This window comes from Mauremys reevesii, linkage group 1, assembly GCF_016161935.1.
Source record: "Mauremys reevesii isolate NIE-2019 linkage group 1, ASM1616193v1, whole genome shotgun sequence".
In the NCBI taxonomy this organism is placed as follows: Eukaryota; Metazoa; Chordata; order Testudines; family Geoemydidae; genus Mauremys; species Mauremys reevesii.
The window spans coordinates 234,233,211-234,521,568 of record NC_052623.1 but is presented as its reverse complement, the minus strand read 5'-3'; the positions used below and the strand labels follow the sequence as shown (position 1 = coordinate 234,521,568).

General features: G+C 42.4%; 1 protein-coding gene, 2 long non-coding RNA genes and 1 pseudogene across 7 annotated transcripts; 2 read left to right on the top strand and 2 right to left on the bottom strand.

The window, feature by feature from the left end:
* Positions 1 to 45,794: 45,794 nt before the first annotated feature.
* WNT7B (Wnt family member 7B) lies at positions 45,795 to 190,486 on the bottom strand. Of its 2 annotated transcripts, none has more exons than XM_039520029.1 (4): positions 190,416 to 190,486; positions 105,736 to 105,962; positions 57,963 to 58,234; positions 45,795 to 46,557 (listed from the first exon to the last, which is right to left on the bottom strand). In XM_039520029.1, exons 1-4 carry the CDS (start codon positions 190,484 to 190,486, stop codon positions 46,078 to 46,080), a joined length of 1,050 nt encoding a protein of 349 aa, XP_039375963.1. In that variant the 3' UTR covers positions 45,795 to 46,077. The 2 variants fall into 2 exon arrangements, with proteins under 2 accessions (XP_039375963.1, XP_039375962.1); XM_039520028.1 differs by lacking the exon at positions 190,416 to 190,486 and adding an exon at positions 182,071 to 182,153.
* On the top strand, positions 76,920 to 108,779 carry LOC120395548. 2 transcript variants are annotated; one of them, XR_005592692.1, is made up of 4 exons: positions 76,920 to 76,975; positions 77,393 to 77,573; positions 80,825 to 80,902; positions 108,752 to 108,779. It is a non-coding gene; the product is annotated as an uncharacterized LOC120395548 (long non-coding RNA). The 2 variants fall into 2 exon arrangements; XR_005592691.1 differs by lacking the exon at positions 108,752 to 108,779 and adding an exon at positions 92,274 to 92,345.
* Positions 132,712 to 132,851, bottom strand: LOC120396163 (annotated as a pseudogene).
* A 16,755-nt stretch (positions 190,487 to 207,241) lies between the features above and the next one.
* On the top strand, positions 207,242 to 282,888 carry LOC120395547. Of its 3 annotated transcripts, none has more exons than XR_005592690.1 (4): positions 207,242 to 207,592; positions 279,811 to 279,930; positions 280,489 to 280,597; positions 282,072 to 282,888. It is a non-coding gene; the product is annotated as an uncharacterized LOC120395547 (long non-coding RNA). The 3 variants fall into 3 exon arrangements; XR_005592688.1 differs by having other exon boundaries at positions 207,243 to 207,592; positions 279,808 to 279,930; XR_005592689.1 differs by lacking the exon at positions 207,242 to 207,592 and adding an exon at positions 278,502 to 278,602 and having other exon boundaries at positions 279,808 to 279,930.
* The last annotated feature ends 5,470 nt before the right edge of the window (positions 282,889 to 288,358 follow it).

Sequence of the window (288,358 nt, the reverse complement as noted above, 5' to 3'; positions counted from 1 at the left end):
CATTCAAAATGTGCATCATATAATTCACTGTTTATTGTGGTTGCAGACTGTTAGGGACATGGAAGTGCAAAATGGTTCCACAGTCAATAACAAGTTGACTAGCTGAGGAGAACAACTTTAGGTAATTGAACTATCCATCCTCTTTGAATGCTAGTTTGACAGTTGTCTTTGGATTGTGGATAACAAATACTTAAAGTAAATGTTCTAGTGTCTCATTCAGTTCATTACCCTGTACCTATTTCATTAGCCTGATGATCTGAGGCACTGGCTATTTCTCTCCTCCCTCTTCACCCTTTCCTTTTGGGCGGTCGGTGTGCAATTAATTTCTGCTGAATTGCTCTCGATACACATTTCAGCTAGTTTGAAAGTTAGCTGGTGTCCCTGGTACTAACACGAAATACAATAACCTTAGTGAAGTGATTTAATTATCCAAAGCCATATTGAAAAAAGCCTGAATCTTTCTTACCCAGTATGGGTGTAAGTTGCAACTGAGTTAGTTTATCAAGGGATTTGAAAGACAGTCATGTGGATCAGACACTGAGAGTTCATACCCACGCGAAAGTAACAGAAGAATTACAATGCTCGGTGAGGCTTTGATTAACTGTCTCCAGAGTAAATACAACCTCTGAAAACAAAAGCTTTCTCTCACACCAGGCCTCAGAATTGGCAACTTTAGCACATTTTCTTTGTTCACCTCCAGGATGGCTGGCAGGTTCAGCCAAAGGAGAGAGACTATAAATTACAACAAAAAGGGAATTAGAAGATGGTATTTTAATCAGATTACTGAATGTCTTCATTGCGGTGCTAATGTACAGTGTGCACAATAATCAGTCAATGTGGTACGGTAGCTTTCAGTAGCAATGGAGATATAATTTAGGCTCAGAATAAGAACTTACAGCACAGTCCTACAGTTGAAATTGTCAGGAAAATCCTGGTCTTCTGTCTCTTTACTTCCATTATATTTACTTCAGGTTTCCCCTTGCATACCTAATAAATGGGAATGGTATTAGCTAGTCTAATCTGGCAATGTGATCTACTAGCCAGGAGCACTACACCTGTCAAGAGTCCAATTTAAATCCAAATGGGTATGTGGATCCACACTAGCAAGTTTTATCAAAGGATTAGCATGGGCTTTGTCTCAGTTATTTGCATTGTTTTATGACTCCACGATCATTCTCATCCACCAATGCATACAATTATTATGAAGGCATCAGTTACAACTCCATATTTAATAGTGGCAATTAAAGCAGGACTAAAATCCCTTTTTCACAGTTTATTGGTGAATGCAGTCTCACAGTCTGTCACACTGCCTCGTCATGGGCTAACTGAACTTCCTTGCAATATTTTTGATGAAATGTTTACTACCAACTTTTGCAAAGGAAATATTCTGAAATTTTGTGCTGCTTACTTCACATTTCTCTGAGTTTTTTCAACTAAAGAACCGCAGTCTCCACTAATTCCGAACATCTCTGTCACTTTGTTTTACAGTTCAGGTAATTTATACATTTTTTTACAATGCAGGGACATCTTGAGACATGTTGTGACATGGCAGACATCTCCAGTTGCAGGATTGAGCCCTTAGTGGACTTTATTCACAGAATAGAAAGATAAAGAGGAAAACATTAGTTCCTTTTCCCACATGGAGCAATGCAGTTCAGCAGACCCATGAACGAGTGAAACAGCAGGATTAACGGTCCATAGAAAGGTTAAAATTTTGATGAACTGAATTACTAGTTTTGATTGTACCACATCCTTTCCCATTTAATAGAACAACTGTATTGAATGGTATTAATCTTCTGGCTGTAAGTTTAGTGCAAAAAGTACATATTTGTATATGGTTATACTTCTGCATTGTACTAGATAAAATAAATACTACTGTGCCTTAATGCTGTACTTTCCTAGCATGCTGTACAGTAATATGAGATATTGCTGCCCCTTTCAGCTGTTAGCCAATATTTAGGGTCTTGCAGGTTTCTCTCAGTTAGGAGGAGAAATGAATGATACACTTGGTACAATCCTGTTTATTTACAAAGAATGTACACAAAGTCCTGTTTCCCCACCACAGAGACATACGTGTGTCCTTGCTCACAATTTCCAAGTCTGCCCCTCCAGTCAGTTCTGTGCCCCAGTTCAGCCATCGGAACTATATTTAAAGAGCTTAATTACTTCTGCCATTTAGCCTGAAAGAATGGTACTTAGCATACCTATCCGCTTCAATCACGTTTATAGATCAACAGTGTCCTTTAACATCTTTCAGATTAACAGTATAAAAGTCTGAGGCCTGGTCTATGCTACAAAGTTAGGTTGACACAAAGTAGTTTACAAAGACCTAGCTGTGCATGTGTCTTCATTTATGTTGGCCAGAGCCAAATTTAAGTACCCTGTTATGCTTACTTAATAGTGCTGCTCCCTCAAGCAGCACAGAGCCAAGGTCGATGTACTTAGGTCAATGCAGTGCGAGTATGGACACTGCATTACTTATGTTGACAGTTACTATCCTCCAGCAGCTGTCCCACAGTGCCCCACACTGACTGCTCTAGTGACCATTGTGAACTCCTCTGCCCAGAGATCACCGAGACCAGAAGCTCCCTTACCCTCCCCTTAGAGCCTCACAATTTTTTAAAATGCTTTTTCATGATTGCCCCTCTTGGTGAGCACACCTAGCAGCTCTCCATTGTTGAGTGCAGCTGCCCAACTGACCATTCCGGCTACATGCTCCAGAAGCACTCCTGCCTGACATAGACAGGAGATCCTGGATCTTCTGGGCCTGTGGGGACAAGAGGCTATGCAGGCACAGTGTTGAAACAACTGTCGAAACATGGACATCTAAAAGTGGATTGCTTGGGAGATGCAGGAGGAGGGGTCCAACAGGGACCAGCAGCAGCAGTGCCATGTGAAAGCTAAGGAGCTGCGGTAGGCATATTCGAAGGCCAGGGAGGCCAATAATCGATCCGGTGCTGAGCTGCAGACCTGCTACTTTTACAAAGAGCTGCATGTCATACTCGGCAGAGAGCGCCCCCAGCACCATGGTTGCCACCAAGGAGCCCGAGTCACAGCCCCCTGCTGTGAACAGTTAGAGGATGAAGAGGAGGAGTGTGGGGGATCCAAGTGTGCAGAGAGCCAGGATGTGTGTTTTGATTCTACTGCACTCCAGCTAGTCCCTGCAGTCGAGCACGATCGAGCCCAATGCAGGGGAAGGAATCCCGGGTAAGTGTGTAGTTTAATTTTAAATAACAGGGATGATCCCCTCCCCACAAAGTAGCAGGACACATCTTTTTTACTTATAATTAATTTACTCGTTCTAGAAGTGGTAGTGGTACCATAGGCGCCAACTTTCTCTGGCGCCAGTGGGTGCCCGCGTCCCCCGCCCCTTTCCCTGCCCCTGGCCCCGCCCCCATCCCCAAAGTCCCTGCCCTAACTCCACCCCCTCCCTGCCCCTATTGGATCCCTTCCCCAAATCCCCACCCCAGCACCGCCTCTTCCCCCAGCGTGCCGCGTTCCCCCACGAATCAGCTGTTTCACAGCACAAGCGCTGGGAGGGAGGGAGGAGAAGCAGGATGTGGTGGCGCGCTCACAGAGGAGTCAGGTCAGCACCCACCAATTTTTTTCTGTGGGTGCTCCAGCGCCACTCATAGTCAGCGCCTATGAGTGGTACAACCAAGCTATCTGCTTTTCATTCCTCCTTTGCTTCATAGATATTATGCAGGACACAGCAGGCAGCTATAACCATTGGGGTATTTTTCTCACTGAGATCCAGTCTTGGGAGTAAACAATGCCAGCGTCCCTTCAAACAAGCAAAGGTCATTCTGCACCTGATGAGCCAGTAGTTGAAGTGTTCTTTGACGCTGTCGAGCTGGCTGGTTGGCACACAAATCCAGGAATGTGACCGTGCACGTCCAAAAATTCTGCAGCCACTGCTCATCATCCCCAACCTGCATTACAATGCAATCTCACTAGTCAATGCTTGTTTCTTGGGCCAAGAAGTGGTGCTCCACCATCTGCAGCTGCTCTATGAACTCTGCCAACAACCTGGAATTGGTCTCGCTATGTCCCACAGCAATTTGTACTCCAAGGAATCATCATGTTCCCCACGCCATTTCTTGTAGCTCTGCAAATACGTCAGGATCATGTGCTCTGTTTTTCTGATGCTCATGACAATAGTGTGGAGATGTGAAGGCTTCAGGCTTCTGTCAAAGATGGCAGAAAGCGTAGAGTGCCATGCAGATTTATGGGATTTTTTTTAAATGGGATACAGATGTCATTATGGGATGGAAACAGTTTCAAACTGGGAAGTTGACTCCATGCTCCCAGTCACCCCTGAGTGACTTGTTTCAGCCACATTATGCATTTCCAAAACTTCCCAAGAGACGATGTCCTGGACAGTGGTGAGTTGAACAGTGGGATACCTAGCCCTGGGGCACCATACTCTGCATCGATTCAAGTGCTCTTGGTGAGTACATGCACTGCCAACACAAGGGCTAAGTATGCACGTGTACAAGTGACGTACTAACTGCCGCGTAACTTGAGTCAACACAAGTTTGTCATGTAGAGGTGGCCTTAGCACAGTGGGGCTCTTTGAAAGATGAAACAATTTTTCCAAAACTGAATTCAGTGCTATTAAGGGGTGTAAAAGTAGCTTTGCCTCCCGTCCCTTTCCTCCTTTGTTTAATATCTCAATATTTTATTTCTCTTCCCACTTCTTTCTTAGCCTTCTGTATCACTTAGCGCTTAAAATTGCCACCCTTATTCACAGTTGACTTAAACAGAACTACTTCAGTAGTAGGTGTTAACAGTGGCATGGAACCTGGAGGGAGGAGCCTGGATTTCAGAAGGGAAGACTTTTGGAGGAGTCACCAGGCAGGCAGTCTGTTAGCAGATGGCTAGGAATGTACTTGGAGCAGCTCTGTCAATAGTTGCTTTAATAAAAAGCCAGTCTAGTTTAATATGAATGGAATCCTCTCACGGTATTACCCAGCATGGGGTATAGGAAATAATAAGGGACCTACTCGTCATCGTGTAAGTCCCACTTCAGCCCTGTTTTGAGAGCCATAGGCACGGGCTGGCCTCAGGGTGTGAGGTGAGTTACATCCATAACATGAACTGAGTGCTTAGCTTTTTGTAGAGACTTGAGATGGGCGTGGTGGCAAACAATAAGCCCTCTGCAGGTTCTGTGAAAGTTTGGATGTCTTTTTCATAGAAGATTTTCAAATAGTCTGGGTATCTGGGGCTGAAAACCACATTTCTTAAAGTTAAAGCCTGTTTGATTCTTTGGGGATAATTAGAAAAAATCCTGGAAAATCATAATGGTTTTTGTTTGTATATGTTAGCTGATCTTTTCAAATCTAGGACTGAATCTTCTGCTTTAATGCAGCCTTTGGAGGCTTATATGTATTTCATTTGCTTTGGCAGGTCAGGGTTGTAACATATTGAACCTTATCTGTTAGTTACTTATGTGATTATGGGCTCTCTTATAACACAAAGTATGGTAGACTTGCTCAGTTACCATATTGGATAAAAATGTCCACGAAGGTGAGAAACCAAGATTCCAAGGACTCTGCAAAGTTGGGGGTTTTGGCTACATCAGAGACAGAAAGACACTTGAGCCTGATTCCCACCAACATTTGTTCCTTATTTTCTCCTACTTAAATGAGTTTTATTTTCCAAGCCTGCAGTTCTCTAATCTTGAGCCTGCACTGCGTCTTCAGTTATGCATCAAACACAGATAAACTACCAGTTTATTCCTCTGAGCACTAAATCCTGCTGGGATAGTTTTTGTAGCGGCGATTGCACAATTTTCACATCCTTCTCCCCCTCCCATCCACTTTTGAGTTTATTTTTTCTATGAGCCTTGCTGCCATGGCTTCCTTTTCAGTGGTTTGGATGCTGAGGCCTATGCTAGCACCAGCACCGTTTTGTTTGTGTTCAGCAGCACTGTCAAATTCTTTTTTTCTCTCTGTCTCCTGTCTAATTTCAGTCTGTGTTCATATTTTGGTTATCCTTGGTATTTAAAGATTTTTTTTCCTCAGGGCCATCTTGGAGAAGATCTGGGAGCTTGTATATAGGGCTTTGGACTGGCACTCACATTCACAGCTCCACCACTGACCTGCTGCGTGACCTTCGGCAACTCACTAGGGGTAAAAATGTTCAAAAACACTTTTGAAAGCCAATGGGACTTACACCCTTTATGATGTAGGAGACCATCTACACTGAAGCTGCAAGGCTGCCTCACAGCTTTCATAGACAGACATGCCAACTTTGCGCAAGATGGTGTGCTAAAAATAGCAATGTAGCCTGAGTTGTACCTGAACTGAGGCCCAAGTTAACCCTGGCTACACTGATATTTTTAGAGTGCTATCTTGAGCGCAGCTAGGGCATGTCTGTCTTCCCAAGATGGGAAACATGCTCCCAGCTGCACTGTAGACACTTTAAAATGTTACCCTTCATCTTCTCTGCCTCTGTTTACCTTCCCACCCTTTATCTGTCTTACTTAGTTTATAACTTCTTTGGGGCAGGTATTTTCTCTTCCTGTGTGTATGTACAGTGCCTGGCAAAGTGTGACCTCCATTTTAAATTATTATTAATAATAATAATAATATTTCTGAGCAGATAAATGTAGTGCAGAATTAGAGTTCACTGTGAATGCAGTTGGAAAGTAGAGCAGTATCACATGGGCATGTGATTATGTGGTTTTTTAATTTGTATTTTATTAATGTTCAGATAGCAATTACAACCTTATACCCCTCCCCTCAAAAATGGTCAAATAGTTATGAGTAGAATACAAATATATAGGGTAGAATGGAATATTTGGGTGGGATTATCGAGTACTGGACTGTGGTTTTTTTTGTTTTTTTGTTTAAGTCAGCTTGTTTGGGGAGGCATAAAACTTTTGACATTCTAAAGCATGCTATCATATCTTTAAAAAAGAAATGTGTTGCTTGGGATGTCCCTCACCCCATGATTGCTGTTTCTAGCTCCATATTAATAGATTAGCTCCAATATTTTCAAACATAGGGATTTAAAGTAAAGTTTCTAAGTACATATGTATGTAAATGAGGGGCCTATTTTTGAATAAGTGTTAAGCACCCACCAGCTTTCAGTTTAAGGTCAGATCTGAGTAGTTACTCTCCAGTGGGAGAGTGCCTCAGTGGAAGCTGTTGGGTGCTCAACCCTTATTTACATATCTAAATATGGATTTAGGAGCCTAATTTTGGCCTTCTATTGTAAATCTTGGCCTTCTTGAGGATCACTGTTTGGAAACTCTAATAATCTACACAGAACTGTGATTGTATTGTCCTAGGTTTTCATTAGATTAACTTGATCACTTGCATGTAAAAAGCAACTGTAATACTGGCTTCTATTAGGAAGCTACCAGCTCAGGTTAGGATGGAAATTCTGTGCAATGTTATTTTCTCTTTTCTTAATCTAAGAGAAGAAATAAGCACCACAAATGTAGACAGGCTCTTGTGGTAAACATCTCTTATAGGAGGGATTTGATATTTAACTCCAGGGCATAACTAACTGAATACTTACCAAACATATTGTAGTTCATGCTAACATTTTAAAATTAGCTGTAGAACTGGTTGGGGATTTTTTGAAAATGCCAGTTTGTTCAAACTAAATTTTTTCATGAGAATGTACCAGGTTCAATGAGTTTCAGATGGGAAAGGTTTCTTAGGTCCAGAATAGAATTTCTGGTCAAAATCAAAGAGAAAAAGGACTTGTATCTGGGGTACCATGTGGCAGGTAAGTTCCCTAATGACTGTCCTATAGAGTCAGTTTCTCTCTCTCTCTGGCCCAATGAATGTTTGTTTAATTTTACAGAGTGGAACAGCTCCAACAGGGGACATTAAGAGAGACCCATCCCAGAACTGCCAAAACCTTGGTAGTTAAAGCATTCACCTAGGATGTGGGAGATCTAACTTCAAATCGCTGGCCTGAATTAAGCAAAGTGGCATCTTGAACCTGGCTCTCCCACATCCTAAGTGAAAGCCCTGACCACTGGGATGGGTCTCTTTATCTCTGAAAAGCTTCAAAAGGTCTTGTATTGTGCAAGATTCCAGTCTTGAAACACACACACACATCTGTGATTCCCCCCACCACATCTTTCCACAGCACATGTTTCGGCTGTGCCAGACTGAATGCAGTGTAGTATAACCACACTGAGCCCAGCTGGCTGGCTGTTAGGCTTCTGATTACAGAGCCATTTTGAGACTGAACTTAGCCTACAATAGCAGAATTAATTGGAAATATTTGTCCAGCTAACTTCCCTTGTGGATTTTGTGCACTACTTGGTTTCCTCATTCTTAGTGCTTAATCGGTTATATCAGAAACTGTGGTTTAATACAGTTGGTTGGTACTATATAGAAAAGCAGAAAAGATCAAGTGTGGAGCCAATAAAATGGTTTAGTTTCTATTAAGTTTAACATTCAGCTAAACAAAAATTACCACAGATCTACACCCACTGGAATTTCTTGCAGGAGGGGGCACATTATGCTGCTTTGACCATAGATTTTTGTGGCGGGGTTGATGGATGGCTGCCTGCCAAAAGCAGCTGCTTGTTGGGTCATTGGTATTCAATACAATGCCCTTCTTTTTAAAGTGATAGAAGTAGCATATCTCCATACAAAATAATTGGCTGATTACCCTGGTGTAATTGCCAAGTAATCCTAATTGTGATTGTTCCTTGATCCAAAATATCTTAGACTTGAAACTCAGTCATCTAAGCTCTTTAAGAGTAAAAATAAATATTTGTTTTGTTACTACTCTAAAAATAGGCAAACCTCTTCTGTTGTTCTCTCTTTTTTAACCAGTTTTGCAATATCTTGTTTTATGTTTTAAGGCCCCTGTGCCAAGTTTTGCCTTAAGTGCTAGTGACAGAAATATGAAAGGTATTAGTAAATTATTATGGGATTAAGACAGAACATTGCTAGTGCACAAAAGACATGTTGATTCCTTGTCCTGTAGAGATATATAGATACTACAATAAAATCTAGCTTAGCCAAAAATGGAAGGGGTAAGAACAGAAACACAATAATGTATGTTGTGGGTGGAGAGGTGTTTGTTTGAACTGTTGGACTTCAATCTTTGATGATACTCCTTTAAAAATTAACTAACATTCACTTTTATTTGAAATTTAGTGAAAAGGAGTATTCTTCACATAATTGTTGAAAGCAAAGGACATTTTAGGCCTCAGTTCTGCTAAGGGATATATCTACAAAAAATCACAGAAGCAATAGTCTAGTTGAGGGTAAACACATGGTGGTATATTTGAAAAACCCAAATGTAGACTATACCATCTCTTTACAGATTCTTCACAGAAAAGTAAATTAAGATCCAAAACTTCTCTTTAATATTTAAATTTAGGCAAGTACTTAAGCTTATCTACATCCTTATTTAGGATGGCACTGAAGTGCGTATTTAACTCCCAATGACTTGCATGGGACTTTAATAATCTGCTTAAAGTTAAATAAGTGGTTCAGTGATGCCCTGAATAGGGATGCTTTCCTGAATTGGCTTAGGTGCATAAAACAGAATAGGGATGCCGAGGAAAGGTTCATGATGGGCCAAATGGCTGAAATAAAACTAACTATTGTGAGACTTTGTGCCCATACACAGTGATGAGCTGCCAAAATCTCAACAACCGGTTCCCTACAAAAAGTTCTGATTTAAGGAGGGGGGGAATGGGGGAGGGGCCGGGGGAGAGATCCTCGTGGGTCTGGGGGCCCCTGCAGGGCCTGGGTCAATTTCCCCACTTGCCCCCTCCCCTCCCCTCTGGCCAGCCCTGGAGCTTGCAGCAGCCCCCCCCCCCCACACCCACCTTGCTGGGCCATTTAAAAAGTGGCAGCAGGATGACTCCAGAGCTCAGCTGAGCTGCCCAGCTGGTGCCGGCGGCTGGCCACGCTGCAGCTGTGGGGAAGCGGGGGAAGGGCCGGGGGAGCCTCAGCCTCCCCAGCTGGGAATCCTGGGAGCAACAGGATGGTCCGGCCCACGGACCAGAGTTCTTTGCCCACCCCCTGGCGCTTTAACAACCGGTTCTCCACGGAGGTCTAATTTTAGCAACCGGTTCTTGGGAACTTGTGGGAACCTGCTCCAGCTCACCACTGCCCATACTACAAATCCAGAAACTCCTTTAGAGAATCATTTACCAGAATAATGGGATGTTCATCATATCCACTAATTAAAGGAGGAGATTTAACTGTTCCAAAAGTGAAATGAGGTTCCTTAACAACTCTACCAGCACCATCGATATTTGTTAACTCAGTGATACAATTGGAAGGTGGTAGAAAATGGGGAATTAACATTTTACTTTCCCTGTCACTGAAATACCTTATGTGCTGACTGGTTCTTTTGTGGGTAAAGACATTGTAGAACAAGTTAAAGGGTGCACTATGGATCTGTCTTTCCTTTGCCTTCTCTTCCTTCAAGTCCCTTCTCAAAATTCACTTCTTCCAAAAGGTTCCCTGCTCCTTTCAACAATGTACTAACTAATTTGGAAGGAGAAAATTGGGTCAGAAGGGAAAATGAAGCTCTGAAACTATAGCTGGGGAACTAATTAGACCATATGTTCTGTGTCACTTGTCCAGCGTTCGGCTCTTACTGCTGCCCTTTCCCCATCTTTCATTTCTATGGGTGTATACTTGAACGGTAGGATCCTTGGGGTAGATACCTTGTTGTCTGTCTTGTCTATAAAACGTTGTTACCCTGTCAATAACAATAATATATGCTTATATCTCTATTTCTGAGCGGTCTAGGAAAAATCCCCAATCAAATCTTTAGCGGCAATTGGCTAATACATCACAGACCTTTTGAAAAGGGAGAAATCAAACAAATGTGGATTTAGATCAGAGCTAAATAATTTGCAAGAATTAATTTGTCAAATTCCACCTCTACCATTTGTGAAGCAGATTATGAAATTCTTATATTTGTTTGTCAGGGTTATTCTCAATGTTATTTGTTTGAAATTATTCAGAGTTTTCTTCACAAATTTTCTTTCTGTCTGAATAGCTAGTGGTATAGTCCTGGGTATTTCTAACTTTACCATTTGAATATCCGTTGAAAGATCCACTTTGCTTTTAATTTTAAAAAATGTTGTTTTTTCTTCAATAGAATTGAGAGGCAGGATTGAAGAAACAGAGCTTAGAAAAAACTAAACATGTTTTCTGGATGTTCGCATTGCCCAGACCTTGGGCTGCATCTGAGCTGAGCTTTTGTTGTAGCTCAGGAGGAAAGTGGAGGGCTTCAAGGTAGCTTTATGCAATCACTGTGCCCCATCAGGCATCCTGGCATCATTCAGCCACACCCTATTAGAAACTACTAAGACTTAATTGACTGAATTAAATTTAAAACTAGTTTATTGGCTATACAGAGATAGCTATATCAAGAATGAAGATGCTACCCAGATTTCAATATTTACCTGGGCTTTTCACAGCCAATAAACTTTTCAAAAAACTTGGTACTATATTTAAAGAATAATGGGTAAAGGGAAAAACCACAAGGATAGAGTAGGGGGATGACACCTTACTAGGTCCAATATAAAAGAAGGCTTGGGATCACCCAGTCATATTGAGCAGGTTCCTTAGAGATATTTAGCACAGTCCTTTTATGGCCAGGCACAGTCACCATGTGAATGCAACCTTATGAGGTACACCCACAGGATCTTTGCAGCCCGTTCGTTATTATAAACCTGAAGATGTGAAGACAAATGGATACCTGTTCGTAAAAGTAGCTCTCCAGCCATCTTCAAATCCATGTTGGGTCTGGGCAATGAATTTTCTTCTCCCCATTCTCACCACTAAACTGGAAATTCAGAAACATCTATGTGGTAGAGCCGCAAGGGCTGCATGTTATACATAGGGGGCAAAAATTTCAAAATCACTTATGTCTCATTTTCAGAAATGATTGAGGCACATACGATCTGAATTTCTATTGACTTTCAGTGGGACTTAGGGTACGTCCATACTTACCGCTGGGTTGACGGGTAGCGTTCGACTTCTCGGAGTTCGAACTATCGTGTCTAATCTAGACGCGATAGTTTGAACTCCGAACGCGCTCCCGTCGACTCCGGAACTCCACCACCGCGAACGGCGGTGGCGGAGTCGACGGGGGAGCCGCGGACTTCGATCCCGCGGCATCTGGACAGGTAAGAAGCTCGAACTAAGGTAGTTCGACTTCAGCTACGCTATTCACGTAGCTGAAGTCGTACCTTAGTTCGACCCCCCACCCTAGTGTAGACCAGGCCTTAGGCTCCAGGAATCTAAATCCCATCTTCAGAAGTGACTTAGGCTATGTCTATACTTAAATTGCTATAGTGGCATAGCTACAGCTCTGCTGCTGTACTACTTCAGTGTAGACACTATGTATGTCCACACAGCAATTAAACACCCATGGCTGACCTGGCTCAGCTAACTCCAGCTCACAGGGGCTGCTGGTTTGTAAAATTGCTGTGTAGACACTTGGGCTGGAGCCAGGGGTGAACGTAACTTAAAGGACTTACTGGTACGCCGGAGTCCTGAGCAGGGGGGCGTGTCCTCAACCGGAAGAGATGGGGCCTTTAGAGCCCCCGGGCCTTTAAATCAAGATTTAAAGGGCCCAGAACTCCGGCTGTGGTAGTGGTGGCTGGGAGCCCCGGACACTTTAAATCACTGCAGGAGCTACCAGCTGCAGAGGCGGCTGGGAGCCCTGGGGCTTGGGGGCCATTTAAAGAGCCCAGGGCTCTGGCCTCCGCTACCGCAGCAGAGCCCAGGCCCTTTAAATTGCCACTGGAGCCCTGCTGCTGGAAACCCGGGGGCTCCTGGCTGCCGCTGCTACCCTAGGGCTCCGGCCCCCACTACCACCCCGGGCCCTTTAAATCACCGCTGGAGCCCTGCTGCCGGAGCCATCAGCAATTTAAAGGGCCCGGGGCTCCACTGCCATAGTGACATCTGGAGCCCCGGGGCCCTTTAAATCACCACTGAAGCCCCACTACCAGATCCCCCGGGGTGGCAGTGGAGGTCGGGGTCTCCGGTGGTGATTTAAAGGGCCTGGGGCTCCTGTGGTGATTTAAAGGCTGCAGTGGAGCCCCAGGTCCTTTAAATCGCCACTGGAGCCACGGAGCTCCCAGCTGCCTCTACTACCCCAGGGCTCCGGCAGCAGGGCTCTGCGGCAATTTAAAGGGCCCGGGACTCCAGCCACTGCCGGGAGCCCCAGGCCCTTTAAATTACCGCCTGGGGAAGCTGGTCCAATATGGCATACTGGCTCTTGCTGGTATGCTGTACCGGACCTGACCGGCTTACTTTCACCTCTGGCTGGAGCCCAAGGTCTAGAACTCTATGGTGGGGAAGGGTCCCAAAGCCCAGGCTCCACCCTGAGCCCAAATGTCTACACAGCAATTTTTAACCTCACAGCCTGAGCCCATGAGCCTGAGTCAGCTGACTCGGGCCAGCCATGGTAGATCTTGACTTTAGTAAGGCTTCCGATACTGTATCCATGACAGTCTCATAAACAAACTAGGGAAATACAATCTAGGTGGAGCTACTCTATGGTGGGTACATAACTGTTTGGAAAACCATTCCCAGAGAGTAGTTATCAGTGGTTCACAGTCAAGCTGGAAGGGCATAAAGAGTGGGGTCCCACAAGGATCAGTTCTGGGTCCAGTTCTGTTCAATATCTGCATCAATGAGTTAGATAATGGCATAGAGAGTACACTTATAAAGTTTGTGGATGATGCCAAGCTGGGAGGGGTTGCAAGTGCTTTGGAGGACAGGATGAAAATTCAAAATGATCTTGACAAACTGGAGAAATGGTCTGAAGAAAACAGGATGAAATTAAATATTAACAAAAGCAAAGTACTCCACTTAGGAAGGAACAATCAGTTGCACACATACAAAATGGGAAATGACTGTGTAGGAAGGAGTATTGCGGAAAGGGATCTGGGGTTTATAGTGGATCACAAACTAAATATGAGTCAACAGTGTAACACTGTTACAAAAAAAGTAAACATAATTCTGGGATGTATTAGTAGCAGTGTTGTAAGCAAGACACAAGAAGTAATTTGTTCACTCTACTCCATGCTGGTTAGGCCTCAACTGGAGTATTGTGTCCAGTTCTGGGTGCCACCTTTCAGGAAAGATGTGGACAAATTGGAGAAAGTCCAGAGAAGAGCAACAAAAATGATTAAAGGTCTAGAAAACATGACCCATGAGGGAAGATTGAAAAAATTGGGTTTGTTCAGTCTGGAGAAGAGAAGACTGAGAAAGGACATGATAACAGTTTTCAAGTACATAAAAGGTTATTACAAGGAGGAGGGAGAAAATTGTTCTTAATCTCTGAGGATAGGACAAGAAGCAATGGGCTTAAATTGCAGCAAGGGTGGTTATATTGAACATTAGGAAAAATTTCCTAATGGCCAGGATGGTTAAACACAAGAATAAGTTTCCCAGGGAGATTGTGGAATCTCCATCATGGGAGATATTTAAGAACAGGTGAGACAAACACCTGTCAGGGATGGTCTAGATAATACTTAGTCCTGCCATGAGTGCAGGGGACTGGACTAGATGACCTCGAGAGATCCCTTCCTGTTCTATGATTCTATGCTATGGGTCTTTTATTCTAGTCTAGATGTAACAATTCACTACAGTGACGAGAGGGGCTCTGCCATTGCTGTAGTTAATCTTCCTGAGAGGTGATAGTTAGCTCAACTGAAGAATTCTTCAGTAGTCCTAGCATTTCCTACACCGGTGGTTGGGTTGTCTTAACTACATAACTCAGGGGTGTGGATTTTTCACACCCCTGAGTGACGAAGCTGGGTTGATCTAACTTGTTACTATAGTCCTGGTCTAAGTCTCCTAGGTAGGACTGGTCAGAAAATAGGGAGGATGGGGAGTTTCTATGGAAAAGTTTCACTTTTCATGAAAAAAATAAAAACAGGAAAAATTCAACTGAAAACTTTCAATCTGAAAATGGGAGGAGGTGTTGTTGTATATATTAAAAATATATACACTTGGACTGAGGTTGAGATAGAAATAAGAGACAGACTTGTTGAAAGTCTCTGGGTAAGAATAAAAGGGGTGAAAACAAGGGTAATGTCATGGTAGGGGTCTACTACAGACCACCTAACCAGGAAGAAGAGGTGGATAAGGTTTTTTCCTTGCTTGTCCTTCCTGAGCAAGCTGTATCCTTGTATACCAATATTCCAGTCATGCGTATTATCCCACCAAGTCTCCGTGATGCCAACTATGTCATAGTTGTGTATATTTACTAGCATTTCAAGTTCTTCCTGCTTATTCCCCATACTTCTTGCATTAGTATACAGACATCTAAGATACTGATTTGATTCCCCCCCCTCCAGTTCTGTCTTGTCTCTCCCTTATTTCTTCTATAACAGCCCATGCTCCCCCCCAGATTCTGACCCTTCTCCCAGGTCTCCACGTTTTTGACTTACCTGTGGGCTTTGGCCATCACCTGCCCCTGTTGAACCTAGTTTAAAGTCCTCCTCACTAGATTAGCCAGTCAGAAGCCAAATATGTTCTTCCCCTTCCTTGATAGGTGGACCTCATCTCTCTTTAGCAGTCCTTTTTCCTGGAAAAGCATCCTGTGGTCAAGGAAGCCTAAGCCCTCCTAGCAACACCATCCTCGCAGCCAGGCATTCACCTTCAGGATGTATCTGTCTCTGCCTGGGCCCCTACCCTTGACCAGAAGGATTGAAGAGACCATCACCTGTGCCCTCAACTTCTTCACCCTTACTCCCAGAATCCTGCAGTCACTTCTGATCTGCTCAGGGTCATACCTCACAGTATCATGATTGCCCACATGGATGAATAGCATGGGGTAGTATTCAGAGGCCGGATGATCCTCGACAACCCTCCTTATCATCTTGGATACAGGCCCCTGGCAGGTAGCAGACCTCCCCGGATGCCATGTCAGAGAGACAGATGGGTGCCTCTGTCCCCCTCAGAAGATAGTCTCCAACCACCACTACCCTACGTTTCCTCCTGGGAGTGGTGGCTGTGATCCTCCCAGCCTTGGGGGTACATGGCTTCTCCTCTTCAACCAGGCACAGTCCCAGATTACCTTAGACCATTGGGTACTATGCACAGTAGAACTGGGATATTCCCTCCAATTCAGTTTCTCCCCTCCCTCCCACCTCCTTACCCCATCCCTCTTCAAGGACCCCTCTCACGAGCAACTCTTAATGCAGGAGGTGCAGACACTCCCTATTGGCAGGGGCAGTAGAGGAGGTGCTACAGGAACTAAGGGGCAGAGGGTTTTACTTCCTCATACCGAAAGCCAAGGGGGGCCTCAGACCCATCCTCGACCTGCGTAACCTCAACAGGTTCATGAGGAAACTAAAGTTTCGTATTGTCTCTTTGGCCACCAGTGTCCCTTCCCCGGATCCAGGGGATTGGTAGGCCACCCTCGACTTGAAGGATGCATATTTCCATGTTTTGATTATCCCATCCCACAGGAGGTTTCTCAGATTCGTAGGGGGCTGCACTCATTCCCAATTTACAATCCTCCACTTTGGCCTGTGAGCAGCCCCTTGAGTATTCACCAAGTGCATTGCAGTTGTAACTGCCTTCCTGAGAAAAAGGCAGGTGCAGGTATTCCCATACCTCGACTACTTGTTGGCCGGGGACCACTCCAAGGCACAAATGGAACAACATGTCAGCATGATAAGGTCCGCCTTCGACAAGTCTCCTGCTGAACGTACAAACATCAACTCTGTGCCCCACTGTGAAATTCTGTACCTCATGGGAACACCCTATGCCCCCATGTTCATCATTATAAAATGATTGTGTGGTATCCAGTACAAAGTTTGTCATGTCGTGTGTCTTCAGAAGGCTCATGATGTACTGAGCATTGTTGTTCTAGCGCTGTTATAGTAGTTGTTACAGTAATGTTATAGTAATGTTATAAGTTGTAATTTCATATATATAGTTGTGTCCTCATGGCTTAAAGCAAGCCAAGGCAAACACTCTTCAAGAGCAGAGCGGCAGTTCACACCTCATCAGGGAATGTATGGGACAAACCCAGCCCAGCCTCACAGGAACAAAGGACACTGGCCTAGGCAACAACAAAGGATCTGTTGGATTCTCGAGTGAGTCACCCCCCTTCCTTTGGTCAGTTTGGGACTGTGATGAGATAATGCTCACCTGACTCTGAAGGGTGGGGGGCAAAGCCAAAAGGGAAGAAATAACATGATAAAAGGGAGAGATGTTTGCCATGCTCTCTCTCTCTTCCACCTCCATCTACAGACATCACCACCAAGTGACTGAAGCGCTGGTCAAAAGGGAGAGCCTGGTTGAGAGGCAACCAACCAGCCTGTGGTGAAAATCATCTAAGTTTGTAAGGACACTGAAAGTGTTAAGATCAGCTTAGAATGCATTTTGCTTTTATTTCATTTGAACAAATCTGACTTATGTTTTGACTTATAATCACTTAAAATCTATCTTTGTAGTTAATAAATCTGTTTTTGTTCTACCTGAAGCAGTGCATTTGATTTGAAGCGGGTCAGAGACTCCCCTTGGGATAACAAGCCTGGTACATATCTATTTCTTAAATTGATGAACGCATATAAGCTTGCAGCATCCAGCGGGCATAACTGGACACTGCAAGACGGAGGTTCCTAGGGTTGTGTTTGGGACCGGAGATATTGGCTAGTGTCATTCAGTTGTGCAATCCAAGGAACAGCTTACATGCCAGAGGCTGTGCGTGAACAGCCCAGGAATTGGGATTTTCACAGCAGCGGAGGGTAAGGCTTGCTTCCAGAGTCAAGGACTGGAGTGACCTAGCAGATTACTGGTCCAGATAACACCAGAGGGGAATGTCACACCGACTCACAGAATAGAGTTCATAGGGGCAGTGTTAGATTCAAGACAAGCCAGAGCTTTCCTGCCAGAAATCATTTTCAGACAATCCACGATGATATAGTAAGGGTCACACAATATCCCACTACTACAGCAAGGAATTCCTTGAAGCTCCTTGAACATATGGTGTCTTGTACGTACATAGTGCAACATGCAACACTGAGGCTCAGACCTCTCCAGGCCTGGCTGGCATTGGCGTGTAAACCAGGCAGGGACAATTTGGACAAGGTAAGTCACACTCCCACCGCAGGTTCTCAAGTCTCTCTAATGGTGACTCAATCTGCAAGCGGTGTGAACGGGCCTTTCCTTTTCCAGACCCCATCCCTCGCTGTGTCTGGTCACCGATGTGTCAGCGATGGGGTGGGGAGTGTATTTGGGAGAGCTCAGGGCCTCTGGTCCCAAGCAGAGCTCTCACTTCAGATCAATGTCAGGGAGTTGAGGGCAGTTCATCTGGCACACCAGACCTTCCAAGCTTAATTGGAAGGGAGATGTGTGTCAGTCATGACGGACAATACAACAGCGATAGCAACAAAGAATCCTGTGGCACCTTATAGACTAACAGACGTTTTGCAGCATGAGCTTTCGTGGGTGAATCCCCACTTCTTCGGATGCAAGTGGTGGAAATTTCCAGGGGCAGGTTTATATATGCAAGCAAGAAGCAAGCTAGAGATAACGAGGTTAGTTCAATCAGGGAGGATGAGGCCCTGTTCTAGCAGTTGAGGTGTGAAAACCAAGGGAGGAGAAACTGGTTCTGTAATTGGCAAGCCATTCACAGTCTTTGTTTAATCCTGAGCTGATGGTGTCAAATTTGCAGATGAACTGGAGCTCAGCAGTTTCTCTTTGAAGTCTGGTCCTGAAGTTTTTTTGCAGCGATGTTTTATATAAACAGGGTGGAACACGCTCCTCTCCCCTATGTCAGGAAACCCTCAAGCTCTGGGACTTCTGCATAGCCCACTCAATACACCTGGAGGCATCTACCTTCCCGGATCTCAAAAGGAGCTGGTGGACCATCTCAGCAGATCATTCCACAACTACGATGGGTCCATTTACCTGGATGTGGTGAACAACATTTTCCAACGGTGAGGAATTCCCCACATTGACTCATTCACCATAAAAAAACAACAGGAAGAGCCTGCAGTTCTGCTCCTTCCTGAATCACAGTCCAGGCTCACTCGCAGACCTGTTCCTCCTTCCTTGGAAAGATCACCCGTTCAACGTGGTCCCACCTATTCCACTTATCCACAAAATTCTTCTTGAGATCCAGAGAGAAGGAGCCTCAGTGATGCTCATAGCGCCAGCCTGGCCCCACCAGCACTGGTATGCCTTACTTCTGGAGCTGCTGGTGGACACCCCAGTCACCCTACCCTTAGTTCCAGACCTGATGACCCAGCACCATGGCCGGCTCCAGCATTCCAATCTCGAGTCACTCCACCTTACATCTTGGAAGCTTCATGGTTAAACCCAGTAGAGCTGACATGCTCAGAAACCGTTAGGGAGGTACTTCTTGGCAGTAGGAAACCATCCACCAGAGCTACCTACCTGACCAAGTGGAAGAGATTCTCAATCTGGTGTTCGCAGAGTCGTACCTTTCCGACACTATCATCAATACCCTTTATCTTGGACTATCTGCTCCATTTAAAGCAGCAGGACTTGTCAGTCTTGTCGATAAAGGTTCACCTGGCCATCATTTTGGCATTCCACCCAGGAGTGGAAGGTGCTCGGTCTTTGCTAATCCGATGGTTGGTTGTTTTCTCAAAGGTATTGACAGGTTATACACTCAAATTTGGCAACTGATCCTGGCTTGAGACCTTAATCTGGTGCTTTGAAGACTAATGCACCCCTCCCCTTGGAGCCCATAGCGACATGCTCATTGCTTGATCTGTCATGGAAGGTGGCATTCCTGGTCACAATAACCAGCTAGGAGGGTGTCTGAGCTTAAGGCCCTTACTTCCAATCCTCCTTACACCATTTTTTTTTAATAAGGACAAACTGCAGCTTTGGCCTCACCCAGACTTTCTCCCAAAGGTCATCTCTCAGTTTCATGGCAGTCAGGACATTTTTCTCCCAGCCTTTTATCCTAAGCCACATACTAACAGCTGGGCGCAAAGACTCCACTCCCTGGACATTCGGCGGGCTTTGGCCTTTTATATTGAGCAGACAAAGCTGTTTTGTAAATTGAACTAGCTGTTTGTTGTGGTAGCAAACAAGATGAAGGGCCTCCCGGTGTCTTCTCAAAGAATTTAATTGTGGATCATGTCCTGTATCCGGGCATGTTGCAATTTGGCAAAGACACCTGCCCCCACACTGATGGCACATTCTACAAGGGTGCAGACCTCCTCGTTGGCGTTCCTGGCCCCGGTCCCGATCCAAGAAATCTGCAGGGCAGCGACATAGGCCTCAGTCCACACTTCTACTTCTCATTATGCCATTACCCAGCATTCCAACACAGTATTCGGAAGAGTGGTGCTTCAGTCAGTAGTTCCATGTCTGACCCTGCCTTCTAGGTTAAGGTTTGGGGGTTACCTACTTGGAATCAACATAAGCAAGCACTTGAAGAAAAAACGGTTACCTACCTCTCATAACTGTTGTTCTTTGAGATGTGTTGCTCATGTCCATTCCAAGATTCACCTGCCTTTCACTCTGTTGGAGTAATCCATCCAGAAGGAACTGAAAAGTCGATGGATTGGGAGGGTCCTATATGCAGCATCATGAAGTACGACTCCTGGGGGTGGCTGAGCTGACCTGATGGGCACTACTAGCGGGAAAAACCTTCCTGCAACTGTGCACGCAGCATGCACACACCTGCTTTACCTATAATTTGAGATATACCTATCTCCTAGAACTAGAAGGGACCTTGAAAGGTCATCGAGTCCAGCCCCCTGCCTTCACTAGCAGGACCAAGTACTGATTTTGCCCCAGATCCCTAAGTGGCCCTCTCAAGGATTGAATTCACAACCTTGGGTTTAGCAGGCCAATGCTCAAACCACTGAGCTATCGGACATGGACATCTATGCTATACTATGCTATGCTATGCTATGAATGGACATGAGCAACACTCTAGAAAAACAACAGTTACGAGAGGTTGGTAACTGTTTTTTTAGGACTGGCAATCTTGTACTCTGTAGAGTAGGGAAAGCTTTTCTGAAAAGTTTGAAGAAAATTTGTCAAACTGGTTTTAAGATACTGGACATTAGAAAGTTACCCTGATTTGAAATTTGCACCCTGCTCTCTTTCTGTTGCTTTAATTAAAAAATGTCTTCTTAGTACTCCTTTGAACTTTCCATATATCTCAATTCCCTTGAAAACATATGCAAAACTGAAAAAATAGGTATAATTAAGCAAAGTTATTAACAATTCTACATACTGTAGTTCTTAAAGTTAGAGCAGTGTGCCCACCAACAGGTGGTAGATTAGAGAGGACTTGAGAGCGCTGCTGTACCTCAACATTATAATGGACATGGTTTACCTTAGCTTGCCCAATAGAGACCTGTGGTTTTGGATCTAAGCTCTGAGGCTTCTGGTCTTGGTTTTGCCAGCTTGTGTGGTATAGCTACTAACTGTGTTGTGTATGTGTGTTTATAGCCATAGACTTATTGTAGAATGGCGTCCAGTGGATGTACTCTGCAAAGTATGAAGAAAATAGGTAAAACTGATTTTGAGTTATGGTATAGCTGGGCGATTGATTTTTTTTTTGGCACATAGTACATTCAGTGAAAAATTCATGTTGGGGGGCACTGAAGCTCAGCCAGAAAAAAAAAGGTGTTTTTTTTCATTTAGACCATTTCATTTTGACCAAAAAGTAGAACAGAAGTAAAGGTCAACAACACCAAAAAATGACCCAACACAAAATAAAAAAACTAAAAAAAAAAAGTTTCAGGTTGTATGATATATTTTGTTTGATCCAAAATTATTTTTTTCAGATTTTTCATTTTGTCAAAGATGAACCAAATTTGTTGGGGGTAGGGGTGTTATATTTTGGCTCCTGAACCAAATATTTGTTTATTCACCCAGATCTAGTAACTTTTGGTTTTTTTTTTAAATTACCTGGAATATGGATCACTTCATGAGCAGCACCATTCAGAGTTCCATTATTAGTTCTAAATTCACTCACCTTATAATTTTGGCCAGGAAAAGTACTTTGGTGTCTATTTATTGTTTATTTAAAGTTTGAAGGCAATTGATTAAACTATTTTAAAATTACAAATAATATTTTACCCAGACTCTTTTTAAAAAAAATTATAAAGCTTCATTGCAAAACATTACATATTATTATAATTAAAATCTATGACAGAAGCTAATTACATTTTTAAAAATCTTAACTTGTTAAATATCTTATTCATATGGTATAGTTATAGATACTTTATGAAGTGTTTCTGGTATGACCCCAAGTTTATGAAGTTTGTTTACATGGGAAAGCTGCACTGGTATAACTTGAGGAATGAAATTAAATTGTTTACTTGGATGTGGGCAGGAATCACCTTTTCTTCTGTATAGAGCAGGGTGAAATTTTGAGGACCACCAAATTCAGGATGAATTCAGCAAATAGCTTTGAATGGAAAAATATGGGGGTGGGGGTTAATATATTTTTTGGAGTCAGAATGGTTCATTTTGAACATTTCAGAATGAAATGTTTCAACTTTTAATTTTGAAACAATGCTTCATTTAGAAATTTGGCTATGTATTAAAATAACTAAAGGGTGAAAACACCTGAAAACTAAACAAAACAAAATGAAAAACCAAAAATATTTAATTTTGTATTGAAAACACCTTTGAAGCTAATGGAAAACTCAGAAAAAATGTTTAGCTTTGTTTTTTGTTTTATTTTAGGTTTTTTTTAAATCCAAAATGAAATTTTTGTTTTTATTTAATCAAGAAAACTGGAAAAACAATCAGTTTTGGTTCAAAACTAAGAATTTTTTTTCAGGTTTTTCAGTTTAGCCCTGTGGCGGGGTGTACCAACCCCACACTGGTTCAGCAGGGGTTAATCCCACTCTGTGGGCTGAAGAAGCCACACCCCCTTAGCTCTGCTGGGCATGCTCCAGCTGGAATCCGGATATAAAAGGGAGCAATTTGGGCTGACTGCAGAAGGGAATGGAGGTGTGTTGCAGGTTCCTGTGGAGGCACCGATGACACTCCAGGATGCAGAGGCCAGCCAGGCTGTAACGACCAGTGACTCCCAGGCAACCGATGCCACAGAAGGAGGAGAGGCCTTGGAACCCCCAAGATGACAAGCTGCAGAGGAATGGGTAGGAAGCAATCCAGGGGACCTTAACAGGAAACCAGTCATTGAACCAGGGCTTGGCTCAGCATGTTTCAGCAAGATCCCTGCCACCACCAAGGCCCTTGGGTTGGGACCCAGTGGAGTAAGGAGATCCGGGTCCCCCTACCCAGACTGCTGTCATCCCGAGGTGGCAGCCCATCTCTCCACCCACCCCAGACATCAGGCCATGCTGCCCTGCTACTCAAGGGTTGCCCTATTTACTCTGGCCATTGGGCTACACTGCCCTGATGAGGAAGGCAACCATTTTGACTCTGGCCACTAGGCCACACTGCCCTATTGACCCCAACCATTAGACCATACTGCCTGGAAGCCAAGGGTGGTCATCCAGATTCAGCCGTGGGGATATAATGTCCCTCTGCCCCCCAAAGGGTGACAGGGTGTACCTGCCCCATGACAGGCCCTCGCACTGAAAAATCAATTATTCACTCAGCTCTAGTTCTGTGTTTGTACAGAACCTAGTACAGTGGTTCCTGAGCTGTGACTGGAGCTCCTGGGCACAACAGTAATACAAATCATAAGATACAGTTTAACCAGTGCAAAAGGCTGCATGGCCACTTTTATTTCAGTATAGAAATGGCTGATTTTGGTTTAGCTTAAGTTGACTGGTTTGATTGGCTTAAGCTAATCAAAATAAGCGACTCTTGTACTGAAATGCGTGTCCACACAGCCTTGTGCACTGGTGTAATTGCCAATTTAAAAGTCAATTCAAATGTTTCACTGTAGCTGTCTCACATAGACAAGCCTCTGAAGTCCACGTGGCCTGGTGAGTGCTTTATACAGTATATGCAGGGCCAGGATAAAGTGGAAGGAAATTGTAACCCTGTGCATCATTCCTAAGCCCTGCAGGGCCACACAAAAAAGTCAAAGCTGGGGAACCAGAGAACTTAAGAGTTCCAAACTGATGTGAGACAAGAAGATCCAGAGACTTTGTGAAGCTTGTGAACTCTGAAGGGCTATGTCAGCTATGAGTAGCCAGAATCGTATTGGTCTCCCAAACTGGGAGAGGCTGAGGGAACCTGGGGTATTGTACATTCTCTAAGATCTGTGTTCAGCTTGTAGTTTGTTTTTCAAATAAGGAAATTAACAGACAAAAAGTTTTAGGGTTATTATTTATAATAAGATCAGTGAGCGTGATGCCAGTCCAACAAAGAACACTGAAGAATATAAAGTATTCAAAAAAATTGAATAAGTGACCTGAAGAACACTAAACTGAGAGGGGGCTCTTGCAGATGTGGAGAAAGCGGTTTTGATGTTCACAATGGACTTTCATGTATTTGGAGGTATATAGCATTAAGCTAGCATGTTATGGTGCATAAAATTCCAGTGCAAGTCAATCAGAGTATGCAACTGTGGAGTATGGATCAGAAATTTCAAAACCAATGCATAACTGTGAAGTAGTCAGAGGCGAGCTGTGCAAGATGTTCACAATGAAACCAGAAACCATGTGACGCTTGCCTATTTTGGGGGTTTGCTGAACATTCAGAACAAAGACTGTGTTCGCTGAAAGATTTGCTCAAGTTCACAAACCTGTCAGCTGACCCTGGGTTCATTCTCAAATAAATCTGGGCTGATTTATAGTGCTGTATAAAAATCATATGAAATTGGGGGGTTCACATGGCTATGGTACTAAACCAGGTAGTACTCTGTGGCTTTGACTGAGGCTTGGTTTGATATTTTGAGTTCATTAGAGCTTGGAACTCAAAATGAAACTCAAGGGATGCAAACACCACTCTATTCTGCCCCACAACCTGGAACCAAACACAAAGTTCACAGGAATCTTGCAAATGTGAATGGCTGAATTCTGTACAGATCTAAACTGTCTTTATTTTAAATGAAATAAAACCCTGTTGTTCTTTAGCACTGAAGACAGGGAGAGAATGTATGTGTGTCAGCACTGAAGTTTGTGAGAGATTTGAAAAATGGACCTGGGCTATGCATGTCTAGGCAGAGTAGTCATTGTGTTGCAAGAACAAGGCTTATATATAGAGCTGCATGATGAGACTGCCTGCCTGCCTGCATTATTATGTCTCTTACTGATAACCTCTGATTTTAATGTGCATCAGAATTCACCAGCAATGTCTTTTTGAGAGGGGGGTAACTATTTTGGACCAGGTTTTGAGAATAGAAAGGCACCGTTATAGGCCTGGTTTTTGTAACCACTTGCTCTGAGTCTCTTCTGTGAATCAGTAGTAAATTCAGCAGTGTAGCTCTATGAAGGATAACATTCCTTATTCCTTCCATGTAAGGAATTTCATATTGTAACTTATTTCCTGCACTTCATTTATTTTGAACCATTATTTGGCCCACTGCTCTGTATGTATTTAAATGAACTACAAACATTTATCGGACATTTTAAACATACACAGATTACTTATAGCAGATTGTATTGCGGCAGGTATTTAGGGTTCTATGGTTATATCAGTTTTGCCTGATATTTCATAATTATTCATATCCAGAAGTGCTATCAGCCATTACAGAGCATTAGCAGCGTCAGTTTAAGCTCTCTTCACCTTCTTCAGTCTGGGTTGTATTTGAAAAGCAGACATGCAGTCCCCAGTGAGAATTAAAGTAGAAGCATTAGCTTGCAAAATATATGCCAATGAGCTAATGATTCTGACACTTTCACAATACAAGCTTTACCAGAAGGCATGCAGACAGCAAAGTCTGTTTTTCTATCTCATATTTTTTTTAATGGCTAAATGTTTGTAGGAAACAAAATGGATTTATTTTGCTCAATCCAGGGTATAATATCAGGACTTATCCGGTTCCGGGCCCCAGGGCTTCAGACAACTAACAAAACACATCTTACTTCTGCTCTGCTAGTTCTCTGTTATGCTTTTCACATGCAGGGAGAAAGAGTAAAAGCATAACCCAATTGAATAAAGCAGCATGGCCTGCTATTCTTTGCTTATGAAGCATCACATGATAGGCACCAATTTAAGAAGAACCCCCCCACCTGTGGTATGTATGTATGTCACAATCAAGCAATTTCATATAATATAGATGGATGTTTATGACCCTCTCTGGTGACTGGTAGAACACAAGAGTATGTTAAAAATTGTAGAGGTGTATCAAAGTATGTTTTCATTTATTTTTTAAAATAGTCCTATGATTTTATGCCACTTTTTTTTTTAAAAGGATACTGCAACCGATGGCTTTTTTTTTTCTAGGGACTGCAGCATTTAAAATATGTTGCTTTGATATAATGAAAAACTATACTGAGGTTCTTACTATAGAATTAAAGTAACAGTTTGTTTTTTTGGCTATACAGTCACTGTTTATATATGTATTGGGATAGGACTGTCTGCCATGACAATGTAAAAAAATAACCCCCTTTCTAATAAAAGTAAGATTTTCTTTAAACAAGAAGTTAAAATAAATCTATTCCCCTCTCCCTTGACCTTTCAGATGTGGTGAGCATTAGACCAATATTGCCAATTATATGACAATCATGTTGGATAGATTATGAGCACTATATTACAGCTGAGATTTCAAATAGAAGCTTTTGACCATAAGAGTTAGAACAAAGTATTGGTTACAATGTATTTTTTTTTTTTACTTTTTCTACAGTAACTGCCTGGAACAAACACGTGGCATTCAAAACATTCCTTATATAAGAACATTCCCATGACTATAAATATTTTTTATATACCTTGTACCCACTGCACCTAGCCCATGGTTGCTGTAAAGAGAGAGAAAGCAGATCTGATGAGGGTAGTGCATTTGTAATATTGTTGAGCAATCTTTCTGATACTCGGACAAATCACTTCACCACTCTGTGCCTCTCTTTGCATTCATTGTTTGCATACTCTATCTATTTTGATTGTAGGGTGTTTTGGGCAGGAACTTTCTCTTACTTATGGGTATGTATAGTGCCTAGCACGACTGGGCCTCAATCTCAATGGGGACCTCTAGGCAATAATGTAATATAAATCATAATAGTTTGCTTGTGTTACAAGATCCAGTACAATTAAGAAATTACTTAAAATGCCAGCTTTTGCAGAATCTATAATAATATTGGCATTATTTTGCATACTGTAAGTAGCTGACTGGATGTAGTATAAACATTACCATTATTTGAACATAAACCAAGTAATTACACGGTCCTCAGTTTTCAAAAGCAACTAGCAATTTTGCATGCCCAACTTGCGATACTTTAAATAGGCCTGATTTTCAGATGCTTAGACATTTCTAAAAATCTAGTGCCTTTAAAGGTGTCTCAAGTTGGTACCCAAAATCATTAATAACTTGAATTTTCAAAATGAACATCCCTAGTTCAGTTAGTTTCCTTTTGTAGTGAATTTTCCACACCAGTTGTTTTTTCATTATAGTCTTGAAGGGAAGGCATTGATATTCAATGGAATCATTATTGTACAGAAACTTTATTTTTAAAGTGCACCCCCATTTGCCGCAGAAGAAAAACCTGTGGCACCCTTCTACAGCTGAAGAGCTACTTAACTTTAAGATGAAATGGTTCTGAAGTGCATTTAAGGGCATTTACTTTAGACACTTTGTTTCTCCTTATTTTTATTCTTTTTATTGGGATTGACTAATGTTATTCATTAAACTAACAATTTCTCCCCTGCCTGTTCTTAAGTGTGACTTGTGACCTTGCAATCTGTGTATTTTGTCATCACAATGTGTTACCATGGAACTGATTTTGATGTCATGAATAAGGGCATTGTGAATTTCCACGTTCCCAAGCATATTTGAGACATAGGTTTGGAAACAAAAATGACTTCACCGGTTAAATATTGTTAGATCCTATAGTATATCAAAGGTAAGAACACTTGTGCACTATATTCCTTTCCATAGAGGAATCTAAGGTTAGGAATTTCAAAGCAGGTATATACAAGAGTGACAGTACAAATGGCATTTCACAAGATTAAATATTTTGTGAGAGCATAGAACTCTAACCCCTCTGTGTCACTGTAGGAAAAATCTTTCGTACTGTTCATTCAGATCTTTCAGATTCTTTAATATACATCAGATATAAAGAGAGAGAAAAAAATATATATAACAGCACTTGGCCCCTATTTGAATTTAACTCCTTGGTGACAATAGCTTCAGCAGTGCAGTATCAGGAAGCCAGACAGTTAAAGTAGTTTTCTGCTGAGATTGCAAACAGGCAGAGGGAGGGAAATGTAGCATTGCTAATATTGAAGTTGGGAGTTATATCTGGGCATTTATGGCAAAACAAAGGCTTACACATGCATAAAAGAGAAATGCATTTTCATTATGTGGCAGAGCCTGTGCATTGTAGTATTAATAAAATAAAAAAAAACCAAGTTCCCGTGGTGACCTGCATACTAGCTTTCGATGAACGGGAGGTTAAGAGAATACAGTAGACCCCTCAATACAGGCTGTTTCACAGAGTGTCATATTCATCACAATAAAATGGTTGAGAAAACTTAAAAAAAACCCAAAACCTTAAAATAAGTAAAATACTGTATTGAGTAAAAAGTGCTAGACTGACATGGACATTCAATACATTTCATTTTTATTTGTTAAGCTACCAATTTTTATTTGGTTAGATCAGTATTAAAAGATTGGAACTTCACACCTACCTTGTATTTAATGCTCTGGCTCAACACCACTTAACCCCTGGGCACTGGCCAAATATGTCCTCATTAAGTGGAACTTATGCTAATACCACTTTGATTAAGCAGCAGTCATTGATATTCATTCTCATTTGGCTAAATCAGTTCCCTGAAAGACATCCCATTAAGGGTTTTCCTGATTAAGCGGAAGATATAAAGTATAAATTCACTGAAATGACAGATTATTATAATTATACCTTACGTTTATGATAGCAATTTTTATCCCAAAAGCTCCCAAAGTGCTTTGCAGCAATGTGCATAAAACAATCACTTCACTTTCCACTGAAATGTGGCCTCTGGGCTAGAAATGTAGTAACCATTCTACATCAGCAATGGTACGGAGATGTTTTTAGGAGTGATTGTGTAGAATAATTTCCCTATCCTAATTCCATGATCAATTTCTTTAGGGAAGCCGAATGAAGTTAGCTGATGTGAAATCTGGACTGGAAAGAAACATCAGTGGGAGTTCTGCCTAGACTAGGACTGCACAATCAGGCCCAAAATGAACTGTTAAAAGTTGTGTTTTTTGAGGTTGCTAACATATATCTGGATGGAGAGAACCAGCAGTTTGATGGTGAATTATGTTAACAGTTTGATTACATTAAAATGATTGATTCTTGTCATAGTTTGTTGCAACATATGATGTCATGATGAAGTGCCATCTGTTTTCTTTGAAGTACTCTAGGTGACACATCAGAGGGCACCCATTATACAAGGATGACAAAACTTTATTGCACTGTTATCAGGAGACAATTACTGATAATGGGTAATTACCTTATAATTAGTGCCATTACATTTGGGATAGGGTACTTTTGTTTTAATTAAGTGTTTTTTAAGGTGCAGGCTGAAAGTACTGATTTCAAAGGGAGTTAGGTGCCTAACCTGCTTAGGTGCTTTTGAAAATCCCACAAGGGGCTTATCTACTTATTTAGGTACCTGAAATCTTTGAAAATCAGCCTGAAGTCCTTCTGGTAAATCTCTGTCGACCCTCAAAATAGGTACAGAATAGACCTGCCCCAGGACCTGAGCTAAAAGGACCTCTCTTAGAAGTGGAATGTTTCCTTGGCTGGTTCAATCCTTGGCCTTGCTAGTGAGACTACCAACAAGAGTGACAAGGTGGGTGAGGTAATATCTTTTATTTGCCCAACTTCTGTGGGTGAGAGAGACAAGCTTTGGAGCCACACTGAGCTCTTCTTCGGTCTCTAAAGCTTGTATCTCTCACCAACAGAAAGTTGGTCCAATAAAAGTTATTACCTCACCGACTTTGGCTCTCTAATATCCTGGGACTGACACAGCTACAGTTACACTGCATACTAACAAGAATGTCAGTTAGTACTAACTTTTATGTGGACATATAGAAATTGATTCAAGACTGCCAACTTTTTTGACTCAGGCTACAAAACAGCGTGTAAGTGGTAACAGCTTTTGGTTCTCACCAGCAAAGGCTAACTTCCAAATGGTGACCTCCAAGGCTTTCTATCTCATTACTAACTGCCTGGTCCATCCAGTCCCTCATCTTATGTTGTTGCCACCAAATAGTCTACGTTACTAAAAGGTAACGATTGTGCTTCTGTAAAATGGAACCTCTATCAATATGTTCTTCACCTTACTGAGTTTTTCAGAAGCTGTTCTACTTCAAAGGAGAAGATCAACACGAGACAGAAGAGGATATTTCTAATGATCAAAACCAACTTCAAATCAAATGGCTGCTTTGGAGGTATGCTATATGCTATAATGTCAGTGTGGATCCATCCAGTTACAGATAAACAGCCATCATCATTCATTCTGAAGAGAAACTACATTCTGTATAATGCTGATTAAACCTAACATGTAAAGCTATTTCACTGTGACACACATGAGCTTGACATGCATCTGACGAAGTGGGTATTCACCCACGAAAGCTTATGATCCAGTACGTCTGTTAGTCTATAAGGTGCCATAGGACTCTTTGTCCCTTATGAGCTTGATGTAAACAATGTTCAGTTTTATGAAATGACTTAATTGGACTGTTTGTATGCCTATGCCCAGAATGCATTTCCAGTTACTTCACAGCAAAGTGGAGTGCCAGAGACAAACTGAAAGATTTGAGGGTACTGCTGTAGGCACAGAGGCTTTTTTCCTATTCTGCAATTTGAAGGAAGGTGGAGAAAACTACATGAGTTGAATTAAGTACTCTATGTATGGAATATGACAATCTATAGAAAAATTACTTGAATAGTGATCAGGTTTAGAGGAGTATGCCATAAGGATAGCAGAACTCTTTGACAATATAAGTTTCCTGTTGTATTGTTGTCCTTATTGTTTAAGGATTTGGTTCTGTAAGGTGTTGAACACTTTGTCCCCAATGCAGCAGAGGACTTAAGCATTTTCTTAATTTTAAGCACCTGAGTTGTTCCACTGAAGTTCTATAAAACTCCTTAAGGTGATTTTTTTTAAATGATGCTCCTCCCCTCATTATTATGCCATAGGAAAATACTTTTTTTTTTGTTTTGCACTAGAGCTGTGTGAATAAAGCAAAACTAACAAATAATTGCCAGCATTTGTTTGAATGACACCAGGAATTCACGTTGACTATGTTTGTGAACTCTAGTGTTTGCTTTTCATGAACTGCCAGTACAAATGTAGCTTCTATTAATTTGGTTCCAAGAATGTTTGTGGAAAGCGAAAATGTTAAGAATACTTGTGTGAATATGCACTGGCAGGTGAATGTATGTACATTCGGACAACTAGCACAGAGTTGGGTAGGAATTAAAATGTGCTAACTAAGGATCTGGTCCTCAAGTCACTGGGGTTGTGTGTTGGCATAGCCGTCTGCCCATGCAAGGAATTTCAGGATCAGAGCTTAAGTCATAATCCCAATTCTTCAAGATTTGTAGAAATTCAATAGGATGGGAGAGATTAATTTTTATGTCATGTATGAATTTGAATGAGAATATTCATTGTACAATTTTTATTATTTTGAAAAACTCTACTAAAGTAAATCTGACTAGGTTAGCACCCATAATAGAACAGGTAGGCAAATTCAAGTGAACAAATTTATGTTAACAGCCACAAATGCTCATAATGGTTAATGGCAGTGGACAGATATGGTAAGGCCATTTAAATAAATGAGTGTCCCATCTATCCAATGTTTAGAGTAATTGAAAGGCATTGCATTAAATTTGTTCTCTGGCAGTCATCCTAGATAAATTGGCATGGTTGTTTAGTTGTGGACTCTATTACGGTATTTACATTGAAATAGCTTGGAAAATTAACCCTTTATTCCTGCCCTGAGTGTGAAAACACAATCCCGTCCGTCTGAGTTTTGACATTCCCCTCTACGATTCCTCCTTCTTGATGGTGACAACTTTGTTTACCTAAAGGCAGCCTTCCAAGAGAACAAATTCCATTCTGTTTAAGGCAGTAGATGGATTTCCCTTGTATTGATTTCCTGGCACCTTCCATTACCTATGAAGTATTTGCTTTGTTAGCTAACTTTTGAGTTTACTTTATCTCTGCTTGGTACCAGAGTGATTCTGAAACCTTTGTTGAAGATGTATAACAACGTGCTCTCACTACAGCACATTCACACTTTAACTCTGCATTTATTTGTCCCTGATCTTGAAAATAAAGAAACTTTCTGCCAAGTTTGGGCAAAGATTTTAAAAAAGAAATATGAACCAACTCTCTCCAAGTTAGCAGAGCCTAATGTGATAGGTTTGTGTAAGATAGTTTTTAATAATGTGACATTATTGTGGTGTCGCCTTAGAAGAGCCCTGTGCTCTGGGAGCTTCCATATGTAGCTCATCTCTGCCACCAGTATTCCATCCCTGGTCAGCACGTGTTCTCATGGGTCAGAGCCACAATATGCTGACATTGCCACATCAATGTCCTGCTCAGATTTTACTGAACTTTACATCTAAATCTTGGAATCTGAATCAGAATCCAAACTTCTTGTCACCTGTCCTCTCTGGGTATGCAGAAATCGTTGCAGGCCTGGTAAAAGGGGGTGGGGGAAAAAGCAAAGCTATTTTCAGTTACTGTCCTACTGTGGCTACTGGTACAGGGAAAGATGTGTATCAGCACAGCATTAGTTGTATAGTGACTCTGATGGGGCCTGGCTTTGCAAACTTCGAAAAGCCCGCACTGACACATGTTTTATGAAGCCTGGTTTTTCATACACTCCCTCCCTCCCTTCCCCAAAAAGAAACCATTCCCCTGGAGATTTCAAATACCATATGTCATCTCAGGATAGAATTTTTCAGGGAAGTTTGGGGGAGTGGGGAATTAGTTTTAAACTTATAAAAGTTTTTCAGAACGGAAGCTCAAAGTTTGGCTGGTAACTCCACATTTAAACACCTGCCTGAATTTCGAAAGTCCTGAGCATTCACTAGCTCCCATTCATTTTTTAGTTTACAGTAGTTTCCTATTCTGAAAATGTTAGATACTTGATTTTTTTAAATCCAGGTTCACTTTTTGAAAATATTCTGAATGTGTTTTTGGCTCATCACATGTCCAAAATGGAGTAGACTACAAGCTCCAACTTTTTTTGTTGTTTGGTTGCCTGCCTGCTCAGAAGAAGAATCTTTTAGTGTAGTAGTGGCTGGTTGGTGGGTTGGATTCTTTTGGTTTTTGTTTTGTTGCTTTTTATGGGGGGGGAATAAACACAAAAGTATGCAATCTAAAGAGCATACAGTGAGGTAGGGAGGGAATGGATTAAGTGTGGATTCAGTAGGGCAGATATATAGAGAGGAGGCACAGAAATGCTCCTTTTCTCCATCCCTCCCTGTTGACCTCTGATTCCACCCAGCCCCACCTGGAAACAGGGTTAGGAAGATTTGTGGCCTGGGACCAAGCAGCAAAGCAAAACTGGGAAACTGATCATCTTGCATATTCTTTTGCCATTTGGGGCTTTTATTTGGACTGGCTTGGTCTTGACTCTCCATGGGGCTCTGGGGGCCAAGTTGGAGAAATGTTCTTTAAAGGGGCAGGATGCCGTATTTTATTTATTTTTGTTTTCCTCCCCCCATTAGTGGTGCCTTTGACTAGATCTGCACTCGTACAGGGTGGTTTTCAAAGTGATTCATTTTTAATAAAAGTGTATAAATCTAAACTGCTGCTGACTGCAGGCTGAGCTGCTATGTCAGAGGCAGGGGTAGGAGGAGACAGTGAAAAGCATAGAAGGGCATGAGTTCAGGAAGGAGTATGGAGAGTGGATAGGGATCAGGAGGGCTGTGGACTGACGGTAGGGTACTTGGGACTGAGGCATATGGTAGGGATACGGAAGACTAGAGGAAGATAGGAGGAGGATAAAGGAAGTCATAGTCAAGAAAACAGGACAGGGTCTATTATCAAGATCAGGGGTAGGCAATCTATGGCACACATGCCAAAGGCGGCACACAAGCTGATTTTCAGTGGCACTCACACTGCCTGGGTCCTGGCCACTGGTCTGGGGGGCACTGCATTTTAATTTAATTTTAAATGAAGCTTCTTAAACATTTTAAAAACCTTATTTACTTTACATATAACAAAAGTTTTGTTATATATTATAGACTTATAGAGAGAGACCTTCTAAAAATGTTAAAATGTGTTACTGGCACGCAAAACCTTAAATCAGAATGAATAAATGAAGACTCAGCACACCACTTCTGAAAGGTTGCTGACCCCGATCAAGATTAAACATTAAGGGCTGGATTTTCCTGTCCACTCCACTCGCATTGCACTGTACCAGTGCCATGATAGAGCAGGCCCTAGCTGCTCAACTTCTACTGCCACTAACCAGTGCAAGAACAGGAAGCTCTTTGTGTCTCTTCAGCAGTCCACTGTATCTGAACAGATGAGGGGAGAATTGTGTCCTAAGGCCTGTATCCTTAAAGGTATTTAGGCACCTAATTCCCATTGATTTCAATGGGCAGTAGGTGTCCTAAATACCTTAGTGGATCTGGGCCTACATGTTTAAAATTTTCACTATGTTCAGAAACCTCCCTTCTCCTCCTCCACCATCCATGACCACCATATTCCACCCAGGGATAATTCCTCACCCCCTGCCATCTAGATATATTATAGATTTGTTAAAGTCTCCAGAAGGTCAGCCCAGTTTTGATGGCTCTCATAGCATTATTTGGAGCTGGACTATCCTCCTGCTGATCTTAGGTAACATGAGTCTAATTTTTGCAACTTGTTTTTAAAAAAGGAAAATTCACTTCACTTATGCAGAGATAACGCTGACAGTGTATTTCAGTCGACTCCAGCATGCACTCAAAAATAATATGCTTTCTGTGCAAAAATTGTACCCCAGAAAAAATAAATTGACTTTGAAAATGGCTGACAATTAAAGGTTAAAGCATCCAACACTTCCCTGACATATAATTCTCCTACACTCGCTCTCCTCCCACCCGTCACCATCCACACAAATTTGTTTCCCTGAAATTTGCAAAAATATATGCAAATGTCAAAATAATAAATAACTAGGAGATTGTAAAATCCCACTTTCTATTTGAGGATTCCATTTCCAATCTGTTATAAAACTAACATATACTACTCATAACATTATTTCCCCCCGCCCGCAAAAAAAAAACAAACAGCCTACACACATTGGTTCCTACACAGTAGAGTCAACACTGTATTTGCAAGCTCTACAAAGACTTATGTATACCAGCACCGTATACCCAACACTCTTCACAACACAAAATAGGTGTAAAATCTTTGTCAAGAAAGTGTAATATTGGGTGTTACTGTTGGAATATATATATATTTATATATTCATGTAATATGTTATAGGCTACTAAGGCCTAGTGAATGAAGTACGCATTGCATGTTGGAAACTAAAGCCAAAGGCTTCACACATTTGCAATTTGAAGTCAGACATCGATCCAGAGCCCTGATTTTGAAGAGGTGTGCAGCGCCGGCTCCCATGCCTTATAATTAAAAGCGGACCTCTACTGGCCATCAAGATTTCGTTCTAATCGCCAGACTCTGGTGCAGTATGAAAGGGGTGGAATGTGGAATAAATGGCAGGGAGGGAGGCAAGGATAGCTCAGTGGTTTGAGCATTGGCCTGCTAAACCCAGGGTTGTGAGTTCAATCCTTGAGGGGGCCATCATAGGGATCTGAGGCAAAATCAGTACTTGGTCCTGCTAGTGAAGGCAGGAGGCTGGAGTCAATGATTTTTCAAGGTCCTTTCCAGTTCGAGGAGATAGGGTATCTCCATTAATTTATTAAGGTTTATTATCTGCCTGCTCTCCAAACCCATAGGGAGGCCCCTTCTGAGGGTCTAACACTACTAGACTCCACTGAAACACACTTTCACTTGAACTGTTTTTTTAACTCAGTTATGTATATGAATACATTTGTATCCAGGTATGTTACTTGGCAGTAGCACATATATAGGTCTCAGAGTTTTTGGGATTGCATCCTGAGCAGATTCAGCACAGATATTACTTCTCCTTTTAGGCACAATATTTTCAGTTATTTCCAGTTTATTTTTTATTTAAGCTTCATGTAATCCCTCAAAAGTGTGTTTAAAAAACTTTTCCTTTCTGTGTGTGTGTGTCAGCTTTGTCTTTTGCACTGTGATTCTCTGTTGACATTAGTGTTGGAGATCTGATGTTCATTGCTGTTTTATATAGATCTTTTACAGAAGGGCTGATGCAGTGGAGAAATTATGATAAATATACCTGGCTTTTTTTAAACTGCAGTTTGAGATTTTCAAAACTAAATAGAATATTTAGAGTGAAATTTTCAAAAGCCAAAGTCAGTGGGACCTAAATAACTTTTGAAGATGTATTTAGGCTCCTAAGTCACTTAGGCACTTTTGAAAAATTTACCTTTAGACTCTCAACTATCAATGATTTGAATGGAAGTTGTGTTAAATCCCTTGGTCATCCTTGAAAAATCTTGGGCAGAAAGTCTGAGCCAACCCAGTAAATCTCATGGAAACTCATTGTGCTTACCTGGCAGACATCCATCTTTGAATGTTAAGATCATTTCCTTTCTCCCTGAACTGGGGTTGATGGAAAAGAGGCAAGCACCTCCCTGTTTTGTAGAGACCCCTGCTAATAGTGACTGCAGGCTCCTTTTTTGTTTTTCTCTGGTGGGAGCATGAATGTTATAACATAGGGGTCTAAGTACAAGGGAGAAGAAGTGGCTAAAAAGAGATGGAGCTGCAAATAAAGCAGCTGAAGAAAAGAAAGGCATCTAGTCTAGGCCCATGTAAACAAGTTTAGTTAAAATTAGAACTAACCAGAACCAAACCTTTTCTGGAGCAAAGGAAAGTCCCAGTTTGGCAACCATTACCTCCTACCATCCTTGTGATACTCTGATTCAATCTTTTGCTCATGGCCTCCTGCCAGTATTACTACCGCTTACTATAATATGCAAAAGCTTACATGTACAAAATTGCAGTCACCGTTTTTAAAGGGCAGGTAGAGGTCTTTGGGAAAAAGTGTCTGTTTAGGCTAGTTTGTCAAAAATGTCACTTCCATGTGTGTATATTTTTTTGAGCACTCTGACCCACGCACAAAGGAGATGAATTCTAACACTTCTGTGTATGACTTGTGTTTTGCATATGAAAATTCCGTCACTTACAGACTCAAGTGATAACATATAGAAATTGTGCTTGCACAAATGGCAGCCATGTGGAGGCACTTTTGAACACTTGGCTCTTTATGTCTGGTGTATGGTTCAGGTCATTTTTACCAAAAGGGCATTTGGAGAATGGAAATAGCTTTTAATCATTCTATCCCATGTCTGCAAAAGTACAAAGAATTAGGATGGATACTGCAATTTTAAGGGTTAACATTGTTACAGGTGTGGGGGAGGGAGGGGAGCGGGAGGACTGGAGACCTCAAAATTTAATAAATGAATACTTAAAGATTAAAAATAATGATTTTAAAAAGGAAAATATTCTGTTTAAACTTTAAATGGTTTTAAAATCTGTAACTAAGCTATAATCATCCAGCGGCACTAGAGTTGTCTGTATGAGTCATTGCTCCTTATTTCAGATCATACTGATTGAAGGTTGGCTCAAATCTATGAGATACCTCTAAAATGGTCATGCTCCTAGATAAGCCAACGGAGCCCAGTGTGTGCATCTGCAGGCAGAAGTTAACCCAAGCCTTATGGTATGAGTAAAGTGCTTGGGAACCAAGAATCCTGTGCTATAATCTGAATCCTAACTCTTCGTGCTTTGGCTTTTCCATTTATAACATTGGGGATAATAACTTCCCCACAGGCATGTTGAGCACAGAATAAGTAAATGATGCAATGTGCTGTGGAGATGAAAATTGGAATATGACTAGGTACTATGCTGACTCTAGCATAGTCATTATGAGCAGCATAAAGATGTGTGGATGGATGCAATTATTAGCAAATCTAGTGTACTGCAGGTAGCAGCTGCTGTAAAGAGTCCTTCAGTCAGAATAAGATAATCTTGTTCAGTGGTTTGCAATAGGAATACAGTGTATTACTGCTACTTAGGAGAGGCTCTGTTTGACTAAGCAAATACCATTAGAACCAACTATTTATAACTGAACACACTTGAATAAGAAACATGTGGGGAATAAAATTCTTGTTAGTTTATTTGCCCTAACTTAGCTGAAATGTAGCCCTGTAATTATGTACTGGATGTCAGGGACTGAGAAACTAGTGACCGCAAACACACTTCCTCATTCCTTCTCCTTCCTTCAGGAGTGGTTCGGATCAGGTATTCAGCTGAAACTGCCAAAATGCATATTTTCTTACCAGTTCACAGGGAGCCATCGCCAAATATTTTTCACTTGGGTTCACACTTCTTTTTCTTTTAGGAGCCTAGAAAAATCCTTTTATTAACCCATGTACCTGGTTAATCACTTCTTCCACCCCCACCCACAAAGAGAAAAATAAAAACACTAAAAAACTACTCGGTTACTGCACAAGAAACTAACTCCCCATCCCTGTTCAAGAACAACAGATATTCTATATCACATAATATTAACACAAAACATCATTTCTATGATATTTACATTAACCTACTGTTTGACTCTCCATAAGAGTATCTGATACCAGATGCACCGTTGTGCCAGAAATGTTGGAACAAAATGTGGTGGGTAGACAAACCTGTCTTGCTGCATTGCTTCTGGCCTATTAAAAAAGAAATCATTTATTGCGCTCTGTTAGTACATTTACAGCAATGAAGTACATTATATCTGGCTAGTGATTATTGTCTGACTGTGAAAGTATCTGTTGAAAAGATTATAATGGGCACAAAGAGAATTCACGCTATCACACAGCATTGTTATCAGCCAATGGGACATGGTATGTAGTAGATATTTTATTTTAGAAAGCTAAGGAAGATTGGGTTTACTGCACTGGACAATAAATTTACAGCAGGTCTTTTGGCATCATGCTTTTCAATATCCACAGTAAGTGGGTCTGAGCTTTGAATTCTAGTCCTAGCTCTCTTACTGACTCCTGCTTGGGTCCCAAGCAAGTCACTTTAGCACTAAATTATGCATCCTCCTCCTATGCAAGTAAACTGGATGGGGGGAGAGGGTTTAGAAAGCCATTTTTCATCTTCAGTTTTCTCACCTGTAAAATGGGAATAATGATAGTGGCCTCCTTTGTAAAGTGCTGTGGGCTCTACAGATGAAAGGCGCTATGTAAGCGTTAGATACTGTGTTATAGCACTCCTGCCCAGGGGTTCCTAGCAGTTGGAACGAAATAATTTGGTCCCTAGCAGTTGGAACGAAAAGCAGTAAGGGATGACCTTATAGAAAAGTCCCATAGGATTTAAAAGGGATCACATCAATAGGGTTCTACAGAAATTACAGTGCTATGGAAATGCCTCTGAATATCTGTAGAATGGAGAATAAGCTCCTTTATGAATGGTTGTGGCATCATCCCATTGAAGTCTGTAGCGGGGATACAACTGCCATGTCAGAGGTTCCCTTTTTCACAATGTAAGAGCCATAACACAGCCCTTAAACCCTCTCTGTGACTGTTTTCTCATCTTTAACAATATTTACTTACCCACCTCAAAGAGATGTTAGGACAATTAACTAGTTGATGTGCAATGAACAGTAGCATCAGTGATATATAACTATTGAGTATCATTAACTTTAAAATTCTGCTGTAAAAATAATTCACTAAGAAACAAGTCTTTAAGTCTTAATAACATACTATCATTTTAACATGTTTGGGTTATAGGTCATCCTAAAATCCAATGGCAGGCTACAGCCCATGCAGGTTACTGGATGTAGCTGATGCCTGGGTCTTTAACAGTAGGGATTTTAACAATCTGGTGTGTTCAGGAGAAGACATATAAACTAATGCAACATGAGAACACTGACAAAGTACCTAGAAAAGAAAAGCATTAAGCTTATGTTAGAATGCATTTGAGTTTCACAGTACTAATTGACCGTTTGCGCATTAGGATTAAATTTATTCACACAGCACAAATCCTTGCAATGGAAATTACATGCAAACCACATTTAAGAACAGAGTCTTATTGTCTAAGGGAGCATTAGTCCAACTTCCAAAGATATCCTTGAATTATTTCTGTGGTGAAATATTTCTGTGCATAGTGCCCAAGGATATAGGATTGAAGGAAGAGACAAGAGTAGGGTTGTAAAGGAAATCACATAACCAGAACTGTACTGGCACATCCTGCATCCATCCCTGACCATAACTTAGACTGTAAGCTCTTTGGATCATGCCTGTTTTTCTGTACTATATTTGTACAGCACCTAACATAATGGTATCCTGGTCCATGACTAGGGCTTCTAGGTGCCACAATAATGCAAGTAATAAATAACAACAACAACAATAATAATTAATAAACAAACATGTTGGATAACAAGGGGTACACCAAGAAATCCAAAGTAATGCTAGAAATCTAAAGAAAATAAACTAACACTTGAGAGGTTCATGCATGTAATAAAATGTCCTGTTCTTTCTTTGGAATGGTGAGGGCTCCTTTTCAGTTAATCATTAAGACCCTTGCACTGTAATCAGGTCTGCATGAGGAGGGTGGGGGGACCCTTGCACTCGTGTGGATCCAATTGCAGGATCAGGGCTGAAAATACTGGCATTTTCCAGACTGCTAGACAAATGAATGCTTATGAATACAAATAAAACAGGAGTGGGAGGTAGAAAGTTTGGCTCTAGATCCGAATATTCCCAAAGTCAATGTTTTGGATTTGGTTTGGACCCTCTATAAAATAAGATATGCATATCTACCAGTTTATAGTTTAAACTCTCTAAATCTAGATTCTCATTTACTGTATGGTCCCTTTACACCACTCTGCCTTCAAGTGGGAGTGAATTATACCAGTGTTAAGGCCCCTTTACATGGAGCAATGTAAAGGGGCCTTAGTGTAAATAAGAATCAGGCCCTGAAGTCTCCAAAAGGTTAAGTAGTGCATCACTATCACTGAAAACAGAGTGTACTATTAACCAATGCTTTGTCCTTTAGCAGTTAACTTTGAAATTTGCAGCAGTGTTATTTCTTCTGCCATGGTACCCTAAGGAGCTGTTCACCACTACCAACCATAAATTAAGTGAAAACAGCAGGCTTTGTTTTCCACCAAACAAAAAATTGTGTGTGTGTGTGAGACCAGATAGCAAATGTGAAAAATCGGGACGGGGTGGGGGGCAACAGATGCCTATATGAGAAAAAGCCCCAAATATTGGGACAGTCTCTATAAAATCAGGACATCTGGTCACCCCAGTGTGTGTCTATATATAAATGTGTATATATCTATATAGCAGCAACTTTGCAAAAAGAACCCATACATTTATTTGGAAAGAATGAAATGAATAAAAGAAAGTCCCATCTCCATCCTCCCATGTCAGTAAGAGCCCCTTCCAGTTTCTTGACACCAGTTCAAACACCAAAAGGAAAATACTTGCCAATTTTGTGTGTGTCCTTATTTTGAAATGAAAACATTCTGAGTTTGCAGAGATGCAAACAGGGGCTTGCAGTTGAGGAAGAAAATCTGCATTTGAAGTTCTGAGTATCCTGTGTTTGTTCTGTGTGCAGTAAATGTCTGGCAAAATCAATACCGCCATGAACTTACACTATGGTATAACAACTTTCTTCCCCTGGTACTTCCATGTTTGCCTCTGGAAATAGTTTGATTGTATATATACGCTGCATCCTCTCTTATTGCTGTGATTCTGCAAAAAAATGCTGGGTGTTTGCTCCTATATTTACAGTTCCAAGTTCATTCTGGGCACTGTCATTACAATAATACCTCTTAATGATCAAAAGTGGAATGGGCAGTCATTCTGTCCAGCTGTGACAATTGCCATGTTTGCTAATTGATTCAAGCTTCAGAGAAGCAGATATCTGTAGATCTCAGAGGTTTCAGTTCCCAAGAGTTGAAGCATTGATATCTTTTCTCCATGGCCAAAAGGAATACAAAAGTTATTTCCAAGGGAAGCTAAGTATAAGGGGAGCATTTTTATTCCGTGACCCTCATCCCATCCCCAAAACTGATTTGTGTTTTAGGTTTGACCAAATTCAAAAAAATTCACAGTAAAATGTGATTGGAACCGTATGGCTTCCTGCAACTTCTTCCACTCACAACTTGTTTTAGGTTTGTTAAAAGTTTTACAAAACTTTTGATGAGATTCATGTACTCTCCAGATTTGTTGTAGAAATGTAATTATTATAATTTACTATGACATTTTCATACAACGCTGTTAATAAGTTTCTCATGATGTAGTTAAAAGGTGCAGTATTCTCTCTGGTATCTGTGGGCAAAATTCTGCTCACATTTACACTAGTGTAAACCCAGAGTAAATTGATTCATTTCAATGAAGTTACTCTGGGTTTAGTTTACACAGACTTTGGCTATATATCTAGTTAGATATCTTCTCTGAGGGGAAAAATATTACAACAAATCATATTGTCTAGATTTAGACAAAAAGATACTAATGGCATACGTATTGAGGAGATTATTTCTCCTATAACCAAAGTGTTTAATGTTATAAAAGTTCCTCTTAGGTCTTGATTCAGCAAGGTAGTTAAACATGTATGTAACTTTAAGCACGTGAATAATCCTGTTAACTTGAAGTCCTTTGTTCTGTCAAGACCTACAAAGTCCACATACTTCTTGTATGTTCCTCATTATCCTCCTGTGTTCACTCATCTACAGTATACATTGAGGACTTTGGACTTTATTAATGCAAGGACCTTCCATTAATATCTTGACCCACACGCATACAGCTGCTGTAGACTTGGGAGCATACAGCGTGCCATTCAAAAGGAGGCTTTAACCCAAATGGTTATTGCACACGTTTTTAAATGTCATATTGTTTAAAAGAGGTAAGTTAACAAAAACAAAAGAAGAGAGGGCTGAGAAGGGGGGGAGAGTTAAGTTTTAATAGAAATGCGTTTCACGTTTTGTTTTTTGTTTGCTATACAACATTAACGTAGTAAACAAATTAAACTTTGTTCTTAAAATTCTTTAATAACATACAGTATTCTGAGCTCTGTCATTGCAAATTACTGTAAACCATGTCATGTCGCGGGGAGCATTCAAACTTCCTATTGTCACAGCTATTTGACATTGAACTACTTTTTTTCCCAAGAAAAGTTATTCGTAAGATATTTTCTTTTGTGAATAGGTTTGATGTCATTTTGGGCTGGTCTACACTAAGGGGAAAAATCGATATAAGATACGCAACTTCAGCTACGTGAATAACGTGCGCTGGAAAGTATCTATATATATCGACGAACTTACCCGTCCTCACGGCGGCGCGATCGGTCCGGGGCTCTCCATATCGCCGCCACGCGCCCGTTTCGGGTGTGTGGAGTTCGAATCGCGTTATCGGGGATCGATCGATGATATATCGGGGATAGATGATCCCAGCGATATATCGATCCCTAAAAATCGCGCGCTACCTTAGTGTGTGTTTTAGTTCAGTATGGGCAATGGTGCTTTCTGACCCAAACACACTTAAACTGTTTTTTATTCTGTACATAGAGCAAAGTCCATGCCTTGTTGTGGTCAGCCCCTGCTTTGTGCTATATAGTACATTTCTGAACACCCCACCCCAAATGAGTAAAACTTTTATAGAACGATCTGACGCATTAGATTCTGGAAGTCAAATCCACAGTAGAAACATCAACATGAAGAATAGCTGATGTAGCTATTTAAAATAGGGGGTGGGTGAGGAAGTTTCATTTTGGTCCACTTTTTGGGGTGGTTGGTGTTATAATATATATATTTTTTTACTCAGTGTAGTTCACAATAATTTAAAATACTCTATAGACATTTAAACGATATACAATAATATAACTTAATTGGATTCCTCAATTGTACTTAACAAATACTATTCTAATATATTTACAGTATGTCGTACCATATGACCGTGCATTACTGTGCATGGGAGCTTTCTTTGCTTCTTGTCAGGAATGAGCTGAAAGTACAGTATATAATTATTGTTCAACAACAATACCCATAAATCAAAAGGGATGTTAAATTGTATAGCGTGGTTCTGGCATAACTGGGGGCAGCCACTTCAACTGAGTTGTGCTCACTTATTCAAGAGCTAGATTTAGACCAGGGGCTGGGATTTTCATAAGCGATTTTGAGTGCCTCAGTTTCTGGGTGCTCCATTGGAGACTCTTTAAAGGGGCCTGATTTTCAGAGGATAGGTGCTCAACACTTGAAAGTCATGTCCCTTTCAGGGTCTCAAGTCAGTACTCAAAATTTCTGGTCACTTTTGAAAATGTAGGCCCAAAAGTTTAGGAATAATTCGTAGATGACTCTTTAAAAAACAAAACTGAATGTCCAGATTACAGTATCTAGACACTATTTAATCCATGTTTCCTGCCAGCCAGATAGTGGCACTTGCTACAAATTACACTTGCTGTGTGTTTATGGGAGCAGTTTTATTGCAGCTGGGCATATCTGGCTCTTGTGGTTAAATTCGCTCTGATTTACAATACTAATCTGAATAGAGATTTTAAAAAAATTATTCCTTGTGGGGGAAAGGGAGTGTGAGTTGGAGCTGAACAGAGGTATAAAGATTCAACTTCTTTCTTAACATTCCAAATATTTACCAGGGGCTGGGAGTAACATACTGTTGCCAACTTTAGAATAATGATGACATTTAAAAAGTAACCCAGACTAACCCATCAGCAATTTATTAGCTTTGTGTGGTACGCTAATGAAGCCATCATGAGTCAGAGATTATAGCAACATGGAGTTCAGCTACTGTATTTTATTAATTTCCTAGCTTAGGGTGAGCAAGCTCTTTCACAATATTAGTAATGGGCAAGTTTGTGCTGGGAATTATTAGGATGTTGTAATTCTTGCAAAGAAAGTGTAATTGCTTGAAAGATCCTGCTATGGCATTTCTCTTCAAAGCAAAACCTTTAATACCTGTTGAAGCATGTCTTTGTGCCTTAAAACAACCCATGCCAAGATGAAAATAGGTGCTCCCTGCCTCACCTCTGAATCTTAATGCTAGTTCTTATTTGGGGATGGGCAGGAAACCACTGTATCAATCATTTGTAACCACAGTTCTGCATGATCTTATTGCTCAATTCTGATCATTGCTTAAGGCCTACAGTAATTGAACTCTCTAGTAGTGGAGTGACAATAGATCAGTAGCATTGAAGAACTTAGGGAGAACCAAATACAAAAATCATAAGGTCAGAGTTCCAATAAGTTTACATTTAGTACAGAATTAAGACATAGCTACCCGTTAGTGCTTAGAATTTTTTGATACTATTAAAAACATAAATAATATTTTTTTAATGTTCATTCATAGAGTTCCAGTGTCACTGGCAGCTGACGTAATTTTGCGAACTTTATTTTTCAAACTGATAGTGGAGTTTTTCCATTTTAATATTTTTTGCCTCACTATCAGTCTTAGTTTTTGCTATACCTGCTTTTTTAGAATTAATATTTTTGCAGCAATAGTGCTGGTTTTTTCAGTGGAAGTTTCATTGTCTTAAAAAAAAGTCTTATTTGCACAGGGAGTTTTTTGTTGTTTTTTTTGTTGTTTTTGTTTTTTTGTAAAATATGAAAAAAGCGTCTTTTCTTTAACCCGCCTGGGATCTGTAATTCAGTCAGCTTCTCTGATATGTATAACTTAAAAATCTAACAGGAAAACTCTACAACACCCAAATTGCAGTAAAAAACAAACAAAAGAAAAAGTTGCATGTGTTTGTCAACATCACCTTAATCCTGTTGCCCTTATTTCCATTGCAGTCACAACGGCCAGCCAGCCCAAAATGCATCATCCTTAGAAGTATAAGTGGTGGGGAGAGATTTCTTTTCCCAAAGAAAAGTAGATGTGCAAAATGATGCTGTAGTTGTTTGTCATACTCCACTTTCTTCACTTGTGGTGATTTGTTCTGTTTGTTTAATCATAGGCCACTATTTGCAGGTGAACACCTCTGTCCGCTCACTGCACGTGTTGCACTTCACAAAGCAGCACCAGTGGAATTTGCAATTACACTGCCACACTTTCGTGTACTGGTGTGTGTTGTAACCCCTTCCACAGCACATCATGTCGCACCCGTCTGCATTAGGAGATGTACGGTTACAGAGTCGCCCCTGGGTACCAACACTCCCCGTGGAAGCATCTTCCTCACAGTAGTTGGGTGACTTTTCGATATACACCAGATCTGTTTCCATTGGTTTCTGATAACTCCTGATCTGCTTGATCTTCAGGAAGGTTGGCTGTCGTAGCCGACTGGCCCGTACCACTTCCACTTGTACTGCAGCATTATACTTTTCTTTCAAAATATATCCAATCTCTCTGAATTTAGGAAGCGTGGTCCAGCAGGTCTTAGTTGTACAGGAACCTGAAACACCATGACACTTGCATTCCAATTTCATTCTCTCTTCAAGAACCTGTATGTGTATATATACATATTATTATTGGAGAAAAAAACTATACTAAAATTTGCCTAAATCACTGTTTATAGTTAATATTTATTAAAGTTGGTTGAAATTTTGTATATGCCTTTTTAATAAATATTCTTTTGTTTGCCACAAAAACTTGTTTTTCAAAAGATTTTGTGATGTTTATTATAAGAAATTTTATCAGAAAAATGTTTTTTTTCTGCTTTCAAATAGTTTTGAAAGTATTTTTTTAAATTTTGAAATCAATATGAGATTTTTTTTTGAGTGGGGGATGGGGAGGAGAAGTGAGGAGGAAACCTACTATGTGGCAATACTGACCAAAAAATTCATTTTTGAAATCTTATTTTGAAAATGGAAAATAATAAAAGAAGAAAAATTAGTGATAAATTTTGATTTTTTTGAAATGATTGCATTTTTTTCAAAAAGGTTAAACAAAATAGGATTTTTTAAATATTTTGATCAGCTCTAATATTCATTGAATAATTTGTGTAGTTGCCATGGCATCTCTGCTCATTACATACTTAAAACATCAGCCTATATTAGATATCCACCTACTGACCAGCCAAACCCCTAGAACATCACCCTCAATTGATCTAGCCTAAGACTGGGCAAGGCTGGCCATACACATGGTCCTTGCACCAGATCCACAAAGGGTCCTGTGAAGCTAAGAGTCAAACACAAGGATAAACAGGAACATTATTTTTATTATTAGTTAATATTTATGTTGCATTAGTGCCTAAAGGTTCCAATCCAGGATTGTGGCCCCTTGTGTTTAGAAACCTATCCAGGGCACAATTCTGGCTTTCTCACAAGCCCCAAGCAGAAGGCCGCATGTTCTTGTGCCATCTCTGGAGAAACTCAAAGGCAGATTGTGACTGTCAGACACAGTTGGCCTCCTAAGTATACCCTGTTCTGCAGTCCAAGTACCTGTGCCTGGCATGTATGTGGCACAAGATACTTCCCTCAGTGCACCAGCAGAGCTCCACTACTCAGCTCTTTTGCGGGGGGTGGAGGGAGGATGGAGAGAGCACATGTGGAGCTGCTCCCCACGCCTGGTACGAGGTTGCAGGGGAGACAACATAGCAGCCCATAGAGGCCTTTATGCTCCCAACAATTCTACCCACATATGCCCCTTAAATCCCTGGTGAAAACCCAGCCACAATCTGGCCCACAGTCATCATCAACTTTTCATGAAAATCCAGACCTAATAATAATATAAGCCAATCTTTCTCCCTTGTATGTATGCAGCAAGATGATGGACAAGAAATATGAGCTCCCAAGCTCCACTGAAGCACTAGTGCAGCTCATCTCCTTCAGTGGTTTCACAGCAGATCCCAGACCATGATTGAAATGGACAGAGGATAAAAGGGCCGAAATCTGAGTACAATAGCATAATGAAGTAGAGGGGAAGCAAAAAGTGCTTACTGCTTAAGAATGAAGGCCTTAAAATAAATGAAGTAGACCTTTGGTTAGCCCTGCAAATAGAGGGCACCCTCCTGAGTGTCACTTAAATTGTATGTTTTTCTTTTTCCAAATTTCTGGGGTTTCATTATTAAAGAGAATATCTAGCTTTGCTTCTCTTCTGCCAACATATCGGAGCAAGTACAAGTGGGCTAAGTATCTGTTTCAAAAAATATATTAGGCTCCTTGAATCCAGCCTTAGGAACCAGGCTCAGATTGAGTCACTGTCAAGTCAGCCCTTCATTCTGATGTAGCTAAAGCTGATTTCCAAGCAGTTTACTGCATTAGGCTAGAAGTTCTTCCAGCCCCGGGGGCCAGTCTGCTTTGTGTGGACATTGCATTCTTAGGGCAAGGGTAGGGGTTTTGCTGGTGACCATGGCCAAAACTTCTTTTACCCCTTGACTGTTGGACAGTGTGCCCTGCACAGACCTGTGTGCCTGCCCCCTCTATCCTAGAGGCAGCAGCACTTCATTAGTGCTGCATGTACATGTTTTGGGATGTGTTTTGGGATCTTTCCAAATGAAAAGCACTATATAAATATAAAGGGCCTGTTTTTTTTCAAAGGCCCTCAATCCTGACTCCAATTTTATTGTATACATTTTGTACTTACAAATAATCGATTATCATTTAGACATATATACACATCCATTAAAAAGGAGCACCTAGCGCCCGCTGTAAGCACTGGTGACAATTCTTAAATATGAAACCAGAAAACAGACCACTGCTGAATCCCAGCTTCAACCATTAATCAACATATCCACAGTCATCAGCAATAACCCAGCAGCAAAACTCATACATAAGCTGTGGACAGAAATGGTACTCCTATTCTAGTCTATATAGATTTTATACCACCCGCACCTTAGGTCACTGTAATATGTGAGTGCCTTCCAGTTATGCATTAAACATCTAACATCTGTCACCATGATTCATTCTCTCTCTTATTATCTCCCCAGGGGACAATTGTTTTGCTTTTAAATGTACATTCTTCTATATTAAAGAAAGCAAGGTACACCTTGCACTTGGAGCAGAAGGTGGTGAGATTTGTCAGTATTCTTAGTTCCTATGAGAGTTTGTGTCATGATCTCAGACCTGCGCTCAAGAAAATTCTTTCTCTCTCACAGATGAGTTTTACCATTATGGTAGAAAGTTCCATGGTGCCTGAAGAGGGGAGTTGTTGACCCACTTCCTCAGTCCAGAGCTTTAGGTGATCTTTTTTGACATGCTGGACTCCGACAACATCGTTTATACAGCTAGCCACCTGATATGCACAGTGGTGCTAACTCTTGCCATTTTATCATTGGTCTTGCAATATTTGGTGTTTTACTTGAGCCCCAGCTTCTGGAGTAATGTTGTTATACAAGAATCTCAGGTCTTCTTTAAAAATAGTTTCTAGTCTTTATGATTGTGGAGAAAACTTGAAAATGTAACTCTAAAGGCTTGAAAGCCGAGAAGAGCCCAAACTGTATTAATTCATTATTTTAAAGCAAATCTCATGCTTTTTGGGGAGGAGGTGCTGGCTCATGCTTTTTGAATGGTTGGGGTTTCAACACTGTGTTCAGGCCCAATGATCAGGTAGTTACATTGCTAAATGCTGTAATGTGTGCCCACAGTTATTTGTGGGTGCAAAACTTTGCCCACAAAATTGGAAGTCAGGGAGCCTAAGACCGAACCAAAATAATATTTCTTCCCTTTCCCCAGGTGGTTTGTGTTCAGTATTCATATTCATTAAGAGCCCAAATCTCCCCTTTGCACATGCTGAGTAGTACCTTAGTGCTTGAGTATCCTCACTGGCTTCCTACTTGCATAGTAAGGTACTACCAAACATGAGCAAAGGGGGCAGAATCTGGCCCAGTGTACTCTCTGTTGTGACTGAAGAGAAACTGACCTTTCTCTTCCTATTTTTCCCTCTGATTTGGTTTGTCTCAGCACAACTTCCATTGTAGTTCTGACCCTGAACCTTAAAGGTACTGATTTACTAAGATTTAACATACCCTGCCAGGTTGGGTACCTGATTAAAGATTAAAAATCATTAGCTTGTGTGACTCTCTCCTTCAAAAATTCCATTTGTCATATGTCAGGGCCTCATATCTAACCTTGAATAGTTTACAGCAAGATCTGCCTCCCAAACCAAATTCCCATCACTTGACTTGCTGCCTCAGACTAATATTAGAACATTCTTTAGAGCCACTTTCCATGGGCAGTCCCACTCCAGCCCCAATAGGGTCTTGCCAAGTAAAATTTTCTAACTACTACTTCTATTTTATGACATGAATTGTGAAATATAATGGCAAAGATCTTTATTCTACAGATTTTGCACCAATATAAATAATATACTAAAATGCAATTGTGAGTGTTGCCCTCCTCAAGTCAAGTAGACAAGCCTTACAGAAAGAATTATTTTCTGAATGAATAAAATGCAACCCCCTTCTCCCCCCCCACGCAAAACCAAGCCCCATTTTGTAAATTTCAAATCTAGGCCCAAGTGCATTATATCAGATACAGTTTCTGTACCTATTAAAAAACCTATCTGGATAAAATATGAAAAACAATAGTAATATTTTGTGTGTGTTTGTTTTGGCTTGGCCTTCCTGATTTGTGTTTTCTTTGGTGGAAATGCACATTTTTGGACCAGATGTTAAATGTAACAAAACCCATATTACTTTTAACTGCAGTATCAGAGAAATAGAAAACTCTAACAGTTTTTCTATTAAAATATGCAGGAGATCGACTCTTGCCTTTGGTAATACTCATCCAGAGACAGAGAGAGATGGATTCTGATTCCATATACTAGTATATCATCATTTCCCCTGAGACTGGAGAGGGTGGAGCCATTACAGCCTATTGCTTATGAGGTAGGAATGGGCACTATTTATAACTTTATCTCTGAACAGGTCTGGATCTAGTAATGCCATCAGATAGCAAATCTCAAGGAGCATCTGTGAGATGACGGTTCACCCAATTAGAGAGAGGTTGTAATACTAGTGCAATGGTTACTGCTCTGTGGTGATAACTTTATGCCCCTAATATTTTGTTTGTTAATAGCAGGTCACAGGACCAAAAATAGCATATGTAAGCAGGGTAATGGTCCATATGATGCCTCTCATGATCTGGCATCAACATGAAAAATATGGGTATTTCAGCCTGATGGTTGCGCCTAATGTTTCTCCAGTCAGAAGCAGAGCTACCCTGAAACCTCACCTCCCAGCCAAAATACTTATATTTTGTGGTAGGAGAGAATATAAAATCCAGTCCACTATCTCTACCATATGCCCAACAAGACTTCCTGGTGAAGACGGTCCATTCCTCCCTCCCCTCACCCAAAGTATCCTGTTTAGTGGGGGAAATAAGAGTGGGGTCCAAAAACTATTGCCCAGCAAACAAGGGCTGTTCTTGCCAGGGCCATAGAAGGATGGGCCATAGAGCCTTATCCACCAGCTCCTACAACTGTTTCCTGCCCTTGCAGATAGGCCACTCCTGGAGAATTTCCCCAGCAGGTAAACAGAAAATAGCTTCTGAGGGAAAATATATCTCAGCTTTGAGCAATAAAACTAACCAAAATTTTCTGAAATTCAATTTTTCAATGACTTATTTCTAGAAATTTCAAATTTTGAGGGGGAACTCCCCTCCCCACCCCACCACACCACATACACACTTGCACACAAAAATCTGTTTGAAGTTTTTCATTATATTTTGTGTGTGTAATATTTCAACCACCTATACAGCTGGTTGACTTTTTTAAAAAATCTGTTGACTAAAAATTTAAGTAAAAATAAATGGAAACAGTTTTTAAAGTATTGTTTGGGTGTCTGTCATCCCATTATTTTGGCTATAAACCACAATCCCAGGAAATAATGACCATTTTATTGTGTGTATGATGTGTGTACACTACATACACTGTATAGTAGGTATGGGTATAAAAACTAAAACGGAACCCTACAAACCTTTGTCAGTTTCTAGAATGGAATGTTTTTGTAAGTTCTGAAATATTTGTTTTTCCCCCCTATGTTTTTCCTCTTTTGGTTCCAATCAAAGTGGCCAAAGTACTGGGCAAGAAGCTATATTTCCATCTAATTGAAGCAAAGAAACTCCCCTTCAAGAGATTCTGAGCCAAGGTTTTCAGACTCAGGAAATACACTCAAGAAATGATACTTATGTTATGTAAATATGGATAAGCATTAGCTGTCCATCTGACCAATCCAAGTTGTATCTCTGAGCCTTTTGAAAGTTGGCTTTATATCTTTCTGCAGATGAATTTGAGTGAGGGAAATAAGCTACTAAGAAGAATTACCAAAGCCTTTTTCCTTCACAAATCTATTCAAAATGGATGTCTAGTGAAGTAGTTTGTCTCCTATAGGGGAAAAAATGTATCCGCAAATGGTGGACCCAATTCTACAAGTCATTGAGAGTAAAATTTTCAAAAGAACCTAAGTAATTAGGAACTGAAATCCCACTTTCAGAAGTGCATAAGGAACCTAAGGCCCTTAAACTCCGAAGTGCCTTAAATAATTTTTGAAAATTGGTTTATGTTCCTAAGTCACTTATGCACTATTGAAAATTTTATCTTGAATGCTTTTCTGGGAACTGCTTGGCCCTCTCAGTTCTCATTGAAGACACTGGGAATTGAGAGTACTTTGCATATCTCAGGAAATAGCACCTTGCAGGACTGGGCCTTTTATTTTGGGACATAAATATTACAGTTAACATAGGGTGTTCTTGTCCTGAGGTAATACTTCATGTTCAAATTGTTTCTTTAGATACTATACATTATAAATGATAACCCACAAATAAACTCATTAGCTGTGCTACAGCCAAATCATGTCAGCCAAAACCAGTTCTGTGACTCCAGGAGCTGTGAGAAATAGTCGTTGTTTATACGAAAATGTCCCAAGTAATTGACTAATCTGTTTTAAAGAGACACTGAACATTTCTTGTCCCTCCACACTCATTCTTTCAACTATAAAATAAGATGTCATCTTCCAGACATTCAGAAGAAAACCCATTGACATTACAAAAGACTACATTTGGGGATGGAGCTTCTGGCATTCAGTGTTAGTGTGTGTTTCTGGAAGAAAAAAATAGCCCATTATTTTCTCCACATAACCACAGTGACTATCTAGTCAGAACCTAATTGATTGATAAACTGTTGGAAACATTTATTTTCATCTGTCTGGTAAAAGCAGTGATCTGTTACCAATTGATCTTCCTTTCCTTCCCGTAAAAAGCAAGCAAACAAGAAACCTATTTTCTAATTGAGATGTACCGTGAGAGTTGGTCATTGTTTTGACCTTTTAACAAAAAGTGAAGATTAATGGCACATGTTCCTAGAGGTTACTCTTTCTGAATTCTATAATATAGATACTTCCTAAAATACATAGTAGAAAGCTGCGTCTCGCATAAAATGGCATCAGAAGTTTACTGGATTTTATTGACATTTATTTTTTAGTTGTTATATCAAAGTTTTGTCCACAAACAACTTTTGTAACCACTCAGATTTGCACCAAGCCTTTTATTGATTTCCAGCCTTTCACAGTAACACTTGCATTAGACTTCCAGGTACAGTTGGGGGTGGAGGGGAGAGGGGGTTCAGATCATTCTGATCTATAGCAGTCATTTCAAAAATTACACTGAAGTTAGGTTTCAGAGTAGCAGCCATGTTAGTCTGTTATCTGCAAAAAGAACAGGAGTACTTGTGGCACCTTAGAGACTAACAAATTTATTTGAGCATAAGTTTTCATGGGCTACAGCCCACTTCTTTGGATGCATGGAATGGATAACTGGTAGGGATGAATGAAGTTAGGTACTTCAGTATTTTACACACCTCAGTGATGTGTTATAGCACACCTCAGGTCTTCCATCAGTAGCAAATTATTATTTCATCAACAGTCCTAGGTATCTATTTCTTCCAAACTGCACTGATGTCAACTTTGTCATATATAAAAAAATTCACAAACTTGCCATTAGTTTGAACAATACTTGGAAGTGCAATGCAGAGCAATTAGAAAAGTCCAGCTTAAAAAAAAAATCCCGAAAAGCCCAAATAGCTGCCTCTTTCGGAGGCTATCCTATTAGCAAAACCTTACAGGCTCTACTATGGTTATAAGAGCCAGAGCCATTTAGCTATATATGAAAGCAGGTGTGTCACTCCATCAGGGGCGTTGGAAGCATTCTTGGAAGACTCCACTCATGTGTAGACTTTCATTCTTCTCAGTGCTGCCTCTGGGGCCTAAAATGTTAACCAGCCTCCGCAGGAATGCAGCCATCCAGACGATGGAGTCCTAGATCCTGATCCAAAGCCTATTTCACTCAATGAGAATGTTTTCATTGACTTCAGTGAGGGGTTGGATCAGGCTGTAGGTGGGGAAGGGATTCCTTACACCCTTTTGTTCACAGTGATTCTGTGGTAGGTAGCCATAATACCACCCAGACAGCTATTCCATTCATCGGACAGTGCTACAGAGAACGGCGCTCATAGTTGGCAAATTCTGAAGGCAGAGAAGATAAGTGACATAACAAATGATGTCTTGTATTACTTGTCTTTGACTCATGTTCAGAGCAATTGAAGGTTGTATTCATATTGGTTCTTAATAGGTAAGCTCTTGAGCCATTAAGATCATATCCAGGCTTCCTCCAAACTTTGAGAGGGATTGATTATATTCCATGTTGCCATCTAGAACAATCAAGTAGAGATGGATCTAGCTTCCCAAAAGTCCAAGGGGGTTAAGATTCAGTGTTACATTTCTGTTACCAATTGATCTTCCTTTCCTTCCCCTACTAAGCAAACAAACAAGAAACCTATTTTCTAATAGAGATGTACCGTGAGAGTTGGTCATTGTTTTGACCATTTAACAAAAAGTTAAGATTAATGGTACATGTTCCTAGCGTTTGCCAGAATGTTTGTAAAAAGTGAAATCATCACAAATACTAGTGCAAATGTATTTTCCTGAAAATTCCTTCCAGAGGTATTCATGTGGTAATCTAGGAAGTTCTTTGATTACTTTCCTCCTGTTTATGAAGTTTCACCTTATATTATAATTAGCACAGACAGTGTGGTTTAGTATACAATAGGGCAGTAGACTGGGAGTCAGGAGCCCTGGATTCTATTCCCGGCTCTTGCGTTGACCTACTGTGTGACTTTGGACAAATCATTTCAGCTTCTTCCACTCACGTCTTTTGTCTGTCTTGTTTATTTAAATTGTAAGCTGGCAAGGCAGGGACCATCTACTATGAGTGTGTACAGCAGCTACCACAATGGGACCCTGATATCAGTTGGAGACTCTAGACGCTACTACAATACAAATAAGTGCTTTACTTCAGAAATTCAGTGACTAGCTTTCAAGTATCAGAGGGGTAGCCATGTTAGTCTGGATCTGTAAAAGCAGCAAAGAATCCTGTGGCACCTTATAGACTAACAGACGTTTTGCAGCATGAGCTTTCGTGGGTGAATACCCACTTCTTCGGATGCAAGTAGTGGAAATTTCCAGGGGCAGGTTTATATATGCAAGCAAGAAGCAAGCTAGAGATAACGAGGTTAGTTCAATCAGAGAGGATGAGGCCCTGTTCTAGCAGTTGAGTGAAAACCAAGGGAGGAGAAACTGGTTCTGTAGTTGGCAAGCCATTCACAGTCTTTGTTTAATCCTGAGCGGATGGTGTCAAATTTGCAGATGAACTGGAGCTCAGCAGTTTCTCTTTGAAGTCTGGTCCTGAAGTTTTTTTGCTGCAGGATGGCCACCTTAAGATCTGCTATTGTGTGGCCAGGGAGGTTGAAGTGTTCTCCTACAAGTTTTTGTATATTGCCATTCCTAATATCTGATTTGTGTCCATTTATCCTTTTCCTTAGAGACTGTCCAGTTTGGCCGATGTACATAGCAGAGGGGCATTGCTGGCATATGATGGCATATATTACATTGGTGGACGTGCAGGTGAATGAACCGGTGATGGTGTGGCTGATCTGGTTAGGTCCTGTGATGGTGTTGCTGGTGTAGATATGTGGGCAGAGTTGGTATCTCTAGCTTGCTTCTTGCTTGCATATATAAACCTGCCCCTGGAAATTTCCACTACTTGCATCCGAAGAAGTGGGTATTCACCCACGAAAGCTCATGCTGCAAAACGTCTGTTAGTCTATAAGGTGCCACAGGATTCTTTGCTGCTTTTAGTGACTAGCTTTATTATTCTGGGTGTACAACCCAATACATGTCTTCTGAGATACATGAAGTGCTGAAGCAAAGAAGAGACAACCAGCGCCAGACTAACAGCATCAATTGGGCCTGGAGCCATGTCCTGACTGCCCGCCCTCCCCACCCCTACCAGTCAGGACAACTTTCACATATAGAGATCTACCCTTTTTAAGGATGCCTTCCATCATGCACTCCAGGTGATTTGCCTCCCGCATTCCACCTGTGGCATAAAAATGTCCAGTGCTTCCCTGTTTACGAATTCCTGGTTCCCATTCCACACTCTGGATCATTCACTCCATTTTCTCTTCCTTTCTCTTGCATTTATGTAATGCCTTTGATTTCAATGCATTTTACAAACTACAGCCATATTCTACCCTCAGTTTTTGTACAGAGCTCCCATTGCAACCCCTGAGAGTTTTGTGCATGGACTGAGTGCTATTATATGTCTTTCAAAATACAGTACAGGAATTGCTTCAGCCTTCGTCAAAAATGAGCCCCTCTAGGGTGGAATACAACAGCTAGCAGACAGCAAAAATGCACAATTGTTTAGGGAAGGAAATTTGCAAGGAATAATGTCTGATTTTTTTTTCTAGTCTGTGGTAGACTGAAATTCTCTTTCTGTACAGTAGAACAGTGGTTCTCAACCAGGGGTCCGTGGCCCTCTGGGGGTCTGTGAGCAGGCATCAGGAGGTCCTCCAAGCAAGGCTGCCATTAAATTTGCTGTGGCCCTGAGCCCCATCACCCAGAACTGATGCTGAAACCTGAGCAAATTAGTTTTGTGGGGCCCCAGGCAATTGCCCTGCTTTCTACTCCCTAACACTGACCCTGGCTTTTTATATGCTGAAAAACAGTTGTTTTGGCACAGGTGGGCCATAGAGTTTTTATAGCATGTTGGCAGGGTCTCAGAAGGAAAAAGGTTGAGAACCCCTGCAGTAGAATACATAATACAATTCAATTTATACAGCAGCTTCATCTTGGAAAATTAGTACCCTTATTTCTTAGGCTGAAAACATTTTTAAAAACTTTAACAAAATCTCTTTTGAGTGTGGTGATGTATTATGAAAAAGGGCATATTTTAATTTTTAAAAGGCAAACTTTTGGAGCCATGGAGTTAAATCTTCAACTGGCATAAATTGGCATAATTCCATTACGTTTATTGTTTCATTGGCAAGCAGCTAAATCATGATTGTAGACATTTAAGTGGGTATCTTCTTCCAAAGATTAAGTAACACTTGTCTAGTGATCATGTGGTTATATGCACTCCACAAATGTGAAATTGACAGTTATGCATTTGCTACAAAGTATGTATGTGATTAGAGGCATACTCGAAACAGCATTTTGCCTTTGGGTGGAATGAGTAACTATTGGAGTTGTTGGAGTTCAGCAACATAGAAATCTTTCCATGGAGAGAAAAATGCAAAGATATAGCACTACCAATGACAATTCCTGAAAGATCATGCATAATTTCAAGAGAGTTTGGAAGGGGGCCTAAGGAAGTAGAAATGGTTAGAGGCACATAAACTGTGGAATAGTTAATGGAGCTTTGACATAAACTCATTTCTGAATCTGTAAAACAAATACAGGCATTAAACATCATCAGATAACGTTGAGATGGGCACAGAATGACAGTCTAGAAGGAGGGTGAAGACTGGGGGCATTGCTTGCTATAACCAGCCCCACTTAAGTTCAGTTGCAAATTAAAAGGACCCCCCACCCTCCAAAGAGCATGTTATCTCCTTCCCATCCCATCTAGAATACCTTTCTTCCAGCCTCGTTGTTGTGCAAGTTCATCAGCCTCCGTGCATTCTTTTTGATTTCTCGGGCATCAACAAACTTCCTGGAGAATTCAATGCCGTATCTGATATCCGCAGAGCAGCCTCCCCATTTCCAGCCCTCTTCCTGGTTGTAGTAGCCCTGTTTCTCTCGGTCACAGCCACAGTTGCTGAGGTTGCCCTGGCTGCAGGCGGCAGTGACAGCATGTGCAACCCCAGCAGCGGTAATGGCATAGGTGAATGCTGCTTCCCTGCTTCCTGTGGAGAGAAACCAACAGCTGATGGATTTGGAAGAAGGCAGTGCTTACTACAAAGTACATACATTATGTACAGCAATGCATTCATTCAGAAGCAGGAGGTAGCATTGTCAATAGCCCATACTCTTCCTTCTTAAAAAGTTATGTACATGTTTAAGTGTTTTGCTGAACTGGGGTCTAGTGATCAGCTGCCCACACAACTTGCAGGTCCCAGCCACATAGCAGTCCTTTTGCCCTATGTTAGATTGAGGTACCTTTGGCAGTGGGTTTGGCCAGTGGCGGCTGCACTATTTGAGGCAAGATAATTTGTTAATTAAAGTATTTCACCAGGATTATAAATGTTGTTTATCCCAGGTTTGCTCACTGAGAAGAGGTCATGGAGGTTGTGCAGATTTCAAGTGGGATGCAGGCCAGTCATTGCTGGGGATGTTTATAGGAAGAGAAGAGTTACCAGTAATTCCCAGTATGCTGGGAAAGTAGTATATTGTTAAGGCTTAAAAAATACCATGCCCAGTAAGGTGGAGAGTGTGTCATGACAAGGGTAGGACTCAAGTGGAGAAGGCTGTCCATACATCCTTATTAGGATGCAGGTAGAGCTAGTCAGTGATGATAAATACTGATTAAAACCTGAGATGCCCATATGGTGTAAATTTTAGAGTGGCAGTTTTTCTGGAGGCTGGATGGTCTCTTGTTTTATGTCTATTGTTGCTGACTTTTATTTACTGTCAATTTTGCCTTAATAAAGCTGCAGCCTTTCCCCACCAATCCCCTGAATCCAAATTCTGTTGCGTGCAGTGTGTTAAGAGTATGGAGCTACTGGCATTTCAGAGCACTATAAATATAGTAGATTGATTTCAATAGGGGCTTTGTAAAAGAATACTTTGAAATAGCTGACATGCTATAGTGCAAATACTGTCTTAATCCTCACAAAGTTTAGTAATGGCTTTTATGGTATGACTACTTGTCCTAATTAGGTGACAATGTCTCTTGAAACTCAATATATGAAAAGATGCCTCATCACTTCAGTGGACACTGAAAAACAAAAATATACAGATGACAAGAGTTAAATTAAAATAACATGAAAATTGCAAGACCTATCTAGGAAAGCAAGGACATCCATGATTTAGAATTCATTAAAATCCCAAAACTTAGACAAAACAAGGTGCCCAGTTGCATCCTGTAACAGGCCTGGAGTGCATGCATGCATCCCTGCTGTACATTTCAAGACCTTGACTGGCAGCTATGTGAGGTGAAAGCATCACGTGACAGCAACCTGGTGATGAGGCTTCCTTTAAGAGAGAGCTGGACCAGACAGATAAAGGAAACTTGGGGTCAGGAAAGGGACTCTGTACCAGCCAGGTAGAACATCTGGTGGGAGATACCTGCAGGAAGCAGGAACAGAAGACTTGTCTGGGAAAAGTTTTGGGTGAAGCTAGGAAAGAGGCTTGGTTTTGAGAGGACTTAAGGGCTGTGAAATCTAGTTGGAGGAGCAGGTAAGCCTGGGGAAGAGGGCTGGAAGACTTGAGTTGAGCTGAGCTGTTCTGTTTTGTGAAATAAACCAGATTCCAGTAAGTGGATACACTTGAACCGTTTGAGTCTGTGTACATTTTTTGGGGAGCTAAGTAGAAGAAACTAAGGTTGAAGGCCTTATAACCAGATGAGGTAAACTGACCCATGCACATATCCCATGGGCCAAGTTACACATTGTGTATATGTTGGTCAAAAAATGTGTCAAAGAACTGTGGAACTATTCCAGTATACAGTGGGTGTGTGGAATGAATGTAATGAAGACAATGAATGGGGTGTAGCAGGAACACCAAAATGGGAGGGAATGATGCTGAGAGGAACCATGCAGGCCTGTGTGATGGGGGAAGGACAGCAAGGCTGTGCAGGCTGGAATGGCCAGGAGGGCGAGGTGCTGGGGAATGCGGGCTGGTTGAGAGAGGGTTGCAGGATGGTGTACAGCCTGGTTGGGAATTTGGGTTGGGGTTTTTCACAGCTGTTTACTTCTCTAATAGGGCCTGATCCAACTCCCATTAAGTCCACCAAAAGACACTCCCTGGGCTTCATTTGGATTGGAATACTTTGTACTGCCCTATTATTGTTTATAACATTTCTTCCTCTGATTTCTTTCTGTTCACGTTCAACAGCAAAATTTCTGCCATCATCATTTTCCTCCTTTGGTGACCAACCCCTATGCTGCTACTTCAGAGGAATTCACAGCATGTTACTGAAATGATTTAATGCCCACACACAAAGCTTTGACTGTTACTTTTTGACTGGCCCAACAGATACAAAGCAAAACAAATCTTCAAGGGGAAAAAATAGAAATAATCTCATAAACTGATTAATTTTCCTATTAGGATTTACAACAGTCCTAGCTAGAGTGACCAGATATCCTGATTTTATAGGGACAGTTCTGATATTTGGGACTTTGTCTTATATAGGTGCCTATTACCCCCACCCCCATCCTGATTTTTCATACTTGCTGTCTGGTCACCCTAGTCTGGTTCTGAAATAGCACATGCACAGGGCATTTTTGTTTGTTTATTCATTCATTTCAGTTATTCATAGGCAGCTTCCTGAAAGCACCTACAACCCCTGGTGACTTCAATGAAGTTTAAGGGCACATAGCAGTGTGCATGATGGGGTCTTACATTTGTTTTTGCCCCCTTTAATTGTTTGCTCAACGTAATTAACATAAGAAGAGAATTGAATGTTTAATTGTGGTGGGTTTAGCTTTTTTGGGTTGTTTTAGTTTATTTGTTTCTTTTTATTCATTGCCAGATTTCTGATACAACATAAAGTAGAGAGAAAATCCTCCCACCACCTGTGTCTAATCTCAGAATATATAAATATTAGAGAGAGGCATGGGAGCCAAGCAAGGAGATCCTAAAATGAAAACCCATCTTTGTGGCTCAAGGCAAGTCAATTCATCTCTCTACCTCAGTTTTCTGATCTGTAACCAGTAGAAAGTAATATGTACCCCATAGGGGAAGAGTTGGGCAATTTTTTTCAATCAAAACTTTTTTCAGCAAAAAATTCAGGGTTATCTATACCAAAATGTTTTGCTAGTTCATTTTGATTTTGCCAAAAAAAAAAATTCAAAGAAATCTAAACATTTTGTTTAGACATTTTCAAAACAAAGTGTTTGGATTTTTTGTTTGTTTGAAATTACTTTTTGTTTGAAAATTCCCTTTAGTTTTATTCTAACAAATTCAAATATATTTTAAAAAAATCTCAGTATTTTGCTCAACCCAAACCCATTTTTTTACATTTCAACCAAATCTATTTTTATTTTTGAAAAGGAAGAAGAAAGAAAATGTGCTATTTTTTAACTAGATGTTAGACAAGTTTAGATTTTCCCTATCTTCAAGATTAGAATAAGTGAGAATGAGACTGTGGGTCATTTAGAGATGATGTTTAGCAGTGTCCCAAGCTGCATGGGTGATATTTTAGTGATTACTTTATTATTTATTAATTATATTGCAGTAGCACCTAGAGCGGAGGCAGGGGTGCCAAAAGAGGGGGGCCAAGGAGCCATGGCCCTCCCACTTTTTGAAAGTGGATGGACCTGGCCCATCCACTTTTCAGCAGAGGCCCCACCCCTCCTGGCCAGGCCGGCAGCTGTAGCCTGGCCAGCTGTGGGGTGCCGCTGACCTTCCACCTGCCCGGAGTGTGGGGGTCGAGAGTAGGTCCCGGCCTGTGTCCTCGGCTCATGGTCCCCCCGCCCATCCAGGGGAGGAGGGTCCGCAGCTCCCCACAGCTGCCTAAGCACAGTTCTTACCTGGATCCGGCTCTGGCTGGGGGCCACAGACTAGCCATGGTAAAAGCCTAGGGTTGCCAACTGTCTAATCATACAAACCCAAACACGATTGCCCCGCCCCCTGCCCTGCCCCTTCACCGAGGCCCTGCCCTCCGCTCACTCCATTCCCCCCTCCCTCTGTCACTCGCTCTCCCCCACCTTCACTCACTTTCACTGGGCTGGGGCAGGGGGTTGGGGTGGAGGAGTGGGTGCAGGCTCTGGGCTGGAGGTGGAGCCAAGGGATTTGGAGTGTGGGAGGGGGTTCCCAGCTGAACCTGGAGCAGGGGGTTTGGGTGTGGGAGGGGTGTGGGCTCTGGGAGGGAGTTTGGGGGGCCAGGGCTGGGCAAAGGGTTGGGGTGTGGGCGGAGGTTCAGGGTGCAGGTTCCAGCTGGGTGGCACTTACCTCAGGCGGATCACAGGAAGCAGCCAGCATGTCCATTTCCTAGGCTCAGGAGTGGCCAGGCAGCTCTGCGTGCTGCCTCTGCCTGCAGGCAGCCAATGGGAGTTGCAAAGTTGGTGCTCAGGGCAGGGCAGTGCGCAGAGACCCCTGGTTGCCCCTGCACCTAGGAGCTGGAGGGACTTGCTGGCCGCTTCTGGGAGCCGTGTGGAGCCAGGGCAGCTAGGGAGCCTGCCTTAGTTCCGTTGTGTCACTCACTGGACTTTTAGGGGCCTAAATTTCCCGGATTGGCTTCAGTAGCCACCGGGAGATGGAAGCCCATTTTGGGTGTGTCTCCCCAGAGCTGCCCACGTGGCTCTTACCATGACCGGGCTGCGGCCCCCCAGCTGGAGCCGGGTCCAGGTAAGAGCCGCACTTGGGTAGCTGTGGGAAGCCGCAGACCCTTCTGCCCTGGGCCCATGGCTCCTGGCCAGCTCCAGCTTAGCACGGGGCAGAGCCTCGGGCAGAAGGGGAGGGGAAAGGGGAGGGGGAGGGGACCCTGGCACTTCCCCTTCTCCCCACTTTTTGGGCAGGCTCTGCTGCACTTGAGCAGAGGTCTTCAAACTGTGGAGGCACCCCCAGGGGTGCAGAGAGGAACATTTGGGGGGGGACCCAGCTCTGCTCCTGGCCCCAGCCCCATGCCCAGGGCCCTGGCTGTTGGCTAAGACCCCTGGCTGAGGCCCCACTCCCAGCTGCAGCACCAGCCTCATCCCCCCTTACCCCTGTTTGTGCCCCCCACCCCCTGGAGCTGCAGCCTGGCCCCAACTCCAGAGGGGGCACAGACAGGGGGGCACAAGGTAAAAAGTTTGGAGACCACTGACCTAGAGGCCTCAAATCAAATCCCCATGGTGCTAGGCACTCTACAAAAATATAGTAAAAGATAGTCCTTGCCCCAAAGAGCTCACAGACAAGCCAGACAAGAGGCAGGAAAGCAAACAGTTGGCAAATATCACATTAGTTCCTTGGGATTTTGTTGTTTTTGTTATCTTGACTGAAAGGCTGTGCATCTATGTGGATTGTATAAAATGATTATTACTCGTTTACAATCCAAGAAAATATTATTTGAACATTTGTAGTAATATTAATTTATATCGGAAACAATATAATAAATATAATAAAAGTTGGCAGACATTTTTTATTTTGTTTATTTTGTAAACAAATAATACAATATTACAATACAAATAAAAATATTAAAAAATCAAACCAGCAAAGTCTCCTAACAAATATATTATAAAAAATATATATAAGTAATAAAATAAAAAAATTATAATGAATAAAGTAAAGGTTTAAAAAAATAAAAAAATAAGATTGAAAGGAATAGGTAATATTAAATTGAAGACATAATAATTTTGAAAGTATGTCATAATAAAATATCAAATTGATAAGCTATTTTATTAACACAATAATAGGCATGTTAAAACCTTAACCTTTACTAATGTGAAAGGTGAGCCTGCTTCTTCTTTGTCAGCTTATCCAATCGTGGTTCAGTTGAGGACAGTGCCACGCGAAATGGAGAATGAATATCCATACTATTCCTGTACTTTGTCTTAATGACAGTCATGGCTGAGAAGCCAGTCTTGCAGAGGTATGTTTAAGGAAATGGGAGAAGAGTCAGAGCAATTTCAGTAAGCTCAGGATATTCTGCTTTCACTTTTATCCAAAAGGAAGCAAGTGATGTTGTAGTTTCGAAACTCATCTTCAATCTTTCGTCAGCAGCCAGCTCCAACGATTTATCCTCCACAGTGACAGTTAAGTCATCTTTCAATGGAATAAACGGATTTTGGATCGATCCAGTCCCTTTCCATGGATCATCTTCTGCTGGAAAGTAAAACTCAAAATGTTCTGCCAAATTCGTCAAGTGTTCACTGATGACGTTTCATAGAGATGTAACATTAAGGTCTTCATCGGGGATGATTGTCGCTAATTTGTGAAACACGTCATAACAATCTCTTGACACTCGACTCTTCCATGCTTCTAGCTTTTGTTTCTGTCTGTCAATCTTGTCTGCCATTGTAAGACACGAAGCCATCCTTCCCTGCATGGAGGTGTTGAGATCATTAAAGATGGCAAAGATATCAGCCAAATAAACCAGCTTGGCTATCCAATCCACATCTCGGAACAATTGTGACCAATTTGGTTTTTTGTCCTGAAGAAACTTGGCAAGCTCATTTCAGAGCTCAAATACTCTTGACAGGACTTTTCCCCTCGATAACCAATGTATATCAGCATGCAATATGAGCTGTTTATGATCAGCTCCCATATCATCACATAATGCAGTGAATAGTCTCAAATTTAAAGCGTTTGCCTTTACATGGTTCAGAATTTTTATGACCTCGCTGAGCACACTGTTTATTTCTGTTGAGATTTTTTTTGTTGCAAGTCTTTCTCAGTGAAGGAAGCAGTGCATCAATTTGCATTCGGGTGCAAGCGCCATAATCTGGGTAACCACTCCAGAATGCAGCACCATCAGAACATACGCTTACACAAACTTGAAATCCAACCCACATTTGTTAACGATATAGTCGTTCACAGTCTTGAACACTTCGGAGCTTTTTGTTGGTAGTGAAGCAGAAAACAAAAACTCTTCCTTCAAATCACCTTCATATTCAAAGCACACATACACCATCAGAACTGCCATATTAGCAACGTCTGTACATTTATCAACCTGCAAAGAAAGGTACTTCGCTAATTTAATCTGTCCTGTGAGCTGATCTTCCATATCGTGAGCCAGATCATGAATTCGTCGAGCTATAGTGTCATTTGAAAGTGGCACCTGAGCCACTTTCTTTGCTGCCAGCTTCCCATGCAGACATCTTTAATACAGCCTATCACTAGCATCTCGCCGATTGTGTATGACTTTTTAGCCTTAGCAACGTGAAGCGCTATTTGATAAGAAGCTCGCAAAGCACAAGTATTTATGTGTGACACTTCAGAAATCTGTTTCTGACAGCCTTTTAAATCAACATTTCTTTCGAAGAACTCTTTTGGCTTTGAACTAATTTAATTATGTTTTGTATTTAAATGCCTCTTGAGCTTTGACGGCTTCATTGCGTCGTTAGCCAACACATTGCCACAAATAACGCACTGCGGTTTTGGCACTCCACCATCATTCATGGCTACAAAACCGAACTGAATGTTTGAGGAGTCAAATTTCTGAGTAAAGCTAGTACGAATTCTTTTTGTTGAAAATACTTTGGTTTCATTTACATCGCCGTCATCTGATTCAGAATTACTTGCGTGTTCAGCAACCGGATGTCTCTGTTTGATAAATATGTCAATTGGGCCTTGCTTCGCCATCTGTAAATCAGGCATAAAAATAATTAATATAAATTCCATTACCCCAGGTATATACTTAATTTATGATATTAGGATGAAAGCCAAATAAATGCAGTGGGAATGCTTTTATTGAGAAATATGTGCAAGAGAACATTGATTAATAGGGTAAATAATGTTAGGATAAGAAGATAATATAAATTTTTTAATTAAATTGCAATCAAGATAATAATTGGAAAGTTAAGATGTTTGAACATATGGAAAGAATGAATAATGAACGTCAAAAATAAGATTTACCTGTCTGAAAGATATGGAGAAATCAAGGAATTTCGAGAACTTCCTGGCAGAAACATGTAGGTTTGATTCTAGAAGAGGGGAAGGCTATAAGTAAGAACAATGAGAGCATGTATGAAACGATATATGGATATGGAGGAAGTGAGGACTGTCTATTTGGCAATAGGTATGTGGTGCTCAATCATCTCTATCTACCTCGTAAGGGATACAGCGGGATAGGATAGAAAATCATTATTAAAATGTATAATATTATTAGTACTTACATTCTCAGTTCAGTGGGTTCGGATGGGGTCCCAAATGACAAACACGCAGAGATCCATATGACGCTCTTTATTCAACTTCTTGATGGTAACTGGCAGTGGGGCAGGGTCTTTATATGTCAAGGAGTGGGGTAAGCGCGCGCTCACGCGTCTCATGCAAAACATGCTGCAGCGCTATGGCATAATTATCAATATTATAATATGTGCTTCTGAAAACATAATATTAGTTAATATTGTCGACTTTATCGACCGATAACTATTCTTGGTGGAATTCCGGTGTGATTTTTAAATTATACTATTCTTTCTTTCTTTCTTTCCGGGAAACTCGCTGTGGACTGGTAGCCAATGGCTCGCAGACCGGCACCGGTCCATGGACTATCAGTTTGAGTAGCACTGCTGTAAGCAACACCACGTCTGCCAACTATTATATTCACCTGGAGGTGGACTGTGAACAGACTTTAAAAAAAAAATTAAGCTCAACTTTAATACATCTCCAGAGCAGAAGATATACCATTTTGGATAGGCCACTTTGTCACTGGTCTGTCCAGGAGTTTTCACAAGCCCTCGAGTCAGTTGTGGTAAACTGAAGGATATTCTGTGTTCCCTCCACTACACCCCGATTATCTTTTAGAGCAGAAGGAAGTTTCTTTCACCCACTTGAGAGCCATGACAATGATCATTAACTGCAGTCATGATATAGTAACAATTGGAAACCCCACTGACTGGATGGAAGGACCATTGTTCCACCTCAGTGCAGCTCTAGAATACAGTGGACTCCTTTCTGGCTTGTGAAGTGGACTCCTTTAGCATGTTAATACATCGTACCCTGCATAGAATGAGATTTTTGAAACAGAAGATATTGTGAACCTCATCTTGAACATTAGTCTAAGCCGGCATGTTAGCAACCTTCTCAGCTCTTGGGGTCATCAATAATCTTTTATTATAAAATGTAAATCAGAAAAAAACAATAAGGTCATCTCATTAATACTTTGGTTAGACTGTCCCAACCCTTTGCCCCTCCCATAACTCTTAATCAAGTTATTATTATATGCCCACCAATATGACTTTAAATAATGGTTGTTACCTTTGAGTACCATCAGTTTCAACTAAAAATAAGGTTAAAAAATGCTTTGTCTGGTGTCAAGGAAGAAAATCCAATTCCTAATTGAATTTTGAAAACATAGAATGCAAATGGGAATGGTGTTGTTGGATAGCTCAGCTAAAACATGTCCATCAACACAACCTAAAATGAATTTAATCTTTTTAAGTAAAGGCGATAGGAGGTGGTGACCCTTCAATTTACATGGGCATGTCGTATTTGCTGTGTGCCTTCCACACTGGGTTGATACCATTTGTATGTGTGCATCTACCAACATTTGCATTCTAACTGCATATTTTTAAAAAGTATAATAAAAAATTGCAAATATAACACACTATCTTCTTACTTTCAAATGAGTTTAGGAAACAACGCCTGATAAGACCTCAGTTCCCCATTAACATAAGTAAATCCTGATTAGACAAAGTAGGGATATAGGATCAATATTTTCCTCAGCCAACTATTTCTGGCAGATAGGGTGAGAGCAGTCTATCTGTTCTGTATTGGAATCTTGGACCAGCCTATATCCACATCTAATTTATGTAATTTCTGACTAATTTTTAGACTGCTAACATAGCACTAAGCTTAGTATGGTCCATTGTGAAAATTATTACAAGTTCCATAATTGCTGTACTTTACTTCATTTGAGTGTACGTATACATCACGGCATATATTCACAGTAAAACTACACTCAGCAAAGGTTCATATATACTAAATAGATATTTTGATCATTCAGCTGTGGCTGCAGGGTTTTGAGTTTAACTGTTTGAGTTACAGGCTACTTTTACTACTGTTTTTTCCTAAATATTTTTATTTCATACATCATTCAAAGATTTGTTTCATCAGGAGCTAAGTAAATAAAGGATGCCACTGAAAATAGGTTATTTTAACTTGAAGTATTAGACTATGTGATGTACACTTTTTAGCCAGTAATTTTGTTAATGTTGGATTAGCCATGTTAGCAGAGGTGTACATAGGCTTGGTAGAATTCCATTTTTTTAAATAATTTTGATTGTTAATAACTCTGTTTACTTTAAAGCAATTTTTAGCTGGCTATCCATTTAAATTTTCACAGATGCACAAAATTATGGGTTTTAAGCATTTTTTTAAATTTTTATCATTTACATTTTCACATTTGTGAGAAGTTATGGGGAACAAGCTTTGGGTGTGTGTGTGCCAGAAAATAATTATTTTATGATAGTAGCTGTTGAGATTCAAAAAGTTAAAGCTTTATAACCATTAAACCGCAAGTTGTCAACATCAGTTGTCAAAATATACAAACATTCTTAAATCAAACTTTAATAAGTTCTCAAGCAGCATTTTTCTTTCTTTGCCTATCCATAAATTTCAAATATTGTCAATGGAAATGTATATTATTTTGCTGGGGTGTGTGTGTATAACCCACACACCCTCTGGGTATGGGGTTCTGTCCCATCTAGTGGCACCAAGACCACTTAGGGTACGTCTATACTACCTGCTGGATCGGCGGGTAGTGTTTGATGTATTGGGGATCGATTTATTGTGTCTTGTCTGGACACGATAAATCGATCCACTAATTGATGCCCATACTCCACCTCGGCAGGAGGAGTAAGCGGAGTTGACTGGGGAGCCGCGGCAGTCACCTCGCTGCCGTGAGGATGGCCAGGTAAGTCGAACTAAGATACTTCGACTTCAGCTACACTATTCGCGTAGCTGAAGTCAAAGTATCTTAGTTCGAACCCCCCCGCTAGTGTAGCCCAGGCCTAATTAGAGAGAGATTAATGAGTCTTCTCTACAGCCTTAGCTAATAGCCACATGGCTTTTAGCTCATGCAGTAGAGGCTCATACACTAAGCTCCAGAGGTCCCAGGTTCAATCCTGCCTGCCAACAGCCGGGGTCTGTTGGCATTACATGTGCAAGGTGAAATCCATATTTACTGACATTTACTCATAAAAATCAAATCCTTCCAAGCCTATGTATACATATTATACTAACAAGACAAAGTTACTAAACAAAATTAATTTCAAAATAGACTTGTATAATCTACAATGCTGTGGTACATTCCTGTAAAAGTCAATTGGATGGAGTACTAGACTTTGGTAGAAGGTTGAGTTTATTGCAAAACCTATCCTTTTGCACACGTCTTCCTCCCAGATGAAGGCCAAAGAAGAATCCTGTGTAATTTCTTATGGGCAATGGATATATCTAAAAAACTAAACTAAAATTAAGCAACAGCGCCCGAGAAAGGGATGGATACAGATCTTTGCAGGCAAATTTAGTGTGTTTCGTAATGTTATGGTTGATGTTTTATTTACCACTTGAAGAGTACATTAGAAATTTTGAAAGATAATATTAAAAATTCCTTTCTTTGGGCTTGATCCAAAGATCACAGAAATCAATGGGAGTCTTTCCACTGTCTCCAATGGGCTCTGGATCAGGTCTTTTTGTCTCCTTGAATTTTCAGTAGTTTATAAATAGGACTAATCCAGAAGTATTTTAATCTAAAAGATTGACACGAGGATGGATATAGTTTCTTTAAGATTGTTATTTGGTACCCACAACTCTAACTCCAGTGTCAAATGATTAAAGCACTTTCAGGCTTTAAGGAATTTCTAGTTGCCTCTGAATAACTTTTAGCAAACTTCACCTTCTAACCTCAAAAAATTAGGAAAAAGAGAGAGACAATAATATATCCCCTTAGACTGTGTTCTCCCTTTTCTCTGTCAACATGTACTATATCACCACAGTCAACCACAATATGGTCTTAATGTGATTTTAGAACCAAGGTTAAGGGTAACAGCTACACAGCAGCCAAAGCTCAACGTGGTAAGAACTATATAACCTATTTGAGTCAGCAGAATATATACATATTCTTTATGCTGTTCAAAAGCCAGATAGTGCTCTCTACAGACTTGTGGAAGACCAACCCGTTTAAGTGTTAATTTCAAGATGCCTGACTTGTGGTCAAGTGAAGAACAGTTGAATTAACGGTGCACATTGGATCTCAAACAACTTCACAGTCCTTATGCCGGTTTATGAGAAGGGTCATATGACCAGGGTCAAGTTTACAAAGGTTATACCCCTGTCACAAGTCAGTATCCACTGAATCCCATGATTGCTGTTACACCTTCCTTTTCAAAAAAGCAATCACATCAAATGAACTAGAACTTGAACTGGGAGGGGAAAACAAACAAACAGAAAACAAACCTACAGATGAATACTGCCAATTAACAAACCACACAAAGGGAGACCTCTACACTGGAGGTCAAGGAAGGTGACCCCAAACTTCCTGACAGATGACAGGATTATTTTGCCTCTTATTATATATCTGTCAATAACCACTAACTCTGAACCTCAGTGGAGTTCTGATCATACAGAAACTTGTTCTTAGAACAATTCTTTCTGCTTATGCCTGTTCAACTGCTGAGACAGACCTGCCATCTGGAGTCTGTTTGCTGCTCCTGGTGTTTCTCATTGTCAGTGACTGGGTGAGCATGCGTTACTCCTGTCAGTGTACCATGTCCTGTAGTGCTTCCCATTAACATAACAGATGAACTTGATGTGGATTGTATAGATGTTATCTGGACATGTCAGACACTTTCTGTTTGAAATCTAATACTCTATACTGAAACTGGGAGAGAATAACTGTTCAGCATTTTTGTTATAGTATTTATTTTTTCCAGTTTCCTGGCATATAGTCTTTTTTTAACTACTTTAGTATTAATTGTCTGCAGATATGTCAACACACTTGGAGGTGTATTTTCCTACTCAGGCTAAAATTAGCAGTGTAGTCAGGGCAGTGAGAGCAGCAGAAAGAGCTAACTACCCCAAGTCTGTATCATGGGTTTCAGATGGGATTCTACTCAAGAGGACTAGCCCATCCCTCCTCCCATGCTTTCTCCTCCCATGCACTGCTATTTTTAGCGCACTAGCGCTCATCGAGCTAGCATGGGCGTGTGTACCTAAACTGGAAATTACATCTCCAACTCCAGTGTAGACATACTCTGTCTCAAAAAATCTTTTAGATGATGATATTAAGAATTTGATCTTTTGCCCAAGAACTTTGGAGCTGGTGATCTTAATAAGGCATTCTGAGGTGTCAAGTGACATTTTAGGCATGCTAAATATGGATCTCTTGACTGTATTAGGCACTTTTCTAGTCAAGGTGTTTGTTACATTGCACTACTTTTGCTGTTCACTTACTTGACTGTACATGGTAAGGACTTGAAGTGTGGTATGCTTGATTTGCTAAAATGAGCCACTTGAAAATGCAGTCCAACATCTGTGAGTAACTCATCTTGAATCCTGTGTCATGCAAACTTTGCTATTTGATGTATAACAACTGAAGTTCAAAAAAAATATCAGTAGTTGTCCTTGGAGACTGTTTCCTGTTTAGTTCAAATAAATCTGCACTGACTTTGGACAAATGGCAGTCGGAGTTTCATGTGGTTTCAGTGGGTCTTTTGCATTCTATTCCTTGTATTTATTGCAGATTTCATGTATGGGTGGGCACTGCAAATGATGCTTAGTTTTTCAAACCTGAGGCTGTGTAGTATTATGACATGATATCCTATGTACAGAATCATCCTATGCGCATTTTCATCCCTAGAGTCCCAATACATTTTTATGCTTGGAGGTGCTGGGTTTTTCTGTTGGCCATTCATCTAGAATTATTCTCTCAAGTTCTTGTAAAATTGGGTAATTTTGTGTTGCTCATTTGGGTTTGTCAGACTTTCTTTTAAAAATAGGTAATATTTACTTCACACTTCTCTTCCTGCCTCCCCTTGCGTTCACTATTTATAGGTACTCTTGGAAGTATGTCAACTATAAGAACCTGCTTGTTATGCCTGTTTTTCTCCTCCCACATTTACTGAGTACTTTCCAAGTTCGTGACCATTTTCTAATCTTGGGGTGCTTTGCATAATTGCTTCTGTAATATGGCTTTCAACAATTTATGGTCTGTTTCTAACTCAAATAATTTGCCTCCTAATCATATTCAATAAACCACTCACAACCAAAAGCTATTGTCAACATTTCTTTTTTAACCTGTGCATAATTCTGTTGTGGTCTAGTCCACATATTGGGAGTTTATGTTATTGGGTGGATTTTGTTCGACAGCTCATGTGAGCTAGGTGAATTAGCTGTGAATTTAGGGTGAGATTTTTAAAATACCTAAGGGAGTTGGGTGCTTTTAAAAATCTCACCCTTAAAAAAAAGACATTCAATCTTTCACTTGCTTTTGCAAACTGTTCTTGTTAACCCAGAGCTAAAAGACAACCTATGTCTCATTCCTACAATAGAGGTAATTTGCAATGCAAAGTTTTGATCCAAAAAGCACTGCCGCTTTTCTTTGTCAAAGATTTATCAAAACATGGTGCTAACCACTCGTTTAAAGAATGAAAGGGTCCATGACTCAAATAATATACAGTGCCTAAAGTGTAAGGGGAAAGATTCCAGATGCATTGTACTATTGAGAACAGTCTGTGCAAAGTGTCCTAGTCACAGTCTGCTGTGTTTTTACAATACTGCTAATACCGTTAAAGCATAATTTGTAAAGTAATAGTTGGAACAGAGAGAGACTCCTGTGTGGCTTCTATTCCTGGCTCTACTAATGACTTGCTGTGGGGCACAATATTTCTACAACTACTTTTTTGAAAATTACTAATGATTTGAGATGCCTCAATTTTTCAGGTCTGGGAAACATACTCAGAGAGTCACAGCAAAATACAAGGTGGAACAGATTTTGTAGCATAAGTAGTTAACACATATTTCAAGGGACCATTCAAGGTGAAGTGGCACCTTAACACCCATCCAGCCATGGGAGAAAGAAAGAGGGGGTAAAGCCAGCTGGTGGGGGGTTGTTAGTGTGTTATTGTAATAAGCCATAAATCTAGTGTCTCTGTTCAGTCCATGATTTTTAGGGTCTATCAAAGTTATTAATTTAAACACTTTTTGAAAATGTCTTTTGAAAATGTTGTGCAGGTTTCCTTTGAGGATGAGGACTGATAGGGTAGATATAGAGTGATCACTTTGTGAAAAGTGTTCACCCACAGGAGATAGGGCATTTTTGTTTTTTTATCATTTTCCTGTGTAAGTTCATTTGAGAGTATAGTGATTGGCTGGTTTCACCCACCTAGTTCTTATTGGGGCAATTGTCTCTCTCACCAGCAGAAGCTGGTCCAATGAAAGATACTACTTCACCCACCTTGTCTCTCTAATAGCCTGGGACCATGGGGCGGTGGGAATAATAGGCACTGCCTCCCCTAGCACAGCTGTCCCTGCCACCCAACATTTGGGCTGTGGTACCCCCCACTCCCACTCTTCCCCTCTCTGCTCTGACCCTTCCCCGAGGCTCCCACCGCTTGCTGCTGCTGGGATGAATCTTCCTCCTTTCCTCTCCTCTCCTCTCCCCTCCTCTCCTTTCCCCCATCAGAGGTCCCCGCAGCTGCCGGCCGGGTCTCTCCTCACCCCTCACTCCCTGCAGGGCATGGTGTGTGTGTGAGAATGCAAGCAGGGAGTCAGTGGGTGGGGAGGAGGAGTGAGGAGGCACACAGAGGGGATCCCTGAGTAACTTTACACAGGGAAAAAGCTTCCAGAGACCTAGTAGCAGAGATCACTGAAACTGTTAAAGGCCCATTTAAGTGGTAATGAAGTCATTTAACTAACAGGCATTTGCCAATGCCCAGGAAGCCTTTGGCCACCTTCAGCTGGCTTTTATGTTGTAGAAAATGTGTTATTGGGGTTAAAAACAGTTTCCAAATGACGACCCTTCAGTTATTCTCTGTACCTAGAAGAAGTAGCTGCTAACCTGGCTCAAGGAGGAGCTGACATAGCCAGTGAGTTTATTTCTTGATCTAGTCATTTTATCCAAACCCAGTTTAAGTAAACGAGTCTGGCAGGGAATTCTGTATAAGAAAGGTGATTAAACTACTGCATTAGTGCAGGCTGTCAATGACAAGCACTTTTTCAAAAGGAGAGATTAGGCTTCAGTTTGGCACAGGTAGCCTGTCTGACTTTGTGTCTCTCTCTGTACAGCATACACCAAACTCCCTGCCATGCAGAGGAGAATCTATCTGGCAATTGAGCTATGCCTCTTGCCTGTTCAGTTCCTTTGCTGTGTCATGGGGGGGGGGCAGAGGCAGGTAAGGTGGTGAGCCAGCTGCGCAGCAGGTGGGGGGGGGGTCTCCTGGTGGGGCGGGGTCTTGCGGGGGGTGTGAGGAGGCGAGTGGCAGGTGGGCGAATGGCAGGCGGGTGGGGGAGGAGGCGAGGGGACCTCTTTGCGAGGGGACCTCTTTATGGGGGGTTTGTGTGAAGAGGTAAGTGGTGAGTCAGTGGTGGGTGGGGGCAGGGCCTGGGGCAGAGCTGGTGTGGAGTGTGGGCGAAGAGGCAGGACAAGGAGCTCGCCTGCCACAGGGAGCTTGGGTCCAACACGGCTACAACACTGCATACTAAAACACTTTGATATTCTTAAAGGCATGGGCTCCAGGTTTGTATAATTTTTGGTGGTGCCCAAAACGGGTCCAAGCAGAGCTGTCGCATACCTATAAATGGCTCTGAAAATATGAGCTCAAACATTGGTGGAGCCAGGCCCATGTTCCTGAATATTGGTGGAGCACGGGCACCATGGGCCCATATAACTCACCGCCTATGCTTAAAGGGACTATGTAAAGCCAAATGTTGTAATAATAATAATAAGTAATAAATGTATTAACTCATGCAGGATCAACAGCGTGTACAGTCCAGTGAGTGCGCTGTGCGTGGAACTTCCCTTTTTGCGTGGGCATTTCATACAGCAAAAGCGGAGAAAACAGCATTTAAAAATAGGAAAATATATTTATGATGTCACAAAAATTGGCAGACACTCAGGGCAGCAGTCATACTTTGAACACCATTTTTTACAATAGATTAGTTTTCAACTTGGCTGTGTCTCCTTAAAACCTCTGATGCTCTGTAACAGGGCCACGCTAATGAGACACACAACATCACTGAAATCAGTGGGAGTTCCATGTGTAAAGGTCTTGCAGGATGAGGCTCTTCATGAATAAAAACAGTCTAGGTTGTTTGTTCTACTTTACCATAAATGTCATTTGGTTATAGTTGAGTCACTATGGACCCAGTTCTGCAAGGGGCCGAGCACTGTCAGCTCCCCATTAATTTTAATTGGAGCCCCAAGTCCTATCATTGGCTCATGTTGTATGGACTATCTGCTTTGACAACTTTAATTGTATTTAATTTAAATGATTTAATAAATATTGTAATAATTAAAACAATCACAATGAAACTATGATGTATGACGAAATGATGTATGCTGTGCAGAACCTTATTTTATGTATTCTTCACTGCCATTTGCAGGATGTCATCTTTTTCTGTATTATGTTATGTCGTGCGTAACCGGGATAACAAATTCCTTGGGGCAGTGGTCATGTCTTTATTGTGTTGTAAATCACCATGCACACCTGGGCGCTTGCTGCAGAAGCATGTTCAATAATCACACCTTTTAAAAGGATTGCTGAATTAAGGATAGTTTTAAGTATTAAAATGCAGTTTCTAGGCACACTTAATGTGCGCTCAGAATGGAATGGCAGCTCTAACATCGAAATGCCTTCTTTTTGTGGATTTTGGTCAGATCACTAGTGTTACTTGAATAGGTCTGTGCAGTGTCTTTTAGTGGTCCAGTACAATTGTTGTTATCATTTGTATTGCAGTAGCATTCAGAGACCCCAACTGAATTTGCAAAAAGAACAGGAGTACTTGTGGCACCTTAGAGACTAACCAATTTATTTGAGCATAAGCTTTCGTGAGCTACAGCCCACTTCATCAGACGCAGAGAATGGAACATATAGTAAGGAGAAATATATACACATACAGAGAACATGAAAAGGTGGGAGTTGCCCTACCAACTCTAAGAGGCTAATTAATTAAGATGAGCTATTATCATTATGCATAGAAGAGACAGGCTCTGCCACAAAGAGTTGACCATCTGAATAGACAACATATGGAGGGTGGTAGAAAGAAAATAGTATCTCTGTTTCATGGGTGGGGAACTGAGGCACAGACATTAAGGCCTCTATCAGCAAAGAAAACTGTGTGCACACCGAGCAGTCCAAGTGTATGATTCTCTTTGCAGGATTGGGGCCCAGCATCACTCAGAATATCAATAGTGGTGCTGGGAACTGAAGCCAGACTTCCTGAGTTCCAGTCCAATGTCTTAAGCAAAAAAATCCTTCCTTTCAGGAGTAAGGCTTATTAAAGAGAAAAAGAATGGGCCAGTGGTTAGGGTGCTAGTCTAGAACTTAGCAAACCTAGGTTCAATTCCCTGCCTAGCACAGATTTTGTGTGATCTTGGGCAAGTTACTTAGCCTCTCTGTGCCTCAGTTACCCATCTGTAAAATAGGGATAATGGCACTGCCCTACCTCCCAGAGGTGTTGCTAGGATAAATCCATTGAAATTGTATGGTGCTCAGTTTCTATGGTGATGGAAGCATATAAGTTCTTAGCTCTGTGTAGTTGCTAAGAGTTTTCTAGAGCCCATAAAGTCTTAGATGAAAGTGAACAAATATGTGGTATGGATCATCAGTAAATAGCACAGGAATGTAAAGGTGTAGTTAATTTGAAAAAGAGAAATGCCTATACTTTCTTAACAATAATGTCATAATAATGATCTACTACGTGGTCATTAATATTGTCAAACTGTTATGTTGTTATGCCTCCTGATTATTTTGTCCTCTTTTATGCTTTCAAAGTGCACTCTTAGATTTAAAAAAATTGTCAATCATGTAATAAAATGCTGTCACCAATTTGCAAACCATTTCTCCCCACTTTAGAATTTACTTTTAGCAGAAACATATACATTGTTGATAAAATCGGACATCCATAAGGAAAGCTGTACCATACATTTGACCTAAGCACCTGAGAAAATTTAATGGACTAATCCAGTCAGGAGCAATCCTAGCTGTTCTGCCAGTCATGGCGGTAAATGTTTTCATCCTCTTTCCTCTCCTCCCACCCTCCCCCAGCCAGTAAATCAGGAGCAGAGTTACACAAAAAAGCCGAGCGGCACAGCAGTTTAACACCCGGGCAACCGCTTAGCCCTGAAACCAGCCCTGAATCCAGTAGACCCTATACCATGTGAAATGACTGGATTTGTCCTATTATGTGGAATGCCTGCATGTGACGCTGTGAGATTTAGCAGCTTTGGTATGTATCTGTTCTGATCTATATATGTTTTAGGAAAAAGCAGCACTAGGAAGTTGCCTTGTAATAGACTCTCTAAGCAGGTGGTGTTCCAACCTCGCGCTTAACACTCTACACCAGGCCTGCACAATATGTGGCCCGGGGGCTGCATGCGGACCGCGTGGGCTCACTGTGCGGCCTGTGGGGGGTGAGTAGGCAAGCGGTGGGTGCGGGAGGGGGGCTGAAGAGGTGGGTGGGCAGTGGTGGGGGGGTGAGGAGGCAAGCCGGGGGTGGGGGGGCTGAGGAGGCGGGCGGGCAGTGGTGGGGTGGGGCAGGTGAGCTGGCGGCGGGGGCTGAGGGGCTGAGGAGGCGAGTGGGCAGGCAGACAGTGGCGGGGGCTGAGTTGGTGAGCTGGGGGGAGGGTGGGGAGCTGAGGAGGCGAGTGAGGAGTCAGTGGCTGACCTGTTCTTCTGATCTGGTCTGGCTCCGGTCCCCTCTCCAAGGGTTGCAGCTCTCTGAAGGTGCTGCCTTCCACGTCTTCCTCATTCACACCTCATTCATTCAACAGGGCAAGTGATTACAAAGTGGGGGGAAGATCTTATTCTACCTCTAGCAAAAAGACATTTTTCTTTTACCTTAATTATACTACCTTAGGGGACGGCTATAACACATTACCAAGGTTCAATACCGCTGTTTCAGTGGGGCGGCGCTGGGGAAAGAGGGTTTGTTTCCATGGGGTGGGTGGTGCTGGGGGGGGAGTATTTCAGGGGCTGGGTGGTGCTGGGGGTGTTGTGTTTCGGGGGGCTTGGCGGCACTGGGGGGGTCGGCGGGGCTGTGGGGGTTCGGCCCTCAGCTGTTTTCTTTGGAGTAATATGGCCCTCGCTGCTTTACGAGTTGTGCAGGCCTGCTCTACACTCATGTTGGATAGAGTCAAAACTTTTCTTTTATAATTGACTTAAAATAACAACACGTATAAACTTCCTGCCAGAGCTTTCTCTGAAGCTGGCTTTTTCTAACCATGCAGGACTCCTAGTTCCCTCTGGCTCAAAAAGACACTCTAAGGCCAAGTCTACACTTTACAAGCTTAGAGCAGCACAGATTTAGCAATACAGTTGTACTGCTGTAAGATTGCTCGTCTAGCCACATTATGCAGACAGGAGAGAGCTCTCCTCTTGACATAATAAAACCACCTCAATGAGCGGCTGTGGCTATATTAGCGGGAGAGCATTTCCTGCCGACATAGCACTGTGCACACGAGCACTTATACCGGCAAAACTCATGTCGCTCAGGGATGTGGTTTTTTCACACCCCTGAGCGACAAAAGTTTTGCTGACGTAAGTGCTAGTGTAGACATGGCCTAATACTTTTGTATCCTGGATTGAGGCTAATGGGGCACATTTAGTCTGGCGACCAATGTGAAGCAGCAGAATGGCTCATCATCCTAATGCAAGATTCTAGAATCTGACACCTTATTATATGGTGTAAGTATTTGTGTGCATGCTCTGGCCTGTGCCCACGCACTCTTTTTTTAAGTCCTTTGAAAACTAGCACAGTCCTTGAAATGTATAGATTTTGCAAATATAGCCCTTCATAAACAGTTACAATGGAATTGCAATCACAAGGAAATCAGGTCCTCTAGAAAGTTTCTATGTATGAGATACTGCTGATTTCAAATGAGATGCCTGAATTTACAGTATACAAAGTTAACCTCAATTATAAGGGAAGTGGTTTCTTTTTAGACATATGGTGCATTCTGCCTCTTCCACTAATTAATGGAGAGGAACACTCTAGAATAGCTGATTAAAGAAAGAAAGGCTAGTAATTTTTTCACAAGTTGTTCACATTGGGTTTAGCATATTACTGGAGTCAAGATGGTCTTGCCTATTGAAAAATTTCTATGTCTGCAAAAACAAATTTTAAAAGGTTATTATTACTAATTTTAGAGGACAGTGGGAGTCCATGGACAATTCTGTTTGAGTAAGGACTGAAGAATCAGTCCCCTATATTGTTACATTGCATTGGTAGAAAATTATAGGCTAGGAACTTGTTGGGAATCTGCTAGCGAGGGTCATGCAACCAAACAAATATTCTGTAGAACAAATTTGAGAACAGTTGAAATGGTGAAGGCACAAAAAAAAAAAAAAGCAAGCCGCTATCGGCGCCTGCTCCACTGCGCCACTTTCTTCTTTGGCGGCAATTCGGCAGCTGGTCCGTCCCTCCGAGAGGGACCGAGGGACCTGCCGCTGAAGAGCCGGACGTGCCACTCCCTTCTTCTTGGCCACCCCAAGCACCTGCTTGCTGAGCTGGTGCCTGGAGCCGGCCCTGCTGAAGGCTGGAATTAAAGTTCATAGTAACTGTTTAGAGATTTTGAGCACTAGATGTGAACTGTTTGAATTTCCTTTACGGTTCTTCCATAGTGCATATACTTTGGGATGAAATGTCATACCTTTCTATATACACTGTAAAGAAAAAAAATCTGCTCAATGCAAACTACATAACAGAGGTCTGCACAGCAAAGGTATAATATGAGAATTTAGAGTGATAAGATGGTTTTATAGATCTGGCTAATATATTGAAATGGTAACTTTTAGGATTAGCCAGCATAACAAGAAGAATTGTTCAAGGCATATGGTCCATTTTCTCATAGGTAGATAATGACTGTATTTGTTGTAGGTATGTGTATTGAACATATCATTTTGCTGTCATGAAGTTAGCAGTAGGTGTTGTAGAAAATTTCATTTTGGGCCGGAGCTGCACTGATTTTTGCAACTGCTCAGAATCTAGTACTTTGTGTTTATAGAATTTAAATGTTTAACTGGGTGCCACTGAAATTTTGAGTTAACTCCTGGCAGTAGTTAAATTTACCACAGTGTCGGCAGTATAACCTATTCTGTATATAAGGAATGGGTAAATATCAGTATGCGATAAACATAACATGACTGATTCTTATTTGTGCTAAGACCACTTTATCCAGTCTGACAATGTGACGGGGCTTTAAAGTGAGTGTACATTTAATTGCTACAGTGGTGTAAAGGGACCTTAGTGCAAATGAGAATTTAGCCCTAAAATGCTGATAGTATCCATTCTATCTTAATATTTCTACATTATCCTGTATTATATTTTGTTTTGGAAAACAGAAAATATTAGATTAAAAACAGAAAGGTCCTCTGTTAGTCTTAATAATTAGGATGAAAAGATTATGCTCCATACAGTGACACTTATTTTAGTAAATTTTCTTAGCTTGTCATATTATAATTCTACTCTATTCCACTTAGGTCTGAAAAAGAATAAACATTTCTGAAAAGAAAAACACTACTTCTGCCCAGCCATGAAATTTCTGAAATAGGTGGCAGGTAAGTACCAAACTTTTAATGTAAAAATTCATGCTGGATTTCAGCTCTAATCCTACAGAAAAAGGATATGATCAGGAGGTTCTAATATAGTCTTCTAAAGAATTATAAAATGGCATTTCATTCTGCATAACTTAGGGATATTTATCTTTTTGAGCCTATGCTATCTGAGAAAGATATTTGTTTATGGTGTCACCATGTCTTATTTTCTGACAAGGAATGTCACAAGCACTGATGGATGAATAATATGCAACAAATAATATATTTCAATTTAGCTTTTTTTCTGTTATAAATAGTGAATTTATCACAAAATTCTCAGATGGTGGTGTTTGAAATCATTCTCAGATTTCTTCAGTGATGAATTCTTCAGATTTTTCATTCACAGTGTGCTGTGAATAGTCAATTGGTTACGTTAGTGATATGCTATTGTTTCTGTTGCCTGGAGAGATGGCTTATATAACTAACACAACATGACTTGCAAATTTTACAAATGAACATACAATGTGAATGCCCTTAAATTTGAGCTTTAAATTTGTTTCTCTTGAGAATTCATTGTAACTTAATCAAATTTTGTGGAATGCAAGCAAGAACGGGTTTTGAATAGGGTCAAATCAAAATTTGCTTTCAAATTTGAACAACTATTTGTGGAAATGTTTTCCCACTTTAGAAAAATAAATATACCATTTTCTCAGTTTAAAAGAATAAATGTACCATTCATTACTTTGGATAAACACACAAAAGTTTGGGTGCTTATTCAGTCCTCTGGTTTGCAAAATGGGTCTGGAAATCTCACAAGAGCAATTTTTTTTGCAGTACAGTACACTCACATTTATCTGAATGGCCTGGAAGACATCCAAAACTTAGATAACTGGGTGTTCAGATAGACAGAAGTGCTATTTTGAGCAGCAGTTTCACTGCATGTAGGCCTATGTTAGTTCAGACTTGTCTTCACTACCAGAGAGATCAACGCCACTGCAATCGATGCAGCGGGCGTCAACTTAGCGGGTCTAGTGAAGGCCCACTAAATCGATGGTAGAGCACTCTCTGGTCGACTTCGGTACTCCATCGCCCTAAGAATAGTAAGGTAAGTAGACAGGAGACCATCTCCCATTGACGAAGCTCAGTGAAGACACTGAGCACTAATTAGCACTAACAGATGCTAAGAGACTAGTTGAGACACTATTAGCAAGTGATTTAGGGCTTGTCTTCACTACCAGGGTAAGTTGACCTAAGCTACTTCAACTCCAACTACGTTATTCACGTAGCTGGAGTAACGTAACTTAATTTGACTTACCCTGGTAATGAAGACAAGCCCTAAATCATTTGCTAATAGCATCTCAATTAGTCGCGTAGCATCTATTAGTGCTAATCAAATGTTTTGTACTTCTAATGCTTAATAATTTGTACTTATTAAAGATTAACAAAAACAACTTTGAGTTTATTAAAATACCAGAATTGTATTAAAATTATATCCCTGGTGACTTTAATACAATTCTGGTATTTTAATAAACTCGAAGTTATTTTTTTCCCTTTAATAAATACCAAGTATTAAGCATTAAAAGTACAGAGCCATTCATTCACACCAAGAGGTAATTGAGAAGTTATTAGTGGGTGGTTAACTAACTTAGGTCTATATGGAGGACACACTGTGGCTTTGGATAACTAGAATATTTGGATAAATGGGAGTGTACTCTATTTCAGCTCCTATGCTTTGGTCCTGACTGGACTAGGAAGTGAGGAGACTCATAAAAGAGTTGTTTGAATATTTTCAGACTTAATGAAAACAGATTGGGTTTCCTCTTACTTTATGTGGAGCCATATGCAGTCATTGTTTCAGATCAGTTGGATAAATGTTTTAATTTATTGTGGCAACATCTAGGAGTTGCTGTCATGGACGAAGGCCCCATTGTACTAGATGTTGTACAAACACAGAACAAAAGGATGGTCCCTGCCCCTCTTGTCTTCTACAATTTCAGTAAAAAAGAAGAGACAAGTAGATACAGAAGTTATGAGTTAACAGTCTTCAGAATCCTTTAATCTAGAAATTAAGCCATTCAAAGGATGAGGAAATAATACTCTAGTCTGCATAGAACTACCAGATGTTTTTCAGGAGGAATATCTCAGAAGTGGAGATGAGGCTTGCGTTAACCAAACCTCAGCTGCAAACACCCTAGAACTTCAGGGTGTTCAGACTTGAGGCCTGGACCCAGTCTTTGTGGTTTGACCCCACCTCTCACCAGAAATAGTACACCCAGTCCATTTCAGTGATATACTAACAATTAAATAATTAGTTTTATATTAACACCAAACTTCCAGCCATGATTAAATAACTATTTTTAAAAAAGTTTTAGCAAGTTTCTCTATTCCAAAACCACCATTACAATTAGAGATGGATCTGAATCAAAACTCCAAACAATCTCAACAGCCCCACACTTTGGTGACATTTGTCTCCAGATCTGAACTTTGCAGCTGACCCCTCTCTCGATGATGGGCCAAACCAAAAGCCAGATCTGAACACCACTGAACTCTGGGAAAGTTCAAATCCATCTTTTGTGGTTCAGGTTGATCTCTAATTAAAACAAACCAGTTTGAAAGGCAAATGTCTTAAAACCAAAACAAAACAAATGTTTCACGTGAAAAGTCTGGATTAGGCTACATTGTACCAAGTTGTGTTTTATTCTCTCACATGATGTAATGTTACTCTGTGTACCATAAAGTGACAACATGCTATAAAAAAAACATTCAAGGCAATCACTTTGAATTTAACTTTGTACAAGGTACTGTACACATGGAAATAAAGACCTGCAGACAGCCTTCCTTGGCTCTCAATTTTGGGCATAATCCATCGCCTTTCAATATTGCAGTGTACATCCCCAGTAATGCAGTATGTCTGGGATTCTTTAAAAAATCAGTTTCTGGCCCTTTTTGTATGAACCTTATGCCTCATTATGTCAGTAGTATGTGGAATATTGCCACTAATCCCTGAAAACAAATAAAAAAGTGTTGCTGTGGAAAATCCTGTTGTGTAATAGGTCAGGGAAATCCCAGCTAACTCTCCTGCTAAGAGCTTCTGTTTATATTGTAGTTAATATTACAGTGTCTGTAATAAAGCAACACAGTTGATGAATGGACAAGAGAAAAGCAAACAAAAGAGAAGGGAACATGGTTTCAGCATTACTGAAGTGCTGAAGTAAAAGTAAATCAGAGACAGAAAGGAAAAAAAAAAGAGAAAATGTTCAAGCCTCACTGCTAATGTCAGAATGTCACTGTGCACCAGTAGCTAGAAAAAGAATTTCTTGGACAGTAAGAGTTACTCAGAGAATGACAGCACAGAGATAGAACAGTGAGTATACAGTAATCACTAGTTTCTTTCCCTGTGGCCTTTGTTCTATCCCTCTATTTTTTGTACATGCCTTACAAATACCAGTAATAGGCAAACTTTGTGAAGTAGAGTTCTGTCTTTATGGATACTGATCCAGAGTATACAAACTTTTCGCCTACAGAAATTGGGCTGGAAATCTCATTAGACCAGGCTTTCTCATGGGATTTTACAGTAGTCCTGCTTTCAGGCATGGCACAAAGTCCATGAGAACAACCCCTTTCATGGTATTTCTGTCTTCCTGCTAATTGTTCAGATAATAAGACATTACGTTTATAGAACACCTTTCATTTGATGATGTCAGAGCATTTTACAAACATAAATTAAGCCTCACTGCTCCTCACTGAGATTAGAATTATCATCTGAAGTGAAAGACAGGGAAACTGTGGCTTAGAGAGGTGAAATGACTTGCCCACGGTCGCACAGGAAGTCTGTGGCAGAGCTGGGAATTGAACCCAGGTTTCCCAATCTGTGGTTCAATCATAAGACGATCTTTCCCCAGATTGAACCAGGAAGTGCAGGAGCAGGTGAAAATGAAAAGGTAGGGAAGTTCATTGAATTTATGAACATCAGTTCAGTTTGGGCTTTGGCAGGGAGACTGAGACAGAGAGGGAGGAGAATTATTTTATTTATTCAGAGCAAGTTTAATCAACCTTTAATCAATACCGATGATGCTGTTGATCTTTACTCAAAAGCAACTTTTACTTCAAATTCTTCTCTACTGGTCACATCGTGGTTTAAAAAACAATTCCCTAATACTATTTCAAGTTCTTTTTCTATGGAATTCTATAAAGCATACCTATCAAAAACAAAGCAATATTGCAGGTCTTTGCAAAGAAATGGAGAAAATCCAATCACCACAATGTTTTTTTCTTCCCTGATCTTTTATAGTTTATGAGTGGAGATCGTTAATAGCCTACACCTTTTAAATTGTCTTGAGAAATTAGGGGGAAAAGGAAGATAGGGAATTAGTACATGCCCAAGTCTTGTTCATGTTGTTGTCCTAGTTATCATACTATGATATTTAGATCAAATCAATGTGGAATACAAGGAAGATCTTGCTTTGCTATTGCTACAGAAAATCTAAAAATGTGTTTATAAACCTTAGCAGAGCAGTGGTGGGGGATCTTCATTTACCAGAAATGCTGATACATAGAGAGAAGAGAAAACAGTCCACATTTCAGGTAAAGGCCACGACTTTTATTAGTCACCTATCACAAGGTTCCACACATTTCTGCTTGAGTTATTGGTGTTGGTAACCTTCCATAATGCTGACTTCCCCATCAATGCTACCCCTATGAATGTCCCCACGAGTTAACATCCGTTAATACTCCGAACTAACCTCCTTACCAAACACCTCTCCACAAGTCCCCTGTACTGACCTCTGCCATTTGTTGAACTGTCCCACAGCCATTCACCATTACTGAAGTTTGTCTGTCTGTCTCTCTCTCTCTCTCACACACACACACATACACACACACACACACACTCAAATCACCCAAAGTTGTAACAGCTTAAAGGCTTCCATTGTAAAGATGGAAAACATTCTCAACATTAAATGTAACTGTATAGTATAACTGATGGACAGGTTCATGTTTCAAATACATTTAATTTAGATTGCAACTCAGACCAAGTAGTGCGGGGAAGCAACTTTATTGGTTGGTGGGTTCTGTGGCTGCCCTTTCAGTTGAAGTGTATATCAGCTCCTTGCCAAAGAGGAGCTCAGTCTGGTGCTAATTTTGAACTCCCAATTGCGTTTAAATTCTCAGATATCAGTGGTGGGTTGTTTTGCTATTTTTAATCTGCAGTTAGCTCCGAGGTTGTGGCAGTTAATGCTTTGTCACAAAACCTTCAGATTTAAGATTTCTTTTCTTGTGTTTTTGGGATCTCTAAAGGTATATGCTTACTATAGGTGACAAGAACATTAATTGAGGGAAAACTTCCATGTTTGGCATACGCAGTGTATATGCACAACCTTATCTGAGGGCCAAATCATCCCCTTGAACAGCACATGGAGAGGTGGCAAAGCCTCATGGGTAGCAGTCAAAAATGGACATTAAAAACAGAAGGTGGGGGAGATTTTTAGAACTCACCACTTTTTCTCCCTCGGTGGTTTGAAACCCCTTAATTTTGCGGCAGAAGCAGGATTGCCACTCTCTGTGACATCATTCCCCTCAGAACCCACAAGATAATGCTGACCCTGTCAAACACGACCTTGCATGGAAACCTCCCCTGAATGGGATGGAGGATCAGCTGGATGAGGGCAGGGTTTCCTGCTGTCACCGGGAGGCAGAGGAGTAGCAATAAAATATTGCCCATGGGTAAAATGCGTTCCTGACTTTGTGTTTTTATTGCCCAAAGCTTTTAAACCTGAGGACAATTTATTTTTAATTATGAATTGATTTCAGAGCCCGTCTGCATTTTTTGTATGAATAGCTGCAGATTCCTCCTCCCTTCCCTCTGTGTACCCATTGGGTTTCTGGGGTGCAAACAGTTTTCTAAAGAGAATCTGCCCATCCAAACACAGCTTTTACCTAAAATTTGTTTGGGGTTCTATCCCTAAGCATTCTCTTATTTACCCATCCCCAAATCCTCAAGATGCATTTGTTTCCCAGACCCACCCAAAAATGCTAAGGTCAGTTCTGACCAGAGTCTAAGTAGCAGAATTTCAGTTCGGATTAGAGTGTAAGGGGCAGAAACTGACCATTTCCACCATCTCCTCCCAAATTTGTTAATTTGTAAACTCCAATTCATCAAGATATTCCTATGGATCAAAGCATTTCAGCATGTGCTTAAATTAAAAATACGCTGAACAGGGATGGACTTCAAGTGCTTTTCTGAATTGGGGCCTCAGAGTACAGAGCAACCCTGAAAGTGCAATGCATGTCTCAGAATGCAATGCAAGGCTTATCTTTTCAGGTGTCCTATGGCACTGCCTTCTCATTCTCGCTTCCTTTTTTTTAGTCTGATTTGATGATTGTTCCTTTATGTCCCTAATAATAATAATAATTTGGATATCATGGTGATGGCTATACTGTATATTATTCAAACAGAAAAAAAATAAAGGTAAGGGTAATCAGATCTCATGCTGCAGAGCCACACAGAGTGTTAGCTAAAAGGAAGTGCAGGGCTCAGGAAGGAAATTCTGCCTATAAGGTGCCACAGGACTCTTTGTCACTTTTTAAAGATCCAGACTAACATGGCTACCCCTCTGATACTTGTCATAGTTCATTTTGTGGACTCTTTTGGATTCTACAATGCTTCGGAGGACCAGCGGACCCTCCGCAGGCAAACCGCTGGAGGCAGCCTGCCTGCCATGCTTGGGGCAGCAAAATCCCTAGAGCCGCCCCTGGTTAAAGGTGACCAGATACTTAACACAATTAATATTAACAACAAGGGGTAAATGAACACAAGCCAGGGAAATAGCGGGTTAAAGAATATTTAGATAAGTTAGATGTATTGAAGTTGGCAGAAATTGATAAAGTTGATGAAATTCAAACTAGGGTACTTAAGGAACTGGCTGAAGCAATCTTGGAACTGTTAGCAATTATCTTTGAGAACTCCTTTGAGTCCCTCGGTCTGCGCCGATTGCAGCAGCTTCCATTGGCCTGGAGCAGCAAACCGCGGCCAGTGAGAGCCACGATCGGCTGGACATGCGGACGGGGCAGATAAACAAACCGGCCTGGCCCACCAGGGGCTTTCCCTACACAAGCGGTGTCCCAAGTTTGGGAAATACTATATTAAGCAATCAGTTTGTAAGCACCTAGAGGATAATAGGGTTCTAAGGAACAGCCAGCATGGATTTGTCAAGAACAAATCATGCCAAACCAACCTAATTGCCTTCTTTGATAGGGTTACTGGCCTAGTGGATAGAAGGGAAGCAGTAGATGTGATATAGCTTGATTTTAGTGTGGCTTTTGACACAGTGCCACATGACATTCTCATAAGCAAACTAGGGAAATATAGGCATGATTAAATTACTATAAGGAAGGTGCTCAACTGGTTGAAAGACAGTATTCAAAGAGTAGTTATCAATGTTTTGCTGTCAAACTGGGAAAGTGTATCTAGTGAGGTCCCACATAGGTCAGTCCTAGGTCGGGTACTTTTCAATATTTTCATTAATGACTTGGACAATAGAGTGGAGAGTATGCTTATAAAATTTGCAGAGGACACCAAGCTGAGTGGGGTTGTAAGCACTTTGGAGGACAGGCTAGAATTCAAAATGACTTTGAGAATTGGTCTGAATTCAACAAGATGAAATTCAATGAAGACAAGTGCAATATAGTGGACTTAGGAAGGAAAAAACAAATGGACAACTACAAAATGGGGAATAACTGGTTAGCTGTACTAACTGTTGAAAAGGATCTGGGAGTTATAGTGGATCACAAACTGAACATGAGTCACAATATGATTTTGTTGCAAAAAAATGCCAATACTATTCTGGGGTGTACAGAAGTGTTGTATGTAAGACATGGGAGGTACCACCCTATTTGGCCTTAGAGTACTGTGTCCAATTATGGGTGCCACACTTTAGGACTAATAGGAGAGAGTTCAGAGGAGAACAACAAAAATGATAAAAGATTTAGAAAACATGAACTGTGCAGAAAATTTTAAAAAGCTGGGCATGTTTATTCTTGAGAAAAGAAGACTGTGTTGGGGTGGCGGGGAAGGAGGGGACCTTATAGCAATCTTCAAATATGTTAAGGCTGTTATTAAGAGGATAGGGGTCAATTGTTCTTCATGTCCACTGAAGGTAGGACATGACACAATGGACTTAATCTGCAGCAAGGGAGATTTAGGTTAGATACTGAAAAAAAATCTAATTATAAAGATTATTATCTAGTTAAGCTCTGGAATGGGCTTCCAAGAGAGATTGTGGAATCTCCATCATTGGAGGTTTTACAGAACAGGTTGGACAAACGCCTGTCTAGGTTTATTTGGTCCTGCCTCAGCTCAGGAGGCTGCACTTGCTGACTTTTTGGTCCCTTCCAGCACTACGTGTTTATGATTTGAGAGAGACAGAGAGGGAGGTTATGCTGATAATTTAAGTTCATGTTATGGTGCAATTCATTGGCAGGTAGGACCATGACATCAGAAGTGACTCAGACAGTCAGCATGCTTTAGAGCACTTGTATCCTGCAACCTTATTGTATAATTAGATAAAAAATGTACATTAAAGTGGAAAAGTCAAGCATTGAAAAGAGAGGAAATGTCAGAATTAATGTTTCCTATACAACCTTAATTCAGCCCCTTTGTGTTTATGCATTAATTACACAATTGCATATTATTTTTCCACCTACCTCATTTAGATTGAGGCAGACCCCTAACATAGAAAGTTTTATCCTGAATGGTTAAAGTTGGCAAAGTTATATGCAACTGGAGATAGGGTCTTGCACTGGGAAGTGACAGGAAACCTTAACTATAGGCCAGCTTCCAACTCTGCCTATAATGTCACTCTATACAGAACACTGATCTGCTAAAGCTAGTCTAAAAATGCAATAGCTGGAAAATTGAAATTTTCCTTTCAAATCAATTCAACAAAACATTAAACTGCATTGCCCTATTAGCACATTTCCTTGTGGGAGTTGTAGTTTGAGCCTCCATTCTCTCCTATGCACTAGGCTCCTTGGAACACTACATCACCCATAATGCAAAGTGTATTTCCTTCAGACTGAACTGTGTGAGGCATCATGGGAAGTCATTATCTGAGATATAGTCTGGCTAGGGAGGCGGCCAAACTAAACTTACCCAAGGAAAAACTTAATAATGGGAAAAGGAAATTTAATGTTGAACTTACTTGATACAAAATGTTTTGTGTCAGTCCAATAGACCAACATGAAACATTTCAATGTCAGGAATGTCAAAATGTTTTGTTTTGATTGAAAATGTCACAATGAAATGTTTCAGTATTTCCTAATAAAAATTTTGCAGAATTTTCCATTGAACAAAATTTCACCTTTTTATTCTGATGTAGAATGAAAACAAATATTTAAATTTTTGGATGTCTCATGGGATGGATATTCCAAATGTTGCTCAACTCTACCTTTTACCACTTGCTAGTTGCCTGCAATTCATACAATGCTTATTAAGTAATTATATGAACAATTTACTACTGTATTTACAACCAGGATCTCTGCTTTTAAAGCAAGAGTTCTGCCAAAGAGCTAAATGTGCAGCTGTTTTAATGAAAGCCAATGCAATTTTCTTTAAAGACGATCTATACTTTTCTTCAAACTCATGACCCTTGAAAACAAAATCTATTGAATTTCAGTTTAAATAGCTATTAGTATCTTAACAAAATTCATTGCAGAGGAAGGCAAGGTGTGTAAAATAAATGTTTACTTTAAGGATCAGGAGAAAATGATTGGTCGATAGAGAATTCCATTATAGTAGGGAGGGAGTGGAAGAGAGAGGAAAAGATGATGATATGAATGAAGCCAGATGAGCAAAGTTTCTAATAAAGTCAGCCAAAACTTTACTAAATAGTGAATCACTTCTTACAAATAAAACTGAGAATTTTCATAGTCCCTTTTCACACATGGATCAAAGTATTTCATAAATATTAATCCACACTCACTAACATCTTGAGGTTGTAATTTTACAGATTGGTAAACTGAAGCACAAAGAGATTAATACTCACATTTTCAAAAAGGTTCACTCAATTGTGAATCCTCAGTTTTGGGGTACCCAATTTCAGATTCATAGGGTCTGATTTTCAGAAATGCTGAGCACCCGCAGCTCTCAGTTGGAGGTGGGGGTATTCAGCCTGAGGGAAAATCTGGGGATAGGAGTCTCAAGTTGAAATTTGAAGCACCCACAATTAGTGGACACTCTTCAGACATTTGGAATGTGATTTGCCCAAAGCCACAGGGTGACTAGGTGGCAGAGCTAGAAACATAATCCAATAATCTTCACTTCTGTTTGCTAGACAGTATCTCCTGCCATTGGATACTCCACCTGGACATGTGCCTTTACGGTTTTAAAATCCTATATTGAACACTTACTTTCTCCTCTAAATAGTCTCTGTGATACGAGAGAGCTTAAAATTTGCAGCTAGCCTGCTTTACACCAATTTACTACTACTGGAGCAATTAAAATAACACAGTGGGTTCACTGTTCTTTTGGGTGGGAAAGTTCTTTGGTCTGACATACTTTCTACTGCTTTTTAGGAGTCCAAAGGTACAGTCCTATGGAAGGTGCCTGCCTTTATAAGGTTGATATCATATGTCCCAGTAATATACTGCAAACACAATTGATCCTTATTCATCATCTTCCTTTGTGTCTGCACCCAGAGCAGAAATGTTGATTAGGGAAAGAAGTGTGTTTTTTGAGCCATCAGTAGAAGACATTGCAGTGATGATGACACTGAGAGTCACCCCAACTTTTATTTCTGTTTCTATTCAACAGTCAACCCAGTCTGCCTGTCTCTGTTATAAATGGTGTCTCGCTGTTTTTTGATTCAGTCTAATTAAGAGAAGGACTTCTCTGTAAACATTCTCACTAAGATTATGCCCAAGCTCCAGAATGATTCATCTCCTAGTATATAGACTGGAGTCCATTAAGAACTAGAATTTTTTTCACCCACAGCTGTTAAATTTGTCATGTTATTTATGTTATTTTCTATTTGAACTAAATGAAATACTGCAAATACCATGGTAAACATCAGTTTTTGTACAAAGGCCCCCAGTATCTAGCTGCCGTTAAGATAACCGTGAACTCAGGTTGAAGATTTGATTGAGGCTGGCACCATGTTGTTTTCTGGAGGCTGTGAATTAGTGGAGATTTAAATTGAATGAATATGCGCTGCATGCTTTTATCATGACATTTCAAATATCATAGTTTTGCAGCTATCATAGAGTTGAAAATTTATGTGATTTTTTAAGAAGCCACCTCTTGAGGTGAACTACGGGAGCCACTTTATATTATCAATTCAGATGTCAAGTTCAGATTGTTGAGACCAAGTTTCTTACTGATGGTTTGCTTGAATGTTAATAGGCTGGACTCCCACTCATCTGAAGATAAGAAAAGATCCAGATAAATATCGCAGCCCACGGTTCAATCCAGTCCCCAAATGACTGACAAATGCCTTCATCACTATAGCGCCTATTTCTATGTTAAAGATGATTCTTCTCTTTCTTTTGATAAAGTCTGTCTTACTCCATATTACATTAAACATTATCTAATTACTGCTCATTTTTCCCTCCAAATTGTTTCCAGATCTCTGATTCCCTTTTTCTCCCCATGTTACTTATGGACTTTAAGGCCAGAAAGGACTATCATGATCATCTAGTCTGACCTCCTGCACATTGCAGGCCACAGAACCTCACCCCCCGCCCCACCTGTAATAGACCCATAACCTCCGGCTGAGTTACTGAAGTCCTCAATTCATGATTTAAAGACTTCAAGTTACAGAGAACCCACTATTTACATTACTTGTTTTATTGGCTTAAACACAAATACATAAAGATAGATTTTCTTACAATAAACATACAATTAATGTGACATATTAACATGTATTAAGTATAATGAACATATAAATAACCATGTAAATAAGAAAATAAAAATGAGACTGTGAAAAGAGAAAGAAATGGCACCAGAAAAGGAAAGGAAAACAGAAAGGTAGAAGTTTGAACACATTAAACCAAACTATTTGGATTCATTTAGGGTTCCTCATTTTATTGATTTGCTGATAGAAATCACAATCACACTTGTATTACAGTGCTATCAGTGCTGACTGTCCTCATATATTGGAAGTCTTCCACTTTTATGAAAAGGCATGCTTTTTATATTGGCTAGCTTATTGAAAGTACCATTGTACTGGATGCATGTGTCTAGGCAATGGATTTCTTTTTGGAAAATAATACCATTGACTACTTGCAACACTCTTGGTAGGAGTTTTTATGAATATTTGGCATGTCAGTTAAACTCCCATCATAGCCAAGTGTAGAGATTACTAAATCCATCTGCAGGCCTGAATCCAGAACTAAATCAAACTTATCTATGGCTTGCATCCAAAAATAACTCACTGGCTGGCCCTCCTACAACATGTGTGATAACATGCCATTCATTTCCCCACACTACCAGCTCTTGTTGACACATCTTGAGCCCACTTTTCATATTCTCTTTGGAGACCAGTGTACCCAAAACAATTTTTTCCTAAACTTTTTCTGAGATCCAATATGGATTTAATCACACTGAGTCCACACAGTCACCGTTTTTCTTACTGGTCTCTTCAGTGCAGAGCTTCTTCCCCTTTCTCCCCTCACCCACAATTTGTAATTGTGGTCATCATCTTAATTATCTACTGTATATATGCAAATGTTCTGCATTGCTTTGTGCCCATTTTTTCCCAAGCGGCTTACAATTTGGTTCACCTGGCAACGTTGGTGCAATAAAATCCATGCCCTGATTACTGTGGTCCTTAAAATCCTAGAGCGTTTCCTTTTATTTATTTATTTTTAGGGTAGGGCAGAAGATGGGTGAGTTATGTATGCGGGAGGCGGAGGGGGGGATTCTAAACTCTGCAGACATTATTATTCTCTTAAACCAACACTGCAGAGAAGCTTAATGTCATCTCACAGGCATTCTTTCAAGATGTCAGAGATTCACAAATCCACACAAAAGTTAATAGATGTAAAAAGCCTTCAAAATGCCCTTGTTTCTTGCCCTGTAATTTGCTGATTCTTTACAACCATCAGGTGGCTGTCGCAATCGTTTGAGTTAGTTTCCCCCACACCAAATCTCAAAGGTTTTCCTTGAAATATATTCAGAGATGTGAAATACAGTCAGATGAACAATTCTAAAACCAATCATTTTCCAGGTCTGGCACAGGGGTCATCTGCAGATCAATTCTGACATCTTGTCAGCTACACCCTCCACAGACACTTTCATCTTCCAGCCCTCATTTTTGCCCTGGATTTACCCCTGATAAGAGAAGTAATTTATGAGCCATGCAATACTTAGAGTTTCAGAGGGAATGGTCAATACACAAAGCATTATCTTGCATAATCTTCTTTCAAAGAACAATAGTAAATCTCACTTTTGCCATTTACTCTGGCTCCATTCTTCAGAGGCTGCCCTGGCTTCCTCTTTTGCTTCCAGGTGTTGTTAATGATCTATAAAATCTGCTCTGGTTTAGATCCTAGCTTCGTGAGAAATTGCCTCTATGCCCAGGCACCATTGTGGCAAATGAGCCTTCTAGTCTGGAGTTCCCTTCCACCAATGATCTGATAGAGCCAGAGTTTGTTAACCTTTGGGGCAAGAGGCTTTTCCTTGAGATAGGTTGGGGGGGGGAGGGTTCTTTTGGGGATAGGTCTCAAATAAGGAGGCATTCATAGTTCCGAATAATACCAATCAATGAATAATTCACTGCCTAAAAATAACTAACTGGATCATTCCTGAATCAATTGGCACAAAAAGAAACCTCACTGTCAGCCAGGTGGTGATGTATAGCAGGAGGCAGGGGGAGACATGGGAACATCAGCCTTCAAGCAGTGGGTAAGGTGGTAGCAGCCCAAAGGGGTGTCAGGTACAGCCATTGCTGTAAGAATGGGAGGGAGGGGATTCAGCACAGTTTGATTTGTATGTGGACGAGTCCAATGGGAGAATGTTGAGCAGAGTGGGAAGTGGGTCGAGTAAAGTGGGCGTGCCAGGGAATGAGATATTGGCTGGGAGATCCTGGCTTTGGAGAAGGTCACACTATAAGTATACAAAAACTATGCAATTAATTTGCTAATTCATCCACATGGATCAGCCTTGCTAAATTCATTGCTTCTGCTACCAGACTGGGACACTTTGTCTTTGTCCCTAACTGCAGTAACAGATCCATTCAAATCTGAATGCCTCACTTGTATAATTCAACATAATTGTTGTGTATTCATCATTTTTCCCTTTGTATAAACTGTTTGCAATGTTCTTAATGCAACTGGCCAAATCCTGGCCCTGACATAGCACGAAATCACTGAAATACATCAGCGCAAAAGAGCGGTGGAGCCAGCCTAGCCAGCTGCATTGTACAATCCCCAGGTGTCTTAAGATTCAAAAGTTGGCGCTGTGCCACTGCTTTCTGGCCTTCCCTGGTGTATGTGTCATGCCGGAGCATGGCCAAAGGAGAGGCATGTCAGGAGCGCACTGGCATGCCAATGATCCCCAGCTGCTGGAAAAACCTGTTGGGTGCCTTTGCAGCCAGGCATAAATTAGAACAGCCCTGATTCTGCAACCCCAAGTGAGCTCAATCTGACCCAAGGATCTGGCCCGATATTTCTGTGTCCCTCATTTAAAGTTATATTACCTATATGAACTGGTATGCATACAAGTTTATGTACCTAGCCACATTTTTTAGCACCTGGCACAGTAGGGCCTCTAGTTGCTACTCTACTAATACAAATAAATAAATACATGAACATCATGGAATTCTTGACAGGCCTTGGTGAAACTCATCTGGTTCAGTTTGCGGGGGTCAAGTGGACCTTTTTCATCAATTATTATTCATTTGGTTTGACACTCCTCCCATTTAAGCTTGTGTTTTGGTTTCAAATAAACCTGAAATCTCAAAGCAAAACTGCCAAGTTTAGTCTGAGTTTGTGTTAAACCATAAAAAACCCCACCATATTCCACATCAGTCAGTTAAGAAGTGCTTGAAACCATGCCGATTCAGTGAAAAGTTCACAGCGCTAAGGTACATTATGGCAAATAGGGCCCAAGTTTTGGCCCAAAAATCAGGCCATTTTTTTCTGGGTTTTACATAGCTTTAACCAAAGACTGCTGTGGCATCTGTGTTCATCCTTAAGCAGAATAATTTGGATATTAAGCCATTTTTTCTCATTTGTATAGAAATTTTCCAATGAAAATGGCTACATAATTCACAATTAAAAGGTTTGTACAGCTCCCTTATTCATAGTAAATCTTCACTGGCATTCAGTCATACTCATCTGCAAGTTCTCAAATAGTGAATATGACAAGGGATGTCAAACCCATCCATGGAAATAAAGAAGAGGATTCTTGCAGTCATTAAAAAGGTGGCACTGACAAGATTCCGGAAGGTGCTTGCTCTTTTCCTCCCACCTGTGGTTGGCAGTAAAGTCTGGGAAGAAACAGCCATCTCCATCAAATGTTTAGTGACTGCCCAGAATTTGAGCTACAAACTTGAATTTATGGCTTTGGGTGCTGGCTGCACCCTCCTTTTGCAAAAGTCTGCAAACAGTGATAAGTGAGCTTCAGGGTGAGAGGTATGGTACTAAAAACACCAATGGAGAGATTTTAAAGTCTCTTTCAAAACAAAGCATGGGTACTCTTTTTAAAGGCAGACAATAAAATATCAATTTCTCTCCATGCACCACACCTTCTTATTTGTATTACACTAATGCCTCCTGCCCCTACATGAGATCAGGATTGTCCTAGACATTGTACAAACAAACAGTAAGAGAGAGTTTCAGTAAGAGTTTCATAAAAGTGCAAGGAACAGAAATAAAACATACAGAAACTGAGTGTCCATGCTGAGCTTTCCAAAGCCATGCAAGAGATTTAACCATACATCATCCATTAATTTTAATATCTTTAATTTTAAAGCTATTTTGCCTCCAACACCTCTTTTAAAATCTCATCCCGGAATTTTAATCCTGAGGTGAAAGTCGAAGAAGATACAATGGCTAGTCCTGGGGGAATTCTGCACCAAAAAATTAAAAATTATGCATACAATATTTTAAAATTCCACAAAATTCTGCATATTTTATTTGTCAAAATAATGCAATATAATGACTCTGGTTTCAATTATTTCAGTAATTTACTTAAACTACAATACAATGGATAGAGAATGGGAGTGGAGAGCAAACCACCGTGCCTAATAATAATGTAGCTAGGTTTAATCCTTTATTTTGAGTTATTAGTCAACAAATATGTGCAGCCATCTGCTCAGTGCTACAATATAGGCAACTGAGGGCAGGGGAATCAAACTCACAATTTATATTGCCTACTGACCATCTCCAGAAAGGTCAGTAGCAAACAGTTCACTGAGCACATTTTGATAGGAAATTTTTTCAGTCCAAAATTTTAGACCAGTTCCAATCACTAAAGCAGTATACGCATTTATAGGACCATACTGTCTTTTACGCCACTCTGGCACTGTAAAGGATCCTTAAAACTTTTACACTATTGTATACTCCTGGGGGAATTCACAAAGACGGTGGTAATAATTCACTAAGCAGGCAGGCTGCTACATTCTGCTCTGCCTGAGGGGACTTAGCCTGCCCTACTACACCTACCTCCTCAGAAACACCCCGAAACCCTGCCCCTCCACGCTGAGCATGCTGCAATAGCAAGTGAGAGAGACAGAGTGGCTCTCTGTCTCACACACATGCACCCCCCTCCTGGTGGTGATTTACGTCTCTACCAGTTGCTCCAGGCGCCCAAACCAACTTGCCTGCACTGCTGGGGTGGGGCACGTGTCCACTCTTGAGCTTTCCTTTGCTTCCCCTCCAGAAGTAATTTTTCTGCTAGGAAGCAAAGAAATGGGGGCGGGGGGAGATGAATTCTGCGCACACACAGTGACTCAGAATTTGCCCAGGACTAAGTGGCACTATTAACCCATTTTCTGGTATCAGAAAGTTTCCTAAAGAACAATGTATTAATCAATATTCATACATGCAAAAGTTTAAATTTTCAGCTACATAGGAATTGCTATACTGGATCAGACCCAAGATCTATTTAGTCTCCAGCAGTGGCCAGAGGAAGAGCCCTGCAATAGTCTGATGTGGGATAATCTCTCCCCCACGTTATGTTTCATCCTGGTCGCTAATAGAGATTGGCTTAAGCTTTGATGCATGAGGTTTTATATCCCTTCTAATTTTTTGTTATCATTTATTATGATCGCTCTGCTATTCTTGATATTCATATAAATACCCAACCCCTTTTTGAATCTTGTGAAGTTCTTGGTCTCAACAGCTTCCTGTGGAAATGAGTATCACAGTTCAACTACATGCCCTTTGGAAAAGTAATTCCTTTTATTAGTTTAGAATTTCCCAGCTCCTTAATTTCATTCAATGTCCCTTTGTTCTTGTGTTATGAGACAGGGAGAACAGGCGCTCTAGAGCACTTATTATTTTATGTACTTTCATCACGTCCTGTCTTAGTCATCTAGTTTCTACGGGATGCAAGCCCAATCCTTTCGATTTCTTTTTTATATAAAAGTTTCACCTGCCTTTGAGCATTTTCATCATTTTTCTCCAAATCCCCTCTAGTTCTGCAATATCCTTTTTGAGATGGGGTAACCTGTACTGCACGCACAGTAGTGAGACTGCTCCATTGATTTATAGAAAGGCATTATGTTTTCCATATTATTCACCAGCCCATTCCTTCTGCATCCTAGCACCATCTTTGCCTTTTTTGCCTCCAGCTGCACTTCAGCCAAGATCTTTGTTAAGATGTCTACTGTGAGACCCAGGTTGCTTTCTTAAAGGTGTATGAGTAGTTTGAATTTTTCCTTCCAATGTGCATTACTTTGCAATTATTGACATTGAATTTCATTTGCCATCATGTTGCCCATTCATCTTGCTTGTTTAGATCTCTATGAAGTTCCTCGTATTCTTGTCTGGCCCTGACTAAACTAAATAACTTTGTGTCATCTTCAAATTTTGCTACCTCACTATGTGCCCCCTTTCCAGATGATCAATAAATATATTAAACAACATGGGACCTAGTACGGAACCTTGAGTCACCTCCATGTTAACATTTTGCCATGATAAAAATTGACCATTGACCCTACTCTTTGCTTTCATGTGTTAGTTAGTTTTTGCTCCATGGCAATACTTTGCCTCTCACTTCATGACTACTTAGTTTCTGTAGTAGCCTCTTGTGTGGGACCTTGTCAAAGACCTTTGCAAAGTCTACAACAACACTACAAACAATTTATTTAGATGTGTTGGTCCCAGGATAGGAGAGAGACAAAGTGGGTCAAGAAGTGCTCTGTGGAGCTTGAAAGCTTGTCTGTCTCACCAACAGAAGTTGGTACAATAAAAGATATTACCTTACCTACCTAAATAAATTATGTCAACCTCTTCTCCTCTATTCACAGAATTCTAAGCAATTTGTGAGTCACAACTTTCCTTTGCAGAAACCATGCCAGTTAAACCCTATGTTATCATGAATTTCCAGGTGTTTTGTTATTGTTTGTAATTATTATTTCAACTAATTTACCAGCTTCAGATGTAAGGCTTACCAGTTTATAATTCCCTGGATCACCTCTGGAGCCTTCTTAAGCCATTTTCAGATTTTTTCTTCTACTTTTACTTTTATTGTACATCTGTGTGTGCTCCTTCCTTCCCCTTTCATTGTTCTGTCTTCAGTCTATTGCTTCAGCTACAAGTTGTTCCATCTCTTCACTTTCATGCTCCATTTATGATTTCTCTGTTCTCTCCCTCTTTCTCCATGTTTTATCAGTTTCCCTTTCCTCCGTCTATTCTCTTAATCTTCCTCTCTCTCATTCCTTCTTCAGTCTCTCTTTTTCCTCATTCACTGCCCCCTTCATTCCTTTATCTCTGTGCCCCACTCCCGATCTCCTCCTGTTTCTTTCTTGACTTCCTCAGGGCTAGTCTACACTTTACCTTGGGGGTCGCGCGTGAGTTCGACTTTCCGAGTTGAACGCCGCGCTGTCTGATCTAGGCGCGCGCTGACGAAACTCGCGAAGCGCGGAACTCCTCTCTCCACCTCAGGCGCGGAGTTGGCAGTGAGACCTTGGAGCCAGCGGAGTTCGGTTCGGCGTCGCGTGGGGGGAGTGTTGGTCGTTCTAGTAGTTCGAAATTTCAGCTCTATTCACATTCCTGAATTTGCGTACCTAGTAGTTTCCCCCCCCTTAGTTAGTGACCAGGCCTCAGTCTCCGAATAACACTCCTCTAGTCCATTCTATTGCTAATGCCTTTCCATTCATGTTACCACTCATTTATACCCACACTTTGCCACACAACACACACATATATACCTCCGCACTCCGCCAGGCATGCATGCATACTACCCTGCCACACACGTGTGTGTGTCTGTGTATATATATAGAGTAGGCATATATGAGGCACAATGTGTGTGTGTATATATGTGTATATATATATACACATATATACACACACACATTGTGCCTCATATATGCCTACTCTTCCATACATACATACATACTCTTCCATACATACACATATGAGGCACGATGTGTGTGTGTGTGTGTATACACACACACACACACACACACACATTGTGCCTCATATATGCCTACTCTTCCATACATACATATACACACACACACACACACACAATCTGCCACAAACTCTGCAAACAAGGGCCATCTACAATATTCTCCCTCTAAGCCAGGGGATAAGGGCCCATGATTTTCAACCCCAAATCAAGGAAGATGACCTAATTTTCTATCATCTGCCCAATCGAGGTGTGGTGCACCCTCAGTTATCTTCTTCCTTCACCCCAAGTAGAGAGGGGAGACTTTTCTCTTTACTATTGAACTACCTCCCTATCCCATCCCCATCAAGGGGGGAATGCTTTTCTCTACCCCAACCTGTGTTGGTCTGAAACTGAGTTGGGCAGGGACATATGGACTAGGAATAGCTGCAGTATGAGCCAACTGGCAGGAAAGGACTGTTGAAGGATCTTACCCAGGGTATGTCCACACTGTGATCAGAGATGTGATTGCAGAACCTTAGATGTACCCAAGCTAGCTTTAACCTAGCTAGCTCTGTTAAGAATAGCAGTAAAGGTGTGGCAGAACGGACTTCCATTCAGGCTGGCTGCCTGAATACGTACTCAGGTCCAGGGAAGTCTGGCACAACCCAGTGCCGCCATACTCTGTCACAGCTGTCACAGCTTCACTGCTATTGGTACTCGAGCTAGCCTGATGAAAGCTAGCTCAGGTATGTCTACATATGCTACAGTCATACCTCTGATTGCAGGGCAGACATGCCCCCAAAGTGAGCAGAATGGAACTGGGCTGATTGGCCAGCTTGGCAGGAGGAAGAGAGGGCCAGCCCAGTAGTGAGCATTGGGCTTAGATCAATGGGTCTCAACCTTTCCAGACTACTGTACCCCTTTCAGGAGTCTGGTTTGTGTTGTGTACCCCCAACCATGTTTCACCTCACTTAAAAACTATTTGCTTACAAAATCAAGCATAAAATACAGAAGAGTCATAACACACTATTACTGAAAAAATTCTTACTTTCTCATTTCTGCCATATAATATACGATCAACTGGAATATAAATATTGTACTTACATTTCAGAGTACAGTATATAGAGTAGTATAAATGAGTCATTGTCTTTATGAAATTTCAGTTTGTACTGACTTTGCTAGTGCTTTTTATGTAGCCTGTTGTTAAACTAGGCAAATATACAGCTGAGCTGATGTACCCCCTGGAAGACCTCTGCATACCCCCAGGGGTCTGTGTACCCAGGGGCGGCTCCAGGCCCCAGCACGCCAAGCGCGTGGTTGGGGCGGCAAGTCGCGGGGGGCGCTCTGCTGGTGTTGCAAAAGCAGCAGGCAGGCTGCCCTCGGCGGCTTGCCTGCAGAGGATCTGCTGGTCCCGCAGCTTCGGTGGACCTCCCGCAGGCGTGCCTGTGGAGGGTCCGCCGAAGCCGCGGGACCAGCGGACCATCCGCAGGCAAGCCGCGGAAGGCAGCCTGCCTGCCGTGCTTGGGGCGGCAAAATTCCTAGAGCCGCCCCTGTGTGTACCCCTAGTTGAGAACCACTGGCTTAGATAATCTGTTTATTTACATTAGGACAGGGAGGCCTGGTTAGCATTTGCCAGTCATATTGACAATTAGATCTACCCTTGCTAAATAATGTGTCATCTGCAAAAGTTCCACCTCACTACTCACCTCTTTCCCCAGATCCGTAATAACTATATTAAAAACACTGTTCTTTGTGGTACCCCACTGTCAACTTTTTGCCATGTTGAAAATTGACCATCCATTCCTACTGTCTCTCTTACACATTTCTGATCCACTCTCTAACCATGGCCACAAAGTCTCATGAGGGACATTAAAGTATGACCTCAAATAAATTGACAGCTAGTAGTTCTTTAGCCACTGTTTTGTTGACACACACAAAGAAGTCTAGCAACTAGAGAAGCATGTTTTTTCTTCCTTACAGAAGCCATACAGACCTATCTTTATCATATCACATTCCCCTAAAATCATTAGTATTACCCTTGAAAAGAAGTAAAACTTTTTTAAAAGTGCAGATTTCAGCTGTGCTGAACAGAAAAAAACCATGGTGATTAGCAAAGAACAAAGCAAAATGACAAACCAAAAGCTGCTCAAAACTGGAGATTTAATGTCTCATACCTTTTCCCAGTCTTCAACTACTAAGAGCAAAATTACACAGGGCTAGACGCACTTTCACCAAAGACTAATCACTGATGCTCCAGTCCAGCAAAAGCATTTGAGCATGTGTTTATCTTTAAGAAATGAGTTATCTCACTGACATCATAAAGACTATTCACACGCTTAAAGTCAAGCACATGCTTAAAATGCTCTGGTGAATCAAGGCCTGAGAGCATAAACACACAGCTCTTTTTCAGTGCAGCACTTATTATACTTGGCCCATATACATTTCTAGGAAATCTATATTGAGCAACAGCATCTGACTACTTGTAGAGGGTGGGGAGGGTTGATAAATTGGGAACCCTCAGGGCTTTATCAGTTGGGTTTCTGAATGCTGCAGCTGCCCCTATTTGCACTATTACCATTAATTTCTTAATTCAAGCCCCAAGTTGCAAAACCATCACATGTTCACACCCCAGTTTAAGTTCCAAAGCACAAGTAAATAGATTGATAGGGCTCAACAACCAGATATTCCTGGTTCAGACAGAACAAAGGAATTAGGTAAACACATGTTGGCATGGATAGTCTGACTCCTACTGCCTCTGGCTTGGCAAAGGGTAAGCAAAATATGACTGTGAGCAGCAAAAATAAAAAAAAGAGGCTGATAAGTTTTATGTGAACTCTTTGCCCAATTATGTACTTTGCTTGTTCTTCTTATTCAGTGATGTCCTTATTTCAGGTTGTAATAATGTGTGTTCATATAGTCAGCATTCAGTCTCCCAATCTGGTTCTCTTTATGTTAACTTTTTGGAATGTCAATCCCTATCAGGATGTTCTCTCTAATATACTCAATAAAGCTTGCCCAGTGTTTCAAGTATGCTTACCTATTTAAACCTCGCCAGGTCTCTTGCTAGCCCTGTTGGGATGCACCAAGTCTAATACCGAATTGATACCGAAGAAATTCTACAGGTGTGGAGTCACAGGCAGCTTCACTGTCAACAGTGTATCATGATTTCACCATTGAACAACAGATGTCAGTGAGGTAGCAGAAAAGCTTCCCCTTAAACATTAAATCCCCCAAACCACTAGCACTTGAAGAGGTTCAGGCATTTCTCTCTCCCCAATAGGCAGCAGCAAGGAAGTGTCTGTGTAATTAGGTGGCTTGATATTATTCTGATGCAATTAATGTTAAGGATAAAACTCAAATTATCTCCATTACTTGGAGGTTTGCTAGTTTGAGGATTGTCAACCTCTTTCCCCCTCTGGAGCCCTTCTTTTTGTGCAACAGTGAAAGAACTGAAAGATTATGCCAGTATCCGACAAAATTACAGCCGTGTTTTTCCCATTTTGCATGACCAGAAAATTGCTACAGGTGTAAAAGGGACTAAAAGAGAAAAACTTTTCTCTAGATAAACCTAGAAAGAAACACTGACAAGTGAGATTGCATGAATGCTAAAATTCTTGGAAAGGATGAGTGAATGAGTTCAGATATAGCAATACCTCTTCACCCCTGACCTTCCCCTAGCCAAACTCAAATGCAGCCAAACCTTTTCTGAGCTTCAGAAAAGTTCAGATAATATTTTCTCCCATTTGTTTCCATTTTTGCACTCTTCTGCACTTCTGTGTCTTTGTGTGACGTGGAAGTGTCAAGATACATTGAGCTGATATAAATCAGCTCCGCTAAAGTCAGTGGAGTTATGCTGGCTTACAGAAATTTGGGAAATAGCCCATTGTGCCCAGAGGATTTTCAGCCCAGCGTCAAACTCAAAGGCTTTGCATAATTGTTGGGTGAACATTCAGATCAATGCTTGTTTGAACCAAACACCAGCTTTTTGAGATTCACTCCTCACTAGTGTTACAGGGAAGGCCTTACTCCCTCAAGAGAACCCAAGCACCATATGAGTAGGATGACCAGATAGCAAATGTGTAAAATCAGGACAGGAGGTGGGGCGTAATAGGTGCTTATATAAGAAAAAGCCCCAACTATTGTGACTGTTCCTATAAAATCGGGACATCTGGTCACCCTACATATGAACCCTTCACTTCTCACATTGGCAGTGCATAAAGTTATGTCATTCTTTCACAGTGTTACAAAAATCACTGATTGAACACCACAGGCCAAATTTGACTTTTGGTTCCCCTATGTGACTGACTACCGTTATTAAAATCAAGCACAGATATCACTGAGATTAGAATTTGATCCAGGGAAGATGTATTACAGCTACACAAAGGAAGGGGATTGTAGTATTTTCAGAGATGTGTGGGACTATATGCTTTCTTTCTAGCATGTTGATTCAATGCAACATTGTGATAACCAGATACAACAAACCCACATTCTTGCATGTAAACAACAAATTGTGCAATTGATGGTGCTGGGACAGATAAAGGGAAAGATATCTGACCAGATGACAGTGACGTCAATGTTGGAGATATAGGCAGTTATTCTGTAAGATCTCTCCTCATGAAATAATATCACACAGAGAATTAGTGGAAAGTGATAACACATGATACTGACTATCCTGTAAGAGTTTGTTAGGCCATGGTCCTATACACTAAGTTATTTTTTTAAAAATGTTTTTCACTTCAGATAATTTGTAGCGTCATCTTCACATGATAATAATCTGAGTAGACTATTTATGCATCACTTCTCTGTACTGGATGGTCAGCTGGGTATCATAGGCAATGTATTGCTAACAGCTAATTGGGATTCTCCTATTGCTGTTGGGGTCTGTGTTTTTGGAGCTGATATTAGTTCCATTCCCACCATTACTGTGGAATTCTGACTGGTCATAGTGTGCAGCACAGTAACAATCCTGAAGTCCTAAATGCCTACAAATTTGTTATGAAATTATGGAATGAAATTGACTCAGGTGACTGCTGCCCCTACAGAATATTCTAGTCATTTTCATGTGTGGATTGGTATGAATAATGAAAGACTCAACCTAGAAATCTCTAGATGTTTTTTCAACTACTAAAAATAGGGTTAGATAATATCAGAAAAAGTGCCCCTGTTCTTCTGGTGGGTGTTGGTTTATTTTGTGTGGCGTGTAAATGCCTTATAGCATTACATCACTAAAGCACTGCAAGGGGAGAGCCAAAAGGCAAGCAGTCCCAATTTATTATTATTAATACTATTTTAAAGAATCCCTTACCTACTCGAAGCTCTTGTCCAAAGACTGTTTTCTCTCCCAGCGCTGAGCAGTTCCACCTGCCATAGCGGAACTGATATTGGCATTCATTGATTCCCATCTGTGCCCCTTCTCCGATCACTATGATGGCATCAGGGCGGCTCTGGCAGATCGCTCGTTGCCGAGGGGCCAAGCCTGGGATTTTGTTGCAGATTATATTTGCTCCTAAAGCCACCACAGATGACAAAGCTCTAAAGAAAAGCAGAAAGAGGCATTAGAATCTAATTGAGACCATTAACTCCATTTGGTCCATATTGCAGCGTGGCTGACAAGGCAATGGGCAAACAGCAAAATGTTTGGAAGTTTGATCCTATAATTATTCAGACTTATCCCAACTGCTTTGGTCTGGCAATTGGGGTTGGAAATCTTGCAGAATTTCCAGGAATTCCTGGTTTCATTTGGGCCAGAAAGCTCACATGAACAGCTTTGTTCACAGAATATTGGCAGTTCTGCATCTGGTCCCAGATAAAACCAGGAAGTAAGGAGAGGTGAAAGGTAATGTTGAAAAATGTAAGTCAACAGGTCAATGAACTTCGTAGCATCTCCAAGGTTCAGGTTCATCTTGAGTGTTGTGCTTAGGTTCAACCTCAGTATTTAATTTACCAGAGCCAGTTCACTCACCTCTAATTTTAAACCAAGGAATAAAATTTAGAGAATGATTTTATTCTACCAACAATTGTTGCCCATTACTATTAACTTAAAGTATGGAGCAAATAATGGAAGTTTATGAGTATTAATCAAGACTAACATGCAACATCCATAACTGAAACTTGTGTCATTCTTATTCTTCAGTATATTTTCAGAGCAATAGCTCATGAGTTACAACTCATTCTGAAGACTGCCTTTACCTTGCATCTGCCCAATATAAGCCAACTAACTGTTTAAGATTGACAAGATTTCCAGTTTAGGCCCTACATCTGTCATTCTCCAGTTCATTTTTCAACATCTTTAGCTGATGCATGTACAGCAATGTTTTGGTTTTTTAAAAATAAGACATGGGATAAAAGGTTCAATATGGACTAAGTGATTTAGGAGTCTCTCATTTTCAAAATACTTTTATTAAGATTTAGGCTCCTAAGTCACTCTCGCAAATGTGACTTAAGCTCCCAAGTGACTTAGGTTCTTCTACCCATGGGCTAGAATTGATGGCCAGTAATGTCCAGACTAGTTGCCATGAAAACATTCTAGATTATGCTTCTTAAATTCAGAGCCACACTAAGGAGACTGATGAGGGTAAGTGGTGCTGGAGGCATTATGCCTTTTCCATGCCCTACAGCACCTAGACAAACTTCCTCTAACCCAGTAAAAGCTGCTGGCAGAGCTAGCCAGGCCCGCTGTCCTATCCCTGTGCAAACTGGAGTGCTGGGAGACAATTCATGGCTGCTTCCTCTCTGGACGCTTCCTCATACTGCAGGGAAGGAGCTCTCTGTGTCATTTACCAAGCTAGCTCACCCAATAGCTTACTGTGCACTGAAAAAATGTTGGTGGTCTCATTTCACTTCCTAGAAGACAAGTGTCTACCACCTTCACAACAAACACCATTGTTAACCATCTCAGCAAAGTAGGTGTTCCACCCCCAGACAGGGCTGGGGCACTTGGATGTGGCCCAATGATCACAAGATCTGAAGCTGCCTCCTATGTGGGTCCATAAAAGGGTGAACTTGTTCCCCCACCACCTTGCACACTCATTCAGGGTGGCAACAATGTAGTCATTAATTAGAGCTGGTCAAAAACAGAAGTTTTCCACAGGAAAATGCCAATTTGACAAAATCAAAACATTTAACAGTAACGTTATTGATTTAGTCAAAATTTTCAATGACAAATTATTGAAACATTTTAATTCTATAAGGTTGAAGCATTTTGTTTTAACTTTATTATTTTGACTTTTATAATATAATAGATAGTCAAAAAGATAAAATTGAAATGAAGCACTCACCAAAACAAAATATGTGAATTTCCCACAGAACAGAGATTTAGAGTTTTAGCCAGTTCTACCTTTAATCTTCAATTTGGCAGAGCTTTCTAAATTGACGTTCCATTAAATTTATCCACAGCTTTTATATATGGTTGAATCATTTGAATTTGAGGAAACTAGAGAAGAGTTAATGTGAGCACATTGTGCCATATTTCCTTTTTAAAAGAGATGGACAAGAAGTACAAATTTGGATCCAAATCTGACCCCTCCCAAAGTTTGACATGAAGGTTCAGATTGGGAGTTTTAGTTCAGTGGTGCTGGGGCCCAGACACAAAGTTTAGAATGGGACCAAAAATCCCCAAAATTCTGGCATATTCTTAGCCAGGTTTTGGTTCTGGCCCAGGGGCGGCTCTAGGATTTGCACCACCCCAAGCAGGGCGGCATGCTGCGGGGGGTGCTCTGGCGGTCGCTGGTCCCGCGGACCTCCTGCAGACGTGCCTGTGGAGGGTCCACTGGTCTCGCGGCTCCGGTGGACCGCCTGAGATGCTCCACCGGAGCAGCGGGACCAGCGGACCCTCCGCAGGCACATCTGCGGGAGGTCCAGTGGAGCCCCGGGACCAGCGGACCCTCCGCAGACATGCCTGCGGGAGGTCCGCCGGAGCCGCCTGCTGCCCTCCCGTGGGACGCCGCCCCAAGCACGCGCTTGGTGCGCTGGGGTCTGGAGCCAGCCCTATTCTGGCCCATCTCTGTTTAACTAACAATATACAATCTTTAAATGTGTAAGTCCTTAACGCAAGACTTGAATGTCTTTCTAAAAGATATGCTGTAGCTCAAACATGTTATGGGCTTGATGCAGAAATTACTGGGTGAGGTTCTCCAACCTGTGTTATGCAGGAGGTCCGACTAGATGATCATTATGGTCCCTTCTGGCCTTAAAAATCTATGAATCTGTGAAAATTAGAGAAGAATTTGGATCATAGCGAAGAAACCTGAATATTTGGTTTAGGATTCAGGCAAGTCTCAATATTACAGAACAACTAATCCATTTTCTTTCATTGTTTATAGGGCTTTTCTCCCTCTGATTATCATGACATGTGATACGGGTAGGTACAGTGTGTATAGTATGATCACGTTGCAGTACAAAAAGGCTTAAAAGGAGAAAAAATGTATTCCATGAATAACTGGTGAATTATGGGCTAGAAACATTTGCAGTTTGGTTGTTTGTTATGAACACTTTAAAATGCTGGGAATCCCTTTCTGAATTGTGTTAATTCCCAGATCTTATCCTTTTATGCAATTTAAGTGGCAACAATGAAAAGGCATTTTGTATGCATTGTATACAGTCAATCACATGAAATTCCAAAGCGTACACCTTTTAATATGAAGGGCATTAGTCAGAGGCTGCTTCCAGTGACTAACAAAATGCTGTTGTATGAATTTCCAACTAAATAAATAAATAATGCAACTACATGATGGATCACTACTAAAACCAGGGGAATTCATACAAGGGATTTGCTTTAACGTAAGACAATGGGGGAAGAGCAGCTTTCAAATGTGGTTCTACTCTGAAAATGACTAATTATAAATAGCATTGACAAGGTTCCATGTTTATTCATCCTAATAACTCCAGAACAAATTTGCTCAGTTTACAAGTATTTAACTGTCAGCTCTGCAAACTCAGTCTGGGCACTTGTCTGCACGAATAGGAGGGTCTGAACTGTAGAGCGTTCTAACCATGTTCTGCACTAACTGCCTCATGTAGACCTGCTGGTGCACTCTAAAAGGTACCTAATGCATATTAATGCAGTCCTGTATGAAAGGGGATGACATCAGTGTGAACTAGGTACCTTTTAGAGTGTGTCAGCAGGGTCTAAGCAGGGCAGTTAGAGCATGTTAGAGCGCTCTACAAGTCACACCCCTCTAGTTCACACTGCAATGCCATCTTGACAAGTCCTGAGATCTTAAAGTCAAGCCGAGCTTGTGCATCATCACCTGAAATAAAGATTCCACAGGCCACATTCTCCTTTCAGTTACATCTTTACAACTTCATTACCTTTAAATTGTATAGGTGCAACCCTATTGCGTTTAGGCAAGTTACACAGTTGTAAATGAAGGCATAACATGAAGACATTGGGGTTCCACAGGTGGTTCCACAATAGGAATTTAGTCAACAGTTCTGCTGATGGTGGGCATGTCTAAAAATATTCTAGATCAGCAGTGTTGTTGCTACAGTGCTGGTAGTAAACATTTATTTTTTCACTGGAATCAGCAGATGTGACATTAAACACAGGGAGCAGAATAGCTGAAGAAGGTGGTGATGATCTCACATAGTCATTTTTTCAGGGTGGAACTACACTTTAAACTGTATCCAGGGCTCCCTGCATGAGAAGATGGGGCTGACTGGGCACTTTCAGCACATCTGTAAGGTGCATTGGGTATTCCCCTTCTCCAGTCAGTGCCTTCTAGACTGGCTCTGGCTGTTTTTGAGCCCTACAGTAGAGATTGTGGGCCTGTTGTAGAATTTTCCCTCCTGTAGGCTCCATTTCCTATGTTATACCGCTAGAAGCAGTTCTACACACAAACACACACACTATATAGTATGTGTGTCAATGAGAGCTGCAGCACTTCTGAATATCAAGTCCAAAAGGTGTCTCAATTTGGGGCCTCAAAAATGATGGCACCCAAGATTATAATTTGGATCAAAGACAGCTATGCATGTACCCAAATGGTGAAATTCTGGCTGCATTGAAGTCAATGGGAATTTTGCCACTGATTTTACAGGGCCAAATTTCCACTCAGAGAGCACTATACGTCTCTCGTTAGCCAAACATTTCAGATTTGGCCTATAACCTTGGTGCCTCCATTTTTGAGTGGTCGACTTGAGACACCTTTTGACATGATTTCCAGAAAGGCTGAGCCCCTGGTAGCTCTCATTGACCTCGTCTCAATTTGGGCACCCAAAACCTGAGGCAACCAAAATCAAAGGACAGCTTTGGCCATAGTGTGTATGCATGCATTAAAGATGTGCATTGGTTTCACCTCACTCCTATCTATCTAGCAGTATGAGCGTGGAACTGATATGCAGAACTGTGGTCCTACTGACTCTGTGCCAAACCTTAGGCAAATGACTTTCTTCAGTATGGCTTAGCTTTTCCTTCTGTAAAATAAGTAGAATCCTATCTGCCTCACAAAGGTGTTGTGAGGCTTAATTAATTAATGTTTGTAAGTGGTTTGAGATACTGTTGATGAAAGATACTACATAAATACAAACTATAATTACTAGGGTTTTTTTATTGGTAGTACTTCAAGGGACTTCCCCTCTCTCTTCAGCCTAAATTTACCAGCGTATACCTCAGACCTGTTGTTAGCTTACTGTTAAATTGTTACTCTAATTTATTGCCAACAGAAATGCTGAATCATGAAACTGAGATTTTGGAAAACTTTATTTATATTAAAGAAAGGCACCTAACAGCATTTCATGCTTCCTCATCTGCTGTTTCTTGTGGCATCCCTCAGTTTGTGTGTTTGTCACACATGCTAAAGAGCTGAGTTGCATGTTTGGGCTTTGACAGGTTAAATGCTACATCTATAACTGGATTGAGTATGTTTTGCTTTATAACAACTGTCAAAAAACCAAAATCCACATGCCACATTTAGCCATTGTCTGCCATCTAATCTTTCCTCCAGGAGCAGTAGTCTTACCACAAGGAAATCCTGAGTGTGGTGTTTTGTTCAGATTTCTGCTTTAACCGTACTGTACGGTGATACTGTGTGCACAGTTCTGAGTTCTACATTTGTTCATCAATGTGAAATACCCATTTTAAGCAATACCAATGGAACCATGTGACATCTCTTAGAGATTAATAATAATGGTTGGTTGAGAGGAGGTGAAGAGCCTTCACCTTAATCATTAATTCACAGGGAACTGCTTGCAGTGATTTTTTTTATCCCTATAAGTGAAGAGAGGTCAAAACCAGAACTCTGGATTTGAATCTGGGTTTGGACACAAGTTTAAAGTTCAAACCTACAACAGGCCAAATCTAAACAGGGCATGTGAATACCCTGACTTTTGGGAAGGTTTGGATTCACATCATGATTTTGAAACCTCAAGTTCAGTGTTCATATTTTTTTAAAATCAATCTGCAGTCATTACTGTTCCCCCTAGGCTAGATATAAGCAAAATATTCTTAACAAAAGGAGGGATTGTTTGTTTTAAATTGCCTGTTTTTAAAGCATGTAAAGCAATATTACTAATAATTCCAATTTTTCTGCCAAAACAGTTTGGTTACCTACCTACCTCTCCACCACACTGCTTTCATAGTAATTTCTCACAACTTTTTATGTAAAACTGCAAAACCATAGCATCTTGAGCAACTGAATTTTACAAGCCAGTCATACAAATATTATGGCCCCTTGAAATTTCACAGAAATTTGAGGGCTGAAAAAGTATTTGATCTGGAAAGCTGTAAAATTTCATGCAAAATTGTGTAAATGTTTCTGAACAAATTTAAACCTCTACCATAAGCATTTGCTACCTACCAAAAGAAAGATTTACTGCTGTTTTGTAGGTTGCTTTCTCAGTCCCCTAACCAGCAAACACATGTATGTTTGTCTAGTGCATGTGAGCAGTCTGATTGGGGTCAATGGGACAGCTCATGTACATAAAGTTAATCATATGAATAAGTGTCTGCAGGATCAGGCCTTTGTCAGAACTATTCTGGCAAATATAGAAATCCTATCCATTCATCCAGCCTTACAGCAAAGAGAATGAAAACAAAATAACTACACACCTTGTCAGAGAAAATGTTTTTTACTGTTAGTAGAACCTGAATTTTTACCATATGATAAAATACAGGTAAAAAAATGTAAACCTTAAAGGTGTTCCCAAGCCTTGAAATACAGATCCAGATCCCCATCTGAATTTCCCCCAAGTTCTGAGGGGGGTTGGCTCTGACAAATATAGATGTCAAACAGAGATAGTAAACGGTCAAGGCATTTAATACAGATATACTACATCTAGTTCATGTTTACCCAATACACTTTTGTTTAAAAAAAATCTTACTTTTTACCACTCTTTTTCAGAAAATATATGCCACTAGAACAAATGGCATTTGACCCCAAGTCCCAATCAAGGGGTGATATCAGGATGCATTAACTTCCTTTGTGATGCTCCTGGGGCAATTGAATCCAAGTCCCAGTGAATCTAAAGCACCAGGCTAATTTGGATTCCTTGTTGCCTAGCAGTACAATGCACAAGACTTACCACAAGGCCAGCCTGACTGTATAGTCTTTGATTATTTCTTGATTAGATGCCCTTCTGGTTTCTGTGAGATCGCCTCAAACTGCTGCTCAATATTAACCTTAGGTTGCTGTTGGATAGGGATACATTTTCAGCATGGAATGAAGAGATTTAGCCACACGAATCCCATTAGAAGAGGAGTTGCATGGCTAAAATCCCTGTGCACTGTACTGAAAACTTACCCCACAGTATCTGATAAAAACCTCTATAATGGAATCTTTGTTAAAAAGAACCACTGACATATTTTGTGGTGACATTGTGACACATCTGAAACAGAACACCCCTACTGAATGGTTTATTTAATTAAGAATTCCTAAGTAAATATTTTGAGCATGCATAAGTTGCAGAAATTGGCAGAAGCTTTCCCAGTTCTGAATTCCATCTGCATATATTTATGCTTTCAATTTTGTTTTCCACAGCAAGCTTCAAGAAATCATTGTTCAGTGCATGTGATATTGAAATGGAAATCAAATAAGCCTGCTCAGTTCTGCCCTGTGGTGTGCTGATTCCTGCTGGAGCTCCAGCTTGATTCTCGCAATTGATGCCATTGGATGTTATTGGTTACAATACACAGGAGGGAGAGAATTTTAAGTGAGTGTAAGTGATATGGCCAGACAAATACCATCTCATTTAAAAGCAGCAAAGAGTCTTGTGGCACCTTACTCTTTGCTGCTTTTACAGATCCAGACTAACACGGCTACCCCTCTGATACTTCATCTCATTTAAGTAACATCATTCACCTGCCACTCCAAAATGGAACTAGTAGGGTAGGTAGCCTTGAGGGATGAGTCACACTGGGGGCAGTGGTGGACAACATGCCTGTGCAAGGGGGAAGTGGGAGTGAAAACTCTCCTGATGTTCCTGCTTTGGTTACATGCAACAGATTGGTTGAGAGGGGCAGAGCGTTGGATTCACTCCCCTTACACACCAGCCAGCCAAGATGAGCTGGCAAGGGCTGTTGCAATTAGACCAGCAGTAAACTATTATTTCCTAGGAGGAAATAGAGGAGAAATTGTCTCAAGAGGTGTGCCTCTGAGTCACAATGCCTCCCAGGACAACGCCTTTGGCGGTGCAGCCGATGCACCCCCGCTTGCTGAGGGCTTCACCTCAAGTCACACTCTATGCCCTAGCAATTAGCAGTAGTTCAAACAAGAGGTGGAATCAGGTCCCTTGCTTCACAGACTTCCAGATGATTGCACGTTACAGAATATAAAATCCATGTTTGAATGCACTATCATTGGGATCCTAGCAAATGCATTGCAAAAAAGCCCATATTTTGAATATCAAGAGAAACATTCCAAAGGGTGAGTTTTATTAGACCACAGGTTGATGTCAAATTCCTATCACTATAGGGCAGATTCTGCCACCGTCGCTCATGCTAAGTGGTGTATTTTACTCCACAAATAGTCCCATTGGGCTAGGTTGTGGCTTGGATTATATATTTATGCCAGGGAGCAAGGGAGACTAATAACTGCCCTTGCAACCTTATGCAAGTGTCACGGAGTCACCGGGCGATGCTCTGGAACTGCTCCCCACCAAGCCAGTCAGGACTTTGGGGAGCCTCCTCTCCCTTGGAGCAGACTTGTTCAGGGCAAGAAGCTCAAACGTCTTCACCTCCTGGGTCTCTCCTTGGAGCATTCAGCATCCTCTGCCCCTCCATGCGCTTCCCAAGGCAAGCCCGCCCCGGCAGGGTCCTGGGGAAGCCACAGGGTCCTGCACCCCCACTTTGCAGTCAGACGTGACTCTCAGCCAGCCAGTAAAATGGAGGTTTATTCGATGACAGGAATGGGGTCTAAAACAGAGCTTGTAGATACAGCGAACCGGACCCCTCGGCCGGGTCCATTCTGGGGGGCAGTGAGCCAGACCCCTCGTCTGCACTTCACTCCTTGTCCCCAGCCAGCTCCAGACTAACAACCTCCTCCAGCCCCTCCTCTCTGCTCAGCCCCTTTCCCAGGCCAGGAGGTCACCTGACCTCTTTGTCTCCAACACCTTCAGTTGGCACCTTTGCAGAGGAGGGGCCCAGGCCATCAGTTGCTAGGAGACAGAGTGCCAGGCATTTAGGTGCACTGGCCCTTTGCTCTGTAACAATCACACACCCTTATTCCACCACCTAGATACTTAAGAACTGCATAGGGGACACTGAGGCACCAACACAGTATTCAGAGAAAACATTAAGAACATTCTCAGTTTGTCACAGCAAGCTACCCAGAACTCAGATGTGGGCGCATAAGAGTAAGGGGATATCCCACACCAAAGTACCCCCCACCCCCACCCCAAGCAGGTGGGCAGGGAGTGGAAAGAGCCTGGGCTCCACCCTCTTAACCACATATGACCTGGCAGAAGGGGTTTGGTAATTTGTTCCTGGTAGTACCAGCAGTAAATTGATACCTCCCAGAGCAAGGCAGAAGTGGGGAGGAGCTATGACTGAGAGGCATCTGAGTCACAGTGTCACCTGGGGCAGTGCTTGGCTCTGCGCCTAAAGTCATAACCTAGCCCATTGAAATCAATGGTGTTATTCACTCAGTGTAAGAGAGAGTGTCAGAATATAGCCCTGAGTCATTTATAACACAGGGCTGGAGAAAGCTCTGGATAGTATGCTATACGACTCATCCTGCCCTGAGAAGAGAATGGACTAGTTTATCTAGCAGACATTATCCATCTCTAATTTATTTAAACCCAGTCTCTGCTAGGTGGCTGTCAGGTTGACCTTCAGTTCTATGTTAAATGAAAGAATGGAGTATGTTCTGGTAATTTTTCAAAGTGCCTAGCAACTGGGTCAGTTTCTAGGAGACCCACAGGTTTGACCCACTGAGTGTCAAACTGGAAATGTCTACTGTTTTCTCCAGAACGCAAAGCAGTGGGTTTCTTTCTCATTTTCAGTTTTGTACAGAATAGAGCAATGATCCAAGGCCTGCTCCAAAACTAGAACCCTCACTTTGTGATAGAGTCAGAGGTATGACGGATGATAATCTTAACTCAGTAGATCTTAGTTATCATATGCTAGTTTAGGATCTGATCCTCCACCTTGATCTGTGCACCTCTGGGTAGGTTCATGGAAGTCAATGGTGTTTTTCACAGATGTAAATCTTGCAGGATCAGACCCTAAAATGTTCTCTCATGGCAGAAATCCCAGACTCTTCTCCTCCACACAACTACATTTTTTTGTTTATATTCACTTTTTTATTGGCATTCCAAATCATTTGACTGAAAATATTCACACATCAAAATCCATAAAATCATAATTCCACATTAAAAATAATCATGGTTTGGAAACTCTGATTACTAAGCAATTTTGGGTTCATGAGAACATTTTATTTGTTATACCAGAGTCAGCCAATGGTCCATAAAGTCTAGTATCCTGCCCTTTGGTATCTTTCAGGTGGTCTGTGCCTGATGCTGTAGAGAAAGCAGTAATTTCCCTATAATTCACTGGGACAACTATGCAATGTAGTGTGAAGGGCTAAAAATTACCTCCTGACCCTTTCAGGGATCAAGGTACTGAAGCATGAGCTTTACTTGCACTTCTCTTAGCAGGTGTAACTAAAATATATCGGTCAGACATACATTACATAATCGCACATAAAATTATTTAGCCCCCTTTTAAAGCCAACAACTGTATCTGATGCTAGGAATCAAAAGAAAATCAAATTTGAATCTCTGTTTCATACAATTTATTCTTATACATATTGTATATAATAAGTTTTTACAGACTCCACCATTTCAACCATTAGAAAAGCCCATAGGTCCAGATTACATATTGTAAGTACAGGGGCCATGTCTGCAAAATTCCAAGCACCCTCAACTCTCAATAATGTCAGTACCATTTCCTGAATACCAGTGCACCAACTCACTATTTTCAGTTGGCACTGAATTCTACTCCTATTATTTGCTTTCTACCTCATTTGTGCTCTCCGTCATCTATAAAGAAGATCACTCTTATTCCAAAAGGAAGTTACACCAAGTGCATTGGACAGTTCTTTGTTGGATAGTATTTCTCTGCAGTGGAAGACATAGATGGGACAGAAAGCAAATGATCTTGCTGGAGAATAACTGAGGCACAGTGCGATGGGGTGGCATTGAAGAGAAGAGCCATGTTTTTCACGCCTCTAGACAGAAAACAGTCCAACATGCAAGAAAGTATACTTCATATCACTTGATATGTTCCAAAATCTTATCAGCCCCAAAATCCTCAATCCTTCATTGGAATGCATCCTTGAATGTATGTCCTGAGTCTGGACCAGATTGCTCCCTCCTGCAGAAAAAGCTGCAAATAGAAGATAAAGGGGAGGAAATCCTGCTATCCAAGAATTGGCCAGACATTGTCCTGCTCAAGTTGTGAGAACTAGTAAGATCACATCCTGAGGTGTTATGACAGTGGGCTGAAGGACAGACATGGATAAAAACAGTGGACAGTTCACTGTGAAACATTATTTAGCTTTACTTTTTCAAAAGCAGGGAACATATTTGTGTATTTTCTTGAAACATTAAAGATGGACTGGGTGGAGCCTATTTTACAGCAGAAATCCGTATTTTTTGCAATATTATTTTTAATACAATAGATCAGGGGTCAGCAACCTTTCAAAAGTGGTGTGCCGAGTCTTTATTTATTCACTCTAATTTAAGGTTTAGCGTGCCAGTAATACATTTTAATGGTTTTAGAAGGTTTCTTTCTATACATCTGTAATATATAACTAAACTATTGTTGTACGTAAAGTAAATAAAGGTTTTTAAAATGTTTAAGAAGCTTCATTTAAAATTAAATTAAAATGCAGAGCCCCACGGACTGGTGGCCAGGACCCGGGCAGTGTGAGTGCCACTGAAAATCAGCTTGTGTGCCGCCTTTGGCACACATGCCATAGGTTGCCTACCCCTGCAATAGATATTAGGGCTAAATTCTTCTCTCACTTGCATACACTATATCTTGATTTCTATATTCAGCTTTTCTTATGTGCCCGGAACTCTCATTAATATCAGTGGGAGTTTTAGGCATGTGAATAGAGCTGGATATTTGAATCTGAATATGCAATGGGAGAAGAATTCTGCATTCAGAACTGAAATACTCTTGCCTTTCCAACCTGATGATTCAGGTAAATGCTCTTTACTTATTAGGCGGGATCCTCAGCTGTCAGTAAAAGTCAGCAAATATGAAGTAAATGGAGCTAAGCTGATTTACACCGGCTGAGGATCTGAGCCATTATTCTGGAAATTTTAACATTTCTATGAAAACTTGAAGGATACATCTGCAGTGCATAGTAAAATGTTAAGATGACAGCATCAATGTGACTTTAAAATACAGCCAAGAAACTTCAGTTACCATCCAAACTATATTCTGAGGGCTTCCTTTAAGCAAGAAAAGTGACCTCACACAAAACATGTAATTTGGACTAAATGACTGCTGGAGGTTGCTGTTTCTGTGCTGCTACATAGCCACCAATCAAGCTATCTGCCTGACAACATGATGACTCAGAGACAGAGGTTTTGAATTTACAGGATAATAAGAGAAAAAATTATGTTCACTTTGTCAGTGCCACTAGCTTCTTGATTCTGTGAATATACTAGGAAGACTATGTCTAGATTTATTCCGTTTTTCATTTGTTGGTTGTGGCATGAACCAAAAACCAGTAATGCTGTTTGTCTTTACTTAATGGCATATTCCTAATGCAGTAGTGGCTGTCATGTTTTAAACAGTGGCACTGTTTGTTGTGTCCCCTGTAGCCTCTGCTCTAAGATCACATTCCAGGCAAGGTTGTTGCTTGCTTTATATACTGATGCACAGGAGAGAGGGGGTGCAAGGTCCCCTCACCTTGTTTCCCTGAGCAGCTTACATTGCATTGGGAGAAAAGCAGCCTCCACTGTTCCCCATCCCATGTAACCGGGCAGGGAGTGGGTAAGCCTGGGGAGGGAGTGGATGGAGCCTTAATTCCACTCTGCACAATACATCAGCCATCACTGAACAAGTATAGCCCAGACCAGTTTAGATTGATCTGCAGGCATAGACCTCTAGCAGATTATTTCCTTGAGTAAGGAAGAATCAAGAAATGAATTTTGACTCCCAGAGTCACACATCTCTCTCTGATCTCTTCCAGAGTCAGATAGCTGGGCACTATCCTTCCTGAAGCAGACTGTCAGGTCACAATCTGGGCCTCAGATTGGTTGGCTTCTGACCATTCTAGCATTTGGTTTAAACGCAATGCTGGATTCTTTGTTCTTCTAGCCTTCCCAAGATTTTTCTAACACTTAAGACAACAATATTATACAGCTAACACCATTACACGACATTATCAGTGGGTTAGCACAGCCAGAGTCCCTGAATGATGACACAAGCACAAGCTCATTTAAACAACAGAACCACATCTGTTGATTGGGTGCAAAGGCAGCTCTGCTCCTGCTGCTGGTGATGCAGATGTAAACAGTGTCAGTCTTTTCTCTTTGCGGATTTCACACACAGATCCTCTTCTGCATTGACTCTCAGAGATGGGGAGAAGCCTCAATGGCCAAGGAACACCCACTCATCCTCCCAGCACAGCAATCCTCTTGTAGCACAAATATTCTCCTCTGATGCTTACGGCTAGTAAAAAAGGCCTTTTTCGATCATCCGATAGAGTATAATTTGCAATCAAATTCTACAAGATGGATAAAAAAAATCCTGTACAAGCATATGCTCAGTTTCTATGGTAATGCTGACAAGAAGATTGTCTCTTGCCCTAAATAGCTGGGCAGGGAAGTTTAGGAAATAGAAGGCTTGTCCGTACTCCCCTGTGCAGTGTAGGGTGACCAGATGTGCCGATTTTATAGGGACAGTCCCGATTTTGGGGTCTTTTTCTTATATAGGATCCTATTACCCGCTGCCCCCTGTCCCAATTTTTCACATTTGCAGTCTAGTCACCGTACAACAACATAGGTGTTCTATCATTATACCTAATGAGCCAGATTTTGCCATGCTTACTGAAACTGAGGAGTACTTTACTCCGCAAACAGTCCAATTTACTTTAGTAATGACGATTTGTGAAATAAACTGCTACTCATCCTAAGTAAGGGTATCAGAATCTGGCCCTACATAAACAAATAATAAATGTCAAAAACGTACATATCTAAGGAGCTGGGGCCCTGCGCCCCAGCAGATAACATCCAACAGATTGGAGACACACTCCGTAATATTTTTTACAATTCCAATAACTATTTATCCAACTGACTAATAATAAAATGGATTTTTGTTGTTATTGCTACATAGTTTTTTCTGAGCAAGTATGTAACCAAACTATAATTTAAATAAAACAATTTTGTAGGTATCTGTGTGTTCACTAATCACTAATCTGTCCCTTTGTTTTCAGGATCTGCTCAGTAACTTTGGAGACTGCAGTTTCTAGACCTGCAACATCATAACCTGTTGTCAGTAGAACTGCACACTGCTTTTATGCCCCATGTTTGCAGTATCTGCATCCAATAAAATTGGAATCATTTGATAATTATGCAAAACTAGGTCCTCATCCTGCAATAATTTAAGAATCTGCTTAACTTGGCTGGCATGACTAATCCAGTTGAGGTCAATGAAACTGCTCATGTACACAAGGGTGCTCATGTGATTATGGGTACTGCCCGGGCTTTAATTGTTACTCAGTGCACCCACAAGCACTCCCCAAAACTTCAGATTTGTTACCTGAACTCAGACACTGAGCACTGTTGTGACATTGCTGCCAGCTGAAAGAGCATTCAGGGTAATAAATGGAGCAGTGCAAAACATTCTATGCAAAATTCAAAACAGTGAATAGTTTTGAGGGTTTTTTTGTTTTTTGGGATTTTTTTTTTTTTTTTAATTCATGGATTTTCTGCAAACAAGTTGGGTTTAGTACACAGTGCCAGTAAAATTATTTTAAGATTGAAGTGATGTAAGTCCAATGGTAAAAGTAACATAGTATTTCTTGTAGTTCCTGATTGGCTGAGCTTACCCCGGGTTTAGCAGAAGTCATCTGGGCTTCTTTTTCCAGAGAGGATTTTGTATGTGCCTTCTGGCCCAGGCATAATAATTTTGCATCTCTGTTATTCTTCCTGAGCTGGCTGTGTCTGAGCTGGGTGTATGTCTGGGGTCTGAGTCTTTTGCAAATCACTGTGAGCTATTGAAAGGCTTAAGTAGTTCTATGCTGCTTCTTGAGGCAATCCTTTTGAGATTCTCCACCACTAAAGTTATATGCATTTTTTTTTTGCTATGGTGCATCTGGTGCAGTTTTATTTGTGTTTTTGCAGTGGGGATGCTATTTTACTGTGTGCTGCTAAATGTCATTTGTCTCTCTTAAGGCTGGAGCTTGCATGTCCTTTTTATTTTATTCCCTTTGTAGTGCTAGTATTAGGGTGAGTGTTATTTAAAGGGGAATAGTGGATATTATTTCAGTTTGGAATTCACAGCTCAGCCAGGCAAAATGGTGGCTTGCACTACTGAAAGTGGCTGTGTGGAATATGTGAGCTGCTCACCTCACCCCCAGTGTGTACTCAGATGATGTGACAAGTCTGGCATCTGACCATAAGTGTACAGGTCAGATTCAGTAATGCTGAAAAGAGTCTGGATGAGAACTAGAATGTGTTAACAGTAAGGTTAGAACTGAAACTATCCCAGATATTCATCTAGGGATGCTCTCATCTTTTTATTAAATTCCTTTTAATTCATCATATATTTGGTGTCCTTTCCCACTCCCATCTCCAAGACATTTATCCATAGCTCAATACTTTTACGGGTTCACCTTAAAGAAAAGTCCCATAGAATTTAATAGAAAGTTATAACCTTTCTGTTTGGATTGTTTTTAACCATCCTATAAAATAAAAACCCTATAGAAAGGATGTAATTTCCTATTAAATCGTGTCAGACTGTAGTGGATTTCTGTAGAATCCTGTAGGTTTCATTCCTATTAAACTCTGTTGTATTTTTCCAATGACAGAATATCTCATATATTTCTCAATGAATGTGATAAGGGTTCCCAGGAGGTTGCACAGTCTACTAAAAAGGGCATTGGACTGGGAGTCAGGAGACCTGAATTCTATTCTCAGCTCTGACACTGATCTGCTCTGTGATCTTGGGAAAGTCACTTTGCCTCTCAGCAAGGTGTTGAGCACTCCAGCCCTAATATAGCAGAGCATATGCTTAACTTTAAGCATGTGAGTAGTAGCAATGAAATCAGTGAGGCTTAAAATTAAACACATGCTTAAGTGCTTGGCTGGACCAATGCCAGAGTGCTCAGCACCTTTCAGGATTGAGACCTATGTGTCTGTATTTCCCAGTGTAAACTCTTCAAAGTGGGTCTGTCTTTATGGTTGGTGCTAAACAAATAACAGCATTCATCCTTTTAAACCAGTGATTCTCAACTCGTGGCCCAATCAGCACACAGTTGCCACCCATGTGACATCCTCAGGGTCATACAAGTAGTATATCTAGTGTGTGGATGTGGCCTATGTAACACACAGAGAGGTGTATATGCAGTCCACAGTGATAGGTAGGTTGAGAACCACTGCTTTATACAGAAACACATTTTATTTAAATCGAATCAGCCTTGGGAAAAAACAATGGACTCAGTTAAAATATTATAAAATCACAAAAGCTGGAGACTGTTTAAACTAGACTTCTCCTCAAAAGAAAGAGCTATGTAAAAATATGACAAGATAGTCAGATCTTTGAAGGGAAGGTACCTTGTGTTCCCATTTTTCACCAAACTACAGGGCATCACTGACAACAAGAGACTGTAAAGGATAGGAAGGATATAATGCTAGCCATTGTAAGGCGTACAAAATCGCCGCGCATGGAGAGAATAGCAGAGGAAGTTGTTATTACATATTTGCACACAGTCTTTCAAAACCAAATAAACACAAAATTCACAGCGAAATGCCAGAGAGGAGGCCATTTTAGGGAATCTTTTTCATGGGCTGGATCCTCTGGTACAGCAGAGTTAGGATCAGCATGAGCCAGAGGGTGGGATAGGGCAAGGTGGCTGTATGACACCTTTGCAGCTCCCTGTTCCTTAGAGAGAGATCGGGATCTGGCCCCAGATCGTCTGGGATTGTCTCAGATTTAATGGTGCAATGGAAGAAATTCAATCCACGAGTTATCTGAGATATAGCCCTAAATACACGGTCTGATCGTATTAGAGCAATGGCTTGATTTACTGCAGCTGAACATAGAGAGGCCTGTTTAGAATCCTTGTGACTGCAGCCAGTAAATGTATTTCATCGCCCTGGCTGCAAAAACAAATACCAGTTAGAGAAATGTGACTGACAAGAATGGAATAACTGGCTCTTATTTCCCACTCCGTCCAACCTGTGCTCAGATGTAGTGGAGAGGAGCCGCAGCAGGGAGTCACTGATTCAGGGCTGCTTCGTGCCAGCATAAGTTAGAGCTGCCTCTTTGCAGCTCTAACTTATTCCTGGGACCTTACGCCAGAGGAGGATTGGATGCAGTGTAACTCTGATCTATCATACCCTCTACCCTCCTATCTCATTCATGCCACTCTCCAGAGCACACTCAACCTGGCCCCTTGCACATGAGGTAGAAGGCACAGCTTCCACAGGAGGCAGCAGATCCACTTCCACTAGATTTCTATGAGTGGAGAGCTCACCTAAACAGAGGGAAATATCTGCTGTACTGACTCTCTCTGGCAGCTTTAAGGAGCAGACAATCCAGCCCAATTAAGAGAGATGTAGCCAATTACTGCCTGTATTTAATTAACCACTGCACTATTGGTTGAAAGATGCACCAAGTGGGTTAAGCTGATTTTTAAAATTCATTAGTATGACTTTTACAATAAAAATAAGTATATTTACTGTAACTCATGGCCTCAACACTGCTATATCTTATCTACAGGCATAATAGGGAAAAAGAAAGGGTTGAATCTGAAAATAGATGAGAGGAAAGAACAGGGGGATGAAGAGGAGGAGGGCAAAAGAAGAGTTACCATTTGTTCTTTGTATTGTGATGAGCCTTTTTCACACCAGTGTTAACACTACCCATAGCTGAATAAAATGGGCCCCTTCTGAAGTATTTCCACTCTGTGGGGGAGGGTCCTTTGCCCCACCCCAAGCATCTTGAAGTTTAATGTTCCACTACAAGTAACAGGGATTTCTGCCAGTTATGCAATAATTATGGAGCTATTTGCTGCTACTCTGGGGCTGCAGCATCTGATCTGATATGTTGGGCTGAGGGGGAGGGAGGCAAGGTGAGCTGGGAGGGAGAGGGAGGAGAGAGAGAACAACAAAGTGCATGGAAATGTGGATTGCATAGCCTATGCCTGAAATCCACATGAAAGCTTCTGATGTCTGCTACAGGTTATTACTTGCCAGGGAGAGAAGAGATCATTAATTAATATTTAAAATACAAAACTCTTATGTGTAACAATTCTATTTGAAGAACTTTTTATCTATTAAACACCCTAGTTTCTAACAGTAAACAGAGTCTGGGCAAATATAAACCAAATTTTGGTGAGGTATTGAGTCACTAGAATTACTTAAGAGAAAAATGTTTGCCATTGAGCCACAGCAGAATCAGTTTGTAGGTGTTTTGATCTCATAGTATTTCAAATCTTTCAAGCTAATGATTGAGGAGGCTGTTCTGACAAGGGAAATGTATGTGAACTGGTTTAGAGAAATTAAGAATCTTTTACCTCCAGTGTCACTGAACCTTCTTTTATCTCTCAAAACAAAGTAAAAAAGAACCTTTTCTAAGGTCTTGACATGTTGGGATGAGAAACTTTATCTCAGTTTTGGGCTCTGACCATGACCAAAAGTGTGAGAAATCTCAGAGAGCTTTTACTTGTCTATCCCAGTTCTGTAGACTCAAGAGATTCAGACAGTTTGGATTAAACATCCAAACTATTGGGCACATTTTTGGATTCTCTCCCTCGCCAGTTTTAACACTGCAAAGATAGGAGTCAGGATGTCATCATTCCTGGATATCCTATTCAACACATTGTGCAGCCTGTTACCAATGCCATTTAAATAAATACTTACAGATTTAAACCAATGTTTACATTTTTCTAATCAATGTCAAAGCATTTTATTGTTGCTAAAGATTAAACTGATTAAACTGTCTAGATACTAATGTCTTACATTATTCCATAGGAGTGAAGTGCACTGTTAAAGTCAAGTTTTGCCAGCCCAAACATGAAAGGCTTAAGATGCATTCTGTAGGTTTAAAAGTTTAGTCTATGGCATCTAGGCTTGAGATGACTGTAATGGCAGGACACAAACGGTACGTTGGAAAGTGTCACATTGAGATATGGCGCTACCTAAGAGCTGAAGTTAAATGTAAGTTTGAACACTGGGTTTTGATTTCCTTGAACCCTTAATCCCTAGAATGGGTCAAATTTTCTTCTAAATTGCTCGTCTAGGTCAAATAACCATTGAACAGCCTAGGAGGCACTACCCATGCAATAAGATTAGGAGGTCATGGGTTCAGTCCCTAACATGGCCCATTCACCCCGTCACAAATCTACTGAGTTGACAGACAAATCTTTGTGATGAGCTGGCCACCCATTCAGAGGGTCAACAGAACTCCAACTTTTGGTGGAAATTTGACCGTGAGACTGAAGCTGTCTGTGTGCAAAGGGCCACCCCATGAGCACCCATAAACTGCAAAATCACCATTCAAAATATTTCCTCCCCCAGTCTCCTTCTGCAGTAGCTAATGTCTTCCAAGTTGACTCACACCACTCAAGAAGCTTTTATTCTTACTTCTCAGGCATCCTAAAGAAAAATATTTAAAGAATGTTTTAATGATCTGTGTTATAAAGGAAAAAATAAATGCAGTGGGTGTACATCGTGTTTATTTGTTGAGTAATTAACTTTAGCAAATAAAAGTGAATGTTCTGAATGCTTTCACTAAAAGCTATTATAAAATAATACCTTAATGCCATGTCTTAAAGTATACTTTAGACTCTCTTAAACTGGCCTCTTGTGTTTTTCATGCTTCAAAACTTCCCCCACCCTAGGGGAAAAAATTCCACAGCATTCTTTCTGCATTACATAAGTGCTAAGGTAAGAAAACCACCTTGTTTTGTTTTATTGTTGGGTGTTTGGAAAACTACAGCCTCATGTAGGATCTGATAACTAATCCATACGGTACATTACACTGACAATACAGTCGAAACATCACAAACCAATTCCCAAACTCCAGATAGGAATCAGTGTCTTTATTGTAGAACAGAACAATACAAGCCCACCTTAACCCAAAATAAGGTTTTCTGGAGCTATGGAATGTCTTTATGGCATACTTCATGCTAGAATTTAGATGATGATGGATGATTGTACATGTAGTAATTTTTGAAGATGTTGCTGATTGGCTGAGAGATAAAACAGAAGCCCTGGTCTCTCGTGGTATCCTAGTTGTCCTGGCACTTTTTATAAGAGTAGTGCTGTTGCAAAAATCAGGTAATTACATTTGTCTACCCAAATCTCCCTTAGGTTTTACCGGTATAATGTATTCTTCATTTCCTGTCTAAGCTGTTGTGTATTATCACTGTGCCCTGCTAAACAGCTGACGTTTGTCACTCCAGGATTGGATGCTTTTACCTGGGAATTGGTATGAGCCCTGGATACAGTTTTGTATATGACTTTAGGGTCACTTGGGAATACTCACAGTATGTAAAGTTTAGTGCCGTCTTTGCCATTAAGTATAAGTCTTTGCAGAATCATGGCCTATGTTTGTACAGTGCTTCAGAATGAAAAACTTCATAATTCACCATCAGACAATTCCCCTGGTGGAAGGGAACTTGCCAGTGGCATAAAGCTGTGGAGCTGGCACCTGAGCCAGCTGCTCTACACCCCGGTATAGAGGAGTAGGGAAGGGAGGTGGCAGAGCTGTGCTAGGCCAATCCTCTACTGGTGGCTATGGCAACACACACCAAGGCCAACACTGAATCAGGGCTCCATAACCAGCGCTCTGATTGGAGCCAAACACAGGAGAGAATCTTCCAAGTTGACTCACACCACTCAAGAAGCTTTTATTCTTACTTCTCAGGCATCCTAAAGAAAAATATCTATCTTCAAAAGTTATGGAATGAATTTCCACCCTCTGCATCCCAGAAAACCTCAGTCAAACTGTGCTCCACTACATTCAAACAGCTGAACCCTCATCTGGAGAGTGGTTGGAACTAAAACATTCTGCAAGAGGCAAACCCACAAACCTATGTCTGTCAAAGAAAGAAATGCCTCCTTTTCCTCTCAGTCTTTAGTCTTTCCAAACTGTTGTAATGGAAAAGAAATATTTAACATGTCCTTAATCAATCGTTTCATAAAGCTTCCAACATGGGCAGAGTTAAAAAAAAATAACGATACTTTTCAATTTTACTGCATTCTGCTACTGAGGATCTTTACAAATCTTAATGAATGAATCCACACAGCACCAATACCCCTTGGAGATAGGAATAAATATATGTATTTTACAGACTGGAAACTGAGGCACACAGAATTGATGACTTCCCCCAGCGCCAACAGGAAATCTGTGGTTATAATCCCATTCTACCACCAATATTATGACTGCCAGTCTTGTTCTTTAGCCACATGCCCATCCTTCCTCCATTTAAGTGGAAATAATAAATACAGATTGCAAGCTGTTTAAGGCAGGGGCCATCCTCTATTCCGTACAGTGCTCAGCACTATGAATCCCCAATCTCAATTGAGGCATCTACACACTACCACAGCATAAATAGTCACAATGGAAAATAGCAACAAGAATAAATAAAGTGATGTCCTACAGAGCCTAAAAGGTCTAAGCATGCCACTGTGCAAGCTTATCATTTTCACTTATGGGCTGACACCAGAATCAAGTCTTATTGTAGTCAGTGTAAGAAAAAAATATTCCCAAGCTCTGAAAACTGAACTCAGTTTAAGTGCTGGTTTCCAACAGTCTTGCCCCATGCCAAAGAGGTGCATGTTCCTCAAGTACCTTATAAGCTATTGCCTGATGAGGCTTCCCAGTTAAATAAGATATGGAATTAATTATCCTGGGTCACTTCTGAGAGAGTGAGAGAGAGAGAGAACCCGTTTCCCCGCCATCCCCATTCATCTCAGCATGTTTCTAGATCAGTGATTCCTGGTCGTATTTCTTTACGGTCTTAGTTTTGTTCAATAAGAGTGCAGGTTCCACCAGGGTTATCTGCACTACATAGCTTTTATTTTTCTGTTGGCCACCTGCAGTATTAAGCGAGTATTTTCAAATAATTTCTTCTCGCAAGCTGTTGTGGCCTGACTTAAACATTCAGATTTTTAATGATGATTGTGTCTACCCACACTAAGTACTGTGCTCCCTGATTGGTCAAAAGAGCCACCAGATCACCATTTAAGCCCTGTAGCAAGAGCAACATTGTGGCTGTTCAATATGTTCTGTGTCAGACCAGCTTCCTGTCCAACCCTTGCTTCATTCCTTGCCTGCTCTGCTCCAGCTCCAGTCCTGTCTGCTTCTGAACTCCTGATTCCTGGTTCATCTCCTGATCATGACTCCAGCTTTAACCTTTGGTTGAGTCCTGATCCCTGGCTCTAATCCTCGGCTTGTCTCCTGACCACACCTCCAGTTCTGTCTGCTGATTCTGCTCTGAAAATTAGGCCAGACTCCTGCTTTGACCACTAGGTAGCTCTGTGTGCACCATAGTGTGTGACATCAACTGCTTTAGGCACAACCAAACAAATGAGCAGATACTACACACTTAGATGAAGTTCTCTGGTTGAGCTGACAGCACTGGAGCCAATCTCCACATTCCCTTAAATACTTCCTACTTCTAAACAGGGCTGTAAAATTTATTTGATCTTAGACACTGCATGGCAGGGAGATGCATGTACTCCATCACATTTACACTTGTGTTATCTTTCTGAATGAGATGTCATATTACTAGACTGTCAATGCTGGAAGATAATAGGTCAGATCATCCAACAAATTAAACATTTTTAGCGAACACCCAGCAGAATTTCCCTTGGAATTTTTTTTTTTAACAATCATGGAAAAGGAGACAGCTTGCTCCATCATGAACATATACTTTAAACAGCCAGCCAGCAAGAAACACCATAAAGAAGTGAAAGAGGAGTGGCCAGGCAGTCAAGATGTAGACAGGACATTGCCAAATAGCAAGGGCAGCAAGATACCTACATTATATCATTGTTATCATGGAGGCAATGTGCTCTGGTGGATAGGGCGCTGAACTGGGAATCTGGACAGCTGGGTTCTGTTCCTCACTGTACCACTGACTTGGTGTGTGACATTGGGCAAGTTACTTCTCTTGTTCTTTGGGCCTTTGTTTCCCTCCCAATCTCTGTTTCATCTGTCTAGACTCTCTTCAGGATAGCAGCTATCTCTCGCAATGTATTCATAGGTTGTCTGTCACAACAAAGCCTCAGTCTCAGCTGGGGCTTCTAGACAAGAGGCTAAAACTAAGCTGTCAGCTGATGTATATCATCAACAGGTTGGCAGCATAAAAGTAAGACAGTACTACAGAATGAGGTGAATATCTCTACTTGTATGTTAAATTGCATTAATTATGCTTGTTAAAATTCTGGCATGTTTTTTAGAAAAAAGATCTTGAGTCTATCTGCCTCTTTGGTTTTGTTAACTGTCCCTGTGCTTTCACCTGGCTGAGCACAACAATCACATCCTAAACTCTCTCCTTACTAACATGGCAAGTCTGACAGCAAACTACTTTCTTCGTCATGTCACGGTTTAAAGTCACAGACTTCATTAAAGTATTTCTGCTGGACCAGCCTGGGTACCCGAAGTTTAAAGGGCTCCAGATTAAAGTCAATGCTAGGATAACTTTTAGCCCACATCCCAGTACAAGAATATGTTTGACCTGGACATTGGTCTGGCTCCACTACTAAAGATGGCAGACTTAGAGGAAATAAGATCTTAGAGGTTCTTATTCAACAAGTCGCCTATAAAAATAATGGAAGTTTAACGTGTTTTAATGAATTATTAGAGTTAACTCTAGTTAGTGATAACTCTTCTCCCCTTTCCCCCCTGCTGCCATCATAGTCTCAGGTCAGAATAAGCAAACATTATAAACTGGTGGAATGACCCAGGAGGAGAAAAAAAATGCCTCTAGCAAGATCTTGGTCTTCAGACATTAGCGTTTGTAAAAAGAAAGTAAATGAAGTTAATGGAATCAGAAAGCAAACTGAAACCTCCCCAGCTGAGGTTCAACCCAGCTCTGTGGCTCCTGGATGTAGGGTCCTAATGCATTCTCCCCACTCCCTCCAGCATCCAGTCTTACTACCTTTCCTCTGAGTAGCTTTGCTAGAGCCCTTTATTCAGCAGGGATTAGATAGTGCCCAGTAGCCTGCGACACCCACCATCTTTGAGTGTTTGTGAAGGAATGGTAGCCCTGAAGACTGACATCCTCTGTCTACCAGAAAAGTACTGCTCTGGTAATGACTGTGTACGTTTTCACTACATTGCCAACCCTAATGGGCCTCAGCCACAACCTTGAGGTATTATCTCTAAGGATGACTATTCAGTCTCTGGGGCTGTGCTGAAATGGCCAAGAAGGGTGGGAATTTAATACAGTTGTGCGCATGGCTTTGGGATGTAGATACTTGTCCAGTGGGAACTGAACTCAGCTGGGGAAAGGGAAAGGGGAAAGGTTTTTTATCCTATCATCCCTGGCCCAGCTATGCTCACCACTCTCACTGTCAGTATATTCTGAAATATTCTGTATCTGCTATCACTCTTTTCATTTCCCCCTTGCCTAATTCAGGCAAGCTATCTTGATTTTAAAAGCCAGAAATTGCTGTATTATTTTTTCTCTCACCAAAGAACCATTTAAGCTCTCTTTTGTTACACCCATAGGTCTCCATTCCCTCCAATAAATGACAGGATTTGGCCTCCTCTTTCTTGGTGGCATAACTGACTGTAGAAATTACAATATGCTCAAATGTCTTTATCTCAAATATATCTTCTTATAACAAGGCTTATGGTGTCAAGGGCTAGGATCTAACTGAGAGTTTATAAGCAGGATGCGGTCTTCCCTAAACTGCAGTGTGAAATCATCAGTCAGTGGTTTTCCATCAGCTATGTGGAAAAACTCTAATTTGCCCTGTGAAAGCTTCTATTTCCTCCATGAAACACAACGTAGTTCTTTTTCACCCTGCAAAGGCATCCAAATATGTCACTTCATTTATTGAATTGTTAATGCAAAGGAGTCCAATGTAACAGGCCAAATCTATGTATCTATTCATGTGAGTAAGGCTAGCAGGATTAAGTGTCAAAAGGCAAATGAGATAAAATAAACCAACATGTGAAGTCATTAGAGTAATACCAGGAAAGTTTGGCCAATGACTCCAAATCAGAGACCCTTAATTATCAGGCTTTCATGGTAATAAATTAATTTGTTAAATTGAACAGTTCATATATTTAATATTGCAAACAGAAAATGATGTTAAAGCAACGTTAACAGGTCTGAGTGAAATTCACCCCCTGTGTAAGGGCCTACCCCCGGTCTATGTAACACTGAAGCCTCCCTTTAACCCTGTGAAGGGAAGATCCTTATATTATACTCTACATTGTATTACTCTTTCTTGCTTTCAAAGATTTATTTTTATTATTAATTTTTTTCATATCTGTTTTAATGCGTGTGTAGCATTCAGAGAACCTTGATAAGAGAGGGGTATTTAAGAAGTTTGGTATTATGTTCACTATTTTCTACATCACCATAGTGTATTTGTCCAGGAAAGAACAGAAATAAATCGCTACAACAATACAACCATCCAGTGCAGAGTATAACAAATGGTTCTTTGTGAAGGGGAATATATTGCAGTGAATTAGAAAACAGTAAACACTGACTCCCACATTGCTAGAGTTTCCAGAATGACACACACAGTGTTAGAACTTTTCACCATAAAATGCAAACCTCCTAAAATGTGCCATATAGAAACCAAACAAAGCAACATAATGATAAAAAAATTCAGCAGCATTTACCCCCCATCTTCCCTCCCCACAAAAAAGTATCCTATGAAGCTACATTATGTGCAAAACTGAGTGGCTTATGGAAAGAGTACCAGAGTAAATAGAGCGATGTTATTCTTTAATTGTAAGATCCAGCAATGGGTGCACTTTCTTTTTTGAAGGGGCTACAAGAACAATTCCATCACATGATGATTCTGGAGGAACTGGCACTTAATTTTATTGCTTCTTCCAAGGAATTGCTACTAATCCATAGTCTGCTATGTCACCCCACACTGTAACCTTTCCCTTATGTACACTCCTGTTACCTCTTTCTCTCTCCTTCACTACTTCTTCTATAACCCATGAGAAATGTGTTGATTTACAACTCTCCAGCAGCTTGTTGTTTCTAAAATCTTTTTGGCAAGTATATAAAAGGTTGTTACAAGGAGGAGGGAGAAAAACTGTTCTTCTTAACCTCTGAGGACAGGGCAGGAAGCAATGGGCTTAAATTGCAGCAAGAGCAGTTTAGGTTAGACATTAGGAAAAACTTCCTAACTGTCAGAGTGGTTAAGCACTGGAATAAATTGCCTAGGGGGGTTGTGGAATCTCCATCATTGAGGATTTTTAAGAGCAAGTTGGACAAACACCTGTCAGGGATGGTCTAGATAATACTTAGTCCTGCCTTGAGTGCAGGGGACTGGACTAGATGACGTCTTGAGATCTCTTCCAGTTCTATGATTCTATGATTTGCAGTAAATATAAGTATCTGTACAACCCATATGGCTCAGACAGTAACTTTCTGCTCCTCCATGATTTTTATATTTTTTTCAGGGGAGAGCGCGAACGCAGTCCCCAACTACCACAAATTATGCAGTCGAGTTTCCCGCATTTGGGGAAATCGCAGTGGATGAACCTCACCCTGGGAAAACCACCTTTGTGATCATGGTATCTCCCCTGCCAGTGCTCATCTCCTGCCCAGCCACACTCTCTACCTCTCCAGTTTTGGTTTTCTGTATCTGGCCCCTCTCAATGGTTTTAGGATCAGGACCTGTATCTGTAGAGTATTTTGCATATTGTCACTATTGGACTGACAACCAGATTTCACAGTTTCCATTAAAAGATGTGTCTGAGCCATGGATTTCGGCTCTGGATTCAGGTGTGAATCCAAACTATCCTAATGTCCAGGGCACTTTGAGCTACTGTTCAAGTTTTGAATATCACTAGTTCTTAATGCTGCTTTTTGTCACTAATCTTCATTGGTTAGGCGGAGGGTGGCTTGTCATAAAACGTGTGGTCTAAGAAGAGAAGAGAAGGGCCTTTTTCTATAGCCAAACGTCTCTATATCTGCTTCACACCGCATTCTGCATTTGAATAACAGGCTGTAGTTTAATCTCAGAGATGCACTGACTTTTATGGCTTAGCTTTTGACTTTTATGCAGTTTGCAAAAGTGGCAGTGTTTATTTTCTTTCAGAGGAAACACCCTCCCCCCATCTCCAGTCAATCTGACAGGTCTCACATAGTGAAGGATCTGGAAGAATGTTTTAGTGGGGGAAGTATAATCTCATAAAACTGATAGGGCCTGATCCAAAGTCTATTGAAGTCCATGAGAATCTTTAGGGCTTTGGGTCATATCCATAGGAAGTAACTGTGCTCACTGTAGCATGTGACAGTAGCACTCCAGGATAGTAACATGTCACTTCTTCATGTGCCTAAGGAATCAGTGGTGATACTAGCTCTTGGTGCTGGTACATGATGGTCAGGGATGGTGCTCCTGTCCCATTCAGGCATCTGCCTGCATATACACCCTTACAGCCTTCCCTTTCCTCTCCCTATTTGATTAGTTCATGGGACAGGGATGAAGCGAACTCCTCTGGTGCTAGAGGTTGACACTGCAAGAGGTTACTTTGTATTGGCAAGTAGAAAGTGCAGACCCAACTCATAGAAAACAATTAAAAAAATTAACAGCACCTGCAAATCAGAACTGTTGGAGAAAGGGTGTTCCCCCTCCTCCCATTAGCCTCCCTCCCATAAGCAGAGCTAATTGTGGGTGGAGAGTGAGGGGCCATGTCATCTGTAGGCACAGCCAGTGTGGGTATTGGGGTATATACTTCTTGTGAGCAAAACCAGCTGGGATGGAGAGGGAAGGCATGTCCCCTCTGTAAGCAGAGGCAGTGGAAATGGGTGTTATAAGAACATAAGAATGGCCATACTAGGTCAGACCAATGGTCCATCTAGTCCAGTATCCTGACTTCCAACAGTGGTCAATGCCAGGTGCCCCAGAGGGAATGAACAGAACAGGTAATCATCAAGTGATCCATCCCCTGTCGCCCATTCCCATTCCCATTCCTGGCAATCAGATGCTAAGGACACCATCCCTGCCCATCCTGGCTAATAGCCATTGAGTTATGCCATTTATCTAAACGTGCATCATGGATATAGGTGCATGTATGTGTGTGAGATATCCTCAAGGCTTCCACTGAAGCTAATTACTTCTACAAGGCTTCTGTTAGTCGCATGGATGGCCAGTTGAGACAGACTGTGAAAGGAGGAGTCAAAGGGCCATTTTTCCAAAGAGCTCAGGGACAGATTTCTAAGTCTATCTGCAGCTGTGGGCAGATTTTCTAAAAAGCTCCAATCTTATTCAGAAACCTAAATAAGGGCCAGCATCCCCCCTTCTGACAGCTTTGACCAGATTTTCTAAAGAGTTCAGAACCCAAAGTGCTAAGTTCTTGAAAATCTGACCCTAATTGTCTAAGGTTCTGAGAAAGTGCAGAGTTCTAACATAACTGCACTAGTCAGGATGCAGTCAGAAAAATGTAACAAAAACCAATCTGTAGCAGCAATAACACACTCTGGGAAGTGCAATTATAATATGTTACAAGTGGTTGATGATGACACTCAACTTTCTGCTTCTTGACACATAAACCACCCTAGCTGTAGGCTCGATTCTACAAGGTGCTGAGCAGTATGGCCCTAATCCAATAAAGCACTTAAGCAAATTTTTAACTTTAAGCACCTGAGTAGTCTTGTTGACTGCAGCTGTAGTTACCATGTACCTACCATTAATCCATGTCTGCTGGGATAACTTCTAAGAATCCAGCCCTACAAGCAGCTCTTCTAGAAACACCAAAACACATACAAACATATTTCCCTAAAATGTGGAATTTCCCAGGTCAAGAGGTAATACTCAGTCCTGGACCAATAATAGGTTTAAGGTCTAATATCTCACAAACCATCATGGCCAGAAATGGGTGCTTTATAACGTTGTATTACTGGGAATTCCCTTCTATCTCTTTCAAAGAGATACAGCCCTTATTGCCAGACCTGGTAAACTGTGAGATATTGCACTTTAAAATTGTGACATTATAAATTACAGGTAGGCTGCTTTAGATCATTTTAGAAGTTCTTATTTTAGTTACATATTTTCACTCCCTTTGTGGCCTGTATAGTTGGGGCTGGTTTACATTTTTAAAAATGCAATCGTGTTTGAACATGATGGTAAACAAATGAGTTAGGTAATGTAGTCCAGAATAAATCACATTCAGCATTATGTAGCTGGGACCAACTTTAGCTGGCATGATGCTGAACTAAATTTTCCTGGTTTGCACTGATCGCTAAGTCATCAACATTGCAGCAGCTAATTCAATTGGGCTCACACACAAGATCAGCCTCTGAACTCGTGGTACTAAAAACACCTGGTTTTACAGGGAGAAGGGGTGTGACCAATAGTAACAATCAAACTTTTAAAAACTCACTCAAGCATTTTCATATTCTTCTTCTATATTCTTTGCCACCCAGCAGAGGCAGGGGGGGGGGGAGGCAGGGCAGGAAGCGGCTGCGGCGCGCTTCTCGGCGTGGGGTGGTCTTCAGTGTCAGCAGCGGAGGGAGGGCCCTCCCCAGTCGCTCTCAGTTGGGCCACACTGAAGGCCCCCCCACTGCCCAATGCCACCGAGACCTAGGACCCCCTAGACCGGGCTAACCCCTGGGCCCCCTTGGGGCCTGCCCCCCCTCTGGCCCCCCCCCCATGTGCAGAGGACATTATTATATGGTAATTATATTGGCACCAGTCTGCATAAGTCTCTGGTGGTTTTGGCACTCATCAACAGGACCTCATGTATAATATGGTTGTGTGGACACATCATTGCAAATTAGTTGTAAATTGCTGCATAATTGTGCTCCAGAATCTAAATGTTTATTTTTTTAAAAAGTAAGTCTCGAGCCTTTCAAAATATCAGTACACCATAACTGTTTTGGTGATATTTACCTGAGCCTGCAAACAGCCTGAAATAACAGTTTTGGGTAAAGTGTGGGCTGCCCTGTTTATATCAGCTGGGTGCTCATCCTGAAATCTGATGAAATGGTCAGTGTTGTTAACTATTTTGCTGCTGATAATTTGAGCAGAAATCTCCAGGCAATGTGCTCTTTTCTCATTGCTGGATGAAGGGGAAGATAATGGGGCAGAATGGAGAGGGGCCAATAGCTGCTATAGTTTTGAGGTGGGGAAAAAAGGAATTCAAACCCTGCTCCCTCAGATGTAAAGCCGTCTCTGCTTCCTGTGCAGAAGGGTGAAGGAAAGGAGAGATGCAGCCCATTCCCAGTATCAAAAGTTCCACCTGCCCTCTCCTAAACACCACCCACACCTTCCTGAATGTCAAAAGTCACAATTAATACCTTATCCACCTGTCCCCAGAAATCTTCTGCAATGTTTTCACTATAGCACATTGAAAACTTGGAGCAGCATAATGTGAATTTAATATCAAAATAAACACACGGAAGAATCTATTAATTGGACCAGACAGGGCAGGAACAATGAGAAGGATAGGGGTCCCTGTCACCAGGGCCGGCCCACAACATTTTGGCACCTGAGGCGGGGAGCTCAAATGACACCCCCATACTCCCTCGGTTGGGCCAAAACTTTAAAGGTCTCAATTCGGCCTTCTTCCTGTTCTACTCCTCTCATGGTACTGCTCTGCTACCTACCCCAATAAAGGAGAACTAACAACTTAAAATGCCATGTTCAAAAATTTTAAGTAACACTTAACTTTCAAAACACCTGAACAACAAATGTAACTTTTCTTGTCTGCATAGTAAACACTGGCATTTTTATCTGGTTGAATAACCAAAGTGGTGCTTCCCGTGCCTTCTTGGTTGCAAAGATTTGAACTGCTTCCCGAAGGTCCACAATCTTGGCCAGCTCATGCTCTATTGAGATGGTTGCAAGGCTGACCAGCCTCTCCTGTGTCATTGTGGAGCATAGATGTGTTTTTGTTAACTTCAGCTTGGAGAAGCTGCATTCTCCACTGGCAACTGTTACAGGAAGTGTTAGAAATATGCACAGAGCAACAAAAGCATTTGGAAAGAGGGTGGTCATATTATTTGTGCACATATATTCCAGAACAGCCTTTGGAGTTGATCCTGCTGAAATGTATCTTGAAAGGGCTTTCAGTTCATCACCTAAATCACTTGCATCAATATTGCGCATGTCATCACTTGTCAACACTGTCTCAAGTGCCCTGCATTGCTGGTATAGGTCTTCTTCAGGTATAGTGAGGAGTTTTGGAATATCATACAACATATCAAATATATTGCTGTGTTCCTTGAGCTGCATGAAACGTTCTTCAACTGACTGTATTGCACAATCTATCACCTGGTTAAAGAATTCAACTTTGAATTGTTGTTTGGGGTCTCTTATGGGATTATCCTGTGCCTTGTAATCAAAATGTCGTCTTCTTCAGTGACTCTTGTATTCTTGAATGGGTGGGAAAATAGCTTCAGTGTGAAGTTCCTCTGCCAAGTTCTGTGCACTCTGCAGAACGTTTTGAAATTCCTCATCTGACCAGTAAGACTGTAGGTATGACTTTGCTTTGTCCAGTTGTTCCATTGCTCCAGATATATCAAGGTCAACACCTTGGAGTCTCTTGCTTACAACATTTATTTCAAACAGTATGTCATGCCATAACACTAAGCCACACAGAAATTTGAAGTTATGCATGTTTCTGGTGATTCCATTTCCCTCTGCCACTGTTCTCCCATGAACAGTTCCTGTCATAGCATTATCCTCCATAATGGCAACTATGTTATCATCTATCTTCCGAACTTGGTGTTTGATAGGCTTTATCATCTCCACTCAACTTTCCCATTGTGTGGCACTCAGGCCTGGTCTACACTAGTGGGGGGGTCGAACTAAGGTACGCAAGTTCAGCTACGCGAATAGCGTAGCTGAACTCGAACTACCTTAGTTCGAACTACTCACCCGTCCAGACGCCGCGGGATCGAAGTCCGCGGCTCCCCCGTCGACTCCGCCACCGCCGTCTAGATGAGACGCGATATATCGAACTCCGAGAAGTCAAACGCTACCCGCCAACCCGGGCGGGTAGTATAGACGTAGCCTTAGTGGTTTCAGTGTAAGAGAGGATGTTCCAAGATGTTGCTTCAAAATTTGCCATCAATGAGTTGATGCAGAGAAAAATACATAGATGCTTTGAATTACATTAAAAAATTCAGCAGCCTCACTAGAAGCTGATGCTGGATCACTGACCACTAAGTTCAAGAATGAGAACTGCATGGGACAAAAAATGCTCGAGGGTTTAACTCTCAGATCCATGTCTGCGCTCCTCTGTTCTTTCCTCTCATGTTGGCACCATTATCGTAGCCCTGACCTCTCATGTCAGCTATCGCAATTCCCATATCTTCCAGCTTTTTAAGAAGCACATTTGTCATACCAGCTCCTGTAGTATCATCAATGTCAATAAATTCTAGAAAATGCTCTCTGACAGTCACCATTGCAGGGACATTTTCATTAGGTTCTGTTGTTGTTACAAAATGCACCATTAAAGTCATTTGTTCTGTATGGCTGATGTCAGGTGTGCAGTCCAGAATAACAGAGTAATATCTTGCTTACTTCAGATCTGCCACAATCTTCTGTTTGACTTTTGTGGCCAGTAACTGTATGATCCTATTTTGAATTGTTTTTCCAAGGTAGCAGTGTGTGTACATTTCTTGGGTGGTGACTCTTCTTAGATGCTCCTGGAGTACAGCATCAAACTCAGCCATCAGCTCCACAATTTTAAGGAAGTTTCCATTGTTTGGCACATACAGCTGGTCTGAAGTGCCACGCAGTGCTAGGTTTTGGGTAGCAAGCATTCTCACAGTGGCAATGAGCCTTTTCAGAACATTTTGCCAGTAAAGAAACTCTGATGCAATCTTCTCTTGATGCCGATCATCTACGGTGGCCTTTAACCTTAGTCTCATCTCAAGCTCTTTCCACCTATGGAATGCTCTCTGGTGATTTGCTGCCTTCTCATGGCATGCCAGATTTCTAGCCAGATTTTTCCAGTCCTTTGTTCCTGTAGAACCCAATGCAGCTGGAACATTAGACTGGAAGAGTTTGCAACAAAAACACTATGCAGCATTCTGGGTTTTTGAGTACATAAGCCATGGCCTCTCCACTTTGTCACCATTGGGGATTTCATGTGTTGGATGGAAACTTCTATTTTGATTGTCTTTGGGGAACATGAAGTTTTTCACTTGCTGTGGCCCATGCGGTACAAGGAAGTCCCTCAGGCTACTGCTCAAGTGGGTCCACAGTCCTGGATCATCTAGACTTAAGGAACTAAACTCAGCAGCAGCTGTTTCTTGTGCCTCCACCACACTCTTCTCTGATCTACATTTTTCTTCAGGAACGTGACTGGTTACATCCATTTGAAATGGAGATATGGATGCTGCAGTAGCTGCCAGGTCACCTGCACTCTGACTAACTGGAAGATCGGGCATCTCCTCACCACTCACATCCTCACTGGGGCCAGAAGAAAGCTGCTTTTGCTTGCTTTCTTTTTCTGAATGCTGCCCCAGAGGGGTGTTTTCTTCTTTCACTCATGACTGCTGTTCTGTGCCAGCTATAGTGGCTCTCAACACTCAGTTGAAGGGGACAAATAAGCAGGCTGGTAGCAGGGCCTGAGTGAGGGAAGATATCAGCGTCTTAAGGGCCTAGCTGTCTCCTACTGCTTCAGTTGACCGTCTGTTCTCTTCAAGTGGGTTCAGGGAAGCAACAGGAAACAGGAAGCTCCCTGAGAAGCTGGTGTTAATCAGTCCAGGCTCCTGGAGGTGCTAGAGAGGTACATGAGAGGCTCCTTCTCCTCTCTCTCCCTGCAGCTCTTGCTGCTTTCTGTTATTCCCTCACCTTTTCTCCTGCCTGCCTGTTACATCTCTCGTGCCCTCCTTCCTCCAGCACAGCACTCCACCATCTCTGTGCATCTAGAGCAGAGAGAATACATATGCACCAGCAGCAGACACAATTTTCTACACTCTGGGTCCTAGTGGCCCTCCCCCCGACAATCTGGCACCTGAGGCGGCTGCCTCAGTTTGCCTCCTGGTAAGGCCAGCCCTGCCTGTCATATATATCTAGGACCCCAGCCACACAATTTAACTCCACCTGGGATCTTGTTTATTGGTAACATGCCCATCCCAAACCTATTCCAGTAAAATCTTCATACCACACAACCATTTATTTCCTCCTTTCCTAATAGTAGAGATGGGCCTGAGCCACAAAACTCAGAGGTGATTCAAACTTTCCCAAAGTAATAGGACTGTTTGGATTCAGTGTTTTGGTTCAGACCCTTTGATGCAAAGGTAGGTCCTGAGCTTTGGAGGTTCCATATACAGGATACATGTTGGTATATGTGTCGGGGAGACAGACAGCAAGTGTGAAAAATCGGGACAGGGTGGGGGGTAATAGGAGCCTATATAAGAAAAAGCCCCAAATATCGGGACTGTCCCTATAAAATCGGGACATCTGGTCACCCTAACAGAGAGAGAGACAATAGATACAAAAAACCATAATGACTGTGTATGTGGAACTCATAAAGAGAGAGAGATATACTAATAACATTCCAATATTTAGTTTTTTTCCCTTGTATTCTTCAGGGTGTTGGGTAAATGCTGGTTTTTCTGCTAGTTGATGAGGGATTTGTCTGCTAGCTGTCATGCAATTTGAACATTCCCTTGCCTCTCAGTAGTTAAATTTTGTCCTTTGCAATTTTCAGATTTCTGACAGAGCTGCTGGTGACAGTTGTAATAATATTCTGTAAAATGTTGTGGTGGTGATTCTTTGAATGCCTTTGTGGTTTGCTGTCCAGAGTTATAATAACCTCTACTCTCTTTGTATGCCCAGACATGTGTTCTCAACTTGGAAGCACTGTAGTTAGCATTTACTCTTCTGCTTGGCTGAGAGCACGTGTGTGAAAAGCATGTGTTGCTGGGCATGTGACTGTGTCTATCTAGGTGTCTATAATGTGCCTATTGCCACGGTATCTGAAATCTGTTTGCCTGCTCGTCTGTGCATACATCACATCACATCTCAGTGAAAGTGAAAAGTTGCAGATTTAGTCAAAGAGGAGAGAGCCCTCTGACAGGGATGGGAAGGTGGTTTCTGACCCTCATTTGACTAAGCTGGGAAATAATTTACATGCAGTAGATACTTCATGTGTTATTTCTCTATCAGTTTTCATTCATTAGGAAGAGAAAGATTGGACACTGTACTCTATGGACCAGATCCTCATCTTGTGTAAACTGGCATAGCTCCAATTACATCAGCTGAGAATCTGGCTGTCTATATTTTAAGCAGTTTGATGCAAACTCCTTAGAAGTACAAGATACAGTAGCCAAAGTTTCTAAACATTTGTCTGTGCATATATATAAGCATATTTGTTCTCAATGGGAGATACTTTTGTAAATTGGTCCCATAATGTGTATATTGTAAACACATATAACTGCATACAAATTCTGCATTTCCAGCAGAGCTGTATGATACTTTTGCAACAAAATCTGAAACCAGGCAAAAAAGTTGAGGTACAAAATTCACTTAGTCACATGTGAAATTTTCCTGAATCTTTCTTCAGTCTTTGAATTCCCTAAATAAGTGTATTTATGAAGAAAATGAGAGTGCACGGTACTGGACTTTGGGTTTGTATCATGCCTGTCATACTCAAGATGTATCTCAAAGTACTTTACAAAGCAATCAGTTAGATACAAATTGTGCATTAATGCTGTAAGAAAACACAATAGCTCAGATACATGTTTAGCAACTGGAACCTAGTTAACCAAGAAGGGAATGTTAGTCAAAACATCGATGATTTTTAAAAGCACAGGGAATAAAGTACAATAGGATGTCTAGCTTCCGCCAATAGAGTTATAGAGATGGCAGAAGGAAGCTCAGTTTAACTTTGAGGAGAAAATCCCCAATAGTACAGCTGATAATGCTATGCTATATTGCAATGTTAGTCTTGTATATGAACTCAAGTCTTAGTGGAAGACCAGTGTCAAGATGAACCTTTTGTTAGCAGGGCCGGCTCCAGGCACCAGCATTCCAAGCAGGTGCTTGGGGCACCAATCTGCAAGAGGCAGCAGTCCATGCGTTTTTGGCCCCAGCGCCGAATTGCCACTGCGGACGGCAGGGGCAGTCCGTGTGCCGTTAGGGCAGCACGTGCATTTCCACGGCAGCGACAATTCGGCGGCAGCTTCTATGTTCAGCTGTCCGAGGCAGCGCAGCTTCTGTCTTCCGGCTGAAGACAGAAGCTGCCGCCAAATTGCCGCCGCTGCAGAAATGCACGTGCCGCCCTAATGGCGCATGGACTGCCCCCACCGTCCGCGGCGGCAATTCAGCACGCTGTTTGGGGCGGTGAAAACAGTAGAGCCAGCCCTGTTTGTTAGGAACAGAAACTATGTACAGAAGTGAAATAACAAACTTTGTTCCTCTGTGTATCTGTAGCCTGCAACTGCTCTGTCCTTGGGTTCTCTGTTTCTGCCCCCAGCAAGAAGTGTGCCATAGGAAATCAAAGACAGCATAGTATGTACAGGATAACTGGCATCTCTACAGTTCCTGGAGGACCTACTCTATAGCACATCTTCCCGCTTTTTAGATTCTTCTCAAATTTTCCTTACTGAACTAAAACACTAACAAACAATAAATATATTAACTGACTGAAAGGCCCTTAAAGTTGCTATACTTAACATGTTTCAATCAGTCTCTTAGGGCATTTCAGCAATCTTTCCAATCAGCTGTACTGGAAAGGACTTCCTTAGGCAAGTCCTTGTTTGTAACAGACTATTTAGTCTTACAATCAAAAACAGGGGCAGTCTGTAAATTGTTTTCAATTTGTATGTCTGCTCTCACTTCACTTATCTTGGTCAAGTTATCAGGTATCCTAAGTAGATGCTTACGAGTTCCTTTGTAAGATTTTGCCTTCATCTGTGATTGCTGGCTATGAGTGAAGTGACTCTTCTTTGATCATGGTAGCCTTGACTGGCCAGTGCCCATCTTGCCAAATTCTCACTTAGTCTTTGTTTTCTATCTGTGGAAAGGTCTTGCTCTTTTATTGTAATATTTCATCTGACTGTACTTCCCAGTCTTTTCCTCATTGTGACAGGGTGCTAAGCAGAAAGCTGCTTAGCCAACCCTTTGTCACTCCAGTTCCAATTAAGGGAGGTGAATTGGAGCTGAGTAGATCACCTGGCCCTGATTGGGGAAGCTGGAACAGCTGCTGCCTCATCAGGCTGGGGCTGGATAAAAGCCCCAGGGGAAGGAAGCCGGGAGGAGCTGGGAAGAGGGGAAGCTGCACTAAGGGAGAAGTAGCTTGTCCCCTCTCTCCTGCTGGTAGACAAGCAGAAAGGGATTGTGTGTATTGTGGTGAAATGGTGGTGGGAACACTACTTGTAAAATAAAGCATCAGGTGAGCACTGCAACAAACGACTCTGAGTGACTTTCTCAGCCCAGCGGGGGCAGGAGCCAGGTGGGCCCAGCAGGGACACCGCTACACTCACAATCACATATTCCTCAGTCATCCTTTGTTTTTGTCCAATATCTAGTAATTGAGTATTTATATGTCCATTGTAGAAGATTTTAGCAGGTGACTTTCCACATTACAGTGATGTAGCTCTATAGTTGAGCAGTGCTAAATATACATCTCTTGTATCAATTGCTTTTCTGAGCAAGTTCTCCACATGCAGCTAATCCATTATCTTGAAGAAATCTGGGACTAGATGTCTCACAATGAAAGTTGTACATCTTAACAAAGTCCAAGAATTCCCTTGTCTTGAACTGTGGTCTGTTGTTAGCTTTTACTGTTCTTGGAATTCCATTATGTACAAATACAGATTTAATGTGCTCAACAACTGTTGCTGCTGTGATATCTTCAAGTGTGACTACTTCTCGGAAACCGGTAAAGTTGTCCATTCTATCCAGGTGCTCATGTCTTCCCACGGTGAACAAGTCTACTCCGACTGTGTCCTGCTGAATTATAAGTTGTTTGTGTGGTACCAATGGTGGTTCTTTGAGTGAGTCTGTATGTTCCTACTTATGGGTGCTGTGCCACTTGTGGTGTCTTATAGCAGAACCCTATTTTAGCAGGTTCGGCTAGAGCGTTCTTGCACCCCAGCCTCTCCCCTCAGCATATTGATGCACTGAGGACGAGACTATATAGGGGTGGAGCTCTTTCTCCATCTCAGTTCCTTCCAAGCACATGCCAGAACAGATGTGAACCCCTCTAGTTTTTTCTTCAAAGATGGAGTTTTGAATGCTTCTAGCTAGTGAATCAGTGTAGCAGGGTGGTTACCCTGCTCCTGCCCTGAAGGGCTTAAAACAGCCCTGGGGGAAGGTTGGGGCTGGGAGCTGCTAAGCTGAGCTGATTGGGAAGTGGCTGCAGCTGGGCCACTTCCCAATCAGGCCACAGCTGGCCTGTATAAAAAGGCTGTGAGCCAGGAGCTCAAACAGTCTCCTTCTGCCTGTAGAGGGAGAAGGGCCTGGCTGCAGGGAGCTAGAGGCAGGGTACCTGAGTGGAGCAGGGCTGGGGAAAGGCAGAGGAGCTGGGGAGCTCCAGCCTGGAAAGCCCCAGGCTGCGGCCTAGTAGAAGGCAATAGGTACTGGGGGTTGCAGAGGGCAGCCCAGGGGTAGGCAAAGGGCAGCAGGTCCAAACCTAACCTTGCTAGTGGTGAGTAGGCTGATACTGCAGTCTGCCCCAGGGCACGGGGGCTAGACAGTGACTGGTAGTAGCCATATACTGAGGTGAGGTGGGGATAGAGGGTGGGGGTTCCCCTGGGAGGGGGAGACCCAAAGAGAAAGGGGTTACTGCTAGGGGGCAGCACCCCAGGCACCGGGGTCCAGGGAGGGACATGGGGGCCAGAGGACAGGCGGATTACTGGCCTGCAGAGGGCGCCCTGGAGCTGGAACGAGCTAATTCCCAGAAGTCACCAGCGGGAGGCGCCACAAGGGTGAGTCTGCACATCTACAATCAGTGTTAGTTTATATAGTTAGTCAGTGAGCAGTTTTATTATTTCCCCAGTTCCGGGGTATGGTGGAACCGAACAAACCAGAACTTCTGGGTTTAAGAACTGCACTTCTTGCCGGCTGTCTTCCCAGGATCAGACAACCACATGCACTTCCTGAAGTGTCTGGAAGAAGGCCACTCACTGTCTGGGTGTTCGATCTGTTGGACCTCCACCCCTCAGAGCCCATGAGGATAGGGAAACTCATTTGCAGCTCCTTTTTCTCAAGCAAGCCCTTGAGGCTAGACCCTCTGCACCCATTCAGACTTTGGTTCCAAGTTTTAAAATGTCAGCCTTGGCCCTAGTAGCCTCAGTTGGTTCCAGTCAACTGCAGGGTTCCAAGAAGCCACATCCCCTGTCAGTGCTGGATGTAGCTCCTTCATTTCCCTCAGTCAAATCCACAAGGCGATATATGTCTGAGCCAAGGGTCTCGTAATCAGATCCCACCACCCCATTTCCAGAAGAAAGGTCGAGGACCAGTTCAGCCATCATTGGTGCCACACCACGTGCCTCAGAGTGATCTAATCCTGATGTCACTCCTGCCATTGCAGGACTAAGGTCAGTTCTAACTGCTTCTTCCAGATCCTGGAAGATGGATACATGCGGTGCCTCTGAACAAGGGCCACAAGCACCTTCAGACTTGGATGCGGCTGCACGAAGGAAAAAAAAACATAGGAACAAGATGGCCAATATTGGCAGTGCCAGTTACCGCACATCAGAACTCTTGGATCTGTACGATTTGGATAGGACTTCTACTGCTCTTAAGCGGAGACTTGCTCTTTCAGTTGCAGTAATGAAGGAGATTCATTCACATGTATCTTCAGATCCAATGATATTCAAACCTTTGGATGTGCTGTCGTTTCCTGAAACAACCTCTATTTTGGTTCCAGAGAGTTTTGTCATTATGACAGCCCAAGCCCAGTTTTTGGCTCTGGGACATCTCTTGGATCCAGGTGTGAAGCATACAGCATATAAAAGAAAGCAGGAGCCTTCAGTTCCAGGGTCTCCTTCATTGTCTCCTGCTGGGAAGAAGAGACCAGATCCCATTTCTAGATCTTTCCCAGAACACTTCTTGCTGCCTCCTTCTAGGACTCTGTCTTGGTCTCCACAAATAGTGGGATCTCCGTTCTCACCTTCAGATTTGTTGCTATCTCCTATATCCTCTTTCCTCAGATCCGGATCCTTTTCAGGAGAGGAGGATAGAGAAAGAAAGCAAAGACATGAAGCAAGGTTCGTTCCACCCCCTTCTGGTACATTCCCAAATCCAGTTTGTTAGGGAGACTGGCAGTCCTGGGAACCATGGCAGTTTTGGGGCCATCTCAGGAGTCTTCAGTTAAACTGCATTAGGATGGAGAGGTATGTCATCTGCAAAGAATACAAGAGCCCAAAGATACTCGGAGCCGATCCCTTTGGATTCAGTGACACTACAGACAATGGCACCAGATACTTTGTGGCACCTTATAGACTAACAGACGTTTTGCAGCATGAGCTTTCGTGGGTGAATACCCACTTCGTCGTATTCACCCACAAAAGCTCATGCTGCAAAACGTCTGTTAGTCTATAAGGTGCCACAGGATTCTTTGCTGCTTTTACAGAACCAGACCAACACGGCTACCTCTCTGATACTTGACACCAGATACTCTGTTTCTTGTAGGGTAAACAAGACAGTCTCCAACTTCTTAGAGTATTAACACTCTTTTTATTCAGGCAACAAACATATACCTTGGCAATAGCACCTCAGACTGCCACTTTCCACAGTTGCCAATAACGCACCACACTACCCTAGAACAGCCACACATTTCCTTGTTTAACTGTCTGCCTTTCCTCTTAGTGGCTGGTTTATTATGCACATTATAACATTTCCCCCTTTTAAATATTTACTACACAACTTAACAAAATCAACAATAATGCATTTCAAATTTCAAATAATAAATAAATAAAATAAATAGGAACTCAGTCACTGATGCACCGTATAGTCTTTTAAAATAGGTAGGTGGACACTTCTCCCATATAGAATGCCTCAGTTCAACCTCTGCAACAGGTACTACTGACACCAATGTTGCATTTTTCGGATCAACTTTTGGTTCAAAATTGTTATTCTGTGATGTGGTAACTTGAACATTCTGTCCAAGAGTCTGTCTGAATACTGTCCCTCCAGACTTCCAGAAACTGATAATGAACCTAATTAGGCATTCTCAGGTGGCAATTCCATTGCTGCTGTACTAATGTCTCCAGAGTTAACCACAATCCTTTTTCCTTAGCTTATTCACAAGTCAGAGCTCAACCTTACTATCCTCCAGAATTACTGTGTAGGGGACTGGTCTTGTAATATCTTGAATGGTTGCTGGCATCCAATTGAAACCAGACCAAGTTTTTTAGTATTAAAAGATTCTTCGACAATAAACTACATTCTTTAGCATGTTTGTCATGTTGATGCTTTTGCTCCTGTTTCCCCCCCGCCCCTTGTATTTTTGCCATTAAGTATGGAGGCATAAGGTATAACCTTGCCCTTAGTTTTCTTCCTATTAAGATCTCTACTGGGGACAGAACTGTGCTTGATTGTGGTGTTATCTGACAATTAAACAGGTAACAAGACACTTTCATATTTGTAGTACCTCCAGGTATTCTTTTAATACTCTCTTTAAATGACTGAATTGCCCATTCAGCTAACCCATTTGATGATTGACTCATAGACTTTAAGGCAAGAAGGGACCATCATGATCATCTGCTCTGACCTCCTGCGGCAGCGCTTTGAAGTGCAAGTGTAGCCATAGCTGAAGGAGAAACCCCCCAGGGTCTCTGCTAATCTGACCTGGGGGAAAATTCCTTCCTGACCCCAAATAAGGTGATCAATTAAACCCTGAGCATGTGGGCAAGACCCACCTGGGAATGAATTCACTGTAGTAAGTCAGAGCTGTCCCCATCTAGTGTCAACATCACCAGCCATTGGAGATATTTGCTGCTAGCAGTCACAGATCAGCTACATGCCATTGTAGCCAGTCTTGTCAAAGCATTCCCTCCATGAACTTATCAAGATCAGTCTTGAAGTCAGTTAGGTTTTTTGCCCCCCACTGCACCCCTTGGAAGGCTGTTCCAGAATTTCACTCCTTCAATGGTTAGAAACCTTCACCTAATTTCAAGCCTAAACTTGTTGATGGCCAGTTTATACCCATTTGTTCTTGTGTCCACATTGGTACTTTACCAGTGAGGAAGAGGAGTTATTTAAGTTTTTATCCCTCTGATGTATTTATAGAGAGCAACTGTATCTCCCCTCAGCCTTCTTATGGTTAGACTAAACAAGCCAAGCTCTTTGAGTCTCCTCTAATAAGGTAGGTTTTCCATTCCTTGGATCATCCTAGTGCCCTTCTCTGCAACTGTTTGTTTGAATTCATCTTTCTTAAACATGGGAGACAAGAATTGCACACAGTATCCCAGATGAGGTTTCACCAGTGCCTTGTACAATGATACTAACACTTCTCTATCTCTACTGGAAATATCTCATCTGATGCATCCTAGGACTGCATTAGCCTTTTGCATAGCCACATCACATTGGCAGCTCTCAGTCATCTTATGATCAACCAATACACCCAGGTCTTTCTCCTTTTTTGTAATTTCCAACCGATCAGTCAGCAGGTCATAGCAAAAATTCTTATTGTTAGTCCCTAAGTGCATGACCTTGCACTTTGCACTATTAAATTTCATCCCATTTCTATTACTCCAGTTTTCAAGGTCATCCAGATATTCTTGTATAATATTCCGGTCCTCCTCCATATTGGCAAAAATGTTAAATAAGATTTGTCCCAAGACTAATCCCTGAGGAACTCCACTAGTAACCTCCCTCCAGCCTAACAGTTCACCTTTCAGTATAACCAGTTGTGGTCTCCCTTTTAATCAGTTCCTTAACCACCTTTCAATTCTCATATTAATCCCCAGTTTCTCCAATTTAATTACTTTCCCATGTGGAACTGTATCAAATGCCTTACTGAAATCCAGATAGATTAGAGCTACTGCATTTCCTTTGTCTGAAAAATCAATGATCTTCTCAAAGAAGATCAGTTGTACTGTAGATAGCATAAGCTACTTCCTCCCTCTCTCTTTTTTTTTTTTTAATATACTGTTGTCCTCCTCACATACATGAAAGGTAGCTTGGCTATGGCATTGTATCATGGTTTTGTGTGTCTGATTTCTTGGTTTGGTTTCAATACACTATTAGAATGTGCCCAGTCAATCTACAAAAGTGACATTTTTAAATCTGCAGAACATTAGGGTGTGATTGAATGCACATCAATAACACTCTCTACTAATGGATTGGATCTGTTTCCTAGATTGCCTTGCAATTTTGTGTATAATATCTTGTGTTTCCTGCATGCTGTTTTCATCATCCCAACTCCTGTGGCTTGTGTTTGTAAATCCTGTACATTTTTATTTACAGATTCCATAACCTGGGCCAATTTCAGAGCTGTTTCAAATGTTAACTGTGGTTCAGACAGTAATTTCCTTTGCATTTTGTCATCATTAATGCCACAAATTAATATGTCTCTTAGCATTTGTGTCAGAGTCACACCATAATTATGATCTTGAGAGAACGTCCTCAGTTCTCCCACAAATCCTCCTACTGTCTCCCCAGATTTCCTTGACCGGGAATTAAACTTAAATCATTCTACTATTCCACTGGGTGTTGGATTGAAATGTTTTTTTTAACAGATTGACTAGCTCATTAAAAGTTTTATCTCCAGACTTTTCAGAGGTTAAAAGGTCCCTCATAAAACTGTAAGTCTTGGCCTCTACACTGCTGTTTATGATAGCTTTCTTCTGACCTTCACCTGTAACATCATTAGCATTGGAAAAATAAGATAATATTCTTCCCAAGTTTGGTGTTGTGAATTAAACGGTGAAATAGTCCCAAATGTTGGAGCCATTTACCCTGTCTGTAAGAGTTTTTAGGCTTTACTTACAGATAACTTCCCAGACATATTTCTTTTCCTCTTTTTTCATTCTTAAGTTCAGCTCCACCTCATCACCATAGGTTGTAGTGTAAACCAGATGTACTCAAACTTCCTAGAGCATTAATAATATTTTTATTCAGGGAATGTGCATATAACTTGGCAATAGCTCCACAGATCCTCACTTTCCACAGTTGCCAACTGCTCACCACGCAACCCTGGAACAGCCATACATTTCCTTGTTTAACTGTCTGCCTCTCCCCCATCGGCTGGTTAATATACACATTATAGCACTGTCCAGGGAGGAGTATGAAGAGAGAGCCCCTCTTTCTGAGCACTTGAGAAACTGACCTCGAGCTTGAGCTGCTGACTGACAAACATATGGGAGTGGCAACAGCCTCCCCCTTTTCCAAGCATGCTATGGAGTTCCAGAATCTGGTGGATCGATTATATCCATCTTGAATCTCCCTGCAATATCAGTGGAAGAGACTTCCCATCTGATATTTTATATATTAGGTGCTGCAGCCAAGACACTTTCCATCCTGGATGGGTTATTACAGCTGGCCAAAGCAGTATGGTCCAGCCCTGCCTCTTGTCAACCAATCTCTTGGAATGAGAACAAATTGTATCACATACCTTCTGAAAGGTTCCCCCACTTCCATACCCTACCTCCATGCCTGACTCGCTGGTGGTGGCTGATGCCAGCAAAAGGGCAAGAATCAGAGAATTCCACCCCACCGCAGGTGATAAAGAAAGGGGAAAGATGGATTTCTTGGGAGAAAGGAGTTCTCATCCTCATAGCTCAGTATGAGGGTAGCAAATTAATGGGTAGTCATGGCCTGTTATCAATTCCATCTATAGGAGAAAATGTTGTCCTTCCTCCAAGACATACCTGCTGATAGGAGAAGGTTGGCAAACATCATCTACTGGTGGATCAGAAAGCAGCTAAACATTTCTTCAGGGCCTCCTTTGGATGCTTTGGACTCTGTTGCCAGAGCATTGGTGACCATCCAGAGGCAAACCTGGCTTCAGTTCTCCTCATTAGCTATGGACACTTTAAAGGGGAAGATCTTTTTAGTGAAAAAACTGATGAGTTCTTAAACTCAAGAACATGAGATCAACAGCCCGATCTCTGTGGTTGATCTCTTCTACTCGAAGGAGGCCCTCTACTTCCTCCTTAGGGTATCAGAAGCAGCACTACCTCCAGCCTTCAATGTCCCACTTCTCTTCAAGTCAAAGACATCAACAATATCAACAACCTGCCACCTCAGAGTCATTACAGGAGGAGGCCTTTCAAAGAGGGATCCAAACCCTAATAGTTCTCTTCCTTGTCATTCCTCATTCCAAAACACCAAGCCTCAGTTTTGACAAAACAATCGCAAGTCTGGATCCAGACAACCAGCACCTTTCTGCCCATTCCTTTGGAGACAGGCTAGCCCACTTCATCAATATATGGAGGCAGATTACATCTCATCAATGGGTCTTAGAGATTGTGGAAAAGGGCTGCGCCATAAAATTCAAAAGATTGCCTCCCCTGAATTCCCCTACCTGTCCCCCTTCAGGGACCCCACTCATGAGGCAATTCCTCTGGCAGAAGTAGAGAAGTGGCTTCTGATAGGAAGAGTCAAGGAAGTTCCAACTTTCCCGAGGGGTCATTGTTTTTACTCCTGATATTTTCTAGTGCAAAAGAAGGATGTGTGGGGTTTGACTGATATTAGATTGAGAGAATTAAACAAGTATATCTGGAAGTTTTTTGTTCCATATGCTGACCCTGGCCTCCAGGATCCCTTCACTGTTGGTTCTGGATTGGTTCATGACTCTTGACCCAAAGATGCTTATTTCCATATTGCAATTAGTCAAAAACATCAAAAATACCTTTGATTCATGGTGGTTGGGCATCATTTCCAGTACAAGGTGCTCCCATTTGGCCTTTCCACGGCACCCAGGGTTTATGAGTGTCTATCCATGATAGCGGCATGACTGAGGAAGCAGGGTATTCGTGTTTACCCTCACTTTGATGATTGACTCCTAAAGGCCAGTGTGCATAAGGACCTGTTGAGCCTTTTCTCAGACCTAGAGATTTTCCTCAACCTTCTGAAGTCAATTCTCTGTTCTACACAAATGATCCCTTTTGTAGGTGCCATATTGGACTCAGTAGTAGGGAGACAGGTTTCTCAGAATGAAACAATGCCTATTGAAGCTGCCCCACACAGAGAGTAAGGTTCTTCCATGGTCTCATTAGGCTTATTGCAGCCACGACACACATGACTCCCTTTGCCCATCTGAGAATGAGACCTGTGCAACACTTTGGATTTCCTAGGTCTACAGTCCAATACAGGACAGTCTACAGCTGCCTCAGATCAGAGGCATCAGAACCTCATAGCCTTTCTAGACTGGTGGTCAAGCTGGATGAATGTACTCAAGGGTATGCAGTTCAAGCCTCTGGGTCCATCCTGGGTGGTGACTTTGGATGTGTCAATCAATGGTTGATGGGGTGGGGGGCACATCTGAGTCACTTAACAGTTATGAGGCACTGGTCTTTCCAGGGAAGATACATTGCACATCAGCATATTGGAACTGAGACCTGCCCACCTGATGCTCAGATCGTTCCTCCTGCATCTACAGGGGAAGGCAGCATGCTTAGTAACAGACAATAAATCCACAATATATCAACAAGCAGGAGGGTGCCCACTCCACCGCCTTGTATGCAGAGACAATAAATCTGTGAGATTGGTGTATCCGCCACAAGATTTAGCCTGTAGCAATGCATCTGGAAGAGGAAAACAATATAATTCCAGATCGCTTTGGCAGGGAAATCTCCCAGGTGCACAAGCAGTCCCTAAAGGATCATTTGGTTCAGACCATTTTTTCCAGATGGTATTGACCAATTGTGGATCTGTTCGTGATGAGGTTCAACACAAAGTGTCACCGTATCTGTTCCAGAGCAAGCAGAGATTGTCTGTTTGTCAGATGCTTTCCTGCTGTGCTGAAGAAAGGGTCTGATGTATGCCTTCCCTCCTTTTTCCTTGATACAAAAGGTAATAAGGCAGCTGCATCAGGACAGAGCAAGGATGGTACTAATTGCCCCAGCTTGGCCACATCAGTAGTGGTTCAGAGATCTCTTTCAGCTGTCTGGGGAAGTCCTTATGTACCTCCCTCTGTCTTCAGATCATCTGTCCCAAGATGGGAGCAGGATCTTTGACCCAGACCCTCAGTTCCTTCACCTGATAGCATGGGTGACCAGACTTTGACTGTCTGCACTTACGTAGTCATGTTCTTTACCTGTGCAAATCATGCAATCAAGTATCAGAGAGATAGCCGTGTTAATCTGTATCCACAAAAACAACAAGGAGTCCGGTGGCACCTTAAAGAAGGCACCTGCCAAGACATGCTAGTTAACTCTAGAAAACAGTCCACTATCAGCTTCCATTCCTTCTGTTCTGGAATACTGAATGTATTTAAAACAATCCAGAGTTATCTAATTAATTGCTAAAGGTACATTTGGCACCCATCTCTGCATAACATACTTTAGTTGATGGTAGATGGCGGTTTGTTCATGCTTCAGTTAAAAAGTTTATGAAAGATTTATCAAATATGTACCCTCCTGTTACAGACCCTGTACCTACTTGGGACCTCAGTGTAGTGTTAACCATGTTGGTGAAATCTCCATTTGAACCATTGGCTGAGTGCTCATTTAATCATTTATCTATGAAAATGACCTTCAGTTTTTGCCATTACATAAGCTGGGAGAGTGAGTGAACCTCATGGCTGATCCACCTTTTGCTTCTTTTCCTAAGGACAAGGTAGTCCTTAAACCAGATCATTGGTTCTTACCAAAAGTGGTGTCTGACTTCCACATTAATTAGTCTATTAATTTACATTTTCCCCGTAAGCCACATTTTAATAAAGGAGAACCTGTATTCTGTAAATTGGATGTCAGACAGGCTCTTGCCTATTATTTGCACAGAACTAAAAGCTTTTGTGAAATGTCTAGACTGTTTGTTTTGTGTGCCAAGAACAAGATGGGGCATACAGTTTCTTCCCAGACTATTTCCTGGTGGATTAAGCAATTTATTGCTGAATGTTACACACTAGCAAAAGTTCCTGTGCCTCCTTCAATTTGGCCAGATTCCACTAGAGCTGTGGTGACTTCCTTTGCTTTTCTGAGAACTGCAGACCCGCAATCTGGACGTTGATACACACCTTCACCAAGCACTATGCTCTGGATTTGACTTCTAGAGTGGATACCAGGTTTGGCAAGGCAATGCTTCCATCTTTATTCAATTAGAACTGTGTTCCCACCTCCAGGTTAGTCTCAGCACTGCATATCAATCTATCCTATACGTGGGAATATGCATAACCACTCAGAGAAGAAATGAAGGTTATATACCTGTAACTGGAGTTCTTTGAGATGGGTCTGCATATTCACACTTTCCACCCTCCTGCCCCTCTCTGTCGGACCCCTTATATTGTGTCTCTGGCTTTGCAGTGGAAGGAACTGAGCTGGCAAGGGCACTCCCCCTGCCCCCCCATACAGCCTTGCCCTCAGTAGGTCTGGATGCTGAGGGGAGGGGCTGGGGCGCAAGAGCACTCTTACTGACAATGCTAGAAGAGGGATCTACCTCAAGGCACCACAAGTTGGTACAATACCCATAAGTGTGAACATGCAGAGCCATCCCAAAGAACTCCCAATACAGATAAGTAACCTTCATTTCTTTCTGCTGGGAATCTCTATACTTCTGACCTGTTCAACACCTGCTCACCATTTCTTCGATGTCTCTAGTCAGCTGTGGCCAGAATACCACTTCTCTAGCTCTTCATTCCCTTCGTGTATCGTGCCCTTCATGTATTCATCCCCGTATTTTCCTTCTCATCGTTGTGGGAATCTCAGTTCATGTCTCCTTCCAAAGCACTCCTGAGATGACTGAAAGTTCATCTTTATAGTAGGAATAAGCAGGTGGGAAGTGGTGATGTTTTACTCCTTTATTATTGCTTGAAGCATCTCATCTTTGGCTGTTTCTGTCTCCATTTCATCCCATATGCTTGGAGATACAACATGTGACACTTTTATCATGTTAATATGCATGGTTACTACTTGTTCCAGATTATCAGGCTGTGCACTGACAGATGGAGCATATACTCATGAGAATGTGTTTGCCATTCCCAAGAGGCATCCAGCTTGGAATCATCCTACAGCAGGAATCATCATACTACTGTATCTGTGTAGTGCTTCTCCAAGTCCCTTTTTGTGTACTGTGGTCCATCTTTTGTGATCAATTTCTGCTTTGAAGCTACGACACAGAGAAAGTCATGAAATTTTGTCCATCCATATGCCAGAGCTAGTGTTTCTTTTTCTGTTTGTGCCTACATCTTCTCTGCAGCTGGTGTAGCCCTAGCCATACATCGGAGGCTGGCAACCAATCAGTTCCATGACACTGAGGAGGGCTGGGAGCAGGACTATCAATCGCAGCATCTGCAGAGAGTTTGATGTCTTTCAATGGGTGAAAAAATTGCCGCACTGGAGCTGATGTCAGAAAGTACATTAAATCATTGTACTCTCTTTCATGCTCTGGCAACCATGCCCATTTAGTGACCTTGTGGAGATTCATAGATTCCAAGTCCAAAAGGAACAATTGTGATCATCTAGTGAGTCTAGTCTGACCTCATGTATTACAAAGGCTGTAGAACTTCCCCAAAATAATTCCTAGAGCAGATCTTATAGAAAGATATCCAATCTTGATTTAAAAACTGCCAGTGATGGAATTACCCTGACTGTCAAAAAATTATGCCTTATTTCCCATCTGAATTTGTCTAGCTTCAACTTCCAGCCATTGGATCATGTTATACCTTTCTCTGCTTTTTTGGAGAGCCCATTACTAAATATTTGTTCCCCCTGTAGATACTTATGCTTTGTAATCAAGTCATCCCTTAACCTTTGTTAAACTAAACAGATTGAGCTCTTCTAGTCTGTCACTGTAAGGCATCAAAGAGTCCTGTGGCACCTTATAGACTAACAGACGTATTGGAGCATGAGCTTTCGTGGGTGAATACCCACTTTGTTAGATGCATGTGATGAATTGGGTATTCACCAACAAAAGCTCATGCTCCAATATGTCTGTTAGTCTATAAGGTGCCACAGGACTCTTTGCTGCTTTTACAGATCCAGACTAACACGGCTACCCCTCTGATACTATAAGGCGTGTTTTCTAATCCTTTAAACATACTCATGGCTTTTCTCTGAATCCTCTCCAATTTATCAACATCCGTCATGAATTGTGGGCACCAGAACTGGACACAGTATTCCACCAGTGGTTACACCAGTGCCAAATACATGGGTAAAATAACCTCTTTATTTCTTCTGGAGGTTCCTCTGTTTATGCATCTACGGGTTGCATTAGCTTTTCTGGCCACTGCATCATATTAGGAGCTCATGTTCAGCTGATTATCCACCATGACCCCAAATCTTTTTCAGAGTCACTGCTTCCCAAGATATAGTCCCCCATCCCGTAAGGATGGCCTATGTTCTTTGTTCCTAGCTGTATACATTTACATGTAACCATATTAAAACACATATTGTTTGCTTGAGCCTATTCAATGACCTTCAGGAGGAGATGTCTAAGGAAAGCTATGGGAGTGTATAGTCAGGTATGAACTTGCTTACATAATTCCATATGCCTAGCAGCCTTTGAATTCCCTTTTTATCTTCAGCTCTTGGCATTTTCAGAACTGCTTGAATCTTTGATTCATCAGGCAAGAGTCCCTTAGAAGTCAATCTCTTTCCCAGGTCTGATATTGACCTTATTCAGCTTAAGGTTATTAGCTCTTATAATTTACAGTACGCTCCTCAGTCTTTCCTGATGTTCAATGGCCATGCTGTCCCAAATTATTATGTCATCAGTGCATACTTTCATGCCTGCTAGATCCTCTATCATCTAGCTTATTGTACAGTGAAATACTTCTGGAACTGAACATATTTCTATGATTCTATGATTTGGAAAGGCAGTATTAGGAAGCAGTATCTGCCAAAACATGTGTGGAAAGCATAGATTTTGGAGTGTCTAGAGGGATCTGCCAAAATCCTGTGAGGCATCTCATTTGCTAAAGAATTTGGCTCCTGCCATCTCAGACAATAGTTCACTTCTTGTGGGCCAATGGAAGTGCTCTCTTTTTTTATGTTTTTGTTCAGTTCCTTAGGGCCAATACCTAGCTGTAGTCCACCGCTTATTTTTCTCTGCAGTTACTAAGGCATGAACCCAATCTGTTGTTTTTTCTATTCTCTGAATGATATCCTTTGCTGTCATGTTTTGCAGCTCGTCTAACCTTTTCTTAAGGCTTGTGGAACTTTTTGTGCAGCATGTACCACAGGTTCTGCATTTTCTCTTAACCCTATTTTGTATGTCAATGGGAGACACCCATTTATTGTGAATACATCTTCATATGATGCTATTCATTCTTTCATATATGGTTCTGGTGTAATCTTTTTGTCTCTCTGTGGTATACTTCTTCTTAATAAAACCAAGCATCTCACACATGCATAGGCCCAAGACTGATTGCTTGTCTCTGCATACCGCCACAGATTTGTTTTATTGTTTCTATTCTCCCATCATAGAATCGTAGGACTGGAAGGGACCTTGAGAGGTCAGTCAACTAGTCCATTCCCTGCACTTATGGCAGGACTAAATATTATCTAGACTAGTGGTTCTCAACCAGGGGTAAGTGTATTTCTGGGGGTATTTAGAGGTCTTCTAAAGGGTACATCAACTCATCTAGTTTTACAACAGGCTACATAAAAAGCACTAACAAAGTCAGTACAAACTAAAATTTCACAGACAGTGACTTGCTTATACTGCTCTATATATTTTACACTGAAATGTAAGCACAATATTTATATTCTGTGATAGACCCAGGCCAGGTGGGTATAGCAGAAGGCAGATATACTGGCCACTGGATTAACAGTTTTCTGTTCCCTGACTGACCAGAGCAGGGGCTGCTCCAGGCTAATGAGAACACCTGACTCTAATTAACCTGTAAAGAGTCAGGTGAGGCCATTCAGTTAATGTGACCACCTGTCTCTAATTAAGGCCCTGCTGTTACTATAAAAAGGGCTCACTCCATTCAGGCAGGGGAGCCAGGGAGCCAGAGGAGAGGAAGTGCGGCTGAAGGGCTGGTTACTGAAGACACCCTCAAACCATCGTTAAAGGAGCCCTAAGGTAAGGGTAAAGAAGGGAAAAGCAAGAGAGTGGGGAAGTGGCCCAGGGAAATGTAGCAACTCTGGCAGTGAAAGGTTGGCTGCCAACAACTGCTACCATTAGGGTCCCTGGGCTGGAACCCGGAGTAGAGGGTGGGCCTGGGTTCCCCCCAACCCACCACTACAGGAACAGCTCCTGGAAGGGGAAGTCAGGTCCCTGTCAGGACAGGAGGCTGAACAGAGACTGTGGGAGGTCTCTCACCAACCTCCTTGCAGGCCTATGATGAAAAGGGCTCAGTAGACTGTAACCCTGGCCCTAGAGAAAGAAGGGCTATGTGGAGTGTCACAGTGAGCCACTGAGGCTAAGCATAAACTGCCTAGAAGCGCAGGACCCACAGGAGCAAAGTCAGAGCTCTGCCACAATTCCAATTGATTTATTTTATAATTATATGGTAAAATGAGACGGTGTAAGTAGCTTTTCAGTAATAGTGTGCTGTGATATGTTTGTATTTTTATGTCTGATTTTTATGTCTTGGCAAAACTTGGGAGTATGCAAGACAAATCAGACTCCTGAAAGGGGTACAGTAGTCTGGAAACATTGAGAACCACTGATCTAGACCATACCTGACGGGTGTTTTAAAAATCTCCAATGGTGAAGATTCCACAACCTCTTTGGGCAATTTATTCCAGTTTTTAACCATCCCTACAATTAGGGAGTTTTTCCTAATGTCCAAACTTAACTGTCCTTCCTGCAATTGAAGCCATTTCTTGTCCTATCCTCAGAGGTTAAGAAGAACAATTTTTCTCCCTCCTCCTCGTAACAATCTTTTATGTACTTGAAAACTGTGATCATGTCCCCTCTCAGTCTTCTCTTCTCCAGACTAAACAAACCTAACTTTTTTCAATCTTCCCTCATGTTTTCTAGACCTTTTGATCATCTTTGTTGTTCTTTTCTGTATTTTCTTCAATTTGTTCACATCTTTTCTGAAATGTGGTGCCCAGAACTGGACACTATACTCCAGCTGAGGCCTAGTCAGTGCAGAGTCGATCAGAAGAATTACTTCTCGTGTCTTGCTTACAATACTCCTGCTAATACATCCCAGAATAATGTTTGCTCTTTTTGCAACAGTGTTGCACTGTTCAGTCATATTTAGCTTGTGATCCACTATGACTCCCAGATCCCCTTCTGCAGTATCCATCCTAGGCAGTCATTTCCCATTTTGTATGTGTGCAACTGATTGTTCCTTCCTAACAGTGGAGTACTTTGCATTTGTCCTTATTCAATTTCATCCTATTTACTTCACACCATTTCTCCAGTTTGTTCAGATCAAAGCACTTGTAACCCTTCCCAGTTTGGTATTTTTCACAAACTTTATAAGTGTACTTTCTATGCTATTATCTAAATCATTGATGAAAATATTGAACAGAACTGATCCCTGAGGGATCCCACTCGTTATGCCCTTCCAGCATGACTATGAACCACTGATAACTACTCTCTGGAGATGGTTTTCCAACCAGTTATGCAGCCACCTTATAGTAGCTCCATCTAGGTTGTATTTCCTTAGTTTGTTTATGAGATGGTCATGCGAGAGAGTATAAAAGCCTTACTGAAGTCATCTACCGCTTCCCCGCTATCCACAAGCTTGTTACCCTGTCAAAGAAAGCTATTAGATTGATTTGGCAGGATTTGTTCTTGACATATCCATGCTGACTGTTACTTATCACCTTCTGGGTGTCTGCAAATTGATTGCTTAATTATTTGCTCCCAATCCTGATACCATGTAGCATCTTACTGACAAGCAGACCAGTGTCAAGATAAACCCTTTGTTATTAACAGAACTATGTACAGAAATGAGGTGGTAAACTTCCTACTGCTCTATAGAGCTGTATCCTGTGACTGCCCTGTCCTGGGCTTCTTTGTTTCTGTCCCCAGCAGGAAGTGGGCCCCAGGAAACCAAAGTCTGCATGAAGAGCGTACAGGAAGCATGGCATCTCTACACTTCCTGAAAGACTTACTTTATAGCAGAAGCATCACCACATTTTACAACAGTGTTATCACAGATGTCTTGCCATTACTGCAGAACCTTGCAGTATTCTTGTAATGGTATGAATTCACTTTTACCCAGGCACAAAATCATGGCTTCTCCCTTGTGACCTCACCCTCAACAACTAATCTCTCAAACATTCCTTATGATGATGATGATTTATTTCATTTATTGTTTTTGGATGTCTACAATAATAAAAGGGGCACCTATCCAGAGTACCTAGAGAGGTTGAGGCCCTCTTGTGTTAGATGCTGTACAGACAGATAGTACAAGAATGTCTCGGCCCTAAAAGGCTTATATTCGATAATCCTAACATTGAATGCAGGGTCTATCCTTTCCTTGTTTTTTTAATCAGAGCCCATAAATCCTGCAGCTGCAGAGTCAGCCACAGAGTTTGTTGTTTGAGCCGGCTGTGCAAAAATCCTCTGCCCAAATGCACAATGCTGGATTTGGTGAAAATTTTGCCAATTTTGTTTTATTCATCTGTTACTTTTGTGCTCCCTGTGTTCCTCTCTTCTCTACCCTGCGTGCTACAAAGGGAAGGCCTTGCTAACTTCAGTGGAGGATTCTCTACACCTTGAGGTCTTTAAACCAAGATTTGAGGACTCCAGTAACTCAGACATAGGTTAGGGGTGTGTTACAGGAGTGGGTGGGTGAGATTCTGTTGCCTGCATTGTGCAGGAGGTCAGACTAGATGATCATAATGGTCCCTTCTGACCTTAAGTCTATGAGTTGGCCACCAGAGTCATAGGAAGGAGCATCTCAGACAGCAAGACTTCTGACCAAAAGACACACTTTCTTTTTCAAGCAAAACAATGATCAGCCTGGAAGCTGAACATGCCAAGAGCTGTCCACATGTCCCTTGCTGCCTTTTTCACTGTCCAGCTCCCTTCCCCTTCAGCATCCCATTCCTTTCTGTCCCACTACATATGGAATTCCCACTCTTTCCCTCCCTCTTGAATGCCCAACCCCATGCTCCCTCTGTTCCCATTGTTATCTTCCATCCATTCTTCCCTCCCTGTGCTGAACGTGCAGCCCCCCTTTCCTCCCCCACTTACCACTGTCTTCCTACCTGCACCACAGCCCACGACCAGTATGCCACCTTCGCTCTTGCAGGTGCCTTAAATTGGATTGGATTGTAAGTTCTTTGGGCAAGGCAGTTTGTTCATGTACAAAGACAATTGGCTTTTGATAAATAACAAAGGGCAAAGGGATGCTGGCAAAAAGAGACCGTTATGGGGAGTAAAAAGTTGAAGGAGTAAAACTGAAGAGTGTAAATGTCCCTGTTCCCTGAAGGGGCCAGGCTCCCAACTTGTCAGTAGGGTGCAGCCCTTTCAGCCCACTTATAATTCACTTTCTAGGGTAAACGCTAAATTTAGCCCAGTTTCGGACAGCAATTAATCATGTGCTTATGTCTATCTCTGTTCGGGGCACCACTTCAGCGGCTGCTTAGCTTTAAGCATGTGCTTAAGTGCTGTCCTGAACAAATATGCTATTAAATGCTCTGAATTGGGACCTTAGTGCTTATGGAAGGAAGAGAGTTGAAATTGGCAGCTAGGATGCAAACTGCTGCTGAAAGGGCAGTTGGGCTTCTGAGAATAGGAGGTGAGGAGAAAAAGACCCCAAAGAGAGCAGGGAGCCTGAACAAGAGAGAGGGAATGGGTTAATTTTTTAAGTGATTAATATATTCAAAACTGTAGACGAAAGGCTTATTTAATCTGCTAGCTCTTTCCCTTTCTCCTATCAGGAACTATTTTTCATAGTATTTTTCATAGTTTCATGAGTATTTTTCATGCTCATATACATTGCATGAGCCCTCTATAATTGTTTTATTTTTTTTCTAAAAAAGAAGAAAATAAAAATACATTTAAAATGAACTCTCCATAATCTAATAAAAATAAGCCGCACTGAGGTATGCATTTGTAGGCTACTGATGCACTTCTTGGCTGGTAGAAAACACTAAGGCCTTGTCTACACTACAGGACTATTTCGAATCTACTTAAGTCGAATTTGTGGATTCGACCTTATGAAGTCGAATTTGTGTATCCATACTAAATACACAAATTCGAACTTCTGAGTCCACATTCACGGGGCCAGCTTCGACTTTGGAAGCGGTGCACTGTGGGAAGCTATCCCACAGTTCCCGCACTCCCCGCTGCCCATTGGAATGCTGGGTAGAGCTCGCAATGCCTGCTGGGGGAAAAAATGTGTCGAGGGTGGTTTTGGGTTAGTGTCGTCATTGAACCGTCAATCACGCCCTCCCTCTCTTCCTTGAAAGCGCCGGCGGGAAATCTGTTCGCGCCCTTGTCTGGTCGGTTACAGCGCGGACGCCACAGCACTGCGAGCATGGAGCCCGCTGCGATCATCGCTGCACTTATGGCCATTGTCAACTCCTCGCACCTTATCGTCCACCTCTTCCACAGTCAGCTGCTGAGAAACCGGGCGAGGAGGCTCCAGCAGCGCGGTGAGGAGAGTGGCACAGACCTCTCAGAAACCAGGGTACGCCAGGCAGTGGAGATCATGGTGGCAATGGGTCACGTTCATGGTGTGGAACGGCGATTCTGGGCCCGGGAAACAAGCACAGACTGGTGGGACCGCATAGTGCTGCAGGTCTGGGATGACACAGAGTGGCTGCGAAACTTCAGGATGCGTAAGGGCACTTTCCTTGAACTGTGTGACTTGCTGTCCCCTGCCCTGAAGCGCCAGGACACACGGATGCGAGCAGCCCTGAGTGTGCAGAAGCGAGTGGCCATAGCCCTCTGGAAACTTGCCACGCCAGACAGCTACCGGTCAGTAGCGAACCACTTTGGCGTGGGCAAATCTACCGTGGGGATTGCTGTCATTCAAGTAGCCCACGCAATCGTTGAGCAACTGCTCTCAAAGGTAGTGACTGTCGGAAATGTCCAGGTCATCATAGATGGCTTCGCCGCGATGGGATTCCCAAACTGCGGTGGGGCTATAGATGGGACTCACATCCCTATCCTGGCACCAGCCCACCAGGCCAGCGAGTACATTAACCGAAAGGGCTACTTTTCAATGGTGCTGCAAGCTGTGGTGGACCATAGGGGACGTTTTACCAACATCAACGTCGGGTGGGCGGGCAAGGTTCATGACGCGCGTGTATTCAGGAACTCTGGTCTGTTTAGACGCCTCCAGGCAGGTACTTTCTTCCCGGACCACAAAATAACGGTTGGGGATGTGCAGATGCCTACAGTGATCCTCGGGGACCCGGCCTACCCGCTAATCCCTGGCTCATGAAGCCCTATACAGGTGCCTTGGACAGTGAGAAGGAACTCTTCAACTACCGGCTGAGCAAGTGCAGAATGGTGGTGGAGTGTGCTTTCGGACGTCTCAAGGGGAGATGGCGGAGCTTACTGACTCGCTCGGACATCAGCGAAAAGAATATCCCTGAAGTTATTGCTGCTTGCTGTGTGCTCCACAATCTATGTGAGAGCAAGGGCGAGACCTTTTTGGCCGCTTGGGAGGTTGAGGCAAATCGCCTGGCTGCTGTTTACGATCAGCCAGACACCCGTGCCGAGAGAATATCCCAGTGGGAAGCGATGTGCATCAGGGAGGCTTTGAAAGCGAGTTTCCTCGCAGAGCAGGGTAACCTGTGACTGTCCACTTGATTTTAAGAGAGCCTGATCACAAACCAAGTTTCCCCCACTTCCAAAGGACGTTTTAAAACTAAGGAAATATTTCAGGAATTAATAATAAATCTTTCGTTGACTTTGCATTTCTGTTTCTTGGTTGAAACATGGAAGCATTCTGTGCTGGGTAAGGTGTGCACTGATGTACAGACCACTTGTCCAAAAGAGGACGGACAGCCTCCTGCTCCTACATAGGTCTGTGGGGTGGGGGACAGTTTACGGTGGTTGTGCATGTAGGGGGAGGGTTGCAGGAATGGGTGGGTTTGCAGGAAGGGGCGAGGGGTGCCGTCTTTGGATAGGGGTTTACATGACGGCTGTGGGCTGTGGGTTTGGGCATTGGAAGGGGTGAGGGGTGTGGGGAAAGGGTCAGTATCTGCCCCTGGATGAGGGCTCTTTTTGGGGCTCAGGGCACCGGGGAGGATCGTGGCTACGGTCGAAGTGCATGTGAAGGGAAGCCTGCCTTTACATTCAGGGATGGCAGGCACCAGGACCCTGGACAAGCATACACATCAAGGAAAGACCCGGGGCAGCATACACCACACAGACTGTCCCTGGTGCCTGGTGACTGCAGTCTGTGTGTGCCCTGCAGTTGACCCTGCACCCAAGTCTGTACCATGGCACTGGGGGCTATGCACTGCAATTACAATCCCCCCCCCCCCCCCACACACACACACAGAAAGTCTTCTGACATGAGAAACGTGACGGAAACAGTGAGTAACACCAAACCGCTTTTAATAATGTAGTACACAGTGGGGGGTTTAAACTTGGAGTTGGGACTGGTTGATGCTGTAAGGAAAGAACTTGTACAAATTTACAGCGCGAGAGTTGTCTGCTGCGGTGCAGGGACAGTTCTCACGGCCCCTACCGCCCCTCCTTCTTGTAACTTTGGGTGAGGGGGGGACAGGACTACTTGGCGTTGGAGGGCGGTTGCAGATGCACTGCAGGGGGGCTCTCTCCTCCTGCCTGCGGTCTTGCAGAACATCTACAAGGCGCCGGAGCGTGTCCGTTTGCTCCCTCATTAGACCAAGCAGCGTTTGAGTCGCCTGCTGGTCTTCCTGCCGCCACCTATCCTCCCGTTCCATGTGTGTGCGATGCTGCTGACACAGGGTCTCCCTCCACTGTCTCTGCTCTGCCGCCTCCGCTCTGGAGCAGGCCATCAGTTCCTGGAACATGTCGTCCCTAGTCTTTTTCTTTCGGCATCTAATCTGAGCCAGCCTCTGCAGGGGATGCGGGCAGTCCGGGAAAGAGCCGAAGCTGTGTGATGCGAAAAAGTAGGTGATTTCCTTGAACACATACATGTTTGCCAACAGTAAACACAGTCTAGTCAGTTTCAGTTAACAAGACCAAAGAGGGAACCAAGTCTCAGGAGATCTCAGAACTAGTCCGAGATTTCAGAATACGCTCTCATTGGCGGCGCCTTTGCACTGGAGAGCGCACAAGCGAGGAAAGACAGCTGCATCCCTCTTGCACAAAGTCCTGGTAAGCCTTACAGTACATACTGCTTATCAGTTAGTGGTTAGCTGTGCTCTCCTGCTAAAGGCAATGTGCAAAGCAGAAAGGATGAGCCTTTTGCAGCCCCTCCCGCCAGTGCACGGGAACGATCAATGGATGCTTGTTCTCTGTGGCCTCTCGCACGTGGCTGTTAGGCGAGGGTCATTGTTATGCAACCTAATTGTAAACCATTAACAATAGTAACACTACACTAATTGCCCTACTTAGATGCAGTATTTGCAGAACGAGATCACCCTGAGGCGGGTCACTCGTGCCCAGAAAGACCGCATGTTACGGGACGCACTGCACAGACCAGGACCATATGCAGCAATGCTAGTCGAGGCAATGGTTCCACTCTATATTCGGATGTCCTGGCGTGGAAGAGTCTGCTTCCACGGAGCGCCCAACAAGGCACCTCTTCCGACGAACCTCATGCGGAGGCTTTGCGAGGAACTGAATGACACCTTCGTGGAAATGTCGCTAGAGGACTATTTTTCTATCCCCATTTGTGTGGACCTTCTCTTTATATAGTTTAATATATATTATAGTTTAATATTTAGAATGTTTTAAATTGTAAATATTTAGAATTTTTTAAAGTCCATTTGTGTGGACCTTCTCTTCATATAATTTAATATATATTATAGTTTAATATTTAGAATTTTGTAAATACTGTTTCTATTTTTTCTATAACAATGTTATAAAAAATAAATGTTTATACGTGTGTTGCACTTACCGCCTGATCCTTCCCCTGATTCCGAGTCCGGGTTAACGGGCGGGGACGGTTGGTAGGGGATCTCTGTGAGGGTGATGAAGAGATCCTGGCTGTCAGGGAAAGCGGGAGTGGGTTCGCTGTCACCTGCGCCATCCTCAAAAGACCCTTCCTCATCTTCCCCATCGGCGAACATCGAGGAGGAACTGTCCCGGTACACTATTCCATCCTCGGAGTCCACCGTCACTGGTGGGGCAGTTGTGGCAGACCCACCTAGAATGGCATGCAGTGCCTCGTAGAAGCGGCATGTCTGGGGCTGGGCTCCGGAGCATCCGTTTGCCGCTCTGACTTTTTGATACCCTTGTCTTAGGTCCTTCACTTTCACGCGGCACTGCATCGCATCCCGGCTGTATCCTTTCTCTTTCATGGCTTTCGAGACCTTCTCGAAGGTCTTCGCATTCCGCTTGCTGGAGCGCAGCTCCGAGAGCACAGACTCCTCGCCCCAGACAGCGATCAGATCCATGACTTCCCTGTCAGTCCATGCTGGGGACCTCTTTCTATTCTGGGATTGCCCGGACTCCTCTGCTGGAGAGCTCTGCATCGTTGCAGGTGCTGCGGAGCTTGCCCCAATGTGCAACCAGAACGTCAGATTCAAACCGCCCAGACAGGAAAATGAATTCAAATTTTCGCGGGTCATTTCCTGTGTGGCTGGCCAGAGAATCCAAGCTTGGACTGCTGTCCAGAGCGTCAACAGAGTGGTGCAGTGTGGGATAGCTCCCGGAGCTACTAAGTTCGATTAGCATCCACACCAAGCCTAATTCGAGCTAGCCATGTCGAATTTAGCGTTACTCCACCTGCCGGGGTGGAGTACCAAATTCGAACTAAAGAGCCCTCTAGTTCGAATTAAATGGCTTCCTGGTGTGGATGGTTGAGCGGTTAGTTCGAATTAACGCTGATAAATTTGAATTAAAGTCCTAGTGTAGACCAGGCCTAAGTCTAAAGCTTCACAGCACACTCAAAGCGTGCATGATAACCTACTCATACACACCCTTTTGTGTCTCATTTCCCCTCAACTTTGGAAATTGAAAAGACATACCAATAATGGGTCCTAACCAGGACACTCCAGGTTAACAAATGCCCCCTTGATATCACAGCATGCTTCTCTTTTGCATCTGATAGAGAAGACCCAAGCAGAAAATTGCCCAGAGTAACTTACACAGACAAAGCAGTGTTTTAGTGCCAACACAAACAAATGTAAATTACCCCCTAGAAAAAAACCCCAATCACCTCATATGGTCTCTTTCAGCTAGAAGGAGCTGGCTGCACTACTGTACCACTTAACATTAGCCCAGAAAGGTCAGCATGAACCTACTTCAGCAGCAACGCTATCTACGTGCTTCCCTCCAGATCTTAACCCAAGGGTCCCAAAGTATTTTCTGAGTCCCAGTCTATTGTTTAACATCAGTACATAGTCAGAAAACGTGTAAAGCTCACTTTCTATTAAATGTATAACTCCAACTTCAGCTGTGCATCAGGGAAGGATGGCCCAGGGGTTATGGTTTTAGCTGGAGGTCTGGGTTCAGAACCCTAGCCAGCCCTGAGAGACCTTGGCAAGTCTCTTGTTTTATTCAGTCCTCTCTCTCTAAAACAAGGCTATTAGTATTCCTTTCTCACGGGGCTGTTATGAGGATAAATACACTAAAGCCTGTGCTCAGATACTATGGAAATGGAAGCTGTAGATAGTGAATATTTTGTAAAATCAGCTGTTGGTACATCTGCAGGCAAAGATCTAGCTATCTGAGAGCAAAACAAGACCAAACAAATACAAAAATGGAATCTTCTTTGCTGTAATGAAAAGTTCCCTGCTGAAGGCCCAGATGTGAACTCAGCTATATGAGATAAAATTTACACCCAGCTGCAAGCAGACACAACTTCTGTTGATGTCCAAGGGAGAATATCTCCCATATGTCAGGGCTCTGTATGTCATCTACCATCTTCTAAAATCTGTTCCTGGGCTTGCATCCTAAATATTTACCTAATGAAAACTGTACACCTAAATGACCAATTCATGGACTTAAAAACAGCACAGCAAAGAAAATGTAGACAATATAATGTTGTTGTTTTTTAAATGATTCCAGAAAACTGAATGGCTCGGAGGACTGGTACTGGGTTATGGAGCCTTTCATCACTGATGCAAATGTGGGCCAAGTCAGTAGTGACCAAAAGAATTGTTACCATTTGGCAAATGTTTTGTGGCCTAGACTACTTGAAATGAGTTGATGGTCTTAATCCAGTTCCCCGTGGACAGTTATCCACATCACAGAAATCACCACCACAATTGGCACCCGTATTGTCAGTCTGTGCAGGTTGGCCAAGGATTAAATAAGCACAGAGACTGAGTTACCCACTCATGCCTAGGTTGTGGATGAGGCACAAGGATGAGGGGGAGTGAGGAAGCTCTCTCACACTCTGCTTGTGCTGTACTAGTTTTGTGGGTAAGGAGAGGGGATCAAGCTCCAGGGCTGTGATTCCCACACCCTTCGTGAGCATTAAATTCACTTACATACCTACCAAAAAAAATCATTAAAAAATATGTTCAGGATCATTGTCTAAAAATAAGGGGCCAAGATCATCCCATGTGCAATTTACTGAAGTCAAAGAAGTGACACTAGGGATGGATTTGACAAAATGTCTACAAGCAGCCTTTAGGAGTGGTACATGGGGAGAGAAATTCTTTTCACTGCATTAAGTTTTGTCAGTCATCACTTTAATTATCTCTGAAGATGTCTTACAGTGAACATAACCTGTGCCAGCGACTGTCATAAAGCCAAAGCTGACTTCTTAATTACTCAGTAGCCACTAAGGGGCTATCATGTAGGCAAAGATATTATACGCCTTGGAATGCATATTTATGTGATACTAAGAAAGGCAAAATAAGGATTCAAGTTCCCACTAAATGAATTTTTACTTCCACTAAGGTACAATGTATTGAACAGAATATAACCCAGAAGCATGGTTCGTTATTACCCACATATGACATCTTCCTCATTGATTTTATATGTTAGTATTTATTTACAATTAACGTCTTAATGAAGAATAAAATCCTGCAAAGTTACTTAGACAAAATTTCCACTGGGTCAGAGCTTATGCTGTTTGTATTATAGTAGCACCAAGGTCAGAGCCTCACTGTGCTAGGGCGTGGAACACATGCATAGGGAGAGCCCTACCCTGCCACAAACAGCTTTCAGTCCAAACAGAGAAAACAAACTGGCACAGAGAGAGATGAAGTGATGTGGTCACAGAGTAGGCCCTTGGCAGAACTGGAAATAGAATGTAGGCCATCCTCTGTACCATGCTGTCTCTTTCTCACGTCTGTCCTTATACATTTAATACTCGCACTGAAGTCAGTGATTGTTTTACTTGGAAAGGATATGGGGTTCAATTCTGCAAGGTACAAAGGGCCCCAATTCCTGTTCACGTCAGTGGGAGTTGAAGGGGGCTCATTATCATGTAAGGTCCTCAGCACCTTACAGCACAGGCCCCTTAATAAGAACTGTAGACGTGGGATTTAAACAAATGTTTTCTACTGTGTAATAGCTATAATCTATCTTCTGTTGCACACACAGCTTCTATGCAAGCATATAGTGAGTGAGACTTAGAGGTCAAATAATGTGGTGCAATGTTTGCATGTTTTTTAATGGCACTCACTGTAAAATGAAAGGCTCAGGACTCTCAGGTGTTAGATACTTAAAATGTTGCAAGTCAGTGGCATTTCTTAAAATGAAGTGGCAGGTCCCACTGATTTTTATTTCACTCATTTGTTTACACCTAAGCCAGTGTTCAAATTGGAGTGTAAGTGGGAAGAAGAGAGGGACGGTCCAGACCCTTGCTTCACTCTGCTGTTGGTTGAGCAGAGTAAAAAAGGAAAATAATGAGAAAAAGCTGTTCTGTATATCTGTGTACAGTGCCTAGCACAAGAGATTGCTGATCGGGGGCCTCTAGATCCTACTGAAATACCAACAAATTAAAGATGTCAAGAGTACCATCCCTTTGGTCCTACGCTGAATGAATTTCATAACAGCAAGATGACAATACTTGAGGCTGTGGTTACCATAAGAAAATCATACCCATGGGAAGATTAGTGGCACCTGGCTGCACCTCATGCCTCTAATGCCCCAGGGGTACGATTATCTCATCAGATGTCACCTGCCAAGTCTTGTTGCTTAATTATTCAGCTGAGTAGTCTGGCCTTCGTGAGATTTTATGTGAGCGTGTGTATGCATTTACATGCGCGCACACAGGCCACTGGAAGCTTGTTCTTTAATACTAGTGTATAGACACTGAGCTGAACCCTCAGTTGTGGTCAGTAAGTGAAGCTGGTTGGGGGAGCTGCAAAGTAGCCATGTGTGGTTTCACAATCATAGGGCTAGTACTACAGCAGACCTGTCCTTATGGTTTAGAGCAGTCTCAGAACTACTCTATACTACGAAGGATTTCAATGGCTTCCTAACGGTCATTAGTCCAGCCAAGGCTTGCCTGAGCTCAGCACATTCCAATCATGGCTTCTGCCACCCTGGGCACAACCCCCAACAAACCCTGAACACCTACAGAAATCCTCTGCTGCCCATTTAGAATTTTACCCTTTCCTCAGAGATGAGAACTTAGCCACAGTGACGCTTGCATTTATCACCTCCAGACTGGGTTGCTGTAACTTGCTGTAGCTGAAGTTGCGGATGAAAAAGGCTCCAATTTGTGCAGAATGCAGCTGCCTGCCCTCTTCCACTAGCTAGGTTGCTATAAGCATATCGCCTCTGTGCTCCAGTCCCTCCATGGGTTCCCAGTCCACTTCCACTGCAAGTTCATAGTGGCGGTCCTAATCCTTAAAGCAATTAATGGAGCAAGTCACAGCTACATTAGAGACCATATTGCTGTCTACACCAAGCCAGCTGAACTCCTCAGGACAATGCAGATTATAAAGCACAAGACAAGACTCTGGTAAGAGCCAGAGGTAAGGCATTCTTGGTCAAGAGGATCTGGCTATGGAACAAACTTCCAGAGGAGATTAGGTTAATCCAGAGTCTGATGACCTTTAGGTCACAGTGCAAGAACTTCCCCTTTGATAAATCTTTTCCAACATAACGAGAATGACATTAACGACAATAACCTGACCCCAGGCCTATCCTCCCAAAGCAGAGCTTCCCGTGATCAGAGAAGAGAAAAAGACTCCCTGAAGTCTGCTAGGGACTTTGCTTTGCCAATCTAATTAATGTGGGACGTGCTCGAATAATAAGGTGATGGGCACCAATAAAAGAAAACAAATCAAAATTCAAACACTAGTGATATCCCATTTAGGAATGAAGAGGAAATTAGCCAGATCTAGCCCATTCTATTTATACAAATACCTAGTAATGTTAGGTTTATTATATTAAAATTACCCCTCACAACAGGTCTGGTTTTAAGGCAACAACAGCCAAAACTCAGATTTGAGTCCCATTCTCCATCCTTAGCTTGCTTTGTTGTATGGCAGTATTAATCATCATACAGTATATAAAGTCATACAATGCTCTGGGACTCTCTTCACAGCAGGTTTGTTTAAGAACACCATTTCCCTTCTCTGAATTCCCCTGAATTTATCTTCCTATGTCATCCAACTTCAGTATAACTTTATTGCAGAAACTTGTGTGGTAACTTTGTTTTCTTTTTTTAAAGTTTAGAAAAGAAAGAGATACAACAAAAATGATCTCATGGTTGAAAGGGTTCTTTTAACCAAATAGTCACATGGATCACTGGCATCCTGCCAGTGGAGTCATGGGAGATTCTGCCATTCCTCTCAAAATTCTTTTAACCATGTCATGTCTGTTATCCAGGCATGTGCTATCTATCTTTCACTGTGTCATTTTGTCATCTATTGTGAGCTAAGCATGACCTGACTATGTCAATACTAGGATGGGAGATTTCCATAGAACATCTATGTGCAACATTCCTGGTTTAATGCTGTGCCACTGCACCAGCAAAGAGGTGCCATGCTTCAGATGAGAAATGGAAGTGCAGACCCAACCACTTGTGGTCATTAATGATTCCTTGGATATCTTAGTAAAAGTAATAACTTAGCACTTATATTGCACTTTACATTTTCAAAGCACAGTGCAAACATTAATTCTAAAACCACCCTAGTCAGTGTTACCTCCATGTTAAAGATGAGGCAAACTAAGGCATAGATAAGTTACGTGACCTGTCTCAGGACACAGTTATTCAATGGCTGAGACAGCATTAGAAATCAGAACTTGTTGGTTCCTAGGCCAGGACTTAACCCGTTAGGCAAAGTTGCCTCTTTAGGGGCATTAATCTCATCATCCTCATCAAATTCCAACCCACGTCATTGTATTTGGGTTTTCCTAATTTCTTCCTTCTGTTTCAACTGGGGATAGTCACTGTCTTCAGTTCTGGTCTTAAGTGTATGTGCAGTGGTGTTGTGTGCTATTAATCAGCTCTTGCATTCCACCCCAATAGTGGCTGAAATAATCCTTGCCAAATTCACATGAATGTTGGATTAATTCATTTGAATGAAAGACACTAATGTTAAATATTAGTAGCATTTTATAATTATGTCTCACTTCAGCCAGGCAAGAAGATCTAATATCCAGTTCCAGGTCTGCAATGCTTAAGTAATTATAAATGAAAGACACCTCAAATTGTTTTCCATGCCCTACTTGCAGACAGACAGTAGTTATATCTTTATGGCTTGTCCTTACTTCCAGACTTGAAGGATGGACTGCCCCACAATGCCTTGCACATAAAGAACAAATGCTGCGATGCTTTTGAAGTGTTTTCCCCCTTTAAAAAATGCACTATTTTCATGTCAGCTCTTACTGGCTCCATAGGCCATAATGATTATTTCAATAGCCCAAAAACTGATTTGGGGTTTTGTCTGACATGGAGCAATAGCCTTCTATTAATGATGCCCTGTCTGTATATTCCTATTCCATAATATGGTGTCAGAGCTATCCTGGAATACTGGAAGAGCAAGAATCATGCTGACATTGGCTGAGTCTTCTCTCACTTCACCACAGTAACCTAGTTGATTTCACCAGATGTTACCCCTGATTCACTTCATTGGGATTTGGGTCAGTCTCTAGGTGGGATCAGAATTAGGCCTTTGATGATAAGATGACACAATGTAAGGATATTCCATAATTTATTGTGATGTACCAAATGGCCTCCCAAGAAGCAGGTGTTTTCCTGAATAGTTTTGTTATTCAGTCCAGGAATGGGTCAGCAGCAGGGAGTTAGGCGTCAGCATTTCCCATACCTTTTGCGTTGGTTTAAACCGCAGAACTCCCATTAATGACGCTGGCAGTTTTGTGGCTGAATTCCATGCAACTCTCTGAAAATGAAGTGTTCCCCCATTGAGTTTACTGGCAACTTTGTGGCTAAACATAGAATCATAGAATGTCAGGGTTGGAAGGGACCTCAAGAGGTCATCTAGTCCAACCCCCTGCTAAGGCAGGACCAATCCCCAGACAGATTTTTGCCCCAGATCCCTAAATGGCCCCCTCAAGGATTGTAACAGCTTGAAAATTTTAGAGGCACAGTAACAGTCACTACTGGACATGGTGCCACTTCACCAGGGTCAGTTCTTATGCCACATTTAGAATTTATAAGGCTAATATGTGCTCTCAGTTACATGCTTGAAATCCCATGTGACGTCCTTTTTCTGGTTACTTTGGCCCAGAGCCTCAAAGGTGTTTAAGCACCTCACTCTCATTGCTTTCAAGGGGAGTTAAGCACCCAAATATCTTTGAAGATCTGGTCTGTAGGAACTTTGGGCCAATTCAAGACCTAAGCATCACCCGTAATGCTTAAGTGGGATTTACCTGCTGCATAGGGTTTCAGCTGGATTTTTGCATGGTAAATTTTACCCTTTGTCAGGCTTCAGCTACCACTTAAATCTGTTCTGTGGTCATTGGTTGAAAAGAAAATGAATATCAAAAGTGCAGATGATAACTGAATGCAAATGGTCTGTTCTACTGGTTCAGACTGTTTCCTGAACCAGTCTGAACTCCTGAACAAGACACATTCTCCAAGTTCTCCAATTGAGGCCATGTCTTCACTGCCAAAACTTAGGTGTATTTTTACAGTGCGATATCTTGTGCATTTTAGCTAGTTCACTGTAAATCCTAGTAGAGACCAAGCTCTGTAGTTTATAACCATGAAGTAGCTAAGTGAGGCCAACCATGGACGAGGCTATAATGTTGACCTTGCCTAGCTGCAGCATGCTAAAAACTACCAGCACGATGTCTTCACTAGGATTTTACAGCAACGTAGCTTTCAGGCTGTGTGACGAGGTGTACTTGCCCCACACTGGACAGGAAGGGATAAACCCCACAGTCCGGGGAGAGAAAGCCACCCCCGCCCTACTGGGCAGAGTCCAAGTGCTGGCTCAGTATAAAATGGAACAGCCCAGTCATTCTAGGCTGACCGCTGAAGAGGAAGGATGCAACTCACAGGCTCCAGCCTGGGAGCAACTGGAACCCCAGACTATGGGAGCCAGAGACACTGAGGCCCTGGCAGGCAACCAGATGCTTGTGGATGACCAAGGTAGGCTGGAGCTGCCGGAAGCAGTGCAGGCTGAGGAAGCCAGAGGCTCTGAAGATGTCCAGACCATAGCATCAAAAAAAATGGTAGGAAGTAGCCCAGGGGAACTTGATGGTGGACCAGTTATTGAACCGGATCTTGAGTCAGCATGTTTCAGCCAGATTCCCCACTGATTCAGTGGCACATATACTAGCCACTGCCAGGACCCTGGGCTGGGAACCGGTGGAGTGGGAAGGCCTGGGTCCCCCTACCATGGCCACCACACACCACCGCAGGTGGCAGCCCACTTCCCCAACTCTAGCCACCAGGCTGCACAGCCCTGCTGAGGAAGGCAGCTTTATAGATTCTAGCCACTACCATACGGCTCGAGTGGGAGGGTACTTGTATTGACCCCGGCCACTAGGCTGCACAACTGAGTTGAGGAGGTCAGTCATGCTGTCTGTGGCCATTAGGCCATACAGCCCAAGTGAGAGGATATTGATTTCAGCCATTAGGCTGTACTGCCCTGAGGCTAAGGGTGGACAGGCTGACATAATTGTGGGGCCTTGACACCTTTATCCCGCCTCAAAGGGAGATGGGGTGCACTTTCCCCATGACAGGCTGTAAAAAAACCCACCCTTTTGGAAGTGGAGGCATAACCTGAGAGGGAGATGTGAAAAAGATTATTCAATGCTTTATATAGAGAACTGTGGTGTTATCCTACCAATTTTTTAGGAAGAGAGGTGGACTTAATGATCAGGATAGAAGACATGGATATTTTTAAATTAAATCTGCAGCATTGTTTTGTATCCAGAATGTGGGCCCCTCCGCCCCCGCACTCCCCTCTCCCCCGACCATGTTTCCATTAGTGGAAATAAAAATTACAATGCATGTTCTTTGTTATCAGTGAATATTGCTGAATATAGAGGCCCATTGCAAACCCAACCTGACCATCCACATTTGGGGGTGAGAGGGAGGGATCTATTATTTTACCTTTGGGGGAGAAAGGAGTGGGGAGGGAGAGAGAGAAAACTGCATGACCCTTGGGAGAATTAAAATGCTCACTGAGAATCCACTGGCCTTGTCTTTTGTTTGATTGCATTGTTTTGTCTGAGCTCCTGATCTCTATTAGCCTCCCATGCAGCCCAGGGCTTAACTCTGCAGCTTTCAATTACAAGTTTGACTGTTTGCTGGTATATTCATTCATGCCAGCTATTCGCTAATATGGCACAATCCAAATATCTCAAAGAACATGGAATTTTTTGCAAGAACATGGAAATCTTGGAATCCAAGATAGGGGTCTAGGCTTACTCTAAATCTTATTCTAAGGTTATAATGGAGAATCTCTATTGTTTATTTTCCACATAGTGCATAGCTCTCTCCTGTTAGATGCTCTAGCCAAAATTATAAAATGTGTGTGCTTAAATATGGATTTGAGGGTAGTGTTGGGTGGAGCTATAGAGGCAGGGAGGGGAAGAGAGGCAGCCAAGCAGCAAGGAGAAGCGAGCAGACAGATGGACCGCGAGCGGCCTCAAGCCTTCTGGCAAGGAGTTAGCTGATGCAGGTGTACCTGCCAGCCTGGGAGGAGGAACTACTTCTGCATGTTGGCCATACACTGAGGGCATAGCTATGTGCAAAAGGGTAGGACAGTGAAGAAATGGGCCTGCAAAATTAGCCCAAGGTAACCAGCTCTGTACAGAAAGGTTCCAGAACAGATGCAGTGTAGCAACCTTTTGATCTAACAGCTGTTCGCAATGTTCCTTTACAATGACTTGGGAGAACTAAAGAATTGTTATATTTTGAGGGTCAGAAATCTGTTCTGACAGTAGCTTAATCCCAGTTATAAAGCCATGTATAGCCAAGAACAGAAAATAATCTGTGACATGCTACCTTTGGAATACCATACTATTGGACAAATCTAATGGTTTTTGGTTTTACCATATAAAAACCTCTATTTGTCCAGCCTAGATGTAAACCTAACCCTTCTTTGTTTGGCTTCCTGACTTTTCTTCCAAAATATTTTCTTCTAGAGGATTTTCCTTCTTTATTTTATATGCTAGCATCTTTGCATTAGACCATTTTCCCTGCTCACCTGAATAATTAACATGATTTTATATTTATTTTAATATGTCCCCAAAGCATTCTGTGTAATAATTTCAGGATGCCATCCTAGATTATGAACAATGAATGTAGCCACTCCCTTTTCTTCATTATTTAACACTTGACTCTTTCGATTATCTACTGTTCCTGTTTTGTTAGGTGTATTTCAAAAGTCTAAAGTCTGGATCCATAATTGAATTTCCCTGAAGTTCAGAATCTGGGGTTTGGGCCTAGATTATGACAAAGATTTACTGTCTGGCTCCAAACCTCATCAAAGCAACAAGGTGTTTAGTTTGGGCCAACCTCTAAAAGAAATAGGAGCCTCATTTTCAGAAGCACTAAGAACCCACACTTCCACTGGTTTCAGCTGGAGCTGTTGGGTATTTAGCTTTTCTGAAAGCAGGCTTCATATCTCTATGTGACAGCTTTAGTGTGTGAGAACAGTCCATTAAAACAAATAATCCAACCTCACGTTGACTTTACCACCACGAGGGACATGCAAGTCATCTTCAGCTCTCTCTTTCACAAGAAAGTATTTATTGTAGTGCGTGTTAGGAAAGGCCACTCTCTTCTGATGTGTGAGTTTCCCTATGTCTCTAAGACAACATATCCCACAACAACCATGCAGTATCGAATCTCATTCAAAAGTATTTTATTATCATTTGTTTTACAGTAGTGTCTAGAGGTCTCAGCAGAGATCAGGACCCAACTGTGCTAGGCACTGTGCAAACACCTAGTAAAAGACAGTCCCTGCCCCAAAGAGCATATAGTCTAACTAGACAAGATAGACAAAGTATGAGAGGGGGAAACAAAGAGATGAAGTAACTTTCCCAAGATCACACAGCATCTTAGTGACTGAGCCAGGAATAAATCCAAATCCAGTACCCTATCTAATGTACTATGCTGTGTGCACATCTCCCTACAAAGCTACACACAGCAGATGAAAATCTGTAGTGTCCACCAACAGCCCTAATCTTTTAGGGTTCAGAATTATTATTCTCCTATTGCTACATGAAAAAACAAGAAATCCCCCTTAACCCATCCCCTTAGCGTATGTAGTAGCCCCAGGAACAGAGGATGTGGAATTACAATGTTTTAGGGTATCAGAAGTGGCAACATCAGGAACATTAACAAACTCATACAGAGGCAGTTTTCTCTCCCTACATTTTGAAATCAGCCAGCACTGAGTGCTGCTCAGTAATGTAGAAAGCTCTCTTTCTTGCTGTTTTTAATGTACGATCAGCATGAAGGCTTGTGCTGTTACTTTGTGTTCAAAAGGGCAATTCCCATTCACATCAAATAAATCTCTGACTGGACAAACTCTCCTCCTATACCAGTACATAGCCGCATGTTCTACAAGCTGTAAGCAGTGAATCCCCAACCAATGCATTCATCTTGCCATAGGAAGGTGAATAATGGGGAAAAAAATACACAGATGTTACCTCCAAACGTTAGAATACAACCACTTTATTTTAAAGAAGATGCTACCAAGAAACTATGTATATCCCCATTGTAGGAAAAGATGCCACCTTGTATTATGCTTGATCTTGTCTCTTGTACATTTACACTAATCGGATTGATATTATTAAGAACCTGTTTTATTTTATATGTTTAATTTATCATAGTCTTTCCAAAATCTGCCTACCAACAGCTTATTTTTATTTGAGTCATGTTTCTTTTTTAAAAAATCATAAACGAATGGTTTCTGGTCACAAATGTTTACAATAGTGCAGAGGTCCCAATTATTACCATGCATGTACACCAAAATAATAACAACTTTGCCAGATTGCATATTCACCATATACAGATGTATTTGCTAAGGTGTCCCTTTTCTAACCAGTTGTAGGTATAACTAATTGCAACCTACTTTTTGCTCCACTAACCAATGAAACCATATCACTGAGCCTACAGTGCACTAAAACACCTTAGAAATACACTATTTGTTCTGATTGCGTGGTTTTTGTTGTATGCCTTTTGAAACAGAAACGCGGTGCCGGCATAGAAACAGGCATACACCCCAAGTCTTCGTGAAGCCAGAGTTTTGCAACCTTCAGTACAAAGTATACAATTCTCTTGCAAACAGAAGCAGTTACAACGGTCATATTCTTGTGCGTATCAGAATAGAATAGAAAGATCCGTAGGGAAATGAACCTCATCACTGGCAGTCCCTTAGCAACGGGAGAAGCAGCCTCCCTACACAAATGCAAACCTAAAGAGACCCCAGTAGGTAATACTCAAACAGCCTCTATCATGCTTTAATCTTCAGACGCTATCATGATTAAGCCAGGGACAAATGTTTGTCCACAAGATAAACAACACAAATCCAGTAGGCACTCAACTAGCCTCTCTCTATTTTAACTGTCAAAAGAAAACCCCGGCAAGATATCACAATGCGTCAAGGTTTCCCTCATTTCTCACACTTTATTGGAAGGGAAGAGTTTAGCTGTACAAAACCCATTATCTGGGACCCTACTAGCATGCATTTGATGGAAACAGAGGGATTTCAGGGGTTTAAATAACATTCTTGCTGGGGTGGAGAGGAAAGGAGCGAAGTCTTGCTTGCACCCAGATGTGTAGATTGCAATTACATTCTTGTTTAGTCTGAGCAGCTTTCTTCTCCAGGACACAAGGCTGTGTTCATATGGATTTATTAATCAAGTGACGTGCTTGTTGATTTCGGCTTTGCTTTGTGATGTGTCACCTCCTGATCCCTTTCCTTTCTGCTCTACTTGATTACAATAGGGACCAAAGCTCAGAGCTCGCTCTCACTCCGCAAGTCCATTTCAGGCAGCGGAACAAGTGACCTGACTCACAGGATGAACTGGGGATGGCACAGGGAATGGAGAGGGCATTATTTATCCCCAGCAAATTCTCATGGTCACAGATGAGCGCTCAGAAGATCTCCAAGTAGTTAGCTCTAAATAAAGCATGCCTTGCTTCCCTTGTATTCCCCCTCAGCAGTTGCCTTAGTATTATTATTATACTTCTATAGCTTTTGCATTCGGACCTTATAATTATGTCACACAGCAAGGGAAACCGCCAGCATCCCAGCATCTGGTGTGTGGTTTAAAACTTTTGTTTCAAGATCTGAACTATTTATAGAAGGCAAACTTTGTAGGATAGTAATTTCCTACGGTTTTGAGAAAATATGGCTACGTTTATATTAAAAGGGTTTTTTTATTTATTTATTATAACTGTTGACCTTCTAGAAAAGAAGCCAATGCTGTATTTTATAAGCAAGTGGTTACCTACCAGTAGACATGACCCGCATGGGAAAAACAGAGAACTTTAGCTATTTGGTTTGAGCAATAGCATCCAACTAAATTAAACCGAACATGGTTCCATAAATCAAGCGTCTTTAAAAATCAGTAGCCAAGGCATGTGCATTTCATTAAGAATTAAGAATGCAGAAATAGACATGTTTAGTTTCTTTTGATGGGTGTGTTTATTCTTTCTTCTCTTGCGTGGTGGAGGATTATGTTTTTCCATGGGCTACCAGAAACTAGAGATATACACTGTGTGTGTATATATATATAAACGGAAAGAGGGCAAACGTTAAAATCACACATGCACACACAATTCAGAGGGCAAAAAGTCGTGGCATCATAAAAAAAGTAGATTCTGAGCAGGACACTGTAAATATGAAGTGAGCGTGAAATAGGAATCCTGAAACAGGTTTTCCTTATTAGGCTGAAGGTGCAGGTTCAAGGTCTCTTGAACGGACTGGTACCCTCTTTGGCAAACCTCGCAGCCTCCCTCAACCATAGAGCCAAGTAACCCCGGCAGCTGCCTACTGAAACGTGCCTGCCGCGTCTTTTATTTCCCTCGGACCCAGCCACGGGCCCGATCCTACATTCTTTGTATTTGACGTGCCAAACCTCCATTGAAGTCAGTGAAGTTCAAGGTGCTCAAGGAATGTAGAAGGATCGGACCCTAAAACTGTGCTCGGCTACTTCTGTTCTCCACATTCCATGTGGTTAGCGCTCAGGTGGCTTTGGGCGAGCAGAGGCACTTGACATGTTTTGCCCTCATCAGGGCGCAGTTAGTTTCTAGCCCCTTCCACGTGTGAGCCACCTGCGGGATGACTTTCAGGCGGACAGAAAAGCTAATGGGGTCCTAAGGTTGATTTTTTTCAGTCAGAAACACCTGACAGCCTAAAACCAGGGACAGCGAGGCAACCTGATGGGAGACCTTTAGGGCCACCAGCGCCGGCACTCAGAGTTAACAGGAGCCAAGAAAGCACATATGTGATTACAGGGATTTAATGTAAAGATCGAAACTATTTCCAATCCCACACACCCTTCCCCATCCTCAACCCCTTCCTCCCCCGACCACGAGAAAGGTTCTGGAGCCAGTTCTAACTCCTAAATCAGATCAGAGATAATTCATTTGGGAAAGCATCCAGTTCTAGCAACGTATCGGTAGGTGCATTTGTCCAGCCTAGCTTTGTTTTCACAGGCTTTGATGATTTCTGCTTTAGTCTATACAGATGCCCCAGGCTGTATGTATATATATATATATATATATATATATATATATATATATATATATATATATATATATATATATATATATATATATATATATATATATATATATATATATATATATATCTTACCTTAGGTCTGTATATATATATATATATATATATATATATATATATATATATATATATATATCTAGATAGATATATATATATCTAGATAGATATATATCTAGATCTAATATAGATAGATGTAGATATATATAATTTCCCCTTTAAGAACATAAATAGATATTGCCCTTCCGCAGGCTTTTCCAATTCCTCTAGGAAAGCTGGACTCTATGTCCTTTCCTCCTGAAAGTTCAGGTGTGCTTCCCCATCATTCAAGAGCTGACAAAATGTCACCTTCCCACGATAGCGTAAAACACTCGGAGAGATGTGGTCTGTGCTCTGCCGGGTCCTAGGTAAAGCTGCATCCCGCGTTGGGGAGAAACGAGCAGCTATCAACCAGCTTCTCCGGCTACCTGGCTGCATACGCCCCCCTGACAGACTTAAAACATCAGCATCATCACACATTTCACAGACCTGCTACAACGCTATGTAACCCGGCTCCCTTCTGTCAACTTGCCCCCAGGTAGCTTGCGGGGTCATTTTAAAGAGTATTAAAAAAAATCTGGATCACTTACAGGTAACTCCCACTGGTAAGGATGAGGAAAATCTGAGGGTAATACACTGAGAGTAAAACACTGCGAGATGAAAAAAGGAGCATGGCTGAATCCCGTTTATACTCTTGGAGTTCGCTTCCTTGATTATTCCTTTCTGGCCCCCCCAGATCGTTATTCCCCACCCGTTTTGGTGTCAGCTGTGGCCTTTTTGCTTGAATCTGAGTTGGAATCCAGTCCCTTGGGCGTGGGGGGGCTTGTTTGTTTGTTTTGTTTTGTTTGTATTGTTGTGCCTAGTTTCCCCTTGGTGCTAAAGCGTATATGTTGCTGCTGCTGCTGCTGCTGCTGTTGCCTCTGGCTCTGGAATGCTGCCTGTCATGTCTCAGTGGTTGGAGGCTGTTAGAGAGTGGGTTCGCTTGTTGGAATGATGATAGTTTAAGGGATTTGGATGGCAGAAAATGCCTCTCTCTCTCTCTCTCTCTCTCTAACTCTCCTGAGACTCCAAGCTGCCATTGGGCAGTCAGTCACTGCAATCCGCCTCCTTTTTTTTTTTTTTAAAGGGGAGGATGACAATGGAAAGACACTGATTTAGCCAAAGCTCTGCATTCTAGTTGTGTGCACTGCCTGAGACCGCTAGATACATCTTGCTTTGAAAACAAGCCTCAGCAACTTGATCATGTATTTTAAACAAATCATCCACTCTGCAGGCTGCGAGCTCCGGTGCCGCGTAGATGGCACTATTTCAAAAGCTCGTGGTTAGAGGATGCTGAAGGGACTGGGCAGCTACAAACGCAAAACTTAGTTTGATTAAATTGTTTTATTATGGAAGGCTGCCCCCTTCCCCCATCTGAAACACCGCGAGAGAAGCTGGTGGAGGGAAGGATCTGTTGTTATAGCCTCCTGAATTGGAAATTAAATAGAATTTCAAAGGGTCCTTTCAGAAAGCCAATGTTTATATAGTCGCCTGAGTAAAAACATTAACAAACAGACAATCCTTTGAATCCTATTTTTTTTTTTACTGGCTTGGAGTTCGGGTGGGGGGAGTTGGAGAAAATGAAGTAGCTTGTTTGGGGGGTTATAGTCCTTTGCCAATATGCCTGGTATCTCTGAGCAGCTCAGGAGGCATGTTCACACACACCGCTCACATTTCACGTAGAATAAGATTTTCTTTATCAGAAGATAAAAGTTTGAGGAGCAGTTTCATCTGCTGTTTAGTTCCCTCTTCCCTGTATTACTTGGAGGCAGTCTATGTACGTTCTCAATGTTCTCGCTGTTTACTACATTATTATGTTTTCATAGGGTTAGGTAATAAATAATATTTACACCTAACGTGTTTCTGAACGTATTGCAAAGTCAGCCAGTAACTAATACGTCAGTGAAAAGTTTGTGATGAACAATTATTCTCACTTTTGGGGCTGTTGGGTGTTTCCCTTATTTGGAAAATTCATGGGACACTGTATTTGTTAGTGAGGAGAAATGTGGGGCAGAAAGACACGCTAGCTTCCAAGAACTGGAATTGGAAAAGGAGCCCCGAGAGAGAAATATGTACAACAGGTAATTTAGCATAACTGCAGCGGAAAAACGCCAGGTCTCTCATTTCTATTTCTTTAGTCCATATGTAAATTATCTGATTTTCCCATGTTAGTTCCCAAATATTTGCACGAGTTTTCTTTAACTTGGGTGTTCCAAATATCGTGAAAACATCTTTTGAGACCATGTAGCTAAATATCTTTAGGTGTCTATTATGCAATAAAGGAATCCTCCAAATGACGTTAAGATTACAGACTGAGTCTAAAATGTTTACATTTTCTCTACCTATATTATCAGAATCGTTACTATTTTTTGTTTATTTAATCACTTTCATCTACAAGTTCAATATCATCCGTTAGTATAATTAAAATTATCTTGAAAAATATAATATTAGGGAATAAGGGGAAACGCTTTACATTGTTTAAAGGGTTTAAAGTTTAAGTTGGAGCCTCTAAATTGTCATATTTCTTTGTATACACATATACGTCCCGCTCTCCATCCCACTCTCTCATAAACATATTTATATGTATGCGAGTAATGATTTAATTACGTGTAACTATGATAAATGTAAATCAGAAGAGTTTATAACAAACGTTTTTTATTTTATTTCTAGCATGCTTTTACAGATTGACCAGTCAGATACATTTTAAAATGTTTCCTCTTTTAAAGAAGAGTCAGATCCATGTTTAAACAGTAACCCCCCCACCCCCCACCCCCCCCACACACACACTTGGTACTGTAAAATCTCCGGAATGAGGTGTTAACATTTCACCTGTCGTAGTTGAAACTAACATGATTTGCCCGTCTGTAACTGTAGAATTAGGACCGGTATTATCTATAGCGTTAATTTACAATACATGAGTAGATTAACACTCTAGAAAACAAAACAAAGTCATGCAATTTATTCTTTTGGAGTGACATTACGAAATGGTAAAACGAGAAATAAGTGGAATTAAATTCCATAAACTTCCCTCTGTGTGTGTGTGAGAGAGAGAGAGATGCATTTGCTCCTATTGTGTTTTAAAACCGAATACCCTCCCTGTAATAAAATGGTGTTGTAGTTTATACGATTATATCATCAATAACCCCAAATATGACATTTTTGAGCATGTACCGGTTGTTCTCCCACAAACAAGTATGCTCTAAACATACCAGAGCCAGAACAGCAGTGAAATGGTTACCAACACCATCCTATAGAATGAGCCTGACACAGAGACAGTAGTATTTGCCATCTCTTTTACCTGTCTACTCCGAGCTTCATTTTCTTTCTTTTGACAACTCTGAGTGCAAAATGTCTAGAATAAGTGTACATCAAAACCTGGTAAAACCTTTTAAAGTGTGTCTGTAATGCACAGAACTGATTTCGTCACGGAAATAATATTCATTGCGTATGTCCTGCGGAAGTTAGAGTATGGGGCACGACAAATGAGTTGTCTAGAATTTGCAGTTGTCTGGCTGGCAAGCCGTGTGAGAAGGCATAGGCTGTCACTAGTGTCAAGAATTGTTTTTGTTTTTTTTCGTGATGACTAGTACTGAAATCAGAATAAGATGACAACATTTCATTTAGCCTTTGTAAAGATTCTGAGTGGAAATTTCAAAATAGTCCGCGGGATTTAGACCCACTGATTTTACATGGAAGAGGTGTGTGTAAATCCTCTAGATTGCTTTGAAATGTTCAGTCTCTGACTATAGTAGTTAAAATATTATTAAAGTTTAGGAGCTATCCGGTATTTGGCCCCTTCTTGGAATTGCTGTTTAGACTAGCTCGGAGATTAAGTGCTCTCTATCTTAGTTATTTATTTAAATCTGATTATTTCCTGTACGCTTTAAAATATGCATTTTAATGTTCTTTCGTCTTTAACAAAAGATGAAGCATCAATAGCTTCATTCTTGCTGGCCAGACCTAGTTCTCATGGATCAAACTTTATAGGATTTCCAGAGCAGCGATGCACTTAATTTTCATTTACAGCTAAGGTGCCTGGAGTCCACGTGCATTGAAACCACGTGAGTATTTGTTATCTACTAAATAAAATGCAAAGCCCTGGAAAATAAATAAAATGCTACGCCCAAAAAGCCATGTGGTTTCTGTATAAGAGGAAGCATTTTATTTGTATAGTTACAAAATTTGAGGTGTGGCCAGTTCCCCAAGCAGTGATAGAGTGCAGGAAAAGGATAATAAGCTAAAGGTTTGTGCATCTGCTACACCACCATTATGTTCCATAGATTAATTCAACCAGGGAAAGCACTGTCAAGAAATTCATTTCTCCCGTTCCGGGACAGCTGACGCAGACAAAGCTCCCACTGACTGCAGGATCTGGCCCATAAAGTCGATTTATGTCCACGAGTAATATAATTTAGAAGAGCGCCTCCAAAGAAGGCGCGATTTCGTTGTCGTTTTCTGTATACTGTCACAATAGCAAAACACATGTTCTGACAGAACCATCATTCGGTTTCTGTTCATCCGTTATTTTTATTGATCACATGCGCTTAGAAGGGGGGAAAGATGTCCTCCAGCTTTTTCAAACATATGCCCGATTTTACTAGACTAACTGATGCTGAAAAGACAAGGGTGCAGCATTTAAAGATCATCAAGACACGCCAAACTATATGTGCCGTATGCCGTTGCGAGGTGACATGAAAAGCCAGCACATTATACCGGTAGTTTCATGCTGCGACCTGGTTAACAGGGCATCCACCTCTACAGGGGGAATCGTTTTCCCAGAATGCATCCAAGTGGATTAAATGGCTCCACTGGATTAAATAAATGGCTCCACTGTGATCAAATAGTTAAAGGGCTTTCGACCTCCTTTCTCCCCCTCGCGCCCCCTCCCCCATGTTACTCTGACTTTCCATTCGCAGTAAATTTTGTTTTCTTTTGTTCCAGTGCTGATGCTTAAATATGTTCCTTACCTGTTCTCTGTGAGAGAATAAAACGAAAGGAAGCATCACATTGACAGCACTGGTTTCAATTTAGCCTAGAGTTCCATCAGTGGACTCCACCTTTACAAAGCTTGTATCCATTATTCTCAGTCTTTACCTTTTTATTTGCAGTTGTGGTACATCTATTATTTTTAATTTGCATTTTTTTCTAACAGTATCTGTCGTTGTACAACTTTTGTGGGCAATACTTATTTGCAATATCTGACATTAATATTTTAATCCTGGTTGAAAACTAAAGGACATGCTTGCTTAAATATGAGATGTTTTAACCTGCCTGAGTTGAGGGGTTGGGTTTTTTTAATTTTGTTTTTTGAATTCGAACCTCAATTGAGGATAAAACGTTGGTTATTCCTATTTTTGTCTCCGGTGCTGCAGGTGAAGTGTTTGCCATAACACTGCAATATTGTTTAAAATGTGAATACCTCAGAAATCTCTGTATGCTCACTCCTCTGGTTTCCTGTGTTAAATAATTGGCGAAATAGTTAAGGAGAGGACTCATTATTGGTTCTTAATATGAAGTCATGCTTTACCTCGTGCCCGTCACTCTGGCAAAACTCTCAGTCAAGTCACAGAATGGAAATGAAGTCAATGGCAATTTTGCCTAAGTGAAGACTGCTGGATCGGAATTATACCCTCTTGTCCTAATGACAAATGCCAGTTTCTTTGTTAAATTAAAAGCGCTGACACCCGGTCTCCACATTTGTCATTGGGTAGGCAAATGTGTATTTGATGCTTCCTTTCTGAGGCTTCAGTTTGCCAGCGTCCTCTCATTATTTATGTGGAGCTTTTGCAACACTTTATTAAGGTTTTAGTATTTTTTCCATAGCAAATAAAATAACTGCAAAATATAAATTCTTTGCTATGTTGGCAAAACAACACTCGTATTCATACTGCAAATTAAACCCAAAAGAACTAGAAGGCAGACTGCTACTTTATCATCCCATCCTTTCCTTTCTATGCAAAAATCTGACTCCAAAAAGGTATCATTACAGCCACAGGATATAGTTTCAACAAAATGGTAGTTCCAGAGCTTGATGAAAGAGGAAATAATTGCATCCCACATGTCTAGCCTCGAAGCAGCCCAGGATCTCAGAGCAAATTTCTCTGCTATTGTTCAGGGAAAGTGAAATATCATCATCCCCTTAAAGGAATGGTGAAAGATCTGATGGAGTTTCTATACAAGCTTTTACAGTTCTTGCTACACACTCGTTTTTAGTTATGGGGATAATTCATCAATGTCCTTTTGTTTTTGTTCTGAATTCTCTTTTTTAAAGTTGCATGTTTAATGTCTAACAACAAATGTCTGCCCCTCCAGACTTTACCATGTTCCAAATCTTCTGTTCACTTAATTATAAAGCCACTATGGAAATGAATCTAGTCTAACAAAGTCATTCCCTTGTACTGCAAACTATTTGGTCTTGTCTTTTCGCTGTGAGAGGTCTCTTTCTTTAGCTATCTAGGCATGTACAGTGTTCTCATCGTTGTAGTATCTAATATCTGAATACATATATGGGCCAAATTCGTTCCTCATTTACAACGGTGTAAATCTAAACCTTAAGGATGACAGACGTTAGCATTATATTATATGATGACACAAATTGGTTAGCTATAATAAAAAGCTAAAAACAGCTTTTAAAAAAAGCTAAATAGCTTCAAAAACAGAGTAGGCTTTCAGGAAAAATCGAATATATATCCAGCAGATACCCCTGGGAAATAGTACCCCCTAACTTTCCCCCTGTATGGATATAGGCCAGTGCAGAAAAAAATCGATTAAAGGCAAGGGGCTGTTCTGCCAAGACAAGACCCTTAGCAACGTGAAAGATACCCAGTCATTCCGATTCTGTTCTATCTGGTCCCTTTACGGTAGTGTCTGTGGGGATAGTTGTAACTCTTTCAACTTTGCGTTGTTATTTTCAATGTTTTCTTATTGCTGAGTGGAGCTTCGCTTATTCACTTAACGTACACTCTGCTTCCTTCCCCCGACCTGAAGAAGAGCTCTGTGTAGTTCAACAGCTTAGACTTCTACCAGCAGAAGTTGGTCCAATAAAAGATATTATTATCCCATCTGTATTGTCTTTCTAATGCACTACTAACGGGCAATCTTACATTTATTTCCTGTGCCCTGCCACATGCAGTTACTGGAGTTCTGTACCCTGAATCCATTTCAGTTAAGACAACACATCGTGTGTGTCTGGTTAAACAGACACCTGCGAATAGCAGAGCTATGTGTAATGGAGACCTGGGGAGAAAACTAGCTTCTGCCCACTAGGCAACCTGCGGGAAAACACTCCGGAAAGCCAGTCCATTGGGCCACATCTCTTGACTTTCCTATCCCATTGTAAATAAGGGCATCCTCATGCCAATTATCTACAGCCCTCTGATTCCTTCGAGATGGCTAGCTGGGTGATGGGAGAGTGTAAGTTAGCAGTACTTGAGCTAGTTATTTTCCCTATCAGTAAACTGGCCCTTTGGAGCTGATTTTTCCCTTGTGTGATCTTAATGCTTTGCTATTCTGTTCACTTGATTACGGATTTCCTCCCTCTGGCCTTCCCCCCCCCCCGCCCCAACTCTATGATATGTTGCCCCTGCATTGCACTGCAGAGTACTGCACTGCTTTCTGAAGCTGCTCCGCTTGCTGGGAGCAACACAAAATATCATGTTAGGTAGGTGGTGCGGTTCTATTTAAAAAGTCAAGCGTGTGAAACAATATCGAAGGAAGAGGAGGGCAAGGGATGGTTGATGTAGTTTGTGCTACAAAGCTGTATCACATTATGGCTTGGAGGGAGGTGGATGAGGGTGGAAGATGAACCCTAGTCTTTTACCAGGAGGCACTCTACATTATGCTGGATTGTGGTGCAGTGCCTGTATGACTGAGTCTTTCTGACTGCACTCAGTGCAATTATCCTCACTTTAATATAATTGCAGCTCCTCCCTGCTCTCTCCCTCCCTCCCCACACACACACCTGTATTGATTTCAAACTGAGAAGCAAGAATTTTCAGATTACAACCCACTTTATGCATTCTTGATCATTTAAAAAAAAATCCCGCAGCTATGCTAAGGCAGGATCTTTTAAGAGTTTGCAGCTCGACAGGTAAGAACTCGGCTGGGGCTCAGGAATGTGGAAATACAACTCAAGTCAGCCTACTGCGAGAGCAATATTAATAAGGGCATACAGGTGAGTGAATGAGAGAGAGAAACTTGGCAACTAAAATAACATAGTGATCTAGATCATTGTGGTCAAACAACAAGCAAAACGTTTGACTCCCCAATAGCCCTGCTAAAATGTGGCCTGGAAGGGCTGCAGTCATTGAGCAGAACACTGCAGCGACAGCTCTGGGTTCCTGGTGTGATTCAGGGTTGTTTTATCAGAGAGGTAGACGGACCAGTTGTCAAGTCAATTTCAACACGTCTGTGTGATGGATAGAAGCGCAAATTGTGTCTAGGCCTGCATTTAAAAAAAAACAAAACCGAGAGCAGGTTCAGACCAGGGATTCCGCCCCCCCCCCTTGACTACTTAAACTCTGCTCTATTGTCTCATCTCATCAATAGTGGCTGAGCTAACTCCGTCAGTTTTCTGAGGGACTGTATGCCAGAGCTAATATTTAGATTCGATTAAATAATCCAAAATAAAAGAATCTCTCCACACGGCCAAGCTGGTCCCTGCAGGCTGAAAGTTACTGTAGCTTCTATTCGCCGGTTTAAAGCAGTGGCATTCTGATTACAATCACAATAAGGCACTTAAAAGAAATACACATTTTCACTGTTATTTTGCTGATGGATGTGAAACCTCAACACGTCTTCAAAGACACGGGGAGACAAACATCACGCATTTTTGGCAATATATTTTGTTCACAAGTTTGAGCCAAAACCCAGAGGATTAGTGCGGACAATCACTTACCCTAGTTTGACATAGATGACTCCAAAGCATAGAAACACGTAGAAAATCCACTTTCGAAAGTTTCTGTGCATGATCTAGAGAATGGACTGAGCCATAAAAATGCACAAAAAGTAGAACTGATCTCTGCCGATTAAATCCCAGTCAAGAGCATTTCTGAGGCTACCCCAAAACGGAGCCGGTCGAACTGTAAAAACTCAGCAACGTTCAGACAAGATTTTTTTCCTAAAACCATGGTGACCAAAACTGATTCTGATAATGGGGGGAGGGGGGACAGAAAGAGTTTATCAAGAAGGCAAATCAAAAACCCAGGACAGCCCGTCTGAGAGAGAAAATGAGCAAGCCCTGATCTTGATCAACTACCTCATAGAGCCCTCAAGTTCAATGTGTTTTTACTTGTTCTGACTTCCCCAGGTGACACCACGTATCTTGCAAGCTGTGGCTCCAGGTAGGAGGAGGATCTCTTTCACTCTCACACTTTCACTCTCTCTCTCTCTCTTTCTCCTCCCCTCCTCCCCCGCCCGTGTGTGTGTGTGTGTCAGAATCTACCGCATCGCATCCTTTACACACACATATGTAATGCAATCAAGCAGTCACTAAAGCATTTGTCTCTCGTGGAGCAGTGTGGCTAGCTTGTTTATTTATTTTGCAAAATAGATGGTTAAAACTTATTTTAAAAAAAAGCGAAGAAAGACAGCTCTTCCATGTCTGTGTATATGTCGCTATATGCCATACAATATAGTGTGTGTCTATATCTGTATCTTGCTAGACAGCTGAATGTGTGTATACCTGTAGACACGCCTATCACTGAATGGGGTGGTAGTTACATACGGTCTTGCAAAACAAGAAAGCATTCTTGCTTCTTTAAGAAATACCCAGCTTCTTAGCGAGGTTTAAGTTATCCAGTCCGGTTTGCCTTAGGGTGCATAGAGATTAATACTTCTCAATTTATATTTAGTCATTGATACTCAAGCCTGTTTAGACGTCGAATTTTTTTAATCTCACTGGTTTTGAGATCTGTTCCATTTACTCCCACAATCAGTGGGCATGTTTGTTCCGATATACTGCACTATATGTGTATTTGTGTCTATGCATACATCTGTAGGCATATGCATATATAAATAACTCACATAAATACTCATCTCTGTGTTATACACCTATGCATACACACACATGCGCATATAATTTTTAGTAACAGGAAACCTATAAAGCTATCTGCACCTTACAAAGAGAAACAGCGAAATACACACCGATGCAAATGTAAACATAAGCAGGCAGTGACAAACAAAAGCAGATAGTGAACACAAAACTGATTGTAAGCCATCTTCCTTTGCCTGAGAAAACATTTTTGTAAATGTATCAATCTGCGCTGCTTATATATACAGCAAAACTGTATATCGTTTTCGAGATGACCCAAAAGATTAACTAGTTAATAATGTCTGGATTTTCCGTACCCTGAGCCACAATCAATGGTAACCCCATTCGCACACCCACTTAGCAGATCTCGTTAAGACCCTCAGAGAACTACTGAAAAGAACATCTATTTTGGAGGAGGTATGAACACAGCGAGGTGCTACAAAATGCTCACAGAAAGGGAGCAAAGTGAAACAAGAAAAGGAAAACCGTGCAGTGGTATTGATTTTCCGTATCTCTCTAGCTCCTGTGGAGTGAGGGAAGAATGACAGACAGTGGGTGAGCCTGCTAACTTTGTTCAGGATTGTACTCCATTATCTCTCGCTGCTGATCAGTAAAACCATCCTGTCTTTCCCCCGTGCATGCCTCACATTTCATTCTTTAATAATCAACGAGCTGGCTATCATAGGCTACCAGCCCTCCCCCAGACCACTTCTTAGACATCCTTATACGTGATCATCAGTTACGTCTTTCTTGAATGCTGCTTTTTATTTTCTTGGACAATCTTTGCCTTATTGATTTTCTGACACGCTCATTTTAACTGTTTTAAGTTTATATTCTCACAAAAGAGAGCACGGTCCTTTTTTGAAAATATATAGGGATAAAACCGTTTTCGTACTCTGATCCACACTGCTTATATCTCATATCCTAAAATCTTCAACCAAGAATTGTTAAGAAAACGTCCTTCAATCTGCATTTCCCCCCAGGTTTTTGTAATTCTCAGACCTTCCCAGAACAGAATTGTAATTAGGGACTCCTTTACCCCTCCTCCTCCCGGGTTTTAGACCTAGCCTTTCTGCTGGGCATGTTTTTCAACGTGGTTGTATGTAGGTGGAGCTCTCAGGTAGATGGGTGGTCCACACTGGAGATGCAAAAGTCCTTTCCTTGCTTGGACAGAAAACGTTAACACGTTTTCTGGAATAACCCGGGATGACTGAGAAAGGTAATTGAGATGTTCAGCGGACTGTGGCAAGAGCAGAGATGGTGAAAGTAGATATCTCGCAAGAATTTTGTTTCCTAACCCGTCAAAATTCATTTAGTATCCTTTGGGGGCAGAGGCTGGGTTGGATGCACGTGGTCCCCTGATGGAAACAAGGCAAAGATTCTGCTTTTCACAGGAAAGCATCTGCGAGCTATGGGATAACACTGCCACCTAGAGGAAGGAAGTGTCCACCGGAGCAGCCTTAGTGTTGACAAATTGTCTATAAACAGGGCCTTTATCTTGAGACACGAAGAAGAGGAAGAGAAAAGAGGGAGGCAGGAGGGTTAATCTTTGAATTTCCCCTCTTGCTTAGTTCCACACTCTTGACACCTTTTGTCTGGGATTTTTGCTGAGGGTGTGCATGGACCAAGAGGACTAATTATCCAGTTTAAATAATCAGATCTAAATAAGGGGAACAGCTGTTCCTTTTCCTCCATTCCTGTTTATCACTCTGCAACCCACTCCCCACACCCAATGCTGGGTGGACAAATTAACTGTCTAGGCCATACTGTGAAAGGTGGGGTTTTAAATAGCCCTGGACAGGAACCTGGCTGATATCCTCTGAAATATGGCCGAGTGGATCTGTGAATGGTCCTGGGTCATATGACTGGGAGCGGTGCTCTGCTTACTGACCCTCTGCGTGAGCTCGGTTTGCCTCAGGCTGCTTAGCCCAGGCTGCTGAGCCCATCTTTGTAGAGTGATTTTTCTAGCTTGGGAGTAAAATGTCATGAAAGTGCAAATGATTGTTTATTAGCGCTTCTCTGTTTGCAGACATTATTCACCCTCAGACTGTTTGGTGTTTGTGATGACTAGACTGGACTTATTTAGCTAAAAGTGCTGATGCGCTGCTAGAATGGTTAAGCAGTGTGGTGTGCATATGCTTGGGATATGTCTACACTACAAAATTAGGTCGAATTTATAGAAGTCAGTTTTTTAGAAATCATTTTTATACAGTCGATTGTGTGTGTCCCCACACAAAATGCTCTAAGTGCATTAAGTCGGCGGACTGCATCCACAGTACCGAGGCTAGCGTTGACTTCCGGAGCGTTGCACTGTGGGTAGCTGTGAGTAGCTATCCCACAGTTCCCACAGTCTCCGCTGCCCATTGGGATTCTGGGTTGAGATCCCAATGCCTGATGGGGCAAAAACAGTGTTGCGGGTGGTTCTGGGTACATGTTGTCAGGCCCCTGCTCACTCCCTCCCTCCCTCCCTCTGTGAAAGCAATGGCAGACAATTGTTTCACGCCTTTTTTCCTGGATTACCTGAGCAGATGCCATACCACGGCAAGCATGGAGCCCGCTCAGCTCACTGTCACCGTACGTCTCCTGGATGCTGGCAGACATGGGACTGCATTGCTACACAGCAGCAGCTCATTGCCTTTTGGCAGCAGATGGTGCATTGCGATTGGTAGCCATCGTCATCATATTCCTGGATGCTCTTTTAGCCGACCTCAGTGAGATGGGTCAGAGGCGTCTGGGTAGACACGGGAGTGACTCAGCCAGGTCATTCCCATCTTCTGCCAAGCACCCAGGAGATGACAATGGCTTGCAGTCGTACTGCACCGTCTGCTGCCAGTCTAAGATGTAAAAGATAGATGGATCAAAACAAGAAATTGACCCAATTTGTTTTGTGACATCAATGGCCTGCTAAACCCAGGGGTTTGAGTTCAATCCTTTAGGGGGCCATTCTGTGTGACAGTTGTTTGTGTTTCTCCTTGATGCAAAGCCACCCCTTTTGTTGATTTTAATTGCCTGTAAGCCATGTCGCCAGTCGCCCCTCCCTCCGTCAGAGCAATGGCAGACAATTGTTTCATGCAAAACTAGGCGAGGAGGTGATGGCAGCACGGTGACGAGAGGGACATGGTCATAGACTTCTCACAAAGTACGGGCCCGGCAATGTGCCCCAGCAATGTGCACATCATGCTGATGAGCTCTGCATGAGCTCTGCAAACATGCTGGCCAAACAGGAAATGAAATTCAAAAGTTCGCGGGCCTTTTCCTGTCTACCTGGACAGTGCATCTGAGTTGAGAGCGCTGTCCAGAGCGGTCACAATGGAGCACTCTGGGATAGCTCCTGGAGGCCAATACCATCGAATTGCATCCACACTATCCCAAGTTCGACCCGGCAAGGCCAATTTCAGCGCTAATCCCCTCATTGGAGGTGAAGTAAAGAAATCGATTTAAAGAGCCCTTTATGTCGAAAAAAAGGGCTTCATTGTGTGGACAGATCCAGGCTTAAATCGAGGTAATGCTGGTAAATTCGACCTAAAATCGTAGTGTAGACCGGACCTTAGAGTGTCTTTCCCAGACCTGAAGAAGAGCCCTGTGTGGCTGGAAAGCTTGTCTCCCTCACCAACAGAAGGTGGTCTAATAAAAGATATTATCTCACCCACCTTTTATCTCTATTGTTCAGTTGTTAGTTGTCAAGTGGTATAAAATACTTTTTTTATTTTTCAGATGAAAAGGGAACAGAAAGTTCTTATAATTCAAGAGTTATGGTTTATGGTGTTTGTTTACATATTCATCTCTTATCTTGGACAATAAAGAGAGACGCGTTAATTCTAGGTTTATTTCTGGTCAGCTACACTTTCTAGTGCTCACCTAATTTTGGTTCTCTGACTAGCATAATTCTGCAACATCTTGGTTATAAACATTTTGTTGTTTGGTTGTTCCCTTGATTTTTTTTAATATATAATCATGGAAACATTTATATTGGTCTTAAATTATATTAAAATCTTATCAGAAAACGTAAAAAATTTAAAGCCATATTTGACCTGATGGTGTTCATTTAAAAATAAATCTATTGCCCAACCCAACCCCATCCCATATGTAATCAGCTTTATGCAGAATGTTCTTCAAATTAATTTACTGGAGATGATAGGAGACTAATGGCTAAAATTATTTTTACTTCCAAAATGGAAGTTTTCTGTTTCTATCTAAGCTAGTTTAGGTACATTCTTGAGGCTGAAACCCCAAAGGGTCTTCTCAAATCAGTACTCACAAGTTCATATATTGATTTCAACTGTTTAAGAAAAAAAAACCCCAAACTGGTTTTCTGCATAGAAAAGCTAGGGCCAGCTTTAAGGGGTAGCAAGCACGGCAATTGCCCAGGGCCCCACACCCCAGGGGGCACTGCAAAGCTAAGCTGCTCAGGCTTCTGCTTCAGCTCTGGGTGGCAGGGCTCTGGGCTCCAGGCTTCAGCCCCATGCAGTGGGACTTCAACTTTCTGCCCTGGGCACCAGCAAGTCCATCACTGGTCCTGCTTGGAGGCTCCCCTGAAACCTGCTCTCAGTGCCCTAGGGGGCTCCAGACCCCTGGTTGAGAACCACTGTGATATAGCATGTAAATTCAGTAAAAGCTGATAGAGATACACTGAACTTGGTTGGTAAAGGCTTTGTTATAATACTCAGACTCCATTTAGTTTACTACATTTACAGAGACTGAAGAACTGATTCCCTGCAAAAATGCAGGTTACTCCCATATAGGGGAATGGAAATTAGGTGAACCTTAGTTAGCAGTTTCCTACTCATTTCCCCCATCTGGGGCAGGATAGAGGAGTTGTATCTCTGTGGCAGAGATCTGAAATTCAGCCCCCTAAACCCCCAGAAGGACAAGCCATCTATGTCACACTGCTACCCGGCCCCTGTAGCCTCTTGATAGCATGGTTACTGTGGGAACCATACTGCAAAGGACTGTAATGAAGGATTTTGCCGTTAGATACTCTGAAAGACTTTGCAACACCTTGAAGAGAAAAACTGAAAAGGGGTTTAAATATCGTAAAAATTTCACCTCTCCCCATTGATATAATTAAGGTGGTGACAGTAACAGGACACTTTGACTTGCATAAAATAGCAGTTAATTTTAAGATTTAAGGCTTTAGATAAATAGTAATTACTGTAGTAACAGTTTAGAGTTAGTAATCTAAAATGTCAGACACAATAATCCTCTATGAAAGACACAAGGTTTAGGGTATGGAAAATTCCATCAACTAATAGGGAATGACTCAGCATTTCTCCCAAGACCTGACAGGGAGGAGCTAAGACTAAAGATGATGTCATAAGGAGGAGCTCTACCTAAGATGGCATCAGGGGGAGGAGCTTTGCTATATAAAAATAGGATGATGCAATGGGGAGGAGCTAGACAGAAATAGCAATTATGCTAATACCTGGAAACTGATTGACTGAGCCAGGCTAATTATCTATGCTAAGGAGCTGACCTTAAGAGAGCAACCAGCATATAAGGCTGACAGCTAGCAGGCTGAATGGTGGTTGGGGTTTTATGGGTTGCGGAACTGCATGGATGTTGTGGACACACAAGAGCTGAAGAACAGAAGATTCCAAGAAGCAGCTAGCTGCAGAGACAACAGTAGTATAACCTTCTAGAGGGCAGCAGCTTCTAAGGCAGCTACAAAGCAGCTCCCTCCCCTACTGCAGCAGCTCTTGCAGATAACTGCTGTAACCTTAAAGGAGACCGCGGCAACTATCTTCTCCAGGCATGGACACCCTCATCTTTGACATTGACAGAGCAGAAGGACCCTCAGACAAGTCAAAGGGATTCTGGGGGTGAGTGTAAGTCTGATTATTTTTGTGTGTGTGTGTGTCTCTTGTTAAGCAAGCTTGGGTGTGTTTGTTAATAAAGCTGGATGTCTGTTATCGAGTGAAATCCACTACCCCCATCCTGCGACCGGCTGATCACAGCTCACAGGATGTTAATGTTAAGTAAATATTTGTATTAAATCTAGAACATTGTAATGGTCCCTCATACATGTGTAAAGGTTAGGCATACTACATTATATTAAGTATGGTCCCAGATTAAAACTAAGGCCTTTGCATATGTCGGGTCTCTATATGCCTATTACATTGAAACAGCTATATGGTCTGTATATATCCTGTGTATTGTGTGTTTTATTTTGTTGCACCACTTTGTTATATGATTTTTAAATGTCATACTATTGTGTTTTACTATGCTCTATGTCAGGGGTCAGCAACCATTCAGATGTGGTGTGTCGAGTCTTCATTTATTCACTCTGATTTAAGGTTTCGCGTGCCAGTAATACATTTTATCATTTTTAGAAGGTCTCTTTCTATAAGTCTATAATATATAACTAAACTATTGTATGTAAAGTAAATAAGGTTTTTTAAATGTTTAAGATGCTTCAATTAAAATGAAGAGCCCCCCCGGACTGGTGGCCAGGACCCAGGCCGTGTGAGTGCCGCTGAAAATCAGCTCGCGTGCCGCCTTTGACACACATGCCACAGGTTGCCTACCCCTGCTCTTTGTATTTTTTCTTCTTTTCTTGCCTTATTACATATATTTTAACTACTTATTTCTTTTCAATACATATTATTTTGTTTTCGAAGAATTACTGTTTGTGTGTCCATCCTTAAGCAGAAGGCTGTACTGGTGTCCTTCCAAGGGTTAGCAGGATTAGCCTGCTCTGGGGAATCCTCTGTGGGTTGGTGATAAGCCCCCTGATAATACCATGGCAATTCCTATAGGGCAAGCTAACCCCTTTCTACCCATTTGGATGGAGCAAGGTATAGTGCCCCATGCTCTCAAACTGGCGTCCCAAAACCATTGTTGGAGTGCCTTTTGGTCCAAATTCTGGGGTAACACCCCAATCCTATAGCCCAGGTCCACCACAAACACAGACACATCCTGGTCAGAGGGGTTTCCCCCATACCTAGGAGAAGGTACCTGCACAAGTTACCACAGACCCAGTCTGTAGTAGCTAGCTCTGAAGTGCCCTGAGAGTTTGGCCAAGGGAGACTATGGTAGAATATTGCTGGCCTGCTCCTAGTTACCAATGCTTCTGGACAGGGTGCGGGGCCTGGGGCGGAAGTGATGTCAATTCCAGGACCGACCGCGCCGGGGGCGGGTAGGGGAGGCTGGGAGAGGCGGTATCTCCTCAAACAACCAGGTGTAGCCCCCCCCCCCCATTTCCCCTCCCTCAGGGCCCCACTTCGGTGGCGCTGCTGGGCTCCAGGGCACTAGGGCCACACCGCCCACATTCCCGGGGCTGGGAAAGCTGCAGAACCGCCGTGTGCTCTCCCTCCCAGCGCGCTTTCCCTCAGGTTGAAGGGGCTGGACTGGGGGTAGCCTGAGCCTCTCCCAGCCAGCGGTACACCTGCTGCCCATGCGACACCGGCCTGCAGGGCCCCCCAAAGTGCTGGGCCTGGAGCAGTCACCCCAATTCGCCCTCCCCTAGGGATGGCTCTGCTTCTGGATTCCACAGGTTTTGGAAAAGACTGACAATCCCGGCACTTTCCTTAGCTCACACCTGTGGGTTTCAGCTTGTGGAAGCAGAGAGAAGCATGGAGTTCCACAAGTCAGTGTGTAGACTTACCAGCTGAGGAAAGAAACTTTAAAATTCCAGTTACAGGTCATGTCACATCCCTTTTCTCAGGGCTTAATTTATTTCCAAGAATAAGACTCAAAATCAGAACAAATCAATTAAAGCTACTGGATAATAACAATCCAAGCTTCAGCTGGCTAGGAGGCGAGAGACTACATCCTTCTCCTATGGGAACCTGGTTTGCATCAGCTTCCTCTTTCCTTTTATAACTCTGCTTAGATTCAACATGTAACAGGCAGGAACATGGTAACCGCTTCTATCCTGGAGCACCTTTACCCCTTGTCACAGGCCTGGGTTAGCCACAGGAATACCCATCTGCATTTATCGGATCTAGCCACTGGCTGGCACTGCTGTTCCATGCAATTGTAGATGAGGAATTATTATCTAGCTCTAAGAAAACAAAGACAGACACAAATGTTTCTTGAAAATATAGATGAAAATTAAAGAAAGAAAAAAGACAGCTATGGGTTAAAAGAAGGAAAGTGGAAATAAGGACAAAACAAGTTAGCATCTTATACCTGATCTTTCCTATGACTAGTGTTTAATCTTTGGAGGTACAGTGTATTCTTTTGGTGCAACCAGATAACCCCAACGGACATTAATTCCTGTGCTCTTTTTGCTTGTAGTAATCCCATCGATTTCAGTGACAGTTCTACCAGCAAAAGAAACACCTTAATATGCATTAAGAAGAAAATAATTCTCAATAAATCTGTCTAGATTAATGGCCTCTGTCAGCTAACTTGTATGTTAATGAGTGCTTAATGATATGTGTGAATGTTAGCTATGTATAAGTATTTAATGCCTATGCATGTTTATTAACAGGGACGGCGTCAGTGTTTTTGCTGCCCCAAGCGGCGGGCGGTGGGGGAAAGCCGCGATCGGCGGCACTTCGGCAGCAGCTCTATCGCCACCGTTTCATTCTTTGGCAGCAGTTCGGCAGCAGTTTCTTCTCTCCGCAAGGGCCTGAGGGACCCGCCGCTGAATTGCCGCCGAAGACCTGGACGTGCCACCCCTTTCCATTGGCTGCCCCAAGCACCTGCTTGCTGCACTGGTGCCTAGAGCTGGCCCTGTTTATTACATATGTATAATTACATACTATCTATGCTTAATTGCATGTGTGTATAGTACCTGTGTTCCCACTCTTCATCTTCTACTTGATGCCTCTGTGCTATTTGTCAGGCTGCTCCCTATGCTTGTAAACCTAGCTACCTCATTTTCTGCCTTCACATCTCTCCTTAAAGCTCACTTCTTTCAGTTAGCATGGGCTGCCAACTGCCACTCCAGGGCCATCTTCTTTCCGGAATGGGTTTCAGCAAAAGGGTGTCAAACCCATTTGCTGGAGAAGACTGAACTCCACTTTAAATAAATAAAATATTAAATAATAGGCAATATACCTATCTCCTAGAACTGGAAGGGACCTTGAAAGGTCATTGAGTCCAGCCCCCTGCCTTTGCTAGCAGGACCAAGTACTGATTTTTGCCCCAGATAGCCCCCTCAAGGATTGAACTCACACTCCTGGGTTTAGCAGGCCAATGCGCAAACCACTGAGCTATCCCTCCCCTCTGTAAACTTTGTTATGAGCCACAGGCTGAGGTAAAAATTTAGGATGACACACTCCCCACAGTACACAGCAGGAGGCCCACTGATGTCAATGGAAGGTTTGCACAAAGATCAAGGGTGGAATCTGGCTTTTATATAGCACCTAAACTTTTAGTCATTAAGTATTTTATAATCACATTCAGTATCACTCAGTAGGAAAATATGTCCCCTCTTGGGCCACCTTTCTATCTGCCCTCTGTTTCTCTTCCTTCCCCAGCTTCCTATTTCTCTCCCTATTCCCTGTCTTTACACTTCTTCTGTTTTTATCCCTGTGCATTCTCTTCCCTGCAACAATTGCCATCTTCCACTTCCCTTTTACCCCTCACCCCATTCCATCCGCTAAAATAATCAACAATGAAATAGTTAATGTTGACATAAAAGTGTCATAATTTTAGTTGACATGCCAATGAGATCAACAGAAGACCGAGAAATTCACAGCTCTCCTAGCCTTTACTTCAGGTTCTCTGTAGACTCAGAAAGGCAGCATTGAATTGGTTTTTTCCTTAGTTCCTATTTGGAAGGTTTTGTTCACAAACATGAGGGCTAAAAATATATTTAAAAACTAAAATAAAAGCTGAGATGTCATTCAGGCTACATAAATATATGGGAGGGAAGGGAGGCAAGTGCTTGACACCTCTGCACTAAAGCATGTGAAGAGTCCTTCTTGAGTTAAGAAGACCCTTCATATCCTTCAAGTTAAATGCATGCTTACGTGGATTGGGGCTTAGCCTTGTTCATATGTCCTCTCTTCTCTTCTCCAGTTTTGCTTGTCATCATTGGCGATGTGTGTCTAATATAGACTGTGGGTACTTCAGGGACCAGGCCATGTTTTCCTCTGCATCTGTATGTGTATGGCATCCCTGCACCTTCCTCCACCTCCATACATTATGCAGTAGCTGATTGTCCTGCACATGTGGTGAAGTGCATTGCATGATACATAGATGCTGGAGCCTTTAAAGTTATGCATATATATCATTGGAATCATGTATATATTTGAGGGCTAACGGATGACTCTGCTCTTAGTTGTTGTCCTGGTAGTATTCTTCTATCCTTCGTAAAAGCATGGCAGGCTATAAAAGTATGTCTTCCTGGTGGAGGAGTTCTGAAATGGGATGGAGATTGACTAACTGGAGAATTTTAGCCTCTCCACAATAGTTACTTGGGTTTCACACAGCACCATTTGAACCAGATGTCTCTGGAGCTCATTTATTGAAGTGAATTGCTTCATACTGAGAAGATGGATAGTCCAGTGTTTAGAGCACTAGCCTGAGACTTGAGAGACCTCCGTTCAAATCTCTGATCTGCCACAAACTTCCTTGATGACCTTGAGCAGGTCATTGAGGCCCAGATCCACAAAGGTATTTAGGCTCCTGATTTCTATTGAAATCAATTAAGAGCCTACATACCTTTGTGGATCTGGGCCTTAGCCTCTCTGTGCCTCAGTTTCCTATCTGTAAAATGGGGATAATGATACTACCTTAACTCACAAAGGTATTAAATATATTAACAATTGTGAAGCACTTTGAGATCTACTGATGAAAAGCACTGTATAAGACCTAGATGTTGTTACTGTGGCTAACACTTCTAGTCCTCCTCACATAGAAGAAATATGTAATCGTCTTGTAACTGGAGCGTTTATACAACTTCTATTTCATCATACATCCAAAGACAGGCCAGAGTGGTCACCTAATTTTGTGATACTTCATAGAGGGCTTTCATCCCATAATCCAATACATATATTACAATGAGATAAATATACTAGGCCAAATTCTGCTGTCTGATACCTTGGAATTACCCCAGTGTAACTGCTGAATGCAGTGCATTACATTGAGTTTAATGGCATTTACAGCAGAATGAAGATAAAATTTGTCCAATATTTTCTGCTGGGATAGCATAATCTTGTACCAATGGTTTTCACTTTTTTAGGAAATTCTATGGTTTTAAAAATCAAGTTACACTGAAGCACCATTTTTACAATCAAATTCAGAATTCAAAAGTTTATTCTGATAAAAATTAAGCTCTCCTTTTATTTTTTTCTAATTTGTATCTTGCAGACTTTCTGATGTCTTTGTTTGCCAGTGGATGATGGGCTCTTTCAGTTATTTACACCTTTAGATCCAGGGTACAAACAGGCTATATTATCATTATATTATACAGTCCTCTTCAAAACCTGGATCACCTGGATTGATCGGTTTTCAGCTGTCATTAAGACTGCACTGATCACAACACATCCGCCATTCTTCTCGCCTTCTTGCCTTTCTTCTCCGCGTTCGTCCGAAATGTTTAACAATGTCATCTTCTCATCTTCTTGGAGGCCAACCAGGTGGTCTTTTCTGTTCTCACGGGTACCACTCAGTAATGATTGCAGTCCACCTATTGTCCGTGACTCGTGCTATGTGGCCTGCCCATCGTATCTTATTATATCTGCTTTCCATGACAATATCTTTCACATCGCTGCGTTCTCTAATCATTTCATTTGGGATACAATCCAGAAGGGAAATTCCCAAGATAGCTCGTTCCATTGCCCTTTCAGCTACCGACAGCCGCTGTTCTTCTCTCTTCGTCAATGCCCAGGTTTCACTGCCATACAGCATGGCTGGCAGCACTGTTGAATTGAAGATATTTGTATGTGTGGTCTTGTCGATTTTTCCTTTGAGGAATCCTTGATGGAATTAAACGCACATCATCCTGCCTGAATCCTTCGTGAGAGTTCTCCGTTCATGTCTTGGCGCATATTAACTTCTTGGCCCAAATATATGTACTGGGCCCACTTCTTCAATTTCTTCTCTTGTTACTGTTATTCGGGCTTTTCTTAAGACATCTGATCGCATGTATTTTGTTTTGCAATGGTTCATTTTCAAACCAATCTGACTGCTTTTCTTGTCGAGTCTTCGTAGCATGCTCTGCAGTTGGTTGGTGCTTTCGGCAAATCTGAGATGAGATAATCATTCTCCATTTATATTAACACAACTCCTCCAATTGATCTTGTTCATAACCATTTCAAGGCAGGCGGTAAATAGTTTTGGTGAAATCGTATCTCCTTGCTTTACGCCTTTCTCGATTGACATGCGGAGGGGAGTTTCGAGGAGAATAATGTCTGTTGTACATCCAGTATTCGCTTCCTTCAACAAACTGATGTACTGCATATTAATGCCCTGCTCTGCGAGTGCCTTTAATATTGCATTGAACTTGATGCTATCTAAGGCCTTTTCATAGTCGACAAAAGCAATGCACAGTGGGAGTTTGTATTCCTTTGCTCTTTCTAGAAGCTGGCTAAGCGTAAGTATATGGTCAATCATGCTGAAATTTCTTTGAAATCCTGCCTGCTCTCTTGGCTGTTGTTCATCCAGACTCTGCAAGAGTCGGTTCGTTATCACCTTTGTAAAGAGTTTATAGATATGAGAGAGCAGGCATATAGGGCGATAGTTCTTAAGATTTTCTCGATTCCCCCTTCTTGTACAGCAAGATGGTATTTGACTCCTTCCAGCTTGATGGTATTTTCCTTTCTTTGAGATATCAACTGAATCTTAAAGCGAGGGCATTCCAAAGTTTTTTCGCCTTCTGCAGAAATAATTTCTGATGTTATTTCATCTTTGCCTGGAGCTTTTCCCTTCTTCATCTGGTGTAGTGTACTTCGGACTTCGCTGACGATTATGGGAGGACGTGGTCTTCTAACTCTTGAAGCGTTGGGAGAGGGACATTGATTCTTGAACAGTTCTGTATAGAAGTCCTTGCAGACCTCCTCCATCCCTGCTCTGTCAATTACTGTCTCTCCATCCTTGTTCCTCAATGCTTAATCTATACTGCGCCAATTCCCGCTTGCATGTCCTGAGGCTCTTGCGTGATTTAGCTGTTTTAAGGAGCTTTTCTTTCTGGAAGTTCTCAAAGTCGTCCTTCAGTTTTTGCCGTATAAGCTTGCACAGAATGGAGTACTCGAGGTTCAGAGGGGTAGCCGTGTTAGTCTGGATGGGTAAAAAGCGACAAAGAGTCCTGTGGCACCTTATAGACTAACAGACGTATTGGAGCATAAGCTTTTGTGGGTGAATACCCACTTTGTCAGATGCAGGTTGTTATCTGAGCTCCTTTTCATATTTCTCCACTTCTCTAACAAGCTTTTCATTTCATTCAAGATTCTTCCCTTTGCCTTCTTCATCTTTTCAATTTCAGCTGCTTTATGCAACGTCTCAGCTTGTCAGCAAAGATACTATAATCCTCATCACTGTCTGGCTCCAGTCAAACCCAGAAATCGCTTTCTTCAGCTTTGCTTCATCGAATGTCTTCAGGCGCTGTTTCCTGTTTGCCATCTATGAAGCTTTCTTTTCCACTACTTCGTCGAAAATCAACTTCGCTCTAAGCAGGCGATGGTCACTGCCAGTGTTGAAGGGCTGCACCACAGATACATCTTGAACGATGAGCCTTTTATTGACTAAAATATGGTCAATTTCTTTCTTACTCTTCGTGTTTGGCGCGATCCATGTCCACCTTTTTGCAATCTTCTTTTTGTACCAAGTGTTTGCCACATACAGTTATTTCGTTTCTGCCATCGTTACCAGCCTTTCTCCTCTTTCATTTCTTTCGCCTCTGCCATATCTCCCTATGAACTTTTCACCAGCTTTCCCTCACCCGACCTTAGCATTGAAATCTCCCACCGTGACAATGTAAGTGGACTTTTGCGCAAGGGCTCTTTCGAGCTCTTGGTAGAATTCTTCCACTTCTTTGTCCTCACTTGCACTTGTGGGAGCGTAGGCCTTGATGACCTTGAGGATAGCTTTTGACTCCATCTGAAGATGCAGCACACCAATACGTGGTGATATTAGCTGGCATGATATGACTTTCGAAACCCAGTCCTTACTGATGATAAATCCGACTCCTCCAACGTTTCTAGCACCATCTCCCTTCCAAGCCTCACAGCGCTTCCATCCTTCCAATTGACTTCCAACACCTTCTTTTGTCAGGTTTTGCAGATACCGAGGATATCACATCTTATTCTTTTCTCCTCCTCCATCAGATGGTTTAATGTTTCCTTCCTCACCAGTGACCTACAATTTTAAGTACACACAGCGAGTGTTGTCCATTTCCATGTTGGCCTAGAACCTGACATTTTTAGCAACCCCTCGTCACTAAATTTCCACTCCACCACCGAAGAATGCTTTGATGACACGCAGGGAACTAAGACCCATTTACTCATGTTGTTTTAGCCATTAACTTTAAGCCATCCCATTGGCTAGGAGGCATATGTACCTCCTCAAGCTTAGCTAGCCTTCAACTTCTAAGGGGAAGGAAAAGCACTCTTTCCTCTGATAGAGCAATCCCCCTCCTTGGATTGGATAGTCCAACACGTTTGTATCATGATTAAACCTACCAGGGCATATGCCCCGCTACCATAGTTGTCAGATGGCCAGGGTCACCACTGCACCACAATGAGGTGCCGAGGTAGGATTTTGCAGCGGTCTCTTAAGAACAGTCTTTCAAATCTTGGGTCACGGTGTTAGGGTTGCCAGGTGTCTGGTTTTCAACCAGAATGCCGGGCCAAAAAGGGACCCTGGCGGCTCCAGTCAGCACCGCTGACTGGGCCATTAAAAGTCCGGTCGGTGGTGCTGCGGGTCTAAGGCAGACTAGTCCCTCCCTGTCCTGGCACCATGCTGTGCCCCGGAAGTGGCCAGCAGGTCCAACTCCTAGGCAGGGGCGCCGCGGGGCTCCACATGATGCCCTACCCCGAATACTGGCTCCGCACTCCCATTAGCCAGGAACTGTGGCCAATAGGAGCTGAGGGGGCAGTGCCTGTGGGCAAGAACAGAGTGCAGAGCCTCCTGACCCCCCCTCCCTAGGAGTCAGACCTGTTGGCCGTTTCCAGGGCACAGCATGGAGCCAGGACAGGCAAGGAGCCTGCCTTAGCCCCGCTGCCCAGGAGCCGCTGGAGGTAAGCCTGCACCTCAGCCCCAAAGCCCAACCCCCTGCCCCAGCCCTGAGCCCCCTCCAAACCTGGAGCCCCCTCCTGAACCCCAAACCCCTCATCCCCATCCCCCCCAGAGCCTGCACCCCAACCCCCTCCCCCAGCCCAGAGCCCCCTCCCATACTCTGAACCCCTCATCCCCAGCCCCAGCCCAGAGCCCGCACCATTCACCCCAACTGTTTGCCACAACCTACAGCCCCCTCCCACACACGGAATCCCGCCCCCCCACCCCCACCCGGGAGCCCCCTCCTGCACCCAAACCCCTCATCCCCAGCCCCACCTCAGAGCTTGCACCCCCAGCCCAGAGCCTGTAGTCCCTCTCACACCCCAACCCCACTGCCTGAACCCACAGCCCCTTCCCACATCCTTCGGATCCTAAATACCTTTGAGGGTCTGGGCCTTGTAGCCCAAAGCTCACATCTAGGTTCTCACCTACTCTCCCATTCCCTCTAGCAATACTAGAGCTTAATTCCCCATGTACTCAGTACAGTTCAGTTCATCATATAGGAAGATCTTACCCGTAATCCTTTATTTGAAAGAGTTCAAAGCTTTTTTCTCATCTAGAAAAAAAATTACTCCCCAGGAATGCAAATTGACCAGGTAACTCATCACCTCATTACACAAAAATCCTTAATTTAACTAATTGCAAACAGACAAACCTGACACAAAATTGGCCACCTGTCTCCTAAGCTAAATTTCCCAGAAAAGCACAGGGTCTAAGGTCAAAGTACATACCCCTTCCCAGATATAAAAGCTCCACCCAAGCTACTTTCCATCAGAGGAAGTGCTTCCTAGAAGAAGGATGGTCAACTCAAGAAACAGTATAACAGCTGCTCCCTCACAATGGCATATTTAATCAACTTCAGCAACACAATAAAGGTACATTTTGATAATGATTACATGGTTTGGGGAATGTTATGTATTTTGTAACTGGGCTTTTAAACATTTACTTCTGCTAGAAATAATGCTTTAAATGACTCTTTAATCAACATTCTATTAAAGTACAAGCCTTTTTAAGGCTTGTTTATGCACCATTTACACTGTAATGATTTCATCTGTTTTAATTCAAATAGTTTGTGTTGGTGCACATCTGTGTGTGCCCTCTTTGATTTTAAAATATGTGCTATTTCAGCTTTACTTAAGTTAATTTAAAAAAAATACTCCAGTGCTTTGGATTTATTTACTTGCTGACACTGCTATATGCCAAATCTTGTGATGTTGGCTCTTTTTCTTAAAGCCCTAGGTGCTGGATTCACCTGACTAGGTGAGAATCTCAACATTTTCCCCCTGTAAAGCAAGTTTTTAGTCCGCATGGTTGCAGAGAAATGCTTGAAAATGTATGTGATTCCACAGCACCCAAAAGGCAATGACACCATAAGGCAAATAAGAATCCAAAAGCTGCTATTTAAGCCAATCTCATGATTTTGTGGAGACCCAACTCATTATTTTTGAATACCTGGGTTAGCAATGCTGATGCTTCCCTAACATAAACACAAGGATGTGGTCTGCTCAGCAGCCTATCTGCTCTATCCAGCTATTATTGAACTATCTCTTTCTGTCTACTAGGAAATGACAAATTTGGTTGAAAGTTAAAGTAATGTTTAAAAACAAATACACAAACCCTGAGCTTATACTCTTAAAAAATACATAAGTTCTCAATAAGCAGGTTTCTGGGTAGAAACAAATGCCCATTGATTTCTCCCTTAAAGTTGTGTGCAAAACTAATTGTCTAACACAGCTCATTTTTTCTTGTCCCTTTTTTTCCATTAGTGCTGTGTCCTATTTTCTAACACTTTAGTTCCCTTCAATCTTTGTCTCATCACATTGGCTTCTAATTTGCTGAAACTACAACAAAAATGGAATAGTCAGAGTTCTATTATATGACCATATCACATATGATGATCGTCCACAGTTTGAAAATACTCTAGGAAGATGTACTACCATTCCCCTCACCCCCTTAAATCACTCTCAACAATTCAGCAAATAGCGATTAGTCCCCTCAAATGCATCCAATTTAGAATCACTGAACAATCACTGATCAATTTAGAATCACAAGGATGGCTTATCTAGAAATCATTCCTACATTTGTATTATACTAAGCCTCTCTTTTATCAGCAAAAGTTGCAGGATATCTTATCTGGCTCCAACTCCGTTAAATATGGGGGTGCTAATACACACCCTGTGGTATTTTGTGCTGTTATAAATATCTTATGGAACATTTAAAAACTGCATGCTTCAATTTCAGATGGTTTAACTGTTTGATTTTAATCAGATTCTGATTAACCACAGTACAAGATTTCTGTAGAGACCAAGGCCCAACTCCACAAAAAGACTTAGGGTTTGGCTACACTTGCAGGTGTGCAGCGCTGGGAGTTAAAGCTGTCTTCGTACATCTGTGTAGGGAAAGCGCTGGAGTGTGGCCACACTGACAGCTACCAGCGCTGCAGTGTGGCCACATTTGCAGCATTTGCAGCGGTGTTGGGAGTGGTGCATTATGGGCAGCTATCCCACAGAGCACCCAGTTTAGGAACCTAAATGCAAAATTTAGGTGCCACCGAGATCCTCAAAACCCCTGCTCTGCTGCTGCCTAACACTGGAGGCACCGAAGATCCCATTAGTCTATGGGACATTCTGATGTCAGTGTCTCAATATCTCCTGTTGAAGCTGTTTCACTTTATATAAATAATTAAATATGCATTGGCCCAGAGAGTGTGAGAACATCCATTTTCCTGAATGCACTCAGCTGAGAGATGGGGAAACCCTTCTCCTCATCAGGCAGAGGGGAAGAATTGAACTTGGGTTTCCCACATCCAGGGTGACTTCCTAATCACTGGGCTAAAGGTTTCAGAGTAGCAGCTGTGTTAGTCTGTAGCCGCAAAAAGAACAGGAGTACTTGTGGCACCTTAGAGACTAACACATTTATTTGAGCATAAGCTTTCGTGGGGTACAGCCCACTTCATTGGATGCATGTAGTGGAAAATACAGTAGGAAGATGATCTGTGTGTGTGTGTAATTTTATATATAATATACACAGAGAGAGAGAGAGAGAGAGAACATGAAACAATGGGTGTTACCATACACACTATAAGGAGAGTGATCAGTTAAGGCGAGCTATTATCAGCAGGAGAGAAAAAGAACTGTTTGTAGTGGTAATGAAAATGGCCCATTTCCAGCAATTGACAAGGAGATGTAAGGAACTGGAGGGGACATAAGCATGGGGAAAATAGTTTTACTTTGTGTAATGGCCCATCCACTCCCAGTCTTTATTCAAGCCTAATTTGATGATGTCCAATTTGCAAATTAATTCCAATTCAGCAGGCTCTCATTGGAGTCTGTTTTTGAAGTTTTTGTTGTAATATTGTGACTCTTAGGTCTGTAATCGAGTGGCCAGGGAGACTGAAGTGTTCTCCAGCTGGTTTTTGAATGGTATAATTCTTGTCTGATTTGTGTCCATTGTGTCAAATTCTTCTGATTTGTGTCCATTTATTCTTTTACGTAGAGACTGTCCAGTTTGGCAATGTACATGGCAGAGGGGCATTGCTGGCACATGATGGCATATCACATTGGTAGATGTGCAGGTGAATGAGCCCCTGCTCCTCTGATACCAGGGGAGTCAGAGCAAGCAGTTATAAATACACCATCTTCCTTGTTTCTTTCAATTTTGCTAAATGTGATGTGCTGAAGCTGTGACCAACTTCCCACGAATTGAATCTTTGCTCTTCATGGCTGGTGAAGACCAATGGGGATGTTTTGAGCCCATTACAGACAAGGATTGTTGGTGCTCCTGTAGATAAAGGCAGGTCAGCAGCCTTTTTTTGATAATTGGTGGTGAGCCCATTCCTCAGATCTATCTGTTGAAATTAATACCCTCATCAATTATTGCCAGACCCTATCCTATCCTTTTAGGAGAAATGATTGTGTTATTGTCACATATTGAACTAATATGTATCTTTAGCCCCCGGTCTGATTACATATATGGCTACAATATAAGTGAAAAGTTTAACTGGTGCTGACAACCTCCTTCTAGAGGTAGACTCAGGTAATGTGTCTTTGCTGACCTTGTTAGATATATCAATAGCTTTTGATAACGATGACTCTATGGTACTGATGACTTATTCAGGGAGCCTTGTGTGGGTATGGAAAGGAAGGGTTTTCACTGGGTCCATTTCTTCTCCTCAGAGATACACTGAAGGGTGGTAATAACTTACTCAATCCTGTCTGAGGGCGCACAGGTGGAGTTCTGTTAGGTATAATCTTATCACCGTTCTTTGTGTCAATTGCTAAATACAAAAGATTCTCTGCTTCCCCAATGAGTTAGAGAAGTGGGAAGAGAGAGGCTGAGAAGTAAACTTCAACCTGGTTCAGATAATGATGCTGATAAGTAGTTAGAAACATATGGAGGGAAATGGTTCAGGGTGATAGAAACAAATATCAAACATCTCAGTCAAAAGCTGCTGTGTCCCAGCAAGAACTATTACCCATCCAAATCTATGTGTGTAAGTAAAACTCTTCATAGTGTAACATATACCCCTCCTGTTCTATATCCAAGCCACTGCTCTACCAGTGGGCCATCTATCAAAAGGAGATTGTGTGAGCACCTTCATCCTATGCCAAAGCAGTTATTGGCTTATACTCTACCTTCATTTCTTTGCTTCTTGAGCCATATTAGGCATCATGCATGCAATGGCAAACAACCTTCCATACACAGAATTTTGATGATTTGACTATAACTGAATACTTCTGCCTCCATGTAAACCTCAAGAACTCATTTAATGGGTCTCATTTGTACCTCTTTTTGTTCAACCTATTGCTTTCCATTTCTCTTTCAACAATTGTTACTGCTTTTACCATTTTCTGGCTTTCTTCCTCTGGGTTTACAAGATGCTACTGACCACACAAACTCCGAGTATCATCCTTTACTTGAATTCCCACCAAAACACAAGCCTAAATGCCCTATTAGTTTTTTTGCTAAATTTTTCTGCCTCTCATTTTCCCTTCTATACAGTTCCCAATCCTCATAAAACCATATGCGATCCTTTCGGTACCTTTAAGGTCATATTTCAGGAGAGTTGCACCAGTGAAAATTAGCAGAATTTATCCCTCTAGTTTACAACTTCAGCTGCATATGTCATGATCATTTGCATGGATATTTTTCACCCCCCTTTTATTGTTTTCCCTTACTCCATGATTTTATTCTAACCCAGCAGTTTTCCACCACCCAGGCAAAGCCCAAATATGGGGTCACAAGGAGGTGCTGGTGGGTTGCACCCCTACCAGCTGAGAGTGGCAAAATCCATAGGTCAAGAGAACCTAGAGGAAGCCTCACTCATTCCCTACTCCCCTTCCTGCCGTTGTTGCTGTTCCTTCCATGCAGTACAAGAGCAGCCCTTTTTGTCCATCCTCTCCCAGCCTACGCAAGACTTGGCTCTAAAGCAACACTTTGAGGAGCCGTTCACTATGTAGGCAAGGGGAAAGAAGATGGGTGCGAGAAGACTCATTTACCTGCTTCTTTCTTCACTGGAGTGTGACTAAAATAAGCCACATCAATGCAAAGCATGCTATCCACTAGTGCAGGGGTAAGCAACCTATGGCATGCATGCCAAAGGCGGCACGTGAGCTGATTTTTTTTCAGTGGCACTTACACTGCCCGGGTCCTGGCCACCACTCTGGAGGCTCTGCATTTTAATTTAATTTTAAATGAAGCATCTTAAACATTTAAAAAACTTTACATACAACAATAGTTTAGTTATATATTATAGACTTATAGAAAGAGACCTTCTAAAAACGTTAATATATTACTGGCACACGAAACCTTAAATCAGAGTGAATAAATGAAGACTCAGCACACCACTTCTGAAAGGTTGCCAACCCCTGCATCTATGCTAGGGATTTGCATTGCTGGATCTATGTCAATGTAGCTACACCAGTGCAAATAACCCCACTGTGCAAATTCAGGCATAGTTTACAAAATGTAGACAATTTTACAGACGTGAATAAAATAGTGAGATTCTATTGTCTTCAAGTGAATTTAATATTGTGTCATCAAGATAGGGAGAGGTGCTGTTAGAGATTTGATTTCTATGTTTTTGATTGTCTGATCAGGATTTTGGTGGGTTGTGGGCAGAGGAGAGGTGGTGTTTTCCCTCTTCCCTCCTATTGTTTTGAATGACTCACCATGAGATGTGAGTGTGCAGGTTCTCTGGCAATGGTGCAGCTTGTTCCTAGACTTTCTGAGAAGCTTGTTCCTAGATTGTAAAAGTTACATTTAGAATCAAGGATGTCTGGCCCCTTTGTAATAGGGAAGTTTCCCTGGGGGAAAACTAATCTCAATCTTCTGAAAAGTAGTAACCAGTAGCTAATACTCTTTCTTTTCTATCTTTGATAATGGCTGCCCTGGGCCCAAACAAAGAAAAGTTTGTTTGGGCCAGTTTCTATATCCTTAATTATCTTATGATGATTTTGCCTATATGCATAAAATGTTTTGGGATCTTCCTTGATGCACCAATTTCACTCATGCTTTCTGTTGCTTCTTCCACTGTCAGTCTCTGTGTGTTGGCTGTTAGTGAGGCCCATCTCTTTTTGTGGGCATTATTTTTCTTTTTCTTTTTTTTTTTCGTTTTAAAAAAAACAAACTCTTCTGTGAATAAGGGGCTAAAAGTTGTGGTTAGCTGTTGTATGTGCACTGAGACATGTTATGGTGCATTTCTTTGCTTGTCTGAAATTAAATAAAATAGTTCTTTAATGGCTTGGACCCATCCCTATTGCCTTGAGGGTATCTTTGACTGTTGGACTCAAAGGCATGAATCAAAATGAAGAATTCACTAAACCTCTTAAGAATCCAAGCTACCCCATTTCACAGACCTCTAGCACTTTGTCTTATTATTTTTAAATCTGCCTTCAGCACTTACGTTTTTTCCACTTAGATCACTTGTTAAAGTAACACCACTCCTTGTTCTTCAGGTTCAGTCCTGCTGACAGTGGAATCAAGCTTTATTTTCCCTGCTGCTGACAGTAGTTCTTAAATTCTAATTTGAGATTTTATTTCCTTAACTCATTGAAGGAACTAATGATTAAGCAGTATTCACAATGTTAACTTAAACCATCTGATTTGATAACATACCTTCAGCCCAAAACACTAGTGACTGACAGCGTCAATCAGCTTAAGAATGGTAAATGTAGCTTTTGCCCATGTTCAGCACAAGATGGTGCTACAGTTTACCCAAAGCAAAGATTTTGAAAGTTCCAGTTATATATACAGTAATAGAAGCTGTCTGGTTTTCTAGCTTCCCTGAGGCCCACTGCTACTCACATTCCAACCCTTATTGGTTTTGCTTACTTAAAGGTCTAGTTTACACTGGTATAAGTATGTCGGGGTGTGTGTTTAGTCTTTTTTTTTTTTTTTTAATGATATAGTTATATCTGTATAAACCTTAATGTGGATGCAGTTTTATTGATGCAATTTACTTTTAGTTCCCTAACTAGAACAAGCTATAACAATTTTTATACTAGCACAACTGTGTCTGAACTAGGGAAGGGGTTGCCACTTCAACTATAGTAGAATAGTTAAAGCTGAAGAACATTCTAGTGCACATAAGCCTTTAAAGTCAGTGGTGTGACCATGGTGGTATTACTGACTAGCATTATCAGTGCTTCACTTGTGCACTGCAGGTGGGAGGCGGTGTTAGGAGAGTGTGGACTTGGTGGCAAAACAGCAACTGTTGTCTAATAAATACACTCCCTTTTTGAAGGAGATTGGTATTCAGGTGTCAATGGAATCCTGGGTAGGTACCAGCCTGGTTTTAAAAATCTCTTGGTTCATGATGCTGAGGAGTGTAGTCTTAGCCCCAACTCTTCCTAGTGCAAAACAGTCCTAGCCTTTTAACCTTCAAAGCATGTTGCAAGGTACATCTGCAGCAACCTGTGCAGATAGAGGAAGGGGATTTAATGTCTGTTACGTCCACATAGTGAAGGCGAGTCCTGTATTTTGCAGGAGATTGCATTCCACTAGCTGTTGGAGGTTATGCTGCAATTAAACTCTTACTTTTGTTCTTGTAAATTTGTGTGGCAGAGGCATTTATAGCTGTAGACCAGCAACCCATTTTATTTTTGTCTCAATCCAAACAAATTAATTTTTTCTGTAGCGTAAAGAACCCATAACATTGTATGTGAGCTTTGAGTCAAAATTATATTCCATTTTAGTTTGTTGTCAAATCTTTGTTTCTTAAAGGTGATCTTAAATAAGGCCCTGATCCTGCAAACAAATTACTCACAGGCATAAAGTGCTTGAAATATCAGGGCCTAAAAACAAAAAAATCAGTAAAACCCATATTTCTATACTGAACAGTATCACTAACTATGGCATTGGTGCAGTTTAGCACAGAAAGAAACTGTAACTGAACTCTGCTCACTTATTTTTCCTCCTGGAAATCATCTTAGTACTCCTTGATTCATTGAAATTATCCTAGAACCCATTATTCCGTGAGACATCAAGAACACTCCAAATTATGGATTGGATAGGCTGCAATGAGATGTTTCCAATATATCTTCACTGAACTATGAAGTACCATGGGAATTTTACACAGAATATTTTTTCAAATAAGCTAATTAAAACATTTCTATATTTACTGTTCTCTTCATCCTAATTTGTGGGACATTCACATAGACTACTGTGATAAACTATTCTATAGAAATAGAAAGGAGCATAAACACTGCCAAATCAAGTGCAAGAGTGAAATAAGAAAAGCCAAAGAGGAGTTTGAAGAATGGCTAGCCAAAAACTCCAAAAGTAATAACAAAATGCCTGCTAAACAATCAGTGAGGCCCCTGGATGATCGAGATACAAAGGGAGCACTTAAAGATGATAAAGTCATTGCGGAGAAACTAAATGGATCTTTGCTTCAGTCTTCACAGCTGAGGATGTTAGGGAGATTCCCAAACCTGAGCTGGCTTTTGTAGGTGACAAATCTGAGGAACTGTCACATATTGAGGTGTCACTAGAGGAGGTTTTGGAATTAATTGATAAACTCAACATAAACAAGTCACCGGGACCAGATGGCATTCACCCAAGAGTTCTGAAAGAACTCAAATGTGAAGTTGAGGAACTATTAACTAAGGTTTGTAACCTGTCCTTTAAATCGGCTTCTGTACCCAATGACTGGAAGTTAGCTAATGTAATGCCAATATTTAAAAAGGGCTCTAGAGGTGATTCCGGCAATTACAGACTGGTAAGTCTAACGTCAGTACCAGGCAAATTAGACAAAACATTAGTTAAGAATAAAATTGTCAGACACATAGAAAAACAAACTGTTGAGCAATAGTCAACATGGTTTCTGTAAAGGGAAATCGTGTCTTACTAATCTATTAGAGTTCTTTGAAGGGGTCAACAAACATGTGGACAAGGGGGATCCAGTGGACGTAGTGTACTTACATTTCCAGAAAGCCTTGACAAGGTCCCTCACCGAAGGCTCTTATGTAAATTAAGCAGTCATGGGATAAAAGGGAAGGTCCTTTCATGGATTAAGAACTGGTTAAAAGACAGGGAACAAAGGGTTGGAATTAATGGTAAATTCTCAGAATGGAGAGGGGTGGTGTTCCCCAAGGGTCAGTTCTCGGACCAATCCTATTCAACTTATTCATAAATGATCAGGAGAAAGGGGTAAACAGTGAGGTGGCAAAGTTTGCAGATGATACTAAACTGCTCAAAATAGTTGAAAGCAAAGTAGACTGTGAAGAACTTCAAAAAGATCTCACAAAACTAAGTGATTGGGCAACAAAATGGCAAATGAAATTTAATGTGGATAAATGTAATGTAATGCACATTGTGGGAAAAATAACTCCAACTATACATACAATATGATGGGGGGCTAATTTAGCTACAACGAGTCAGGAAAAAGATCTTGGAGTCATTGTGGATAGTTCTCTGAAGATGTCCACTCAGTGTGCAGAGGCGGTCAAAAAAGCAAACAGGATGTTAGGAATCATTAAAAAGGGGATAGAGAATAAGACTGAGAATATATTATTGCCCTTATATAAATCGATGGTATGCCCACATCTCAAATACTGCATACAGATGTGTTCTCCTCATCTCAAAAAAGATATACTGGCACTAGAAAAGGTTCAGAAAAGGGCAACTAAAATGATTAGGGGTTTGGAGAGGGTCACATATGAGGAAAGATTAAAGAGGCTAGGACTCTTCAGCTTGGAAAAGAAGAGACTGAGGGGGGATATGATAGAGGTATATAAAATCATGAGTGATGTGGAGAAAGCGGATAAGGAAAAGTTATTTACTTATTCCCATAATACAAGAACTAGGGGTCACCAAATGAAATTAATAGGCAGCAGGTTTAAAACAAATAAAAGGAAGTTCTTCACGCAGCGCACATTCAGCTTGTGGAACTCCTTACCTGAGGAGGTTGTGAAGGCTAGAACTGTAACAGCATTTAAAAGGGAACTGGATAAATTCATGGTGGTTAAGTCCATAAATGGCTATTAGCCAGGATGGGTAAGGAATGGTGTCCCTAGCCTCTGTTTGTCAGAGGATGGAGATGGATGGCAGGAGAGAGATCACTTGATCATTACCTGTTAGGATCACTCCTTCTGAGGCACCTGGCATTGGCCACTGTTGGTAGACAGGATACTGGGCTAGATGGACCTTTGGTCTGACCCGGTACAGCCGTTCTTATGTTAACTCACTCTAGTTTTGCTCCATTAACCTTTCATGTCTGTAAACTGTTCAGATTTTAAATGAAAGCAGGGGCATGCAAGCCAGTTTCCATCTCTTAGAAGAGACATTTTACAGAAAGTGTAGTGCAAATGCAAAAAAGGGAGACTCACAAGCAGTAGTCATAATTGCATCCACTTTTAAAAGATTTCTCCCCCCCCCCCCTCCATGCAATTTGTCAGTAACATTTTTTTCTCAGCTCCCTTTCGGCTTCCCTTTCTGAAAAAGCCTGACTAAACAGCAAGACTGTCGCTGAGCTACCAGCAGTCTGTTCTTGACATTTGACTGATTCCACAGCAGATATTGGCTCAGAGAAAGACCTCCAGCCCTTACGTGTAAACAATCTGTTACCCTGGCTAAAAATGGGAGAGAGAAATTGTTTAGGCTTTAGATCTGCACATGAGAGATTGTTTGAAGCCAGCAGAGGGAGCCGCTAGCTGTTTGACTTAAAAAAATCTGAGAGTCCCAGTGTAGAGAATATTCTGGAATGGGCTGTGTACGTTTTCTGCCGAGAAGCAGACTGCATCAGCCTCTCAGACTTAGTGTAAGTGATCACCAGCTAACTACTTTGAAACATATTGCAGCCCTTCAATAGCAGGGTACGCCTAGGGACAGGCCAATGCACACGTTTGGGCATGAGACCTGTATGCAGCCTTACAAAATGTTTCCTCACAGCTGGTTCTGACTAGACTTTCTTAGGAAGGAGAGGGTGGAACACCCAGGCAGGGTTGCCCACCCTCCAGGATTGGCCTGGAGTCACCCAGAATTGGCATCCATCGCCCAGTGACTATTGAAAGCAATCCAGGAGATTTTAATAGGGTATTTTAAGAAAATGACATTGTCATGTTGGGAGGACAGGGGATCTCCTGGAATAGCTCCAATCAGAGTTAGCTGCGCGCTTGCCCTGGATAGAGGGTTGCCATCTCTGTAGTGAGGCATGCATACAAACACCCACTGATTTTGGGGAGCGGCGGGGGGGGGGACGGGGACGGACCCGACACACATGGGGCTGCTGTGGAAATATAACCCCACCCCCTCCTGCGAGTGCCGTACTGCGCTAGCCTGCCAAAGTCTAGGGGTGCTTTGGAGGCGGCAGGGGGCGTTGGACGCCGGGGCTGCAGCCTGTGTGACTCATGGAGGAGCAGCTGTGCTGGGAGGGCAGGGGCCAGCTGCGGGCGCCGCTCAGGCAAGTCCAGAGGCGCTGACGCTTTGTTGCCAAGTGCAGCGGGGACGCTGCCCGCCGGGAGAGGAGAATGAAGTGCAACCCCCAGTTCCGTGCTACCCCCCGCCCAGCGCTGCCACCGCTCCCCAAGCTGCCAGTCGGGGGCGGGCGCCGGCTCCGCCTCCGCCTCCATTCCAATCCGAATCCCTTTCCCGGCCGAACGCAGCCGCCTGATTGCTCTGTCCTCTCCGCAGCCCTTTCCCGAGCAAGCCGCTCCCCGGCCTCCCTTCCCTGCCCCTCTGGATGGGGGCCAGTGTGGAAGCAGATGACGCCCCCCCCCCAAGGCCGCCCTGTCTCTTGCGCTGAGGGGCGGGGAGGATCTTGGCTTGCGAAAGGTGCAGACGCCCAGCTCTGCTTGCAAAGGTTGATTGCAGCTGCTTCCTGCCGTGGAAGTGAAAGGCGCCGCATCCTCCCCTCTTCTACTGCCCCCACGTGCCCCTCGACCAGCAGCAGCAGAGAGTGTGGTGCAGGCTAGACGCCCCCCCGACACTATTCTTGACTCAGCCCCAAGGTAGCCAGGGGCAGTAACTCCCCACCTGCTTGTGGGGGGAAAAACCGGGGGAGGGCACTTTTGCACCCTCTCCCAGCTTAGTCTTATGGGGAAGACCCCTGTCCACAGGTGGAGCCAGTATTGCCTGCCCTAAATGTTCAAAAATCGTGTTGGGCTCACCAAAAATCATGAGCTTGGCTTTAAAATCATGAGATTCTGTAAAAATAATAGATTTGGTGGTCTTTCATTTGCCTTCTGCCTTTTGAGCCTTTTGTCTGCACTGGGGTCACATTTTGGAGCTTTTTCCACAGCCAGGAGGACTGGTTTAAATTATCACATAGCGACCCATTTAAGGAAAGCATTAATTATCATGAGACTCATGGCAGGATATGTGTATTTAAAACTGGCTATGCAGACATGAAAAAATTCCTATAATCATAAACCATAATTGCAGGTATCAGCACAGTACTGCAAGTTACAAATGCTAGGTGTGAACACCCATGAACTTTGCCCAGAAAGGTGAGGTCAATTTCTGAACACAGAGCTCAATGCAAGCTTAATGAACATCCCCTGCCCCCACCTCTATGAGCACAGAATCTAAATCTGAGATACAAATGTCCTTCAATTGTAGTGTGTTTAAAATCCAGATCTAGATCTGGATTTTGTCTTTGGGCTTCTCAGGCTGAAGACACCACAACTACTATGAAGTCACAGTTTAAAAAAAAAAAAAAGAAAAAGCAAAACCCCACCTTTTCTGGCGAATGTCTTGTTGTGAGACTCTCCTATCTTACCTTATTCTTTGGGTGTGCAAGAAACTCAGAATTAGGGCCTACATGGGTCCTACTCCCAAATTTCAAAGATCTTCTCTTTCTGATGTGGGGTCTTTCTTTTCTTTTTCTAACCTGCATAACTTAACTTCACTAATCAAATGTGTGAAAACTCAGAGGCTCCCTCTCAATTCTTTACCATCTGAGTAATGAAGCACACAGTATTTTGAGGCCCTTGAAAGATATTTCATAGGCATAACTGGGTGAGAACATTGATTGTTTCATGTAACCCCCAAACTATTTTTGAAGTGGGACTTCTCCATCACAGCTTAATTTTTCCTTGTTGGAGATCACAGTGATGTAACAGTTTGACATTACAATCTTTAGTCAGAGGAAGGGCTACTATCAGAAATGCACTATAATGACAGCATTTTCAGAATGAGAAGATGTTAATTTGTCTTGCATTTGATTCTTGGTTGGGACCTCTAGGAACCATGTGCTAACCCAGATTGCTAGTCATTGTATGCACATGTAACACACAGTCCCTTCCCTGAAGAGCTTGCACTCTAAGCCCTGCAGTAACTTCATTAACTTTGAATAATGTCTGTGGTGAATTTGTCCCAGTGTATTTAATATTTGATTAAAGAAATGACTGCATAAAAATGTACAGGGAATAGACATCTCTCTAAATCCTAGATCACACTCTTATTTAAAGATGGAATTATCTATTTTAGGCATTTCTAAGAGGCTTAACACCCTGATATGTAGGTGCTTCCTTGAGTAGGAAATAAGCAACATTGTGAAAAATGGGCAAGTAAAGGGTTACCTCTAAGGTGGAAACAAAGAGAACAAAATAAAAGCAAAGATTCGGCAGAGTACTTAACCACATGCTGAAGTGTTTTACTGAACTGGGGCCTTAATCTCTTTACTAAGAACATATAGAAAATATTGCTTTTTTTGCTTTTTCTATATTCATTTATCTATTAGTTGGATTAGACTAGCAATAAAAGAAAAGCTTATGGGCTTGATCCTGCTTCCTTTGCATACCCAAACTCCTGCTGGCTTTCAAAGCAGAATGAGCCCATGGGTCTGATTGTTTAAAAATTGTTTCCTTGAAATTGTATTAGGTTTGTGACTTCATCAAATCCCATGTGAGTTTAATGGAACTGATTTTTATTGGAGATGGATCTTAGTTTTTCAGTCTAAACCGAGAACTTGATTCATACACCTCAAATTTAGGGGTATTGAGATCCCAGAGCTTTTAGTTCAACCCATTGTAGAAAAATAGGAGCTATTTGTAAAATTCTGATCTAGATCCATTGTTTCTTAGGCTCTGATATTGAGGTACTCTTGTAAACCCTGATCCTGCAACATATATTTAACTTCTTTATACACGGTGAGTAGTTCTATTGTGGATAGTAGGAACACCCATAATGCATAAAGTTAAGCATGTGTGACTTTGCAGGATCAGGACCATAGATGTAAATCATATGTCTATGATTTCAATAGGAGCTTGCATTATGGTATGTTACATACATGCTGTAGCTTTTGCACACCGCTTCTGTAGGCCCAGCATCAGTTTGTCTTATCTCTTGACCTTGATATACTGAATTCGGAATTGTATTGAAAAATCTTACAACCAAAATTTTCAAAGTAAGTGCTGAAAGTTAGGCCTGAAATTCTCTCTCTCTTCCCCCCCCTCCCCCCCGTTGCTGGGTATCTAGCAGCTTGCATGGAAGTAAACAGGTGAGGTGGATGCTCAGCAGTTATGAAAACAACTTTTATTTTGGGTGCCCAAATATGGCTTTAGGAGCCTAACTTTTAGTATTTACACTTTAAAATGTTTGCCTGTTCTAACTCTGAGCACCATCCTGCATTTCTTCTTTGGACAAAGCCCCATTAAAGTTGGAAATTAATGGAAGCTGGCAAAGTGTTTAGGTAAATAATCCCTCCCATGGATTAGTGGGGAGTTAACAGTGTAGGTCCTTATAGTAGTAATTCATTTAAAACATGAGTGAGTAACAGGTGTAATCTATTTAGACTATAAGGCTGCAAATTTCTTTTCTTTTTTTTTCCTTCCCTTGAGTTGGTAAAAGTAATAACCAAATCAATCCACATGGTTTTCGCCCCTCCCCCCTCCCAAGTTATCCATGTGAACATCTTCTTTTGAAAAGAGAGTGTGAGCCTGTATATGCTAATACAGATCTCAATCGGACTTGATTTGAAGGGGTTGAGCCTCAAGCAAATGGAGATGACAGATGCAGTACATCGTATGTCTTCTTTCTCTGATCACTGGAGTTTTCCTAACACCTCAGCACTATACAAGCCAAAGATGTTTGCAAAGAGGGCAGAAAAATATTATCGTTCCTATGTAATAAATCATGCGGTGAAACTCATTTCCAGTTGAAGAGAAGTTTTTGCCTAAGAAGGTATGATCGGGCTCAGTCTTATATTACTGTGTAAAAACAATCCACGATAATTACTATGTATTTGGATCCTTACTAGCGTATTAGACTGAATTGAGGAAGAGGAACCGGACAGAAACTGTGTTTTTGTTCTTAAAGGGTTCCCCCCCCCCATTGACTTAGTAAAGGATCGGGTCCTTAAAAAGGAATACAAATATTGGCAATAAATAAACACCGAAGAGAATTCTAAATTGATTAAGCAAAAATACAGAGTGGTTGAGTTAAAGATCTTGTGTAGAAATATTGACCTATCCGTATAATCTATTGTAGTAAATTTTAAAAACAAACCAGTTCTTTCTAAGGACAGTGACGAAGTAGTTTGGGTTAAGTATAAAAATCTAAAACGTTATAGTCCCGTTTTATGAGTTTTACATTGCTAAACGGCGTTTACATCTATAGTAATGTATTCCTAGCGAATCTTGAATGTCTTCATTTTGCATACACATTTGATCATATGCCAGTAAAATAACAACCTGACCATACTGTATTTGTTATGAATAATATATGGCACGTGCAATTCTAAAGTAGGAAATCAGAACTTTCTAAATGTGCCTCTTTCTTTCTAAACCATGGGGTATAATCCCCAGGGTATCAACAGGGCTCACTAAAAGGTACTGGGGGGCGGGGGAGAAAGGTTTTAAGGTACCAGCAGTTTCGGGACTTAATACTTTCTAACCTTTTTTTTTAAAGTGAAAATAAAAGTTCCTTAAATAGACCCTGTGTGCCCTTGTGACTTGAAACAAAGAATCACGCAGCAGCTGAAAGTTTACAATCACGAATGTTGATTAGCTTCGAGTGCACAGCTACCCTGTGGATTCATTTTTTTTCTATTTTACTAGTGATTCCATTTACTAAATAAAATACGGAGCAAAATTATACCAGGCGATTATTCAAAATTTTTGCTTTGTGAGAAATAGCACGCAACATACTTGCGCGCATACTAAAGAACTTTCTAACTACTGCATTTCAAATGTTCCTCATCAATTCACTCCCCAAGGTAATGCCCCGCGTTATTTTCAGAGCTTTCGGATGGTCTTGTCTTGTTTCTTTTCCTGCCTTATATTAATAGGCCAAATCTGCTTGCTCGTGACCCTTCCTATCTATAGTCGGTGACAGTTTGGCTTGATGTATTTACTAGCTGTGGATTGGGACCTTTAATGGAAACACAAAATTCCCTTCTGAAATCGTTAGATCCGTATTTCTGATGAAGGGCCGCATATGTATGTAAACATAACGTTACATTTTTAGTATGTTCCACGGTTGGAAAGCAGAGATCTATTTGGTTTTTAATTTGGATATCGTATTTATGCTGGAAATGCATTGCTTGAAGAAATCTCACAGTATTTTGGTTACGGTCCAGAAAGAGAACGGCCATAAGGGACTTGATGTTTATTTTCCCAAACTTTCTAATATATTATTGGGAGGAGAGGGGGGAAAATGTATATTGAAGATAAATTGCCTTAAAAGGTCTTTAGCTTGCTTCTCCGTTTAATCTCCTGGTGTCCGTAAATAGGACATACACACAAATCAGGGCTAAAACTCTTATTAGCGCCTTACCTACCAAAATTTTATTAAAGAAGAATTTTCAGTCCTAAAAGTATGCACTAGACGGTTTCTCGGTGAAAAGCATCTTGTGTATTTACACCGAATATCCCAGAGGTGCGTGCGTGCACAATGGGGATTTCCACTTCCACACAGTGCAAAGCCATTTTGCATAATTGCATTGTGTTAAAGGTCTCACAAATAATCTTGGCTTCGCAGGCTGTATTTACTGGAAATTGGGCCACCTTATTCAGCACTAGAACTGAACTGTAAATAGCTTATGAGCTGAGACACTGCATTCCTGCCATTTTATTCTGCTTTATTAAATTGTATTAAATCGACACTAAGGATTTCCGAGGTAGATTACTAAATGAATCGTCCTATGTTTTGCTGTCCAATTTTCTCTCCCGCCCCCCTCCCGTTGTAGTTAGTTAAATTTATAAAATGCTTGGTAAAAAATAACTGTCAATTTTTTTTAACCAAAACCATTTCCATTTTAAAGCTATAAAAACATGAGGGTTTTTTCCTTTCTGAACAGACAGATGTTTCCAGTTCTAAGGAAACCAATAAGGACTGTTTTTAGTGTATAACAAATTCAGCTTTTTCGTAGACTGTAAGGAAGAGAGAGGTGTTGAGACTTCCTATTTCAGTATTTTTTCCAGTGTCACTTTAATATGGAAACAATTTAGAGAAAACATTTCCTGCCTTGAGCTTAGTATAGTTTAGAACTTTCTACAGACGCAGAAAATGGACAAACGGGTTTAAAAGCTGTTTGTCACATTGCGTGTGTGATCTCGCTAGCAGTCTACAGACTCTTTTGTTTCATTGCCTGGTTTTCGAGACGGTATATTTCCCCAGATCGTATTTCGCTTTTGAATTAGATAACCTGACATCGAGGGCAGGAGTTTAAAAATCACCGAAACAATACAAAAAGTCCCCACCAATCCATAACTCTACCTTTACCAGCTCCATGAGTGTATTGATCACCCACCAGAACTATGTATGGGCGTACCTCATGCAACAGGCTTAAGCAAAGGGCGGTTTACCCGGATTTGTTCTGCAAAATGAATTCTCATCACAGTGAGACATACACAGTCCATCTAATAGGTGTAGGGTGACCAAATGTCCTGATTTTATAGGGCCAGTTGTGATTTTAGGGTCTTTTTCCTTATAGGCTCCTATTTAATCCCCCACCCCCATCCCGATTTTTCACATTTGCTGTCCACCCTAAATAGGTGTGTGCTTTTTTTTTTTTTAAATAAAGCTGGTGTCTAAAGGAAATTTCCACTGAAGGCTCTCTTCCACTAGAGGGCGCTAGGCTCCTTCAAAGGATGGCTACTGATTCGTGTCTGTGAATTGCTTTCGTACGTGGCTGAAGGTTAACTCTTTCTCTTCGGGTTCCTGCAGTGGTGATGTTTACCCACTTCCCTTAAAACCGATCCCCAGCGTCCTTTCTTTGAAAGACTTGCGAGTTGTTTCACATGTGGATTGCTGACTCTGATGCAAGTTAACAAGGTTTCATCCAGAGGCACGAAAAGGAAGCTCAAACGATTTACTGCTTCTGTCTTTGCTAACTTGGCTCTAATTAAGTCACTGGATCACGTTTGCGTGACACTACCGCATTTTCCGTCTTAAGTGTCTGGGATAAAAGTTTCGCTGGTTGTATTTAAACTGAAGGGCTCTCTACACAGAGCAGTATTGAATTATGATAAAAAGACTAAAGGAAAATCGGCATCCAATATTTAGAACTATTTTATTTGACGACCTGCATTTGTTCGTGTTTGTGCCTATGTAATGCAAAACCCTGGGGCACATGGTTTGAGTTTTTAAACACAAAATTCAGGAAATTCAAAGTAGGTTTCCCATAGCAACTGTAAGTTGGGCATGCTGTAAATGCATCATGTGTGTGTCTTGTTTCAGTATGATGTTGATTTCCATGTCTTAATAAGTATCCATTACTTTTATTTTTGGTACCATAACTTTTGTTTCCTTAAAAACAGGAGTACTTGTGGCACTTTAAAGACTAACAAATTTATTTGAGCATAAGCTTTTGTGGGCTACAGCCCACTTCATTGGATGCATGTGATGCAAAATACAGTAGGGAGATATATATACACACAGAGAACATGAAACAATTGGTGTTACCATACACACACTAACACGAGTGATCAGTTAAGGTGACTTATTACCAGTACGAGAGAGAAACTTTTCGTAGTGGTAATCAAAATGATCCATTTGCAGCAGTTGACAAGAAGTTGTGAGGAACGGGGGGTGGAATAAGCATGGGGAAATAGTTTTACTTTGTGTAATGACCCATCCACTCCCAGTCTTTATTCAAGCCTAATTTAATGGTGTCCATTTTGCACATTATTTCCAATTCAGCACTGCTGAATCAGCAGTCTCTCCTTGGAGTCTGTTTTTGAAGGTTTTTGTTGTTGTAATATTGTGACTTTTAGGTCTGTAATCGAGTGAGATCCCAGGGAGATTGAAGTGTTCTCCGGCTGGTTTTTGAATGTTATAATTCTTGATGTCTGATTTGTGTCCATTTATTCTTTTATGTAGAGACTGTCCGGTTTGGCCAATGTACATGGCAGAGGGGCATTGCTGGCACATGATGGCATATATCACATTGGTAGATGTGCAGGTGAATGAGCCCCTGATGGTGCGGCTGATGTGATTAGGTCCTATGATGGTGTCCCCTGAATAGATATGTGGACAGAGTTGGCAATGGGCTTTGTTGCAAGGATAGGTTCCTGGGTTAGTGTTTTTGTTGTGTGGTCTATGGTTGCTGGTCACATCAGCCACACTATCAGAGGCGCGCTTATAAACCATACCTACAGCACAATGAATGTGTATCTGCATATATGCATGCCCTGTTGGTCCCAGAATATTAGAGACACAAGATGGTCCAAGAAGAAATTACTTCATCCAATTTGTCAATCTGCATATATGCAAGTATGGCTGCACATCTGCTGAGAAGTAGCACATTGCAGGGCCTTACAGTTTTCCATTGACAGAGAAATCAGTGAGGTAGAGTCTAGAAAATTTCTTAGCAATTGTTTTATTTACATCAGCCCTTGAATCAGGTGGTCACAAACAACACACAGGAAATCCCCCTCTTTCAGGCATCTTAGTCCAGCAACCAGGGGCAGCTCTAGGCACCAGCAAAGCAAGCGGGTGCTTGGGGCAGCCCATTTGCAGAGGCGGCAGGGATCCAGCATGGGAGCTGAGAACCAACAGGGGGCCCTGGGAGCTGTAGTTCCTTGGTTAGCTCCCTGCCTATAGATCCAGCCCTGGAGCAGGGAAAGAACTACATTTCCCAGCATTCCCTTGGGCACTACCAACAGGAAAGGGAGGGGGAGGGAGTGAGGTAACTGAGACCTCATGCTGCAGTGTCCTGTGAGTGGAGCGCTGCACTGTGAAGGGGAGGGGAACCATATTTTAACATTCAAAAAATAGGACACTCCATGGGGAGGGAGGGTAGCCCCACCATCCACTCCCTCTGACTGCCCCCACACAGAAACCCAACCCATCCAACCCCCCCCCCGCTCCCTGTCCCCTGATCACCCCCTCCCAGGACCCCTGCCCCTAACTGCCCCCCCAGGACCCACCCCACCCCCTATCTAAGCGCCACTGCTCCTTGTCCCCTGATTGCCCCCTCTCGGGATCCCTGCCCCAACTGCCCCTTGGGACCCCACTCCCTATCTAAGCCTCCCTTCTCCTTCTTCCTAACTGTCTCCTCCTGAGACCCCCCAACTTCCCCCCTAGGACCCCACTCCCTACCTGTCCCCTGACAAACCCCTGGGACTCCCATGCCTATCCAACCGCTGCCTGTCCCCCGACTGCTCCCCCGAACCCCTGACCCATCTAACACCCGCTTCTCCCTGCCCCTGACTGCCCCCCGAACCTCCGCCCCATCCAACCCCCCCTGCTCCCTGACCCTTGACTGCCCCCCCTGGAACCCCTTACCCCTTCTCCAACCCAGCAGCCCCCTTACCGTGCCACTCAGACCAGCGTGTCTGGCTCCGTGCAGCTCCAGACACGCTGCTGCATACATGCTGCTGTGCTCCCCTGCAGAGCCACAGCCCCCCCCCCCCCGAACGCTGCCAGCATGGTGTGCTGAGGCTGCGGGGGCGGGGGGAGCAGGGGAGGGGCTCTGGCTGCTGGAGGCCCCATGCGAGTGTCTCAATCCGGCTGAGTCACCCTGTTAGCCATGCCACACTCTGCATTGGGAGAGAAATCCCGGACCTTTTGAGAGTTTTAGCCATCCAGGAGGAATTTGTATTTAAAACTCCAAAAGCCGGACATGTCCGTGAAAATACGGATGTATGATAACCCTAGTAGTATGCCCAAGGAGTAGGCTTTGGCCCAGATATCCCCTTCAGAAGACTTCCCCAGACTGGATTAGGGATATTGGTGTGACCTCACCTTGCAGCCCCCAAAGAAGGAATTGTGTGGACTAAATGGACAGTGCACCTCTCTATCTGAAGCCTAGCAAGGGAGGTACGTGGATCCCACCAGAAGTTAAGATAAGTAAGGGAGAGGAGACACTACTACAGGACCTGGGCAGCTTTAGATACAGTACCAAGCATGTAGGAGGATTTCCAATTCTGAGCCATGGGAGCAGAAATTGACTTTTCCTTTCCAGATTTAGCTAATATTCAGAAAGGGAATCTAGCACCTGCCTTCCAGATTTGAATACCTCAAAATTCAGGAATGCTCAATCTCAATTTGGGCAGCTGTTACTTCATTTCTCCCAAATCAAGTATACTGATCCACTGTAACTTGCTGTAGAAAAAGTAGGATAAAACTGAGCAAGAAATGCTTCCCAGTGGTTATTAGGACTCGAATTGCTATTTTCAACAGCCATTGCCTTGTTTGTTTGTTTAAAAGGAAGACAGTGATACTGCATTGGCAAATTCCCCATAGAAAGAAAGAAAGTGGAACAAAAGAATAATAAAGGCACCTCAACTTTTCCTCATTTATGTAGGACAGTCTTATAATATGCATCCAGATATCCTCCAATCACACAAGCTGAAAATTGTTCCACTTTGCTGCAGCTCTGTAACCATATGGGAACCAATCCTGTCTGTTCTGTGCACATCCAAAATTCCTGCTGAATGACCTGCCCTGGGAGCGAGTTACCAGTGACCCAGGGCTGCAGCGGAAGGAGGGTGCAGGTGTGGGGAGGGGGGAGAGCCTAGGGCTGGGGCGGCAGGAGGTGTGTATGGGGGCAATGGTGGGGGGAAGGGAGGAGCCCAGAGCTGGGGTGGCAGGGGGGTGCGGTGAGGAGCCCAGGGCTGGGACGGGGGGCAGCCAAAATTTTTTTTGCTTGAGGCAGCAAAAAACCTAGAGCCAGCCCTGCCAGCAAGCAAAGTCTGCCTTCCATGGGGCAATTCTTCCCTCAAGAATTGGTTCCAGTTACAGAGATTCAGGCAAACAGCAAACTCCCTCCAAACCCCCAAAATGCGCACACACAATTTCACCTCTACAGCAATACAGATATTTCTTCAAGGACTGTGCTCTGCTCACGTGCTAAGAAAAAACTTACAAGACTGTAAAAGTGCCATTCAGTTAATCCTACCATAACGGTATGCACATAATGACACACAGACATTGCCTCTGTTTTTTTTAAATTTACTCTTTAGCACGAACAGCTACAGATTTGACTTATTTTTCATAACATGTATATTACAATAGCTCTGAGCAGCACCAATAAAGATAGGGGCCTTGCCTAGCTAGGCAGTGTATGTACACACACACACACACACACACACACACACACACACTCTGATTCAAACCCCCTGCACCCAAAAACCCCAAAACAAACAAAAAAAAACCTTGTGATCTAAATAGACAATCAAGACAAAGGGTAGAAGAAAGGCAGTCCTATTCTCTTTTTACAGTAGGGGAAACCAAGTCGGAGGTTAAATGACGTGCCCAAGCTCAAATGGAATTCAGCAGCAGAGCCAAATACTTCCACCAGATTTCCTCTATCCTACCCAGTGCCTTAACTACACAACTGTCCTTTATTTTTCACAGAAAAATGAGGCAGTGACTTGACTACCACAGGAAAAAAAAATGTATTGGTGACATTTCTAACACACATTTCCCCCCTAGACACACCAACATAAAATCCCGCTGGTAAACAGGAGTTGGTGATGAATATCTATAGACAAAATCAGACTGAGCAGCTGCAAGGGCAGCCAAGTATGCTGGGTCTATCAGGCTGGGCTTTGGGTGACTCACTAGACGGTGATGCACTTAATCTTTGAGAAGATGCCAAGTGAATCTAGCAGGCTGTGGAGGTCATTGGCACAATCTTAAAGGAAATCTTCTCCTGCTAGCTTTAAAGTTAATGTGTAGGGCACAGTAGCAGCTGCTAAAAGAAGGGAGAGAAGCACTAGAAAACTAGAAGAATGCATGCACAAAAAAGCATGTGGGGAGGGATAGCTCAGTGGTTTGCGCATTGGCCTGCTAAACCCAGGGGGCTATTTAGGGTTCTGGGGCAAAATCAGTACTCAGTCCTGCTAGTGAAGACAGGGGGCTGAACTCAATGACCTTTCAGGGTCCCTTCCAGTTCTATGAGATAGGTATATCTCCATATATTTTATTTTAATTTTATAAAGAATAACTGAAAACATCTGAATGGCATGTAACTTCCAAGAGTACATCTACCATTGAGTACTATTTGCATTAAAAATCTTTACATAGAAGTTGAAGCCCACAGCGATGCACAATATCACCAGAAAATATAATAATAAAAAAAAAGGTGTGTCAAAAGATCTGGGGTCCTGCCGGTGGGGACCGCAAGATGTATCCAGAGGGAGAGTCCAAAAAGAGTCTGTCTATCTCCCCCCTTATTTATACATTAGTAATAGAATAACATGTCCCTTAAAGTATCAGAGGGGTAGCCATGTTAGTCTGGATCTGTAAAAGCAGCAAAGAGTCCTGTGGCACCTTATAGACTAACAGACGTGTTGGAACATGAGCTTTCATGGGTGAATACCCACTTCGTGAATCCGATGAAGTGGGTATTCACCCACGAAAGCTCATGCTCCAATACGTCTGTTAGTCTATAAGGTGCCACGGGACTCTTTGCTGCTTTTACATGTCCCTTAAAGAAAACTTAAGTAAGCAGTTTCAATGGTCAAGCAAGAGGTTCCTTCTGATTATTGATTAACCAGGTGTGAGTTTTTCCAGAGTTTGCAGCCTTGAGACCCCAGTAGACATTCCTTGGGCACATCCTGCTCTTTTAAAATGCATGTATCAGCAACTTCAACACAATTCTTATCAGGAAGGATGTGGGGTCAAGCTGCCCTTTCTGTGGCAAAACCTCCTCCCCTCCTGCCTTGGTCAAGCTGAGACTGCTGACTAGGCTGCTTTTAACAATAAGCCATAGGGGTTTCAGGCACTTTACTGGTTTGCCAAAATCTCCCTGTAGATATCCATCTATCACCTTACACTGTCAGCTCCTTAGGGTAGGGAATGTTGTCATGCATTTGATAGCACCTAACACCATAGGGCCCTGGCCTAGGATTAGGATCCCTAGGCACTATATAAATAATAGCTTTCACCTACTAAACTGGGCTCAGGAGGGATTGGGTTTATTCACTTATCAGAAGCATTGGATGTTTCCATCCTTCCAGTGTAGATGGCCCTTTCATTAAGGGAGACAACAAAACAAAGAACAAAAGTGGGAGTACAGCATGGGTCTTCAGTAAGAACCAGGCTACATCAACTTTGTCTCAGAAAATAGTAGCTGCTACCACTGAATCTGTAGTATTTTAAAGGGGTAGTACAAAGAAAGTAGAAAGTCAAATTACCTAGCTACAACCATCAGAAGAAAAGCATCTTCCTGCCATGGGACTTGAATCTGTTACCTCTTCAGAGGCAAAAGTACTACTAAGCTAGCTATGATTTACTTATAAGGATGAAGGGAGGGATAGGGAAGATATTATTGAATGTGTATTTTCAATACAGTTGTAAAAGTGACAAAATATTCCTACTCTGGGCCTGATGTTTGGCGAGCACCTTAACCAGGCCTCTTTTATTGTAACCACAATTTGGTACAGGTACAATAAATGCTGGTTTGATATCTTCCTACCTGCATGTCTGATACTGTGCATAGACATCTAAATAACATCAATTGGACCTGTGCATAACTGTGGGCACAAAAAGGATTGTGTGTTGGTTTTTTTTAAGAACCTTACCTTATGTACATTTTCTAACATTTGTAGGAGAAAATCATTGCATTGGTTCTTTTTCCTTTTTCCTTGTATGTAATCTATTTTTCTTTCATAGGAGGGGATATTGGAATAAGTGGAATGGGACCAAAATTTCAGTGGTTGACATTCTTGTGGAGAAGATAAACTGTAGTAGTTGTCCGAACAGTGAATACTAGGGGCCTGCTCCTCAGTTGCTTGAATAGTTGCAATGTTCACCATAGCCAATGGGAGTTCGAGCTGGGCAGGGGGCCCAGGCCCCACCTTAGACCCTGACTGGATGATGGAGGGGACCAGGCCATATCTAAGTGGTGTTACAACCCTATGCACCAGGTTGCAATGCCAGTCACTCAAATTTGGCACACCCACCTACCTCTTTGTTATGATGGAGGAGCAGGAGGGCAAAACCTGAGGCAGATTGCAATGAGTGACACACTCACTGAAGCTTGTCCCCTAACCTTGTCATGATGCAGGGGTTGCTGGACCAAATTTCAGTAAGTGGCATTGGGACCTGACTCACAGGCACCCAATGCCACTCAAATTGGTGGCAGCCAGGCAGGTAACCTGGACCCCCTCCTGAGCAAAATTCGGGTTGTGCCCCTGGGTAAGCAATGCAGGACAGGGCCTGTAGACTTGCCCTAAAATCAGTAAATTCTTCAGGGTGGGTCTCATCTTTTTGTTGTGTTGGGGGATCAACACCTAGCATGATGGGACCCTAATCCATGACTGGGGATCCTAAGTGTTACTGTGACAGCTGCCATTGTGGCTGACACACTGGCGATTGAAGGAGGGACCACCTGCTTTAAAACCAAGGCCTTAAAAGCATGAGCTGCTACAGCTTGAGCTAAAGGCCCATATGTGGGGGCTCGAACAACTCGTATCCTCTGTGGATCAGAACAGAGCAGACACTATTACACTGCTCACACTACCACAATGCAAATAAATAACTTGACTGTCAGTCACCTAAATTACATTTGAATCCAGATCTCCAGACAGACATATCTTCATTTAATCCAGTGTCCCATTCAATCCACATCCCTAAGTATTGCTCTTGTATCATTCTACTGATTTACAGCACTTTTTTTTGTACAGTAAAACTGCTAGCACAAATTCCACCATACAACAATATTCTCCTGTCTACATTTACGATACTTTCCAGTGGAGCAAAATGTGTGTGTGTGGGGAGGGGGGGGGAGTGGTAAATTAATCCCCTGTTTTGATGAAAAATTGCTAGCAGTTATAAAGCAATTAAGTTAACCAACAAGGTAATAAAAAATTAAGTACCTAGTTCACAAATGATGTATACCTCACATTAAGCCTAAATCTCCTAAAACTTGTACATCAAAATACTTTTTCCAAAGCACCTTTCCTGTATAACGTACATAAATTTATATTCAACAGAATTTCCTCAGGCTTCTTGGAATGCAACAAGGTAGTTATTAATACATATTTGGAGGGTTCCAACTGAAAAGACCAGAGGAAACATAGGCGTGGGAACTAGAGGTATGAGGGGGTGCTGCAGCACTTCTAGGTTTTATGACGGTCCCAGCTGCTGGCCCTGCACCCAAGGTCCCAGCTGCCAGCCCCAGCCTTGGGCCCCTTACTCCATCCAGGTCCCCCCACCCTTCCTGGAGACACAGCCCTGCTCCCAGCCCTAGCTTAAGGGGTCATGGACAGAGGTAAGGGGGCTGACTTTCAGCACCTGAACTATTAAAAATGTTCCAGCACCACTGAGAGGAGAAAAGAGGGTGAGACTTACACATGTAATCAAAGAATGATGATTCATAAGTAGAAAATCTTGAGGTGGGAGGAGGGGAATGTTCTGAAGAGTATCTCACTTTAGATTTCTCCCTGGGCAGATTGTACTTGAATGACCAGCATTTATCTGATGTTAAGATGAGTTACATTGACAGCATTCTTAAGGAGGTAATATTTTCACTATGAGGAATTTAACTATGCTTAAGTTATTTTGCCTTTAATTCTAGGCACACACTTGTCGTCAAATCAACATTAAACATCAGCTTTGAAATCTCTCTCAAACATCTATAAGAGAAAAATCCAACGTGAGGCTTATATCTGAGGTTTTTCTGTTACTTCTCTTGCCGTATTTTATGGCAATGATACTGTTCAAGAGCTTATTCCAAACTGAGTTCTGGTCACTAGATTTCCCTTCAAGTCTCCCCTGCAATGAAATGGTGATCTTCTAGCAACAACGCTCCAGCTCTTGATGATCTTAAACACTTTCTTTACTTGACACTTACATACACAAATAATTACTTTGTGCTGCTTCTATCTCCCATTGACATCCATGGAACTTTTTTTTGCATAAAGTTCTAGGGTAGAAGTCTTTCTCCGGTGTTGAAAGGCAGCATATTTTAGATCATAAACATTGTCAGTCAGGGCTATCCCCATGAAACAGTTCTCCCATCTTATACTATGGGGGAGGGATAGCTCAGTGGTTTGAGCATTGGCCTGCTAAACCCAGGGTTGAGAATTCAGTCTTTGAGGGAGCCATTTAGGGATGTAGGGCAAAAATCTGTCTGGGGATTGGTCCTGCTTTGAGCAGGGGGTTGGACTAGATGACCTTCTGAGGTCCCTTCCAACCCTGATATTCTATAAATCTATGTTGATTCTGAGCCTGCTCTAATTCTCCATACATTTCCTGGCACAATGACAGTGTTCGTCTTAGGACAAATCCGGCTCCCGCTGTGATCAATGGACTCTTACAGACTTCAGGGAGAGTTGGGTTAGGCCCTGTGATGAATTAGATCTATAAAGCAGAGACCCAATTTCTGCACTTGGTACATTGGTATAATTCAAATGTAACTTCTCTGGAGTTAAATAAGTTATTCCAGACTTTACATAGTGTAACAAAGCAGAATTTAGCCTATATTCTGCAGCAAAGCTTCAGCTAGTTTCTTTCAGTCTTCAAAATAAGTGTTCCCTCTGTCCATCTTTAAAATCTATTTTGAAGCACTGAGTTAGCCAAATCCCCTACAGATATATTTATCAGTGAGGAATCAGAAAATATTTTCTATCCAGGAAACTTTAATAAAAGTATCTTTTATAAAATGGTAACTTTATTCTTAAAAAAAAAAGTCCATTATCCAGGATGTGTATGTGAAATCTAAACACAAGATGCTTTACTTGCTCTTAATCAATGCTGAACTTTTTTCCATTTATTCACCTTGTCATATTGCTTTAGTGATGGCTGCTTTTTTTCATTGGATGTGCTGATGCATACAAGCAACTGAGACTTGCTCTAATATACTCTGAGTAAACCATATCTTGCAAAAGATGTTATTTAAATTGTGCAAGTGACTGGTGTGGATCTGGGCCATGTTTAGAAATCATTCAAAGTAGCTATGGTAAAGGGATTACAACAATTTAATATTCCAGAGCCAAGATTTTATGCGTGTACCGAATGACTGACACACAGATCATTATCTAGTGTCAAGAGGAAATGTGAAAACTGTTTTAGGCTGTTACAGTCTCAAGAGGTGTATCTGATGCTGACAGCACTTCTTCAGATCTTAAAGGCGAGAATACTGCTCCAATTCTTCTTAAAAGGCCTAAGATAGAAGACCCTGTAAAGGAAAAAATAATAAAATAGATAAAGCTTCCACAGATGTTGTGGAAAACCTCCCACCAGTAGGGAAACATACTTGTTGTTGGGGAATATGCAAACATGCATCTTAGTTAGTTGCTCTGATTTCTTAGACTTCTTAAGTCAGTTAGATAGGTTTGTGTAACAAACCAGGCCTGTGTGGTTTACTAATCTAATTTTCTTGGTTTACATGTTAAATGGCAGTGGTATCTAATCTGGATTCTAATTCTTCCTAATCTTGAATTTAGTTCTAAATGCAGCAGGGATGTGGGCACCCATCAGAGAGGCTGCCCTCACAGAGAGTGGGGATAGGGACCTGATCAGCCCCATCCCAGATATATGGTGGATGTTGAGAGCCTGACCCCTTTCATTGCCATTACATTTTGAGCTACAGCATTCTAGCTGGTAAAAATCTGCTTTTAAATTTTGTTAAATGTCCTGCTATTGCTTCAGAGCACCTATAGTTTGAGCACGGCCGTGAAAGCTATGGCTGCCTCTGCATTCACTTTCTTTGGTTATTGACAGTTAACAAGATCTTGCTTCTGATCACCACTTTGTGTCTTGGGTGTTTGTGCTGCAGGAAATCTATGTGCACAGGTTGCATTTAGTAACTATCTTACTGTATGTGGCAAGGCTCTGGGAGGAAATTAGCCATTGTTTTGCTAACCTTTGATAATTTGCAGCTCAGTGACACCTGTGATGAAATTCTGGCCCACACTGACTAGCTGTTGGATCCTCAGTTAGTAACACACTGCTTGTAAGTTTGAACCCTGCTTAGGCCAATGGTTGCTTGTTTAGCTTTAGCTTGTATTAGTTGGTACAGACACTAAGAATAAGGGCAGGGGCTGTTGAAGTATATGTCCCTTTGGGCTGTCAGAGCCCCTTTGGGAATTTCACACGCCATCAATCAAACTGTTTTGGGCACTATTACACTTCTTGCACATGCCAGATTGCCACTGGCTCTCAAGACTTCTGCTTGTGAAACTGGCCTTCAGCTCCCTTAGGGAGAGTGGTGTGCGTATACCCTTACATTTTGACAGCTTCTTTGGGGCTGAGGAGATTCCAACTCTTCCTTGTGTGGAAGGTACTTGGGTCTATGGTTGGATCTTAGCTGGTTAGATGACAGAACAGGTCTGCTAATCAAGCCTGAGCAGATAAGAAACCTCCGTCTGCGTGCTTTGCAATCACAGTATAGGATTGTAGAAATTCCTGATGCAGCAATAAATCTGGTTCAAAGTGAGTCTCCACTCATCACGCTGCATCTGTCTTAGGTTGTCAGGAAAAACTATAGAGGATTATGACACTGATGGCAAGGAGGAGGTGTTGTTTAAAAGGGCCAGTGCATGAATGATTATGAATTACAGAGAGCAATTGCATAGTTTTCTTCCACAGGGAATTGGAAGCCTGTGGGTTCCATAAGTCTCTAGGGAGTGTGGACCCATTTGGTTGCTCCTCATCTCTGACAGGGATGAGAGAGCCCTGATCTGTGCTTGGAGTGATGCTACATGGAGATGAGATTATTATGCTTTCCAATATACACGCCTAGGACTCTTGTTCTGTCAAAAAAATCCATGTCCTCAAAATGTAAACTTTTTGTGGAATATGGTGACTTCTTGACAGACATTTTTCCTGGCAAAAGTTTAATTTAGAATTAACTTGTTTCATTTAGATAATGTGGAAACATTACATTTCAATTCACTTTATTTCCACTTCTATATTAGATTAAAATATTTATTTTTAATGCTGTCTAATTTATATTTATTTTTTCTGTTTTGACACTATCAAAATGAAACAACTTGATATTCCCAAATCAATTTTGTTAGAAAGAATTTTCATTCTATGGGAAACTCTGTAATCTGTCTTTCAGACCAATTCAAAATTTAAACAAATTCAATGCTGGAATTTCCCACGAAATGGAAATTCCATTTTCCAACAAACTCTAGGCTTAACTCAGGCACACAAAAAAACTGGGAAAGAGGAGTACAGACTAGACAAGATATTGGGAAGGAAACTAGGTCTACCTTTAATCACATAATCTTTCAGTGCATAGCAGTTAAGTATATTGGGCTATAAGATTAGGGCTATATGATTCAGTGTTTGGAAGCAATCTAATTGGCCAAAGTGGAAAACAGTGAAGGAGTTCTACTCAAATGCTGTAGAAAAGCACATACTAGCATATTACAATCTGAGTACCACAACATGTCCTCTCCCTAATACTATATGGTCATAGTTAGCTTTCCTGCTGTATGTGATTTATTATACATTTTTGATGTGACACTTCTGCATACTGTCCAGGACAAGCCATTGTAGAACAATATTTCCAGCTTATCTGTGGGAGCATGGTTTTACAGCACAGACATAGACTGGATTCAGATAATGCTGGCCCCAGTTCAGAAAAAGGAAACAACTATTCCTAGCAAACGCAAGGGGAGGAGAAAAGTAACTTGACTTAACAAAAAATGCTTAAATGTATCCCCAGCTGCAGGTCCAGCTGCTGCACGAACTCTGAGGAGTAGATCCAGACATATCTCTCACAGCTACATCTAATTTTGTAAAGGGCAGAAAAAATCTGGTATAAATTGTTAGCCCTCCTGCACATGGGACCAGATTCAGCACACACTGAAGACCATGACAGCACTTCTGTAAACTTAACAGGTGCAAGATTGAGGCCCTGGAGAAACACTGGAATTTGACATTTTGAAACATTTTTTTGTTTCATAGAACTACCTTTGCCACTATGTATTTTTAACCAGCACATTATATGGCAACTGTTTTTTTGCAATCTGCTGCTCAAATGATGAATTCATCTGCTGCATGATTTCATTTAGCAGCAATAACACATGCAGCAAAGAACTTTAACCAAAGTGAGCTGGGGCTCTGTGCAATGTCTCTTATTCAAAACAGATGTAGTATTTTGGTATATGTTTAACATTCTCCACATAATCCCAGTTTGATCCTTTAACCATCATGCGATAGAGCTGCTTTTAAAGAAGATGAAAATGGGCAGCTATAATGCTGCCCATATCATCTCAATTATTTTCAGCTCTGTTGTTAAAGCTTAGATAAAACTTTCTTTTGAACTAAGGTTGAAGGGCATTGTGTTTGAGAGATTGGTATAATTCTCCAATATAAATACTCATAATTTAAGTTAGTGGTATGATATGATTTCCTGTAATCTGTTTCCAGAATCAATGTTTTATTGAAAGAACTTCTTTTAATTTCTCACTTACTAAGCAAGTGGTACAGCTATAATATATGCCTGATCATTCACTCTCCCTCCTTTTTTAATTTTAAACATCAGTATCCTCTCAGGACTCCCCTATGGAATAGCGGAGGCAGGATATGTTTTTTTGGAAGCATTGTACTTTAATTTTTTTTATTTGAGTGGCGGAGGAATTGGAAATAACACTGTTTTGCATTTCTACATAGTGATTTTCATCCAGCAATCTCAAATTGCTTTTCAAAAGAGGATATAAAATGTCATCCCCATTTATGAATTGATAAACTGAGGTCAAGAGTTTCAAAAATCAGTGTTTCAAGTTAGGCTCCCAAATAAACTACTTGGTTTTGAAAAGTTCTTTATACCCAACAGCTCTGATTTATTTCGCTCATCTAAGGTTGCTCCTCCTGAGTCCTAATAGCCACAGGATTCCAGCAGTTTGAATTAATAACCTCTTCAGCATCTCTGAATAGGTAAAACTATCACATATTTCAAAGTGGCTGGAGGGGGGTGGGGAATCCTTCCCTTAGAAAGGCGTTAATGAGCTCTGTCAGCAATGGACTAAGGTGTTCTCGCTGTCTTTCTCCAGCCTGAAGAGACGTAGGTCCCTTTCACATGTGGTGGTACAAACCTCTAGGGATTTGGGCATTTATGGCTGCATGAATAGCCTGAACTTCAAGATGGCAGCATGATTGCCACATTCTGCTCTTACTGCCCCCTCAGGGTTTAAGGGACTGCCATGAATTAGTTGAATTTATTTTCTTTTCCCTCCACCCCCTCCTCTGTAATAAGTGGTCAGCTCCCAAAGCAGCTGGTGAGGCGGCAGTGACAACAGCTGCTTACTATTTGGGATAGTCCCTTCAGTTGGTTTTGATGAAGTGATGTCTTCAGAGAAGCAGGATCTTTTGGCCTCCTTCATACTTGCCATATGGGATAGCATGAATCTCTTGTATCACAATGTTTCTGTGCAGATCTTCTCTCCATAGCACATTGAAGTAATCTAGTACAATGAGTCCTCTGGCCTACCTACCTATGGAAGCTCTCATTTTCATCTGGCTTTCTTCCCTTTGTACACTGGAGAAGATTGGTGCTGCTAGGGGCCTCTTAAGGCCCCCCATTCAGAAATGCAGCAGCAATGGCCTGGTTCCTGAGGACTTCTCTCCACTTCACCTTGGAGGATGGGTGTGGAGGCACTGGGGAGAGTAATTTTCGACCCAACAAAACTCCATAAGAAAAAATAAAAAGTGCTGCAATGGGCAACCATTTAAAAATACTAGAAGTGTTGTGAACTCTCATGGTCTTATCACAAATCTTGCAATATTTCAAGTTTTTCTCCATGTGACTCTCTGAAGTCATGTGACTGGCATCAGAATCTTAGCTGTTGTTTTTTTGAAGAGTAAGTTTATAGCCTTCATGATGTGGAGAAAAACTTAAAAAGGTGAACTCTGATGGCTGAAAAACCAGATAACAAGTAAGAACCCATTTTTTAAAAATGTTAAGGTACTCATGATTTCTGAATAGTTGGGACAGTCGGTGCTGATATTGGGTTATTCTTAGCTGGCACAATGTATGACAAAACAAGATACTACTTTCAACAACTTTAGTCTAGCTTGAAAGTAATTTATAACTTCTGCATGTATTCTCCAAGAACACAGATCAAGTTACGAATTTCCATTAAACCTGCAGGGTGCACATAACCCAAAGTACCCAATACTACTGAGAACTCTAGGTAGCTACAGCAAAAACTACCACCACATTTTTGTTTAGAGGCCAAGTCTTATGACTTTTGCAGTCTCTATTTCATTTGAGTGGGTCCCCTCAAAAATGTATTTTTTTTCACTTTGTTCTTAGTGCAAACCAACTTGTAAGTGGGGCCTATGTAGGCTAAGTCACTTTTAAACATACGACCCAGATGTGAGTGGTATATATTTTTTAAAAGTTTTATCAAAGGTTTTAAACTCTTTCTACACTGGCCAGCAAAGTCATATTAGCTGAAACCATTTGAAAAAAACCTGTTTAAATAAGGTTTACTGATGTAATAGAAACTGTTATACAGAAAGAGTCCAGGAACAGGAGGCTCTGAAGGCATATTTATAAAAGAAAATTACATTATTTAGTAACTGAAGTTCTCTAGTTATAATGCCTCTTATTTTTCCAACATCGCTCCTTGTCCTTGGAAACTTTATTCCAGATGGGGAAAAAGATTCAGGGAGCAGGGCCAACTTGAGTCCTTTAGAGAGATGGTTCCAATACTGTTGCTCTCAAGCTAGGCCCACAACCCCTTATCAGGCTAGCTGATAATGTTTCTAGGCCCACAGGCAGTCACACAACTCCAAGAGCGTGCACCTACAGAGGCAGTGCATTTTGAAGAACTCAAGCTACTGATAAAGTAGGGCCAGATCCTCAGCTGGTATAAATCGATGCAGCTCCATTGAGCTCAATGGAGACATGTCAATTTATACCAGCTGAGAATCTGGTCCTTGTTTTCTTCTTCCCAGAACTGTTCAGAGTTCATTTTTCATATTACTGTGCCTTCAAGTCATTTAACCATAGCAAAGATTGGTATCATATACAAAGAATTTTTAAGTAGAATCTTCAAGATCTAAAGTCCTTCAGGGCTGCTTGGTAGTGCTACAGCACGAAGAACGTGGACTTCCAAATGTCTGGAACATGAGAAGTACAACAGAAAGGTCAGTCCACTAGAGTGCATTGGCACTAGAAAAAAATGCAGTGGTCTGGAAAAATAGTGAATTGAAGCAGCATAACATTACATCTATCCTGATATGCTCTTAACTGGGTAGCCTTCTAACATAAGTTCACATTAAGCCATGTGAATGCTTTAGTGTGTTAATTTTAAGCCATGAAGTGTTAAACTCTGAAGTGGTACATTTTAGAAGACTAAGATACCATCTTGGTATGCGGAGCTGTCTGTGGTAGAGTATGGGAAACACTGTGCTTTAATCCTCCCTGTTGATATGCAAATCATGACTCAGGGCCTGAGCTAGGGCATCTCTCCATTGACTTCAGTGAGCTTTGGATCAGGCCCTTGAGGTGTGTGTGGTTTTTGTTTTTGTTTTTTTTAATGGACATTTATAAAGCACTTTTTTTTTTTTTGGTTTTTACTTCAAAGATCCCACCATGCATGAAGATAGGGTGACCAGATGGGCTGAAGAAAATATCAGGACACATTGGGGGCGGAGGGGAGGAAACCAGGAGTGTGAAATATTGGGACAAATTGTGTCCTGACCGGACATCGGTTGGGATGGGGGACAAACGCCTAAGTATTGGGACAATCGGGACGTCTGGTCACCCTACATTAAGAGATTACAAACCATATACAGGGATCACTTCACCCATTGTTAAACCTACAGGTTCGAAGGATGCTGACTTTAAACAGCACATGGTGATGCTTGCAACATAACATATCGTAGAAATGGAGAACTGGAAGGGACCTCAAAGTCATCAGGTCCAGCTCCCTGTGCTGAGGCAAGACCAAGTAAACTTAGACCATCCCTGGCAGGTGTTTGTTCAATCTGTTCTTAAAAACTCCAATGATCAGGATTCCACAACCTCCCTTGGAAGTCTATTCCAGAGCTTAACTACCCTTGTAGTTAGAAAGTTTTTCCTAATATCCAACCTAAATCTCCTTTGCTGCAGATTAAGCCTGTTATTTCTTGCCCTACCTTCAGTGGGCATGGACAACAATTGATTAGTCTTCTTCATAACAGCCCTTAACATAGTTGAAAATTGAAGGGGGACCTGATAACAATCTCTTCTTTTTTCACGACTAAACATGCTCAGCTTTTTTAACCTTCCTCCATATGTCAGGTTTTCCAACGATTGTATCATTTTTGTTGCTCTCCAATATGTCTACATCTATTTCAAAGTGTGGTGCCCAGAATTGGACACACTACTCTAGCTGAGACCTGGCCTATGTGGAATAGAGTGGGACCATTACTTCCTGTGTCTTACTCCTCTTAATACACCTGGGACACTCTATACTTCAGGGGGAATGCCCTGTAACCCCCATATTTCTCATGTATGGATATATATATAAAAAAATATAAAAAACACACCTCTACCTCGATATAACGTGACCCAGTATAACACTAATTCGGATATAACGCGGTAAAGCAGTGCTCTGGGGTGGGCGGGGCTGCACACTCTGGTAGATCAAAGCAAGTTCGATATAACGTGGTTTCACCTGTAACGCGGTAAGATTTTTTTTGGCTCCCGAGGACAGCGTTATATCGAGGTAGAGGGGTGTGTGTATGTGTGTATATATATAAAATTGTGATATTGCATATAGAGCATGCCATGTGAGATATCAGGGGAACAGTTATGATCTGCTGAAACCCATTGTTCCATCTAAATGTATATCATTAATGCATATAAAATTATAAGAATTGTTGTATAGTTTTCAGTAAAATATGCTGTGGGTTTGGGAAGCACCCAGATACTGGCTCTCCAGAGATCATGACAAGGGAAGAGGTAACTAACGGCTGGGTGGGGGCTGAACAGACAGCACCAGCCATTGTCCAGCAGAGGAGTTACAATTCAATGACTCACTCACAGGAGACACACCAGGGTATTGCTTCACCAGGTGACTCAGCAGTGCCCACCAGACATGCCTGGACTTGTGTTCTCCAAGCACAAAGGACTAAGGATATAAAACAGAACACAGGCCAAGTATAGGGCCACTTTCTCCTTCCCCCACCTATGCTGCAAGCAACAAGGACACTCAGGGGACTGAAGACTCCAACAGAGGAGACTGGCCCAGGTTTAAGGGACAAACCCATATATTAAGGACGGCAATATCCATTGAGGTGAGAAACTGCTTAATTTCGATGTTGTCCAGCGTAATATGGTTGAGAGTTTAGACTGTGTGCTTATATTTTCTTTTCTTTTGGTAACTAACTCTTGACTTTTTGCCTATCACTTAAAATCTATCTTTTGTAGTCAATAAATGTTGTTTAACTGTTTATCTTTACCAGTGAGTTTGCCTGAAGTGTTTGGTAAATCTGCCCAGGTTTACAAAGGCTGGTGTATATCCACTTTCCATTGATGAAATGGTGAACCAATTCATAAATTTGCAAGACGATATATTCCTGAGGTACAAGGCTGTGAGCTGGCAGGATTTGGCTGGTGCCTTTTTCTGTGTGATTCATGAGTGGCTTTGGGAGGATTCATGCAATCTACCTGGGTGTAGGGATCCACATTCAGTTGTGCTGAGTGATAACTTAGTCTGGAGGGGTTTGCTGCTTGTCTCTAGCAAAGCATTGAGAGAGACAGCCTAGGCTGGAGAGTTAAGGGGGCACAACAGTCCCAAGCTGCACTCTGGGGATCCCATCACACCCCAGAATATTAGTCTTTTTTGCAGTTGTACCATGTTGTTGACTCATATTCAACTTGTGATCAACTACCCCACATCTTTTTTCAGCAGCACCACCTAGACAGTTAGTCCCCATTTTGTAGCTGTGCATTTGAATTTTCTTTCTTAACACTAAACACCTCTGTATGCCCACCCTACACACTACTGCAATGATTTTTGTACAGAATATGCCTTTTCATTTGAAAACTAATAACACACTGGTCAAAAAAATCAGTGTAAAATGTATAACATTGCTGCATGTGAAATTATGGATCGTCACTGATATTAAGATTGAAAGTCTGTGACTTAGGGCTAGTCTACACTAGCAACGCTAAAGCGCTGCTACGGCAGTGCTTTAATGTGGTTTGTGTGGTCATGGCGTAGCGCTGGGGAAGACCTCTCCTAGCACTCTTTTTAAAAAAAAAAAAAAAAAAGGGCAAGCGCTCCCAGTGCTGGTAGCTTCGCCTCTCCTTGAGGTGGGGTTTATTTATTTATTTATTTATTTAAGAGCACTGCAACTTTCTCACTCAGGGGTGTGAAGTGCCAGTGTAGACAAGCCCTAAAAGGTGTTAAGCCAGACATGTTGGGGAGTTGAACAGGTTTCCTCCTGAGACAAAGGAAAGAGGCTGATTCTTCAAACCAGGTGTGGCCAAAATTCAGTGGGCTCTTAATTTTATATCAGAGATTGCAGCAGGAGAGAGAATTTGCATAGTAGCAACCACCAGTGTGAGAGGAACTAGCAGGGAGCATTATCTTCCAGACCTGGCTCCTTTCTTAAGGAAAGTTCATCAGTATATGCTTATTTATTAATGTACCCTTCAGAAGAATACATTTCTAAGGTTCACTGGACTATAACAACTTTGGGTTCTTTGCCCCTTTATCTTTTGCCAAAGGAGACAAAGGACTCTGTTAGATGTTCAGGGTGTGTGTGTGTGTGTGTGTGTTCTCCCTATGTGCTGCCCCACCTCTGCACAGACAGCTGGCACAGCAGAGCTTCAGCAAACCGCCCAATGATCACAAGATCCATTAAGTACAAAGGCACCAGGCCAGGTTTATTGTGGACAAAGAATGATGATAGCACCTGGCAGACTCTACAAGGATACTAAGACCTGTACACCCATGACAATGGCAGCAGCTTAGTGAAGGGTGGGACTTTCCATTTCACCCCTTTGCTGGACAAAGATGCTCTCTGAGATAACTTCTTTGTATCTGGGTATAAAGAGGTATGTACTGTCTCTGACACAGTTAGTTACTGCCCCCTGATGTGGCTAGTTATTACCCATCTCCTTGTATGTGTTGGTTCAGTTTAAAACATCTCTATTCATCACACTGTCATTCTGACCTTATTTTTAGGAGGGGTCAGTGTGTTCTTGTTATCCTTGGGGATATGTTTTTGTACCATCATTTACATGGGGATGTTCTGGTACCACTCTTCTGTAATGTGTTTGTGTGCCTAGCACTTCTTAGGAATGTGTGTTTCTGCAATATTAGCCCTGTTCTTGCTAGATTCTGTGAACTTACAAGCAGGCAGAGCCTGACATTTGCTCACAGCCTGACTTTTTTGCAACTTTGCTTTATATTAGCCAAGCTTTCCCACTACTCTAGCTTAGGCCTCGTACCAGGCCTCTGAAACAAGGGTTTATATTCCAGGCTCTCTTTTTACTACAGATCCGAGCATTTTGCACTTTGTGGGAGATCCCCACCAAGGAGATGGGCAGCTATCTTGCTGGAAGAAGGTGTGGTAAGAACCAAGCCTATAGTTTTAAGTCATTTCTGACTGTCTCTAGGGGCAGCGCCAACCTCTTCCCAGTGGGAGGGCTGAGGTGAGCTAGACAGAAAATTGGGGGGAGGGGGTCTTTGCTATACATCTTGTAGGCACACACCACCCTTACTTTTGCAGTTCTGCCCTGTTGCTGTTAGAGAGGGCTGGACACTTCAGGAAATACTGTTGTGGGGAAATTCAAAAGTGGGATGTGTGTATGGGTCACTTGGCTTGTAGTAACCAAGGCTGGCAGAGACCAGAGTGTGGCTGTGGTGTAACAAGCAGGCTGCTGGAATCAGTTGCTGAGCCAGGGCTGCTTAACACAGATACTCAGTGCATGCTTGTATGCTGGTTGGGAGCATCCAGACAGGGAGCTACAGCAGCAGAGCATTTTAAGGCACTCTGGGGCACAGGACAATCGGCAACACAACCTCTGACTGGTCTGGACTGCACCTCAAAGAATGACACTAAGTGCAGTATGTTGCACTTGTCTTTACTGAATTTCATTTTGTTGAATTCAGACTACATCTCTAATTTAAAGTCACTTTGAATTCTAATCCTGTCCTCCAAAGTGCTTGCAACCCCTCTCAGCTTGGTGTCATTCACAGATGTTTATAAGCATGGTCTCCACTCTATTTTAATTAATTACTTAGATAATGTTGAATAGTACCAGACCGAGGACTGACCCCTGCTGGACCCCACTAGATATGGTCTCCTAGTTTGACAGTGAACCACTGATTACACTTAGAGTAGTTTGGTCATCCAACCAGTTGGATAACTGCCTTATAAGTACCATATTTTCCTATTTTGCTTATGAGAATGTCATGTGAGATTGTGTGTCCTATGCCTTACTAAAATAAGGTATATCACAACTACTGCCTCCCATGGCCCTAGATAAAGATCATAGGTTGGTTTGACATGATTTGTTCTTGATGATTCCATGCCTTAAATAAATCTATTCCTTAGAACCCTATTATCCTCTAGGTGCTTACAAACTGATTGCTTAATAAGTTGTTCCAGTATCTGTCCTGGTATTGAAGTTAGGCTGACTGGTCTATAATTCCCTGGGCACTTTGTTCCATTTCTCAAGATAGGTGCTAAGCTTCTCCAGCTCTCTGGGATCTCACCCACCCTCTGGAGTTTCTCAAAGATAATTGCTAATGGTTCTGAGATTGATTGATTGATTGATTCAGCTAGTTTCTGAAGTACCCTTGGATGAATTTAATCCGGCCTTGCTGACTTGAATTACATCTAGTTTATCTAAATATTTATTTTTTTAACCTCATCTTGCTTTAGTTTTGGCTTGCATTTCTTCCCCCTTTGTTATGATTCATTAACCACCTTAGTGAAGACTGAAGCAAAATCGGCATTAAACATCTCAGCCTTCTTGATAGCTTCGCTTTAGGTGTCCTTCCCCACTAAGTAGAGGACTTTTGGGACAATACATGTGAACTGGATTTCCTGGGAAATATCTAAGGGGCGGTGAATGCATATTCCCCAATTCCTGTTATGCAAAAAAACCAAACCAACCCCCCCAAAAAAACAGGCTATGCTAGGAGAAATGTGCCACTGTCTGCTGATGACTTCTTCCATGAGGCCAAGATCAAAGTCTCAAGCTGCACAAAGGAAAAGTTGAACTGTTATGGTTGGTCAAGTTCAGACTCTGAGACCGTTATAAACTTGTAACCATGAGGAGAACCCACTTTTGGGTTTTGAAGGACTGACATCTACCAGAGACCCAGGTTGTAGCTGGGGTGACCTCTGGTAAGTCGGTGGGGTTTTGTTTGTTTTAAAAGCATGTGTGTAGGCTTTTATTGATTGATGTTTTCTCTGTAATGCTTTCACCTTAAGAATAAATGTGCTTGCTTATAAAGAGCTGTGTGGTAACTCATAACTGCTGGTAATTACAGCTGTCTATAGCTGCGGGTAAGAAAGCCAAGCACCAATGCTGGCCTGCTTAGGCAGTCTGAATTACTGGGAATATCACAATGTAGGCAGGGAACTGTGCAGCCTGGAAAAAATCCTGGCCAGGAGGGAGAGATATGTGGGCCTCTACCCAAGAGAGTGACAGCTGAGGAGCTATCACTAGAAGGGATGCCATTCTTGGATCCTGAATGGGGAGCTACAAAAGCAGTTGTTGAACTGTGACAAATGAAAGGGAAATATTTAATAAAATTAAAACATTTTAAAGCAAAAGTGTGGAGGGTGGGAAATCTCATCCTCCGTTTCATGGTCATCTATCTGCACATCAGCACATAGAGGCTGGGCAGGTAAAGCAGAACATCAGAGGCTTTCGTTTCCAAAAAGCACATTAATTTCATAGATCTAGCATGCAACAGAACTAGCTCATAATAGTATTTTTCAAGAGGATGTGTGAATTGGATATTGGAGTGGTAACTTACAACACAATGCTAAGCTATTTAGCTCTGCTTTAGCTTCTGTTTTAACAGTCTGAACTATGTATATGCAGTTTGTCCACCAGTAAAAATACTTCTTAGAGAATGCTTAATTTCATGGGCTGCAAATCTCTCAATTAAATGTGTTCACAACTCTGAGGATTTTTAACCCCACTGGTGCAAATGGGTTGATTTCCCCCCCCCCCCCCAAATGTCAACACAAATTATTTTTTAAAAATGCTAAGAATTAGAACAGGGGTCGGCAACCTTTCAGAAGTGCTGTGCCGAGTCTTCACTTATTCACTCTAATGTAAGGTTTCGTGTGCCAGTAATACATTTTAACGTTTTTAGAAGGAGTCTTTCTGTAAGTCTATAGTATATAACTAAACTATTGTATGTAAAGTAAATAAGGTTTTTAAAATGTTTAAGAAGCTTCATTTAAAATTAAATTTAAAATGCAGAGTTCCCCAGACCGGTGGCTAGGACCCGGGCAGTGTGAGTGCCACTGAAAATCAGCTCATGCGCTGCCTTTGGCACGCGTGCCATAGGTTGCCTACCCCCGAATTGGACTCTTTTAGGGGGCAGAGGGGAGAAGAAAACTGCAAATCATTAAGTTCAGCCACATTCCTTCTGTTGCAGTACACTGCAGAGTTTTACCTTACATGAGTTTAGTGATCAAATGTAGATGACATGTTATAAGAATATGATGATATCAGTCCAAAACTATCGTAAGGCATGAAAGAGCTTAAGGTAGATCTAAAAAAGAATTTACAAAGAGGGGATCCATTTCTTAGATTTGTCCTTCATTTATTTTTGCATCATTCTACAGAGGACAGGATCTTCTCCTCCTTTTTCCACTGTACCATACCCATTCATTAGCAGTAGATTGCCTCAACTTTCCTCTCTCCTTCCCACATCTTATTGGAGTTTTGAATTGGTCCATATGTTTACTGAGTCACATTCTGTCAGCCTACTGACATTGAGTGGTACCCTTGAATTTAATGGGATTACTCATGGAGTAAGCTAATATTCAATCCAAGTAAGGGAGGCAGAATCAGGCCTGAAAATATTTTTCTTGCAGTGTGCCTCAGTTCCCACTCAGAGACCATACTTAGCCAAGAAAGGATGGTTCATTTTTCATGTCCATTCAGCTCTTGGCCTCTTTGAGATTGCCAAGGATGCTAGTGGGTGCTGACTGTGGGGAAGATTTTGTGGTGCGGACCTAATTAACAACTGATTTTAATAGGCCACCTCGTGGTACCAGCTTTGAGCCACAAGCAACCTGAGATGGATTTAAGACGTCAGTTTAGAGGTGAAAGGCACTAGATCCCATCAGTCCCCTAAGTCATCCTGCACTCTCTTTCCCCACTTTTTAAAACATAGTTTTCCATAGGATTGTGGTTTTTATTTCCCTGTTTCATAGATAGAAATAACTGTTAACAGCTGTGCTTGGTAGTTAGAGATCCCATGGCAGAGAGAACAAATTCTGAGAGAAAGAGAAGCCTTTCATCATAAATCCTCTCTTGTACAAAACTTGTCTTGGGCAGGTTGCTGGTGTGCTACTGCTATAGCACTTTTTGGACCTATGAACAGCTCTGCGTTCAGAAGTCAACTGATAGACCAAGCCACTTTAGCCTAATTTGTAATATACTTTATGCTGCTTTTTTAGAAATATTGTGAAACTTTAATCTGTTTGTCAGGTTAGGACATAACAAACGAATAAAGCTGGCAAAGTGATTTTTCACATGTTGGTAATACCGACAGCATATTTTAAAAATTAGATATTTGGGTTATCCCTTGTGGCCTCTCCGCCCTTATTAGTCGTCTAACTTCTTGTAGCTCTAAAAGTAGAAATGGGTCTTTGGGAGGACTATGAATGAGGAGAGAGTAGTGGCCTTGCTTATTAGCTCAGGAAGGAGGCTTCATGCATGAAGAGTGTGTTGTAGAATAAAATACTTTCCCATCAATGTTCTTATTCCAAACAATAGTCGGTGGTTCAGTTTAATAACATGCCCCCTGAGATAATAATAAAGGATTTAGCGATTGTATAGAAGTAGTCCAAGAATAATAAAGCAGTTAAGTAAAATTAAACAGTGAAATACATAGCTACTTCTAATCCTGTCACCTTGGTATTAAACACTGAAGAATTTATGTGGGTTGGCAAACTTTTTGGCTGGCATGAACTGAAGAGCAAAACCAGATCAAATTAGTCTGCTTGTTCGTATCTGGTAATGTATTTTAGATGAATCATATTGTGCATTCTTATCAGGAAACCTTTCCAGCAGTAACCAGCCCTAAAAGATAGAGGGTACCCTTTAACTTGGAGGTTATTTACATATTGATCTTAACTTTGGCATCTGGAGCCATTTTTTCTGCTTCTGATCCATCTTACAGAGATGGTCCTGAGTCGAGCAGTCTGGAGCCTGATCCAAATTTTCCCCCAGTTTTTAAGGGTTCAGACTCAGTGTTCCCATTTAGGCCCACGTATGCTAAAAAGATTTATCAAAACATATCCAAATCCTTAAGCTCTTTTTATGGCAATGACAGAAATCAACATTTATTTGTGAACTAACCTCAACAATAATGACAGAAGTTTTGGACTATTATATAAAACTTGAAATAAATCAGGTTTGCAAACAATACATAACAAGCTCATAATCCTTCCCCACTGTGTGCACAGCTAACTTGCTCCCTTTTAAAAATGGCTATAATTAATTTGGCCCTCTAATCCTCCTTTCCTTTGAAATGCCTGGCATATGTATAAATGCCATGCTCACAGAGCCTCCATTCTGCTCCCACCGAAGTCAGTAGCAAAATTCCTATTGGCCTTAAGGGTAAAGGATCAGACAGTAAAGGCCTGGTCTAACTCCAATCAAAGTCAATAAGAGCCTTTCTGTTGACTGCCTTGGAAGCTGTAATAGGCCCAAATGGTATCTGAAATTCCATGGCATTTATTCTGATCCTACCCCCTCTTTCCAGACCCCAAAACATTCTTTTTCTGCATCTAACGTTTCAGTTTCTAAGGCCAAATCTTCCTTGCCATACTCACTCCCATCAGTAGGGAACAAGGTGACTTGGTTAAGCAAGCTCGTTTTGGCCTCATGCTTTAAAAATGCTTTTTCAATTCTTCTTCCCGCTCTTTCAATTTGTATCAATTTATTTTTATTAATAAAAGTAGACTGGATCCTAAGCCAAAGAAGGGCTTCCATTGATTCAATGGTCTTTGGATCCAGTGCAAGACTTCTAAAGCAGTCCTCTCACTAGTATGTGGTCACTTCACTTTTATGATGGGGCTAACAAAATATATATTGTAACTTCTGTAATAACATGTCAAATGTTAAGTTACAGTTGAGAATGCTTTGCCGTTATCAGATGTAAACACATAAAATATGGAGCATATTTGTAACACCATCCCCCACCCCCAAGTTCAGACCATTCTTACTTGGAGTCACATTCTCTGGATTTAATTATTTCTAGGGCTGTCGATTAATCACAGTTAACTCAAATAATTAATCACAGTTTTAATTGCACTGCTAAACAACAGAATACCAATTGAAATTTATTAAATATTTTGGCTGTTTTTCTACATTTTCCTATATATTCTGTGTTGTAATTGAAATCAAAGTGTATATTTTTTATTACAAATATTTGCACTGTAAAAATGATAAACCAAAGAAACAGTATTTTTCAATTCACCTTATACAAGTACCATAGTGGAATCTCTTTGTTGTGAAAGTGCAACTTACAAATGTAGTGGGTGTTTTTTTGTTATATAACTGCATTAAAAAACAAAGCAATGTAAAACGTCAGAGCCTACAAGTCCACTCAGTCCTACTTCTTGTTCAGCCAGACACGAAGACAAACAAGTTTGTTTACATTTACAAGAGATAATGCTGCCTGCTTCTTATTTACAATGTCACCAAAGTGAGAACAGACATTCTCATGGCACTTTTGTAGCTGGTATTGCAAGGTATTTATGTGCCAGATATGCTAAACATTTGTAGGCTCCTTTATGCTTCGGCCACCAATCCAGAGGATGTGCTTCCATGCTGATGACGCTCATTTAAAAAAATGTGTTAATTAAATTTGTGACTGAACTCCTTGGGGGAGAATTGTATGTCCCCTGCTCTGTTTTACCTGCATTCTGCCACATATTTCATGTTGTAGCAGTCTCAGATGATGACTCAGCATATGTTGTTCATTTTAAGAACACTTTCACTGAAGATTTAACAAAATGCAAAGAAAGTACAAAGGTTTAAGAATCTGAAGTGTCTTCCAAAATCTGAGAGAAATGAGGTGTGGAGCATGCTTTCAGAAGTCTTAAAAGAGCAACACTCCGATGAAGAAACTACAGAACCTGAACCACCGAAAAAGAAAATCAATTTCTGCTGGTGGCATCTGACTCAGATAATGAAAATGAACATGCATTGGTCGACACCATTTTGGATTGTTATCGAGCAGAGCCCATCATCAGCATGGTCGCATGTCCCCTGGAATGGTGGTTGAAGCAGAAAGGGACATACGAATCTTTAGCACATCTGGCACGTAAATATCTTGTGACGCTGGCTACAACAGTGCCACATGAATACCTGTTCTCACTTTTGAGTGATCATTGTAAACAAGAAGTGGGCAGCATTATCTCCTGCAAATGTTAACAAACTTGTTTGTCTGAGTGAGTGGCTGTATAAGAAGTAGGGCTGAGTGGACTTGCAGGCTCTAAAATTTTACATTGTTTTATTTTTGAATACAGGTTTTTTGGTACATAATTCTACATTTGGAAGCTCAAATTAAATCAATATATTTGAAAATGTAGAAAACATCCAAACTATTTAAATGGTATTCTATTGTTTAACAGTGCAATTAATTACGATTAACTTTTTTAATCGCTTGACAGCCCTGATTATTTCTTTTTTTATCCTCTTGTGCTGGAGGGTGTTGACTATGGGGATGCTGATTATCTAGTTAGCGATGAAAATGTGAATATGCCCAGTTGCTTAGGCCTGGTCTACACTAGGACTTTAATTCGAATTTATCAGCGTTAATTCGAACTAACCGCTCAACCGTCCACACCAGGAAGCCATTTAATTCGAACTAGAGGGCTCTTTAGTTCGAATTTGGTACTCCACCCCGGCAGGTGGAGTAACGCTAAATTCGCACTTGCTAGCTCGAATTAGGCTTGGTGTGGATGCTAATCGAACTTAGCAGCTCCGGGAGCTATCCCACAGTGCACCACTCTGTTGACGCTCTGGACAGCAGTCCGAGCTTGGATTCTCTGGCCAGCCACACAGGAAATGACCCGCGAAAATTTGAATTCATTTTCCTGTCTGGGCGGTTTGAATCTGACGTTCTGGTTGCACATCGGGGCGAGCTCCGCAGCACCTGCAACGATGCAGAGCTCTCCAGCAGAGGAGTCCGGCAATCCCAGAATAGAAAGAGGTCCCCAGCATGGACTGACCGGGAAGTCCAGGATCTGATCGCTGTGTGGGGCGAGGAGTCTGTGCTTTCGGGCTGCGCTCCAACAAGCGAACGAAGACCTTCGAGAAGGTCTCTAAAGCCATGAAAGAGAAAGGATACAGCCGGGATGCGATGCAGTGCCGCGTGAAAGTGAAGGACCTAAGACAAGGGTATCAAAAGTCAGAGCGGCAAACGGACGCCCGGAGCCCAGCCCCAGACATGCCGCTTCTACGAGGCACTGCATGCCATTCTAGGTGGGTCTGCCACCAGTGCCCCAGCAGTGACGGTGGACTCCGAGGACGGAATAGTGTACCGACAGTTCCTCCTGCCTGTTCGCCGATGGGGAAGATGAGGAAGGGTCTTTTGAGGGCGCGGGCGACATCGAACCCACTCCCGCTTTCCCTGACAGCCAGGATCTCTTCATCACCCTCACAGAGATCCCCTACCAACCGTCCCGCCCGTTAACCCGGACTCGGAATCAGGGGAAGGATCAGGCGTAAGTGCTACAAACAGGGAAACATTTATTTTTTAAGAAACAGGGATATATAAAAAATGGAAATACTATATAAAAATTTTTAAATATGAAACTATACAAACAGCAGGTCTACACATATAGGAATGGAGCAATAGTCCTCTGGGGATAGTTCAAAAAAGCTCTCAGAGAGCAGCTGGAAAAGCCTCAGCAAGAGGTTTCTTGGGAGAGGTGCTTTATTGGGTGCTCCGTTGAAGCACACTCTTCCGCGCCATGCCATCCTCAGGTAGAGGGGACCATCGCCTCTGAGCATGGCAGCGTAGGGTCCTGGTCTGTGCAGGGCTTCTATTAACATCCGCTCTCTCTGTGTGCGCCTGACACGCCTCAGGGTGATGTCGTTGTGGAAGTGCTGCATCTAATTAGTGGAATTAGTGTACTGTTACTATTGTGCATGGTAGACTTTTACTTTGCATAAGAATGACCCTCGCTTAACAGAGTTTTACTTTGCATAAGAATGACCCTCGCTTAACAGAGTTTTACTTTGCATAAGAATGACCCTCGCTTAACAGAGTTTTACTTTGCATAAGAATGACCCTCGCTTAACAGCCACTTGTGGCAGGCCTCAGAGGAAAAGCATACAGGGGTCTTTCCGTTCACTGGCGAGAGATGCCGCATAACGCTCATCTTTTCTGCTTTGCACATTGCCTCCAGCAGGAGAGCACAGCTAAGCACTAACTGATAAGCACTCTGTACTGTAAGGCTTACCAGGACTTTGTGCAAGAGGGATGCAGCTATCTTTCCAGTGCAATGGCGCGCCAATGAGAGCGTATTCGAAATCTCGGACTAGTTCTGAGATCTCCTGAGACTTAGTTCCCTCTTTGGTCTTGTTCACTGAAACTGACTAGACTGTGTTTACTGTTGGCAAACATGTATGTGTTCAAGGAAATCACCTACTTTTTCACATCACACAGCTTCGGCTCCTTCCCGGACTGCCCCGCCATCCCCCTCGCAGAGGCTGGCTCGGATTAGGCGCCGAAAGAAAAGACAAGGGACGACATGTTCCAGGAACTGATGGCCAGCTCCAGAGCGGAGGCGGCAGAGCAGAGACAGTCGAGGAGAGCCTGTGTCAGCAGCATCGCACACACCTGGAACGGGAGGATAGGTGGCGGCAGGAAGACCAGCAGGCGACTCAAACGCTGCTTGGTCTAATGAGGAGCATACGGAGACGCTCCGGCGCCTTGTAGATGTTCTTCAAGACCGCAGTCAGGAGGAGAGAGCCCCCCTGCAGTGCATCTGCAACCGCCCTCCAACGCCAAGAAGTCCTGTCCCCCCCTCACCCAAAGTGACAAGACGGAGGGGCGGTAGGGGCCGTGAGAACTGTCCCTGCACCGCAGCACACCGATAATGTTAGAGACAACTGTCGTGCTGTAAATTTGTACAAGCTCTTTCTTTACAGCATCAACCAGTCCCAACTCCAAGTTCAAACCCCCCACTGTGTATTACATTATTAAAAGCGGTTTGGTGTTACTGACTGTTTCCGTCACGTTTCTGGTGTCAGAAGACTTTCTGTTGTTCTGTGGGGGGGGGGGGAATTGTAATGTCACTGCATAGCCCACAGTGCCATGCTACAGACTTGGCTGCAGGGTCAACTGCAGGGCACACACAGACTGCAGTCACTAGGCACCAGGGACAGTCTGTGTGGTGTATGCTGCCCGGGTCTTTCCTTGAGGTGTATGCTTGTGCAGGGTCCTGGTGCCTGACATCCCGAATGTAAAGGCAGGCTTCCCTTCACATGCATTTGGACCGTAGTCACGATCCTCCCGGTGCCCGAGCCCCAAAAATAGACCTCATCCAGGGGCAGATACTCACCCTTCCCCACACCTCACCCTTCCAACGCCCAAACCCACAGCCGTCATGGTAACCCCTATCCAAGGACGGCACTTCCTGCAAACCCACCCATCAGTGCACACCTTAACCAGCACAGAATGCTTCCATGTTTCAACGAATAAACAGAAATGCAAAGTCAACGAAAGATTTATTATTAATTACTAAAACATGTCCTTAGTTTTAAAACGTCCTTGGGAAGTGGGGAAAACTTGGTTTATGATCAGGCTCTCTTAAAATCAAGTGGACAGTCACAGGTTACCCTGCTCTGCGAGGAAACTCGCTTTCAAAGCCTCCTGATGCATATCGCTTCCCGCTGGGATATTCTCTCAGCACGGGTGTCTGGCTGATCGTAAACAGCAGCCAGGCGATTTGCCTCAACCTCCCAAGCGGCCAAAAGGTCTCGCCCTTGCTCTCACAGAGATTGTGGAGCACACAGCAAGCAGCAATAACTACGGGATATTCTTTTCGCTGATGTCCGGCGAGTCAGTAAGGTCCGCCATCTCCCTGAGACGTCCGAAAGCACACTCCACCACCATTCTGCACTTGCTCAGCCGGTAGTTGAAGAGTTCCTTTTCAGTGTCCAAGGCGCCTGTATAGGGCTTCATGAGCCAGGGCATTAGCGGGTAGGCCGGGTCCCGAGGATCACTGTAGGCATCTGCACATCCCCAACCGTTATTTTGTGGTCCGGGAAGAAAGTGCCTGCCTGGGCGTCTAAACAGACCAGAGTTCCTGAACACACATGCGTCATGAACCTTGCCCGCCCACCCGACGTTGATGTTGGTAAAACGTCCCCTATGGTCCACCACAGCTTGCAGCACCATTGAAAAGTAGCCCTTTCGGTTAATGTACTCGCTGGCCTGGTGGGCTGGTGCCAGGATAGGGATGTGAGTCCCATCTATAGCCCCACCGCAGTTTGGGAATCCCATCGCCATCTATGATGGCCTGGACATTTCCGACAGTCACTACCTTTGAGAGCAGTTGCTCAACGATTGCGTGGGCTACTTGAATGACAGCAATCCCCACGGTAGATTTGCCCACGCCAAAGTGGTTCGCTACTGACCGGTAGCTGTCTGGCGTGGCAAGTTTCCAGAGGGCTATGGCCACTCGCTTCTGCACACTCAGGGCTGCTCGCATCCGTGTGTCCTGGCGCTTCAGGGCAGGGGACAGCAAGTCACACAGTTCAAGGAAAGTGCCCTTCGCATCCTGAAGTTTCGCAGCCACTCTGTGTCATCCCAGACCTGCAGCACTATGCGGTCCCACCAGTCTGTGCTTGTTTCCCGGGCCCAGAATCGCCGTTCCACACCATGAACTTGACCCATTGCCACCATGATCTCCACTGCCCGGCGTACCCTGCTTTGAGAGGTCTGCGCCACTCTCCTCACCGTGCTGCGGAGCCTCCTCGCCCGGTTTCTCAGCATCTGACTGTGGAAGAGGTGGGCGATAATGTGCGAGGAGTTGACAATGGCCATAAGTGCAGCGATGATGGCTCCATGCTCGCAGTGCTGTGGCGTCCACGCTGTAACCGAGCAGAGAAGGGCGCGAACAGATTTCAAGGAAGACAGGGAGGCGGGATTGACGGTTCAATACATTTTTCCCCCAGCATGCATTGAAATCCCACAATTCAAATGGGCAGCGGAACTGTGGGATAGGTTCCCACAGTGCACCGCTTCCAAAGTCGAAGCTGGCCCTGTGAATGTGGACTAAGATTTGTGTATTTAGTATGGATACACAAATTCGACTTATTAAGGTCGAATCCACAAATTCGACTTAAGTAGATTCGAAATAGTCCTGTAGTGTAGACAAGCCCTTACTTTATTCATTGTGATTTTTACAAGCTTGCATTATCTGTTGGGATTGTGTATATATAAGCAGAGTCAGGATGAGCTCTATCCTGACATCTGGTGGTAAATTATGGGGAGTGCAGAAAGAAGTTTCAAGTATTCGCATTAGCATTTCAGTTATTTGCATTGGCACTCCCACCCCGCTTAGCATATCGCACAGCAGCCTGGGATCGTTATTTTCACAGCCGTGGGATCCCCAAATTCTTTGTTATTGGGGCAGGAGGAATAAAATGTTGTCACCCTGATTAAGTAAATGAGGAACTACAAAATTGTCTTATGATAAAGGGTTTCACTATCAACTAAAAAGCACTTGCTAGACAAGGGACGTGGGTTCCAAAACCCATTAAAAAGAGAGAGGCTGGGGACAGATATCTGTACTTGGTGGTGCAGGCTCCTTGTGTGAGCCAGAAGCACCAGTTCCACCTATGCCTCTCTCCACTGTGGAATGTCAGAGTTAATTTTTGATTCCCTTAAGAATCTAGATACAGGTTACTGAGCTGAACTCAATGGCACTGGGGCTCCCCTACTATGAGCTGGAATCATTAAGAGCTGAAATCACTGAAGAGCTGGACTTGCTGAGCTGAGAGCACTGAGTACTGTGCTAATGAGTGGGGGAGCCTGAAGCAATACCGTGGAGCAGAGCAGCTGGCAGAGCGGAGTGGAGCAGTTGGTGCAGCCACTGGGTGAGTGGAGCCAAGCAGCTCGCGAGGACGGCTGGAGTGGCTCACAGGACAGCTGGTGGACCAGAGCAGCTGGCAGAGCGGAGCAGCCCACAGAGCAAGCGGAGCTGAGCTGTTTGCGGGGATGACTAGTGGAAGCAGAACCCCACGAAGTGGCAGGGCAGTTGGCCCTGAAACCACGTAAGGTGCCCCTTTCTACCCAGGCTGGGGAGGGGGGCCTCTGCAGAGAGACTCTTGAACTCTGGGGCTGCACTGACCCGGGACAGAGACTTGGGATTGTGGGACTTTTGGGACTGTGGGTGATTTGGGGGTTGCTGGACTCAAGGGCCCAGAGAGAAGGACACGGCCCAATTTGCTGGGGTGGGTCTTTGCTCACGGTTTGACCTATGAACTCTAGCTGAGGTATTTTCCCAATTTAATGCTTGTTTATCATGTAATTAAACCTTTTCTGCTACACCAAGACTCTGTGCTTGCGAGAGGGGAAGTATTGCCTCCTCGAGGCGCCCAGGGGTGTGTGTAAGATTTTCCCAGGTCACTGGGTGGGGGCTCAAGCTGGTTTTGCATTATGTTGAGGGGAAGGGACCCCTATGTATTGAACCCGGCCTTTGCTGCTATCGTTTCGGCCTGGCAGAAGGGTTACATATAAAATGGGAGAAACCTTCTGTATGTAAGCAAGGTATCAAAATGTAACACCATGAACTGGGATAATTTATTTGGAATTTTTTTTCCTGTAACAGTTTTTAAAATTCCCCAAAATGCCTTTTCCCATTTTCCTGCTCCATGTAGAATCCTATGGAAGGCTGGAGATAGGTTTGCATGTTCACGACAAGCATATTAATGTGAAGCATGGCCAGCTTATTTGATATGCCCCACATGGATAACGAAGTGAGGGGACACTTCATTATAATCTGTCTCTCCATCACAGCCACTTTTCCTGAGTTTTACCAAGCAACACCCTGTATATGAAGAAATGGGATATGGACCAGAACAATAAACCTATAGACTTGGATTTTACATACCCCCAAGTTTTGAGGGAGTACATATTAGGAGTCAGCTGCAAAATTGGAATTGGTTTTTGTGTTTTTATACACCACCTAAACTTTAGGGTTTTCTAGTAGAAATAGACAAATTCAGCTTTCAAAATTTAGAGCTGTCTGCAAATTGGATTAGTATTAGCAAATACTCTTAGACTGTGGCTGTGAGACTTAGCACTTTAAATCAGCTATTTCATGATGGAATTTTCCTTTCTTTCATTAGACCCTATGAACTGTTTAATCTAAGTTGAGCAAACCACTGCCCATACTTACAGCTCTCTTTGGCACTCAAAACAGCAAACAAATCTTGCCTGGGACTTTATCCCAAAACAACTAAGCCTACTGGAAACTTCAGCTAAAATAAGAAGCACCACATGTGTAATTTATATATGTCTCTTCTCCTATAATAAGAATAGATAAATATAGAAACCTTTTGGGGCCAGGCTGTTGGATGAACAGATGTGTGTATGGGACAGAGTCTGTGAAAAGGAAGGAAGGATGATCTTGTGGTTGATTCACAGAACACTGAGACAGTTGACATCCATCTACTCCCAGCTTTGCCACTGCCTTGTGCAACTTTGAGTGGGTGCTTGGAGGGACGAACCTTTGCAAAGGTGGGGTGCTAGGTGCTCTATGGAAGAAGAGTACTGTTTTATTTGTTGCCAGGAATGAGAGAGACAGTTTGAGAAGATGGGGGAATATATGGGCAGGGGTTTGCCTGCTGCAGCAGGTTGTCTGCCTCTCTAGATGAATTTACAAGGCACCAGAGTAGTAGCAGGAGACCAGGGTTCTGTTCCCAGGTCTGCTACTGACCTGCTGGGTGACCATATGCAAGTCACTTCTCCTCTGTGTGACTATTCTCTTTACTATCCTGTGTCAGTCTTGTCTATTTAAGTGTGTGTGTGTGTTCTGTGTCTAGCACATGCTACCCTTATCTCAAACTGGGCCCAGAGGTCTTACTCAACTAATAATAAAGAATAATCAGAATGGGCAAGTTTGACCAGTAAGCAGTATCTACACACAAATGTGTACTAAGGAGACCCTGAATCCTAGTAGATAAATCACTGGACTGGAACTCAGGAGACCAGGTTCTATTCCTGGCTCGTTCAGGGACCTTGGCCAAGTAATTTCTCCACTCTGTCTGTCTGTCTGTCTGTTTCTGTAGCCGTAGAATGGGGATAATGTTGCTGACCTTCATCAGGCAGCCTGAGATCTACTGATCAAGAGCTAGGCTTTATTCCTTTACACAACATTCTTACTGCTCTATGATGAAATACAGTAAACAAGACCTAGTGGGGAAAACAGATGCTGGAACCAGACAGGGATCACAAGCACTGCCATTAAATCACTAACCTGCCTCACATTACACAGACAGCAGAAGTAAAACCCACATCTCTCTTTCCACCACTGCAAGAGCAACTTGGGGTGTATGGTAACAGGCTCAGATAGACTAGCCTCAGTGTCTCACAGTAGCAGCAAAGCTAGACCGCAGATGCTCTTTGCTCTGAACTAGGTGCAACTCATCATTGGCACAGTCTGGGCTACACTTTTGCAGTGGACAAGTCTTGCATAGTAAGGGCACCCAAAGAACCTATTAACTCCTTTCTAGCCTAAATTGCCAATCTTGGCCACATAGGTTTGGCCTTAATTTCTGTTTCAGATTCCACATCTATTAAATGGGAGTAGTAATACTTTATGGGTGACTGCAGGCAGAATTCATTAGAAACAACAAAGTGCAGTGAAATTTTCCCAGGGAAGGCCCTATAAGAGTACAAAGTATTATATTTAAAACATCAGTGGGTCAATCATTTTAATCCGACTGAGTAATGAACACATTTGCATACAAATATTGTACTGGACTGATGAGATGCAATATCTGCAGTGGTAAGAGCTGCAATTGAAGCAGGGTTAACTATTGAATTAATAGACATGATATGTCACTGTCCTGTCCTTTAGTCTACCAGTTGGAAGTAAATAGATGTCAGTTTAATCTAGCTCACTTACCTTCCTCTGAATTGTACAATTTACTTACTAGGGGATTTGTATAATCTCTTAGATAAATAAGACCAGTAATTATTCCTTCTAAATAGGGCTGTGTGAAATGCTTGTAATGAAGCTTGAAGCTAGATAATACTTGTCTGGTTTCGTTAAAAATCAAAAATGAGGCCAGGTTTGCCAAAAAATTGAGTGGACCCAAAACCAGGAGAAACTCAGTGGGGCTGTGAAATGACTCTAAACAAACCCAGGAAAAACAGTCCATGTGCCACTGCAAACCAAAAATGTTTAGTTTCTTTCAGTTGTATTGATAAAGGATTGATAAGAAACAGAGGGTTAAATTAGACCTTGTCCTACTGGCAGGGAGGGAATAATGCTCAGGAAAACTTGCTTCCCCCAGTACATGCTTGCAGAAGCCAGACAGAATGCTATGCTCAGCTTCTTGAGTGCCCATCTAAAGTGGTGGGCCTCTGCAGTCCTAAGGAGTCAAGGTCATTTAGAGGAGCAGCAAATCCCCTCCTCCCATCCCCAGGGGCACCTGCTATTATTTGGTAGCCAATGCAGTGGGACGCAAATGCTGCTCATTCCTAAAGTCCCAGAAAGTGGCACATCTGCCCCCACTGTACATATGCTATCTCAGTACTATATCTTTGCTTCCACTTTCAGGGCTTCTCCTTCCAGTGAAAAGCCAGAATGTGTCCCTATTTGTCAGAAATCTAATGAAATAGAAGTATAATAATGGTACAGAACATAGGTCTAAGTCACTTAGGTTCTACCGTAACTTGTGTCATTTAGCTACAGCCTTTGGTGCAGTGTGGTGCTGCTTCCCTCTACCCCCTAGAGCAAGTACCAAGAGTCGCTGTGCTTCTGAAGGTAGAAGGTCTCCCACAGCTTCTTGGTGCAGGTGCGAATACAGAAATCACTGCTCCCCATTACAGGGTGCAGCACATTACCCCACCAACCAGTCTGCTATGCTGGTTGACACCAGAGGGGATGGGTCCTCAGTTCTGCCCACTCCATGACCCTTCTAGCCGCCTTTCTTGCCAATTGCTGTTCTGGGGAGAATGAGGGGGAGAAAAATATCTTGGTAGCAGCCCTTGCACTCCCCTGAACAAAAGGGCTGCAATTTTGATTAAACCTTACTTGGGCTTTTCAGGGAAATACACTCCTCACTGTCATACACACATGCAGTGCCTGTAAAAGTGCTGGCCAGAATCTAGCCCATGGCAAATCTGAGAAAAGAGATCTTAGGTGAAATGATACTGGTTATGTCTTGTTGTTCAGTGTGTGCATGTGAAAGACGGAGGTGTAGTCTATATTTCTGTGTACATGATGATGATTGTAATTATGGTTTTCATTTTTCTGTATTTAAAATAATTAAAAGTCTAATAATTCTCCTCCTCCCCCAAATCCATGGTTGTGTAAGCTCAGGGTGAATAGCCATTTGGATATTTCCAGTTAGTAATCCTGCTCTCAATACCCACAATGAATGCACATACATGGGCTCCTGGCTGCCTACATTCTTACCCATCTGTTCAGGTGGCATGATGCCCAGTCAGGGGTTGGTTGCACTTTTGTCCCAGGATATACATATTATGCGATGATGGGTTTAGATGGGCGACATGTAAAACATTATAAATGCCATCTCTGCAGCAGGAAGGCTTTCCTCTTGGGAAATTAGTCAGGCTTCCTGCGATGTTCCTCTGCAGCTTGCAGCATGCTTGTTTACTAGACTGAGCAGCCATGATCATATTATGCCTGCCAGAACTGTGCATTCTCTGTCCTGGTTGATTTTTAAAGCTAGTAATGATGTGAAGGACCTGGCTACATTTACTACTTTTTTAAGTGCATCTTGTCCTGACAACTATCTAGACTCTGATGCTATCCTCCTTTTAGAGAGGCCTGCTATCTCACATAAGCTTGGAAGGTAACCAAACTCTGGTGGGTTATTTTGTTTTTGTTTTTAAAGTTCATTGACCAGATCCTCAGCTGATACACTGATTTATATCTCAGCCCTTCATTAAGGAGATAGTTCAAATTGATATTTTAAAGAGAATAATTTAACATCATCCCAGGTAAGAAATTGTCTTTGAAGCATCTGTCCCTGTCTTTGTGTGAGCTGTATTCTGTACGTGACAGCAATAAGAGTCCTGTGCTCTGAACTGAATGTTTATGGGATTGTAAACTGGGTTCAGGACAACTGAGAGGTGGGAACGAAATGGAATAGTTGCAATGCATGCAAAAGGGAAACAAAAATGTTTGAGACATATTAAAAGAGCAAGATGGTAAGCAGACTATTTTAAAAGTATCATAGGACTGGAAAGAACCGCAATGGGGTCACCAGGGCTGGCTTAGACTTGCTGGGGCCGAGGGCCAAAGCCCAAACCCAAGCCCCACCATCCAAGGCCAAAGCCTGAGGGTTTCAACCCTGTGTGTTGGGACTCAGTTTACAGGCCTCCTGCCTGGGGTTGAAGCCCTTAGGCTTCAGATTTGCCCCCACCCCCAGTCAGTGGGGCTTGGGCGGCCTCAGCCTTTGGTCCCCCATCCTGAGGTCCTGTAGTAATTTTTATTGTCAGAAGGGGGTCACGGTGCAAATACGTTTGAGAACCGCTGATCTAGACCATCCCCAGCAGGTGTTTGTCTAACCTGCTGTTAATCTCCAATGACGGAGATTGCACATTCTCCCTAAGCAATGTATTCCAGTGCTTAATCACCCTGACAGTTAGGAAGTTTTTCCTAATGTCCAACTAAACCACCCTTACTAAAATTTAAGCCCATTGCTTCTTGTCTTACCCTCAGAGGTTAATGAGAACTGTTTTTCTCCCTCCTCCTTGTAACAGCCTTTTATGTATTTGAAAACTGTTATGTCCCCTCTCAGTCTTCTCTTCTCTAGACTAAACAAACCCAATTTTTTCAATCTTCCCTCATAGGTCATGTTTTCTAGACCTTCAATCATTTTTGTTGCTTTTCTCTGGACTTTCTCCAATTTGTCCACATCTTACCTGAAATGTGGTGCCCAGAACTGGACACAATACTCCAGTTAAGGCCAAATCAGCACAGAGTAGAGCAGAAGAATTACTACGCCAATTATCTTGCCTACAACACTCATTCTAATACATCCCAGAATAAGGTTTCCTTTGTTTCAGCTACACGGTTGCAAAAAACAAGTGTGGAACAAGTGTCCTTTGTGGTTATGCTGGTGAGTGGGAGGTTCATTTAGTGCGGCTGCCTTTGAGATTATGCGGATGGGAGGGTGTTGTGTCTCACACCGTGGTAGCTTTAGTTCTAAATTTTAGGAATTTAGGAAGCAACCTGCTTAACTCTGCTTAGATAAATATGCTATCATCAAGTTAAGGGAACTTTTCAAAGTTGAGTACCACAGAAGTGACACTCCCTGCTGGGTTCAAGTCTAGTGGAGAGGCTACACCTCACTTCCTGTGCTATTGCCCTAGCTCCTTACTTTTAAGCATACTTCACTACAGGCCTCCTCTTGCTCCACTAAAATCAAAGGAGTCTTTCCATTAACTTTAGTGGCTGATGGATCAGGCCCTTAATCATACTGGTGTAGGTCTCAATCCAGCTCCCATGGAAGTTAAATGGTATATGAGCCTTTATTTCCTACTTCTGACCTTCTCTCCTCAACAAAGAAGAAAAAAACATCATAATATGTATAATTATAATAATTTATATAGTTCTTTCTTCTTCAAAGCATTATACAAACTTTAACTGTTTTGTCTACACACTATCCCTGTGAGATCAGTATTATCACCCCTAATTTTACACATGGGAAACAGAGGTAGTGTGACATGCTCAAGGCTGTACAGTGAGCCTGTCTGAGTTAGGATTAGAACTCAGAAATTCATGGCTGCCTTATTTGATTACTAAACTACACTGTCTCCTTGGCATCTGAGGTTATTTATGACATACCCAGTGTTCCAATGTTCACTGTAAGTGAAGGGGAAACATTTTACTACACCAGTAGGTTGTGTAAAGAGCAAGTTTATAATGCTGAAGCTGCAAGAATTAAAAAAATGATGTATGTAGTACATTCTATTACAGTAGCATACTTTATGGTCATGGTGATAAAGCTAAAGCTATTCAATTACATCAATTTTCATGATTTACTACTATTGTTCATGTTTTATGGTAGTGCCTCAGGATCAACTAAATATGGGGACCAGTTGTTACCTCTGCCCTGCCCTGGTCCCTGCCCTGAAGAGCTTACAATCCAAAAGGTAGCTTACAATCCAATCCAAACAGAGTGGGAGAAGGGGTATGGCACACAAGCAGAGTGGATGACATCAAATGCCCTGTTATTGCCACAGTTTTTTCCTTTTGGGAGGCAGGGGGGATGGGTTTAGTTAGGAAGGGATCACCTAAAGGAAAAGAAAAGGGGAGGGGGTTGAGGGGGACAAGATAGTGGGGGTGGGGGAAGAGAGGCAGCTGTGGAATGAAGTTGAGGTGAAGAGATTGTGTGAGAGAGGGAAGGTGGGAGCAAACAGCCAATCATCACAGGGCAGAGAAAGTCCAGTCAAAACTGTAGGAGGTTATCTCAATGTCCAGAGCAGGGATGGCCAACCTGTGGCTCCAGAGCCACCTGTGGCTCTTCAGAAGTTAATATGAGGCTCCTTGTATAGGCAATAAAGAGTCCTGTGACACCTTATAGACTAACATGTATTGGAGCATAAGCTTTTGTGGGTGAATAACCACTTCGTCAGACACATGTGACTCTGGGGCTGGAGCTACAGGCACGAACTTTCCAATGTGCCGGGGGGTGCTCACTGCTCAACCCCTGACTCTGCCACAGGCCCTGCTCCCACTCCACCCTTTCCCACCCCCTCCCCTGAGCCTGCCATGCCCTCACCCTCCCCCCCCCCGGCACCTCCTGCACACCACGAAACAGGTGATTGGGAGATGCAGGGAGGGAGCAGGAGGGGCTGATCTGTGGGGCTGCCAGTGGATGGGTGGTGCTGGGAGCAGAGGGGAGCTGATGGGGGCAGGGGGGCTGCTGATGTATTACTGTGGCTCTTTGGCAATGTACACTGGTAAATTCTGGCTCCTTCTCAGGCTCAGGTTGGCCACCCCTGGTCCAGAGGTGCTTCCTTTGGCTGCTTCTGCTCTTACTGGCTGGATATATAGACAAAGGCCAACGTTGTCACAACAGTGCCTCAAGTTATGCTTCTAAATAAGGTGGGGTTTCTTTGCTTTTGTTAATTATGAAATGGCTTTAGAATCCTGGTCACAAACGGTGCTCCCTGATTGGTGCTCAGTCATCTCTCAGCTGTTCCCCATCTTCCCTTTCTGGAGCTTGCATGCTATACTCTCAATAGGAATTCCAGGCAGTACATTACTAGAAGGTTATTGCCCTTCTTGGGTGGTTAAAGTCACTTGCCCTTTGGCCTTCTGACACCAACCAAGGCATACAATAATCGTCTAGCAGTGCACTGCCTGTCATTTCTTATTGCCTAACCAGTGTGCCCTATTTAAATGGAGCCTTGTCAAATGTCATTTTGAACTGATGATATAAAGGCCACCCCTGGGACAAAGATCTTACCCAGTGATTCTTAGCAAGATGAGGTGAGGAATTATTACCAGAACAAGAGACTAATCTGATATAACAGTAGTGACAATGTGTTGAACGAAACATACACAGTATATATAGTAATATTTTAAAGCATGAAAAGACTGTTCTTCGAGTGCTGTCCCTGTAGGTCCTCCACTCAGGGCCGGCTCCAGACCCCAGCGCGCCAAGCGCGCGCTTGAGGCGGCATTCCGCGGGAGGGCGGCAGGCGGCTCCGGTGGACCTCCCACAGGCATGCCTGCGGAGGGTCCACTGGTCCCGCGGCTCCGGTGGACCTCCCGCAGGCATACCTGCGGAGGGTCTGCTGGTCCCATGGCTTCGGTGGAGCATCCACAGGCATGCCTGCGGGAGGTCCACTGGAGCCGCAGGACCAGCGGACTCTCTGCAGGCACGTCTGCGGGAGGTCCACCGGAGCCGCAGGACCGGCGACCGCCAGAGCGCCCCCCCGCGGCATGCCGTCCTGCTTGGGGCGGCGCAATTCCTAGAGCCGCTCCTGCCTCCACTCTAGGTGACAGTGCATCCTGACGCCGTTGATTGGAGATTTTTGATAGCAGTGCCTGGTCAGGACACACGTACTCAGTTGGTATCTCCTGTCTCGTTGGAATCTTCCTGAGTGCGTGCGTCCCGCACCCTCCTCAGTTGCTTCTCAACCATCCTCAGCTGAAGACGGGACTCGGGGCAGTGCTGCCTTTTCTTCCCTGGTCTCTATAGGAAACAGTAACAAAGAATATAGAAATAGTTATTAGTTACATTCCAGTTGTTTCCCTTCCTTTAGTATAGTTAGTTAGTTGCTTTGATTTTTTTTAACTCTTTTTTTCCCTCAAGCTTGTCTCCCGTTGAGACACTCTCTCCCCTGCCATTTCTAATTCATAATGCCAGGAGCTTCACGATTCAAAAGGTGTATTTCCAGTCAGGACTCCATGCCACTGTCAGACTGGCACTCACATTGTGTGAAGTGCCTTAGCGACACCCACATCCCCGCGAAGTGCCTCCATTGCACGAGCCTCAAGTCAAGAGCTCGTCGTGCCAGGGACCTGCAGCTCAAAATGCTGATGATGGAAAAATCCTTACAGATGCTTTCAGAGATTGGGAAAGTTTAAAGCCGCTCTCACACGCTCCCTGGCCAGATCAGAACCAGTTGGGAGCGTTGCTTCACCCTCCCTGGAGCGGAGGCAAGAAGCAGAACAGTCTCAGAGGAGAGACTTTAACAAGGGTAGGGGTCTCCCTCTGTGCTGACAGCGCCAAACGCAGGTGCCTCAGCTTTTTCTAACGCCTCAGTCACGGCTCCAACAGAGCGCAGAGGCAGGGACCCGACCTCTCGTGCCGGGAAGGTCCCTGTGGCACCGGTCCCTTGGCACCTAAAATGGCCGCGGTGCCAATGGCGCGCTCCTCCTCGGCACTGAGAAGAACGTCGGCACCGAGCCTATCTTCCACCCCGGCACCAGCAGCGGACCCCCTGCAGGGCACCTCCAAGCAGTCCGCAGCACTGCTGTCACTTTCACTTTCTCCTGTTAATACGCTAGAGCACAGAGCAGGCTCAGTGCAGCCCAGGGAGCAGAAGCAACAGTTTCTCACTCAATGTGACCTTTCAGTGCCGCCTGAGCCTCACTCTCCGCTCCTAGATACACAAGGCTCACTTTTTGAACAGCTGCTCTCTCTACCTGAACTGGCTTTCACTGACAGCGAACTCGATTTACAGTAGCAAGCAGAGTTCTCCCCTCCTGCTTCTCCTCCACCTCTCCCACCTCAGGTCACGGCTGAAGGCCACCAGCCTCAGTTTCCCTACTTTGCCCCCCCATGGGCGACACCTGGGTTCTCCTACCCTATGCCTTGGCCTCAGTGGTACCCTTGGCAACATCCTCCTACCAATCATCCTCCTTCTGTGCCTCGATCTCCTGCTCCATCCACTTCTAGGATGCCTGAGCCCCCTCCTGAGTATGCGAGTTATGCACAATATCCTGACTCACCAACCCCTAACTCTCCATCAGCCCTGGATGGAGCCCTCCTCCCTCCGCCTCCACAGACCGTGGACGACTGTAAACAATTTCAAGAACTTTTCAGGAGGGTGGCACTCAGCCAAGATATCCCCTTAGAAGAGGTTCAGGAGACACAACACAGACTCTTCAGAATCCTTCAACCGTCTGCGCCCTCAAAGATCATGCTCCCTATACACGAAGCACTCCTGGAGCCAGCTGACACTCTCTGGCAAACCCCAGCTTCTTTAATACCAACTTGCAAAAAGGCCAAACGTAAATACTGTGTCCCTGCTAAGGATGCTGACTTCCTATTTTCTCATCCACCACTGAACTCTCTTGTCATGGATGCAGTTGCATGGAGGACGAAACAGTCACAATATCGACCCATCCTGCAAGACAAGGACCTTAGATGCCTTGACGTCTTGGGCCGCAAGGTTTATACGTCCTCCACACTACAATTGAGAATTGCAAACTATTCTGCTTTCCTCACCAGCTGTGACTTTGATAATTACAATAAACCTTTTTAAATTTGCTTCCTACATTCCAGAGGATAGGAGAGCACACTTCAAATCAATCCTGACTGAGGGCCAACTGATTTCCAGAATGGCCCTACAAGCATCTCTAGACACGGCAGACACAGCAGCCAATACTACTGCAACTGCTGCGGTTATGCACAGATCTTCATGGCTCTCTGCATCCGGCATCCCCAAAGAACTGCAGACCAAAGTGGCAAAGAATCCTGTGGCACCTTATAGACTAACAGACGTTTTGCAGCATGAGCTTTCGTGGGTGAATACCCACTTCTTCGGATGCAAGAAGTCTTGCATCACCCACGAAAGCTCATGCTGCAAAACGTCTGTTAGTCTATAAGGTGCCACAGGATTCTTTGCTGCTTTTACAGAACCAGACTAACACGGCTACCCCTCTGATACTTGAGACCAAAGTGGAGGACCTCCCCTTTGATAAGGACAAACTTTCCTCCAGAAAAACTGAACTCCTTCACACCATGAAAGATTGTAGAGTGACACTGCGCACCCTGGGCATTCACCCATCTCTTCCCAGGAGACAACGATACCAACCCTACCAAAGACCACGCACACAACAGTACTATTGTCCTCAACCCAGACCATATGACATAACTAGGAATCATGCTAGACCCCCTAAGCTCAGACAAAATCAAAATCAAGCCACCACCTTCCGTCCATCGGGGAATAAACAACAGTTTTGAAATGTTGGTCGAGGGTCTGCACAACCACCCCTTGATTCCACTGCTTACTTGCCCATTTGGCCACCATCTCCAGAATTTCCAACATGCCTGGCAGCGGATTACACAGGACCGCTGGGTACTCGAAATAGTTCAGTCCGGTTACTCCATCCCTTTTATATCCTACCCTCCTACCCTTCCCTGTCCCTCTTCAGGGACCCTTCTCATGACCACTTCACACAGAAGTGGCACATCTTCTACAACTAGGTGCAGTGGAACCTGTGCTGATGCAACATCAAGGGACAGGTTTCTACTCCCATTACTTTCTGATTCAGAAAAAGACCAGAGGATGGAGACCAATACTAGATCTACGCCCACTGAACAAATTCATGAGGATACAAAGATTCAAGATGGTCACACTGAGCACAATAATACCTGCACTGGATCAAGGGGACTGGTTCACAGCCCTTGACCTACAGGACTCTTATTTTCATATATCAATTCATTCAGCTCACAGACGCTTCCTACGATTCACAATCGGTCACGACCATTTTCAATACAGAGTTCTTGCTTTTGGACTCTCCACAGCACCGAGAGTTTTTTCCAAGACTCTAGCTGAGGTCATGGCTGACCTCCACAAACACGGGATCACGTCCAGGCAGGGGAACAGCGATTGCCTCATCCAGGGCATCTCCTATGGCGAGACACTTCAAGCTACTCGTTTAGCCATCTCCCTCTTTCATAGCCTAGGCATCCAAATAAACATCCAAAAATCCACCCTGACACCTACACAACAGATCGAGTTAATCGGAGCTCATCTCAACTCAATCCAGAGCTGAGCCTCGCTATCATGTCATAGATTCCTTGCTATCACGCAGCTCGTATGCACGCTCTCTATTCATCCCAGGACACAGGCAATAATCTGTCTACAGCTCCTTGGTCACATGGCAGCCACCACCTTCAGGGTTCAGCACACCAGGCTACACATGAGATGTCTCCAGGGCTGGCTCAATTCCAATTTCAAACCCAACAGACAACCTTAGGGATGCTGCTAACTCCTCCTCCCAATGTTATAGCTTCCCTACATTGGTGGACAAGACCAGAAAACCTCTCCATGGGGGTTTCCTTCCAGCAATGATCCCCAACGCTCATGCTCACCACAGACACTTCCCTAATCGGTTTGGGAGCACACCTAGGGGGGACACAGGACAGAAGGCCGGTGCTCCGCACCAGAGACACACCTACACAGAAATCTCTTAGAGCTCAGAGCAGTGAGGCGAGCATGCCTTCACTTTCTTCCGCTCATAAAGAACAAATCTCTTCAGGTCTTAACAGACAACATAGCATGCATGTACTACATAAACAGACAAGGGGGAGCCTGATCACATTCCTTTTGCATGGAAGCCATCCGACTATGGAATTGGTGCATACAGTATCGAATACAAATCATTGCTTCCTACCTATCAGGCTGCCACAACACTACTGCCGACGCACTCAGCAGGCACTTCTCGACAGAACACAAATGGGAGCTGCACCCCACAATACTCCAACAGCACTTCTCCCTCTGGGGCACCGTGTCAATAGATGTCTTTGCCATGACCCAGAATCCAAAATGTCTCCTGTTTTGCTCCAGAGCAGGACTCAGGACTGCATCCTTAGGAGACACATTTCTCATCCCGTGGAACAACTCTCTCCTGTACGCCTTCCCACCAATCCCTCTGCTACACAGGGTTCTTTGGAAGATCATAGATGACAAGGCCCGGTCATACTTATTACCTCGGCTTGGCTGAGACAGACGTGGTATCCCTACCTACTCCTCATGTCCTCCAGTCACCCACGGGCTCTCCCCAACAGGCCAGATCTCCTTTCTCAGAACAATGGATGGGTTCTTCACCCCCAGCTCCAAAAGCTTCACCTCAGAGCCTGGTTCCTTCATGGTTCCAAACCCATGAACTAGCCTGTTCTGAGCAAGCCCAATATGTCCTCCTGCACAGTAGGAGAGACTCCACTCGTAAAACCTACTTACAGAAGTGGAAGTGTTTCACCCTCGGATGCTCACGTAATCACTTAGCTCCCAATAGGATGACCCTCCCTAACATTCTAGACTACCTCCTGAAACTAAAACAGGACAGACTTTAGCTCAGCTCCATCAAAGTGCACCTGGCAGCGCTTACCACCTTCCATGACCTATTAGAGGGTTATTCACTCTTTACCCACCCCACCATAAAATGCTTTCTTAAGGGCCTGCAAAATCTCTACCCTGAAATTTACCCAATGGCTGCTGCATGGAATCTTAACCTCATTCTTCATGCTCTCATGAAACCTCCATTTGAGCCCTTGGCTACCTCCTCTCATCTCCATATGTCTATGAAGGTGGCTTTCTTAGTTGCCATAACATCGGCAAGAAGAGTAGGTGAAATGAGCGCCCTGATGGCCCACCCTCCCTACACAATCTTCTCCAAAGACAAAGTCACTTTGAGACCACATCCTAAATTTCTTCCTAAGGTGGTATCTACCTTCCACCTCAACCAACCTATACACTTACCTACTTTCTATCCCAAACCTCACAAGACTCCGCAAGAGGCAACTCTGCATACTCTCGACGTCAGGCAAGCAATCACCTTTTATTTAGACAGGACTAAACCATTTCGTAAGTCCCCATGACTCTTTGTTTCCATTAACAAAAGATCGAAAGGTATGGCTATCTCTAAACAACGTCTGTCCAAGTGGATCTCTGACTGCATCAGATCCTGTTACCGCATGAAAAATCTTCAACCACCCGAAGGCATTAGAACTCATTCCACTCGAGCTATGTCGACATCTGTTGCCTTCCTACACAATGTTCCCATTCCTGACATCTGCAAAGCAGCTACATGGTCATCTGAACGCACGTTTGCAAAATACTATGCTCTCACACAAGACACCATGGCAGACACCATAGTAGGCCATACAGTACTATCTACAGTACTCACTGCCGCATCTCCAAAATCCCACCAACCATAGTGGTACTGCTACACATTCACCTAGAGTGGAGCACCCACAGGGACAGCACTCAAAGAAGAAGAGAAAGTTACTCACCTTTCAGTAACTGAAGTTCTTTGAGATGTGTGTCCCTGTGGGTGCTCCACTTCCCACCCTCCTCCCCTCTACTTTGGAGTACTAGTATGATTCTCCATGGTAGAGAAGGAACTGAGGAGCATGCGGGACGCACACACTCAGGAAGATTCCAATGAGACGGGAGCTACCAACTGAGTGCGTGTGTCCTGACCAGGCACTGCTACCGAAAATCTCTGATCAGCAGTGCCAGGATGCACCGTCACCTAGAGTGGAGCACTCACAGAGACACACTTCTTGAAGAACTTCAGTTACTGCAAGGTGAGTAACTTTCTCTTCTGTTAGCATTAACTAAACATACCAAAAAACCTGCCCCTTCCTGACCAGCTCAGTAAAATATCTGAATCGTAATTGCAGATGGCCAATAACTTCCTTTGTCATTATCATTGCACTTGAAGTAAAGGTGAAATTTACTCTGATTTTAATCATTTCATGTTTTGTATTTTTTGTTAATGGTTCAGGTGGAATCAGTTTCAAAATGTGCATCTGTAGCCTTGTTATCTCATAAACTGGTGCTGAGAGACTCTCAGATGAATCTGAACATGCACTCGCTCAGTAGGGGATAACCTGCTTAAACATGTCTTGTGAGTTGTTTGGTCAGCAGAACAAATGTATTGCTCTGGCTCTGTGCTTCATTGTAATGTAGAGTATATAAAGATTCACTATTTCTTAGAGGTGTTGAATATGGTAAGAATGATCTTGTGAGGAAGACTTAACTGATAGGTCATGCAGTAATGCTCTAGGATTATAGCAATAATGAAGGTGTGGGAGGATGTGACAAGGCAGTAGCTGTTTCACAGGTAAAAACAGCAAGACAAAAGAGTGGGAGTATGAAGCCAGATACAAGACTACCAACACAACCTGAGATAAAGGAAAACAACTAGTTGTTATTGTGATCCCCTGGTGCTAATGACATAATGAAAGTGCAAGTGGCAAGATCTATAACTTAATGGGGCTGAGGAGACTGCACCTGAGATGTAATTAATACTTGCAATGAATAGCTATTGAGGTCATCCTCCAGAATTATTGCAATTAGGGATCTCTATACAAGCGTACAGTGCGTTTAAAAAGAAAGAGAACTACAATTCCACCATGCTTATCAATTTGGTGACAGATGTTCAAGATAAAATCAGTGGTAAAGCAGTAATCTGGTGACAAAAGCCTGAGGCCCAATTTCTTATTATACAGCGAAAATCACTTGTTACCTCATCATTGCCAAGCAGGAAAGAAAAAAATCAGCAAATACATTTAGCAAATCTTGTCTTAACAATTGTAGATTGGTTTTTAACCTTCCCTATTTGGCAAAGTCTTTGAAGGGGTAGTGGCAAGACTATTTGGACAGCAATGATGAGTATGATAAATTCAGTTATGGATTTAGGCATAGCCACCATACAATGAGTGTCCTTGCCAGAGTCATAAACAATCTGAATGTCATAAATGATGGAGAAAGTCTATCGGTGGTGGTGGTGATGGTGATGGTGAACACCGTTCATCACCAATTCCTGCCAATGGCCAGATTGTGGCTGGTCCTTGCATTAGTATGGGGGAAGGGAAGACACACAAAGGGAATGGAAAATTCCTTGTCACAATAACTCCCAGTGCTCCTATTGGAGCATTTTAACTCTGCACCATCTCCAAATTGGGGTCATAGTTAACTGCCATATGTGGGGAAGAACTATTAGGAAAGCAAGCCACGTGTGACCCAAGTGGCCTCAGTTATTGGCATGGGGTTATATTCTTACTTCCCTACAGTGAGGCATTGCTTACTGTAGGTCTGCCTTGGCACTGAAGCTCTGCAGACTATTACATTTCCCTTAAGAGAGATTTTTGTGAGGCATAGTTTGGATTATAATTTGAGGAATGAATTCTGTTCTCCCTTACATTACTGCAAATTCAGAGCAACTACATTGTAGTCAATATATATGAAGTTGTCTGGGAACACCACTCCAGTTCACATTTTATTTCAAGTAAATAACCAGTTATCAGATAATTCTGATCACTAGCAAACTGTATTCAGATTGGTGGTTTTGGATCTGAAAGGTTCTTAAAGGTTCCATGTCTCAATATCAAATTGGGAGACCTAGGAAAAGATCACTGTTTACACTTGCATATAGTTCCAGTGTCGTTGCAATTTAATCTCTCCCTTGGAGTCTGGAGACTGAAGAATATACACCCTAGGCAGGATTCTTCTCTCCTTTGCACCATTTGTAAATCTGGAGTCACTGAGACAGAGACATGAAGTAGCTTGCCCAAAACCACATAGCAACTCATTGGCAGAGCCAGGATTAGAATTCAGGAGTTGCTAGCTCACAAGAATATATGTAGTTGTCCTTCATTGTTATATATAGTCAATGTTATGCCTTTGACAAACCTAAACGTATAACTACTGGGGTAAATATGCCCTCCCACTATTTGTCTATTTAGTCACCTGTAGTATACTGTCTAATTTTTAGATTGCGAAAACTCTGGGACAAGGATGGTCTATTAGTTTTACAGTGCCTAGTGCAATAGAGTCCTAATCCCCAGGAGATCAGATACTGTAGTAATGGAGGCCATACAACTACCTAACATAGAATTCCCGTTTGAGGTACTTAGGTGCTATCTCATTAGAAATCCTACTGACTCTCACATAAACTATCAAAAAGTTAGCATATAAAATGCTTTACATGCTACATATTGTAAATCAATACAAGAAACCTATGAAAAGTACATCCTAATTTTAAGAGCTACATTACATAATTATGGACCAAACCTTGAAGGCCTTTCTTGGGCTACATGCCAAATAAGCATATGGCCCAAGAAAACCTTCAGAATTTACCCCTGTATTTCCTGTCTGTATCTTATAGCCTACTGAGGCACTAATTCTAAATTTAAGGTAGAATAATGTGGTGCTTTAAACAACTGAAACAAACCACAACTCCACATAACATATAGTAAGATTTGCATGGTCTTTTGCACCTTCAATGTTCTCAGAAAAGTGAGAATTTTTTTTTCATATTTTCTCTCTCACTCACTAGATATAACTCACTTAGTGCAACACATGAAAAATTAACTAACTTGAAATCTGATAAACTGCACTATTGTGCACAGCATTAATTGGCTTCCATCACTCAGAAACATGCAGTCAAATTTGATAACAATATGGTTAACTGACTGGAGACTGTTGTTTGGGCCTAGGAAAGACCTTACTGATACTGAACAGTCCTACAGCTCTGTCATTTTAGTTTCTCTCTTTATCATTTGACATGCCAAGCTTGCCTAAGGCCATTGCTTTTTCTTTACACAAAACAAAGAATCTTTGGGAGACACAGTCGTTAGTGTGAGACTTGCTTCAGTTTTCTTGCCCAAATAAACAATGTCACATGCATGCTTTGCTCCCATGACTAAGAATCTCCCATTCTTGTGAAAAATCCCACTGTAAGGAGCTAATGGGATGGGGAGGAATATGAAACTCTACAAATTCCCCCTTCTGGAGCCTCCTTCAAATTGTTTAATCGAAGTGAGACTCCCTCACCCATCACTTCATGGGATACGTAGCGTATTCTCTCCTGGAGCCTGTGGATCCCTGAGATCCAGACAGTTGGCCCTGTGTCTTCACATTTGCTATGATGCTCTCTGCCCTCTCCTCCACTTCAGTGGAGCAGCATTGCCTGAGCTTCTCTTGTTGACAGCTGTCCCAGTAGCTCCCATCAATACTTGGGGTAGGGAGGCATAATCTACAACAGAGGAAGGGGCTCAAGAGAAAAGTCAATGCAGCCATAAGTTGCAACAAATTTTTTTCTGCAGATTCCATTTGAGGCTGGTGCAGAGATGATTCCTTCCTGCACCTTCACCCTTCCACCTCTCCTTCCTACGTAAAGATTGCTAACTCAGAAGATATGAGCAAAACCTTTTATCCCTTGAAGCTCTCCAGGATGCAAGTATTTCTGGCTACCCTGTCAAAACATGTCATAAAGCGAAAAACGTGGTTATTGTGCAAACATTAAAGCAATCTCCACAAAGGGTGATGGCATTAGTAAATCTGTGCCACTTATAGCTGTGATATGTGCATACTGTATTTTCCATAAATCAGGCTTTTAAATGTAGCTTCACAGAAGCCAGCTTTCACCAAAAATATTCTACTGCCTGCACTTTCACCTGTTTTATTGTGCTTTCAAATCACCTCATTTCCACAGGATTAGTGGTTCTCCTGGAAATGGAAGGAGTAAAACTGTGTAGCCCCCTTGCCATTTGGGTGCTAAAGAGAAGGAGCTTCCACAGACTGAGCAACACAGAGCTGAGGAAAATGAAACTGGCATTACCCCTCTAGATTGTGCTTGGTATTTTGTATTTGAACATAAAGAGAGAGAACCAAGGCAGTGCAACATTCAGGCTGTGTTCCTTCCTCCACATACACTGTTCTCTGTCATCAAGCACTTCCCACAAGCAGAGTTCTCTAAGTTCACATACATAATCATGCTATAGTGCCCCTCTTGGGAAGCTATTGTAACATGTCTTTTGTCACATCTACTTGAGACAGCAAAATAAAACATGAATACCATTATCAGCTTACATACTTTTAACAGTGTATTGTACCGCATACAATCTACCCACACTGATGGAAGGGGTTGTCCCATCGGCGTAGGTAATCTACCTCCTTGTAGAGACAGTTGTAGTTCTGGCAAGTCCTTCTAGACTGCTGTTGACATATCTGCATGTGGTGGCAGCCTTTTCTCACTATAGCTAATAGTGTGGCAGCTCTTATTTTGTCTTCTTTTTGATCCAGCCCAGTTGCAATTTCATAGCTTTCCTGTTGTGATCTAAAGAACGTCTAGTTGCTGCACGCCTCTCCTTTCATTTCCATCTACTTGGGGACAGGAATCTGGTATGTGCTAGGATTATTGTTTTCTCTTTGTCTTACTGTTGTTGGAATATTTAACGTCTCACAACCACATAACTCCAGGAACTGACTCAATTATTAAACTTCTGTGTATGAACATTGAGATGGCACCAAGACAGTGCAACATCCAGTCTATAGTCTTTCCTCCAAATACACTGTTCTTTTCCATCAAGTACTTCCTGAAAGTAGAGTTCTCTAAGTTCCTTGACATAATTGCAGTTTTGCTAGCCTCAAGAGATCAAAAATCATGAGTCAGACCCCTAAAATCATGAGATCTAAAGAAAAATCAAATGTATTTCAGTCTTTTTGACTTTTTAACTCCCCTCTACTCCTCTGCCAGTGTATATGTATGATAATTTCAGGTTGAAAAGTCAACTTTTAATGCAAAAAAAAATGCATGGGTAACCCACATGTCTAATAGGAAGATCTCTCTTTTGAGAGAGAGAGAAAAGAGGGAGAAATAAGTTTGTGTCTGAGTTATTGTTGCTCTGTTCCATGCCCAGAAGTTTCTGGAAATGGGTGTGGTAGTTTTGCCCATGCTAATAGGCTCCCTGGAGCTGGACTAATAGATTCCATTGAGGTCAAGTAGTCAGAGAAGCTGCTTTGCAAAAGGACATATAACCTGCCCATGGGTTAGGAGCAGTCAGGACTGTTCCTACCCATATACAAAGTACGCAGCTGCGTAGGGCACCAGAAAATTTGGGGCACCACATTTCCTGGTGCTCTGTGCAGCTGCATGCTGCTCCAGCCCCTGCTCCACCTCATTCCCCATGGCCCCCGCCCCTACTCTAGCCCTTCCCCAAATCCCCACACCTTCTCTGCAACAGCCCCGCCTCCACTCCCCTGAGGACTGCTGCAGGGGACGGGCCTGCACTCACCGCATGGTAAGTGGAGCAACCTGGCCCAGACTGCTCCACTCCCCTGGCTCCCAGCCACACCACCGGTGACTGCTGGGGGATGGTTCCCCCTCTGCCCCCCTCAAGGCTGGGAGCCAGGGGAGCAGAGCGGAGTGGGCTGGGGGGAGGTTCCCCCCCCAGCCCCCTACCACGGAGGCCTGGGGACTCACACAGCCCGCCCCCCGCAGAGGGGCTGTGTAGGGCACCAAAAATGGCTAGAGACGGCCCTGGGAGCAGCTCAGCCACAGGAGCAGAAAGTAAGCTACTTTTCCTTAATTCTTAATCATTTTGCAGCAGTCCAGAAGAGAAGAAAGAGGTTGCATGGGTTCCAGCTGGTGATTTCTGCGAGCAAGAGGAGGAAAGACGATATCACAGTGATTTCGGATCAGCAGACTGTATAGAGTTCATGAACAAAGGGTATGTCTACACTACCCGCCGGATTGGCAGGCAGTGATCGATCCAGCAGGGGTCGATTTATCGCGTCTAGTCTAGACATGATAAATCGATCCCTGAGTGCTCTCCCATCGACTCCCGTACTCCACCGCCGCGAGAGGCGCAGGCGGAGTCAATGAGGGAGCAGCAGCAGTTGACTCAGTGCCATGAAGATACCATGGTAAGTCGATTTAAGTACGTCAACTTCAGCTACGTTATTCACGTAGCTGAAGTTGTGTAACTTAGATTGATTTCTCCCCCTCCCCACCAGTGTAGACCAGGCCAAAGACTCTAATTGACACTCTGGTGAACTCAACCTAAGCTTTTGGAACTGAGTCACTTCTCACTGCATTTCTGTGGGGACTGACCGGTTAAAATTTAATTTCTTTCTTTTGTTTATATTTATGTATAACTGTGAAGATAATATATGTAGATCATGAAGTAGTCTTGTTGTTTAGTAGAAATTAAGCTATTATTACTATGTTTCTCATTGTACAATTTTATAGAGTTGGTACTTAAGTTCATTCACCTTTTTCTTTTCAGACTTGACTGTGAGTAGGTTGCCCCTGTGCAATCCTTGCCGAAAATCCTCAAAGACCAAATTCTGGGGTCTATGTGATTGGTGTTGTGTTGGAGCACTAAGAGATGGATGGTAAAGTAAACTCTATCCCTCCCAAAGGTTACACATGCCTCTCCCTGGCTGCTCAGATAGATACTCAAATTACCTTCTTTTCACCCCGGAGATAGGGGAACAATCATCCATTTTTCTTATTCCTGTCTTGACTCCCTCCCCTCTGAGTTTTTTTGTTTTGTTTTGTTTTTTGACAGAAGGGCTAGAGGATAAATAGTTTTAGAATCACTGACCTATTTAATGCATCAAGCTTTAAATAGGTCCCGTGCACACAGAACTTCTATTCCTTTTTTAGAGTGGAGTTACAGATATATTAAAGAATTATATCAATCATTGATATAATAAGCAATAACAATATGGGATTAGTTTAGCTTTTTGCAGGAAGTATCACTTCCCTGCCTCCTGCCAAACACACGCACTTCTGTGCCGGAGACTGGGCAGCATGCCCCCATTCCCTCCACCTGCTGCTGCTCCAGACCTTCTCTTCCCCTCCCCACTCCTGCTCCCTCTGTTCCGGATACCCGCCCTTGACCCCCTTTTCCTGCAAATCTGAAATTTGCCTCTTTCTTCCCATCCACCTTTCACAGTGTGTCTGCTGATCCTCACATTCTCTGTCCCATCCGGCCCCCTTGAACCATACAGTGACAATCATTTTGCCTGTGGGCAGGGCTTCAATCTCATTGAAAACAATGGGGGGTGACAGCCAGCTTTATGAAGGACAGCCTCACTTCCACATGAAGATAGGCTGTATGGAAATGCTGGCTCAGCCCCCATCCACAGTAATAGGAGATGGTGGCCATTTTGAATAAGGGAAAATTCATGAGTTGTTGGCACCTTTATCATGTTTGCATGAGGTAGCTAAAACAAAACAAAATCCCCAAATTGCTAGAGTTATGGTAAAATTGCAAGAGTTGGCAATGCTGTAAGCATATTATAGCCAGGGCCGGTGCAAGGATGTTTCGCGCCCTAGGCGAAACTTCCACCTTGCGCCCTCCCCGGTCCCCGAGCCCCTGCCCTGAGGCACCCCGCCCTGCGGCAGCTCCCCACCCTCCACCCTGAGGCACCCCCCCACCCCACCCCAGCTCACCCCTGCTCTGCCTCCACCCCGAGCACGCCGTGGCCGCTTCACTTCTCCTGCCTCTCAGGCTTGCAGCGCCAATCAGCTTAGGTGCCGCAAGCCTGGTAGGTGGGAGAAGTGAAGCAGCGACAGCGTGCTTGGGGTGGAGGCGGAGAGGGGTGAGCTGGGGTGGGGAGTTCCCCTGCGTGCCCCCCCCCTTACTTGCTGCAGGCGGCCCTCCCCAGGCTCCCCTGCCCCAGCTCCCTCTGCCTAAATGCTGGTGGCAACCGGGGCGGCCGAAGATCCGGCTGCTGCGGTCGCTACCGAAGAAAATGCCGCCCCCCAAATCCTAGCGCCCTAGGCGACTGCCTAGTTCGCCTAAATGGTTGCACCGGCCCTGACTATAGCACCCCTCTGCTGGGGATCTATTTACTGTAGATGTGGCAGGGTGGACAGTGGAGAAGAGGAGGAGTTACCAATCCAGAGGCCTGACTGACATGCCTGGATAGCCTGCACATGGCTGACTCTGTCTAGATGTGTGCTCTGAACAAGGACTGACATAGTGTTTGTGGCCAGGCAGTCTACTGCTAGCAGGCGAAGGAGAGACCGCTCCTCAATTGCCCTCTAGTGCAGGGGAAAGAACTCCATTTTGCCTCTTGACCAGAGGATCCCAGCTCATCTCCCTCTGCTACTTGTTACTGAAACAGTTCGGTTGTCAAAAGCTTCAGCTATGGAGAAGCCAGTCCATCACTAGCCGTAAGCTGGGCCCAGCATGGAGACAGAAACCACAGGCTCCATATCCGCAGGGAGAGATGCATCAGCCTGCTTCACTTTGTTAGGCCTCCCTTACTCCGGAAGCTGAGGGAAGGGAAAGGTGTGAGCAACCTGGAGCCTACTGAGCCCAGTTAGGGATGTGCCTTGCAGTGAAATGCCTTAGAGCGAGTGCTGATGATTCCTTACGTAGCTAGTTAGCTAAGACTCAGAGGGGAGGAGCTCCAGGTCAGTAGGTGTTCATCCAGGTGAAGGCTGACCTATTGTTGAAGGAGTGTGTTGCCACCGTACACAAGCAGTAATCAGGCCTGCAAAGTCTATTTGATTATTTTATGGTTCCATTTTACCTGTAAAGCTCCAAACCAAAAAACTGTGCACACAGACCACCCAGGACTTGTGGACAGAGTCTGGACTTGCACCCACTTGCCTTTGTATTATGTGTGGGGTTTCGATTACATTTAATTATTAAAATGGATGTTTTTATTTGAGGGAGGATCTGATTACTGTGTGGGTTTAACTTGTTCATTCATTTATCTGTTCCTCTTGATTTTCCTGCCTTTTCTCTTATCCCAGTTCCTATCTTTGTCTCTTTGTTAATTTAACCCTATCCTTTTTCCTAATAGTGTTGGTCCTTAATTCCTTTTGCTTCTTAATGTCATAGAGGCAATAGGGCTATGTATTATAGTGGTGCAGCAGCTCCACTATAGTTCAGGTTGTGTCACAACTTATGTTTAAAGGCTGACCTTTCTGAATCCTATAAAATCAACAGGCTTATCCAGATTCCTTTAAAATTTGGTGTTCCTCAGGGGAGTGCAGACTAGGGTAGCAATCCAAGCTTGGGGCCCTTTGAGCTAGGGGTTGCAGAAATATAAGCTTTGGAAAAAAATAGCTATTTTTAAAAAAGTTTCCAGGTCGTTTTTTTTGGGGGGGGGGGGTTGGTTGCACAGATCTAAAGATCAATATCGCTGTGATGTGGGTCAAAATGATCTCAATCTGTCAAGTTTTATGTAGTGCAGAGCACCAACTAAATTTTTGGGGGACTTAAACTGAGAACAGTATTTAAGAAAATGTGCAATGAAATAGTGCACATGCACCAATACAGAAAAATAGCCGGATGGTTTCTATTCCTGTCATTTTATATGCTTTAAAGCTCAATTCTTGTGAGTGCTCTAAAATCCAAAGTTATTGTACTGCTTTTAAATTGGTGTGCCTCATGGGGCACTAATGTTCCAAATTTGGGAAGGATAAAGGGGTTGGGGCTGCAGTGAGTCAAGTTTTACCCAAGGTTCTGCACGGCACCCACTAAATCTTTGGGACACCCAACCTGTGAACCATATTTAAAAACTTGTTCATGTCTTTGCTTGTATAGATGTGCAGTCTGGAAGGATTACAGTGTACATGCACCAGTAAAGAGGAAAAACATTAAAGGGTTTCTATGCAGCCATGTTACAGTTGCCTGGATATTGTGAGGGAAATGTGGTGATGCCATTGCCCCAGTGAACACCCTGCCATTGAGGTTTCTAATCTGAACCTTTGTATACCTGTGCAATAAATATCTGATAACTCATGCTGCTCGCTACAAGTTGCCAGTCTCTCTTATAACATAACATGTTTTTATTTTATGGGGAGGTTTCCTGTGAACACAACAGAATAATCAGCAACTGCTTTAACCAACATTTTTATTATATCGGGTGGGGAGGAGCCAGAGACGTTGGACTTTGTGAGTGGGGGGGCACAACAGGGACCAGGAGAGGGGTTGTGTAAGGGGTAGGAAATGGGGATAGGTGGTAGGCAAGCCTTGGATTGGTTGAAAAAATCTGTACTTTACTAGCCCCTGGATGGGGGTGGCTGGTTCCTGATCTTGGGGCAGATTCATGTGATGTTTCCAAAACCACGTAGCATGGAGGTTAGGAACTGACAGCGCAGGTACTTTGACTGCTGAAGAAAAAGAAATGGCTGCACTGCCAGGATTGCCAACATGTGGATTCTGGGTGATTTGTTTGATCATGAGGTTGCAGAGGCAGGGTAGAGGCAGGAGGCCTGTGTTGGCATCATGTTTTGTCCACTCTGCAGCATTTAACTGGCAACTTAAGAGGTTGTGAGCTACTAGACATGGTGATTTACTCAGGCAGAAATAATCTTGGCCTTATTCCTGGTATACACCTCATACAGTGTATGAGAGCAGATTTTTAACTGCATCAGAGATTTGTGTCCAGGAAGTGTGATAATTTTCTCTGATTTGGCTGCGCATCTGAATAATTGCTATAGACACCATACGAAAGCTAATAATAAGTGTTGGAAGAAGACTAATCAGGAAATTGGAGAGCTCTTGGCTGTATGGCATAGAAACACTGCAAGTTCTGACCGCTCACTGTTTCTTGGAGATGGGGTGCATCTATTGGACAGGAATCAGAGGATCTTTCTCTCAAACATAAAACTGTCAGTGTTTTGGACCAGAAACCCTGGCTGTGATTTCTCTCGCCACCCCAGCCACAAACTCCACACTCCATCTGTTCTGAAACACAACCAGGAACAACATTCCACTATAACTTAGCTGTTCTTCACTTAAGGCACTGCATGTGAATTGGGTTTTAGGATGGCGGAAAGTAATTGCAATAGAAATGCTTTATACGTGGTAGTGAGGACTTCAGGGAGGTGTGTTTCCTGATTGTGGTGAAGGAGCCTAGTTAGAGTAGTGGGGAGGGGACCAGGCTGGAGGGGGAAATGCAGTGAATGAGTCAGGGGCATGGCTAGGGAACTTAGCAAAGCAGGGCTTGTGAGACCCTCATGATGTGAAGAGCAGGGTCTGGCTGGCAAATTGTGGAATGTGATATATATGCAACTGTCTAAATGATGACTAATTCCTACCAACAACATATCTTTTCCTGTTCAAAAAAACTAGGCCATTCAGTGGCAAAAAAACTATGTTAATGCAGAGTTAAGGTTGCTTGTGGGTAGGTCGTCCCCTTGCAGAACAGTGAGCTGAGCAAATCTCAAACTTCTAAAAACCAGGAAACGCACAGTTAAGGTTGCCCATGCAGCAATGTTCCAATAAACCCCATTAATACATATATCTTTACTTTGCCAACTCCACAATTGCTGAAAAGTAACAGCTCTTCATCTCCTTTTATAACCCATTCATTCTGACCCACATGATTCCATCTAACACTATTAAAGGACAAAAAGGTTTTAAAAATGTTTCCCACACACCCTTAACTGTGCTTTTCCTGGTTCTCAGATGTTTGAGGTTTGTTCAACTCAGCATTCTGCAAGGGGATGACATACTACCAAGGAACTTTACCTCTGCATTAACATAGGGATATTTTTTTGGCCATTTAATTAATTTATTCAACTAGCCATTAGGTATTGCATACTGAGAATCCAGTTAACTCCAGCAACCAGAAACATGAGGGCTGACACCTGCTGTTAGCTCAAACAAAACAAAGGACACAGGGTCCATTGGTTCTAAGGTGGGACAGGGAACCAATTATGTGGGAGAAGCAAGTGGACTCTAGCACACTTGGGCATCACAGCTGCTCCAGGAGGGGGCTACAGGGGATTGGGAGCTGTGGGTGGGGTCAAAGGTATGTGCTGTCTGACTGCCCCCCCTCTCCTCCCGACAGCAAGAAATGATGGGTTTACCAACTTCCATAGAACCTGAAGGGAGGAGCACAGATCTAGGAGGAAAGAGTTTGGAGGAGAGGCCAAGAAGTCAGTCTGCATGCACATGGCTAGAATGCTAAGCTCAACTTGGAGCAGCTCTATAAATAGTTCCTTTAAGAAAGAGACAGTTTAGTTTAATAGGTATGGAATCATCTCATGTTATTACCCTGCATACAGTACACAAAACAATGGGAGAATCTTGGGATCTTTTTAGGACTTTTGTCCTTCTGGGTACTGGAAGTTCTTAAGAACTGATTCAGTTCATTTAGGGAAGCATTGTGGCTTAGAGGACAGCACTGGACTGTGACTCAGGAGACATTGGATGGGGTGAGGCGGGTGTGTCTATTCCTGGTTCTGCCAGTGTCCTGGTGGGTGACCTAAGGTAAATCACTTTACAGATGGGGAAACTGAAGAAAGAAAGGTAAAATGGGGATAATGATACTGACCTCTTTTGTTAAGCATTTTGAAATCTGCTAATGAAAAGCACTATATAAGAGCTAGGTAGTATTGCCATTATTCCTAATGCCAATCCCAGCACCCTTGGCCAAGATTTTTCAAAGTGACCAGTGATGTTGGGAACTCAACTCAAGACACCTTAAATCAGCCTGTTTGTCAGAAAGTGCTGAGGACTCATCTCCTGATATTCAGGCCTCATTAAGCGGTCTCAAGTTGGGCACTCAAAATCACTGTTAATTCTGAAAAATCTTGGCCCTTATTCCAAAAGGCCTCACATGATGTATGTCTACTTCAGACACTTAAAAATAATAATAAGCAACCCAAACCCATACATTCTATACTGATATGTTCCAAATCATTTTGTGCATTAACAGTTTGTCCTCCTGCCTCATTTGAGGATCTTATTTTATTACCTACTCATCCTTCAGTCAAAGTTCTGGTATTGCAGTAGCAACTACCTTGCCTTGTACTGAGCATGCCTGGTGATGGCTCCACTTGGACTGGGTGAGCGCAATCTATTGCAGAGGGGATTGCTTGCTGTAGGGCACTGCAAGAAGCTGCTGCTCTCTTTGGCAGTGGGGGATACTGCCTTTACAGAGCTCTGTTTCTGACAGCTCATTCAAATTCCTATGTAATTCAGGCAAATTCCTAGGTAAAAGGGAAACAATCTGACTTTTCCCATTCTGATCTCTCCAAAATATTCTCCCAGATCAATTTATTTCAGTGGAGCTAAAAGTTGTGTCCACGCAGTACCTCTCAACTGCTTCGATTATTTACTTAGATAGTAAATTCTTCAGCGCAGAGACCATCTTGTTCTGTGTTTGTACAAAGTGCAGCACAATGGGGTCCTGGTCCAATAGGGTCCTGGGGCTCCTAGGCGGTACTGCAATAAATATTAATAATAATAATGTCCGATACAAACTCGAGACACAAGTAGAGTGACCAGATGTCCGTATTTTATAGGTCCAGTCCCAATATAGGTGCCTATTACCCCCTACCCCGTCTCGATTTTTCACACTTGCTGTCTAGACACAAGAAAAAGGATTGTGCAAGAAGCGTAAAATCATGTGAGATCGGTTATTTAGCCTAAATCCCAGAGTCTGAAACCTATGTTCTCCCATCAAATGTTTCTGAAGTTAATAGTTTGCAGTAAAAAAGTGATAGAAAATACCTTCCAATGAGGGACACTTAAGAAGTCTGAGTGTGTATCTACTTTATCACCAAAATCTTTATTTATAGCATTTAAATGTTGGTAGATAATTATGCACTGTGCTGTTCTAATGTCAGTGTTTTAAAGGAAAAAAAATGTTTCAGCAAAGTGAAAATTAGGGACTTGGAGAAGGGAGGGTTGTGTCTACAAAGTCTTCCTTTTTTTTTTTTCCTGTGAAATGGTCTTTTTTCTTTTTTAATTTAGGTTGACAAATGTGAACGAGGACATGGATGGTTTCTTTGCATGCTGCACACTCTTGATTACAGAAAATCAGCAAACAGTGGTGAATGAATGGTTACTATAAACATACAGAGAATGAGCACTTGCCAGACCAGATCCTCAGCTGATGTAAATCAGTGTAATTTCACTGATTTGAAGTCAAATGAACAAATCTGATTTACACCAGATGAGAATTTGGCTCACTGTGTTTTGTTTAAAGTCTTTTCTGAAAACATTTGATCCAGCCACAGAAGAAGTGGTGGCACCCACGGGTTTGTTACACAATAATTCCCATTATTCTTTGTTTACGAATATGTTTGAAGAAAAATCATTTAGTTGTTTAGTATCTGTTGCTTTTTATTATCCCCTTTCCTTTCACCAGTAACCTGGTAGATATTGACAATTC

Coding starts and splice junctions, on each gene's coding strand:
- WNT7B (XM_039520028.1), bottom strand. CDS start 182,153: ATGCTCCTTTTTTCATCTCGCAGTGTTTTACTCTCAGTGTATTACCCT. Junction 105,963..182,070: donor CTTACCAGTGGGAGTTACCT/GTAAGTGATCCA, acceptor GCTTTTCTTTAG/AGCTTTGTCATCTGTGGTGG. Junction 58,235..105,735: donor TGGACAAGAGCTTCGAGTAG/GTAAGGGATTCT, acceptor TTCTCTCCACAG/GAAGCAGGGAAGCAGCATTC.